Below are 277,481 nucleotides of genomic sequence, written 5' to 3' on the forward strand. Positions count from 1 at the left end.
AATCCCCAAAAGGAAAACATCTTAAAGTCCTTCAATCAAAAAAAAAAAATAAAAATAGAAAACTCTTCTCACAGAAAGAAAGAAATCAAACACAGTTATTGGGAAACTGAGAGAGAAGATGCCCTCAGTGCAGATCTCAGAAAATCCAGTGAAGAACACTCTTGAGAGCAAACAAATCAAAACTAAACAATGTGGTAACCACAGAGGGACAGCACACAAAGTTAACCCTGAGGTTTTCCTACTGCCAGGCACTGCTGACTCATGTAACTCCTACTGTATGAATGTGAAGAACATGTCCTCGGGTGCAAATCCAAGAATCGCTGGTTTGCAACAGTCAGAAGTGGGTGTGTGTGTTCCAGGGAGGACCCATTTGCCATGAAGTTTCAAGACCCAGTGAAGGTAGGGTTGAGTAAGTGATCAGAGGCAAGGCCTATTGGCAACAGGTTGTCGGGGAAGCAAAGAAGACTGAGACTGAACTGCGAGCCATGCTGCAGCCATCTTCCTTGGCTTCGTCTAATTAAAATTAAAAGAATTATTCACACAGCCTGTGCCATAATGAGAATTCCTGTTAGCCTGGTTGCAGCCTGGCCCCTCCTCCCAGAATGCTGTCTGCAAAAGACAGGTCCAGAAGGAGCTCGCCTCTTTCAAAGATGAGCCCTTGTTAGAAAGGAACAATTCCAGGCCCCACGAAGGATACTTTACATTGAAACAGAAAAACAAAAGTCACTTAGAAAACACTCCACAGAAAAAAGTGACAAAAATTATTACCGAAAGGACAATGAAATAAACACCACGGTGAAATAAGAGAACAAAGGGGCAGTAGAATGAGAAATAAAAGATTAAAATATGAGTTGATAGAGCTCAGAAAAGGAGCAGAGAAGAAAGATAAAGCCACAATAGAAATGAAGGCCAAGCTGAAAGCAGCATAAGACGTTGCTGATGCACAGCAATGGACCACAGGTAAAGGTGGAGAAAACAGCCTGTAGAAAATAGCATGAGAACCGAGTGAAAACATAGATATGGGAGCCAAAGTACATATACCATGAGTGCAACTTCAAAAGAAAATATATATGTGTGTTTCATATATATATGTATGTATATATTCAATATATATACTCGCATGCATCACACATACCCAAGGAAAAACACAGAAACATATCTAAGTGACGTGACTACAAGGGTACACAGGGAAGTGGCAACACTGCTTTGTCTTTCTAGACAGGAGTGGGGAATGATCTTGAGCATGTAATTTTTTCCTTAACCATGTATTACTTGTTTAATTTTTCAGTTAATAGGTAGGTGTGTAAATATCAATATTCAGTATATAAATAGGCATTCTATGACATCTGTATCTGTAATGTTTAAATAGATAGCTTATTAAGCTTCTAGTTTGAACTGTCAGTTTACAGGATACACAAAGGACACGAGATCATGGTAAGTAAGACAACATGACTATGCAAATGCACAGGACAAATAACCTGTTTTTTATTTTTTTCACAAATAAACTGCAAGTGGAAAAGCGGAGGAGGATTTAAGGACTTAAATGATTTTACAGATGTATTACTTTAAAGACATATCACCGAAATACAAAATGTATGGAACTTATTAGAATCCTGATTTGGACAACCCAAACATAAAATATAAATAACACAAACAGATTTAGTTCAAGATTGAATAGATACTCCTTAATGTTAATGAATACATAAATATTAAAGATATATAAATGGTATTTGGTTATGTATTTAAAAAGCACCTCATTTACAAAATAAATGTTGAATTCTATACTAAAGAAATGATATGACCTCTGGGATTTGCTTTTGAATATTTTAAGATTGATAGGGAATTGGGTGGGAGTATAGAAAAAATAAGGCTGACCATGAGTTAATACTTTGTATAAAATCCAGTGATAGATATACAGAGGCCCATTATATTGTAAATCTACGTATCTACCTGTGGGAAATTTTTAATGAAAGCAAAAAAAAGTCATGTTTAACTTCTGTAATCAGTGAAAACACTAATAATTATAGGTAAGGGATAAGCAATAGGTTATTTTATATCTAGTATTTCTGCCTTGTGGGTGAAACACCAAGGCAGAGGAGCTTCAGTACATTTCATACACGAGTGTAACATGGAGAACCTCTGTGTGAGTCAGTGACTAACTCCCAGCTAAGTGAATTCAGACTAGTCTTATTGTACTGAGAGCAGTCAAAGCTGGAAGGCAGGAGAAATTTTCCCTGACTAAAGGAAATCTAAAATGCGATCTTCAGATTTCATAACTTTTCTAATAAACCACATGTGATCTCACTCTTTGTAAAGCCCAGCCTTCCCAACCTGCAGGCTCACCTTCCAGCACTGAGCCCAGCCCATTTTCCCCATATATAAGCCACTGCTGGGAACCTCATCTCACCGATCTGCTCCTCTCAGCTCTACCCTCCACCTCTCACGCCCTCCTCAGCCTCTTCGACTTCAGGAACCATGACTTCCAGATCCACCGTGAGAAGCCAAAGCGGCAGCCGCCGTGTCTTCAGTGCCGGCTCAGCCAGAGTCCCTGGGGTCAACCGCTCTGGCTTCAGCAGCATGTCCGTGTGCCGCTCCAGGGGCAGTGGAGGCTTCACTGGAGTGGGTGGAGGAGCTAGCTTTGGCAGCCGCAGCCTCTATGGCATAGGGGGCTCCAAGAGGATCTCCCTCGGAGGGGGCAGCTGTGCCCTCGGTGGCGGATATGGCGGCAGAGCTGGAGGCGGCCTTGGCTTTGGAGTTGGAGCCGGGAGTGGATTTGGTTTCGGCAGTGGAGCTGTTGGTGGCATTGGGCTCGGTGGTGGAGCTGGTGGTGGCTTTGGGCTCGGTGGTGGAGCTGGCTTTAGTGGTGGCTATGGGGGCTCTGGCTTCTCCATCTGCCCCCCTGGAGGCATCCAAGAGGTCACCATCAACCAAAGTCTCCTGACTCCCCTCAACCTGCAAATCGACCCCACCATCCAGCGAATCAAGACTGAGGAGCGGGAGCAGATCAAGACCCTCAACAACAGGTTCGCCTCCTTCATCGACAAGGTGAGCCGGGAGCACCTGCCCTCCACTGGGATTTCAGAGTCCCCAGTCGAGAGACGCAACCAATGTCCTACCAGGGGGAGTCTCGGGAGAGAGGGAGGAGGGGACTCGGGCTAGCTCTCCACTGGGATGCAGGACAGGCTCCATGTGGGCCACAGGTAGAAGGTGATAAAAATCATTTACAGCTACTGATCCCTTAAATGTCTTCATTCCTGTCTGGGAAGCATTCTCCACTCTTGATAACCCTCAAGCAAAGGAAAGGAACTGAGAGAATGGAACGAGTTAGCTTGATCTTCTGAAGGGTCTAAGAAATTAAAAAGGGAATTACAGTGGAAACAGCACTTGAGCCTTAGCTGGGGTGGTGGCGGGGAAGGAAAGAAGATAAAAAACCAAAGGAAATTACAGGAAAAAAAGACTCAGAAACATGTATATGTGCATAGAAATACTTAACTTGTAGAACCAGATCATGAGCATTAAGGGAGCTTGTTTTAGAGGGACTCATACACTACATGGGAAAGAAGATTAAATCCAATCATCAATAGGGTTGGAATTTAACCATTAGAATCTAAACATTTGACATCCCTTTAACTGAGATACACTCTATAAAATAACTCTGCGCAATATACGAGAGAAATACTATTTTAAAGTACATTTGTGATTGTGCTTATCAAGAGGAAGAAAAGAAATGTTGAAAGTCACTGATTGACAGGCTCCGTAATTGAGAAGAGGGACTATCTGATAGCTCCCTGGGGAAACTTGGCCAGTGAGATCTGTGTGGTGTGAAGGAAAACAGTCAGGGGAGCAGAGCTGTCAGCCTGAGCCTCTGTACATGCTCTGGAGTAGCCCAGCACCATGGGGACCATCAGATCTGCTTGGGGACAGTTAACTCACCTCTCTTCCTTCCTTCCTTCCTTCCTTCCTTCTTTCCTTTGTTGGACAAATAACCATCTTGTCTTTCTCCAGGTCCGATTCCTGGAGCAGCAGAACAAGGTCCTGGAAACCAAGTGGGCCCTGCTGCAGGAGCAGGGCACCAAGACCGTGAGGCAGAGCCTGGAGCCTTATTTCGAGCAGTACATCAACAATCTCAGGAGACAGCTGGACTACCTTGTCTCAGAGAGAAGCCGCCTGGACTCAGAGCTCAGGGGGATGCAGGACACGGTAGAGGACTTCAAGAAGAAGTGAGTTACAGGAGAGAAAAGGGCTCAGTTTCCTGAAGCCCACGCTTCAAGTCTATTAGATGACCAGGTCCAAATGAGGGCATGATTCTTAGTAAAACGTGTCCATGGAAATGAAACCACAATTCTTGCCTAAACACAAACCCCGAAGAACAAAAGGGCCATACAGGTGGATGGGGAGAGTAAAGATGTAAACAATTTAGGGACCACAAAATTCATCTTTTAGGCTTACTGGCAGGAAAGCTCCATTTGGATATATCCATTGTGGGAAGTTGGGATCCCAGGCTGCCTTTTCTGTATCATCTTCACCACTGACTCAATTAGGTTTTACCCTTTCTAATTCCAGATATGAAGATGAAATCAACAAGCGCACGTCAGCAGAGAATGAATTTGTGAATCTAAAGAAGGTGAGATGAGTAAGATCAGGGGTTCATGTTTCTTTGCCGACGGAGAGGACTCTGAGAAAAGAATAATCAGCGAGACTAAAGGAGGAGCAGACTGGGAAGGAGGGCTTGGCTCATCTGATCCCAAGTTTTTGGCTTCTTCCCTAGGATGTGGATGTTGCTTACATGACTAAGGTTGATCTACAAGCCAATGCAGACGCTCTCATAGATGAGATCAACTTCCTCAGAGCCCTCTATGAAGCAGTAAGCATCTTTCCACACTGTTTTATTGACTCTAAAGAGATTTGCAAAGGATGGAAAATCTTAGGCTTGGGTACCTCTGTAAATGTCATGGGAAAAGAGGATCTGACGATCTCATGTTCTGCAGGAACTGGCTCAGATGCAAACCCACGTGTCAGATACTTCTGTCGTCCTCTCCATGGACAACAACCGCACCCTGGACCTGGACAGCATCATCGCTGAAGTCAAAGCCCAATATGAGGAGATCGCTCGCAGGAGCCGGGAGGAGGCTGAGTCCTGGTACAAGTGCAAGGTGAGCAGTGAGGGGGAAGCTGTTGAAGAATCCCTGTACCTCCCCCCGGAAGACCAGCAAGGCTTCCCGAGACTTCACTCGGGAAATCTACATCTAGGAAGCGGGGGTCCACTCAAAGAACGTGTACCCTGAACCAACAGAGTAGATCTTTACAGTATTTATGTCCAAGTCTAGTAAGTCAAAGAACCTAAATGTAGGACAAAAGCTACCATAGATAAAGGCCAAGGGATCTTTGCTTTAGCTTCACCCTGATGCTGGTTCTCAGAAACAGTACAGAGGATGTTCTGGTCCTGAAGAGAACGAGACAGTCAGTGGTCCTACCAAGGGTGGTGTGTGATGGGTGTACAGTGTCCATGACCTTGTAACACCAATTTTCTTAAAACGCCTTGTGGAGAAACCATTAGTTTCGATTTGTGAAAACGTTGATTAGTGTCCTGTGAAGCCCATGAACACCATCCTCTCTCCCTCTGGTTTACAGTACGAGGAGCTGCAGAGTTCAGCGTGCAGATATGGGGACGACCTGTGCAACACCAAACAGGAGATCGCTGAGATCAACCGCATGATCCAGAGGCTGAGATCTGAGATTGAACATGTCAAGAAGCAGGTATGGTGGGGACCATGGAGGAGAAAAGCATCCTTTCCTTCCTAGACCACCAGGGATCATCAACCACCATGTAGGGAACTCCTGGGCACTGAGGGAACAGCAGGGAGGGGAGGACATGTACTTCCTCCCTTAGTGAGTTCCCACAGTTTGGAGAGATGGATCCCAACCCAAGAGCAGGAAACAAATGCATGACAGGACCAATCCCGACTGGTCGACAGTACAAAGGTACAGTCTTGAGGCACTGAAGTGAGATTCAATAAGAGGAATGATTGATTTAGGAACTCAAGACAGTAGTTGGCAAAGAAACGTTCAGGCCAGAAAGTGTGAGGAAGAGTGCTGCAAATATGCTCAGATTCGATGTGAAAAAGAAGCTGAGTAAAGACACAGGACAAATGAGGGTTTTCCAAAAATGTGAAGTGGAAGGAAGGCAAGGTTGCAGCTGTTTAAAGTGAAATCATCTCCTCACTGTGGGTGTCTGTGGTTTTGTGTGAGTTAGCGTGCACGCACATGAACTTACCCAAACTGTCAACATTCAGAAGAAGCCAGTGGGTCCATTTCTTCCAATGTCCCCTGGTCTTGGGTCTGCTGTAGTATCTTCCAGCACTCACCACCTCCATCTTCATTAGGGTGGTTAACACAGAGGCGTATAGGGAGCTCCTAGCCTAGTTCAGGGTTGCAGAATGGAAAAAGACTGGACAAAAAGAATCAAACCTCCTTTTCCATGGAATCTGGGCTCTAGAGCTCTTCCTCACTGGGAAAGAAGAACCATGGTTCATCTCCTCAGGAGTCCAGATTGCAGGTTCATCTGCCCATCTTCCCCTCTAGTGCACCAGCCTGCAATCCGCCATCGCCGATGCAGAGCAGCGTGGGGAGCTGGCCCTCAGGGATGCCAAGAACAAGCTGGCCGAGCTGGAGAACGCCCTGCAGAAGGCCAAGCAGGACATGGCGCAGCTACTGAAGGACTACCAGGAGCTCATGAATGTCAAGCTGGCCCTGGACGTGGAGATCGCCACCTACAGGAAGCTGCTGGAGGGCGAGGAGTGCAGGTGAGTAACTCACACAACCTCCTCAAACATCTGGGTCCATCTCCAAGGTGTCCAGCCAGTGAGCACCACTGGAAGGCACTCTAGTCGTGGCCATAATGCCACTCCCAGAAAACCACGTAGAAGGCACGTTCCCCATGGGCTCTCCTCACGCCAAAGCTTCCCACGCTGGTCCAGCTCTGGCTCTGAGGTCTCATAATGGCTGTGTCTCCTCTCTCCTAGGCTGTATGGGGAAGGCGCTGGACAAGTCAACATCTGTAAGTACCTTCACTTGCCTCCCTCCCTTGCCCTTGTGCTCTTCTGACTGGACTCTGTGTGGCAGAGTGAGCTCACCATGTCTTGTCATGGCCTTGTCCCCTTGCCTCTCCAGCCGTGGTACAGTCCACCACCTCCAGTGGCTATGGCAGTGCTGGCGGTGTCAGCAGCGGCTACGGCATGGGCGGAGGCGGTGTCAGCAGCGGCTACGGCATGGGCGGAGGCAGTGGCTACTCCTACAGCAGTGGTCTCAGCGTTGGAGGTGGCTTCAGTTCCAGCAGTGGCAGAGCAATAGGTGGTGGCCTCAGCTCCTCCGGGGGCAGCAGTTCCACCGTCAAATTCAGCACCACCTCCTCCTCCGGCAGGAAGAGCTACAGGCCTTGAACACCTGCCACGGGCTCGTGGTCCCACAGCGTCTCAGGCTCCCTCTCTGGCTTCACTGCCCTTTCCTCCAGTTGCTTCCTCTCTCCTGCTTCTTTCTTCTCTTACTCCTTGAGTTAGAACTGAAGTTGCTGAGTGCCCTCATGTCCTCTCTGCCACACCTGCTGCATCTGAGCTTCCATTGCTCACCATCGGAAGGTCCCTGTCTGGGTCCTACTCCAGAACAGGGCAATCCCCCTAGCTTTCCACTGGCCCAGTATGTCCCATCTCACAGGTGTTGTGTTCCTCCCTTGCAGTGATCATGAAAGCACAAGTGACTAGTTCTATGATGTACGGGGGTCTGTATCCCTGTGATGCTTCCTCTGCTCTTTGCTCACTTGTATTGCTAAATAAAGCAGATTTGTACTATAATGCATGGTTTCATATTGCCTTGCTTTGTTACCAATGGTTCTTGCGGTTTTCATCGGGCAAATGCCTTTTCAGGAATGAAGCATACTCCCAATTGCCATGTGCGTCGCCCCCCTCCTTTAGAGAACTTCAACAAACAGCAGTTTGGCATCCTTATGCTCAGATTTCCTTCACAGATAAGATTTCATCTAAATGTTTGGCAAGTGTAATGGGAAGAATATGGTTCACCATATTGTATACTCTCCTTTTAATTGCCCATACCAAGAAGTAATGGTTGAGTTTCTCTTCCTTCTTCTCTAATATCACTCCAGCCATGCCCAAGGGATCAACTCTCAATGTCCAGTAGGGGAAAGATATTTCTGGTCTAACATAGCAAAATGACATTTAACAAGAGAGTAAGATGTTTGATTTTTATTTAGACTTAACTTCATGACCAACATACTTGTCTGACAAGGTGTATCAAGGGTAGTTAAAGTGGATATACTGCTGAGCTGAAATTCTATTTCTAGAAATGTATTCTGAAGAAATACTACAAATGCAGGAAGGAGTATGTACATGGATGTGAATCCCATCTTCCCAGCAGGGAAAATTAAAAGCAGGAGAGCTGGTCAAATCACCACCAAACTCAGATTCTGGTTTTTAAAGTGTGAAGGCAAAATGAGAATGGGAATATCTACCTTCTCACACCTTAAGACTCTTGCAGAGATGGATGAAGCTGAATCCTTCATCTCTCTGGTGTGCTCTGGCTACTGTGACTTCTCTGAATGGGTAATGAAAACTCAGGATATGGTGCAAGGCTCATCATTCACTAGTGCTGCCTTTTGTCCACACCATTCCCTATTTCCTCATGAGTCACCAGTATCTCCCTTGCCCCCAGGCTCTTACAACACAAGCGAAAGTTTCTTGTATTCCATAATATAAAGAGGGTGAATCTGGATCCTTTTGTATCAGTATTCTGCTGTATTCACCTATAACCATTCCCCCAGCAAAGTGGGCAGCCTCTCACATTGGTACCTCCTCACTTTGCCCAGAACTTCCCCAACAGCTGGTATGTGATGATTTGGTTCCAAAATCTAAGCCCACTTAGTATTTATATTATTATGTACCCGTGAGGAATAATGGAAAGAAAATACTGACCAGGAAATATATATAGACTATATCAATGAATAATAAACAGGTTGCAAAATAATATGTACACATGGATTTATCTTATTAAAATCTTATGGTACACGTGCTGATAGCGAAACGGCAGACTGTAAACCATCAAGCTCTCCTTTTGCCAAAGAAACATCGAAAAAACAACCAGAAGCTGTCTGAACAAACTTTGCAGGAGCTCTGGAAGACACTCAAGAGTTTACAGCAAACAAGCAAATGCCCAATCAAGAAAATCCACCTTCAAAACGATAGCAAATCTTTGTGACAATTTTCCTAGCACTTGCCCTGCCCTATACCTGGTGTAGTTGTAGTCTTGAGAAAGCAGCAGCCTTATTCTAGAACTTTCCCCCACCCCTCTCCCACCCTCCAGTCCCCTCTCAAACCCATTTGCTCCTCTTGGTCACCCTCCACCACCCAGCACATGCATCTTGAACCAGAGAGCAGATGCAGATTATTTGCAAATTACTGTGCAAGTCTCTTCAAACACATCTGGGGCATTCCTGAAGAAATAATACAGGATTCTCACCTTTGTTCCACATAAATCCAAATGCAGGCAAGAGAAGCAGCAGGTACAGTTAGTAAAAACTGTAGGGCAGACTACAAACCCACAGAGGCCTGGGGCAAAAGACTACGGGAGAAGATATACAATAGACCCTCTGACCATCTAAGGTCTAGAGGCTAAGCTGGAGTGAGAGTCTGGGAAATGAGGACATTCAGGAGCAGCTGTGTATATGAGAGAATTTAGAAAACTGTGCCTAGGTCCAGACAAGACACCTGCTCAGAAAATTCTTGAGAAGGTCTTAAGCATTAACCTTGGGCTGATCTCTAGGTTCAGAGCAAGCCCCACTAAGTGGTGAAGGAGTATCCAGTCACAGGGAGAGTTGGTTGTTCTCAGTTTGTTATTTTGGCTTTTGGTTGTTGTTGTTTTTTTAGCTCCTGGTATACAAGAAAATCTTCATCAAGACAGTAGCTGAACACAAGCTATAGGAGCAGCCTGAAGTTGAGGTTTTACTGCATGCCAGGCACTGCTGACTCATTTAACACAACTAGGTCAATGTGAAGGACAGGTCCTCAGGTGCAAATCCAAGAATCCCTTGTTTGCAACAGTCAGAACTGGGAGTAGGACCTGAGGCAGGACCACATTAGTCATGATCTTTCTAGAAACTGGGAAGTAGAATTGAATAACAAATCAGAAACAAGGCCTATTGGCAACATTTTGTTAAAAAGAGGGACAAAAAGCAGAGAGAATGTGAATTTGTCACTCTGCAGTGATTTGTTGGGCAAGGTTTTTAAGGAATAAGAGAATTATTCACACAGCCTGTTAACCTGAATATGGCCCCAGCTCACTCCCCAGAATACTTTCTGCAAATGACTGGTCTAGAAGGAGTTCACGTCATTCAAAGATGAGCACTAGTCAGAAAGGAACTGGTCCAGGACTCACTAAAGAGAATACACATTCAAAAATGAAATGAACAGGAAAAACAAAAGGCAGATAATGATCACTCATCAGAACAAAGTCACTATAAAATATCGCCAAAATAAAACCCTCTACAAAATTAGAGAAGAAAAAGTATATAATGAGACAATAAGAGATAAGCCATTACTAACAGAAGTCAGATATGAGGCAGAGAGAAAAACAAAGCCAGCAGGGAAATGAAGGCCAAGTTGATGTCAGTACAAAGGACAATAGACGTGCTGAATGCACAACAAAGGGCGCATGGGAGAATATGGAGAAAAGAGAATCGGGGGTCATAGAGGGAGTTAACGAGGGGTTAAAGGAGGGTCAAGAGGATATATAGATAAAGAAGACAAAGTAGATTCAACACAAGAATAATTGAAACACCTAAAGGAGGAGTATACACCCTCATACGCAAACTCATACACACAAATTGTCCCCCCCAAAGCACAGAAACATCTTCAATTAGGTGGCTGGGGATTTGCCCTGAAATTTATTTTGATAGACAAATGTGCACAATTTAGGCATTTTTTAAATGTGTAAATATTGTATATGGGTATAAAGAATGAAATCTTGCCACTTGTGACAACATGGATGGATCTCTAGGGCATTATGTTAAGTGACATAAGTCAGACAGAGAAAGACAAGTACTGCAAAGTCTCTTATATGTGGAATCTACAAAAGAAATTTTCAAAAATTTAAAAACTAAGCTCATAGACACAGAGATCAGATTGATGGTTGCCAGAGGCGGGGGAAGGGATGGGAGTGGGAGAAATGGGTGAACTGTTTTCATGAGGTTTTTTTTTAAGTTTAAATAAATTAAATTTTAAAAGCCCACAGAGATAAAGCCACATACTATTAGAATGGCTAACAAAGTAATTGAGGATACCAAGGCAACAATATGGAGCAAACAGAACACTCATACACTGCTGTTGGAAACTCAAAATGTTGCAACCAGGGCTTCCCTGGTGGCGCAGTGGTTGAGAGTCCGCCTGCCGATGAAGGGGACACGAGTTCGTGCCCTGGTACGGGAAGATCCTACATGCCGCGGAGCAGCTGGGCCCGTGAGCCATGGCCACTGGGCCTGCGAGTCCGGAGACTGTGCTCTGCAACGGGAGAGGCCACAGCAGTGAGAGGCCCACGTACTTCAAAAAAAAAAAAAACCAAAAAAAAACAGAAAAGAAAATGATGCAACCACTCTGCAAATATATATATTTATGGATGTATATAATGTAATACTCAATCTTATACACTTTCAACTACATCTACTTCTGGAAAATAAACTTATTATTCTTCCAGATTTAAGATTCCAGATTACAGGAATATAGAGGAGAGAGTAACATATGGAATGACATCAGAGGATGCAATCACAAAAGCCAAAGAATGGAAAACTCTACAGGACAGTTAACCTAGTCTATTTAACAAATAAATGGCCAAAAAGATGAACAGCTAAATGATGTAAAGGATGTATTATTTAAAGGATGTATCATCCAAATAAACATGTATGGACCTTATTTGGACCCTGAATTAAATTATAAAAATAAGTAAGAATAAAGGGAAATTTGAATGTTCACTAAACTTAGTGATGTTAAAGAATTACTGTTAAATTTTTAAGATATAAAAATAGCATTTTGGGGACTTCCCTGGCAGTCTGGTGGTTGAGACTCTGCACTTCCAATGCAGGGGACTAGGGCTCCATCCTTTGTCGGGGAGAACTAGGATCCCACATGCCGTGCATTGTGGCCAAAAATAATAATAATAAAAATAAATGTTTAAAAAAATAAAATAAAGTAAAAAAAGCATTTTGGTCATTTTCTAAAGAGTCTGTTATTTAGACATAAATACTGAATTGAATATGAAATCATATGACCTTTCTTCTGGAATTTCCTTTCAAATAACTTAAGGTGGATGAAGAAAGTAGGTGGAGCTATGGATAAAATAAAGTCGGCCTTAAGATAATAATTGCAAAATCTGGGTGATGTGTATCCATCCTTAATAGACAAATAGGGGTCTATTATGTTGTTCTACTTTTCTATCTGTTCAGATTTTTATATACAGAAAAAACAAGTCAACTTTAACATATTTGTAATCATTAGGGAAATGGTAATCTTTCTATTAGGGCATAAGCAATAGATTGCTGTTAGATTTCTAAATTCTCAGCTGTTACAAAAGATCAGATTGGAATTATGGATGAAATAAATCTGGCCTTGACATAATAATTGCAAAATTGGGATGATGGGCACGTTCATTCTGATACACAAGCAACCCATATTGAACCTTTGTTTGAGACAGTCTAACTCCCAGCCTCAGTGAATTGAGAATAGTCTTGTTGTATTGATATAAATCAAAGATCAAAGGCAGGAGAATTTTTCCCTGGCTAAAGGAAGCCAAAAAGCATTCTTCATATTTTATATCTTTTCTAATAACCCAGGTATGATCTCACTGTTTGTAAAGCCCAGTCCTTCCCAACCTGCAGGCTTACTTTCCAGCACTGAGCCAAGCGCATTCCTCCCTGTACACTGGCTGCTGGAAACCTATCTTATACTTTTCATCTCAGCTCTACCCTCCACCTCTCACGCCCTCCTCAGCCTCTTCGACTTCAGGAACCATGACTTCCAGATCCACCGTGAGAAGCCAAAGCGGCAGCCGCCGTGTCTTCAGTGCCGGCTCAGCCAGAGTCCCTGGGGTCAACCGCTCTGGCTTCAGCAGCATGTCCGTGTGCCGCTCCAGGGGCAGTGGAGGCTTCACTGGAGTGGGTGGAGGAGCTAGCTTTGGCAGCCGCAGCCTCTATGGCATAGGGGGCTCCAAGAGGATCTCCCTTGGAGGGGGCAGCTGTGCCCTCGGTGGCGGATATGGCGGCAGAGCTGGAGGCGGCCTTGGCTTTGGAGGTGGAGCCGGGAGTGGATTTGGTTTCGGCAGTGGAGCTGATGGTGGCTTTGGGCTCGGTGGTGGAGCTGGCTTTGGTGGTGGCTATGGCTCCCTCACCTGCCCCCCTGGAGGCATCCAAGAGGTCACCATCAACCAGCGTCTCCTGACTCCCCTCAACCTGCAAATCGACCCCACCATCCAGCGAATCAAGACTGAGGAGCGGGAGCAGATCAAGACCCTCAACAACAGGTTCGCCTCCTTCATCGACAAGGTGAGCCGGGAGCACCTGCCCTCCACTGGGATTTCAGAGTCCCCAGTCGAGAGACGCAACCAATGTCCTACCAGGGGGAGTCTCGGGAGAGAGAGAGGAGGGGACTCGGGCTAGCTCTCCACTGGGATGCAGGACAGGCTCCATATGGACCACAGGCAAAAGGTGATGGAAATCATTTACAGCTACTGATCCCTTAAATGTCTTCATTCCTGCCTGGGAAGAATTCTCAACTCTTGATAACCCTGAAGCAAAGAAAAGGAAAAGAGAGAATGAAGTGGATTAACACTTACCACTAATGGGTCTACAATGGGATACAAAGAAAAGACCAGTCACTACCTTCTCTGAGGTTCTGGCCTACCTTTCCAGCAGGAAGAAAAAAAAAGAAAAACAAAGAGAAGAAAATAAAAGTGGAATTATTTTCCATCCAGGTGAGAAAAAGAAACATTTGAGATGTGCAAATATTTATAATTTGTTGGTTTTGTGTGTGTGTGTGTGTGTGTGGTACGCGGGCCTCTCACTGCTGTGGCTTCTCCCGTTGCAGAGCACAGGCTCCGGACGCGCAGGTTCAGCGGCCATGGCTCACGTGCCTAGCCACTCCGTGGCATATGGGATCTTCCCGGACCAGGGCACGAACCCGTGTCCCCTGCATCGGCAGGCTGACTCTCAACCACTGCGCCACCAGGGAAGCCCCTATAATTTGTTTTTTTTAAAAAAAGTTATTCTAGAAACAGAGTACGACCATCTATCAAGAGTGTTTTAGAAGAGATATATGCACTAAATGGGAGTTTAGATTAGAATCTAATCATTAGATAACATTTAACATCCCTTTTATTTTAGAAAATAAAAGCTTTGTATAATACATCAGGTAAAAACTATTTTAAATTACATTTTTGATTCTGCTTCTCAAGAGAAAGAGAGGAAGTGATGAAAAAATCACTGATAGGCACAATAACTTATAGGGCAGGAACAGCTCAAAAGTCTATGGGGACATTTCATCAATGAGATCTGCCGGTTGAGAAGGAAGAATATCAGGGGAGCATACCGCCCAATCTGAGCCTCTGTATATTCCCTTAGTAGCCCAGCACCATGGACACCACCCCAGCCTACTTGGAAACCTGGTAATACAGACACTTGTTCCTTTCTTTCTATGTCTAGCAAACGACTCTCTTGCCTTCCTGCAGATGTGGTTCCTGGAGCAGCAGAACAAGGGCCTGGATACCAAGTGGACCCTCCTTCAGCAGCAGGGATCCAAGCCCATGAGGCTGACCCTGATGCCTACGTTTGAGCAGTACATCAACAACCTCAGGGGGTGGAAGGAATCTCTCCTCTTCTTTAGTGGCTTCCCGGATTCATAACTCAGACACATGCAGGATCTGGTGGAGGACTTCAAGAACAAGTGAGTTACAGGAGAGAAGTGAGCTCAGTTTTCTGAAAACCACACTTCAAGTCTACCGAGTGACTAGGTCCATTTGAGGGCATCATTGCTTAGGAAAAATATCCAATGGAAATGAAAATTTCCATTGGCTTTCAAAATCCTTTGCTCACTGGCTCAAGCGTCTTTCAGCACCCTCTCTGGAAATGAAGAAGAAATCAATAGGCCTGCAACCGCACCAAATGAACCTGTAACACTGGAGGTGAGCTTAGCAATATTAGGTGTCCCCATTCCTTTGTCGAAGGCTGGAAGAGCCCACACATGGGAGGAGAAGATATTGGGTGGGCTGGGAGTAGGGGTCGGCTGACTCTGAGTTGTTCCTCCTTTCCCAGGACGAGGATGCCGCATGAATGAGGTTGAACTGCACACCAAGATAAATACCCTTAACGATCAAATTGATCACTTATATTCTTACTTTGAGATGGAGAGAACCTTACCCTGTTTGTTCATTGGTTTGTTCATTTTTCTACTTAAGAGTCTGAGTGGATGGAATGTTTGGGAGTTGGATCTCATAGATGTATCACTGGAAGCAGAGGTACTAACAATCCTTATCTGGTAGGAGTGCTCTCAGATGCAATCCTACAGCTCAGACATTTCTGCGGTCCTCTCCGTGGACAACAACCATAATCTGGACCTGGACAGCACCATTTCTGAGGTCAAAGGCCTATATGGGGAGATTGCTCAAATGAGGCAGGCTGAGGCCAAGTCCTTACACCAGACCAAGGTGAGCAGTTGCCAGCAGCGGGAGAGAAATCCTGTGCCCGCGCCCCAGGTGGTTACACTCAGCTGCACCAGCCTACCGCAGTTTTTTGAGTGGAGTTTGAAATACAAAGACCCTGGATGATTTCATAGGAGGTCTGTCATTGCTCAGTTCATGTAGACAATTAAAGAATTTACAATTGGGCCTATTGAATAAAAAGAAAAAAGAGTTTCATGACATTGCCCTACTGAGTTTTGCCTTCAACCTCTTCCTGATTGTGAAATCCCGTAGATATCACTAAGAACATCACTAGTTTATTGAAAAACTAGGTGCTCAGTGATCATACAGAACTATTCAGTTGTGCAGCAGCAAATAATCTTGTGCCATCTACTATTTCTAGAGATGTCGCATCGTTTGGTGTGAGTTTATTAGATGGCTGGGAATTGAAAGCCATTTTTGGCATGTGAAAGCCCATAAACACTGTATCTACCCCAATGCACACTGCTTCTCTATTCTTCTGGACTACAGTGTAAGGAGTTGCAGGTCAAGGTACATAGACAAAGGGATGTCATGTGTAACACCAAGCAGGAGACTGCTGAGCTCAACCACATGATCCAGAGACTGATCTGAGACAGACCATGGCCACATGCAGTCTACCATCTCTAGTGGCTATGGCAGTGTCAGTGGTATCAGCAGTAGCTTAGGCCTGGGCAGAGGCAATGGCTATTCCTACAGCAGTGGTCACAGCGTTGGAGGTGGCTTCAGTTCCGGCAGTGGCAGAGCCATAGTGGGTGGCCTCAGCTCCTCCAGGGACAGCAGCTCCACCGTCAAATAAACCACCACCTCCTCCTCCAGCAGGAAGAACTACAAGCACTGAAGTCCTCCTGTTGGTACTTGGTCCCACATTGTCTCAACCCCCCATCCAGCTGCATTGCCCTCTTCTTGGGTTGCTGCTTCTCTCCTGTCTCCAACTTCTCTTGGCCTATGAGTTAGAGCAGAAGTGGTAAGTCCTCATTTCCTCTGTCTATACTGGCTTCACCCAAGCCTCCATTACTCACTATCAGAAGGTCACCAATCAGTGTCATGAACATATGTAGACATCCTATTGATGTTCCCATCTTATTATCAGTGTCATCAGTCTACCATGATTCTAGGAAGAAAATGACCTATGCCCTCCTTGAAAACTGACAATCGAGATCATGAAAACAGAGCAGGGAATCTTCCCTTTAACTGTCCTGCCCATTCTAGCTAGACTCAGGAGTTCCCCACAGAACAAATAAGTTATCTTCCCATGCAGTGTCCCTAAATGGTATTGACACCACCCTGTCAGCAGCAGTTATATCCCTACAATGTTTTTCTCTGCTCTCTTTGCTTTCTTTTGTTGTGTTGAATAAAGCATATTTCTAATATAAAGATTCTGTGTTAGATTGTAGTGTTGATCGTGTACTGGTTCTGAAACTTACTCATCCCATTCAGTGATCCTCATCTTTGGAGACCCACCTCTCAGCCCCACTGACAACTTACCCTGCTTCATACCCAACTCTATCAGTCAACATCATGTGATACTCAGTTATTCTGTGGGTGGATTACTACCAACTACTATTCAGCCCTCTTCCACTCAGGGTTTTTTCTCAAAATGGAGTCTTTGAGAGAGTCTCTTCAGCAAGTAGTGTTGGGAAAGCCGGACAGCTGCATGTAAATCAATGAGGTTAGAACACGCCCTCTCACCATACATAAAAACAAACTAAAAATGGCTTAAAGACTTAAACATAAGACATGACACCATAAAACTCCTATAGGAGAACATAGGCAAAACATTCTCTGACATAAATCATACCAATTTTTCTTAGGTCAGTCTCCCAAGGCAATAGGAATAAAAACAAAAATAAACAAATGGGACCAAATCAAACTTACAAGCTTCTGCACAGCAAAGGAAAACATAAACAAAATGCAAATACAACCTACAGAATGGGAGAAAACACTTGCAAACGATGCAAACAAGGGCTTAATTTCCAAAATATGCAAACAACTCAACAATAAAGAAGCACACAACCCAATCAAAAAATGGACAGAAGACCTAAAGAGACATTTCTCCAAAGGAGAAATACAAATGGCCAATAGGCACATAAAAAGATGCTCAACATGGCTAATTACTAGAGAAATGCAAATCAAAACTGCAGTGAGGTACCACCTCACTCTGGTCAGAAGGGCCATCATTAAAAAGTCTACAAATAACAAATGCTGGAGAGGGTGTGGAGAAAAGGGAACTCTCCTACATTGTTGGTTAGAATGTGAGTTGGTGCAGCCACTGTGGAAAACAGTATGTACACTCCTCAGAAAACTAAAAATAGAATTATCATATGATCCAGCAATCCCACTCTTGGGAATATAGCCAAACAAAACTATAATTCAAAAAGATATAGGGTGACAGTGGCCTCATAGAACGAGTTTGGGAGTGTTCCTCCCTCTGAAATTTTTTGGAAGAGTTTGAGAAGGATAGTTGTTAACTCTTCTCTAAATGTTTGATAGAATTTGCCTATAAAGCCATCTGGTCCTGGACTTTTGTTTGTTGGAAGATTTTTAATTACAGTTTCAATTTCATTACTTGTGATTGGTCTGTTTATATTTTCTAATTCTTCTTGGTTCAGTCTTGGAAAGTTGTACCTTTCCAAGAATTTGTCCGTTTCTTCCAGGTTGTCCGCTTTATTGGCATATAGTTGCTTGTAGTAGTCTCTTATGATCCTTTGTATTTCTGTGGTGTCAGTTGTAATTTCTCCTTCCAGGATACAAAATTAATGCACAGAAATGTCTTGCATTCCTATACACTAACAATGAAAGGTCAGAAAGAGAAATTAAGGAAACAGTCCCACTTACTATTGCAACAAAAAGAATAAAATACCTAGGAATAAACCTACCTAAGGAGGCAAAAGTCCTGTATGCAGAAAACTATCAAACACTGGTGAAAGAAATCTAAGATGACACAACAGATGGAGAGATATACCGTGCTCCTGGAGTGGAAGAATCAATATTGTGAAAATGACTATGCTACCCAAAGCAATCTACAGTTTCATGAAATCCCTATCAAATTACCAATGGCATTTTTCACAGAATTAGAACAAAAAATTTTACAATTTGTATGGAAACACAAAAGACCCCAAATAGCCAAAGCAATCTTGATAAAGAAAAATGGAACTGGAGGAATCAGGCTCCCCAGCTTCAAACTATACTACAAAGCTACAGTAATCAAGACAGTACTGGCACAAAAACAGAAGTATAGATCAATGGTACAGGATAGAAAACCCAGAGATAAATCTATGCACCTATGGTCACCTAATCTATGATAAAGGAGGCAAGAATATACAATGGAGAAAAGACAGCCTCTTCAATAAATGGTGCTGGGAAAACTGGACAACTACATGTAAAAGAATGAAATTAGAACAATTCCTAACACCATACACAAAAATGAACTCAAAATGGATTAAAGATCTAAATGTAAGACTGGACACTATAAGACTCTTAGAGGAAAATATAGGAAAAACACTCTTTGACATAAATCACAGCAAGATCTTTTATGACTCACCTCCTAGTGTAATGGAAATAAAAACAAAAATAAACAAATGGGACCTAATGAAACTTAAAAGTTTTTGCACAGCAAAGGAAACCATAAACAAGACGAAAAGACAACACTTAAAAGGGGAGAAAATGTTTACTGACAAAGGATTAATCTCCAAAATATACAAACAGTTCATGCAACTCAATACCAAAAAAACAAACAACCCAATCAAAACATGGGTGGAAGACCTAAATAGACATTTCTCCAAAGAAGACATACAGATGGCCAACAAACACATGAAAAGATGCTCAAGATCACTAATTATTAGAAAAGTGCAAATCAAAACTACAATGAGGTGTCACCTCACACCAGTCAGAATGGCCATCAACAAATAATCTACAAACAATAAATGCTGGAGAGGGTGTGGAGAAAAGGGAACCCTCCTGCACTGTTGGTGGGAATGTAAATTGATACAACCACCATGGAGAACAGTATGCAGGTTCCTTAAAAAACTAAAATAGAACTACCATATGACCCAGCAATCCCACTACTGAGCATATACCCAGAGAAAACCGTAATTCAAAAAGACACATGCACCCCAGTGTTCACTGCAGCACTATTTACAATAGCCAGGACATGGAAGCAACCTAAATGTCCATCAACAGAGGAATGGATAAAGAAGCTGTGGTACATATATATAATGGAATATTACTCAGCCATAGAAAGAAACGATATTAGGTCATTTGTAGAGATGTGGATGGACCTAGAGCCTGTCATACAGAGTGAGATAAGTCAGAAATAGAAAAACAAATATTGTATATTAATGCATATATGTAGAATCTAGAAAAATTGTATAGATGATCTTATTTGCAAAGCAGAAATAGAGACACAAATATAGAACAAGCATATGGATACCAAGGGGAAAAGGGGGGAGTGGGATGAATTGGGAGATTGGGATTGACATATATACACTATTGATACTATGTATAAAATAGATAACTAATGAGAACCTACTATACAGCACAGACAACTCTACTCAATGCTCTATAGTGACCTATACGGGAAGGAAATCAAAAAAAGAGGGGACATATGTATGAGTATAGCTGATTCACTTTGCTGTACAGTAGACAGTAACACAACAGTGTAAAACAACTATACTCCAATAAAAATTAATTTAAAAAAAAAAGAAAGATGGTCCCGGTTAACAGATGACACTCAGATTAGCATGGAGGCGGTTATGGCTGGGAACATTCTCCTTTTGTGATAGGATATCCAAAAACCATTTTCAGTGTAAAATTCTATACAAGTTTTGACAAGCAAAACAGACATTAGAGGTTTATTCACATCTTCCCAGATATCAGTGTCAGGGTTATGATTTTGACTTTTAGACAGAAACAGATTTTTAGGCCAAGTTTACACAAGCTTTTTGTAGAATTTGGCTCATCAGGCTTTCCAACCAGATCCTACCTGTATGCAGAAGAATAAAAAGCAAGGAAAAATTCCATAAGAACCACAATTACCAATTCAATTATAATAATTGTTGCTTATTTGGAGCCACAGCAGAGACCCTCTGCCCTGGATCATAGATCAAGTTGCAATCTAGCCTTATGCCATGGTGGTCCACAGGTGTGCAAGGGTCTTGCAGCTGAGCAGGTCACTAGGCAGAAGTTTTGGATCTGGGGAAGACTTCTGAGAATTAGTGACCTCCCTACCCTACTATTACGCAGCTGTAGGGTTTGAGTCAAGGGAATGATGGAAGCAGAGGTTAGCAACTACCAAGCTGTACAAAATCCCAAAAGCTGGTGGGGAAACATCCCAATGAGCCGGGCACAGACTCTGGTTCCCCCTCCCCATGTGAAAAGCTCCATGACAGCAGGTTACTTACAGGCTTCTCTCATCACCCTGGGATGAAGGCCAGATATGTCCCCAGTCCTGTGGAGGCCAGCTACATGCCAGCAGCTTGACCTTCAGGGCAGGCATTACTATGCCAGTCAGCTATGAATAGGGCCACCAGAAAAAATAGAGGCTGCCTAGTAGAACTTGAATTTCACATAAACAACAAAAACATTTTAACATAAGCATGCCCCAAATATTGTATGGAACCCAGCTATATTAAAAAATTATTTGTTGTTATATCTGAATTTAAAATTGAACTGCACATCTTATATTTTTATTTGCTGAATATGACAACCCTACCTATGAACTACAGATATACTGAATGACAGACATTGAACTACAGACAAGGGCACTGGTGGTTGGGCTGCTGCTCCGTATTTCTATTGTAAAGCGGCAGACAATGGGCAAGGACCAAACCCCCGCATAAGTCAGCTCAAACAGCCTTGAGATCCCCTGGAGTTTCTCAGAGTTATGTGTCATCACTGGTGATTCCTAGTATCCCTGACTTCCATGTTTCTATCATTTCTCAGGCTTGATCCTGGGAGAAGGAGACAGCAGTACACCTGGCTGGCCATTTTAGACAGAACCTAAGCCATGGATTCTAAAGGACATTGTGCTTATTTATTACGTATGTGATTTATTAAACGATGTTAACACGGAGAAAAGGGTGAAAGCAAATACATGCGTCAAAATATTAATAGTGATTGATTCTGAGGAGTGGGAATTTGGGTCAATGTTCTTTTCCCTTTTGTACTTTTTTGCTGCATAAAAGTATATCCTCCTTTTCCCCCATTGGAATACTACTTTTATTACATTGAATTCATACATTCTCTGTCCTGATCCAGTCATCTCTTTGTGCGATCACACCATTGTCATTACTAAAGCTTTCTATTCCATGATGTTTTCTGATACAGTGATTTCTACTCATTGCTTGTTTGTTCTCAATGTTTTCTTCTTATTCTTGTGCATTTTGTTTTGTGGTTGCTGTTGCTATTAGGTTCCCCTAGGGATCTTACAGTTTTTTGTTGTGAATTAGAACCTCTTCTGTCATATTTTCTAATCCCTGGAAGGTAGTGCACGAGAGTTACTGATTCCTGTACCAACCACCTTGCTAAACTTTATCCCAGTTCTAATGATGAAGTGACAAGAAAGAGGCAGAGCCAGGATGCAAGGACCGACCTGCCTCCTTTCGTAATCTTCGCTCTTCCCCAGTGCTAGGGCGGTGCGATCTCACCCTTGGACTCTGGCTCCATCAGTTCCCCCTCTGGCCATGGGGAGAGGTGCAGGTGTGGACCAGGAGGGGCCGACCTGGTCTCCCCCATCACTCCAGCCCTTCCTGGCTGTGCTTGCCCTCCGGTGGAGATGCCATTGTGCTAGGGTGCTAAGAGTAAACACAGGAGTGGGCTCCTCTCCTCAGTGGGACATCTGCTGCCTCATGACATCAGCTGGTGTCACATACCCCACACCGAGGGCAAACACCAAGGAGTGTTGCCCTTGAGCCTGAGAATGCCAGCCCACACTGGGAGGATGAGGAATGACTGCTTTTGCCCAAGCTGGTACAGCATCCCCCTCTCTCCTCCCCCAGCTCTGGACTCCATCCAAGCTTTATTTTGTCTTTCCTCCTCCTGAGAACCTTACCAGTCTCTGCAGCCTTATTTTCCCCACTCTGACCTCTCGTCTATTCCTTGGTGATGTAGGAGTGATGAGTGGAGTATGACTGTCTTTAGCCTGTATTACCCTCATCTAAAAACATGTTTTCCAAACCTCATTATTTGCTCATATATGCTCTATGTCACTCAGCCACCCAGCAAAGTCACTCAGCAATACAGTGTCAGGTTACCTGTGGCAGAGCCAGCGTCTAGACACTGCAGATAATTGAAAGGCAGGTAGGTGCATTATTAAGCTCATGTTGGATTCAACTGAATGATGTGCCTACCCTTGAAGAAAAATCCCTCTCACTTGACAGAGCCAGAACTACACCCATAATCATACACACACACACACACACACACACACGCATAAAGGTACGTGAACAGTGGCGGGTCCAACATCAGAGAGGCTGAGTGACTGTCAATTCCTGCAAGTGAAGGGCAGCTTTTTAAATGTAGGGAAACCACATTTTAGAACTAAATCCATAAAATACCATGATACCTAAACAACCTTATCAGGGTACAGCGTATAGGTACTAATCTCACAGAGACATTAAATGCTCCAGAAAAACAAAACAAAACAAGCAAACAAAAAGAACTCCATTTATTGCAGAATCACACCCTCTCAATCATTCCAGAAAGAATCAGAAATCTCATGATTTCCTGGAGAGAGGATTTCCTTGTTTACCATTGGACAGTAGAAGCGCTTTGTTACTGAGTTGAACTCCTCTTGCTGAGTTTAAGTGTATTCTATTCCCTGGTGGCTACAACAAAGCCAAAGAAACAGATTGGCCTCCTTGCATCATGCCTTTCCCCTCCCCTCACACCTCCTATTTCCCAATACCTTCATCATTTTCACCTCTGGGCTCACTCCAGGCTGGCCAGCTCTTGCTTAATAAACCAGCGCTCGGGGCAAGTGGAAAGCACATTGAAGCATTCCTTTAAAAGGAATTAGTGTCTCTCATTGGCCTGATGGGAGCATATCCAGAATGTCCACCGGAGGAGAATCATCAGAGGGCACTGAGGCGTCTGGCTGTGGGATCATACACCATTTTAGCCCTTATCCCGGAAGTAAGGTGAGAGCAGTGCCCTGGCCGCTCAGTGTAACCTGCAGCACAGACATGGCGCTGGTCGTTTCGTGAAAACGATTTCATCCCATCAGATCCCAGAAGTACACGTGGTTTTGCAGAGGGCTTTTCCTAGAAGCCCTCCAGGGAAGCTGTGTATCAGTCAATCACACTTTGAGTGCACGCAAGAAGAGCTGACCAGTGGGAAGGGTCCTCTGCTGAGTCCTTCTTCAAAGAGAAAAATTCTTTTGCGGTAACAACTCACAGATCTTAATTTTTCATCCCTCTGTCTCTAGGCGTTTGAATATTTACCCTCTTAAAGCAGAGCATGGAGAGCTACCTGCTCTCCAGTTACCTGGGGCCAATCGCTCCCAGCTTAATGGCTCTTGGTTTCCCAACACCATCGTCATTGTCACCATCCTCATCAACAGCGTATGCTCACAGGGTGCCCGCAGGTCAGCTGGGTGTCAGGCAGTCCAGAATGAGACAGGGACTCCGAGGCCAAGGCGGAATGCTCCGCAGGCCCGGCCCTCCAGGGGATGGTGGAGAACACAGCCCCCCACCCATAAACTCCTGTCCGTAGAAATACCCAGGTAAATAATGTGTCACCAAAAGGTTTTAGACAGTAATGCAACGTTACAGACAAGGTACGTGTGCGTTCAGCAGATCAATGCAATCCCATCTCAAGGATCTGTGAATGGAATCACTCTGATTTATCAGTGAGAAATGTTAAACCAACCCAGCTCCCCCAGACTCTCCTGCCACGCTCAGGAGGTTGCGTGCTCTTGTGTGCACCCAAAATGTGGTCCTTGGAGCCAGCAGGGAGAGCAAGGCTCGTCTGCAGCCTTCAACGTCTATCCTGCATTCAGTCATGCCGCTCACTGTCTGAATTTCACCTTTTTAAATTCTGTTGTATGCCACTTTATATGACTTTTATTGTTTCATATAAGTACGTCAATTTTATCTTCCTCACAGCCCAGCAAGCCCCTTGGGGTGGGAATCATGCTGGAACCTTTTATCCAGCAGGGATCAGGGTGACATGGGCATAAGTCCTGTGCTAGGGGACAGGGGACAAGAGTCCTAACTCCAGATTTACTCTCAACTTCCTGTGGGACTCTAGGCCTCACTCTCCTCATCCATAAAATAGGGACCTCTGTAGCACGTACTTCATGAACTTTTCTGGAGCTGAGGTGAAAGCAGGGGCCTGGGGTCTACACCCCAGTGTCATGGCCTGACTTCCTAGACACGTGGCAGCTATGTCAGAGCTCCTCGTGCACACCCTATGCCTACTCCTATCCATACGGTGGCACTATCCTCATGGTCTGTTCCCTGGATGGGTTGGTAATGGGACCCCCTTCACTCTGGTATCCCAGTGCTGAGTACACTGTAAGTTCCACAGATATTTGTTGAATGAAAACATGAACAACTGCATCTTGTCTGAAGGCTCAGGTCAAAATAACTGGGGCTGAGAGGATGAGACTAGAAAGCAGGAAGGAAGAAAGCGTTTCCATGACATCCAAGCCCACGAGACACTGGGCAGTGCCCAGCCCAGCACAGGGGTGAGGCTGACACATCTGGCTGTTTCTTCCCAGCTGGTGACACACACACCCACCCTCAACTGCTACCCCCAAGCCCAGTAACGAGCCAATGGGATGGTGTAAAGAGCCTCCCTGGGTGCTCGGGTATCGTCCAGCCCACCCAGCCTGTGCCCACAGACCATGACGACGTTGCACGTTTACCTCGCCGGGATTCCTAGGTAGTGTGTTCCTCTGTTCACAGATGGCCCAGGAAGAGCCCAGGGGCATCCCATTGCTCCCCCACTTTCCTCTCCCAGCAGCATCCCCGTTTGGCAGCTCCTCCTCAGCACCAACCAGAGAGACTTGGTGAAGCGCCCCCTCCTGGGGACACGGGAGGACATTAAGATGGTCAGAGGCAGATGGCCAAGACACATCTGAATCCTTCCAGATGCTTTCTGGGGGGGGGACACTGTGACAGCCCTTGAGATGCTGGCATCATACCACCCCCTCCCTCCAGGAAGAGCCCCAGCTGTGCTTCCCAGGCAAAGGCGGCTTTTCTCACTGGCTCTATGACCCGAGGGACGTCCGGGGCAAAAGGCATCAGAAGGGATCGGGAGCTCTGGCTTGTCTACCAGATGATTGTGTGGACTTCGGTGGTTCCTATCCTTGGTTTCGTCCTCTCTGAGCCTCCCTCAGCTCTAAAGATTGACTCTGCTCCTTTGCTTCACCTCTCTATCCTGACGCACCCAGTCAACACTACACTCGTGTAGATTATCGTCTCGTGAATGTCCTTAGGACGTGGGTGTCCATGTGTCCATCCACGCTTTGTACATGCACGTCTGCTGGGTGTGTCTGAAGCTCTTGATCACGGAGGGAAGGGGCTGCTCCATCTCGCTTCTCTTAAGCACAAGCTTGAATGGAAAGAGCACCCCAATTTGCTGCTAAAATTGAGGAAAGGGCCTTGAGGGCCACCTGCCCACCTGCACCAGGCTCTGTACCTGCCCATTGAATCTGGACCTGAGTGAAAGCCCTGGTTATGTGGGCAATGGAGTGAAGCAGATCAGGTAAGTTCTGGCCGTGTGCAAGTACACATCCCAAGTCCTGAATCTCGGTGGTTTCTTGTGGTCAATTGGCACGTTTAGTCCCTTTGGAGAGGAATTGTTGCCACTGAATGCAGGAGCAAAGGGGCCGTGTGGTGGAAGGTCTGACCCCTGTACAGGCAGGCTGGGTGGTACCTGTTAGAGATGCCAAGTGTTGAGGAAGTCGGCTGCCCCGGCAGGAACAGTCAGGGTTGAAAAGTGTTTCTGGTGGGATGTCTCAGGTACCACTGCAACAGAATTATCATCACTGTACTCAGTCCCCAGAAGCTGTGAGACTCAGGTTGTGACTGAACCTCCAGATGGCCCCACCCCCTTTCTCTTTCAATGTGAGCTCCGGGAGGGAAGGGGTTGTCTGCCTTGTTCACTGCTATATCTCCTGTACCTCCATCAGTGAACACCTGGCGTATAGCAAGTGCTAATAAATAGTTTTTAACTACAAGCAGAACTCCTTGAGACTGTAGGAGAGGGCTGTCTGGGATGCATCTAGCATATTGAGGGATTGGGGGTGGGTGGCTGAGGCCTGGGGACTTGGACACTGTACCCAGGGACCCTGGCTCTGAGCATCAGCCAGCATGCTCTAGAGGATGACCCAATCCCCTCTGCCCCCTCCAGCCTGCCCTACTCTGGCCCTGGCCTGGTTGGAAGCCAAAGCTCCTTGGTGTGCCCCCAACCCCGATGGCCTTGGGAGGTGCGCCTCCATGTTTTCCTCCCCTCTTCCCATGACTTCAAGCCCTGGTTGCCACCTCGGGTCGGTCTCCTTGAAGTCCACCACAACCAAAAGCCTCAGTATCCCTCTAAGGATGGGAGAGACCAACCTGAGCAGAAGGTGCAGGAACGGGGAAGTGGAGGAGTTTGAAACTTCCAGCCTTGGGCACCAGAGCCCATACTATAGTTTTTGCATCCACGACTCCTCAAACCTCAAGAAAACTCCTCCCAGATGACCCAACAGTACAGTGTTGGAGAAACTCAGGAGATCTGGAGAACAGAAAGGAATATGTTCCTAAAGCTCTTCTTTAAATTAGACAACCTATGTCCAGTGAGCTGCAGTCACAATTCTCTGTAGGGTGCTACGAGGCAGGGCAGGGGAAAGGGGACACACCCCAACCCTCCAGACCACCAGGAAACCAAGGCAGGAGGAACAATACGCCGATGCGCAAGCCACACACAGGCCTGCTCAGGGAACAGGTGTGAAGGGGCTGGTCTTGGGCACAGTTTATCTGAGAAGGCTTCTTGCAGGGAGAGTTCAAAGCAGAATTATAAAGGAGGTTAAAAATCGAAAAAGAAACCTCGTTGGCAGGAAGGAAAGCAGAGATGTCATAGTCTCTAAGTTCTGAGGTTTTAAAGTGGGACGCCAGGGTGTCCTAGGCATTCAGGTAGACATGGTCCACCAGGGTAAAGGTCACAGTGAAGGTCAAAGGTCACAGGAGGGGGGAGTGAAGGAGAAAGAGAGGTAAGACATATCTGTTTCCATCTACTTCACCAAAGTCAACGAGTAAGACAATCTAGCTTTGGAAACAACGGTCCAGGTAGGAAATTAGAGAGAGGAGGGAGGGAAGGAAGGAAGTGGGAAACCCCAGACAAGAGGTGATGGCCAAGGGAAACAAGATTGGAAACAAGATGAGACGGCAATGCCTGGAATAGGCTCCCAGGAGAGGGTGTGGGAAAGAAAGGCATGACCCAGGAGGGAAAGCAGCCTGGAGCATCCTCCACACAGGAAGCTTAATGGGCAAGAGCTGCGGTGACCCCCATTCCCGTGGACGGGCCAACAAAGGCTCTCCCAGCCTTGACCCCTCACAAGCTTCTGTTCCCTGGAAAGCTCTGAAGAGTTTCCTCAGCATGGCTCAGGAAACAAGTGTCCCTTCTGGGAGAAAGATCATCATGCCATGAGTACAGAGAGCAAAGACGATTATTCTTTCCACTGCAGACGCATTCACCACGCCAGCTGGGATCTGGACGCGTTGGCAACCAGGCAAGAGAACTCCTGTGCTCCTCCTGGTCTGTATCAACAAAAGCTATGATTCACGGGTTCCCTGTGGAAAATGAGACTCTGAAGCAATTTCTCGATGGAGGAGAGGCCCGTTCCCTGGCCTCAGCCCCGAGGAGGAAATAGCCCAGAAAACAGAACTGCCGCTCCAAGGGCCAAGCTGCTGCTTGAGGCTGGCGAGCGTCTGCCAACCCATCACGTGCACCTCTGAAAGGACCCCTATGTGGAGAGACCACGGAATGGGGCTCTGCTTCTCTCTAGCTCGGCAATGTTGGTCTCCTTCATTTACCAAGTGGGGACTCAGTTTCCTCATCAACAAAACAGAGACGGAATACATTTCAGCTTCTCCCATCCTCCAAAACCACTGCAAGAAGCAAAAAGTCAGCAAGACAAAAGAAGATCTAAGGATTTCTCTGTCTGACTCCGCCCCCACCCCCCGCCCCCGGGATGTGAGATGAAGACAAAAGGGAACGAGAAGCCTTGGAGACTTCTTATCAATTTAGATGGATAGGGGCTGGAGGACACAGTCAACAAGACCTACAGGGATCACTATAAACTTCCCTCTTAGAACGGCTTTTGCTTAAAACTGAATCACTTCGCTGTATATCTGAAATATTGTAAATCAACTATACTTCGATTTTTAAAGAATCAAAAAAAAAAAGAAAAGAGAACTGCTTTTACTGCATCTCACAGGTTTTGGATCATCATGTTTTCATTTTCATTTGTCTTTAGGTATATTTTAAATATAAATTTATTTTTAATTTTTGGCTGCATTGGGTCTTCGGTGCTGCATGTGAGCTTTCTCTAGTTGCAGCGAGCGGGAGCTACTCTTCCTTGCGGTGTGCAGGCTTCTCATTGCAGTGGCTTCTGTTGGTGTGGAGCATGGGCTCTAGGTGTGCCAGCTTCAGTAGTTGTGGCACACAGGCTCAGGAGTTGTGGCTCCTGGGCTCTAGAGCTCAGGCTCAGTAGTTGTGGTGCACGGGCTTAGTTGCTCCGTGGCATGTGGGATCTTCCTGGACCAGGGCTCAAACCCATGTCCCCTGCATTGGCAGGCAGATTCTTAACCACTGCGCCACCAGGGAAGTCCCATGTCTCTAAGGAATTTTTGATTTCCTCTTTAATTTTTTCCATGATCCATTGATTGCTTAGTAGCATATTGTTTAACCTCCATGTGTTTATGTTCATTGCAGCATTATTTACAATTGCCAAAATGTGGAAGCAACCTGAGTGTCCATCAACAGATGAATGGATAAAGAAGATATGGTACATATATGCACTGGAATACTACTCAGCCATAAAAAAGACTGAAATTTTGCCATTTGCAGCAACACGGATAGACTTGGAGGGCATTATGCTAAGTGAAATAAGTCAGAGAGAGAAAGACAAATACTGCATGATATCACTTATACATGGAATCTAAAAAATACAACAAACTAGTGACTATAACAAAAGAAGAAGCAGACTCACAGTTATAGAGAACAAAAACTGGTTACCAGTGAGGAGGGTCAATATAGGGGTAGGGGAGTGGGAGGTCCAAACTATTATTGAGTGTAAGATAGGCCACAAGGATGTATTTTACAGCATGAAGAATATAGCCAATATTTTGTAATAACTGTAAATGGAAGGTAACCTTTTAAAATTGTATAAAATATTTTAAAAAAATTTTTTAAGACTAACAGGGAAAAAAACCCAAAAAACAAAAAGCAAGTCCTCTACTCAGTGTAGCCACTGGGGCTTTTTGATGAAGGATTAAAGGGTCAGGATCCTTGGCCATCTATAGGAAAAGCGGCCAGTCAGGGAGACTTCTGGAATAAGGCGACCTGAAACAGAGCCAAGAGGTGGTGTTTTACCGCGTACCACCTTTTCATAAGTTACTCAGTGTGTTTTCATTTTGTCTTCCCAACAGGACCACAAGCCTGTTATTAAGGAAAAAGAACGTGCATTGTGCTTCTCTGGAATCCCCACAGGACTCGCTCAGGACAGACGCCTTGATAGCACTTCCTTCACACATGCGTGATTATATCAGGAAAGAAGACACAACAAACATTGGCTCAGCATTTACATGTCCTCAGTGTTGCAGAAGCTGTTTTGCCATGAATAATCATCACAAACCCCACTTTACAGACACCCACACCGAGGCCCAGAGAAATTTCATGACTGGCCCCATGTCTCACCACTAGGAAGCGGCAGGGCCGGGATTCAAACCCATCTTCCCACTCTCTCAACTGCTCTCCACGCAGGCAGAAGACCTGGCCTTGAGGGTCACGTTATACAGGAATGGACAGGACATACATGCGTGCACGGACGCACACACTGACGCCCCAGAATGTCGTGTGCGACCCATGCAATAGAGTTGGCAGCTTCGGAGTAAAATAAAGAGGCAATCAAAATGGCTGGATTCCTGATAAAGGTGAGTGTAGAGAAGGATTTTCAAGATCTGCAGGGACTGCTTGAGCTGGGGACGGGGTCGGGAGGGGGGATATTTGCCCAGAAAGTGCTCAGGAATAAGATGCACACCTAAGGGATAGGAAGGAATGGGAAACAGTGAATTGCAGTCACTGGGGTTGACACAAGATGTTTGGACAAGAGGGAGTTGGTCCCAGGCCTAAGAGAGCGGTTTAGAAATGAGGCAGTGTTTTCTGAGTCCATTATAAGATCATGATTAGGACGTGACTGAAAGCTATTTACGTGCTTCTCATTCATCTGCTGATCAAGTTGCGACTAGAAAGGAGTTTCCACATGCGGGAGGGATGTCAGGGAACCAACCAGTGGCTTTTACACTGTTTCCAGAGGGGAGCTGAGTGTGGGCTCAAGGTTGGTGGATGCCAAGGAGATGCCATCAGAGGCCTGCCTGAGCACACCCCGCCCCTCCCAGAGGCCCATAAAAGCCCAGGGGGCAGGGCGCCCCAGCTGCCCTGTCTCTTCCATCCCCCTCCACACGTACCCACATCAGGAGCTCTCCTTGCCAGCCTCTCCCAGCCACCATGTCCAGGCAGTCCACTCTCACCTTCCAGACAGGCAGCCGCAGGGGCTTCAGCATGGCCTCAGCCACCACCCTAGCCACCAGCCGCTCTCGCTTCAGCTCCGTCTCTGTGGCCCACTCCCCGGGGTGGGCAGTGGAGGGATGGGAAGGATCAGCGGTGCTGGGACCAGCTGTGGAAGCCTCAGCCTCTACAACGTGGGGGGGACCAAGCGGGTCTCCATCAGTGGGTGCAGCAGCTTCCGAAGTGGCTTTGATGGCAGGGCGAGCAGAGAGATTGAGGTCAGTGGTGGGTTCGGCTATGGGGGCAGAACTGGAGGGGGCTATGGGGGCCCCGGCTTCTCCGTCTGTCCCCCTGGAGGCATCCAAGAGGTCACCATCAACCAGTCTCCTGACTCCCCTCAACCTGCAAATTGACCCCACCATCCAGCGGGTACGGAAAGAAGAGCGGGAGCAGATCCAGACCCTCAATGACAAGTTTGCCTCTTTCATTGACAAGGTGAGCCGGGGCCTGCATCTCGTCCATGCGGTTGGGTTGGCAGGAAGTTTTGGAGAGGCCCCGGCCAGAGCGCAGCAGTCACCCAACGACCTCCCTGTGGGAAAGCGCATCCGCTCGGCAATCCCGGGGGCAGAGGTATTTGCAGGTGGGGCCCCCAGGACCTGTGGGAATTCCCCCTCATCCTCCTTGGGAGCCATGCCAGCTGGTTCAGTCAACACAGAGGGAAGGGTGAAGCTGTTAAATTCCCTGGGCAAACTAACTTAACCCAGAGCAGGTGTTGTAGAGACACTTACCCCAGGAATGGAGGCCTCCAAGGCCCACTGCACTAGTTCTGTGGAGCCCCAGAGAACATCAGGTGGCATGATGGGCTTTTCCATTTTGACGTGGAGTTGTCAGTTATATCACTGGCAGATGGGCATACTTTTCCTCTCTCCCGTATTAATTGGGGTGTCTGGCTCTGTCTCCCCAGTTTCTCCAGACTTCACTCTCTTCTTCCCCTATCCAGATGCGGTTCCTGGAGCAGCAGAACGAGGTCCTGGAGACCAAATGGAGCCTGCTGCAGGAGCAGGGCACCAAGACCGTGAGGCAGAGCCTGGAGCCCATCTTCAACACCTACATCAACCTCCAGTGGCAGTTGGACAGCGTCACCACCAAGAGGGGCAGGCTGGGTGCTGAGCTGAGAACCATGCAGGATGTCGTGGAAGATCTCAAAGTCAGGTGAGAGTGGGAGACCCTTAGATCACATGCAGTCATCCCAGAACTCCTCTTTATGAGGACCAGAGGGGTGCGAAGGAGCAGATGCCCGTGTCAGGGAGGTTTGGACTTGCAGTCATTATCTCATGAGAAGAAGACAGCAAAGTATGGGGTAACCAAGGGACCCTCATCTCATGCATCACTATTAACAAGAAGCCTACTCTGTCTGTCTCCATGACTGCCAAGGGACATCTGCGTCATCTCACAAAAGATTCCGACTCTGGAAAGCAATATATTATTTTATAATCGGCTTATTATTTAACTCTGCTGGACATGGGCTCTGTTATTGAGACACCTGCATTTCCCAGATGCACACTAGAGTATAAACCAGTCCATCTGATCCTCCTCAGGGGAGGCAATTTTGACTTGCCATCACCCAGGCTACAGTAGGTGAGGTATCTAACAGAAAGGATGGTCCTCGCCAATCCCTTAGCTGGCTCACCCTTGGTTTCTGAGTTAGAGCAACACCTACTCACTAAAAGCACACTACTTAAATGACTGCCCTGAGGTTCAGTGAAAATATATCAAAATCGACCGGAACAGTGTCCTGAACAAAGTTTACCCCACAGTTCCAGCAGGCACTTGAGGCAGCAAAAATGTTTTTTCTTTTTTGTAAAGCAAGCATCTGCCTTTTTTTTTATTATTTTATTTTTATTTTTGGCTGTGTTGGGTCTTCGTTTCTGTGTGAGGGCTTTCTCTAGTTGTGGCGAGCGGGGGCCACTTTTCATCGCGGGGCGCGGGCCTCTCACTGTCGCAGCCTTTCTTGTTGCAGAGCACAGGCTCCAGACACGCAGGCTCGGTAGTTGTGGCTCACGGGCCTAGTTGCTCCGCGGCATGTGGGATCTTCCCAGATCAGGGCTCGAACCCGTATCCCCTGCATTGGCAGGCAGATTCTCAACCACTGTGCCACCAGGGAAGCCCAGCAAAATTTTTTAAAGATTGGAATTGTGCATCTCTAAGAGGATGGAGTTGCATAAATATGTATTTCTATTCCTATCAGTTGCACGCTCACCTTCTAGTCTTACAAAAGAAAAAAGGGAAAAAGAAACTCTGGCAGAAGAAATTATTCCCCTTTTACAGGGGGAGAAATAGAGGTTAAGTGAATTACCCAAAGTCCCACACAGGTCAGCGGAAGAGCTGGGAAGAACTTAAGGCTTCTTAGCTCCTGTTGCACCAGTACAGTCCTCCTCGGTCTGGGAAGAGTTCAATCAAACACTCACTCATAAATGCTGGAGAGGGTGTGGAGAAAAGGGAACACCCTTGCACTGTTGGTGGGAATGCAAATTGATACAGCCACTATGGAGAACAGTATGGAGGTTCCTTAAAAAACTAAAAATAGAATTACCATATGACCCAGCAACCCCACTACTGGGCATAAAACCTGAGAAAACCATAATTCAAAAGGAGTCATGTACCAAAATGTTCATTGCAGCTCTATTTACAATAGCCAGGACATGGAAGCAACCTAAGTGTCCATCAACAGATGAATGGATAAAGAAGATGTGGCACATATATATAATGGAATATTACTCAGCCATAAGAAGAAATGAAATTGAGTTATTTGTAGTGAGGTGGATAGACCTAGAGTCTGTCATACAGAGGGAAGTAAGTCAGAAAGAGGGAAAAAATACCGTATGCTAACACAGGTATATGGAATCTAAGGAAAAAAAAGGTTATGAAGAACCTAGGGGTAACATGGGAATAAAGACACAGACCTACTAGAGAATGGACTTGAGGATATGGGGAGGGGGAAGGGTAAGCTGTGACAAAGTGAGAGAGTGGCATGGACATATATACACTACCAAACGTAAAATAGATAGCTAGTGGGAAGCAGCCGCATAGAACAGGGAGATCAACTCAGTGCTTTGTGACCACCTAGAGGGGTGGGATAGGGAGGGTGGGAGAGAGGGAGATGCAAGAGGGAACAGATATGGGGACATATGTATATGTATAACTGATTCACTTTGTTATAAAGCAGAAACTAACACACCATTGTAAAGCAATTATACTCCAATAAAGATGTTAAAAAATAAAACAAAAAATAACCCTTACTCACAAGCACGCCCTCTCTCCTCTGTGCTTACGGGGACGAGGATGAAGTTAACAAGCACACGGCTGCTGAGAATGAGTTTGCGGCTCTGAAGAAAGTGGTTGGGAATGTCTCTCAAAGGAGAAAATTCAAAACCGAATCCTGGAGTGTGGGGTGATGGACCCTTAGGCCGCCCAAGAAAAGTGACTTCAACCTTGAGAATATCTGGATAGCTCAAACCTGCCAAAATCCTCCCTCTGTATTTATGGCCCCAATGACCCTGCTTGGGTTTCGGTTAGCCCAGGAGATTCGAGCCTGCAGTTCCCAGCAATCACCCACCCCCAACCCCAAACTCCAGATACAGAGTTTGCTAAAATCCAAACTGTAAGGGCCATGGAGGAAGAGTCTGCCCAGCTTCTTTTGGACTTGCTGCCTGGTGCCAGGGTCTCAGAGGAGCATTCTGTGCCGTCTTTCCAGGACTTGGATGCCCCCTACATGAACAAGGTGGACCTGGAGGCCAAGGTCAACTCTCTGACCAAAGGGACCAATTTCCTCCGGGTGCTCTTTGAGGCAGTAAGAGCCTGCAAGTGTGTTTGTCCCTCCTATGTCTGGACCCTGAAAAGAAAAGGATGTGGCAGGGTGTTATCCATATAGTGCCTCTACCCGGGATGGAGGGCTTAGGAGGTCATGGGTATTGGGAAGAACTGCTTGAAAGCCTGCCACATTCAACCCCACCCCACCTCTGAGGCTTCTGCCCCCAACCCCATGGCCTAGCAAGGAGGGAGTGCTGATTCCTAAAATCCCATGTCGTTGGGTAACATTCCCAGGGAATTAAGACCCACGTCTCCCTTCTCCATCCCAGAAAGTTCATAAGGCAAGCTACCCCTCAGCCTTTTGGTCAGGGTGTTTCTTGGCCCCTGAAGATGCCTCTGTCTGGGCACTGCCACTCTGATGGCAGAGACCTGGGTCTGTGGAAGGGGAGAGAGGGGTAGAGAGTGATGAACTCACACTGTGCAGGGGGAGGGGAGCAGGGTCCGAAAAATCACCCAATCCCGAAGAAACCTTTAATGTTGGCATATGAATCACATAAGTCATATTCAACCTGATATAATTTGGATTCAGAGAACACTTACTCATCCTTCATACTCAGGGAAAATACACAGAAGGAAGCCCTGAGAAGGGATGCTGCGGGCACACTCCCATCACACTGATCTATGACCCAGAAACTCCTCAGAGGTTGACATGGGACCTCGCCCTCCATCAAATGCCTGGCATAAGAAGAGCTGGGAAATCCCTGCCGGGGTTGCCAAAGGATTCCTGACTTAGATGGGAGGTCAACTGCATGATTTCGAGACCCCTTCTTTTTTTGCTGTAGTGATGCTGAGTTAACTGGCTCTGCAGGAACTGTCCCAATGCAGACCCGGGTCAGCGACACATCGGTGGTCCTGTCCATGGACAACAACTGCAGCCTGGACCTGGATGGCATCATCGCCAAGGTCAAAGCCCAGTACGAGGACATCGCCAACCGCAGCCGGGCTGATGCTGTGTCCTGGTACCAGACCAAGGTGAGCGTGGGCACCTCCGTGATAGGCTCCAGGGCTAGTGTTCTCTGAAGCCCCAAATCATTGTTTAACTACTAGCCACAAGCCTCAGGAATCATGTGAGCACTCCTGTTTCTTTCAACTTGGCAGGAGCCAAGTTGAAAACTATGAAAACTAAGCTTGAAATGCATGCGGAAACCCTAATACACACACACTGATATGTGGTCAAGAAATGCTGGGTGCTCAAAAGGACAGCCACAGCCCCCACACCACTTACAACTGGTTGGGGGTTGGATGAGACTCAAACAACCAAGAAACGGTCATAAAACTCTTTCTAAAGGGCTTGTTTATTTACGGAGCTCCTACTATATGACAAGCAGGGTTACAAAGTTGTAAATGAATGAGCTACAAAAGGAATCCAAGGTCTGGGAGGCCATGAAGTGAATGAACAGTCACAGAAAGGAAAAAGCACCAATAAAACACTTCCAGGAAGGGTGGGTTTTCAGTCTGTGTTGGAAGCAATGAGAGGAAAAGATTGCTAAGGAGCAGGGAGGGGTTCAAGGCTGAGCAAGCGGTCCCGTGGGGCTGCAAGGCAGAAATGAACACTGCTGAACAAAAGAGTTTGTACTGGGAAGAGGGAGGTTGGAATAACCACAGAGAGCTACTATCCAAAGACACAGATGGCCAGAAGGTTTGGCTTTGGAGGGGTGTAGTAGCATGGATGGTCCAACCCATGAGATCAATTCTCTGCCAAATGCAGGTGCTTTTCTGGGGCAGCTGCTCACCTACAAACTGGCTCCCATCCCTTGCCCTGATCTGGGCATGGACTTAGTCCCTACCACTGCAACGTGGTAGAAAGGAAGCAGGGTGTCAGGTGCCAGGGGTGCAAGGGCGAGGCAGCCCCTTGGTGGTAAGTGGAGGTGGGATGCACTTAACTCCAGGTGGGATGGTTGAAATGTATAGCGAACGATTCCCTTTGCTGGCAAGGCTGCTGTTCCCTTTAACTGTGTGTGTCTAGAAACGAAGAAGGTGAACTATTCAGCACTTTCAAAACTGGACAGATCTTCACTCAGGCAGGGGCTCTTCTTCTGTTGGGCAAGGGCGTGGGTTTTCTTCAGGCTGCTGGAGGACATTGGGTGCATTTATTTCTCCTAAATGAGTGTGTCCTGGATACGCACTATTAGACAGAGAGCCACCTGAGATGGAGGATTCTGTTACAAAGTCTTCAGAATGGGGTACTCTACAGTCTGGACACCGTCCAACACCGTTCCCCTGCATCTCCTCCCTGTTTCCCCAACACCTGTGTCAGGAGGGCCACCAAAATTCATGGTCACAGTTGGTCTGGACGTATGCCCCATGACCAAGAACCACCCCCACAAGGACAATGCCAAGTCACCTGTTACTCCTAGAGCTCTGCGTGCGCTTTCCTATCCCAGGGTGTTCGCACACAGGCTGTTTCCCGGTCTGGAATATTCTCCCCCAAGCCGGTCACTTAAGTCAATCCTTCCCAGCCTTCAGCGCCCGGCTCAAGTATCCCCATCTCTTGAAGGACTTCCCTGCCCATCCCCGCAGCCACTCCCATATCTAGGTCAGATTCCTTTATCACACCCCCATAGCCACAGTTCAATTCCTAAGGGACTCATCTCAGTTCGGAACCATAAACTCGATAATATGCTGGTTTGACTGTTGCCAGAAAACTGTAGGCAGGGCTCTGATTATGCTCTTCATGATATTCCCAGAGCCCAGGACACACCTGGCGAGTAGATGTGCTCAAGAAACAAGCGAGGGAATGTGCGAACGATCAGTGAATGGATGGGCCCGCTCAGGGCACCGAGGGCCAGGCTGGGTGCACAGTGCCCTTGCCAGTGTTTGATGGAGTGACTGACTCTACTCTGGTGGCATCAGTATGAGGAGCTGCAGGTCACGGCAGGCCGGCCCGGCGATGATCTCCGCAACACCAAACGAGAGATCTCTGAGATGGACCGGATGATCCAGAGGCTGAGAGCCGAGATCGACAACGTCAAGATGCAGGTACATTCTGGCAGGGCCCAGAGCTCCCCACACACTCATTTCTTCCGGGTCATTCTGCCACTCTTACAGGACTCCTACCCAAGAAGCACCAGATCTCCAGAGGTTAGCAGTAAGGCTCACGGCTTCCTCCTTTCCTTACAGTGTGCCAGCCTGCACACAGCCATCGCCGACACGGAACAGCACGGAGAACTGGCCCTCAAGGATGCACGGGCCAAGCTGGTGGACCTGGAGGAGGCCCTGCAGAAGGCCAAGCAGGACATGGCACAGCTGCTGCGTGAGTACAGGAGCTCATGAACATCAAGCTGGCCTTGGACATGGAGGTCGCCACTTACAGGAAGCTGCTGGAGGGTGAGGAGTGCAAGTGAGGGCAGATGCACCAACTCCATCCCAGCTGCCTGGGCATTCCTAGGGGCTCAGGTGCTGCAGGCCCCTCCTTGCCTGGAAAAGGGAGCAAAACGCAGGTGGAATTGGACTATGACAAAGAATACAGGTGCAATTTCTTTCCAGGGAAATCATGAGCAGATTCCCACATTTGAGGTGTAACTACTTTTAGCACCCCATAGAAATTTAGGAGCTGATTGGATCTCCGTAATCAACTTCTATCAAAGGAGAAAGTTGGTTACACGGTGGGTCTGGATATGTGGTATGAACTGAGAATAAATTGTCCTAGGATTTGGGCTGACAGGTCTACCACTAACTAGCTATGTAAGCTTAGGAAACTCAGCATCCCCTCCCCTGCCCAACCCCAGCCTTCAATTTCTTTAGTGATGGAATAAAGAGGCCAGGTCACATGATCCCCAAAGCCCCATGGGAGCTTTGTGCTCGCCAGTTACCAGCTGTGTGACCAAGGGCCAATTACTTTATCTCTCCAGTCCTCACCTGTAAAATGGGGATAACCACAGTTTCTATCTTATATGTTATTAAGGGGGCCAAAGTGAGGGACTATATATGAAGCTCTTAGGACAATGCATGGGACACAGCAAATGGTCAATAAATGTTAGCTATCTTTCAGTTTAATGGCCAAAGATATGCGCTTTGGAGTCAAATGAATCTGACCTCAAATCCAGCTTTGTGATCATGGGCAAGTTAATTAACCTCTCTGATCTTCAATTTCGCCATCTGTAAAACTGAGATAATAAAACCTACTTAATGGGGTTGTTGAGAGAATTAAGTGGCATAATGTAGGTAGTAGGTAGGTAGCCCTTTTTAGTGTTCTGTCTGTGTTTATAATGAATGCCACTTCTGTCCTCAAGATGCTAAAGCGAAACTACTCTACTTGCTACAATGATAGACTTATTATTGTTATCGTTACACTTATGACTCAGACTCCTCTCCACACCTGTAATAGCCTCAGTGCCTGACAAGAGTCCATTATTGAAAGAGAGCTCTTCTTGTTCTATGACAGCCCTACCTTTCCAGCTGACAGTAGCATATGATTAGCTTTAATTTTCTTAAGGTGTCTACCTCATTTACACCAAAAAATGTGTTTCTGAGATTACAGGTTTGACTCCTATGAACCCCAAACTCTGCATTATTTCATTCATTAGATTATTATTTTTAATACTACTAGTATTTAAATAATTTCAACCTCCATTACTTCTGCAATAAAAAATAATTCAGGTTTTTCTAAATACATTTAAAACAATTGCAAAAACGTCACTTCCAATGGCTGTAAGCTGCTGGACACCACAGTAACCTTCCTTCTCCCCCCTCCCCCCCAATCAGGCCGAGCGGAGAGGGTGTTTCTCCAGTTAACATCTGTGAGTATGACATCCTCTTGTATCGTTTGGAGTGTATGTGGCTGGGGTCTGGGGAGCTGGTGGGCACGCTGGAGGGTGGCAGGGATACATGGGGCATTGGAGGGGACCCCACCTATAGGGGGTTCATTTTGAGAAGGTTTGAGGTTCTGAGTTCGTTAAAAAGAGCTGTATTAGGAGGGTCTTTGAAGTCACCATTCTTACCTCTTTGCAAGTGAGAGAGGGGCCACAGAGGGGGCAATTGGAGGTTTGATGTAATCCTTCTGCATGGGTTTGGAAGAGCCATCGGCTGCACCTCCCACCTCCCCGAATTCCACACCTTTCTTTTTTTTTAACATCTTTATTAGAGTATAAATGCTTTACAATGTTGTGTTAGTTTCTGCTGTACAAAAAAGTGAATCAGCTATATGTACACATATATCCCCATATCCCATCCCTCTTGCGTTTCCCTCCCAGCCTCCCTATCCCACCCTTCTAAGTGGTCACAAACCACTGAGCTGATCTCCCTGTGAGATGCAGCTGCTTCCCACTAGCTATCTGTTTTACATTTGGTAGCGTATATATGTCATTGCTACTCTCTCATTTCGTTCCAGCTTACCCTTTCCCCTCCCCTTGTCCTCAAGTCCATTCTCTACGTCTGCGTCTTTATTCCTGTCCTGCCCCTAGGTTTGTCAGAAACTTTTTTTTTTTAGATTCCATATATATGTGTTAGCATATGGTATTTTTTCTCTTTCTGACTTACTTCACTCTGTATGACAGACTCTAAGTCTATCCACCTCACTATAAATAACTCAGTTTCATTTCTTTTTATGGCTGAGTAATGTTCCATTACATATATGTGCCACATCTTCTTTATCCATTCATCTGTCGATGGACACTTAGTTTCCTTCCATGTTCTGGCCATTGTAAATAGAGCTGCAGTGAACATTGGGGTACGTGACTCTTTTTTTTTTTTTTTTTTTTTTGTGGTACACGGGCCTCTCACTGTTGTGGCCTCTCCCGTTGCGGAGCACAGGCTCCGGACGCGCAGGCTCAGTGGCCATGGCTCACGGGTCCAGCCGCTCCGCAGCATGTGGGATCTTCCCAGACCGGGGCGTGAACCCGTGTCCCCTGCATCGGCAGGCGGACTCTCAACCACTGCGCCACCAGGGAAGCCCAGGACTTTTGATTTTAAAAGTGGGGCAATGGGAGAAGGATGAGACCAGATGGTATTTTAACAATAATAGCAAATACACAGTACCCTGTGCCAGGCATAGGCGTGGTGCTTTGCAGACGTTAACTAGTGTGATATTTGTAACACAGCAGCTCTGTGAGGCAGGACCAGTGTTATCCTCATTCTACAGATGATGAAACTGAGGCCCAGAGAGGCCCAGTCACCTACCCAAAGTCACATGACTAGCACAGGACAGAGCTGGGGTTGAAACCCAGGTGGCAGGCTCAGTGTCCTGAGCCTGCGCAGCACCAGAGTTATGCTGGAAAACGGAAGGACAGGCATTAGGAAGCATGGGGAAGCTTTAAATGCATCGATGTCACTCATCAAAGTGAGTCATTCGGCCAGACTAAATCCCTGACCCTGATTCCGTTGCCTTCGGGGGCAGTGAGTGGGTGAGGAGCTCCTTGGGGGCCTAGAGGAAATAGGCGGGCTGTCTCTGAGGATCTGGTAGAGTGAGTAATTGCTGTCTCTGCAAGTGAGCTGCAGGCAGAGGCCAGGCTCAGAACTCTCTTGGTGAGGAGGGGCTCGGGGTCAGCTGGGATTTCAGTGACTACAGCCAACTCTCAGAACAACTCAGAAAAGACAGCTGCGCCAGCAGCAGGCAGCCAACTCTTCACTGCCCTCCAAGAGGGAACGCCTAGATGACGTAAGCTTCCTCAGCAGCAAGATAGAATAAAGGTAGCTTTAAGAAGGACTTCCCAGAGAATGATTCGACACAGGAACAGGCTACTGGGCAGTGGCATGGAAGGTAAACTTGCTAATGAGAAGCAATGATAAAAGTCATCTGTGTTGAGTGGATGGAGGAGCCAGACGTGTCCAGAGATGGGGCTGGACCTGGTGCCTCCCTAGGGCATTCAGTCGGTGAGACACGGATTTGCCCCCAGAGGTTCCTACCCTCAGGCCTGATACCAACTCCCTTCCAAACCCCACAAGCCCAACTAAAACATTTTCCCCTGCCCATTCCACCAGATATGAAGAGGAGCTCTCCCTGCAGCCCTCTGCTGAGAATGAGTTTGTTGCCTTGAAGAAGGTGAGGGAGGATGGCCCAGGGAAGGAGAAGGCCCCCTGAGCTGGCCCACTGGGCCTGGGGACACTCAGCCCCTGGACCGTGTCCGAATGTGCCTGCAGCCCGCCCACCCCACAGACCCTGGGAGAGAGGAAGGCCAGCCTCCCCCGCCCCTTGCAGAAGGACAGGGACTGACCTGGCCTCCACCTCCCAACTCATGTTAAGGGTTGTATTTACACCTGCCCAAGAAGCTGGAGATGTTGCAAACGCCAAATCAAAGCCAAAACAAAGACTCTGACTCAAACTCCCAGAGATGAAAATCAATCTTGTTGATCCCTCACATAGATAGCGATGTATTTTCTGGCCTGAGGTCCATAGGGAGCTCTGAGGAATGCATTCAAGGCTCCTTTAACCCCTTTGTCTTCAGATGCTTCCCCATCAGAATGCCACGCCCAGGCACGGGGTCCTGGGGCTGGGGACCCCTCACTCCATCCTTGGCTTTGTCACCCCTTCCCTTCCACATAGGCCTAAGTGAGGAAAGGTGGGTCCCACACCCGCCACCTGCTACCACCTTGCCTCGTGGCCCAGCTGGCAGAGGGGTGGCCCCAGGTTACGACTGTCACTTCTCTGGCTGCAGGATATGGACACAGCCTTCCTGATAAAGGCTGACCTGGAGAACAATGTGGAGGTCTGGTCCAGGAGATCGACTTCCTGAAAAGCTTATATGAGGAGGTACCTGCAGCCATGCTGCCCACAGGTGGTCAGCCAGGGGCCAATCTCCCAGGGTCCCCACACCCAGGAGATCAGCCTGCTGCAGTCTCAGATCTCAGAGACCTCCATCATTGTGAAGGTGGACAAAAGCCAGGAGCTGCAGGCGGGCGGCATCGTTTCCCAGATCGAAGCCCAGTACGACAAAATCGCCAGCCGCAGCAAAGCGCAAGCAGAGGCCTGGTACCAGAGCCGGGGGAGGCCCAGGCAGGGCCCGGGGGACCCCAGGCCCACTATCCCCCAGGAAGCGGGTGAGGAGAGACTGAGGGCCATGCCACACCCAGGCCCTGGTGTGGCAAGGAATGCTAACTGGCAAGGATGACAAAGAGGACTCTGGGCTTCCGGGCATGGGAGGAGGCTAATGGCATGGGGTGGTTACTAATAGCGGAGCAGAAACCGTGATTCAGGTGGCCCCAGACTTAGGTAATTAGGGCCTTGCTGGGAGGGCAGTTGGTGTCCCTGAGGGCAATTTGATTTAACAAATATTATCATCTCAGTCTTGCCCACCTTATCTGTGAAAGGCACCATTATTATTCACTCATTCATTCATTCATTTATTGAGCATCCGTCGTTTGCCAAGCACCGTTCTAGGTGCTGGAGGTCCAGCAGGGAACAGCACAAACAATCCCTGCCTTCGTGTCACTTTCATTCCGGAGGCAGGGGCAGGGGCGGGACAGGCAAGACGAATAAGTACAGTGGATGTATGTTAGATGGACACGTGTTATGGAGAAAATAAATCAGGGTGAAGCGTAGGGAGTGTGGTGTGAATACGGTTTGCAACAGGGTGGCCAGGGAAGGAGGGCCTTACTGGGGTGTGTGGAACCATGAGGATACTAAGAGTCACAGCATCCCCATCCTCAAGGAAATTACAGTCCACGGGAGAGAAACGTGTAACCAGCCAAACTGAGATACGAGATAGCATGAAGTGACCGCTAAGGTCAAGCTGCAGGCCAAGGGAATAGGATGATGATGCAAGTAACAAATTGTGTCTGGAAAGGCGGAGGCGCTGGGGTGTGGTCTGGATCTCGAAGGCCAAGTATGATTTCCATAAGCATGGGGGAAAGGACGTCTGGCTGAGGTGAGGCATGAAAGGAAGCACCATGAAAGAAATGCAGCTGGAGACACAGGGCCAGATCACAGCAGATCTGCAGAGCTGCACTGAGGCCTTTGGACTTTTTTCTGAAGGCAATGGGCACCAATCTCCAGGGAGTGTCCCAAGCAATGCTCTACCCTTTTTCTGGAGATCATGGTGATCAAGGTATCAAACCCCGGCCTGGCGTCAGCTCCCTGTGACTCAGTCTGTGGCTCACCCATGGCCAGGTTTTGCTCTGGCCGGCCCCTCCTCCAGTTGCTCTCCCGGGCCATTCATCAGTCAGGTGGGCTCAGGAAAGATAACCACAGTTTCCTATCCTCCTAAGTTAGAACCAGAAAGATAACTCTATTATTTAAAAATTGTATTTAGCCATGAGGATCAGAAATCAATAATAATAATGACAGTTGAAACAAATTTGATTTTTACTTTTTTCTCAAATAATTTGAAAGTAAAGAAGTAGACTGCCCACAGATGACTCTGGGGTTCTGTGTCACCATCAGGAACACAGGCTCCTTCTAGCTTTCTTTTCTGTCATTCTTAGCATAGTGCTTTAATCCTCATGGTTGCCCCATGTCCCAAGATGGCTGCGACACCACCAATCTCACATGTTCATTCCAAGCAGGCAGAAGAAGAGAGGGCAAAAGGAACATGACAACTGAATCATCTCTGACTTTAAACAGCTTTCCTAGAAGCCCTACCCAGCAACGGCCGTGCACCTCGTTGATGAGAAAGCTGAGAAATATTCTCTTATCTGGGCTTCTGTTTGAAGAAGAGGAGAATGGGTATTGATCGGGCAACTACAGGCTTTTTCACAATAACCAAAGAGAGTGACTTGCGCTTATCTTGTTTTGCATTTTCTATGCAAAACGCTCCCATCCATTATGTGCAGAAAATACAAAGTTGGCTAAATGTTTAATCTATTAATGTAATCTATAACACGCTATTCAGAAATCAGATTCAATGTACAAAAGTTTAATAAAAAAGTGTTAAACCAAGATCGGAAATAATATTGCATTTTGTTTTCAATTGTTTTGAAGGAGAATATACAAACATATTCACCCTGGTGGGGGCAGATGTGCTGTGTCCTCAGTCCTTGGTCTGTTACGTACCCCAGGCTGAGCACAGAATCTCTTTCCAAGGTCCAGAGCAGGGATGGAGAAAAAAAGGAGGGAAATCCCAGGGCGGAGAGAAAAGGACAAGACACAGAATCACTAAACAGAGAGGAGGGGAGTTTGGAGCTTAGAGGAGAATTTAATAAGCCTAAAGATTCAGGGCTGGAATATGAGAAAGGAATAAGGAATAGCCCAGAAAAGGACCAGAAATGGATAGGGGATGGGGAACAGAACAAGTATAAGAATCCAAAAGCACCTGACCCAGGAAGTTAGGAGAGGAGACACGGGGGACAGTGGGAAAGGGGGCTGGGAGGGACAACAGTGTGGGTGCCCAGGTTCTGACCTCCCTGTGTGGTAGTATGAGGAGCTGCGGCTGACAGCCGGGACCCACTGTGACAACCTCCACAACTGCAAGAACGAGATTCTGGAAATAAACAAGCTGATTCAGTGGTTGCAGCAAGACATTGAGAATGTCAAAGCCCAGATGAGGCCATCACAGGGTAACCCGCCATCTGGTCTTGGTCGTGATGGGGGAGTCCATCCTCCCTGGGGGCCCAGTCGAGGAGGGAATAAACTTGCGCTGTTTCCCACGAGAGGGAGCGAGCCCTTTCTACAGAAGAGCTGACCCACAGCAGGATGAGCAGGCTCAGGAAACAGTGAGGCCCCCAACAGAAGCTAGGCAACCTACTGCATCAAGATGGAATAGCAAGGATTCTTCACTAGATGGGAGTATAGAAAAGATGTTCTCCAAGGCCCCTTCCAACCAAAGACTCTAATTCTATGATCCTGAAATTCAAGGTGACCCCGCAGAGTTCATAAACTCAGACTCACTCTCTTCTCCTAGGCTAGTGAAGACCAGGCAGACACTTAAAATCTATTAGTCACAAAGAAATTGTTTGGCTTATCTAGAGGAAACTCACAGATCTCCTTGAGGTGTTATAGACAAGAGAACTGGTCCCCATCCCCCAGAGGAACCAGATGTCGCAATCCTAGGATGAAACCCACAGCAGATTTGAATCTGACACATAATCATGACTGTAGGAAAAACTCACTCTTCCTCCTGTGTCCCTCCTTTACCCTCCCACTATCACATTCACAGCACTTTCTGATACCAGATATGGGGGAAGGGTGTTTCCATACTAACCAGTTCTGCAACACCAGCTGGGTGTTCTACAACTTAACGCACTTCTGACACTACCTACCTGGAGATAGCATCAGATCCCACAGGTTAGGGACTGCCCCCCAAGTCCCACAAGGCTGCCCCCAGTTCAGATGCTAATCACAAGTCCAGGTTGTGTTTCTGAGCAATCGGCTATATATTGGAGGTCTCCATGACCCCCCTCCTCAGGTTCGATTAATTTGCTGGAGTTGCTCACAGAACTCAGGAAAATAGATTCCTTTACATCTACTGCTTTATTATAAAAGCATATGATGAGGGATACGGATGAACACCCAGGTGGAAGAGATGGATAAGGCAAGGTATGTGGGAGGGGTGTGGAGCTTCCTGCCCTCTCCAGGCGTGCCATTCTCTCCACATCTCCGCCTGGTCACCAGCCTGGAGGCTCTCTGAATCCTCTACTGTTGGGATTTTATGGAGGCTTCCTCTCCTAGGCATGATCAATTATTACCTCCGTTCCCAGCCTCTCTCCCCTCTCGGGAGATTTGCGGGGTGGGCTGAAAATTCCCAGCTTCTAATCATGGCTTGGTCTTTCTGGTGACCAGCCCCCATCCAGGAGCCTACCTAGAGCCACCTTAATTAAACAAAAGACATTGCCAATACCCAGGAAGTTCTAAGGGGTTTAGGGACTCTGTGTCAGAAACCAGGGTCAAAGACCAAACGTTAGAACAAAGGATGATCTTAGTGTGCTTATCACTTAGGAAATTACAAGGTTTGGGGGCGTTCTGTCCAGAAACTGGGGGAAGAGACCAATATATATTGTTTCTAATTGCCTCACAACGACCGTGTTCTCTGTTCTTCTAAGAGTCAGCCCAGGGCTCCAGGGCGCCCCGTAATGCCTTTCTGTGCCCTCTCCTCCCAGCGCTGCAAACTGGAGGGTGCGCCATGCCCGAGGCGGAGCAGCAGGGCGAGGCGGCCCTCAACGACGCCAAGTGCAAGCTGGCTGGGCTGGAGGAGGCCCTGAAGAAGGCCAAGCAGGACATGGCCTGCCTGCTCAAGGAGTTCCAGGAGGTGATGAACTCCAAGCTGGGCCTGGACATCGAGATCGCCACCTACAGGCGCCTGCTGGAGGGCGAGGAGCACGGCTCAGTCAAGGATGGACACCAGGTATGTCTGTTCTCCTGCCCTCTGCCTGCTGTTGCTGCCATTGCCCATCCCACAGTCGTGGAAAATCTAAAACAGCACGCAGACCACAGGCCCTCCTCGCTGACAGGGTCCATGGAGCAGGCAGAAGCGGTGGGGTGCCGCGTGCCTCTTGGCCTCATTCTCTGATGCAGTTCCCTTGTGTCTCCTTTGCCTCCCACCCCCAGGCTGCATGAAGGTGTTGGGCCCGTGAATATCTGTGAGTAGATGAGCCCTCCCCAGCGGTTCTGGGGTCTTGGGAGCTGATCGACCCATAATAGACCACACTGGCCCCTGCCCAAACCTCAGCGTGCTTCCCCCACCCCAAAGGAAGAGTTCTATTTGCCTGGAGCTCCTGGAAGATGGAAAGGCTCTCCCTCAGACCTACCCAAGTCTATGGGAGTGAGAATCAGGGGCAGACATGCAGCGTGGTCCCAGTGCTTCAGGGCCCAGAAGCTGCAAGGAACCATATAGACAAGGGGATGCTTTTCTGGAGAAAGAGGATTTGAGGTAGGCTCAGACAAATAGAAACAGAGAGGGTGAAGCAGAAGATACGGCTCTGGGGCAAGAGGAGAGACACGTGGGGAACTGCTAAGCACTTTATGTGGCCAGAGTGAGAGACATGGAAGTTGGTAGCTGGGATGGGAATGTCCTTGGAAGTGAGCTGCAGCAGGTGGGGGCCTGGCCTGGCCGAGATGTTTCAGGGCAGGGCCCTGAGTATCCTTTCCTGTTCCCGCAGCTGTGAACAGCTCCAAAGGCACATCCTCTACGAGCCAAGTGTGGTCAGCACACCCGTGTACTGTGCAGGGGACACCAGCGTCCTCAAGAGCAGCGGGGGCTGCAGCATCATGGGTACGGAGAAATCTTCATCCCCTGTGAGCCCCAGGGGCTACCGGGCTGTGGAAGCAGGTGGAGCTCCAGCATGAAGCTAGGGGCTGGGGGTGGCTCCTCCTGCCACAAGTGTTAGTACAGCCCCAGAGGCTAGAAGCCCAGGGGACGGGGCACCAGCCCCCAGCCTGGATGTTGTCCCCCTGCCACCAGGGTTGAAGACAAGGCTGCTCCAAAATCCCACCTTCCTATACTGATCGAAGTTTTCCCTTGGGTTTTCTCCGTGAGCCGCCCGTCAGGTATCTTCAAGAGTCACCTTTCACTTAGCTGTGTGCAGACCCCGCGCTAGGTCCTGGGGTGGGGGTGGGACGCAAAGAACGAAAATGCATCCGCCGTATATCTGGACCACTGACAGTCAGGCTCTAGTGCGGCCAAGAGAATGGCAATGGCCCCCAAACACTTCTCTTCCCCATGAGAAGGCCAAATGGGCACATCACAGCTCTGCTTTGTGGATCGTCCCATGGAACCTTCCCCACAAAGCCAGCCTCCCCCGACCCCGGGACATTCCCCTCCTCTCTTACCTCGGTCTGTCATGCGCCTAAAAAGTGAACTTTTAACACCCACCTAATCCACGCACTATTACAAATATCAAAATACCCCCAAATCCCATTCCAAATTCCCAAGCCAGGTGCCAGGATTTCAGCTTCGCTCGGGACCTGTCCATGCTCTTCTCAGTTAGCACACAGAATCAAGAGGTGGTCTTTGGGCAGTAGAGTTACCTGCTCAGGTGTGTTGAACTGGCGCTATAAAAATACATTTTTTCCTGAGCTCACAGTGGCAGCTGACGGCTAAGAAATGCCTAGCACAAAGGCAAGGGGACATGGAGTGTTTACTGAACAAAGGGACAATGGAATCAGCCCCGCCCCTACCCTCTGCACGTAGCCAGCCCTGCCCTGCTCCCTCTCCTTTGAGTTCCTCTTGCTTTGGGTCGGATATGAATGTGCTCTCCTGGCTGCAGCGATACGGGGCTGCCTCAGCACACTTGGAGGCCCTGACTCAGGGGCTGCGAGGGGAGGGGAGGGGCTGAGCTGACCCCACCTCCCCAGAGCACAACCCCTCCTCCCGAATTGTGCTGCATCTGCAGAAGCCCTGCCCACCCAGGAATCCACGTCTCTGCCATGAGCCTCTGGGCTTGTCTATTGCCAATCAACTGACTGTTCCCAGGCTACGAGAATCAGGAGTATTGGCCCTGCTCTGTGGAGGGCAATGAGGCTGAAGGGGAACTGATGGGCAGCTTTGGGGAACTGGGGGCTGGTGCGGAGTGCGGGGTTGGGAGTGGAAAGAGAGGTTATTATACAAAAGGGAAAACTACATATGAATGATTGGCAAGTGGCCTGTGGAGTGAGTGCGGAGCCATACAAATTCCCCTTAAAACCTGCACATCACACCCCAATAGTTTGCAAGTCACCTGCCACGTTAAAAACCACAGCCCTATTCCCCACAGACCTCCTCACCACATGGTCCCCTGCATACGTCCTAGAGAAAGTCTGTCATGTCTGTACTCGGCAGCCTCAAAGCCTGGGCTCTGCCTCCCCAGCCAGGTCCCCAGGCAGGGCAGGTGCAGACCTGGGGAAAGCAGGGAAGATAGGCAGCAGACTGGCTAGGGCGGGGCACCCCCTAGCCTCCTCTCCCTCTTGGGAGCCCCAAGACCTGGAAATGAGACTTGGTGGCAGCGGTTCCACCCTCTGCCTGACCCTGATACCCTCCCTGTTGCCTCACTGATCCCCTGTAACAATCCCCCCACTACAGATGTCCCCTTGTGGCTCCCCTCTCCTGAGCACTGGGGTGCATCTCCTCTTCCCCCACAGCCCCGTGTAGGGCATCTCTTCTGTGCCAAGCCCTGCATTAGAAGCTGGTGATACAGAGGTGACTACAACATGCTCGGAAACCTAGAGTGACTCTCAGCCTCACAGAGGAGTCATGAGCAGTGACAGCCAGAGAGAATGGAAACGACAAGGAGAAGCAACTTGTGATTATGCCAGGCAAGGAGATCAGAGAGAAGCTCACAGAGAAGGTTATGAGGACAGGGTCTGAACGGACAAGGGTTACTGACTTATGGGCAGCATATTAAAAAGAACCCACCCACTTGCTTTTTCATTCACTCAATATAATATTTATCAAGCACCTGTCATGGGTCAGACCACCCAGGGGCTGGTGTCTCTGTGGTGAACAAGGCAGCCCCAGTCAGGGCTGACCTACCAGGAGGGACAGTAGACACAGTTCCTAGAGCCCATGGTAGGGACCATAAACTGGTGCAGCCACTTTGGAAAACAGTCCAGCAGTTCTTCAAAATGTTAAACACAGAGTTACCATGTGACCCAGCAATTCCACTCCTAGGTAGATACCCAAGAGAAATGAAAACATGTCCACACAAAAACTCGTACGTGAATGTTCATGGCATCACTATTCACAAGAGCCAAGAGGTGGAAACAACCAAAATGTCCATCAGTGGATGAATGGATAATCAAAATTTGGTCTCTCCATACAATGAAATGTTATTTGGCCATAAAAAGGAGTGAAGTACTAATACGTGCTCCAACATGGATGAACCTTGAAAACATGAGGGAGAGAAAAGAAGCCAGACACAGAGACCACATATTCTATGATTCCATTCATATGAAATTCCAGATTAGGGCAATCTACAGAGACAGAAAGCAGATCTGTGGCTGCCTAGTGGGCTGGAGGGAAGAGGAGATGGGGTGGCGGGGACAGCCAAAGGTTTCTTTTGAGGCGATGAGAACATTCTAAAAGGGACTGGAGTGACGGTTGCACTTATCTGGGAATATACTAAAACCGCTGAATTGTAATTTTCCATGAGCGAATTATATGATATGTGAATTATATCTTAATAAAGCTATTTTTAAAAAATGGGGCCCTGGCCCCAATCCATGCCCCTGGGGTTTACAGCCTACCTGAGAGTACAGACCTGGAACAGGAAATTACAGATGTCAGGCTTGTTGTGAAGGAGGACATAACTGAGGGTCCTACCCTGGTCACGGGCCTCGGAAAGATCCCCAGGGGAGGGGGCAGGCAAGCTGGATCCCAAAGGCCAGCAGGACTGAGGGGAAGCAAGGAAGCCCAGCAGGGGCTCCAGGCTGAGGGATCAGCAGCCGTGAACCAGAGTGTGCGGCGTCAGACGGGTGAGGGCCGGTGGCTTTAGGGATGCACATCCACACCCGGGAAGGAGGGGATGGGACAACGGGGGCCTCATGGCCTCCATTCCCACTTGAAGCCCTGTCACTCTGGATCTGGCCCTAGAGCCAGCTAAGCTCCTTGCTGATTAAGCACTCAAAGCTCTGAAAACTACAGGAATGCTCGGCCTGCAGTCAGCAGAAACAGAGATGACAACAGGCCACCCACCTCTGTCCCAAAGATGACTACCCAAGGCCCAGGAGGCACCCCAGTGGAGTAAAGGAGGAGGAGGAGAGAAGATTCCCCCACCCTCACAATGAGGTGGGCTTGAGCCTGGCGACCATCCCTTTGGGAATTCCCATCCTAGAGTGGCCCAGGCCCCAGGGGAAGGGAGACTTGTCTGGAACCGTCCACTAGGCAGACTCATCCCAGTAGTGAGGGCACCCCAGCTCAGTCCTGGACACGAGCTACAGGCCCCGGCGCATCCCCCTCAGTGCTGTGCAGCCATGCCCCCCTTCTCCCCCTCTCTCCAGGGAGGAGGTGACTCTAGGCAGGCAGGACAAAAGTGCCTCCCGGTAGTTCCCTGGGCGGTTCACCTCCATTACCTGGGCAAACATCTGAGTTTCTCCCAGGACCCACCCTGCACCTATAGGGAGGATCAGGCCCCGCCCTGCCCTCGGAAGGAAGGGGGAGCTGACTGCTGGAAGCCAGAGCCTCCCTGCATTCCACTCGGCCTCGGGAATCCAAATCCCAGCCCTTCCCAGAGTGCCCCCGTGAGGACAGGTGGGGAACAGCCCAAAGAGGCCTGGGGCAGGTGGGAGGACCCTGAATGAAGCCCCTTGTTTTTGTGTCTGTCCCCCTGAATGTCTCCCATTTCTTGTCCCTCTTCTCTCTAGGAGAGCCTTCCTTGCCCCACTGTGCCCTCCCTCAGATGCCCTCTGCCCTTCCCCTGGGTCCCCCAGGATCCCTTGCTCATCCAAGTCCCATCAGCGGCCCCAGGTGGACCCACTACTGCCTCTCTCCCCTTGGGGCTCGGATTGGGGGAAATGGCTGCAGAAATGGAACTGGGGGCAGAGAAGGGGAACTTAGGATCACTGAGTCTGGTAAAAGGAAGAGGGCTGCACCCAGCAAGCATCCCAGCACCTAATCTTGATGTCGGCTCACATCACACCCAATAAAGGTTTGTTGAAGCAAACCGACCTGCACGCCTGCGAGCAGGTCACCTGTCACATTTCACCCTGACAGGTGATAACTGTGGGCAAGTGAAGAATTTGGGCTAAACCTGAAAAAAGTCATTCTGCCTGAAAGGGTGGGGACGGGCTCAAGCAAGAGGGGTGCTTTGACTCTCCTCGGAGGTGTTTAGATTCTATCCAAACATCACTAGTCTGACAGGGCAGAGGGCTCTCTCCTCATCGCCCCCCTCCTTCTGCTGGGGGACCCCTGAGCTTCCCTTCCCACCAGGGCAGGTCTCAGCGTGAACACCTCCCGGTGAGTGCCTCTCTCCTGTGCAAACTTGTCCCTAGGCAAAACGGAAACATCTGAAGAAGATGGCTTTAGCAAAGCCTTCTCACCATCTGGATTTCCCTGTCACCCTCCACCGCTCCCACAGGCATGCGCGCACACACACACAATCTCTCACACACACACACACACACACACACACACACACACACAGTGCAGTCACTGTGCACCCAGGGTTCACAGGCTCTGCTCAGCCAATCAGGATGGCCCCTTCCCCTCCCAACCCCTCCTCCCTGCCAAGCCCTCATCAGCAGTTCCCCCTCCGCCCCAGGCAGTTAGCATCGAGATGAGCCAGCAAACTGCCTACACTAGCTCAGCCAGCAGATCTCAGGATTACATCCAGACCAGCTCCCAACAGGAAGCAGAAACTGTCAGAGCAGCAAAAGCCCCAGCCCGGAGTTTCCAGGACAACTCCCCTCTCCCCACCTGCTGAGGACTGTGTTTTGCATTGTCTGATGAAATAATGCCTCAGAAGTATAAACTGCTGATGGCAACAGCCCATCTCAGAAAAGGGGTTATGCGTGACTGGTCTCAATTACTGCCACCCCGCCTGGGCTGTTAAGGTTGAAGGAAGCTGAACCACAGGACAGCCCCGGGAATGGCTGGTGGGGTAATGATGCCACAGCCACTGGAGTGGGAAGCAGGTGGGGTGCTGGACGGGAACAGAAATGACGGCTTACCAGTGAAAGGAGGATTGTGCAAAAGAGAGGGGAAGGGGGCAGAGAGAAAAAGAGGGGGACGGAGGGGGGAAAGAAATGGATGACAATAACCACACCAGGCTCCACACAGCATACACCCCAAACATTTTCACATGTAACCCGCACATACTGTGCAGTAGGTATAATTCCATTTTACAGATGAAGAACCTGAGGCTTAGGGAGGTTAAACAATTTCCCCAGCTCATTTGTATACCATGGAGGGCGAATGTTGCACAGTGATAATAAAAGGCAAGCAGACTTTTAGTTGGGTGTATTGTTGTTTTTAAGTTCTCTACAGACACGCACCCCTGACTGCCTGCATCCAGGGTGTGCCACTACCGTGCCCTTCCCATGCCACTGCCCAAGGTCACACTGCTGACTGATGGCAAAATTGGGACTGAACCCAGTTCTATTTGACTCCAAGGGCTGTGTCAAGTCTTCTGTTCCCGGCCTGGCACACTCACTGGTGTCCTCTATGCCATCCCTCCTGCTCCTCTCCCCTTTTCTCCTCCACAGGGGTCCCCCATCCCCTTCCCAGTCACCTGGATCCCCTTGCCTGGCCTCAGTGGAGGGGGATGCCCTTTCCTCCAAGCAGCCAGGCTCACACCCCAAGAGGCTGGAGCTGGAGGGCAAACTGAGCTCTTGGATTTCTGCACCATCCTCCTCAGGGTCATTCCTGTCCATTTTGGAGACTAGAGTCTCCTCTTCCTGAAATACTTACAAAGCCAAATGCCCAAATTCCTCTTCTTTCACCCCCTGTCCTTTCTCCCTTTTTCCTCCTGCTTTTAATCTTTGCGGTGTCTTCATTCATTCAACAAAACCATATAGCATGCCTCCCACATGTCCCCGCTATCCTAAGCAGGAGACACAGAGGAGGAAAAAAACACACAACAGTGCCTGCCTCCTGGAGCTTATATTCCAGCCTGGGAAGACAGGTGATAAACAGGCAAACCCATGCAGGAAAGGACCTCAGACTGTAAGCACTGCTAAGGAGAAGAGGAAGCGGGGAGGGGGAATAGAGAGTACACAGGGGAGGGGGCTTTAAGGAGGGGGCGACCCATGAGCAAAGAACTGGAAGAGTTGAGGGACCCGGCCATGTAGCCATTTGCAGGAAAAGAGTTCCCAGCAGAAAAAACAACAACAACAACAACAACAACAGCAGCAAATGGGAAGGTCTCTGAGTAGGAGTTTTCCTGCCTGTCTGATGGACACACAGGAGGCCAGGGTGGCTGGAGCAGGGTGAGCAGTAAGATGGATAGAGGGAAGTGAGGTCAGCGAAAGAGGAGAGCAGACTAGGTAGAGTCCTGTATGGCATTTACTCTGAGTGGGATGGGAAACCACCAGAGGCATATGAGCTTAGAAATGGCATGATCTGACATGTTTTTAAAGGACCCTTCTGACTATGGTGTTAAGGAAAGTCAGAGGGGGCAAAGGAGGAAGCAGGGTGACTAGCTGGAAGGAGACTTCAATAGACCCTGTGAGGAGTGATGGGCTCGGACCAATATGGTAGCAGTGGGGTGATGAGAAGTAGTAGGAGTCCAGGTATATTTTGCAGGTAGGACTTGCCAATGGATTGAATGTGCGATATGGAAAAAGCTGAGGAATAAAGGATGACTCCCAGATTTTTGGCCTGAGCCACTACAGGGATAGTGAGCCTGGCAAGTGGAACATATTTCATAGGAACAATCAATCGGGAGAACAGCTTTGGATAGATGAAGGCTGAGATACTAATCGATATCCAAGTAGAGATGTGGGGGCTTCCCTGGTGGCGCAGTGGTTGAGAGTCCGCCTGCCGAGGCAGGGGACGCGGGTTCGTGCCCCGGTCCGGGAGGATCCCACATGCCGTGGAGCGGCTGGGCCCGTGAGCCATGGCCGCTGAGCCTGCGCATCCGGAGTCTGTGCTCCGCAAAGGTAGAGGCCACAACAGTGAGAGGCCCACATACCATAAATATATATATATATGTGTGTGTGTATATATATATATATATACATGTGGGGCACAGAAGGGATGCCCGGGATAGAGATACACCTTGGCAGTCATCAGTGCAAAGATGGTATTTAAGGCATGAGGCTGTATGCTGTCATGAAGTGAACAAGTATAGATAAAGACATGAACAGGTACAAGGGCTGAGCCCAATGATGCTGTGGTGTGTAGAGGTCGGGGATATGAGGATAAACTGGTTGAGAAAACTGAAAAGAAGCAGTCAGTAATATGTATAGAAAATCAGGAGAATGTGGTGTCTGGAAACCAAAAGAAGAAATTGTTTTAAGGAAAAGGGAATGATCAACTATGTCAAATCCTGCTAAGTGAAATGAGAGCTGGGAATGGACCAGTGATTTTAGCAACCTGGAGGTCACTTGCAACCTTCACAAGAAGTATTGTGTTATTATTATTTTTCTGCTTCTCCCTTTAGACATACACCTGATAGCTGGGTCTGTATAAAACAGTAGTAAACTAGGAACAGAGGAAAACTTCCTCAACTTGACAAAAAATATATATATCTACAAAAAAACTACAGCTAACATTGTACTTAATGGTAAGAAACTTGAAGATTTCCCACCAAAAATCAGGAATAAGGCAAAGATGCCCCCTCTCACCACTGCTTTTCAACATCAAACTGGAAGTCCTAGCTAATGCAGTAAGACAAGAAAAAGAAATCAAAGATATAGAGATTGGGAAGGAAGAAAATAGTGAAGACCTGAGATGGTTAGCTCCAGAGAAAAGCACATATCCCCTTCCAAGTAGAATCCCAAGTGAGCATGTAGTCAAGCACAAGTTTCCCCAGGCACAGACGAGTAGGACAAATCATGTCACTCTCTAGAATAGAAAAGGCAAACATCTGTCTCTGGGTCCTGAAATACCTGCAATATTGATTAACAATGATAATGATAGCCAGTGACTTAGAACTTTTCATTTCCTACCCAGATGCTTATTGCTTGGTTTCTCTCCCTCCTAACCAAAGATTCATCAATAATGCAAGGAACCCGCATAGGCAGGACTATAGATCAGCCCTAATGTGTATTGTGGGGGCTCAAAATCATGTGGTTAACTTTCCACACAGATACACGGCCAAATCATACATAATTTTGGCCTCAAACTATGCCACAAAAGTATTGGTTGGTGGAAGTCCTCAAGATTAATCTCCCCCCAACACCAGGAGGATAGAGACCGTCTTTTTATCTCTGTACCCTCGGCACCAAGCACATTACCTGAGCGAGAGTAACTGGTAATTGTCAAATGAATAAATGAACGTATGAATGAATGGATCTCCTTTGAGTGTCTCAAATCAGACATGTATCTACACTACCCCAAATGAGCTTTAGTGACGATTCAATTTTTATGTAAACAGTCAAATCAGATCATGAAGGTTAGATAAAACACTGCAAAATGTTTTTGGACTGTTTAATCCATCTCCAGGAATGCAACCAACTGTATTCTCACCATATCATTTCTTACTTAGAGCTATGAAAACCCTGCCTGTCTTCTGCACACCCCCATCTGTTGAGGGGGTTATCTGTATAGCTGCATCCCTTGCAGCCTCTTGCTGGAGCAGTTACCATCCTAACATTCTGGTGGTTAGCCACACTTACTGTGGAAAGTCTATTGGATTTATGACCAAAGCAAATTAAGGTCCCCATAATGGCAACAGTGGTGGACTTGTGGAAAAAGTAGGACCATAACGTTTACGTGTTTATATGTTTTTAATGTTTATAGGTTTGATGTTATGGCCCTGATTCTGAGGAAAATAGGTGTGTCTGAGATTAGCTCATTGTGAAGGAGGTTACAGGCTGGAAGATTTTCTGCTAACTACCCAAGCTCATAAATGCTTCCAAAGGGCTTTTTCCATTTTTAGGGGGCCAATCCTCAGATCCCCACACACATAAAAGTGCTTAGAGGGCTCCACCGGCCTCAGAGGGCATCCCAGCTCCAGCTGCCCCTGCTCTGCAGTCGCTGCTCGCCTCTCACCCAGGACACCGTCACACCTTGCCGCTCCGACACAGTCAGCTCTGGTCGCCGTGTGGGCAGCTTCAGCTCTTGCTCAGCAATGCCCCCCCAGAACCTGAACCACTTCCGGGCCAGCTCTGTCTCCTGCAGGAGTGGGCCCCGCTTCCAGGGTCTTAGCAGCTTTGGCAGTCGGAGTGTCATCAGGTTTGGATCGTGCTCACCCCGGATAGTAGCCGTGTGCCCTCGGCCCATCCACTACGGAGTTGGCCTTGGTTCTGGCAGTGGGATGGCCTTTGGCTTTGGTGATGGGAGCGGTGCTGGTCTGGGGTTTGGAGCTGGCAGTGGCCTCGGCCATGGCTTTGGCGGCCCTGGCTTTGGCTACCAAGTTGGAGGAGCTGGAGTGCCAGCAGCCCCGTCCATCACAGCAGTGACTGTTAACCAGAGCCTGCTGACCCACCTCAGCCTGGAGATTGACCCTAATGCCCAGAGGGTGAAGAGGGATGAGAAGGAGCAAATTGAGACCCTCAACAACAAATTTGCCTCCTTCATCGACAAGGTACTTACGACAGCTCAACCTCTGGGTCTGGGAGGATGCGAGCTAAATGCACTGAGATGTTCTTTCCCTTAAGAAGAACGGGTCCAGACCTAGGGCGTCGACCTTGAGCCCAGATCCTTCAGGCACCAGCCAAAGGCATGGCGGTATGATTTCTGGGTCACTCTGCTGCGGAGCCAGGACGAGCCCAAGGAAGCACTGCATAGAGGGATAGATTAAGACAGTGGTGGTGTCTTCTGGGGGAAGGAGGAACATCCAGCCAAATCTGAAGGCATCTGAACAAACTAAGACCTACCACCTAGTCGCTTAGAAATGTCTCCCAAACAGGCTAGAAACACTAACACCTCCACCAGCTGTTGGCTGGTACAGGTTTAAGAGGTTTTATCCTTTGAGATCCTCATGCTCTCTTTCAAGTTTCCATGGTTTCTGAGGCTGAGTGGCCACACCTACTCAGGCTTAAAGAAATGGAGAATGGAGTTGAGTAATTTTTGTACAAAGCAAAGAATTCATACCCTTCCCCCACCTGGGATATCCAGATTCAGCTGAGCCACCTAGATTGAGGGAAACAGTAGGGAATGACCACGGGTGGTCACTGGTCTTCAGGCTGATGAGAAGAACAGAGAGGTGGAACTGACACAGCCCCAAACCCCAGACCGTGTCTCCATGAAGTGGGGATGCTCTATTGTGTCTGAGATTGGAAACTCACCTCTGTGAGCTTCATTTCACTCCGAAATGAGGGGTTGGAGCAAATGGCCTCTATGTTCCCCTCCAGCTCTATAAGTCTCAGCTGATGGAATTTCTGAGGTGATGGGTATGAATTATGACCTGAGAATTCCCACCTCCTAATACCACATCCCAGCCCAATGTACTTTACTCTGCTCCTCATTCCCTGCTAGGGATGGCTGAAATCAGTTTTCAGATATAGGCAAACCCCAGCTCAGGTAGAATCGATCTCCAACTTCCCAGTGAACCAGCCCTCACCTTTCTCAGAGGGTTGAAAGGGAAATGGTTGAAGAGCTTTGGTTCCAAAGCTTCTGTTTGTAGATAAGCCTGGTTGAGCACGAGGAGGGGTCGCAGACCTGCTCTGCAGATTCTACTGAGTTAGAGGAGGAGCTAAATTCAACAGAGGGGGGAACGATGTCACCACAGGTTTAAGTCACCTCTGGCCATCTGAGCAACGTTGACATACAGGTGACTATATCAAGCACTTCAATTGCCATGTCTTTGCCCCTGTGGATTCAGGTGCGGTTCCTGGAACAGCAGAATAAGCTCCTAGAGACCAAGTGGAACTTCCTCCAAGATCAGAAATATGCCAGGAGCAACCTGGAGCCCCTCTTCGAGAACTACATCACCAACCTGCAGAGACAGCTGGACGTAGTGAACAGCGAACGGGCCCGGCTGGAGGCTGAGAGGAACAACGTGCAGGATGTCCCTGAGGGTTTCAAGAAGAAGTGAGTGGCTGCTGGACTGCACTGACCTAGGATGGACACGGGCTGGTCCCCAGAGCAGCAGCCAATCTTGGATGAGAGCTGCCGGAAGGATCAGGGTTGAATGCTGGTTTCAATTCCCAGCCTGAAGACAGGGGTGGGGATGTGATATGTATGGGAGGAGGAGGCCCTCCATGGGTCCTGAGGAGAAAGGAGACTTGGAATTGGGCATGGTTGTCCCTAATCCTGCCTGTGAGCATGGGTGAGTTGACCCCAGGAAAAGAAACTCTCTGATTTTGAGAACAGTGCCTAAGTCCAGCCACAAATAAGGTCCTACTTCCTCTAAGTGCAATGACCCTAAGGCTTTTCCAGCAGAGGAGCACAGCAAAGGACCAGATTTTCAGACCCCACATCCAATTTGAGAAAGTAAAAGGGATTCGGAGAAACCAAGGGCTGTGGACTCATAAAAGGTCTTAAAGATGGGACAGAGTGGATGAAAACATGCAGGGAGCCAGGCTCCTGGACGGAGCAGAGAGGTCACAAGAGGTGATAACTGGGGAGCTGGGAGTAATCGGCTCTCAGTTCAGAGTGAGAACTCACCCTCTTCATCCTTATCATCCACATATGAAGAGGAGGTGGAACTCCTGGCCAACGCTGAGAATGAGTCTGTGGCTCTGAAGAAGGTAAGGAGAGCAACAGGCCCAGGCAAACTTCTCCTCCAGACAGACAAATGTTCTCGCAACTCCAGGACACTGCCCGGACAGCCCTGTGAATACTCGCACACAGTGGACCCCCTAAGGTCACAACCGCTTCCCTTCGAAGTTCTGATTTGGCCTCCAGTGACTTAGGATTGGGTCTTCATGAGAGCAGAGGTCTGAAGGGACGACATTTGAAGAGTCTTGGATTATCCAGACTCTTCTTGCCTCTAAATAAGCATCAGAAAATGTCCAGCATCCCTGGGGGTTTCATGCTATATAACGGCGAAGAACAAGAGTCACTAAGCTGTATTTCCACCCAATGACTTTCCCATCTGTCCCACTTGGCCTGGCCCTGTGGGAACTGGCCTGGTCTTCCCACCCACCTCCAGAACCCGCCAAGGCGGGGAGGTTAAACAGTGCGCAAGTAATGAGCATTTTATCCTTCTCTCTTTGATACAGGATGTGGATACAGCTTTCTCAAATAAGTCTGATCTAGAAGCCAACGTGGATACCTTAACTCAGGATATCAACTTCCTGAAAACCCTACACATGGCGGTAAGGGGTCATCCCCTCTGAGCTATCCAAGGAGCTCAATATGTGGTCTGGACTCCCTGGGGAATTCACTGAACTAGTGTATTTTCTAACCTTTGGTATCATACCTCTTTCCTCCCATCAAATCTATATCCTCTATAGTTGATGCATGTACAAGCGGAGAAGGTAAGGGGAGCAGGCTTCTCGGCAGCCTGACTCAGGTCTGTGAATCAGCTCCTTGGATCCATGAGCCAACTTCTGTTGACCAATCTAAAGACTGGGGTCTAGGAATGTCACTTCCTATCTACTGATGAGAAGACCCTGGAAAACTGATTTTCTAGGAGATGTAAGAAAAATTGTGTTACCTAATTAGTCAAATGAACTAGCGATCTTTTGCTTCTGTTTGGTCTGGAACGATCCCAATCAGAGCTAAATGGCTGGCTCTGAGTGGAAAGGCTGAAGAAAGCTCTCTCTGGGGCCCTCACCTTGCAGGCCAGTTCCCAGCCCTCCCCCAGCCCCACCCCTGGTTCTATTAAGGACTTGGGATATAGGAATTCCTAGACCACCATGTCCTAGACCAGCTCTCAATGATCCAGACTGGCACAGCCACTGTGTGGATAAACCAAAGAAAGTCTAAGCTTCAGCATGGTCTCCTCTCCTCCAAGTCCTTAGGCTCCCATGGTTTTAATAGTCACCTAAGAAGTTAAGATGTTAAAGGAATGTCTCCTAGTGTATAACAAGGGTTTAAAGTCAAACTGAAACGGTTCTGGGCCACCTCTTTTTCTTTGCTTTTGGTTTGGATGATCTGCCCCATCGCTGTGCTCTGAACAAACAAGCAATGCTCTCTCCCCTGACTCCACATCCTGGGGACCCTGTGGCAGAGCCCCGGGCACTGACGGGACTCTGAACCCATCTGTCTCGCTGATCCTACAACACAGGAAATCCAGTTGCTGCAGTCACACATCTCTGAGACCTCAGTCATCGTGAAGATAGACAACAGCCGGGACCTGAACTTTGATGGGATCATCGCCGATATCAAGGCCCAGTATGAAGAGACTGCCAGGCGCAGTCGGGCTGATGCAGAGGCCTGGTACCAGACCAAGGTGGGCAGGAGGGCACTGGGGAAAGGGTGTAGGCAGCCCTGGGGTCAGACTCATGGATGACAAAGTGGGCTGTGATCTTGACCCAATCTTCAAGCCCTCGGAATACCCCTTTCTCCCCCACCCGCCAGTATGAGGAGATGCGGGTGACAGCTGGCCAACACTGTGACAACCTGCGTAACACTCGGGATGAAATCAATGAGCTGACCCACCTGATCCAGAGGCTGAAGGCAGAGATCGAGCACGCCAAGGCTCAGGTGGGCGAAAGAAAGGAGAGAAAGCCCCACAGGGAGGACAGGCAGGGCCCCAAGCTTTGGGGAGCCCAAGTCTGAAGATGTGGGGGAGGCCACCAGGACCCAGAAACAGAGGAATAAAAGAATTAGTCCAGGAAGACTTCCTGGGGGAGGAAAATGTGGAACCAGGGAAAGAGTCTCCCATGTAGAAGGAAAGACCTGGGGCTGACTTAGAGGGGCAGGTGAGGCAGAAAGAACGGCTTTACTCTCTGGACCCCATTGGTCTTAGAGCAGCAGAAATCAGTAAGTGCAAAATCAGTGAGGATAGAAATGGAAGATAAGCAATGTTCTGCTCCCTGCTGACGTCAAACTACAGGATGACAATCCCTGGGGAAGCATCCCCCACAGGCTCCACCCCTGGCTTAGCACCATGCCATGTGCCCACTCACAGGGGGCAGAGTTTCTAGTCTGACCTGAGGATCCCCTAGTCCCTGCCAAAGCCCACCTGCAAACTGCCCTCCCCCCAGCACTGCAAGCTGGAGGCCGCTGTGGCCGAGGCAGAGCAGTGGGGCGAGGCAGCCCTCAGCGACGCCAAGTGCAAGCTGGCGGAGCTGGAGGCTGCCCTGCAGCAGGCCAAGCAGGACATGGCACGGCAGCTGAAGGAGTACCAGGAGGAGATGAATGTCAAGCTGGCCCTGGACATCGAGGTCGCCACCTATAAGCGCCTGCTGGAAGGCGAGGAGAGCCACTAAGTGCTCTCAGTGCAGCAGGTGGGAGTGGGTCAGGAGGAACGAAGGACTACCTTTTTTTTTTTTTTTTTTTTTTGCGGTAGGCGGGCCTCTCACTGTTGTGGCATCTCCCGCTGTGGAGCACAGGCTCCGGACGCGCAGGCCCAGCGGCCACGGCTCACGGGCCCAGCCGCTCCGCGGCATGTGGGATCTTCCCGGACCGGGGCACGAACCCGTGTCCCCTGCATCGGCAGGCGGACTCTCAACCACTGCGCCACCAGGGGAGCCCAGGACTACCTTTTTGATGGGCAATGTGGGGACCGCCAAGGAGCATGATATCATTGGAAGAGAGAAGCCCTGTGGCTTCATGCAAGCTACTGACGCAGCTGCTGGGTAATCCAGATCGCTACCCGCCTCATTCAACCCAACCTGACTTTGGCCGTATATAAATGGTGGTGGACTTATGGCTATAGGCCAACACCTGGGGAACTGGCTGAATTCTTCCATTTTAGTCCGAATGTTTGACTTCAGTGGAGTCACAGCCTTTGAGACACCCAGACAAGGGAAGGGAAAAGTGGGTACTGACTATGTAGACAGTAGGAACTACTCGGACCCAGGCCACGTCCCCTGATGCCACCGCCCGTCCCTCCCCCCACCCCCAGTGGGAGGGGGAGGATGAGGCAGCCTCACTGAGGGTTTCACCCTCCCACAGCGGTGAGCAGTTCCCAGGGCGGCCCGGTGTGCGGGCCCGAGCCTCTGGTCACCACCTGCAGCCTCTCCGGCGGCGGGGTCACCATCTCCGGCCGCAGCAGCAACCGGTCCAGCGGCTTCTGCAGCTCGAACGTGGGCGGGGCCCAGGTCGTGGGCGGTGGGGACCCGCTGAGCGCGGGCTTCCAGGGAGGGGAGCTCCGTGCTTGTGGGCGAGACCTGCGCCCCCAGCGTCCCCTGCCCGCTGCCCACCGAGGGCGGCTTCAGCAGCCGCGGTTGCAGCGTCCGCTTCGTGTCCACCACAACCTCGAGCCGAGCGCCGACCAGCCACCAACCAGGAAGAACCATCTCCACGGCTTCTGCTTCTGTCCCCAAAGTGCCCGGACTCTGGGCCGAGGGCGCTCTAGGTACCCATCCTGCCAAGAAGCCGAGGGCTGCTCTGCCTGGCCTGTGTCCTCTGGGGGGATTTTTTTTCACCACCTAAACGCTCCATCCACAGCCCCAGCGGACTGGCCTCTCCCTGACTCCCAATTTCCTTCCTTTGGGTCACTCCTCACCACCCAGCCCAAAGACCTCAAGAAATGCAGATTCAATACAATTACAAAAATCAGCATGTTGGTCCTAGCTTTGGATTAACTTAGAGAATGGAGAGCTGGCTGTCCACACAGCAGGTGTCCTCAAGCCACCGTCCTCTGCTTCCCTCCCCTTCCTTTCCCTGGCAGGAGAAGGTCCTTTCCTTCTCTTCCTGACCCAGAAGGATCCACCGTTTTTGGTGGGCCAAGCGATCCCAGAGATGGTTCTTCTCTGAGCGGCATAGGTCCTAGCTGCTTCTCTTCCTGGGGTGTTGGTGTAACCCTGGCATGCGAGTCCACGAGGTGGGTGAGTGCTGGTAGAGAGATGGACCCTGCAACACTCCACGCCCCTGCTGGTGGTGTGAGGGAGGCCCAGCTCTGTTCACTGCAGGGGGGTTTATGTCTGCATGCTCCAGGGAGGCCTGGGCTGGGGTGGGTGCCTGTCTGTACTGCTCTTTGTGTTGCTGGGATTTCAATAAACTTGCCAAGCTAGCATCACTAGGACTCTGGCCTTTCTTTCCCAATCACACTGGGGATGGGGGAGCTTGCCTCCACAGTGATGCACAACAAACGGTTGCTACTGTTTTGATGGTGATGGTGGTGGTGGTTCTAGTTTTACTACTAATGGAGAAGAGCTGTGTTCAGCAGCTCAGCCACTCCAGGACCAAACAAGGGTGGATACCGAAGTGTCAGCGGACTGTTTCCTGCGTCTGCACTGAAGCCCCAGCTCTGATCCGCAGGCAGGCGACTCCCTAGCCTTTCCAGCTCCGGCAACCAGGACTGAGCCTCTGCGGGGCTGCCTGTGGGGCTTTGCTGCCCTCTGCTGGCCACCAACTTCCCTGGAGACACCGCACCAGGGCATTTTCAAAGCACTCCCGCAATAGGATTTTGCGGAGGGAGAGGGGAGTTTTTTGTTTCGTTTTTTTTCCTTTTTTTTTTTTAAATCAATTTCCCTAAGTTTTTTTTTTAATTGACGTATAGTTGATTTACAATATCGTGTTAGTTTCAGGTGTACAGCACAGAGACTCATTTCTATATACAAATATATATATAAATATTCCTTTTCAGATTATTTTCCCTTATAGTTTATTACAAAATATTGAGTACAGTTCCCTGTGCTATGAGAGGGGAGTCTTTTAAAAACAAATTGTTTTCTCCAAAACTGTGTTTAGGACACAAACATTGCAACACTGAATAGCAACTTTAGGAAAAGAAATCCACCCCCTCACTCACCAGCCCAGCACAGCACCGTTTTCACCATCCTGTGTCTCTGTCAGCCTGGGTTCCCACAGATGCTCAGAAAACCACAGGCTTGAATCAGGAAAGAGCCATGGAGGGCTCTGAGCGCCATGGTTCTCAAACTAAGTGCGCTTCTCAGGACCCAAGGGCCAGAGTTTCCCATCAGTGGCATTTAATGCCACACATAAAACATTTAAAGTATCCAAGACATCCATTCATTTACACAGTCATTCAGTCAGCAAGTATTTACTGGGCACTTACTCTATCCCCAACACTGTTCCAAGTGCTTGGGAACCATCAATGAACAAGATGGACAAAAATCCTGCTTCCATGGAGTTTATTTTGGGGTGAGAGGAAAGACTGATAATCATCAAGAAATAGAACAGACAGGCCAATTATAGGGTGTGCTAGAAGGTGTTGAGTGTTATGGAACAAAGAAATAGATCAGAGCAGGATAAGCTGGATGGAGAACGCCCTGGGAGGGAGAAGGCAGGTTGCCATTTTTAAAAGAAATGCCAGAGAAGCCTGTTTGAGTAGTGATGTTTGGGCAAAGAGCCACAGGTGGCAACGGAGCGGGCCATGTGGCGGAGGGAACAGCATTCAGGGCAGAAGGGCCAGTCAGTGCAAAGGCCCTGAGTCAGGAGTGGGCCAGGTGTGTCTGAGGAGCAGAGGGAGGCCGATGTGGGTGACGAGAGCAAGGGGATGAGGTGAGAACTGTAACAACAGGGACAGGCGGTGCATCATTAGGACTTTTTTTTTTCTTTCTTTTTTTACTTTGAGTGAAATGGAGAATTATCGGGGCATTTGAGCAGAGGAGTGACACAGCTCAGTGTCTTAAGGGGATCACTGGAGTGGGGGTGGGCAGGGCAAGCAGAGACCAGCATGTCCATCTTTTTTTTTTAAATAAATTTATTTATTTATTTTTGGCTGCTGTTGGGTCTTAATTGCTGTGCGCAGGCCCTCTCTAGTTGTGGCAAGCAGGGACTACTTTTCCTTGCTGCGCGCGAGCCTCTCATTGTGGGGGCCCCTCCCACCGCAGAGCACGGGCTGTAGGCACGCCGGCTCAGCAGCTGTGGCTCGTGGGCTCCAGAGCTCAGGCTCAGTAGTTGTGGCGCACGGGCCCAGCCGCTCCGCAGCACGTGGGATCCTCCCAGACCAGGGCCCGAACCCGTGTCCCCTGCACCGGCAGGCGGGCTCCCAACCACTGCACCACCAGAGAAGCCCCATCATGTCCATCTTATCTGTTTGTATAGCTGGATAGATAGACAGACAGACAGACAGACAGACAGATAGACAGATAGACAGGCAGGTTTATATAGCTGTTTTCCTCCTAAGATTTAGGGAAATGGTTCTACTGCTAAAGAAGAAGAGAAGGAGATGAAGGAAGAGAAGAAGATGAGGGAGGGGAAGGGAGGGGGAGGAGGTAGAGGAGGAGGAGAGGAAGAAAATTTCAAAACCATTAATATGGTCCAATTTTGAAATTTGAGGCTCTGTATTTACTGAGCATCTGCTCTGGCCCAGAATAGCCACAGGAAACAGCAAAGCCATGAGAGAAAGCTGCCTGCAGGAAGGCATGTGGACAGGGTTCGGGAGGAGAGTCTAGAGTTCCTGGCAGGGAAGCCCATGAGAGGAAAGATGGGGTGGCCCAGGGAGCGGCTTTGCCAGCTGGATGAGGGGCCCAGCCCCGGATGCGCTTGGGAGGGTCCAGTGTTCATCCAACGCCTCTCTGTGGCTCTGACCTCACTCCTCTCACATAGGGTCTCTGAGTCACACCCAAGTCTTGCAAAAGCCAGAGGAAGTGTCACGGGGCTAAAAGACCCTTCAAGAACTGTGTCCCAGCATCAGGAGGTGGCGTAGATCTGGACGCATAATAAAATTGTGGAAAAGACCGGCAGAGATGAGGGCAGATGCCCAAATTGAATGAACTGTGTGGGCAGCTACCAAGGCCCTGATCAGGACAGGCCCATGGGAGCTCTCAGGGTCAATCCCAGAGAACTAGTCAGCCGGGTCAACAGGCAGCTCTAAGGACACGTAGGGCAAGACGAGAAGGTATCAGCGCTCTCCCATCTTTGGACAAATCCAGGAAGCCCTCCTAGGGGCAGGGGGATTTTAAGCACAGTAGAGAGAGCAGAAGGGAAGGCAGGTAGTGAGTGCCTGGTGGGTGGAAGAGCACGTGTGCCCCCAGCAGGCATCCCAGCTTAGGCAACATGCGGGAGGAGGATGGAGCATCAGCCGTGGGTGTGAGTATGAGCGGTGAGGCCTCTGGGGAGCCGCAGGAGAGGGACTCCAGGAATGGAGCAGATTCAAAGGGAGTCATGGAAGCTGCCAGGGTGGAGTAGGAAACCTCTCTCAGCCAATTAGCGCTTGAAGACTTCCTGGAAAAAGTGGCCTCTCGGGAGTATTTTAAATTATGGGAGGGCCACGGGTTTTCGAGTGGACATTCTGACACTGGGTGTGGCTTTCAAAAGGTGGGGGGAGCACAATGGGACAGGACCAAAGAGCATGATGAATGCCAGCACCCAGGACAAGCGGGTGTGGAGGAGGCGAATTGCAGTTAACCGGGCAGCCCTGGAAAGGGCATTTAGCGAGCTGCCTGCTGAGCCAGAGGAGGAGAAATCACAGCTTTCCTCTGACTAGTCCAAAAAGACTTCCTGGAAGAGGTGGCCGGCTGTTCCGGGACATTCCAGGCAAAGGTGTGACCAGGGAGAAGCCTTGGGGATAGGGAGAGGGGGCCGGAGAACCCACAGGACACATGTGGGCAGTAAATGAGGAGAAGGCCAGTGAAGAGAGATCCAGCTCCCACTCCAGCACCCAGACAAGGATCTGGTCTCACTAAGCAGTGTGCTTGGGTGATGGGTAGAGATGGGCGTGGCTCTATGGGTTCTCTGTGCCTCCCTTGGGTAGAACCAGACGGCAAAGACCCAGGTCCCATAGGTCTACACAAACCCCCCAGGGCGTTGTGCCAGATTGGCCTGATCTGTGAGTTTCTCACCTGCCCAGGATGACCTGGGAACAGCCCCATAAGGACTCAGCCTCCCGCTCCAGCCCAGCCCCTTCCATCCGAAGCACCATGTGGACGGTCTTCCTGAGCATTCCCCACCGGCCCTGGGCTCTGCTGCCACCTGCAGTGATGCAAACTTCACCCAGCACCCACGAGCACATCCCTGTGCTGGGTGGGGCCTGCCCTCACTCCCGGCAGACCCGCCCAGGGGCTCACACCCCGGTTCTGAATAGTCCTGCTGGTCCTGGATGGGTCTTTCATTTCTGAAGGCAGTGGGGTATCTCCAGGTCTCCTGAGCCCCCTGGCTCTCCTTCCCCATCCTCAGTGCCTAGGCCCAATTTGAGGTGGAGGCTTGCGGGTGTGTGTGTGTGTGTGTGTGTGTGTGTGTGTGTGTGTGTGTGCGCTGGGGGCCTGAGGGGACAGCTGACACAAGAACCTCCCTCTGGGGCTAAGCCTCCGCTCCCTCCTGCTACCAAGAGGCAGACATGGGTTTTCCATCCTCTTCAATCAGCTGAAGGAGAGCAGAGGCTCACAGGAGTTAAGAAACGGATGAGGTTTTATGGGCTTTCCAGGCTGGCAGAGCGGAGGGCCCGTCCCTCCTCCACCTCCCATGCTCAGGCCCCACCCTCCTCACTTTCAAAGGGTCTGAATCCCTCTTGGCCACACCACACCATCCAGGTCTACACCACTGTCAGTCAGTGAGCTCACTGTCCGAGGCTCAAGAATCCATCCCTGGATCCAGGCCCACAGGGCCCCACTTGAGGGGTGGGGGCTGGGAAACCATCCCCCGTGCTCCCCAGTATAGCCTCCTCTCTCCACCCCAGACTCCACCCCAAATTTGTACACTAGTGAAATCAGGTTAAAGAAAACATTAAAAGCAGCCTTGAAAGGATAATGAAACCATAAATCTGCAGAGGAGGTGAAGCCTGTGGACGGGGCAAGGAGCAGGCCCACTCTCTGCTGGGTGGGGGGATGCAGGGGGTGGCAGGGGAGTTTCTGATAGGAAGCAAGAGTCCCTTTCCTTTATACAGACCCTTTTGGTCCCCAAAGCACATTCTTGTATATTATCCACTTAATCCCCCCAACCACCCCAGAAGATAAGAATGAATCCCACATTACGGCCAAGGAATCAGAAGCTCAGAGAGGTTAAGAGCTTCCCCAAAGCCACACAGCTAGGAAGTGTCCAAGCTGACATTTATACCAGGTCCTCCAGTTTGGATTCCATTGCCCAGATTGCTAAATGCCAGTGGCTTCACCGTAGGTGACTGTATGATCTGAAGACTATTTAGGGCCAGCTAGTGGGGTCTCCTGCTCCTTGCCCACCCGAAGTCTCTGCCCCACTTGGAAGGACAGGCGTGGGATGTGGAGATAGAAACCAGTCAGCTTGGTGCTGGGCAAAGACCTGCAGTGGATCTGGCTGTGAAGACAAGGGCAGACCCAAGACAGAACGTGGGGCATCTGAGGGAGGATTCAGGGAACCGTGGCACAGGGACAGCATTCGGTTCTGGGAGGCTCCCTGGAGGGGTTGTCACCCTCAGAAGAAGTTCCTCAGCTCTTCTTCCTGAAGTTCCTGACCCCTCAGGGGCCTGGCTATCCTCCCTCAGCACAGACCACATCCCTAGGTCTGTGCTCAATGAACATTAAAGACTACCCATCATGGGCTTCCCTGGTGGCGCAGTGGTTGAGAGTCCGCCTGCCGATGCAGGGGACGCGGGTTCGTGCCCCGGTCCGGGAAGATCCCACATGCCGCGGAGCAGCTGGGCCCGTGAGCCATGGCCGCTGAGCCTGCGCATCCGGAGCCTGTGCTCCGCAACGGGAGAGGCCACAACAGTGAGAGGCCCGCGTACCGCAAAAAAAAAAAAGGACTATCCATCATTATCCTAATAAATGGCCCCGGGACACACAGGGATGCAGGGATGTTAGCAGGAACGACGATTTCAGATCCCCCAGGAGCCAGAAATCACAGTGTCCTTGGACAAAAAATAAGCCACCTTCCCACCCCCGTCTCTGTGCAGAGCAGTCTCTGAATGTTCTTCTAGGGGTGACAATTCTGGAGCTGACAAACAGGCTGGCCCCTGCCCCTGCCCTGGCTGGTGGTCTTGGAAGGAAGTGAGACTCACAGGACCTGTTTCTTCTTAAAGAACCCAGGGACGGTGTCCAGAGCAAGTCCGTAGCAGCGAGGTTATCCCGGCTTCTGCCATCCTTTCAGCTAAGTGGGAGAAAGCGGCTAAAGGGAGGCGCCCCCTTATCCACAAGGGGCCGTCACTGTGGCCACTGAGAGTTGCGATTCTGCGGGTGAGAAATGAAGGCTCTGGAACAGAAACTGCTAGGGTGGAATCCAGAAGGTTCTAAGGGACCACGTGCTCCAGCCCTCTGTTCTGCAGGGAGCATGGTCAAAATGGCTCCTCTGGACCTGAACCACCTCCAAGCAACGCTGCCTGAGTGGGTTTGACTCACCTGATCTATCAGCCCCTGAAACACATCGATTTACTTGAGAATGTGTTCAGTGTGGAGCCAAGAGGACAGAGGTGATGACCGCTGGTGGTCTCACCCAACCTGGGACCCTAGAACTTCTCCCTGGAGACAGTGGCCCCAGCCCCTACTCCATGCCCAGCCACCTCAGGCTGTTGTGGAGTTCAAACCCGCCTCCAGGTGTGGGTGAAGGCCATCTCACAGGGAGACTGCGAGAAAATTCATTACCTAATGTATGTAAACGAGCTTTGAAGATGAAAAGTGCAAACACACGGTATCCCTAATAACATCTTCAATACTTTTAGGGAGGCCCAGAGTCACCGCTGAGCTCACCTTTAAGACGAGTCCTTGGGGAGTTGCTGGCAAACTCCCCAAGCCAATAAACAACATAAAATGACTTTTCACTCCTTTCATGCAGCCGAGCCCAGCTCTCCCCACCAATAAAAGGACCAGGATCAGAGGAGCCAGAAGCATCCAAAGCAGTGCACCCGCCACCCCCGACACCCCAGCGCGCTCAGCCTCCATCCGCTCAGACCCACACCATGACCTGCCGCTCCTACAGGATCAGCCCAGGATGTGGGGTCACCAGGACCTTCAGCTCGTGCTCAGCTGTGGCCCCCAAAACTGGCAGCCGCTGCTGCATCAGCGCTGCCCCTTACCGAGGGGTGTCCTGCTACCGGGGACTGACGGGCTTCGGCAGCCGCAGCGTCTCAGCCCTGGGCTCCTGTGGGCCCTGCATAGCGGGGGGCGGCTTCCGCGCTGGCTCCTGCGGCCGCAGCTTCGAGTACCGCTTCGGCGGTGTGTGCGGCCCCAGCCCGCCCTGCATCACCACCGTGTCGGTCAATGAGAGCCTCCTCGCGCCCCTCAACCTGGAGATCGAGCCCAACGTGCAGTGTGTGAAGCACGAGGAGAAGGAGCAGATCAAGTGTCTCAACAGCAGGTTCGCTGCCTTCATCGACAAGGTCAGTGAGGCCTGGGATGGTCCAGAGACGGCCCCAGCCCTGCCCTCCCCTCGGGAGGATCTGTAGGGGAGCCAGCATGGCAGCCAGCAGCGGGAGAGAAATGCAGACCAAAATGCGCGGAAGGATCCGTCTTCTCGTTTAATTCCTGCAAAGTATATCGGACACCCATTGTGGTCCAGAAATTGAGCCTGTAGTCTAAAGTGAGTGTGTTTCCCGAGACAAGACAGCATGGGAATATCAGAGCTGCTGCTGAAACACAGGGCACTGGGTACCGGAAGAGCGGGAGACAGTGGGGAGAGGAGACTCCTGCGGTGGGGCCGCTCCGGAAGTGGTTAGGGTGCTGCAGCTCCAGAAGTGGTTAGGGTGCTGCTCGGAGCCACGCTGCCTCCCCACCCTCGCTCTGCCCCTGCGCCGTGCGAGTCCTCATGCGGGCTGCTTGTCTGGCCTCACATGCTTGGTGTGAGGATTCACGGGGTTCATGCAGGGACAGTGCTGGCACACAATAAGTGCTTGATAAACGTTAGCTGTTAGCATTCTTTTCCAAGGACAGTAGTGGGCGAGGAGGTGTAACAGTTAACCAAGCAGGCTTGGCAGCCTCCTTCGTGGATGCAGAGCTGGGAATGGGGAAGGCAAGGCCGCCAGGATGGCGGGAGGAGGCCCACCAGTGCAGAGTGTGAGAAACCCGGAACTGCCCAGAGGCTGCCTCTCAGAAGGGCCACCTCTGCATCTCCCCTCATGTCGGCTCCTACTGTGTCGTTGAGGCCTTACTCCAGCTGAGGAAGGAGGACCAGGCTCTGGGGTCTGGAATCGGGGGCAACAGGGGGTACCTTCTTATTATCCCTTTTTCTCTTTAGTGATCTCAGTTAATCCTCAACATGGCTCAATGGAGTAGAAATTATCATCTTTATTTTTTGAATAACAAATTGAAGCCGAGAGTTTAGTGAGCAGCTTAGACAGACTATGGTGACAGGCAAGTGAAGGGGACTCAAGGGACATGAGATCCTGACTCCTTACTAATTATGAGACAATCAGTTAGTCACTTCATACCTTGGGGTCTCTGTTTCCGCTTTTGTACTATAGGAGAAATAAGATCTCCCCCCAAAGCGTCGTGAGAATTGAATAAAATTGATTGATAGGTACAGACATAGACAAAGATGTGTGTGTGTGTGTGTGTGTGTGTGTGTGTGTGTGTGTGTGTGTATCTTAGCACAAGTCCTGGCACCACATAGTAAATATTCAATAAATGTTTGTTGCATAAATGAAAACATGAAGAATGACTGTAATTAACAAGTCATAGTTCAACTGACTGAGCACTTACTGTGTGTCAGAAACTGTTCTAAGCACTTTACATATAGTAACTTGTTCAATTTTTACAACTTTAAGGAAGGTACTATTATCATCTCTGTTTTGGAAATGAGAAAACCAAGCACCCAGAGGTTAGACAACTTGCTGTTACAGTGGCAGACCTGGGAGCTGAATCAGACCCTTGGCCTCAAGCCGGGGGCACTCACACCCACAGTGCCTCCCTTGGGGGCTGGGAGCAAGGCCCGCTGAGTCGCAGACACTCCACGGCTCAGCCCTCGCCTGGCCCTGGCTGTTCAGAGAACATCAGAGCAGAGGGAGAGAGAGCTCTGGGGAGGCAGGCATCTCCCCAGCCTCCTCCTGAGTCTCTTTCTCCCACCCTGGGCGGCAGGTGCGCTTCCTGGAGCAGCAGAACAAGCTGCTGGAGACCAAGTGGCGGTTCCACCAGAACCTCCAGTGCTGCGAGAGCAACCTGGAGCCCCTGTTCCAGGGCTACATCCAGACGCTGAGGCGGGAGGCTGAGCGCGTGGAGGTCGAGAGCGGGAGGCTGGCCTCGGAGCTCAGCCACGTGCAGGAGGTGCTGGAGGGCTACAAGGAGAAGTGAGTGCGCCCGACCCAGAATAACGGGGGCAGTGGGAAAGCTCCACCCACAAGCCTCTTGAAGCAGCTTCATTAAGGTTCCTGCCTGTCTGTCAACAGGGGCTGCCTGGGACCCAAGGGGATGGTCAGGAGGGGCCTAGGTTTTTTTTTTTTTTTTTTTTTTTGCATTATGCGGGCCTCTCACTGTTCTGACCTCTCTCGTTGCGGAGCACAGGCTCCGGATGCGCAGGCTTAGCAGCCATGGCTCACGGGCCCAGCCGCTCCGCAGCATGTGGGATCTTACCAGACCGGGGCACGAACCCATGTCCCCTGCATCGGCAGGCAGACTCTCAACCACTGCGCCACCAGGGAAGCCCGGGGCCTAGGTTTTTTCAGATTCTTTGGCTCCACCTCAACCCCGTGGAGGCCCGTGAGTCTCAGAGCCGTTTTCGGGGGAGGAAGGAAACCCACTCTGGGGTTCTACAGCTTTCTCGCTCCTCCACTCCCGCTCACCTTCATGACACGGGCTCCGTGCCCTTCCTGCCCGCGGTACTGCCTCTCTTTGGATCTAGGATGCACAGATGATTTTAGATGGGGGATGGAGTGTTACTCATCCAGAGGCAGCAGGAGTGGGGTGGAATAAGCCAGGCTGGGACAGGGCTAGCCCACGAACAATGCCCTTCATCCCTTCTGAGCCCCAGAAGAGCTTGGCCAGGAGCTGAGATGGTTGCCAAGCCCCGACCCCTCACCTCCAGCCCCTGTCTCCCCCACCCCCAGGTATGAAGAGGAGGGGGCTCTGAGGGCCACAGCAGAGAACGAGTTCATGGTTCTAAAGAAGGTGAGGGGCTGGTCACAGGACAGGGAGGGAGGGGCACCCTCTGTGCAGCCCGCACCGTGGTGGGTCACCACACCGACCCAGAGGCACCTTCCGGGGGCCTCTTCCCACATGCACACCCCCTCCTCTTCGGCCCACTGCCAGGACGTGGACTGCGCCTACCTGCGGAAGTCAGACCTGGAGGCCAACGTGGAGGCTCTGGTGGAGGAGTCTAGCTTCCTGAAGCGCCTCTATGACGAGGTGAGGAGGCCCTTGCCACCCAGCCAGGAAGCAGGGAGGGAAGGCGTGAGGACTGGGGGGAGGTGTTGTGTGCACGTTTGCCCCCTGAGTGGTGGAAGCATGTGATGAACGTGCACGCCCAGGCAGGAGGGGCCTGTCGTGGAGCTGTCACAGACACGAGCAGGTAAGCCCCAAGGACGGCGGCGCCCGAGTGTGCTTGGGCCTCTCTGTGCCGGTGAGCCCCTGGGTGCTGCAGCGTGTGTGCCTGCGTGCTGGCCTTTGTGCGTGTTGGTCTCTACATGGATATGGAAGAGTGTATGTGGGAGTGGGGTAGGGTGGATTTCCAGTTAGAGAGGGGGTCTTAATTCCTGGACAGATCACTAGTCCCGGCATTCAGACCCCAGCTCTCTTGCTGAATGACTTTGAGTCAGGCCTTTTTCAAGTGCTGGGCCTCAGTTTCCCCCTTTGTTAAGTCGTGGGCTGCCCCCAGCTGACCTCCAAGGCCCCTCCCAGCTTTACTGTCTTATGATGTACCTGTGTGTGAATGAAAGGGAGTGGGAGTCATGTATCATACATGACCAGTGCCCACTCCAGGGAGTGGACATGGCCCCCAGGGGTGGAGCACGTGGCCCAGACAAGGCACCAGAACCAAATGCATTGGCTCTCGGCCCCCCAGGAGCTCCAGGTCCTCCACGCCCACATCTCAGGCACCTCAGTCTTCGTCAAGATGGACAACAGCCGGGACCTGAACATGGACTGTTTCATCACCGAGATCAAGGCTCAGTACGATGATGTTGCCAGCCGCAGCCGGGCCGAGGCTGAGTCCTGGTACCGCAGCAAGGTGAGTCGCCCAGGACACCTGCCTCCTAGACATGGCACTGGGAAGGATACGAGGTGTATATTAGAAAAGGCTTCTTTTGTCTGGGGATTTTGATCTTTAGGGATGGTAAGAAAAGGACTGACAGATCTCAATTTGGGCGTCAGGGTGGGGCTGCCATGTCTGGCTGCACAGGCTGAGCACTGTACAACCTGCACGATCATCCGTGTTGTCCTGAATGGATGGGATGTCCCATCCTGAGCCTCAGGAGCCTCTCTGCTTCCCCCAAGTGCGAGGAGATGAAGGCCACGGTGCTCCGGCACAGGGAGATCCTGCGCCGCACCAAGGAGGAGATCGGTGAGCTGAACCGCATGATCCAGAGGCTGGCGGCCGAGGTTGAAAACGCCAAGTGCCAGGTATGGGTTCCGGGAGAGCTTGAATACCCAGCACAGGCAGACTGCAGCACCGGGCCCTTTGCCAGCAGGAGAGCGAAGGCCTGGCCCTAATCAGGCCTCAGAGTGTGCCCGTGAGGAAGCAGGGGTCCAGAGAGAGGGCAGGGCCCCTGGCACATCACGCAGCACTGGAGCTGGCATGAGCCGTATCACTGATGTTCCCCCTCCCTGGCCACCCTGCAACACCATCAAAGGAGAGGTGGTGAAAAGTGCCCATTCCTCCCTCGTGCTCATAGTCCCATTAACTACCTGTTTATAGGTAGTTAACCTACCTTTTCTCTGGGACCCTTGCCCCAGCTCCCTCCGCTCAGGGGAGCCAAGTTGCACCTTCTCTCTCTCTCCCCTGCTCGTCCTCACATCTCCTTCCCCACAGCGGGCCAAGCTGGAGGCTGCCGTGCCCAAGGCAGAGCAGCAGGGCGAGGCGGCCCTTAATGATGCCCGCTGCAAGCTGGCCGGGCTGGAGGAGGCCCTGCAGAAGGCCAAGCGGGACATGGCCTGCCTGCTCAAGGAGTACCAGGAGGTGATGAACTCCAAGCTGGGCCTGGACATCGAGATCGCCACCTACAGGCGCCTGCTGGAGGGCGAGGAGCACAGGTGGGGCTAGGGGAGACCTCGGGGTCTAGAAGGAGGAGGCCCTGGTCCTCTGGCAGTGAATTTCGCTGAGCCCAAATGTGAGCTGTATCTCTGCCCACTGCTAGCCCAGCTCAAGCTTCAATAATAATGATAATTTACTGAATGCTTATTAGGCCTGTGCTAGGTGCTCCTTTTAATCCTCCCAGTCCAGTGAGGTAGGTATCATTTTTCCCATCCAAAGATAAGGAAAGAAGGCCCAGCGTTCAGTGACTTTCTCGTGGCCACACGGTTAACAAGCACAAGAGCCAGGACCTGCACCCAAGACATGTGGCTCTAAAATCCATTGTCTTCCAGTAGCTTCCTAGAGGAGACTGAAGCTTGGCCTGCCCCGGAGGCGGGTGCATTATAAGGATGACGCGCCCTGTGGCTGTAGCTCTTCCTTGGCATCAAGCCCTTTCACACACGCTGCTGCATTCAATTCGACTCTCCTTTCTGTGAGCCTGATCGGCACTACCCAGGGTGGGCCACGCCATTCAGACTGGAGGCCACGGGTGGAGTTCGTAAACTCACTCACCTCTGCTGAAAATCAGAAGGCCTTGTCTCTGTGGTCAGAGAATAGTTAAAGAGAGTGAGCATTTAATAGAGACTTTGGGGGAGCACTTCCTGCCTCTTGGGGGTTGGATCTGTACACAGGAAGGCCCTCTCTGTGGCCAAGCAACCATCTGCCTCAAGGAATCCAGCTCAGTGCCCAGAATTAACGGAGTTTTCTTTCCCCTTAGGCTGTGCGAAGGTGTGGGCTCTGTGAATATCTGTAAGTACCCGCTTGAAGCACCCCTAGAAAAATGGCTTTGTGGATGGGCAGATCTGAACCTGACAGCCTAACCCACTAAACCCGGAATGTTCCGGGCCTGGGAGGGAGGAGGACTTTCATGCCCCCCTCCCGCCCCACTCTTCCCTGGAGGCACTAAACGAAGGCATAGTTGAGCGCCATCCACTGGTGGCGATGTGAACTGCAGGCCAGGGTAATAAGGGCACAGAAGCTTTGCCCCTCTGAGTGTAGGGGTCCTCGATTCCTTCTCACCCAGGTGCCCAAGAACAGCGGTCCCCAACCTTTTTGCACCAGGGACCAGTTTTGTGGAAGACAATTTTTCCATGGAGGCGGGGTGCGGGGGGATGATGGTGGAGTGATGTGGGGAGCAGCAGATGAAACATCGCTTGCTCACCCACGGCTCACCTCCTGCTGTGTGGCCCGGTTCCTAGGGGTTGGGGACCCCTGCCCTAGAAGGCTGAGATGCTGAGGAGAACAGGGTCTGAGTTATGAACCACTAAACCCCTTTGAGGAGGAGGAAGCTCCTGCGGTGCAGAAGCCCTTAGGGCCTGTCCTGGGGTTGGTGACATCACAACAGGCCACTCAGCCCTTCCTGTCCCCTCTCTTCCCACAGGCGTCAGCAGCTCCCGCGGTGGAGTCACCTGGGGGGCCTCATGTATAGCACCACCCCGGGCTGCCAGATTGCCTCTGGCCCCGTGGCCACTGGGGGCAGCATCACAGTGATGGCGCCCGAGTCCTGCGCCCCCGTCAGCCCCGCGTCTCCAGCTTCCGCTGCGGGAGCAGGTCCATCCGCTTTCCCTAGAGTCCGAGGCCCCGCCTGCGTCCCCCGGGCACGGAATGGTGTGTGAATGGAAAATGTGTGCTTGCTGCCAGAATCCTCCACGTGTTCCTCCAAGGGAAAGACCCTCCACTGCTCTCCACCACCTTCTCATTTTAGGGAGTTGTTTCCTGGTTCTCCAACAGGCTTCCGTTAGAGAGAGTCATTCCCAGCCCTTTTACTCAATTCCGATTTGACTCCTAAATACCAGTGGCCAATTTGTATTATTCACCAGGCTCTCTGGGACCCTACCCATCACCCAGGGCTGCTGGACATTGTGAAAATTTGACCTTCTCCTGGCACAAGGAATAAGCCTAACTATACAGCCTGGTCTCCCACAGCCTGAGAATCAGAGAGGAAGCAGCACCCCGCCACTTCCAGCAGCTCCCCTCTCCTGGCCGGGAAGGTCTCTGCAGGAAAGAATTGCCCCTTGGTCATTTTTGTTTGTGTTTTGCTTATCTCTTTAACCAACTGCCTTCTTCTGGGTTAACCTGTTCCAGCCAAGCTCCTCCTGTGACCTCCCAGTTGAGAGGCCCATTATGGGGGAAATTCTTCTGACTTCGGACAGGTCTTGCTATTCAATACACCTTTATACATTTCAAAGAAAACACCATGGTTGCTCCAAGGTCACCCCCTGCCGGTGCAGGAGGGATCTGTCCAGTGCTGAGTGGGTGGGATGGAGCAGGTGAGGCCACTACCTGGGTCTCCCTCTTGCTATGACTGTCTCTGGATGCCTCGCCTTCTGGGTTGTCTCAAGCCTTGTTTCAATAAATGCTGCTGCTATGCAAAGACATGGGATCTTGTGAACAACACTGTCTCTATACCTGCAACAAGTCCGACACTCGGAGCCCTCTGGCCCCATCTCCAGCTGGCCAGTCCTTTCCAACCCCATGCAGTGTTTCCCAGCCCTCCAGTGATTCTGCCTCTTCCTGTCCACTTCCATAGCCTGATTCCAGCTCAGACCCCTCAGGCCTGGACCACAGCTCCAGATCCCCACATGACCTCTTTCTCCCCACCCCACAAACCCCCTCCCCAGCAGCCAGAATCCCAGACTCATAGCTCTCATCCCCCACTGCCTGGTTCACACCACTTCCCAGCATATGCATGCGCTCCTTATGTCAGACACAGGCTCCTCCATCTCCTCTTTCCCCAGCTGCTCGTCAGCCCTGTGCAACCCCTCCACCCAGACGCTCACCTTCCCAGATGCAGGCTCTACCCAATGGAGACAAGTCCGCCGCCTGAGGCCTCCCTCCACGTGGACACATAGGCTACCCCACACCCCTCCTCCCATTTGCCTTTGCTCAGCACTCCCTCTACCCCCCTTCCCTCCCCTCCCTCCCCCCACACACACATCCCCCGCTTCCTGCCCCACAGTGTCTCAGACCCTGAGGATCTCTGGTTCTTTCTTTGTGGCTCGTGGCCAGGGATGTCACTGCGTATGTCTGGACACTGGATCAAGCTGGAAGTTCCTGGAGAGTAGGAAGTGTCTCCCCCTGGCTTTGACCCCCAACCAAGTCCCAGGATGGGGCTCCAGAACGTGTCGGGCCTGAGATGGTTGGATGAACTCAGGCAGCTGGTAGGGCAGGAGGTGTAGACATCAGCTTTCTTGGGCTCGCCTCCATTTCTCCATTAGGAGAACAGACTGGCCATCGCTATTCCAGGCAGATGTCCCCCTGCCGGCCTCCTCTGCTGCCCCATCCCCCAGCCTGTCCCTGGGAGGCGATGTTAAGGGCCTGTGCATTCTGATGAATCCTCATCTCAGACCCAAAGAACTGTGACTCCACTGGAGGCCTCTCCCGAGTGCTCAGTCTGCTGCTGTCTGAGGTTTGCCAGCTGACGCCAGACAGGCCTCCTCCAAGTTTCTGGCCCCCTCTCCTTCTTTCTACCATCTCTCTGGGCTTCAAGGGCATGGTCACACTCACAATAGGCCAACGTTCAGTTTAAGGCACATCATTCATCCACAGGAAAGGTTAAGTCTCCAGGGCTGAAACGTCAGGAGATCAGAATTTGAGCATCAGCTCTGCCATGTCTCAGAGAGACGCTGGGCAGGAAGTGGCCTCCATACTCTGGGCGTCAGCCTGGGGGCCTGTGCAGTGAGTCTGTGCTTGGGGAAAACACCTTGATGTTACCTTGGGTCTGGGCCAAGCATAACTAAAATGCCAAATCTGATATCCAAAAATATGACACCGTGCATGGAAAAGTCAAACAACCAGGAGCTGGGAGATATCGATAAGCTTTTTAATAAGTTTCCATGTTTTGCGTGCACGGCAGCCCAAGGTGCCTTCGACTTATGAAGATGAAACCTCTCCCCACCACCCTCCTGGCAGCCAACAGCAAAAATGCAGAGCAAGCTCTTCTCTTTTCAAAGGATTCTGGGTCTCCCACAGCTCTCTCCTGAGAAAAGAGCTATTCCCTGCAGAAAGCCAAGGGCACGCTCCGAGAGTAACTGAGGATTAAAGTTTCATTAGAAAAAACAAAAACTTTAAGGAGAAGACAAGTGGTCTGAATCCCTCAATCAAGAACAAGCCAGGAGAGCGAGGGGCCCAGGCAATAATGAGGCCCATGTTGGTGGCTCCAGGGCTCTTTTTTTTTTTTTGAAACTCCACAAACCAAGCTGAGACCCCCATCGAGAGAAAATCAGACCTTCTATCCACATTCTACTCCTATGCAAACATTCAATGCCCCTCCCCAAAATACACAGGATCTGCAAAGGATAAAGAAGTGTGGATTATAGTGCTTTCAAAAAATCAGGTAAGCTCGGGCTTTGGGGTCTTCTTCGCTCCTTTCGGAGGCCACGAGTGCTCTTCCAGCAAGTCTCTAATCCCCTCTGCTTTGGACCATCCTCACAAACACCCACACCCAGGCTTCTCCTTCTCCCGGCCCTGCTGTTGCCAACTGTTCCCTGCTTCAGTCCTCGGGATCTCGGGAAGTACAAACTGGAGCCGTTACCCACCGGAACAAGCATGGTGAGAAATGCTGGGTAATCACGTGATCAAGGAAATCACAAAGTGTAACCCTCTTTGGAATGGACAGGGACATTGGAAATGACCATCTGGGAATCACCTCTTGTGTGGCTACCCCGCTCTTATACCCTTGGTGCTACTGAAGAGCGGTGGTGACAGGCAAGTAGCCAGGGAAGGGAGTGGGTCAAGGGAGCATTCAGAAGATGAGCTTTTGCATTAAATATGGAGGAAACACTAGCGGCACAAATATGCATATACACACCCTCCACCGCCACCATCAGAAAGGAGAGGTAGACCCTCCCCCATTTCTACCACCCCCCCTTCCCCAGCTCCATCCTGGTACAACACCTTTCCCTCCGCAGAGCAGATCTAGCGGCCTTTTGAACCTGATTTTCTCCCCAGCTCAAACTTGGTGGAGTCCAGACCATGCTGTGCCCAAGATACAGCCCCTGCAGGACCCTCTAAGCCCAGGAGGCAGAGACTAGGTGGACACCACATGAAGAAAGATCTGGAGAAAGATCCCAGAGTCCCAGGGGACCAATGTGCCCCTTGGGGACACCTTCTGAAGTCAACCCTGGCATTGCCAGGGAGAACTACTCAAAGGTTTTTCTATATCTTCAGATCAAATATGTATTCTTGTGACAAAATATCTTCTACCAAATCAGGCCTTTTTTTTTTACATCTTTATTGGAGTATAATTGCTTTACAATGGTGTGTTACTTTCTGCTTTATAACAAAGTGAATCAGTTATACATATACATATGTTCCCATATCTCTTCCCTCTGCATCTCCCTCCCTCCCACCCTCCCTATACCACCCCTCCAGGCGGTCACAAAGCACCGAGCTGATCTCCCTGTGCTATCCCTTTTTATAAATCCCAAATAACATGAGGTGAGAGAAGTAAGAGATTTTCCTATAAAACAAGTGAAAGAACGTTGTCCACCAGAAACCCCTCTCTCCATCTTATCACATCCAGGGGGACACCCTTTGCATCTGAGGGGACTCTGAACAGACTTCCCTGGTGGGACTTCTTGAGGACTGTCAATTCAAGAATATGCCGGAGACAGAGGTCCCCAATCAACTGTCTCTGTCCAGGCCATCAGGGCACATGTCCTCCCACCAGAAGTCTGAGTTTTAATTCTGGATCCCCACATAAGTGGCATGTGTGAATCAGATATAGTCCCTCTGCCACTACAACAGGAGGAGTTTGCAGTGGGTGCCTGACTATACTTAGAGTTGTTATGAATCAGGGACTTCCAAGTGCCTCGAGCTTTTCCTCTTTCTAAACGGGAGTGCGGGAATTCCCTGGCTATCCAGTGGTTAGGACTCAGCACTTTCACTGTCGTGGGTCCGGATTCAATCCCTGGTCAAGGAACTAAGATCCCACAAGCCATGTGGCACAGCCCAAATAAAAGTAAAAATTTTAAAAATAAATGAAGTGCAGACTATGGCTACCCTACCCCATCTCACCATTGCATGATGGGTGTGGTGGACATAGATAATTTCCATTTAACTCACAGGACTTCAGACTGAGGTAGACCATCATGGGGGAGCTGCAACAAAGAACCCTATCCCACGAGCCTCACGTGTAACTGGATTGAATCCAAATAGCAAGATCCTGAAATTCAAGCTGGTATAATAATGGGGAGAAATCTGGGGGGATCTCTGGAAGGGTGAGCATATGTTGTTTGTGGGAGGGACATGAATTGTTGTGACCAGAGAGTGCGCTGTGGGATCTAGTCTCCACACGTGGCCCCATCAATTCCTTCCCTCTCTGCACATCACGAGGAGGAGCCTGTTTCCTCTCCCCTTGAATCTGAGCCGGCCCGGTGACTGCCCTGCCCAGTAGAATATGGTGGAAGTGAACGTCTGAGCTCAGGCCTAAGGAGGACTGGCTGCTTCTGCTTCCCACCTTCCTTCTTCTTGGAACCCAGCCACCAGGCTGTGAGGAAGCCCAAGCAGCTACATGAGAAAGGCTCATATGGAGGACAGCCAAGTCTCTGGATGCCAACTGTCGATGTATTTTCTCTCAGCTCCGGACTCACCCGTCATTGCCGGCTCTGTGAACGTTTAGAGGGGCCCTGTCAATATTTTCCTTTGTTCGCTGGCACAATATTAAGCTTTGTCAGTAGAGGACGCTGGAGAGAGATTGCAGGAGGAAGGGGCTTTCCTTCCTGGTTCCAGGTTCCTCCTGGCACATTCTGGCCGCACCCACAGTTTCTCCAGAACTGCTCCTGCCGTGCAGTGGCTTCACTGCCGCAGTGCACAGTAGTCAGCAGTATCCTGTGGCCAGCAGCTTCCAATATCCTTCTCAGGTGGTTTTGAGGTGGAGACATGTCTTCTTGAACAGGTTTCCCTAGCTTTCCCTGGATCTGAGGTCCAGATCTTGGCCACAGGGGGTCCACTTCCTTGGGTGCACTCTCTCAGGCCTAGGGGTAGGGGCTGCTCCTTATATCTGCAGCTCCTGTATGCTTTATTTTTTCTTAATAAATTTATTTATTTTATTTATTTATTTTTGGCTGCATTGCGCCTTTGTTGCTGCACGCGGGCTTTCTCTAGTTGTGGCGAGTGGGGGCTACTCTTCGTTGCAGTGCGCAGGCTTCTCATTGCCGTGGCTTCTGTTGTTGTGGAGCACGGGCTCTAGGCACGCGGGCTTCAGTAGTTGTGGCTTGCAGGCTCTAGAGCGCAGGCTCAGTAGTTGTGGCGCACGGGCTTAGTTGCTCCGCGGCATGTGGGATCTTGCCAGACCAGGGCTCGAACCCGTGTCCCCTGCAATGGCAGGCGGCTTCTTAACCACTGCGCCACCAGGGAAGTCCAGCAGCTCCTGTATGCTTTAGATTTTTTGCTTCTTACTAGCCAGTCTCTCATTACTCAATCCCGTTATAGTTAATGATTATTTATATTAAACTTCATCTGTTCAAATTATCGTCTCCTGATTAGGCCCTGACTGACACGTCCTGGCCAATAGCTCCAGCTGAACTCATAGCTGGTGGCTAGTACCAAGTCCAGCTCCACGGAAGGAGGTCATTTTGGACCTTCCAGACATCCTAGCGTCCCAAACAACATCACATAAAGTAGAAGAGCTGCCCAGTAAGCCCATCAAATCATGAGAAATAATAAAGCATTATTGTTTCAAGCCTCTAAATTTTGGAGGGATTCGTTATGTGCAATAGATATCTGAAACCTCCCTACAACCCAGGAGGCATCATTATTCCATTTTACAGATGGAGAAGCTAAAGCTCAGTGAGGATCAATGACTTGCCCACAATTACAGAACTAGTAAATGGCTGAACCAACATTCAAACATAGGTTTGTATTAACCAAAATCTTTTAAATACATAATCTCACTTAGGCGGCCAGAAGGGACCTTAGGAATAATGTCCAACATCCCTCATTCTATAGCCAAAGAAACTGAAGCTCAGAAGGTGGAAGCAATTTGCCCAAAGTCACGCACTTAAGAAATGGCAGAATCGGGACTCTGAACTAGAAGCCTGGTTCTCCTGACCCAAAGCTCTTCGTCTCCCTCACACTGTCGTCCCACATGTCTTCCTTCACCCATTTCCTCATGTACTTTCCCCCTCCAGGAATGTCCCCAGCAGGGTGGAGGGGACGATCACCCTGGTTGAGAAGCCCTAGGGCACATCTGGCCATGTCTAGGGACACCTTTGGTTGTCACAACTGGAGGTGAGGAGTACTACTGGCTTCTAGTGGGTAGAGGCCATTGCTACTGCTAAACATCCTACAATGCACAGGACGTTCACCCCCCAACAAAGAAGTCTCCAGCCCAAAATGTCAATAGTGTTGAAGTTGAGAAACCTTGGTCTATAGAAACCCATAACCACACAAGGCAGGGAGGGATTCCCTGCCTCCCTGGGTCTTCTCTTGTTCTTCCAAGCCTCAGGTTGCTCAAGGCCAGGTGGGCAGCTTCTACTGCAGTCATTTTCACCTACTGAAAAGTAACTAAGTCATGAGAGGTCCTGAAGAAATCTCTGGCAGGGAGCACCTATCACAGGAGGGCCCTGGCGTTTGCAAGATTCTGAGGCACCAGGTTGGATTAGTTACAATTAGTTTATTGGAAACAAAGAGTGAAATAAAGGCAAACAAACTTGCAGGCAGTTGACTCACCGGCTTTTATAGAAGCCTCCGCAGGCGTCCCTGGAAGGTGATGGGCTCCCCTCCAATGGGTCGCATCCCTCACAGAGTTACAGGAAAACCACCATCAGTGTTCTTCATCTCCATTCCATAGGTACAAGCACACTGGCAGATTCCCCAGGGTGCGCAGATGGGGAGATTCTGGGGCCTGTCCTGTTCCTCCAAGCTTAGATGAAGGGATCAGGCAAGACCAATGAATCCAGCAAAAAACAGAAGGCGGAAGAAAGGATGAATCCTCAGAACAACAAAACGACTACTAGGAAAGACAACAGAAAGAAGCCAAGGTGCGCCCCAGCCTCACTGGGGCTCAGGTGCCGGGGGATGGCACACAGAGGGAGCAGCTAGGGAGCGGGAGAGGCAAAAGGTACACATCTGGAGCCTGTTCTCGGGAGGCCAGCAGCCGGCGGCGCGTGGGGCCACGGAAGGGGCGTTCCGCTTGCAAGAGGTCCTGGTTGGGCGGAGGGCGACCCTAGCACCTCTTAGAGCCCACGATGCTGCGGCCCAGCCCGGAGCAGGGGCCGTAGGCGTCGGCGGTGCCCACCACCACGTTGTCGCTGCAGGAGGCGCTGCAGACGCTGGTGGTGACAGCAGGGGCAGCGCCAGAGGCGCAGAGATCGCCACAGACGACGCCACCGCAACAGCTACTGACGCCTGGGTGGGGGGAGAACAGGCAGAGACGCGGGTCAGGCACTGCCACAGCCAGAAGGCTTGGGGCAGCGAAAATGCCCCCTCCCCAAAGGCACTGTGACCACCCAGCTGGAGAAGGGGGCGGGGCGGCTACTTACAGACATTCACAGCCCCGACGCCCTCGCACAGCCTGCGGGGAAAGGAAAAGAGAAAGGTCAGTGCCCTGAAAAGCCGCTGGACCACACACAGCCAAGGTGAAAGGTGAGGTCCCCCACCTTCCTTCTGAGCACTTGCCCAGGGGAAGGGGCGATTTAGCGGTAGCCGGGTCACTGTACGGGTTCTGGAAACAGATCACCTGGTGTGCTGGCTCTCCACCCCTTATTAGCTGAGCAACCTCAGAAATGCCCTCCCTCAGCCTGACTCCTCCTGGGGAAAATCTACTCCCTGGTCTGTTGTGAGAATGAACTCAGAATACGCCTACAAGTGCACAATGCCTGCCACAGAGTAAGCACTTCAAAAACGGTAGCTGCTCCTCTTTGTTTCGGTTCTTATGGACTTGTAAATGCAACTGAGGTGCAGCAAATTAAAATTCCTGAATCTGGTCTGATTGGTGTCACTAAAATGTTAGTCTCGGGAAGACAGAATTTTTTGTCTATTCTTTTCCCCATTGCAGACACTGCCCCAAACGATGCCTGGCTCGATAAATAACTTGCGTGAATGAATGGGATGTTAGAACCCATTGAGAGCAGGCTCAGAGACTAGCTACACCAATTCCCTCACTTAACAGATGGAGAAACTGAGGCCCAGAGAGAGGAAATAACCAGTGCCGGAGGCAGGGATATCACTCCTGCCACCTAACTCCACCCGGCCCGTGTTTCCTTCCCACACAACGCTCTCTCCTTAAGGAAAACACACAGAGTCCCTCTGAGGGACCGTGGCAAAGGGTTGTCAATATCAGCTTCAGAAATGTGGAGAATCCGCAGCCCACCATCTACCGTCCCATGCCCAGGTTTCCTAGGGAACCCACACCAAAGCTTCGGAGTTCATTCCAAGAGCGCTTTGTGGCAAAGGGGTGGACCTCTCTGTTTCCAGTGCTACTGTTTCCAGTGTCTCTCCAGCATTCAAACTCAGTCTTGAAAAATTCTCCCTCCTAGAATTCTGCCCCAGTGAACCTACCCAGGCCCAGAGAGCCCCAGTGCCTCTGAAATCTCCAAGGCAATTACTTGAGTTTGTTGTGGGTCTCACATGTGATCGCTTTGATTCCAGCTACCAAACCTGTGTCCTCATTTCCCCAATACACAGGACGCTCCCTCTGCCTCCTCACTCGACTCTGCCCAGGACCAAGGGCCTGGCTGGACGTGAGAAGAGGAAGGCTCAGGGTAAGAGCACCTGACTAACCTGGGGAAAGAACCAAAGGGCAACACCCCGGGACTCTTGTCCTCATAGGAGCTGCTCAGCCGCCCCCGTCCAGCTGAACATAGACGGCTGAAGCCCAGTGGGTCTCCCCACGCCCCCAAAACAAGCAACAAGCAAAAATGCCCAGACCAGGGCAGCTGCTTCAAGAAACCAGTCCCTGTGTCTGTCTATCCTTAGTCCCGCTTGCTGCAATGGACGACCACTTAGGGGTGCTCACTGTGGTTAAAATATATAAGTGTGTGTTGATACAACCCCCTATTGAAGCTGTCATTTGGGGAGAAATCTGAACTCCCAGGTCCGGGACCAGGACCAGGCTTGAAAAGAGAGCTGGAACCCTGAGGGGCATCTGCAATGAGGGCCCGGGACGGAAGAGGCACTATACAGGGAAGGTGGCCCAGCCCAGACAGGGCTTCTCAGGAAAAGCAATGACTATGGCCTTGACTCCGGGCTCTGAGAAACAGATTTGCAAAAGGCACCAATCTCAGATCGGCACCTAAGTGGGCATGAGAGACTCAAATGGGGCTAGAAACATACCTAATGAATAACTCAAATTACCTTTCCAGTTGCAGGATGGGGAGGTTTGGACACAGGAGTCAAGTAGGAATGTGAGGGACAGCACACTGAGAACCCAGGCAGGGCTGAGAGAGAAATTTGGCTACTGTACCCACCTGTGTTCCTCGCCCTCCAGCAGGCGCCTGTAGGTGGCGATCTCGATGTCCAGGCCCAGCTTGGAGTTCATCACCTCCTGGTACTCCTTGAGCAGGCAGGCCATGTCCCGCTTGGCCTTCTGCAGGGCCCCCTCCAGCCCGGCCAGCTTGCAGCGGGCATCATTAAGGGCCGCCTCGCCCTGCTGCTCCGCCTGGGTCACAGTGGCCTCCAACTTGGAGTTCTAAAGGCCCAGAAGAGAACAAGGTGGGTTATGGTCCCTGGGTCTCTGTGTCCACTTCCTGGACACATCCAGTCTCTCCTGGCCAGCTGGGATCACCCCAGGAACAGGTCTCTCCTCTTCATCACCTGGGTTTCCTTAAGTGACCACAACCTGGGACTCAGGTCATGCAGATGGGCTGGAGAATGAATGGTGAGATCCAGCTGGGTGCACACACTGCCTGTGGCACCCTGGGTGGGCCTCAAACGACCCCTACCTGGCACTTGGCATTCTCGACCTCGGCCGTCAGCCTCTGGATCACGCGGTTCAGCTCGTTGATCTCCTCCTTGGCGCGGCGCAGGGTCACCCCATGCCGGAGCACCGTGGCCTTCATCTCCTCACACTGGAGGGAAGCAGAGAGGCTCATGAAACTCAGGATGGGACATTCCACCCACTCAGGACACAACAGATGATTTGCAAATTGTACAGTACTCAGCCTGTGCAACCATACGTGGCAGCCACGTCCTGCTACTATAATCTGAGAGGGGTCTGCACTTCTTTCACCACCTCTAGGAATCAGAGTCCCCAGACAAAAGAAGCCTTGTTAATATATACCACCCATCCCTCCCACCATGTCTAGGAGGCAGGTACCCTGAGACACTCACCTTGCTGCGGTACCAGCTCTCAGCCTCGGCCCGACTGCGGCCGGCAATGTCGTCATAGTTCGCCTTGATCTCGGCCACAATGCTGTCCATATTCAGGTCCCGGCTGTTGTCCATCGTGACGATGACCGAGGCGTCTGAGATGTGAGTGTGGAGAACTCGGATCTCCTGCAGATGGTGGGGTGGGAGGATGCGTGTGGTTTACACCATCCCCTCCCCCACTACAGTGAGAGACCTAAGCTTCCAGTTTGTCGGTAGCCTTGGAAGATGTCAGAACACATCCATTTTGGTCTGTGCCATCCATCCAGCGTGGATCGGTTGGGCCTTGAACGGTAAAAGGCTGGGTAGGAACCAAGGCTCTGCCGTGAATAGCTCTGTGTGATCTAGGGGCAAAGCAGTTCACTCCTCTGGGAAATGGATTAAGCCTCTTCTTCCTAGTGCTGCCGTGGAGTATTACAGAAATGTGCACATGCTCAGTAGACCCAGAGCACAGAGCAGATGTGTTTACTGTAATCATTAAGAAGCAGCAGGCTCTGGGACTGCATTTCTTTTTTCAGAGCTCACACTGTGACCCACCAATAGGAACGACCAGAGTTTTAATGAGACAGATTAGGACAAAATCAAGTAGAGTAGAATATAGTAGAAAATGTTACAGTGTAACTTCTGTAGTAAAAGTAACGTTTCAGGATCTTTTGTTTCAATAGCATGTGATATGTATGTACGGGTGTACTTAGTCATTATGCAAAGTTATTTCTTAATATAATTGAAACTAAAACGTTTAAGTACATGGTTTATCAGTTAAGAACACAGACCCAGATTCCAAACTGCCTAGTTTCAAAGTCCAGCTCTGCCACTTTCTAGCTGTGTAACCTCAGGCAATTACTTAACCTCTCCGTATCTCATTTCATGATATGTAAAATGGGGATCATAGTACCCACCTCATAAAGTTCTTATGAGGATTAAAAGAATTCATCGGTGTCAAGCACTTAGAACAGAGCCTGACACACTCTAAGTATGTAATCATATTAGTGGTCGGTATCGGTGCTGCTGCTGTAGTTGTAGTGGCAGGTTGGACGTGGAGACAGAGATACGTGTTATTGTTGCTGCTGCTGTGGATGTATCAGCAGGTGTGATGGAATATACCTACCCACATTCCTAAACCACCTATGTAAGATTCCCACTAATGGTGCCTATCTGAAAAGACTAATAGAAGGATTAAATTTAAAAATACATGGACAATGCTTAACTCAACACCTGGCACATAGCAAGTGCTCAATAAATGTTATCAACTATTATTCTACCATGGAGGTCAGTCCAAGGGGCAGGGAGGACTGGAGACCTTTGACCATCGTCACTTCCTTTATCCTGGAAAAGAACCCCAAATCAAACATCTATCCTCAAACCCAACTGCCCCAGGGATGGCCCAATGAGAATCTCTCCTCTTAGGCAAAGGGAAAATGTCACCAATCCTTGGGCAACCACACTACTGAATGAAGAGAAAAGCTTGGACAGTCCAAAAAGTCTGTTCTCTGTAGTAACTGATAAATGTGTGTGTCTTATTTGGCCTTATTGGAAGTCCTCAGCCATAATTCAATGACATGCTCATTCATCTTGCTTTTTTGCCTGATTCTGAAAACTCCTGATCGGTCAGTAGCCCAGGGATACCATGGGGTTGAGAGTGGGGGATTTGCCATTGATAATCCATCCGAGTATAATGGAATTCCAAAGAGAGCAAGAGAAGTCAGGCTTTCGCTGCGACTGGAAAGACAGAAGTTGGATCTGAGGAAAGACTTGCCAGAGGGGGTCAAGTAGTCGTGGTTTCCTAAGGAGCTTGCATTGTGTCTCCCATTTAGGGAAGCTTTATGTAAAAGAGAAACACTGTTTATTCTGGAGTGGCTATCATGTTTGTGGAGACAGGGCGAACCAAAAGACCTTCATATCTGGAGATCACAGCCTCTTCTTTTAGCCCAAGTAGATCTTGTTTCAAGGGTTGCCTGGAAAGAAGGGGTAAATCAGGTGGTTTTAACATTGAGAAGTTCTTGTTCAAGACTCCCTTCAGTCCATCCTGCTCCTCTGGGGATGTTATAAGATTCCCCAAAATGGATGATGGCTTAAACAAGGTAACATCTTGTTGCGGGATTCAGGGATTCTGTGATTGATGTGTCCCTGCAATACGCTGAACCCTGTCTTAATTTTGGAGGGAGGCAGGAAAACACTAAGAGGAAGGAGACATGGATTCTGGAGCTCCTGATCTGATGAGGAAGACAGACCCAGAAGATCCTGAGAAAGTCCAGAAGTCTGAAGAGGGCTGGGTTTTAGCTACACCATCAGATGCTCAGAAGCACAAGGCCTACTGAGAGTGCCCATTCTGAGGCAATGTGAAATACAGCTGGTCTGATGAGAAAGGCAAGAAAGGCTCCCTGGAAAGAGTGAGGACAGGCTTCAGTAAGGCAGCAGGAGGGACAGTGTTGGTAACAAGATGTACATGGAGCTATTTCAGAGAGTGGACGGTAGGGGCAGCTGAGGGACCTTGCAGAAGAGGAGGGGATCATGAGATGCTGCGACAGTAGAGAGCCAGTTGAGACTGAGACCTCAGAAGCAGGGCCCATGTCATTCTTCTGCCCCCCGGCTAGAGGCTGGGAAGCAGCCTGTGGACTCTACATCTGGAAGATACCAAAACTGCACTCTAGGCTCGCAGGTATCCAAGAGGTCGTGCCAGAGCTCTGCCTTCTCACCAAGACAGCCCGAGACAGTGGCCAATTATCCAGGAGAACTCACCGGAGGAGGGAGGGCCAAAGGCCATCCTGGAGAGTCTGGCAGAGGATGAAGCCTGACTCAGGAGCTCCACCCTTGGCAAGGTCCATTCCCACTAACCAGGCTGAGCCCCTGCACCTCCCCCAGCCCACGTCTCTGCCCCATGAAGGTTCATTTCTTTAGAGCTGGAGACGAGGTTGCCCACCCCTTCAGGTAGGTCTACACCTTGTCCTCAGTGCTGTGCCCCTTCCCCCATCAACCTCATCCTCCTCTGCTCTTCCACCCCTGGAGTGTCTCCCCACCATTCTCCCATGGGTCTTCTCCCTCTTTTCCTCCACTGTCCTCCACTTCCCTCCTCTCCTCTCTGTCTCCCCCAATCTGCCCTCCCTCCCATTCTCCTCAACCCCCAGCCAGTCTCCATCCTTCTTCCAAGGGGCCCTGGAGAGTAATAGTCTAACACCAAGCATCTTCTTCCTCCTTTTGTCTAGAAATCTACCTTCCATCCACTTCTCTCTTTCTTTCCCCAACCCTACCCCACCTCTACTCTGACCCGTGGCGTTCAGAATTCTTGCCCTTGTTGGTTGCTTTTCCCTACCACCCCATCATCACTCAGGTCAAGGACTCAGGTAAAGAACACATCTATTCACTGCGTCTTTCCTTCAGACCCCAGCCAGGATCTCTCCCCACCCCATCCCTAGCCCCAGGAATGGCTGCCCTCGGGTCTGCTTCATCTGGTCCCCACCCCATCTTACCAAAAAACTTTGCATAATTAACCATCAAGCTTTTATGGCTCCATTACTCAGCACTTAATATGCAGCTGGTATTCATATCATTCACTCAAGAAATATTTATTGAGCACCTACTATGTGCCAAGCCCTTGGAATATAGCCATGAACGAAACATTTGTACCCATTGGTGTGCGGCAGGGTTTGCATTTTTGTTCATGATCTAGGTATACGTTCAGCTTTTCTCTTAGAACTGGAAGCTCACATCAAATAAGGGTGAGTTCATCCTCTGGCCCTGAACCCTGAGAGCACACTGAAGGACCCTGAAGAGGTACTGGAGGGAGGGATTAGCGAGTGTGTATGATGGTGTCCTATACAAACACCATCTACCAAGTGATACTTTAGTGATGACAGATGGTGGATGGATAGGAGTGCAGTGAGATAAACTCATCCCTTCCACTGGGATCAAACACACCAAGCTCTGAGTGCCAGCTCCGCCTCTAACTACACAACCTGAGCAATCTCTTAACCCTCTAGGCCTCAGGGTCCTCATCTGTAAAACTAGAATAATAACACCTGCCTCAGAGGGTAATTGTAAAAATTAAACGCATTAACGAAAGTTGGGCAATCAGTATAGTATCTACTATGAAGTAAGATGAACATCAAAAGATGTTGTTATTAAGTTTGGAAGAATATTCATAAAATAGTTTTCTACACTAAGCATATGCTACCTGAATAATTTTTTTTTTAAATAACCACATACCCTAGAAAATCTCTTGCACAAATACACCAGAAGACATGGAAAAGAAAGTTCATGGCAGCTCTGTTCATAACACAAACTCTGGGGGCAACCATGAGGCTACCAGGGTGGAAAGATGAATAAACTGTGACATATTCATACAAAGAATACAGTCCACAGTGAAAATGAACACAATACAGGAAGCCACACTGAACAATGGAATACACACATTATGATTCCATTTATATGAAGTTCAAAAACTGGAAAACTGAATCAGATATGGTCTAGGGATGCATTCCTTGGTCCTTAAACTGTAAAGAAAAGCAAGGGAATGATTCAACACAAAATCCCAGAGAGGAGCCATCCCTGGATCAGGAAGGAAGGGGGTACAGTGAGAATGAGGCTCAGAGGAAGCCCCTAAGTCACACATATGTTCTATTTCTTCCTACAGGTGGTAGGCACACCACCTACACTTTCTTTTTTGGGGGTGGGATATTTCACCATAAAAGCAATTTTAACTTCCATAAAGCTCCCATTGGCAGAGCCAAGACCACGGAGTGGTCATTCTGCCAACTCTTCCCCCCTCCCCTCGTCTCTTCCCCCACCACAAGCTTTTTTACTCTAAGAAAACCTACAGATTGAATGTCTTTTTAGGTCTTCAAAATTAGCAGCCATTAATAATACCTGACGGTAAATGAAATGTTACATCTGAATTTTTTTTAATATCTTGTTTTAAATTGCTTGCTGCTCCTTTCAAATTGCTCAGCAAAGACCAGCCATTAGTAATTAGCTCATGTTTACGTGTGGCATTTTTATAGGGAGTTACACTGGTAGAAAAGGCAAAGCGTGTGTGAGCTGCACCCTGACTCACAGCGCTTCTCCTCAGGACACCCGGCCAGCTGGCTGGCTGGGAGCACCACGGCTGCCTTGTGGGCAGTGCCCAGAGTGGCGGATGAGGGCATAAAGGGCCTCAGAAGAGCTGGCCCAGCTCCCCAAACACATAAAGTATCAGGAGTGACGCCCTCCTCTGGGAGGAGGAGTCCGTGCCCCCATGTCAGTCCTGTCACAAGCCCCACTCCTGAATGTTTTGCACGGACACACTATTCTCTTTGCCCACCAACCCCCCCCACCTCCCTCCTGCCCTAAGCTGATCTGCCTGCCTTTGCCCCTAAGACACAGCAGCTATGGGGGCGGCGGGGAGGACGGGGAAGATTGCTAGCTGCGGCGTTTCACTTCTTTTTTTCCCTTCCATTTAATGCAAACCCCTGTACTTTATGGTATCATTTTTCTAGACCTGCTCTATTGGAATGGGGTGCTTCACGGGTACATAGAACACAGTATAACCTATATAGGTACTAACAATATACCAGAGGTAAACAAATAACTAAAAGTGCTGTTCTCCATCCCCTTCCTTCAGTTCGCAGCCACACGGTCCTGCAGATCTCCACCCCGCCCCCAGCCTCTCATTGCCCTGTGCCACATACATGCCCATTGGCCCTCCTGGTTGCAACCATTCCAGCCTCCTCTGACTCTGCCCACCTTCCTTAGACTGACTCTCCCCAATCCTATATCCACAGATATCCTCTCTCTAACAACTTCTCCACCCTCTTGAAAGTTTGCAGGGATTAGGAAATCCAGGGGTTGCCATAGCCTATAGGTGAGAAGGCATTGCATCTCCTGAGCTTCACTACTTAATAGATGGGTGACTGGAGCCTACCCGGCTCTTTGGTGGGGCTAATGGCAGACTCTGGGAGGGCTCACACCAAGGAGTACTTCCCAGAACTTCTGCTGTCAGTGTCCTTGTTCCCCCGGTGAGCCACAGCCACCCCCCACCTCTGCAGAAGGCCCTCCAACACTAGCAGTAGTTGTATCCTTTTGATGTGATTCGATTTGGGGTGGTCCGGGAAGATCCCACAGGCCGCAGAGCAACTAAGCCCATGCGCCGCAACTACTGAGCCTGCACTCTAGAGCCAGCGAGCCACAACTACTGAGTCTGCGTGCCACAACTACTGAAGCCCCTGTGCCTAGAGCCCTTGCTCCGCAACAAAAGAAGCCACCGCAATGAGAAGCCTGAGCACCGCAACGAAGAGTAGCCTCCACCCGTCGCAACTAGAGAAAGCCCGCGCACAGCAACAAGGACCCAACACAGCCAAAAATAGATAAATAAATAAATATATATATTTTTTTAAAAAACAGAAGCAATATTGTAACAAATTCAATAACGACTTTAAAAATGGTCCACATTAAAAAAAATCTTTAAAAAAAATAGATGGGAGACTTTGGTTGAGTTATTTAACCTCTCTGAGCCTCAGTTTCCTCATCTGTAAAATGGGGATAATGATACATACTTCATAGGGTTGATGTGAGAATTAGAGATCATTTATGGCATATAATGATGGCCACATAGTAGGTGGCCAATAAAAAGAAAGTAGGACCTATGTTGCCCTATGGAATTCTTTCTAATTGTAAAGGGGAAAATGTACTCAAGTGACCCGATTTAGCATCACCAGTAACAGGACAACCTGACATTTTGTGCTTCCTGGGGTGAAACAGTAAGAGTTATAAAGCATCAGTTATGACGTATTCTGCCCAAAAATGTTTCAGTTAAACCCAGTCAAGCCTCCAGACCAGCACTATCTAATAGAAGCTGGTGTGATGGTGGAACTGTTCTGTAGCTGTGCTGTTCAATAAGGTAGCCAGTAGTCATGTGTGGCATGTAATTGAGGGACTAGATTTTGAATTTATTTAATTTCAACTAATTTAAATAACCACCTGTGTCTATTGGCTACCATACTGACCAGCCTAGCTCAAGAGTTAATTTTCAGTGTACAGAAAATACAAGAGATAGAGCGATAAGTTAAATCAAGAAAACCTATTTTTAAAAATTATTAGGGCAATTGGGAAATTTTAATATGGAATGGATAGTAAATGATTCTTTGGAATTATCGTTCTTTTTCTTGCATGTGAAAATGGTACTGTCCTTATTCTTAAGAAATGCATATGCCTAAGTATTTAAGGGCTCCGTGTTATGCTTTCTGTAATCGTCAAATAATTGGGCAAATGTGAAAGCAGATACGGCACAATGTTAACAACTCTTGAATCTGGGTACCTGGGTGGAACACATCAGGGTGTTTGTTACACAGGTACTATTCCTTCAACTTTTCTATATGTTTGAAAACTCTCATAATAAAAGTGGAGGAAGACATAAAACACAAATATTTAATAATCTGCTGGCTGCTGCCATGACAGGAAGTCAGGTGTATTTCAGCAGCCAACTGGACTTTCTGCAGATGGGGGAAATACAGCTTTATGTTATAGTAGGGCCTTGGCCACTGCTGGGATGGAAACTTCTAGAAGTTATTCATAAATATCGCAGTCTTTCCTGGGTCCCCCACTCACACCCTACACACATACAGTTTGCCTGCGTCTGCCCCATCTGGCTTCCCTTCTCCTCCGCTTTTCTTGGCCCCATTCTCCCCTCCCCTGCCCTGCCCTTCTCTCTCCAGTACTCTCAGATGTGTGCGTGCCCTGCTGTCGAGGCACTTTGAAGATGAAACATGCTGAGTTCCCCTACAGCCCAGGGCTTGGCATTCTTTACTCAGAGGAGGGTGCGGGCCACTCCACTATTAAAGCACGTTCTAGAGAGGCGTTGGACCCAGCTAGCCACCCAAGCCCATAAAGCACAAATTGCAAAACCCCGTCTGCATAGCCAAGCACTTCCTACCCGAGCATAAATAGGACCCAGGCTCCTAGAGGAGGACATTAGAGTTCCCACAAGACTCCAGCTCTCCCATCCTGTACAACGCAAGCCAAACTTCCAGAAGCATCATGACCTACGGATCAGGATTCGGCGGCCGCGCCTTCAGCTGCTTCTCAGCCTGCGGGACCCGCCCCAGCCGCTGCAGCATCACGGCCGCCCCCTACCGCGGCATCTCCTGCTACCGCGGCCTCACCGGGGGCTTCGGCAGCCGCAGCCTCTGCGAGGGCTTCCGCACCGGCTCCTGCGGCCGCAGCTTCGGGTACCGCTCTGGCGGCGTGTGCGGCCCCAGCCCGCCCTGCATCACCACCGTGTCGGTCAATGAGAGCCTCCTCGCGCCCCTCAACCTGGAGATCGACCCCAACGTGCAGTGTGTGAAGCACGAGGAGAAGGAGCAGATCAAGTGTCTCAACAACAGGTTCGCTGCCTTCATCGACAAGGTGGGTGTCCTTGATCGCACCCTTCCTGAACCCTCCCTTCCTGGGCAGGCACTGAAGGGGTAGTCGGGGGGCAGGAGAGATGTGGCCCAGGTGAGCCCCGAGTCTGATGGAGGAGACGGACACATATCCAGGGCACAGAAAGATCAGAGAGATGAGTCTAGAGCAGGGGCTCCTGATGAGGCAGTTGTTATTATACACAACCTCTGTCCAGATAGGCAGGGTCCCCACAGACAGACAAGGACAGGTTGGGAACCGCATGTCGGAGGAAGAAGGCCATACATGCAAACAAGACACAAGAAATGCACATAAGATATAGGAAGAGGACCACAGGTCAGCCTTGGGGTGGGTGTCCTTGATCACACCTTTCCTGACCCCACCCATGCTCAATTCAGGCTGGGCACTGATGGGGGAGTCAGAGGCAAAAAGACCTCTACTTGGCTCCTGACCACATGCCACCTAGGCTCAGCACGTCAGGATAACTCAGTTCACCTGAGCAGGGACTGGTCGTTCCCAGCCCCTTGCTCTCACCCCTAACTTGGAAAATCCAAACATAAATCCCAATCCCAAAATCCAGAAGTTGCCTTGTCTTCCACAGCGCCCTGTGTAATCTCTGCTGAGCTCCTGGTTTGGGAGTTTACCTTAAAACAATCAGCGCCCTCCCCCATCCCCACATGCCCCAAGTAGGCTTTGGGGCAGTGGGAGCCATCTGACCCGTCCTCCCACCCCAAATGGCAGGTGCGCTTCCTGGAGCAGCAGAACAAGCTGCTGGAGACCAAGTGGCAGTTCTACCAGAACCGCCAGTGCTGCGAGAGCAACCTGGAGCCCCTGTTCCAGGCCTACATCCAGACGCTGAGGAGGGAGGCCGAGTGCGTGGAGGCCGACAGCGGGAGGCTGGCCTCGGAGCTCAGCCACATGCAGGAGGTGCTGGAGGGCTACAAGCAGAAGTGAGTGCGGTCAGGGATGATGTTGGGCACAGGGATGGACTTGAGTTAAAGCCTACTGGATGAGACTGGAGAAGACTTTCCGAGAAGGGCCAGTGCCCTTGCAGGGCAGGTGGGCGCTGGGCAGCAGGATCTTCACATCAGGCAGTCATCGATCAGATGCCTAAGAGTAGGGCCGTGATTCCCCAGGAGGTCTCTCTCTGCTCCTTCAGCCTTCACTTCCTGGCGCCTGATCACCCAGCAGCTGTGCCCTGCGGTCTGTGGGGAGGGGGCTTCTGCAGTCTCCCAAGCCATCTCCTCCCGGCCTCTCAGGCTCCCACCTGTAGCACCTGGACGTGATATGAGTCCCAGTGTCACTCAGGGCTGCCAGGTCCTGGGGCTGCTGGTGTCCCACCGTCTAGGGTGCAGAGTGCTGAGGGCCTCTGGGACTCATGGGCCCTCCCACAGCTGAGCTAGGATGGACACCCAGGAGAGCGGAGGCTGCAGTGCCCCACATGTGCTGCTGTCCACTCCTAGCATGGGGCTGGTGTTGAGTCCTTATTCTCCAGACAGGACCTCAGAGCAGCTTTGGGAACAGGGCTGTGAGGTCCCAGAAGAGTGGCCCCCTGGACCCCTCAATGCAAAGTGGAGAGAGAATCACAAACACATCCCAAATCCAACCACAGCGGACCCCAGCAGGGCTGCCAGGGGGCGGGCTGTGTTGGCAGGTCCCTAACATTGCCTCCTTCACTGGTATGAAGTGGAGGGGGTTCTGGGGAGACCTGCCCTGCCATGACCTCCCTTTCTGCCCTCTTCTGCCTCAGGTACGAGGCGGAAGTCGCTCTGAGAGTGACAGCGGAGAACGAGTTTGTGGCTCTGAAGAAGGTGAGTCACGTGGGATCGGGAAGCAGAGACACGAGGGATCTCAGAATGACAGACTCTTGCTGGGGAGACCCATGGTCTCAACCTCAGTGCGGGGTGCAGCGACCTCGCCAAGTCAGAATGGGAAATTCCCAGAGATTAGGTCATGAAAGGCCCATGTAGGGCTCTGAGAAGGGCACTAACCTTGGAGTATCCACCAGCACCCTGCCCTGAAGCAGCGGGATGGCTGAGTTGAGCTCTGGACGTTCTGTGCTGCTCCAGAGGTGGTGGTATGTGGCTGGGGTCCCATGGAGGCATGGCAGCTCCAGTCTCGGGGTTGAGGGACGGTGTCCTGTCTAGTGCTGCAGGAAGTCTGATTAGGAAGAGGGGCACAGTCTCAGGATCTCGGGGAGGATGGAGCAGAGCCAGGAGAGGCCAGGTGGAGTCTTGGAGGACTGCTGGGGGACAGGGAAGTGTCAAGGTGGCTGAGTGAGGGAGCCAGTCTGGCAGGCTTCCTGGTACAGGGGAGGGTAAGAAGGAGAGCTGGGAGGTAAGAGGTCTCAGGTAGGAGGAGTGAAAGGCTGGTGACCCATCTCCAAGGCACGAGGCGTTTGTTCTTAGGAGGGGAGGAGGTTGTGAGGTGCCTCTGGGGAAGGGCAGAGGGTACGGAGATGGCATGGGAACAGTAGCACTGGGAATCCTTTCCCCCTCACCTCCATGTAATGGGTGAAGGGAGAGAGGAGTGTGGGGTGGTGATCACCAGAGGTCCTCTGAACTCAAAGATTCCCCACCTTCCCAGGATGTGGACTGCGCCTACCTCTGCAAGTCAGACCTGGAGGCCAACTCAGAGGCCCTGATTCAGGAGATCGACTTCCTGCGGCGACTGTATGAGGAGGTGAGGGGCTGTGGTCCAGGCAGAAAACCAGCAGCTGGCCTGGAAGAGAGGGCGTTGGTCTGGGATCAGAGTGGGACAGGGATTGGGGCAGGAGCTGCAGTCCGTGAGTCTGTCAGAGAGGGCGGGGGCTAGAGACCAAGGAGGGCTGAGAAGGTTGGGTACACACTGTGGTGAGGGAGGGGATGGTATAAACCACACGCATCCTCCCACCCCACCATCTGCAGGAGATCCGAGTTCTCCACACTCACATCTCAGACGCCTCGGTCATCATCAAGATGGACAACAGCCGGGACCTGAATATGGACAGCATTGTGGCCGAGATCAAGGCGAACTATGACGACATTGCCGGCCGCAGTCGGGCCGAGGCTGAGAGCTGGTACCGCAGCAACGTGAGTGTCTCAGGGCACCTGCCTCCTAGACATGGTGGGAGGGATGGGTGGTATATATTAACAAGGCTTCTTTTGCCTGGGGACTCTGATTCCTAGAGGTGGTGAAAGAAGTGCAGACCCCTCTCAGGTTATAGTAGCAGGACGTGGCTACCACGTATGGTTGCACAGGCTGAGTACTGTACAATTTGCAAATCATCTGTTGTGTCCTGAGTGGGTGGGATGTCCCATCCTGAGTTTCATGAGCCTCTCTGCTTCCCTCCAGTGTGAGGAGATGAAGGCCACGGTGCTCCGGCATGGGGAGACCCTGCGCCGTGCCAAGGAGGAGATCAACGAGCTGAACCGCGTGATCCAGAGGCTGACGGCCGAGGTCGAGAATGCCAAGTGCCAGGTAGGGGTCGTTTGAGGCCCACCCAGGGTGCCACAGGCAGTGTGTGCACCCAACTGGATCTCACCTTTCATTCTCCAGCCCATCTGCATGACCTGAGTCCCAGGTTGTGGTCACTTAAGGAAACCCAGGTGATGAAGAGGAGAGACCTGTTCCTGGGGTGATCCCAGCTGGCCAGGAGAGACTGGATGTGTCCATGAAGTGGACACAGAGACCCAGGGACCATAACTCACCTTGTTCTCTTCTGGGCCTTTAGAACTCCAAGTTGGAGGCCACTGTGACCCAGGCGGAGCAGCAGGGCGAGGTGGCCCTTAATGATGCCCGCTGCAAGCTGGCCGGGCTGGAGGAGGCCCTGCAGAAGGCCAAGCGGGACATGGCCTGCCTGCTCAAGGAGTACCAGGAGGTGATGAACTCCAAGCTGGGCCTGGACATCGAGATCGCCACCTACAGGCGCCTGCTGGAGGGCGAGGAGCACAGGTGGGGCCCATCCCAGCCTGGCCCTGAGCTGCCCATTCCCACCCTTTCCACAAGCACCACCCTTGATCCTGGCCGAGCAATGGCCAGGGATCTGGGACAAACCTATCATTTATCACTTTGGGGTGGGGGGCGGTTTGTGAGGACTATTACTTTTGACCCTCTGCCCCCTCCTTCCTGACCACTTGTGAACCCCACCCCAGGAATTTGTAGAGCTCTGTCGGCAACTTTGGCTCAGTCGCTAATATTGCTTTTTTCCTCTTCCCTCTCAGACTGTGTGAAGGCGTTGGGGCCGTGAATGTCTGTGAGTAACCTAGGCCCTGTGTGGATGAATTTACTCTCTTCCTGTAAGGGATGGAAGGAGGAGTTCCACTGGACCTAAATATAAGAGTGGGCTGGCATCACAGGAGGAGGGATTTGGGTTAGACAAGAAGCAAGGACCACTTCGTTGGGACTAGAGTTGTTAAGTAAAGATGCTTGGAGAGGTGCATCGTCGGGGATGCGGGAGACTTGGCCCCCCAGAATTTTGACTAAGCCTTTGGGGTTCGCAGGTGTCAGCAGCTCCCGGGGCGGGGTCGTCTGCGGGGACCTCTGCGTGTCCGGCTCCCGGCCGGTGACTGGCAGCGTCTGCAGCGTCCCCTGCAGCGGGAACCTGGCGGTGAGCACCGGCCTGTGTGGGCCCTACGGCCCCTGCAGCTCCGTCACGTCTTGCGGCGTGGGCTCCCGCGCCAGCAGCTGCCGCAAATGTTAAGCGCCCCAACTCAGGCCCGCGCCGGGCAACCCTTCCGCGCAGCCCGGCAGGGCCCGCCTTGCCTGGCCCCGCCCCGCCCACCTCTGGGCGGAGCAAGCCCTAGGCTACTTCGCTGGCTCTTTGAAAGGTCCCTCCCACTCCTAACATCTCAAGCCTGTGTGTGATCCCCTCTTCCCGGGCTCTGCCGCCCACGCTGGGAAAGGCTACCCTAGAAAGAAGTCTCTTTGGCCATCACAGGAAGGGGACTCCGGGGCAGGGGGGACCAGGATTAGGACCTGGGCTGCTATGGGGCCAATAGCCAACGCTCCCACTCTGTCCCAGCATCACCCCTTCCTTCTCTGCCGTGTTCCTCTCCTTGATCTGTATTTCCAATAAATCAATATAGCCAACGCTGGGCCTTGTCTGCACTTCTGCTATCTTCCTCAGGGGTCGAGGTTTGGGAGGGTCCCCAAAGTCACATGGAGCAGAAAAGCCCTAGATGTGGGGTCTCCACTAGTCTTTTGTCCCTGGGCTCACAGCACTCTCAGATTTTGCCAAGGATTGTGCTACGCCGCCCCATCCTGTAATTTTATCCATACCGCCTTCACAGTATCTCTTGCAGAGCTCAGGGACCCGCAGTAGCCAGGGCAGGGTCCCACCCTGAGTTCGGTGGCACAGCTGGGGTTTGAACCCCGTGAGCATGTTTAGTGCTCATTTCACTAAACCACAGCTGCCTCCCAGAGAACGTATCTGTGCACATCTGTAAACCTATGGGTAGATGCACCAGTCACTCAAAGCTTAAGGAAACATCACTCCTGTTTGGTGGGGAAGACTCAAGCCTGAGTAACTTACAAGAATTCTTTAAGGGGTGAATATATGAAGATGACTTAAACTTTCAAAAAGCCTTTGACATGGCTGTCTTTTTTTAATGGAGTCCTTTTGGGGTTTGGAGACCTTCCATAGCTGATAAATTGCCTCAAAGCTAGAAAACAGCACGTGGCAAGAAGATGATGTGGTGTAGAGGTGAGCACACAGACCCTGGAGCCAAACTGCATGGGTTCAAAACTGAACTCTGTTCCTAGCTGAGTGACTTCGGGCCATTTACGTACCCTCTCTGTGCCTCCGTTTCTATATGTCTAAAGTGAAAATGAGAAAAAGAGCATTTTTCTTTTACCTCCTAGGGTTGTTGCGAGGATTAAGGAATTTCGTATACATAAAATACTTAGTGCCTACCACGAAATAATCACAATATGCATTTATCATCAGTAGCATTCTTTTGCAGAATACAAAGTAGAAATCCCTCCTGGGATCAGGGCCATGGGCAGCCTCTCATTACACTTATATGATCAGAGATCGCAAGCACAGAAAGAAAACCCCACGTCTTCCAGGCCATCAAGCTCCTTCACGCAGGAAACCATCCCCGCCACACTGATGAAGATATTACAAGTGCTGGTGGGAGTGGAGAGATGGCCCCTCAGCTTCACTATAGGCCAAGGCAAGTCCCTGAACATACATCTGTACAGCAGAGTGAATCTCTAAACTTCCAGTGCCGGGCCCAGGAAACTATAGCAGAAATGGAAGTGCCCATCCCCACCTCTAAGTGTGATAGAAATAAATTGATAATATTGAGAGATCAGAAGTGAGCGGTCTGAAAAGACACTGGCTCTTTTAAAAGATAGGATTAATTCCAGGTCTCCTGGCAACCAATGTGTCCCCTCCACCCTCCAATGGAATTCTGAGGACAGAGCCCTCAGAGAGTTCCAGAACATGCAACTGTTCTAACCAGCCCTCTGTGCTGTGACATCACACAGCTCAGAAGCAGGCCTTGTCTGGAGTCCAGACCGTGTGAAGACCTAGTTGTCCTAAATAGTCAATGCCCTTCCACCATCACCACCCAGCTGCCCCCACTCCCACCCCTCACCTGGCTCTTGGTGCTGTTCACCTCCACTGTCGGCCACTGGATGGCCTAGTTAAGCCTGTTCAGCTCCTCCTTGCTGTGACGCAAGCTCTGCCTGTGTTTCTGCACCGTTATCTTTATCTCCTCACATTGTGGAGTCGGGGCAGCCAAGCATGGGAGAGGATCAGGGAGATGAGGAGAGCAGCAAGGGTACTCGACTGAGGCCAGGAAGACCGAGCATTTAACTCCTCTGGGCCTCCATCTCTCCATCTGTAAGATGGGGATGATCATCTTTCCTAACCCCAAAGGTTGCTGAGAGAATGAAATGCACTTGGCTGGCACAATGGTGGGTGAGCCACCAGGCCTGGAGATGCCAAAGGTAACGTGAACTCAGCCACAAAGGGCAACAACGCAGGGCGGCAGTCTGTTGAGTCTTTGAACTGAGATCACACAGGGTTGATCCCAGGAATAAGGGTAGTTAACTCTAGGAGATCAATTATCTTCCTTCGCTACATAGGATCATCGAAATGAATACAAAAGGCATTTAATAAAACTCAACAATAATTTCTAATTCTAAAAATACTTTTTAAAGGCTAAGAATATGAGGAAACTTCCCTAACTTGATGAAGGTTATTAATCAGTGACAGGAGATCCAGATTCCAGCTCCTTCCCCAAACCCAAGGCCACTCTGGGACAACACTATGGGACTACAAGGGACAAAATCAGTGGGCCTTTTCCCTTCCCGCATCCTGTCTGCACACGCCAACACACAACCAGCCGGGCACAGGGACCGACGCTTTCACGATGCCTCCACCACCTCACTGCGGCTCATGACCACCTGTAAAGTAGGCCACGTAGATGTTACTCTCTCCATTACCTTTCCTTGGGCAAAAGCTGCTGCTCATCCACTGTGCAAGGCAGAGGGACCCAGAGGGACATGAGTGACCCTGCCGGTCAATGGCTAAGCCAGGCTTCATCTTAAGTCCATGCATGTTGCTCTATACCCTGAGGAACAGATAAAGTCACACACACCCTTCAACCCAGAGAATAGGAACTGTTCACGCCAGCCCACTGCAAATTTCCTTCCAAGGCAGATGGGGTGGGGGGGGAATGGATATAAAGAGACCGCAAAACTCCATCTCCCACCAATCTCTGCCCTATTCCTACTGCCTACACTTTCCTGCTCTCATTCCCAAAAGACAAAGACACAGCAGACAAGCTTGTGCCTGGCTGGGTCCAACAGATCTGGAGTCCAAGACGTCTCATCCTGTGTGAGCTAATGAGCCGTGTGGACAAGTCTCACCATGATGAACAGAGCTGTCACCTCCTCCAAGCCTTCCCTGGGCACCGAACCTCAGCTCTAGCCCAAAGAGCTTCCAGAATGCTCACCTCTCCTTCCTGGGGGCTTTGTGAGCTCATCTTGTTACAACTGCAGAGTTCTGACGGGGGTGTGGAAGCAGCCATCCTGTGAACCCAGATGGGAACGTGGTGGTCTCTGGCTGGAAAGGGACTTGAAGGAAAGGGGTGGAGGGGGAGGGAGAGGGGGAAGGAAAGGTGCTTCAAGTGGGGGAAACGTGTGGAGCTGAGGACTTCAGGCTTATGGAGTGGGCGATGGGAGCCACAGAAGGTGCTTGAGCAGGCCAGCAGCATGGTGTATGATGCAATTTGGAAGGCCTGTCTGGCAGCAGCGTGGAAGACAGATAGGAGGCAGAGAGACTGAGGCTGGGGATTCCATTTCCACGACTAGGTAAGAAATCTGGGGTAAGACAAGACTCTAAACTGAAGGAGTAACAGGGATCAGAGAACACAAGTTGATCGGCATTTTCTTTTGTTTTATAAATTTCTCATACGTGCAAGAGTATATACAACATACGTTTAATGATTTAAATAGCAACAGTAATAAAAACAAATCCTTGTGTACCCAGCAGTACCTTCAGAGCCCCCTGTGGGACCCTTCCTGAGCACAGCATCCTCCCCCTCTGACCCCATCCAATCTCCAAGGTAACCACTATCTTGGGTTTTTGTGTTAAGCACTCCTTTGATTTTCTTTATTGTTGCATCATATGAGTATGAATCCCTAAGCAATTGTTTAGTTTTGCCTGCCTTTAAGCTTTCTATAAATAGAATTACATGTTCGCTCCTATGACTTGCTTTTCCCCCCTCAACATTCTATTTGTGAGATCCATCCATTTTGATGCATGTAGCTTTCTTTATTTTTCAGTGCTGTAGAGTATTCCAGTGTATAATTATTCTCCATTCTCCTAGGGGTATACATACGTGTGCTTTTTTTTTTTTTGGTTATAACAAACAATGCTGCCCCGAACTTTGGGGTACATATTTGCTGGTGTACTTTGGCAAGAGGTTCTTCAGGGTACTGGCTGTCAAACTTTTTTTTATAACCACAACTCAAAATAAGGAATATATTTTATAGGGCTTCCCTGGTGGCACAGTGGTTGAGAGTCTGCCTGCCGATGCAGGGGACACGGGTTCGTGCCCTGGTCCGGGAAGATCCCACATGCCGCGGAGCGGCTGGGCCCGTGAGCCATGGCCGCTGAGCCTGCGTGTCCGGAGCCTGTGCTCTGCAACGGGAAAGGCCACAACAGTGAGAGGCCTGCATACCGCAAAAAAAAAAAAAAAAAAAACAGCCATTTACACCAGATCCTAAGTTTCACAATAGTGCAAGCTGTGCATTCTAGAGCGATCATCCTAGTGGGTACCAGAGGAAATGCCTGGAAACCTCAGGACCCCCTCCCTTACCCAGACCTGCTTCTGACCCCTTGAACTGAGTAAAGGACTTCATCAATACCATGACACCAGGCACTGGAATGAACAGCTAAAGAGGGCCCAGGGAGTGTGCCCAGCCTGATGGGGTGCCCCTCCCTGGTGGGGAGAGCTCTGTGCTGTCTCCCCAGTGAGACTCCTGTGCCACCCTCTCCCTTTAGGTTGTGGACTGCGGCTACCTGCAAAAGTCAGACCTGGAGGCCAATGCGGAGGCCCTGACCCAGGAGATCAACTTCCTGCAGCAGCTGTTTAAAGAGGTGAGGGGCCACAGAGCAGTGGGGCAGCAAGGAGGATGGTATTTGGACATTGGAAAGGACTTTCCACCACTTGGCTTCTGAAACCCCTGGTGAGGGGAGCACAGGGCAGAGTCGAGGGACCCGAGGCAGGTTTACTGTCAGAAGATGAAAAAGTATAGCTTCTTGTCTTATCTGCCAAACCCAAACAAGCTGTTGCCCTGGCTACTGTGGTGATAATTATCACAAATTGTATATTCACACATCAGGCACAAATTGTAAGTTGCTGCCTGATTTCAGAGGCCCTGACTGAAATCAGGCAGTAAGCCTCCGAGCTGGGCTCCTCTCAGCCTTGGGACGTTGGTCCTGAGGAGCACTGAGAGGTTCCAGGGTCGAAGGGGAGATGTCACCTTTGTACTGGGGCTTCAGACAGTGAGGCTGTGGAAGAAGCAAGGGCAGGGGACAGGGAAGCACCATGAGAAAGAGGGCTTCGGGGAGTGGGACTATGGTCCAGGAAGCTCTTACCACTCCCCCACTTCCCCGCAGGAGCTCCAGGTCCTCCACGCCCACATCTCAGGCACCTCAGTCATCGTCAAGATGGACAACAGCCGGGACCTGAACATGGACTGCATTGTCGCCGAGATCAAGGCTCAGTAGGATGACATGGCCAGCCGCAGCCGGGCCGAGGCTGAGTCCTGGTACCGCAGCAAGGTGAGTGGTCCAGTGCCCCCTTCCCAGAACAGGGATGCTAAAAGCTGAAAGTATTAGCAGGAGGGATGCTAAAAGGGCTTTGGCCTTTGTCTAGGTGGGATGGGTAAGGGAAGGGCAGGCAGCTCTCAGGATGGGGTGGCCGATGTGCAAACCGTGGGGCTCAATGTGATGGCATATCCTGTGTCCCATGAGCATCTGTGCTTTCCCCCAATGCGAGGAGATCAAGGCCACGGTGATCCAGCCTGGGGAGACCCTGAGCCGCACCAAGGAGGAGATCAACGAGCAGGGAGATTTAAGTCAGACACCTTGCCAGAGTGTGGGGGAAGAAGCAACGTCAAACTTCAGGCAAGTCTTCTCCACGGAGAACGCTCTCCGTCCCCGCTGAATGGGGGGGCGCAGGGGGGGGGGGGCTATGGAGGGGAACGGAATGACCAGGGCTCTCATGGTCCCAGGGGCAGAATGGGGCAGAGGAAATAGCACCAGTCTGAGAGGCAGGAAACCTGGGCTCTCCAACCAGCCCTGCCACTAGCTCACCATGTGATTTGGGGGAAGCCATTTCACCTCTCTGGCCCATTGCTCTAGATCACTGACCACACACTTAGATGTCCCCAGAGGTTAGTAAGTGAGTGAAGCAGCCTGTACCGAAGGCACTAGGGTGTGGTGAACTGGAAAACAAAACAAACGGGCAGAGCTGATCAGATCCAACTGAGGCAGGCCCTACAGAAATGCAGGTACAGTGTGGCCGGATCCTCTGGTTTTTCAAGAGAAGCCAGGAATTTGGATTTTTACATTAAATTTCAAAAATTAAGGACACTGCCAACATTCCCCAAGAGCACTAATTTGCAACCCCTGACCTAACAAACGAGTAAGGCCCCTTCTTCCTCTGATAGTCAATGGTCAGTGGATACCTGGTCTCTGACCCTAAATCCAGAAGAAGGAGCCTTAATAACCCTCCCCTGTCCCCCAGAACTCCAAGCTGGAGGCTGCCATGCCCGAGGCGGAGCAGCAGGGCGAGGCGGCCCTTAATGATGCCCGCTGCAAGCTGGCCGGGCTGGAGGAGGCCCTGCAGAAGGCCGAGCGGGACATGGCCTGCCTGCTCAAGGAGTACCAGGAGGTGATGAACTCCAAACTGGGCCTGGACATCGAGATCGCCACCTACAGGCGCCTGCTGGAGGGCGAGGGGCAGGGGTGAGGACCACATCTGTGGGGATGATGTCTCTTCATCCTCCAAGCTGTGCTTAGAGCTAGGAGCATGTTTGCATATTATTTGCATCTAATTTTCATCATGATTACTTGGAGGAGGGAATTTGCAAGTTCTGCTCCCCCCAACTAATTTTTGACTCTTTTCTCTCCCCACAAGGTTGTTTAAGGGCATTGGTGCTGTAAATGTCTGTAAGTTATCTATACTGTGGGTTCTGAAATAAGAGCTTGGGGCTCCTGGTGGTCCGTCTTTTTCTTAAAGGGCCAAATAGTAAATATTTTAGGCTTGCGGGTCGCGCAGTCTCTGCTCAACTGCTTAGCTTGTTGTAATGTGAAAGCAGACACAGCCATAGCAATACTTCAGAAATAGGTGTGGCTGGCTTCCAATAAAGTTTTATTTACAAAGACAGGAGGCGGGGGCCGGGGGGTGGGGACGGGGGGCACAGTTTAAGACCCTGAAAGGAAGGAGGGGGATGTGGCAGTGAATGATTATGATAACTTAAATAGCTATTTCAGCCTATAGGGAGGGCCTGGGCTGACAGTTTATCGGGGATGCTTGAGGTTAGACTACTGGAAGAAGTGCCCAGGTGTGAGGTTGTTTGAGGGGGAAGGGGGAATAGAAATAGAGGGAAGGAGCTCTGAGGAAGAGAAGAGGGGGTGGGGGGACTCTGGCCCTTAGGCAGGAGCCGCTGGTGACGACCTTGCGAGGCGATTCAGCCCCGTTCTCTCCCTTCCCCGGCCCCCCGCAGGTGTCAGCAGCTCCCGGGGCGGGGTCGTCTGCAGGGACCTCTGTGTGTCCGGCTCCCGGCCGGCGACGGGCAGCGTCTGCAGCGCTCGCTGCAGCGGGAACCTGGGGGTGAGCACCGGTGTGCTCGCCCTGCGGCCAAAGCGGTGGCGGCAGCCACCTGGTGTGGTTTGCTTGGCGGCTTCTGCTTCGTAAATACACCGCTCTGCGAGCCAGCCGTCCCTGCCTCCGGCGGCGGGTCCCAGAGCTCGGAGAGCCCCTGGGCTTGCGGTGGAAGGGCTGCAGGAACCAGCCGGCCTGACCTGCCCAATTGCTGCCTCCTCCTGCATCTCTTTCCCCGCTTGTCTCTTCACTTCCTCCAGGGAGGGAGGGCTCCTCGCCCGCAGCTCTGGCAGCTCCCCTCCATCCCCAAGAGTCTGAATGACTGGTTTCCCCCAGCCCTGGGCAAAGAGTCAACCCTGACTGTAGCCGCTCTGGAGGCTTGGACGCCTGTGGCTTCTAACGGACAGATTGGTCCCAGGGCCCCTCCAGTGTGGACCTGCTGCTGCTTCCCCTGCCTCCTAAACCCTCCCACAGTGACTGAGGTTGCGTCTCCCAGGGCACAACTTTATGCCCCGCCTGACTCCCTCTCTCTCCCAGGAAGGACTGATTTGCCAGTTGGTTGGTCCACCCCAAACCCAGGCCTAGGGCAGCTAAACGTGTGGTCTTCTCACCACTGAGGAATGTTCTCGGACAGCACAAGGCATTGGCTGGGGGAGGGAGTGGGTGCAAACGGCTCTCCCACGCCCTCAGCAGGAGAGGACTCCAGTGCCCACTTCCTGGCAGAGCCAGAACTTCCAGGGGCTTCTGGGCTTCTTCAGGAGAGGAGCTGGAATCAGGCCCAGCCCTGGGAGAGGTCAAGGCCTCACTCTGGATAAGAGTCAAGTTCCATAGAGCAGCACCCCCATGTCACCAAAGTGCTGTCCCAGTTATCAGGGCAGACCCTGCGGTCTCTCAAGCCCTCCCCTCCCCACCGCCTTCCCCGCCCAGCCTAATGAAGACAGGATACCAGGTGCTGGGCATGGGCTCACCCAAGCCTCAGAAAGCAGCTGCTTTATTGGAAGCTATTCTGACATCATTTTTCAGACTGCCTTGCAGTCTTGGGACCAGGGATGGGACCAGGGATGGAGGTCCTCTTGTGACGATGGGAGGAGAGGGTATGTGTCTCCCCACACCAGAGGCTCAGTTGCGGGTGCACCTGCCGGGGGCAGATGTGGTCCTAATGGAATAGGCCTTGGGGGCCCCAGGCCCTCCACCACTGGAGAATCTCAGGGCATCGCTGCCCATGGTTCCCCCGAAGGTCAGCCAGCTGCCAGCACCGCCCGTGGAACCGACCACAGCTGAGAGAGAAGGGAGGAGGTCTCCATCGGCGTGAGGCCCACTACCCGACGCCCCCGCCCTCCTGCCATAGCTGCCCGTCTCCCTCCTCCCACCCACCTCCCTTCCCCCCAACAGCCAGGGGCCAACCCAGAAGGAGCCTCAGACAGAGGTGAGGGCTGCTCCACACTGGCCCCACCCACCCTGTCCTCGTGCATGGCTTTCCTGGGCTGTTGAGCCTCTCTGGATGGGAGCTGCAGGCCCCTGCTGAAAGCTATTGGAGGGAAGGAGGCTCCCAGCCTCCAGAAGGCCAGGCCTTCAGGCCGATGTGCCATCCAATAGACCCAGCCTAGTCTGGACGGCATAGGCGATGGGCCCGCAGCCAAGGACTTACAGATGTTCACGGCTCCCACTCCAGCTCCGGTCATCCTGGGGCAGAGGAGACACCTGTGAGGGCTGCTCTCTCCTCAGCACTGGAGGAAGCACTCCCGCACCCCTCCGTCCAGGCCCCGAGCAGAACTGAGGTTGCTTCCTCTGTCCCCGCACATTCAGCCTTTTCACTTTGGCCCTCCTGCCTGCTGGCTACATGACCTTGGGAATGTCTCAGAGTCTCCAGTTCCTCACCTATAATGGGGCCTAACTCAGTACCAACCTCACAGTGTGGTTTGTGAGGGCTAAATAACATAAGTTACCTAAAGCCCTGGGCACACGGGAGTCTGTAAATGGTAGCTGTCCTCGTTGTTTATATAGATGACTGCCTCTCTTAACCAGTTCATAAAATCCTCAAAGAAGGCTGTATTGATTCCTGCATCTCCAGTCCTTAGCATGAGGTCTGGCACACGGTAATTATTTAATATGTGTTGAAATAATTAGTGAATCGTTGACTGAGTGAACTCAGCTCCAGCCAGGACTGAGGGGGGAAGGAGGAGAGGGGGTTGTTTTAAGCAGGCTGTGGGGCTGAAACAGGTCTTACACTGGAAATTAAAAATCTATCCGAGACAGCCGGTGTTTGCTTTGTGACTCACAGTCTCACTGTCACCGAGCCCTTGGCCTTGGGAATGAGTTTACTCTGCAGGGAGGAGGAGAGGCCTCAATTTAGTGGAGGGAGTGAGGGAAGCCCAGCTGCAGCCCCAAATCCTGGCAGGGGGCAGGGCAAAGGTCAAGGGCAAGAGATGGGGACACTAGAAAGCTTCCAGGCCACTTGTCTGTTGACTGAATGAGTCAATCAAGCCATCAAGGTACTAATGAAGACCCAACTTCATGGACATAGATGTGGAGTTTTTTGTGAAGAATTCCCTGTAAGACTAACCCAACTCAGCTTCATCTCAGGCTGCAGGTGAGTATGCAAATACTTCTGGAGACAGGGGAAATTTACCTCCTCACCACGCTCAGTCAATACCACGTGACTTAGCCCTCAATTATGTGGTGAGAAGCAGCCTGTCACCATGGAAGATGCTTGGACCAGGAATCAACAGAGCTTGACCGCACACTGGCCCTGTCCCCTCAATTAATAAAACTAACCACAATTTCCCCTCTGTACACTAAGGAGTCAATAATACCTGTCTTGCTTACCTGATGTGTTCTGAGGATCAAATAAGATAAGCTTGCTAATAGACACACACACACACACATACACACACACGCGCGCGCGAAAGCGCTGTTATTACTTCAAATTTCTCACTGAGCTTACAGCATCTGGTCTTTCCCTCTCGAAAGTCATCTCATCAAAGGCAAAGAAGCAATCATCATCTGTACCCTCCCTGCACTTCCCACACCTAGTGCCCTGCAGAAGAGGGTGCACAGGAAATGCTTGCAAATGGATGAACGTCAAGCCCCAGGCCTCACTGAGCCCCAAAGGATCCCCTTTCCAGATTCTTTGTTTTCACCTGCTCTCCTCGCCCTCCAGCAGCTTGCGGTAGGTGGCGATCTCGATGTCCAGGGCCAGTTTGGTGCTCATGAGCTCCTGGTACTCCCGGAGCTGCCGGGCCATGTCCTGCTTGGCCTTCTGCAGGGCCTCCTCCAGGTCCACCAGCTTGGCCCGTGCATCCTTGACAGCCAGCTCCCCACGCTCCTCGGCCTCGGCGACGGCAGCCTCCAACTTGGCACGCTGTGGGGGGTAGTGGGGCTTTGAGCTGGGGGGCAGGCCTCACCAGCCACTGCCTTCCTGCTTTCCCATGCTGCAGTGAGCATCTGGGCACCTTGCTTACGGTGGCTTCACTGGCACCAGCCTCCTCTCCCAAGCACCAGGGAATCCCAGGGGTTTCAAACATGGGTTTTGATACCCAATGCGTACCTTCCACTTCTGGCTTTGCCACTTACAAGCCATGTGATCTTGGATGAATCAACCCTTCTAAGCCAAAAGTCTCCCCTTTTCTAAACTAGCAGTCATCACAGTATGCATAGAGAGATATTGCAAGTAACGAAATCATACAAAAGTCTTTGGCACAGTGTCTGGTATACAGTAAGCATTTAATAAATGCTATTATGATCACTATTATGAGTAAATGCTATTATGATTTACAAATGCCCACACACCTGACCCCTAGCTAGAGGAGTTCCAAGGCTATGGGATTCTAGTTTAGTCCTCAAATTTCAGGCAGCTGACCAGAACCAAAAACACCGTCAAAATAGGAACCAGTTTGGAACAGGCCCAGAACAGGGAGACTTGGAGTACAGAGACGCTGCTTGGCACCCCTAGACTCCGAGTCAACGGACCCCAGGTTTGGGCAGGGGTGGCATGATTCAGGACGGGCGTGACCATCAGTTGCCACTTCCTGCCTGGCCTTAGTGTGCCCTCTCTCGTGGCCTGTCCCTCACTAGCCGGGCCTATTTAGTCCTGAGCCGCTTCTCGTTCGCTCCGAGAGCCACCATCCCCATCCCCTCGCGCAGTGGTCCTCCTTCCCTCTCACAACTGTGCTCTGCCCTCAGATCCTCTCCCCTCCGAGCATGCACTCTTCCTCTCTGCACAACACCCCCAGTCCTGCCCAGGAAGCTGGCTGATGCCCTCTGCCCCCATCCACTGGTCAGTGCCCCTCCCTGTCACACTGGTGCCCCCCTGGCAAGGCCATGCCACTGCCTCTGAGCCCCCCGACGGTGATAGACACCCCAGCTCCGGGGTCTGGCTCTGCCCTGTTGGGTAAGAGGAGAACCGGATGTGGCAGAAGCTGCGGCGTTTGGGAAACTGCCATTCATTATTCTGTGCCTCCCCTCCAGGGCTGGACGCTGGCTTGCCGCACCGGTGACTCACAGCCCTGAATCTGTGCCGGGAGGCAGCTTCCACCCTCACCCTCATGTAAAAAGGCCTGCAGGGCTCCAAGGGGAGGACATTTCCGGGTAGATCACCCCCACATCCCATCCCCCGGCTCATCTGGAAAGTAGCCACCACCCATCAGCTTCCCTCCCTCCCCACTGCAGACACCTGCCCAGGCTTAGCTGCCTCGAGCACCCCCATGCCTTGGTCAGGGCTTGGGGGACCCTTCCTCATCAATACCCCCCACCCCAGCTTCACAGCACCTCCTCCCATCAGTCTGTCGTCTGAGACCTGTGCCCTGACTATGTGTCAGGTGCTGGGAAGGGAGGAACAGTGAACCAGACAGACGGGGGCCCCTGCTCTTAAGGCATTTTTAATATCCCAGTGGAGGTAGGGGACAATACTTATTTATACTTAATAAGACTTACCTAATAAGTCAATACTAAATTAATAAGACAGAAAATTTCAGAGAGTGATAGGTGTTTCAGGAACCTCACACAGACTGCTGAGAGAGTGGCTGGCCATCTCTGAGAAGAGGTCTTTTGTCCTAAACCCCAGGGGCGAGAAAGGGGCAGCCATGTGCAGAGCTGGGAGAACCACATTCCAGGTAGAGGGAACACCAAGTGCAAGGGCCCTGAAGCATGAAGATGCTTGGCAAATATAAGCTCCAGGAAGCAGCAAGAGCACAGCCGGAGAGGCAGTGGTGAGGAGTGAGGTCAGCAGGTGGGGCGGGGCCTTGGGAGCCATAGTGAGGGACTCTGCTGACCTCCGGCCCGCCACCCCCTTCCCCCCTGCCCCCAGGCACACATCGCACCCAGAGCTAGGTGCAAGGAGAGGGCTCAGTACCAATGTGGTAACGAATGGTGGTTCTAGTCTAGCCAGCCAGCCCGAGGCTCCTTCCACAAGCTCCATGCCCAGCTAGGACTCCTGTTCTCCCTTCGGTCAAGCAGGACCTGGCCAAGAACATTTCATCCTAGAGAGCTCGCAGGTGGGCCCGAGAGACTTGAGCCGCACCAGCCTGGTCCCCAGAGCAGCAGGGGTGACCCGCTCGCCCCCAGCCTCCTGCTGCTCATCCTGGGCAGGGTCCCAGCTGGCTGCCCTTCACATGCCCCAAGGAGGAGGGCTGGCGCCCACCTGGTTCTTGTTGCTGTCGATCTCAGCCTGCAGCCTCTGGACGGCCCGGTTCAGCTCCGCGATCTCATTCCGGCTACGCCGGAGGTCGTCCCCATGCTTCCCAGCCTGGGCCTGGAGGGTCTCAAACTGGAGGGACCACACAGAAGAGTATGGCAAGGGTGGACCGTGGTTACAGGTGACTTGTCTTCTCCCGACCCAAGGAAGGCCCCAGGTTCTGAGTGACAAGCCCTCCCAGCTTGTCTTCCCAGGGAGGGACAGTCTGACTCCCAGCAAACTTTGCCCGATACCAGAAGGCCAGACTCCCGGACAGTGGGGTGGGGGAGGGGTTCAGTTTCCTCCCAGCCAGGACGGGGCGGGGACAAGAATGGCTCACCAGGCCCATTCCACTGATCTCGGGGCTCTGCCCATTCCCATTATGTCCTAACACTGGAGAATCACTGGAAGTCTGAGACCCTCACCTATTAACCCCTTTGTCAGCACCACCCATTTTACAGGTGAGGTGAATGAGTCCCAGAGGACAGAAGGCACTGGCCCAGTGTCACACAGTAAGTCCTTATTGGCATACGTGTGTCCTCACATACACCATGGATGACTCCCTGTCTCTGAAGAGACAATGCTCTATGCTGCTTTTAAACCCTCAGGCTCCCTCCCCCAGATCACTGGTTTGCCCCAGCACACCCACTCCCCACCTCTTCCCTCAGCACTGCACTGTCAGCTGCCCTGCCCACACCCAGTGCATATAACGATTAAACCTGCTCTGGAGCCCTCGGACCCAGGATCTGGTCCCTGCTCTTCTATCTGCCAGCTGTGCAGAGCTAGACAAATCGCTTAACCTCTCCATGCCTCAGTTTCTTCATCTGTAAAAGGGAGATAACACTAGTGCCTACCTAACAGGGCCGTTCTGTGGGCTATATGAGTCAATACAGATAAAACCTTTGAAACTTTGCCTAGCATTGTGCTTACTTGCCAGATTTAGCTATCATAATTATTAATCCACGTCCATGTCCTCTGCCCTCTCCCCCCACATCAGGCTGGAATCTTGCCCTGGGCAAGGACCTAGCCTTCTCCTCCTCTCATTCCCAGGACACTGGAGACCACCACAGATTTAATCCCTGGTGCCTGTCAGCACAGTGGGACCCAGGCCCCAAAGGCTTGAGACAGGGTGAGGAGTAAGGGAAGCCGCCACGGAGGACTCTGCCAGGAAGAGAAAATATGCCTCCAGCGGCCACACACCTTGGTCTGGTACCAGGCCTCAGCCTCAGCCCGGCTGCGGTTGGCGATCTCCTCATACTGGGCCTTGACCTCGGCGATGATGCCTTCCAGGTCCAGGGAGCGGCTGTTGTCCATGGACAGGACCACAGACGTGTCTGAGACCTTGGACTGCAGCTCTTTCAACTCCTGTAGGGACCAGACAGAATATCAGGACTTGGGGCATGACCCGTCCCTGTCCCCATGCCCATCCTGGGATTCCCCGCACACTAGGGAAAGAAAAAGGGAGAAGAGGCCAGAGTGGGATTGAGTCACCAGGTAGCCAGGGGGCACAGACCCAGCACCCACTAAACAGCTCCATCAGCCCTGGCTCCCAGAAAAGCCCATTAGCACCTTCTGAAATCAAGAGTCTGGCAGGATCACAGCGGACAAACAAGTGACAGAGTGTGGTGAACTGCGATGGCTCCCGGCTGCGAGGTGCTACTGGAGCTGAGCTCTGTTGTGAAGGGAATCACTAGGGGGTGGGTAGAATAAGTCATGTATTATGCACACTCTGCAGCCTTTAACACCGCTGATACAGCCGTATTTACGGACAGGGAACTGTATCTGTGGTATACTGTTACATGAAAAAAGGTATGATTCTATTTTATTAACTATATGTATTTCTATATCTCTATGTGTGTATATGCGGAGAAGAAGTCTGAAAAGGTAGGTATCAAGATGATAAGAGTAGGTGTAGGAAACTTGTTTTCAATTTATGCTTTACTTAATTTTCTAGATTTCCTGCAATGAGTATGTATTTCATAATGAGAGGAAAATAATTATATATACATGTATAGACATACACACACACACATATATAACATGTGATAGACATATGAAGGCCCACACTGAGGCCAGAAGTACCCAAAGTCAGCCTCAAGGATCCAGCCCCTGAAATTAACATAAGTGGAAATTCTCTCGGAGACGCTAATGGAGGCTGGATGTTCAGGTAAAGACCAGACTGAAGGGAAATGAGAACCGGTCTGTAATTTGCCTCACGTTTTCCTATGTCCCAGACTAGCCAGATGATCAACCACCCTATCTTCTGCCTAAGGCCAGAGACTCACACAGATGGGATGAAGAGGTTTTTAAATCCCCTTGAGGGAAAGGAACCAGAAGCCCAGGGCAGGGCAAGCTGAGCAGGAGGGGAGATGGGAGGGGCAGGCAGAGAGGGTGGCTGAGTGGTGGGTATAAACCCTCAGGCACTCCAGTCTCTCCTGACTCAGGCTCCCCTGCCAGCCCACCCAGTCCACCTGTGAACCCTGTCACGGCCCGGATCCCTCAACATCCTCCTGGTTTCTTCCAGCCCCTCCCAATCCCCCTTCCTGACAAATGACCATCCCACATCTCTGGAAGGCCAGTTTTGACTGACTCCACCCTGGTGTGCTGCCCCAGCTCCTACTGAGCTCCTCACCCACCCTGGATTCCTGAATCCAGAAAGAATAACAAGCAGGGGTCTTTATTCAGGGGTCAACTCCCCTACATGCACCCAACACACACCCCAGCTGACCCAGAGGCAGGGGGTGGACCAGATAGCCCCCTGGCTAGGACATGCAGGTTGTGGCATATCTCCCACCCCTGAGGTCCTCACCTCCTCATAGAGGGTCCTGAGGAAGTTGATCTCATCCTTCAGGGTGTCCACCTTAGCCTCCAACTCCACCTTGTTCATGTAGGCGACATCCACATCCTGGGAGGGGTGGTGGTGAGAAGGGGTAGAGGGACACCATGTCCTCAGTTCACGAAACACTTAGCAGGCGTGGGAGCAAGCCAGTACTGTCCAACCCCCAGGACCAATCACCGCTCCCCTACCAAGAAACATACAGCTCCTCCAGGCTGCCTGACACGCCCACGGTGGGAAGTTCCCTCCACTGGACCCATCCAGGCTCGAGGAGAACATCGTCTCCACGCACCCCCAGGACTGGAGGTGCCTACGCAGCGCTGATAGCCCACAGCAGCCTGGAGCCCCAAACCTAGCGCTTTACCAGTTCCTAAAGGCCTTAGTGGTTTAGACACACCCCCGGCTCTGCCACCTACTAGCTACGTGACCTTGAGCAAATCACCTCAACTTTATGAGCCCCAGCTTCTCATCAGTCAATGGGAGAGCATGAAATCGTTCAGACTCCAGGACACCGCTCCCAGGGATGGCAAACCTCTAGCCTAAATATGTAGCTAGCAGCATGGGTGATATGAGGCAGGGGGGCAACAGATAACACTGCAAGTCTGGTCCCCTGAGAGCCATCCTTTGCTGTGGTTAAGCTCCTGTGGAAAGGGCTCCCTTCCACTCATCCCTGAATCTCCAAGGGCCCAGCACTCCAGGGCAGGTTACACTTCTGTGGATGCGCCTGGAACAGTGAGTGAGTGTGTTTTGAATCAGATTAAGTCAATCCCCTCTAAGATATTCCTAAGGCCTTCTGACCTTACTTGCACACCTCCAGGGACAGGGAGTTCACTTTGCCTCAAGGCACCCCATCCCATTCATTCAGCAAATATTTCAGGCATGCCATGTGCCACCCTCATCTGTAATTAAATGTTCTGACTGATAGAGCACTTCCTTATTTGGGGTTGAAATCGTCCCTTCTAACCTCCATCCTGTAGTCAAAATTCTAACCCCTCCAAAAGCCCAGAAACAAGTGTAGTGACTCGCCAGACACACCTACACACAAATACACACACACAGACGTGCAGACACATGTGTGCACATACGTACACGAAGCAGGCTTATAAATGGCTGGCTTCCATATCTCATCTTCTCCAAGCTCATCGCTCCCTTCTTGTAGACCCAGCCAGACCCTGACCACAGGTCCCTACTGGCTGCTCAGGTGAGACGCATGTGGTCCCCTGTCCCCTGTGCTTCCTACAATGCCACCCACCCTACCTGTCTGACCCCCTCACCTTCTTCAGCACTACAAACTCATTCTCAGCAGCCGTGTGACGGTTAATTTCGTCTTCGTACCTGCAGTAAAGGAGGGGAGCATGGTGTTGGTGCAGCTCTGCCTCCATCCCCCCGTATCCAGGTGTGAAAGTCTGCCGTGCATCTCCTTTACCCCTCCTTAATGACACACCTGAAAACACAGGTGTCAGCTACGAAACAAAATGTCCCTGACTTTTCCATACGGCTGTTCCTAGGGCTTTGAGTCTTGGCAGGCGTGGGGGTGAGGGAGCAGGGAACATACGTGGATCAAAGGACAAAGGCTACATATACTGGGAGTGAGAAGACGAATAGCAGCCTTGCTTCTGGACCACTCTGTACGGGGCCTGCCCTGTTATGTGCTTCCCATGCATTCTCTCAGTTAATCCCTACAACAATCCCGTAACAATGGTGCTATGATTCTCAGGGAAAGGAACAGAGGCACAGAGAGGCTGAGTACTCTGTCCAGTCACCAAGCCGCTAAGTGGCAAAGCCCGGACTTGAAGCCTGGCCATCTGACGCCTGAGCTCACACCTTAACCTGCTTAATCCCACCCGCTGAGGGTGAAGAAGGGGCCCGAAGAGGAGGAACCTTGTAGACTCAGGAAGCAGGAAGAACCAGCCCCCAACTAGGTGACAAGCCCCCATCGCTACTCCCAGAGCACCCCCCTCCATCCCTCTTTCTCCCAAGGAGCCAGCCCCCTGCCCGTAGGAGGACGCCGGCAAAGCAGGGCACAGAGCAAGAGGGCAGGTGGGCCTGACCCAGTATTTACTTGAGGATTCAAAATAGGTGTCAGAGGGCTTCCCTGGTGGCGCAGTGGTTGAGGGTCCGCCTGCCGATGCAGGGGACGTGGGTCTTCTTCCCAGTCTGGGAAGATCCCACATGCCGCGGAGCGGCTGGGCCCGTGAGCCATGGCCGCTGAGCCTGCGCGTCCGGAGCCTGTGCTCCGCAATGGGAGAGGCCACAACAGTGAGCGGCCCGCGTACCGCAAAAATAAAATAGATGTCAGAAACAGAAAGCCAGCAGTGTCCACGAGCTTCTGGAGAACAGCAGGAACAATGTGGGGCAACTTTAGTGGGGAGCAGGATACTCAGGCAGGCAGAGGCCCTCCAGGAGCCCAGACCCCCAAAGTCCCACTCCCCCAGGGCCTCTAGAATAGTTAGGAAAATATCTGCGAGGCCGTCTCTCCACCCCTGCTGCGCCACTGGGCCCAGAGGATGTGCAGATAGGAGCTCCCTGGGCAGCTGCACTCAGGACCCCTTCCGGTTCCTCCTTCAGTCCCAGCCTGGAGCTCAGCCTGGCTCCCCAGGAAAGTGCCCTGTGGGTTCGGGGCTGGGGGAGTACGTGTGCACACATGCACACCTGACAGCAGGGGCTCGCGGGCTGTCCCAGGCCTTCCCTGTCCTGCACCGGTCTGCTTCCACCTGCCTTCCACCTGCTGTGGGATTAATCCTGTTGACTGTTGCCCTAGGGAAGTCGGGGGTGGGGATGGGGGATGGGAATGGAGAGACACTCCCTGCAGAGGCCTTTGTTTGTTCTACGTCCAGTCAAAGGCAGTGTCCCTGCTCCGGCTTAGTCATACACCCGCCCCCAGGCAGAGCACAGAACTCACTCATTACCCCGAGTGCCCACTGGGCAGGGACACCCGGCCCAGCCTCTGGCTTTGGTTTCTATTCAATGTGAACAGAGTTCAGCAGGCACCTCAAAGGCCTGTCCTCAAGACCCAGCCTTCCCGGCCTCCAGCCTCCCACTCCCTGCCCCTCCTCACAGCCTCCTTTCTGGTTCCTGCCCTGGCCGCACCCACCCCCAGCCTCCGCAACCCCTTCCATCGCCCACAATGATCATGCTCTCTGCTTCTTTCCTTCCCAGCTTGGTTCCAGGTCTCCTCCTGGGAGTCAGGGGCCCGAAAACAAGCCCCAGCTCTCCCAGTGACCTACTATGCGATTTTGATCAAGCCCCTGAAACTTTCTGGACTCTAATTCCTCACGGGAACAAAACAGAGTTGTTCTAGAATAATCTGAGGGCCATGCAAGTTCTGAAGCACATCATCTCTTGCCCTGCCCTTTCCTGGGCCTTGGTAAGGCTTCTGAAGGGAGCAGTGCAGATCAGGGCTGGGCTGAGATATTTCACTGGGAGTAAGTCAGAAGACAGGACCAGAGCGACTTGGAAAAGCCCCCAGAGACAAAGAGGAGAGAGGGGAAGCAGGGAACGTGTTAATCAAGATCTTCCCTTCTGGGAGTTGTTGTACTGAGGAGCTGTACCCCCTGACCCCTGACCCAGAGAGGATTTGCAGAGGGTGAGCTGAGAGGGGCACATGTGCCCAGGGCATGGATCCCGGCAGGTCGTACTGCGGGGCAGTACTTGTTCTTGAAGTCTTCCACGACGTCCTGCATGTTCCGAAGCTCCACCTCCAGGCGGCCCCCGTCCAGCTGCAGGGCCTCAAGCTGCTTCCGCAGGCCAGCAGTCTGGGCCTCAAAGATGCCCGGGAGGCAGCTCCTCTTGGTCGACTTCTGCTCCTGCAGCAGTGCCCACTTGGTCTCCAGCAGTTTGTTCTGCTGCTCCAGAAACCGCACCTAGAAGGGACGGGAGGAGGAAACTCAGGAGAAGCAGACCGTGCCACCCACAGTGCGGTTGAGAGGGTCTCCAGCCATCCAGCAGAATCCACGCTCGCACTGGCTCTTCCCCCAACCTGGGCCCCTAGCCCTTGGCTCTCTCCTCCAGGAAGCCCACCCTGAACAAGCCTCTCCTCCAGGACTCTCTGTCTCAACTGTCTCAGAGTGTGTCCAGGGCTCAGGTCACTGACATGTGCCAGTGCTGTGCTCTAGAGTCTCCTCCCTCCTCTGCTTCCCCTCGCATCACAGGCGATGGCCTCCATCTCCCTGTCTGAAGGGCTGCCCACTTCCTGTCTGTGTCCGGAGCCCGACTCGGGCCCCCTCCCTTCAGGCTGGGACCTCATCCCTTCCCCTCTCAGTATCCTCTCTCCCCTTCCCTCTTTCTCCCACAAGGCCTCAGGACAGGATGCTACAATCAAGCCAATGTAAAATGAGTCCCTAAGGAGCACCAAAATGACTGGTGTGGGAAGCAGCCCTCCTCAAAACCAGCAACTCAGGCAGCAGGATCTGGGGGCTGCAGCCGAGCCTCAGCTGGGGGAACCTGGGCCTGGGGCTTCCTGCGGAGGCTGCCCCAGAACTTGAAGGATGTGCACAGTCTGAAGGGTGAAGGAGAGGAGGACATGGGGCACCAGGGAAGCAGAGAGGCACACAAAGGCAGGAAAGAGAAAGCCTGCTCTATGCCCAGGGAGGACGCCCTGGCCAGAGGGGCCCAGGGGGCTAGCCCTTAGTTCTTGGGTCCAGCCCCACAAGTGCGCTCTCCCCATCTCTATGCCCCACCCCTTTGGGACATGAGAGGAAAAACACCTCTTAAATGGCCCTTCCCTGTGACCCTCAGTGCCCCCAGATGAGCTCTCTCCAAGGGCAAGTATAACCTCACCTCCTACCACCCAAAGGAGGATGGAGGACCAGCTAGGTGGGGCCGATGGGACCAGGAGCCTGCCTCCCTCCAGCCCTTTATTTCCAGCATCTGCTAGATAATAAGTGGGGCGGGAGGGGAGAATCTCACCCTGCCCCATCTCTGACTCCACACAGCCCCCTCTCAGAGAAGGGGGCCCAGAGAAAGAAGTCCTGGCCTTGGCATCTGGAGCTCCCAACCTGACTCGGATGACAAAAGCTGCCCAAGAACCCCAGCGACTCACAGGCACAGCTCACCTGGGCAACCGGACAGACCCACGCACACATTCCCGGAGGAAAAAGCAGGGAGATTTGGGTAGCTAGCTGCAAGAGAGGGCTTGGAGGCCGAGGGGGACAAAAATAGCTACAGGGTTCATGGAGAGGGTACAGTCCCAGATATCGGCGGAAAGAGAGCAGGCAGCAGCCCTCCCAGCCCCTGGCCCACGTGCGCTGCGGGGCGGCTGCTGGGGCCTGAATCCTGGCTTGGGGCAGCGCGGGCCGCTCACCTTGTCGATGAAGGAGGCGAACTTGTTGTTCAGGGTCTTGATCTGCTCGCGCTCCTCCTGGCGCACCTGCTGGATGGAGGGGTCGATGTTCACCTGCAGCGGGGTCAGCAGGCTCTGGTTGATGGTGACCTCGCGGATGCCGGCGCCCACTGGGCCCCCGTAGGATGAGCGCGCGGCGACGCGCGGCCGCGAGGCGCCAAGGCCGTAGAGGCTGCTGCTGCTGCCGCCGAAGCCGCCGGGGCGCACCGAGTTCAAGCGCACCTGGGTGCCGCGCCCCGGGAAGGCGGAGGAGCGCGAGCTGAAGACCTGGGAGCTTAAGTGGACGGACATGCTGGCTGGGCCGGGCTGGACCGAGCGGCGGGGGACAGGGGGCCGAATTCGCTGACCTCCGGGCGACTTGGCCGCTTTTATCCTCTAGGCGCGGGCGGATAGGCTTACACAGGTAGGGGCGGGGCTGGCCGCCGGCCACCTTTCTCTGCCCGCCAGCGCCTCTCGGGGCCGCGCTTCCGCCATCGCGCCGTCCACCCCTCCGAGGCCCAGGCTTTTGGTCCAAGCCTGTACCGTCCAGAGTGGGGAGGAGGGCCGTAGAGGCTCAGACCCCTTGATGCAGGCGGACGCAGAGAGCGGTGAAAGACAGCGGTTCCAGTCGATCTGCAACGGGCTCAGTCAGGGAAGGCTCCCTGGAGGAGGCTTGGGGATGGAGTGAAGAAGATCCAGATTCCTGAGACAAGAGCCGAAAGATCAAGCGGTAAAAGATTGGGGGAAGGGGTGGTCAAAACACTCTAGCCCAGGAGTCAGCCCCCAGTCCCCTCCCCAAGCTACTGAGAGCCAGAAAGGCGTTCCCCGACAGCCTCCGTCCCAAGTCCAGCTCGTCCTTGAGAGAGCTCGGCTCCTGAGTAAGCTGACCCCAAGGTGGGCCTGGGTGAACTGGTGTCCCTGGCCACATGTCCCCACGCCTCATCTGCATACAGAGACCAGGCCAAGTGGGGCATGACCCCACTCTCGCCCCTCTCCTCCGCACTCCAGTAGAGACATCTTCTGGTGATGGTTACTCTGGGCCTGCACTTCCCCCCGCCCCAGATCACGTTCCTGTCCACTTAGCTTATTTGTCCCTGGAGAGGAAGGGGACACCTGTGTGTATTTGAGACACTTTGTGTGAATGTCTGTACACCTTTGTGTGTACGCACCTGCCCTGGGCTTGGCTGTGTGCACACCCTAGACATGTGTGTTTACATATGTGTCTGCATGTTTGTGAATGTACTTATACAAGTGGGCTTCTATGTTCGGGTGGGGGGCAGGGGGATAGGTGTGTCTGTGAATACATGCTTCCACGCCTTTGTACGAATGTCTGTGCAACGTGCTTGTATTTGCCCTCAGACGCTCCTCCCCATTCCCCACCCCTGCCACTTGCCTGTTTAAACGTCCCCAGCTCTCGTCATCTCCCCCACCTGAAGCCACCACCAAACAATTCCCAGCAGTTTCAAACCCAGCCCAAGATGGGGATAAATGCGCTGTTAGCTCTGCTAGAGGGGCAGCCTGAGGAGCCTTTGGAAAAGACAGCCGACAGGACCGCTGTCACCCTTAGTCCACCTCTAGTCCCGCCCAGTGAGCTGGCCAGGTTGTCACTTCAGACCAAGCCCTTGGGGCTTGAGTGGAGGAGGCTGGGGATGGAATGCCCTTCCTGGTTTCCATTTCAGTTAGACAAGGAGGACCAACGCACAGAAGCCCCTTCTCAGGGATCACAGTGGAGACCCAGGCCCCTTCCCCTCCCTCTCCTCCATATTGGTGTTGGGACAGCTCAGGCCAGAGGCTGAGGGATGCCCAAGGAGACCTTTCAGTGTGTCTGCTGCAGGGTGTGTGTGTGTGAGAGAGAGAGGGAGAGAGAAAGAGAGACACACACACACACCACATCACACACATACACACATACATATATGCATACATAAACACTCCCACACATTCATACACATACACACCATATCACTTACACACACACACACCACATCACTCACATGAACACATACACACATATATACCACATCACACACACACACACACACACACACACACACACACACACACACACACTCATACACTCCAAAGTCCTTACCCTTCAGCGCTCATCCTCTTTTCCCCACTACCTCCTACCCCAGCCCCCTAGCCCTCCATCCCCTAAACCCACCCAAGTTCCACAGCTGCCCCCCCCCACCTGGATCTGCCCTCTGGAGGCTATGCCCTGCCCATGCCAGGAATCCCTCCCTTCCCCGCCACCCCATTGCTTCCCTAGAGCCTGGCCTGGGAACTCTGGCAGGGCAATGTTGGTGACCCTGAATAAGTCGCTGCCCCACCCTGGGCCACAGCTTCTTCACCAGAGACGAAATCCTCAGGTTCGTGGGGAGAGGGAGCTGGGAGGACACTACAAAGGGGAAATGGTCTGTGGGCTTTTCAGGCCCAGGATGCAGCCTCGCCTCCGGCCACATTTCCCCATTCCAGACCCACCCAGGATCCGCCCATCACCTCCCCATCCCCTCCCCCAAGCGTTCCTGGTGGCTCCAGCCCTCACCAGTCTCTTCCTGTCTCTCCATTCCTAGGCCAACGCCATGAGCCCACTGGGTGCCAGGCTGCCCACAGAAACGCCCTCTGGAGGGCTTCACGAGGAGTGTCAACACCAAGAGGCCGAAGATCAAATTCCTGCCCCACAAGACTGCCCCGTCCATTGGTTCATCTAAACCCAGTCTCCCACCAGCCCATGCCTCTGCTGGCCTCACAGACACCCTGTTAGGAGATTCCAGGCATAATCTTGAGATGAATTCATTTCCAAAGCCTTTCGCAGTTGTCCTTCCGTAATCCAGAGGCTCGCTTCCATCTCTGTAGCGTTCTGTCACACAGACACACACACACACACAGACACACACACACACACACACACAACCCGCCGTGCACATCACTTGTCCTCCCACTGCCCGCCTGGCCTCCCCTGCACCTCTGGACCCAGCTGTGAACAAACAGGGAGCCCAAGTTCCGCAGCCCTGCTTGGTGTCACTAAACCTGTCCAGATACCACGGTCCTGCAGCCCTCAAAGCTGGAAGTGGCTGGTCCTCTCTGGAGAGGTGGGGGAGACATTCTTTCTGGCTCCATTACTCATTGTCCAACCCCTCAAAACACCTCCTCAAATTCCTAAAGTATAAAATATTTAAGGCATAATGTGTTTTCATTGTCTTGGAATTCCAATGATTGCAATCATAACAAAAGCCATGTAATATTTTCTCATGGAATGTAATATCTTAAAAATAAAGTCAAGGGGGCTTCCCTGGTGGCGCAGTGGTTGAGAGTCCGCCTGCCGATGCAGGGGACACGGGTTCGTGCCCCGGTCCGGGATGATCCCACATGCCACGGAGCGGCTGGGCCCGTGAGCCATGGCCGCTGAGCCTGCGCGTCCGGAGCCTGTGCTCCGCAATGGGAGAGGCCACAGCAGTGAGAGGCCCGCGTACCGCAAAAAAATTAAAAAAAAATAAAGTCAAATGCCAAAACACATATATGACAGCCAACAGGCTTTCCAGAAGAGACAAATCCATAAGGAAAAGACAACGCAGCAGAAAAGTGGGCAACAGACGTGGATATTATCAGCCAATGCTTATAGAGTACTTACCTAGCATGTGCCTGGCCCTGTTCTAAGCACTTCGCATAGTGTATGTTATTATCTCATTTTAAGAAGAAATTGAAACACAACGAATTTAAGGAAATGGCCCGTGGTCACACAGCTAGTATGTAGAAAAGCCAGGATTTGAACCTTGGCAGTTTGAACTACTAGGTAACTTATTAAAAAAGAAAAGAAAGAAACAAAATCAAATAGTAAATATGAAAAAAAAAACTCCATTCAAATTAAAGAAATGCCACAGAATAGCAATAAAGAGCCATGTGCACCTGTCAGATTATCAAAGACTAGTTTGCTAACAGTGCTGGAAAGTGTGCTGGTAACAGAGCGTTCTGTCCTTTGTGCGCGGGGTCATCTATTGGCGCACCTTCGTTAGAGGGCAAGTTGGCAGTAGCTATCAAAATTAAAGACATTTGCCTTTACCTCAATAAACAAAACAAATAAAATGAATACACTTGTCCTTGATCAAGTACATTCACTGCCAGGAGCTTATCCTACAGATGTTCTCACCAAAAGTGCACACATACATGTGGTCTGTACCTCCATTATTTTATACTAGAGAAAAACAGGAAACAGCATAAATGCCCATCAGTGGGATGTGATTCAATGCATTGGGCTACATACATTCAGAGGAATGCTATCTATTGAAAAAAAAAGCCTTTATATACTGATTGAAATTTTACCGTTGTATATTGATTGTACAAAATCACTGTAATTTTTAAAATGTCCCAGGAGGCTCATGCTATACCACGTCCATCCCCTCCCCTGTGGCTGGTCCCTGCGGGCCCCACAGTCACCTCCTAATACCCTGGCCACTCCCTCACTCTCACCAGGGACTCTGGCACCTGGTCCTGTGTGATCCTCTTCACCCTGGCACCCTCATCTCCAGGCACGTGACCCACTCAGCATCTTAGCCTGATCATTCCTTAGCTCCTCAGTTCCAGTGACTTTCACGTTCATCCTTTTTCTCTTGTCTCTGCCCTTGTCCCCTCTCTAGACCCTAAACTGGTTCGTCTCTGAAGTTTCAAACTCTGATCTCACACCACGGTACCATTCAAAACTCTCTCACTTTCAGCCGTTGGGTTCTTCAGCCACACCAGCTCGTCCAGTCCTGAACCCAATCATTCCATTTTCTAACCCCCCTACCCTCCTTCACACTTTCTTTCCAGCTTGGACTCCTTGTACCCCTCCTTCTCTGGCCCCTACCCTTCAGTCTCCTGCACCTGGATAGACCCCCAGCCCTGTTTAGCCTAAATGCTGACCTTCTCTGCTCTAAACAGCAATGCCTCGTGAAGAAAACCATATCTTCAAGATCCGGTGTCACCACTGACTCACAGTCCCCAGGCTCACCTGCATCCTCTTTGCTACTAAAGGCTTCTCTCTGCCTTCGGTCAGCAATTTCTCCCAGTCCCCCTGGTTGCTGCTGCAAAGTTTCTTTACTCTCTTCCTATCGCCAACCCTGTACCCTACACCCTCGTTCTCAGCAATAGATCATAGCCTTCTTCTTCACTGAGAAAATCAAAGCCCTCTGGTTAAAAACTCTCTTACCATATATACGGGAATAAAGACACAGACCTATTAGAGAATGGACTTGAGGATGTGAGGGGGGGAAGGGTAAGCTGTGACAAAGCGAGAGAGTGGCATGGACATATATACACTACCAAACGTAAAATAGATAGCTGGTGGGAAGCAGCCGCATAGCACAGGGAGATCAGCTCGGTGCTTTGTGACCACCTAGAGGGGTGGGATAGGGAGGGTGGGAGGGAAGGAGATGCAAGAGGGAGGCGATATGGGAACATATGTATATGTATAACTGATTCACTTTGTTATAAAGCAGAAACTAACACACATTGTAAAGCAATTATACTCCAATAAAGATGTAAAAAAACAAACAAACAAACAAAAGGAACTCTCTTACCTTCTTTCCCCCACCTGAACTTACCTCCGCACCCATCTTTTCTCTCTGCCTCCAGGCTCTGAGGACAGATTGTCTCTCCACCTGCGCCCTGGATGCCAGCGTCCCGCACCTCCTCAGATACAGGCTTCCATTCCGTGGCCACCACTCCCTAGCACAGTCACCCTCTCCTTCTCCCCTGTCCCTCCCCTCCCTCTGACGGCCTTCCGTTTGTCTTCATGCACGTTCATTGGCGCTGTAGGGGTAGAAGCCGAATGTCAGTGGGCTGAGGTCTGAATGAGGTAAGGACGGGGAAACTGTGAGTGCTGAACACAGTTTCTAACAGAGCCTGGCAGTAAGAGGAAGCGAGACGGGAAATTAGCTTGAAAGGAAAGAAAACTCAAGGAAAGGATTATTGTAGGATAAGAGACTTGAGCAGGCAGATTGGCAGAGGAGAAGGAGAAGGGCCGCAAAGAGAGATGTTAAGTATGAGAGGGGGGCGGAGCTAATTAAGGGAGCGAGGCGGGTGGAGGTGGAAGATGGATTTAAGAGTGGGCTGCGCGGTATCCAGCCCTGGCGTAGAGGACAAACGCCCTCGTCTATGGCAGGAATCAGCTAAGGGTGGACAAGGATCTAGATATTCCAAGGTGTGGGCAGAGCAGGCTAGTTCAGAGACGTTTCTAGACTCTAAGAGAATGGCTATTTCTGCTTCCAGAACATTCTGTGGGGCTCTTCTCACCAAATGCTCTACCCAATCATCCTATGCACGCACTTTCTCTGATCTCAGTCCGCGTGACAGTGACTCTCCCTAAAGGAGATCAGCAGTCTCCAAGGAAACCAGGCAGCTCCAGGTGAAAGGTGGGGACTCTGACTCGCTGCGCTTCCCAGCTACACGACCTTGCAGCTACCTTCTGTGAGACTCAGTTTCTCCTTCTGTAAAGTGGGGGATTAAGAGTGTCTGTCTCATGAGTCCTTTCAAGCATTGAAGAAGATAATGTGGAAAATGTACTTAAGGGCTCAGTAAGCGGGAGTTGGAGCACCTGCCCGTGGCGGTTCCTACCGTGTCTTTTCTGGTAGGAGCCCAAGGAGATTGAGACTTGAGACAGCACTCCCCTTGATGTGTCCTTCATTTGACGACTCGGTGCTACTGGGGGGCTTACAGGGTGTTCCATTCCCCGAGGGGGCGGCGCCACCCCCCACCCCGCTCCCATTCCTCCATCCCCCGTCCCCATGGCTCTCTTTCCTGCACGCTGCCCCTGGCAGTCCTCACCCACCCTCTCTTTCTTTCCGTCTGCATCCTGGCATTTCCCATGTACCTGCTGGACTTCCTGGGCTTGCGGAACCGGATATGCAAAAAATCGCTCCCCTACTTCTTGGCAAGGTTTACTGTGATGTACAACGAACAGATGGCGAGCAAGAAGCAGGAGCTCTTCAGCAACCTACAGGAGTTCGCAGGCCCCTCCGGGAAGGTCTCCCTGCTGGAGCTGGGCTGCGGCACAGGGCCCAACTTCAAGTTCTACCCGCCTGGATGCCGGTGACCTGTATTGATCCCAACCCCAACTTTGAGAAGTTCTTGATCAAGAGCATTGCTGAGAACCGACACCTGCAGTTTGAGCCCTTCCTGGTGGCTGCCGGGGAGGACCTGCACCAGGTGGCCGACGACTCCGTGGATGTGGTGGTCTGCACACTGGTCCTGTGCTCCGTGAAGAACCAGGAGCAAATCCTCCAGGACGTGTGCAGAGTGTGGAGGCCGGTGAGCGCGGGGCGTGAGTAGGGAGAGACCACCTTCACTGCGTGTTAAGTCGCTAGAGCATCGGGCTGCATAGACGCCTGTGGGCTTCAGGTACGGCTCCCATGGGCCTTAGACAAGCCACTTCATTCATTCCTTTGATCATTGATCTATTCAACAAACATTTAAAGAATGCTGACTCTGTAGCAGCACTGTCTTTCCGGGGTGAGAAATGAGCCTCAGAGAGGTTAAATGACTCGCACAAAGACAGATGGCTCATAAAAATGGTAGAGACACAACAAAAATCCAGGTGCCCTAACTTCTAGGTTAAGAAGACCTAGGCCAGGGATCTCACCAAGCCATCCCTCTAGTGGCTCCAACCTGGGGTCACCTAAGTCCCATCACAGACTCCAATTTTCTAACGATGAGAAAACTGAATCTCCCGGAGGGCTGCCAGGGCGTCTCCCTTCTGCAACAAATGAGAACGCGTTAAGTGCACGGATAGCCACCTTCATTTATAGCATATATTCTTCATTTTTCACCTTGGGGCCTCAGGAGTTATCTACATACCATTCTCTAGCCCTTTCCTCAAGCAACAGGCATTAATCATTTGTAGAAAATGAACAACTATGCTGGGAAAGAAAGGGAGAGTCAGGGCAGAGCAGTTCTCCAACGACATTGCAAATGGTATCACCTTGCATCTTTGACCTCTGTTAACTTTTCAGAGTTCCTTACGTCATTGTCTTTAATTATAAAGGCAATTAATCAATGTGTCTTACCTGTTTAAAAGAATTCAAAAATTCAAGAAGAACATAGAGGGAAAAATGAAAGTTCTCCCTTCACTTCCTTAAATCCCAGTCCCCTTACCTGTCCCTGTTAGTCACTATGTTAGTGGGTGTCCTTATGGTTTTTTCTTCTTTTAATTCATGTTTCTCCTCTCTGGTGTTTGGCAGTTTTTCTGTCTATCTCAACTTTACTAATAATTACTTTCGGATTTCAAGTTATATTTGAACCAGTACTTCCCCATCAACATACCAAAAGTATATAGTCATGTGACACCCTCCACCTATTTTGTTTTTTATTTCCAAATCCTCATCCCCTCTTTCCTCTCAACACCATCATCTCTCCATCCCATCTCCTGGGGTTGGTTGAAATAATCTGTCATTTTAATTTCAATGTTCCGCTAAGGATTTTTCCCCTTGTCTTCTATTTCAAAGATCTTTTCTAATTTATAACATAGTTAAAAGTCAGTTTATCATCATCCGTTTACTTGCTATAGATTTTACTAGATTTATTGCTCTCCACTGCTTGATAGGCTTTTGGTCTTCTTTTATCTTGAGATGTCTCTGTTTTCATTCAAATTTAATTTTCATTTGTCTTAACTACCTTCTTGAATAGGTTCCTGAGAAATGGTTCACGGATCTTGCAGATCTGAAAATGTCTGCCTCTTACCCTAATACTTTAACAATATTTTGGCCAAGATTCCTTCCCCCTGGAAGCTGTGAGTCTTTTCCATGGCCCCCGGGCTTTCCAAGTTGCAGATGATAACTTCAGTGCCAGTATAATTCTCTTTCCTTTCAGATAGCCTGTTTTTGTTGTTGATTGTTTTATGTCTGGGCGTTTTTAGGATGTTCACTCTTTTTTTTTTTTTTTTTTTTAAGTTCTGAAATTTCAGAACTTAAAATCCCTTACTGCTCAAGGGATCCTTACCCGAAGATGAACGGGAGAGGCCCTTGGCCCTCTGTGAACCAGGAGTCAATCCCGAGGAACAACTGATTACAATCCAAAGTCGTCTGGATCAGAGGATGGAGGAGAATCAGGACCTAAAGAAGGAGCTGCTGAAGTATAAACAAGAAGCCAGAAACTTACAGGGGGTAAAGGATGCCTTGCAGCAGAGGCTGACTCAGCGGGACACGTCCGTCCTTCAGCTCAGACAAGAACTGCTGAGGGCAAATGTGGAAGAAGATGAGCTGCACAACCAGAACGTGGATCTGCAGAGGAAGCTAGACGAGAGGAATCGGCTCTCGGGAGAATATAAAAAAGAACTGGGGCAGAAGGACCGCCTCCTGAAGCAGTACCAGGCCAAGCTGGAGGAAGCACTTCGGAAACTCTCTGAGGCCATTTACCAGCAGGTGGATCTGAAGCGGGAGCTGGAACACAAAGACATGCTTTTGACTCACTGTATGAAGAGAGGCAGAGGAGGTGACCCACTGCAGCAGTCACAGCCCTCAAAGCAACGGTTTTCTCCTTCCAGTGGCAGGAAAAGGCTCTGCTTCCGTCGCTCACAGAGGGAGCAGCGACCCGCAGCTCGTTCGGGTTGCCCTCCGCAGCCTACGCAACAGTGGCCACGACCCTCAGCACCACACCATCGACAGCTTGGAGCAGGGCATCTCCAGCCTCATGGAGCGCCCGCGCGCCATGGAGACCCAGAGGAAACAGGACAGAAGGGTTCGGGGCAAGTCACCCAGAACTCAAGCAGGTGGTGAATACCGGGAGTCCTGGCCCCCGCATTCAAAGCTGCCTCACTCACAGAGCTCTCCAGCTGTCAGCAGTGCCTCCACGAAGGTGCTCTATTTCACTGACCGACCACTTACGCCCTTCATGGTCAATATACCGAAGAGGTTGGGGGAGGTGACACTGAAGGATTTTAAAGCAGCTGTTGACCGGGAGGGAAATCATCGGTATCACATCAAAGCACTGGATCCCGAGTTTGGCACTGTCAAGGAGGAGGCTTTCCACGATGACGATGCCATCGCTGGATGGGAAGGGAAAATTGTAGCCTGGCTGTAAGAAGACCATGGAGAGAATTAACGCTGAGCATTAGATTGAGGGCTTGTGGAACTTGGCAGTCGCTGGCTGCTTCACTCAAGAGAGGAGACTAAAACCAGAATACACTAAGAAGTTTTTCGTTTGTGCCGCCAAAACAGAAGCTTCTCCAAGTGTGACCGCCGTAGGCCAGTCCTGTTTCTAGAAGTGCCTGGCACGTGTGGTCCTTAAAGTCCGTGTCCAAAAGTAGACCACGGGTTCTTGTGGAGTTCCTTGTCCGTGGGAACACAGTGTTTTATTCTACTCTGAGGGCAACAAACCGAAGGCCTTAACCAATGGGGATGGGTGATCCCCTCCTATATGGGCATGGCTGCTCTTATCTGGAACCTGGGAACTGGATGTATCACTCTTGTGTGTTACAGTATTATTTTAATTGGCCTCCGTGGTTGCAGCAGAGTACCAGCATTTGTACTCACAGACAAGGCGGAGGTACCAGCTTTTGTGCTTCTTTGCAGCTATTGCAAAGCAAGAACAACTCGTAAGGTGGTACCAAGGATGAAAGCCCACTCTTCAGGGATTTTTTGGACTGGACATGGATGGTGCTGACTTGTTGAATGGATTGAAAAAGGGCTGCCCATATTGTGCTATATACTACGGTAAAACCATAATTAAGTAAGAAAAAAATATATATATATTGAATGTTGCAAGAGACGCTCATCTCGGGCTTCCCTGGTGGCGCAGTGGTTGGGAGTCTGCCTGCCGATGCAGGGGACACGGGTTCGTGCCCCGGTCCGGGAAGATCCCACATGCCGCAGAGCGGCTGGGCCCGTGAGCCATGGCCGCTGAGCCTGCGCGTCCGGAGCCTGTGCTCTGCAACGGGAGAGGCCGCAGCAGTGAGAGGCCCGCGTACAGCAAAAAAAAAAAAAAAAAAAAAGAGATGCTCATCTCCACCTAAGCTCACCCAACACATGGGCACTGTCCATTGTGCTGAACGGTCAAATTTTACAGAGACAGGGAAGGGCAGACCCCCTGCCCAGAGTCACGGGTATAGGAGAGAGAGTTCAAAGTAGGAATTTCCACATCTCAGATATTCACCAAAGCCTAGAGAAAGTTCATCTGGGTCTTCATTGGAGATCACTGATATCTAGATGAAGAAGAGAGGCTCTCGGGGAACCGAGACAGGGCTCTGGACGTCACAAGCTGGATTCAGGAGCTCTGATAGAGATAAGGCCACCCCCAGGCCGGGCCCAGCCCCAGGACCAGAGGCCACACCCCCAGCAGCAGCAGCTATGAAAGCAAAGCCTTCTAGGGCTTGGCTGGCTCCTTTTCAGCCTGTTCTATCTGAAAAGCACCTACATATCACAAAGCCCGTATCAACAACACCTTCAGCCCACAGACCTGGGGGAACTCACTTCAGCCCCAGGGGTCTGCCTTTCCAGCTCCTGAGATCCAGTTACTGGCAACGGGCATCGCATTATGATAAGGTAGCAGCCAGACATGTGCCTGCTCCTGCCTGGGTCCACCAACTGACCCCAGTGTGACCTCCCTCCTCCAGGACTTGGGTTTGACTCATGCTTCCAGAATGGGAACCTGAGGATTACTGCCGCTCCACGATAGCTGGTCCAGGGGTAGCTGTGGAAGGGGCTCAGAGCAGGTGTCAGCTCTCAGGGAGGAGACACCTATCGCTTCCTGAGTACCCAAAAGGGGCCAGGGACCAGTCCCCAGGCACACTGCCACATTTCATTGGCATGACTCTGTGGGGTCATTCCTAGAAAGGAGGAAAGTGAGATTCAGAAAAGATTGTGCACTTACCAGCCATGCACTTACCCTTGGGAGGCTCCCTGGAGCCAGCCAGCACCACCCCTGGGAACCACCATTTGTTCATTCATTCCTCCAGCCAGTATTTATTGAGGGCTTCCAGGCCCCTGCTTCATGGCCACTCAGTCCCTGAGAGCAGCCTGTAGGAAGCCCGCCCAGCTCTCCTGGAGGAGCCTGGCTTGGCTGGGAAAGGGGTTCCTGGACCCCAGGTCCACCAAGGTGTCCCACAGTTATCCCACTCCCTCTCAGCATGCTGCCTCGGTGCCCGGGGAGGGATCTCTGGTTGGGACTGGGGCATCAGCTGGGCAGTGGACCCCTGCACCCAGTAAGTGCTTCAGAGCAGGAAATGTGCTTGCTGTCCCAGGCCTCAGCCTGCGGCGGGTGGGCAGGTCGGGGAGGCGGTCTCTTCTCATTCCTGTGGTTTCAGGTGCCTGGGTGATGTCAGGCCTGAGTGATGCGTGGGACTCACTATGACTGGGGCCCAACTGGGGTGGAGGCATTTCTTTAAAAGCTTATAAATTACTACTTCCCCTTTCAGCCCAGCCCCACCACTGGCCTAGGAGGAGTTGCTCCACAGGTACACAAAGACAGCTTCCCCCTCGCCCTCCTTGATGCTCACGTGTGTCTATGGTACTACAGATCCAAAGAGTCACCCTTCTGGGGATCTCCTGTCCTCCACACTGCAGTGATAACACGTACCCACAAACCTACCTCACAGGCAGCCAGCCCACCTTGGACACACAGGTGCACACTGTCAGCAGCCCCGTGCACGGGCTCACAGCCACACACACACACACACACACACACACACACACACATACACACACACACATACACACACACACGCACACACATACACACACACACACACACACACACACGCACACACACAGGCGTCCTCATGCTACTCCCATGCTCACAGGTGTCCTCAGGCACAGATGAGCTCCTACCTGTCAGAGCCCTCAAGCTCCTCCAGGTACCCACAGAAACATGTGTCTTTCCATTGTCACACGTGCTCTGGAGTGTGCACACGCGCCAGTATACAAGGGGCTTACACACGGGCAACAGTCTGCGGGAGCCCGCATTCCATTCCCACACACGCACACCCGTGTATGCAATCTACACAGACCTAGACACACTCCAATCACACACCCACACCAGACACACTCGCCCAAGTCTCCACACACCTTCATACACTCAGGTACACCCTACACAAACAAGTGTGATTTTCAGAATGCCTGGGGTGAGAATGTGAGCCAGCAGGGAGTCGAAGCCAGTACGAAGCCGCAATCCCCAGCCTCACCTCCAGGGGCCGCTGCCCAGTCCGCAGCCCCAGCTCAGCTGCAGAGCCCGCCTCAGGCACAGTCATCCCAGGAGGACTCTTCAGAAGGAGAGGGACATTCTGGAGAGAAGACAGCCCTGAACTCCCCGCAGTGTGTGGGGTGACCTCCCACCGAGGTGGGCAGGGATTCCAAGAGGGGAATCTGAATGGGGGCAAGTGAGTGGAAGAGAACCGCGGGGAATAAGGAGCAGATGCGAAAAGGAAGACCAGGAGGTCCTGGAGGGAAACAGGAGACAGGGAAGGACTGGGGGCAGAAGAAGAGAGAAATGGAAGGAGATGGAAAGGATGGTGCCGGCGGGGGGGCGGGGGGAGGGGAGGGGGAGGGGAGGGGGAGGGGAGGGGAGGGGAAAACTAGAGGGAGGAGTTAGGGAGACACGTGAGAGGTGAGAAGGGAAAGAGGGCATCTGAGACAGCGACGAGGCTGAGAGCACCTCTTCCAGGACCAGGAAGGGGGTGGCGCTTTCTGTCTCCTAGACCACCCTCCACCCTGCCCCACCATCAGCAATCCCCTAGGGGGTGTACTCTGCCCCAGTGCCTTGGCCAGCCCTAACCTGCCACCTGCCTGACACCCGTGTGAGGATGACTTCCAACAAGACCCAGGTGGCAGGTGCCCCAGGAGGGGGCCCTGGGGTGTGATCACCTCTCAACCCGACTCACCCAGCTGCTCCCCTAGGGTGTGGAGAAAGCTGGGAACCCTGAGACAGAGCTGGAATCCCTCCTGCCGGCTGCAGGGAGGCCTACTGCCTCCCGCTCAGGGCTCTGTGGAGTAAGAAGTCGAGCCATAAAAATGCCGAGATTTGCAGACTTTCCGAGCTGGGCAAGTTCCAGGTTCTCGCCCCTCTATGCCTAAGCTGTCACCCCATATTCCCTGTCCTCCCAACCCTGGAGGGCTCCGTCCATTTCTCACAGGGTAGGTGGTGAGCCTGGTAAGCTGGAAGGTTCTGAGAGAGCAGCTCAGATTACAGAGGAGCAAAGGAGGCCTCGGACCCGGCATCTTGTCCACCAGCTCTTCACCCTGGACGCACTCCCAGAACCCCTGTCCCTCCAGTCCCTCCGAGAGCGCTCCAAGAGCTTCACATCATGCCTAGAGCCCCCCTTGGGCCATTTGCCACAGGTTCTGCCTCTCCCAACTTCTGTGCCCCAAAACGCAGGCCCAGACGGAGGAACAGTGACTGCTTATTGGTTGGATACCCCAAGTGACAGGGAGAAAGGTACAGATGAAAATGTTGAAGTTCAGAGAGGTGGCCTGTCTTGTCTGAGGGCCTGTGGAGCAGACCAGCAATTGAGATCGAAAGGCAGGAGGAGGCTGAGCCATCCTGGCCTGCTCTTCCTCCAGTTTCAGCCCTACGGCTCAGCCTTCCCCCTCCAGCGGAGCCCCAACTCAACCCCTACTCCTGTACCCCACCCCTCCCACCCATGTGGGACACACCTCAACTCCCCGCTCCAGACCCACACCCCACTCTACACCCATCCCACTCCCTCCCCCTCCCCAGGAGCACACCATCCCCCATCACTCCCTCCTCCCTCCCTCCTCCGGAAAGCCAAAAGCCGAAGTCAGACCCCTCCATCCTCCCCCATTCCCATAGCGCTGCAGCCCCTGCGTCTGCCTACGTCTCTCCCCTGCTTAAAACCCTTCAATGGCTCCCCCCTCACCTTGAGACAGTGTTCACTCCTCAGCCTGGCATTCAACACCCTTGCGAACTTCTCTGGCCTCATCTCCACCCACTCCCCCCAACACCCAGGCCCCTGTCTGCTCCCCACCACCACCCTGCTTTCAGGTCCTGGCTCCGCCTACCGGGCTCAGCTTCTGTCTCACCCCAAGCAGCCCCACACCACCATTCATGGGGTTCACACGCGGCAAGAGCCACTGCAGCGCCTGGGGCCCCAAGCGCCATCCCCGGGAGAGTTGGCTCGAGGACGGTACATGCACATCTTGCTGACACACAGCTCCCTGCTCACCTTAATCCCCTCAGACTCGACAAGGGTAATGGGTGGCCAGGAGGGCCTGAGACACCACCACCACCCTCCGCCTGCCTGCAGGTCTCTGAGGCCTCTGAGGAGCCACCAGAGGCCCCCAAGTGCATCTCCCTCCTCAGCGGCTTTCCCAGCTCCTTCAATTCCCGGAGCAACTAGAGCAGGGAGGCCATGCATGTGACCCTGCCCTTGGGCATCTTCCGAGCTGGAAAGTGAGGAATGATCCTGTAACCCGGGGGCCAGACAGACCCAGGGACAAAGCCAGGCCAGGCTGCAGGTGGACACGAGCTGGTGGATGATGACGGCCACAACGGTCATCACGGCTACTCCTCATTGAGCGCTTACTAAGGGCAAGACTCCAAGCTGAGCAATTTATAGATGTAATCCTCCCATTACATCTATGGAGAAGATATCATTCTTATTTTACAGACTGAAAGAGGAAGCGCAGAGAGATCTAGCAATCTGTGTGGCATCGTACAGCTCACCAGTGCAAGAGCTGAAACGTAAACCCAGACCTGCCGATTCCAAAACCCGTGCCCTCTCCACTCCATCTCACAGCCACTCCAAACTCCAGGTGGGGACTGGTTACTTCCCTTCCAAAGAGGCCTCAAGGGCTCCCCACTGCCAAGAGCAGAACCTCCCCCTGCTGAGGTGCCCCACGATCTGGCCCCTGACTGCCTTCTGCCGCCACCCCGCCCACACCCACTACGCTTCGGATGGCAATCTTGCCATGTTCCCAGTCGAGCCCTCTGAGCTTCGCTGTTCGCTCAGGCTCTAACATCTGCCCCCGTTTTACAGGTGAGAAGACGGAGGATTAAGAATGTTAAGTAACTAGCCCAAGGTTACACAGTCAGGAAGCAATCGAGCCTGGTTGGAACCCAGGTCATTAGAGCATCAAGTAATAAAGCATTCATTTGTGTTACAGACAATCCGGGAAGGGGAATTAGTAGGACATTCTGCCAGTGGCGCAGAAGAAGGTAGGGGAGAGTAATCGGGTTGGTTCCAGAGTGAAGGAGGACCAGGCTAGGCCTTCAGGAATGGCAGGGTCTGGATGGGTGAGCTTGAGAGGGGAAATTCTAAGAAAACTACAGACAAGAGAAAAAAGAGACAGAGAGAGAAAGGCTGGTCAAAATTAGGGAGGCAATGTACATGGTGGAGAGGGCCGTGTCATGGGGAGGCCTGCAGTGTCCTCCAAATTACTGTGTGACCTTGAGCAAGTCCTTTCCCTCTCTGGGGGATGCCTTGTCTGCAAATGAAGGATAGATGAGCCTTGATGGTCTCTAGGGTCCCACCTGGCCCTGACATCTTAGGATTCTGACTGTGTGTGTTTCCACTGGGCCTTAAAACATAGGATCTGATCCCAGACCCATTGACATGGGGCACAGGCTTGGAAACCAAGAGCAGACAGGGGCCAGTAGTCAACATGGCACATGACAGGGCACACTGAGGGTTGGCCCCAGTTACACACCGAGGATGGCCCATGCATCCTTCTTTTCCACACATCCGTGCTGTACATGTGGACTCACTGCGGTGGGTCCAGTCCTATGGAAGCTGGAACACAGGGGTGAATGAGTCGAGGTGGAATTGTGGGCTCATGGGGGAAGGTCCAGGACATGTCCAGCACAAGCTAAAAGCCCAGGCCCCAGCGCCTCCTCAGGGAAGGGGAAGGGAACGGGGGTCCCTGAAGAAGGGGAAGAGAAAACATCCTGAGGGGTAAGGTGAGGGTGTCAGGACTAGAATAAGTGGTCTGTCCAACTGGAGGACATTTGGGGAACAGAATGGTCCCCAATCAAGTCAGCATTGCACCCAAATATAGAGTACATTCCGGACCATCAGCAGAGAGGTTGTTCTCCCTTGGGTCCCTGTGGTACAAAAACACAGATGCACTGGAGAGCTGGGGCAGAAAATGTACCACTAGAGACTGTGGACACACATATGTGTGCACACGCATGCACACACGCATGCACACACACAGAAACTCCTGCACAAAGACCCCCAGATCAGATCATCCATCCCCCTCACCTCCACACTGAGCCTTCAAAGTGCCCTCCCTCCCCAGAGAACACGCCCTTCGTGTGCCAGTGACACACAGCCCTGAAAGCCAGAAGGTCTCGCTGTCTCACCTCGGTCCCTCTTGCTGCAGTTCCGATGCGCCGGCTTCCTTTCTGACTCAAGAGGTGGCAAACAACCAGGCCCACCCACCTCTGCGCGGCTGACCTCCACCCTCTGGCACGTGGGCTCACCTCTTATCTTTCCTGCCTCTTTGATCTCCATCTCTTGCCCTCAAGAACCCTGTCTTATTCACCACTGAACACTAAACTAGGGGATGAGTGAGCCCTTGGGAGCCCACCTGGTCCTCCAGTGGCCAGCCCCACTGGACCCTCAAGATGTATCAAAGAGCTTGAGACTACCAGGACGCAGAGTGAGTCCTAAGTGAGGAATATGTGTCCTTAATTATCCCACTATCCCATCTCCTGAGTAGGAAGTCCTTCTTGAAGTCTAGCCTCAAGCCCTCATGCCATGGTATGAGTCAGTGTACCACCTCTGTTGGAGTCAGGAGACCCAACTGGATGAGGCTACACTGGGTGGCCAGAGGAGTCACCTTCCTGGAAGGGGATGAGGCCAGGAGGGAGGTTGCGCAGGCACGGGGCCCAGGGCTCCACCAAGCAACTGTCATGGCTCCGACGGAGATGGGGGCGCCTGCCAACGTACCCCGCCCCATGATCTCATAGCTGCGTTTGCCAGGCGCTGGCTCAGGGAGCAGGCGCTGGCAGCAAGGGTTGGGCACAGAGCCCAAGGACAAGAAGGCGGGAAGGCCTCAAGGGACAACAACAGAGCCGTCTCCACGGGGCTGAGACGCGAGGTCCCTCCAGCCTCCAGATGCCACCTTTGGCTAGTGACGCCCCATCTCGGCTCCTCTTCCCAGGCCCCCCGATTGCCCACCCACCCCCAAAGGACAACAGAAAAGGGGAGGAGAGACTCCCTCTTCCTCCCCAAGGGTCAGTCTCTCCATTTGCATCTCTTTCGGCTTCTCTCTGCTCCAAATCGCTGGCCCTGAACAGGATGCTACCATTTCGAAGCATGGAGAGCTTGTGGGCGGGAGACGGATGGCCAGATATTGCCGTTCTTGAGGGTGCCACAGGCACGCATCTAAATGCCAGCTAAAAGTCACTATGAATCCCTAAATAGATGCCTCTGTCCTGGTCAGGCTGTCCCCAGAGGTGTCAACCCTAGTCCCAAGGCTCTCCTGAGTATTGATCCTCAACTCTTCATCCCGAAGAGGCCCCCCACAAGAACTCCCCTCCACCCACCACGATATCCACCTCTGGGGTCAAGAGACCCCTCCACGCGGCTCTAGTTGGATAAAATGCCACTCTTGGACTCAGCACAGGGACACCTGGTGGAAACCCCAGGCCTCAGAGTGAAGAGTCATCTGCGTCTGAGGACTGCAGTCAGAGCCCTGCTGGGCCATCAGAGGCTCCATTTGCCTCTTGATTCAAAGGTGAATCCCTCAGTTTGGGCGGACAGCTCTGTCCCTCGGGGTGCTCTGTCTGCTCCCCATTGCACTCTCACCTCAGCCAGCCTTCCTCTGCATGCCTCCCTCTCCCCAGCAGGGAGCCCTAGCCAGTCGTACCCCTTCTACCTGCTCAGCCCTGCTTCCTGGCTGACCCTCCTACAGGGCGCCACCCGGGATTTGCCCCTCTCCCTCCTCAACCACTGCCCAGCACTACTGCCCGAGGCACGTCTGCTGTTCCCACCTTGGACCACAGCCTGGGATGTGCCGGTCACCCTGCAGTGAACGCCTCGGAAACCACAGCAGTGGTTTTCCTCAAATCCTGGGTCTATCCCACCCTCTCCCCCACCCACAGAATCTATCCTCCCCTCCCAACTCCTGGCCTTCCAGGTCCCTCTCTGTATAGGAAGTGGGTAGACTAAGGGTCCCTCCCATTCAGGAGCTCTGTGAATCTGAGGTTTCTCTCCGCCGCCCCAAGCCCAGGCCCAGGCCCGAAGCAGCCACGCATGGAGACGGACTGACTGCAGGTCTGCCGTCATCATCATCACTGTCGGCGCCCTGGCCCCTGAGAAGGAGGCAGGAGGCCTTATGAGCATCCTCCCTCCACTTCTCAGAATCTCCCTCAGTCTCCCAGAGGCCCCACACTCCTCCCTCATCTCTCTCCCCAGACGTCCCAAGAGAAGCCACCTGGACGGTCCACAGGCCGAAACTCAGCCAAACTTCCTGGAGAGGAGGAACTGGCTCGAGCCCGCACCACATTTCTATGTCATTTCCAAGTGGCTCCAATTGGGCTGGGCAGATGTGTGTCAGATCAATCCCCACCCAGGAGGTGGGGCAAATTCCCGGGGTACCAGGTCACTGAGCCAGCGCTCTGAGGCATGGCTCCTGGGGACAGGCTGGCTCCAGAATGATGACGTCACTAGGATGCTAGGTGCCTGCTGTTCCCCCTGTCTGCCCCTACTCCAGGAAGGCCTTGTCCTTTTTCAACTGGTCCACACCCCCCCGCTCCGGGAAGCCTTTCCCGGACAACCCCACCCAGCTCTTACCACAACTTATTCCCAGTTCCCTAGTGACTTAGGTCCAAAGTTTTCCGTGTATTCAGTTGCCCGCGTTTACGTGCTGCCTTGCAAATGTTCTCATAGAGCTATGTATCTTGAGACTTCCCTGGTAGTGCAGTGGTTAAGAATCCGCCTGCCAATACAGGGGACACGGGTTCGATCCCTGGTCTGAGAAGATCCCACGTGCCACAGAGCAACTAAGCCCGTGTGCCACAACTACTGAAGCCGGTGCACCTAGAGCCCGTGCTCCGCAACAAGAGAAGCCACCGCGATGAGAAGCCCGCGCATCGCAACAAAGAGTCGCATCGCAACAAAGAGTCGCCCCCGCTCGCCGCCACCAGAGAAAGCCCGCGCGCAGCAACGAAGACCCAAGGCAGCCAAAAATAAATAAATTAAATAAATTTAAAAAATTTTTTAAAGCTATGTATCTCATGGTCGTCACTAGCTGGGGGTCCCCGTATTAATCCAGCCCGTTTTGCTAGAGGATTAGTTTCTGCCCTTAAGGAGTGCCAAGAAAGACTCTGAAATCTAAGTCACATCTCCTCCTGCAATTTTGACAATCAAGCAGTCTCAGTGATGAAACTCCCAACAATGAGCAGCTTCTCCCCATGACCAAGTTCTTGCCTTGGTTACCAACAATAAGGCTGTATCCCAGCAGGAATCTCCGGGGAGTATCTAGACTAGGTCAGCTCTTCCTCAAGGGAAGCTTCTCACTTTGGAACACTGCGAACCCTTCCCAGATCAGGTTCCCTCTTCCCGGCCTCTGGAACTCGGCTGAGAACTAATGCAGTGTCCCCGCCAACACACTGGGGTCCCTCAGCCACTGCAGTAGGATGTAGGGAGAGGCTGACGTGGGATTGAATCTACACTAATTGTGAGGGCTTCTTTCAGTGCTCTGGACCTTGATTTCCTTACCTGTAAAATGGGCACAACGGTAAAACGGAGTTGACATGTGTAAATCAGGCTGAGGGAAGTCCCACCTTTTGCAGAGGAGGATGCTGCAAGTCACCTCAAAGTCACACAGCTAGTTCCAGGGATGCATTCATTAACCCAGAAACTCTTTCGTGAGTCCCTACTGAAACGAGCAGAGGACTAAGTTTATCTGCTTATCTAGGTAAACTTATGGCAGGAGGAGGCAGACCTGTGAGTGGGAAGCATCAGTAGGATGGAATATGAACAAATTGCTAAGGGCTCACAGAAAGGGACCAGCAGCCCCTCCCCAGCATCTCCTTCTGAGTCCAGAAGGCTCTTTTAACTTCATTTCAATCATAAAAGACAGTTTGGTACAGTCAGCCAATGAGGCTTCAGCAGTGAGACTCCAGAGGGTAGCTTGCCCTGGATGCTGCAAACTCCTGGGCTGCCCCAGAACCCCCCTCGACTCCCCAGGGGCAGCTCCAGACCAGCTGCTCAGACAGGGCACAGACGGGCTTGCTCAGAGAGGCTCTCTTCATTGGCAGAGGTGAGGAGGGACAGGAAGGCAGACTCCTGTCTGTGGGAGCTAATGTGGGTCAAGGGCACCTTGTGGGGAGGGGCAGCAGGAAGCAATGTTGGGTCCAGGCAGCAGCTGCCCTGCCGGGGGAAAGAGACAGAGGGCAGGGCCCAGACCTGGGTCTTCCTGCCCAGGAATGACATCAGCCAGTTGAAATTCCCAGCCCACTGGGCACCCTGGAGGACTGTGGGGGAGGGTGGGACTTATGCTCCTCCCCACCCCCACTGACACCCCAGCGGGAAATGCTCTGAGCTCGACAACATCTCTCTGGCCATGGACTCAGTGCTCCTGTGGCCCTTGAATGATGGGGCAGAAGCCAGGTCATTAGGCAGGAGAGACTGTCATTAATGCAGGCGATGCCACTGCCACACGGACAATGGCAAACAGTCATTAGTGGCTGTGTCACACGGGTGAGGCAACGCTGGCGAGGTGCAGGGAGCCGCCCCTCCCCCAGCGCAGCTCACACACACTCGCTCACTCACCTGTGCACACACGCCGAGGAGAAAGCAGGCCCACACTGCCCCAGTACACGTTCACGCACTCACACACTTGCCCACTCACATGTTCACACACACACACACTCACAAAGGGCCTGAACAAACGCACTGCCCAGAAGGGCCCACAGGATCTGGAATGCCCCTCCACCCACATCTGAAGGGCAGGGTCCCTGGATCCTTCCACAGCCGGGTACCCAGACACACAGGTATCGCCCCCTGACTTGAGATGGACACACAGACCTCCAAGGGCCCCAAAGGAGACAGACTTCAGACACCCCCTCCCATCCCACCCGCTCCCTGTTTCGAAGGACCAGCACCCGGGACAGAGAAACCACGCAGAGTGCAGAAGCAGGCAGGGTACGCGTGTCCTGAGGGTGGGGACCACATTGGTTTTAACACTGTAACCCCCTCCACACCCCCAGCCCTAACGGCTAGCACATGCCCTGCCTTACTTGAACCCCCAAGAAATGATCTACTGTAAGTATGTTTCTAAGCACTTTTCTGAGCCCCCCAGCAGGTGGAAGGGAGCAGGGCACCAGCTGAGTCCTAGGTTCAGATCCAAGCTCTGCTACCTTCTGGGTGTATTCGTTTCCTGCTGCTGCTGTAACCATGAACTTAGCGGCTTAAAATAATGCAATTTCATTGTCTTACGGTTTGGAGATCAGAAGTCCAAAATGGGTCTCCACAGGCTAAAATCAAGGTGCTAGCAGGGCTGCGCTCCTTCTGAAGGTACTAGAGGAAGATCACTTCCCCACCTTTTCCAGATTCTAGAGGCCACCCACCTTCCTTGGTCCCCTTCCGTCTTCAAAGCAACAGGAGTCTCTCTCACAGCATCACTCTCCTGACACCCTCTCCCACATTTAAAGGACCCTTGTGATTACATTGGGCCCAGTGTGATCATTCAGAGTAACCTCTCCGTCTCAAGAGGCTTAATTTATTCACGTCGGCAAAGTCTGTGGCCATGGAAGGTAACATAATCACAGGCTCTGGGGGTTAGGACATAGACATTTGGGGCGTCCAAGACATTTGGGGGGCCCATTATTCTGTCTACCACACTGGGAGACCTTGGATAAGTCCTTTAACCCCCCAGAGCCCCAGCATCTTCAACTGTAATCTAGAAATAGCTCCTGCCACATGGGTGGTCGTGACGATTTAGAAAGCCACATGAACGGGAAGCTCTGTGCCTCACGCTGGGGGCGGGGGGTGTCCTGGGCCAGCAGCGCTGCCCTCTCCCTTTTGGGCTTCCTGAGGATAGAGGAAAAGGAGCAAGTTGCAGGAGAAAGCTGAGTAAGGCATCTCAGAGGCTAGAGAGGGGGTGGGTCTCTGGGGGCTCAGGCAGGAATGGGAGGAGGTACGGGGGTCTGTGAGGGTCCCGGGATCTGGGCAGCTGTGAGGCCCTGCCTGGAGGGCAGCCACCCCACACGGCTACGGACACACACACCTGCAGTGACCTGGGATGGGGCAGCAGGCGTGCGCTCCTGACTGATCCTACCTTCCTCTCCCTCATCTGCCGCCATCTGTTTGCAGGGCTCTGGGGCCAGCGGGCAGGCAGGAGCCCCAGTCCAGGCTGCTATTACCCTGCTAAGTTCAGAGTGCGGAACAGTGACCCAGGAAGATAAACCCCACAGAGAGGAATCACCCGCTACAAAACACTGGTTAGGCCCCAATCTCGCGCAGCGCTGTCTGCCCACTCAGGAGGCAACAGGCCACCTCAGAGAGGAGCTGAGGTCGTCAGACTCCCACTGGTCGGTCCTGCTCCATCCAGCAGCCCAGGCCATGGCGGGGGGGACTCCAGCCCTGCACCCTGCTCCGTCTCTCCTCACCCCACCTTCCCTTCCCTACCCCTCCCTGGTCCATCCCCACCCCGGCTCATCCCCCCCTCTCCCAGCCCCAGCTCCTCCCAGCTTCCCCCAGAACCTCAGAGCTTGACTCAGGAACTAAGACTCCAATCGGGGCTTCCCTGGTGGTGCAGTGGTTAAGAATCCGCCTGCCAACGCAAGGGACACGGGTTCAATCCCTGGTCCGGGAAGATCCCACATGCCGCGGAGCAACTAAGCCCGTGCGCCACAACTACTGAGCCTGCACTCTAGAACCTGCGTGCCACAACTACTGAAGCCCGCGCACCTAGAGCCCGTGCTCCACAACAAGAGAAGCCACTGCAGTGAGAAGCCCGCACACTGCAACAAAGAGTAGCCCCTGCTCGCCGCAACTAGAGAAAGCCTGTGTGCAACAACAAAGACACACCGCAGCCAAAAATAAAAATAAATAAAATAAAACAAATTTATTTTTTAAAAAGAAAGACTCCAATCAACAGGAGGAAGCCTGGGCTGAGGGCTGCATTTAGGGGCAGAAGATCCAAGTGCCAATCCCACAGCTCTGCACGATGAGGCGGCAGGGATGCCTGGCCTGCCAAGCATTGCTGGGGAGATGAAACTGGGTCACCTGTTGGAGTGCTTTCTGTAAACCTGGGTACTAATCTGAGTTATGGGGAACATATGGAAGAACTTCTTCCTCCTTTTCTCCCAGAGACGCAGTGGGCAGGGCTGGCCTTGGACTGACCTTTCATAGATAGCTGTCTTGGAGACTTCCCACATCTCACTGCATCGGGAGATCCCCAGCAGGTGCTGGAAGAAGGAGATGGAAGGATGGAGAGGGAGGGAGCGCTCTTCTAATTCCTAGAGGGGATGCCGCCCAATTCATGAATCACTGATAAAGCCAATTAGATCTTCAATTTTTTAAAAAAGAACAGAAAGAAAGGGACTTCCCTGGTGGTCCAGTGGTTAAGACTCCGCACTTCCAGAGCAGGGGGCAAGGGTTCAATTCCTGGTCGGGGAACTAATATCCCACATGCCATGCGGCGCAGCCAAAAGTAAAAAAAAAATAAAATAAATTTGTTTAAAAAAGAAGGATGGAGAGGGAGAGGACACAGCTGCCTGCACGTGGCAGATCCTGATAAATAGGTGTTGAGTGCATAACGTTCAACCCCTGAGCTCCTACTGCATGCCCGGCATTGTGCTCAGTGCTACGGATACAAAGATGAATGAACCATAAACCACCATCGCTCAAACATCAGTTCTCAGGATCCAGCCTGAGCGTCTCCCGTGTGCCCCATATGGGCACTGGGGAGCACTGGATGAGTGGGACATCCCTGCATTGGGGGGTGGTCTGCGTGTTGGTGGCTACCCACAGGGCCGCAGCCTCCTGAGGCCGTCCAGCCTGTGTCAGCACCACCCTGGGCTACTGCCGTTCTGGCAAGCTCGCAGAGGCCAGGCACTGACGGCTCCGCAGGGAGCAGAATATGGTTTCGGTCTGTTATCAGGGCAGATAAAGCAGCAGCTGGGGTTCAGGGAGCAGTCAGGGCTTACAAATGAGCATCTCCAGAGGCCCCACAACTCCCCCATCCTGCCTTTGTCAGCCACCCTGGCCTTCCAATCCCTCTGAAAGCAGCCCCAGGGAAGAGGACACCTCCTAAATAGCTGCGTGCAGTGCCAGGAATGGAAGGGTGAGGTGGCTGGAACCAGCCAGGCAGCTGACCTGGAGGCAGCAGCTGGATGGAAAGAGATTCCAGAGTTCAGAAAGAGCTGGACTGGGAAGCAGAGGGGCCGGTAATGTGGGGAGAACACCCAAGTCACCACCCTGCCACCCTGATCTTTGTATGTGCCCCACTGCTCAGCACAGGGATAGGCGCCCAGGAGAAGTGCAGACAGCATTTCCTGAATGAAGGTACAGTTGGCCGCGGTAGGTAAGGCTGGCAGTTTCTCCAGTGACCAGGATTCCAGGTGTGGGGGGACTCACTGGAGGGGAAACTGGGTCCCCAGATCCTGTCTAATGGGGGAGGGTGCTGGAGGAAAGAGACCCTTGCCTAAGAGAGCCATGGAAACAAGTGCTAAGTAATAGAGGACACACCATGTTTTAACTCAACAACTATTTCCATGCGCACCTACTATATGCCAGCTGTGATGGAACAGTGGGTAAAGCAAAGTCCTGCCACCACAGAGGCTGCTATTGAGAGCTCTCCCCAACAAAGACAAGTAAGGGGGCTATCTGGGAAGACTTCCTGGAGGAAGGGGGCAGGCAGGCTGGCTGAGTGGCCAGCATGAAAGCTCAGAGGCAGCCAGGAGGGAGGACCGTGCAGGAGGGAAGAAGGAAGCTGAGTGTCTGAGGTCTGAGAAATGAGGGCTCTTAGGAGGAACCATCCTCGTGGGTTGAGCCGCCACAGTGGGTGGATGGAGAGTGGGCAGGAGGCCACTAGGAGTCCCCTGTTGCTGGGACCTGGCATTTCCTCCTGGGGAGGAAGGAGGCGAGAAGGTGCAGTGTTTCCCGGAGAACGGGGGTCTGTTGCCGCCAAGGGGCCCTCCCTGGCAGCAGCTGGCGGAAGTGGGGCCTCCTGCCAGTTTCCGTTTGTGCAATCCTCCTTCCTGCCTCCTCCACCCAGAAGCAGGCCTGGCAACCCTGCCGGATGTCACTGACATGAGCCCAGCACCCACACAGCTGGGCAGGGGCTGAGGTACCTACCCTACATGGAAGGAGAGGTACCTGGGCAGCTTACGGCTCGGTCCCTGCCCTGCCCCAAATGCATGCCTGACCAAAGTCTAAGCCTAATGGGGCTTCTGCCAGCTTAGGGAGGATTCCTCCTGCTTCCTTCTTTTGCAAGAAGGACCATGAATCTTCTCGTCCACCTGAGGCACCTGACCGTGAGAGGAGGGCATCAGAGTTCCCTCCCTGTGCTAAGCAGGAGCTAAAGCAGCGGGAGGCCAGGCCTCTGGGAGTCCCCACCAGTGGACGCATGCCACCCCAAGCGGAGGGCCCAGCGTCTGGCTCCACGACCCACCCGGGGTCTGTCGCTCTACACCATCTGAAGCCCTTGGAGTTGCATCCTGTGTTGCAATATAACAAGTGCCCGGTGTGGAAGGGTGGCCTTTTATTCATTCCAGAAGGGAATAGTCATCAAGAACCTACTACATGCCAGGCATTGCGCCAGGCCCTGGAACCTCAAGGAATAAAACCATCATGTGGTCCCCGGGCTCACAGAGCTTCACAGGGTAGGCAAACACAAGTAAACAAGCAACAACAAATCATCACAAATGGGCTAAGTGCTGTGAGGACAGGAGAGTGTAATTAGCCTACGCTTACCTCTCCCTGACCCCAGAGGCCTGCCCTCAGTGCAGAAGGCCCATAGCTGCCTGACGTCCCCAGAGCACTGCTTGCCTAGAGACCTTGGATCACACTGGAAACCACTGAGTACCTGGCATAACAATGGGATCGACCACACTGTGAGGAACATTGGTCGAACCAAACTGGAAAAAAAATTTTTAATTAAAACAATTTCGAATCATCCAGTACAATCTAATTTTACAAGCTACTGAGGCCCAGAGAGGCCAAGCGTTTGGCCCCAAACCACGCAGCTGGTGAGTAGCAGAGCCCAGACCAGAAACCAGCTCTGCCAGCACCCCCATGCTGCCCCCTCGTCTATCCTGGACCAGTTCACAGCCTCCAGGGCTCTGCAGCCTCCTGGCCCATCTCGGATGTCTTCTTTGCAGATCGGCACTGGCTGATAGAATTGTACGCGGCGTTGGAAATGTTCTGTATCTGCGCCAGCACGGACACATGACGTCACTCGTCAGGTTCAGGGAAACGGGGCCAGTTTGGTGGGGGTGGGAATGGGCAGGGCCTGTGGAGAGAAGGAGAGCGCAGGAGATGAAACACAGAGAGGAAGAAGGGCAGCAGGTGCAAAGAATCTTGTTTGACAGTCCAAGGAATCTTCTAGACCTTAATCCACGGAGAGCCACTGAAGAACTTTATGCCAAGTGATGAGATGCCTGCATTGCAGCCTTCCTGGGTCCCCGAGGACGCTGCTGCTCCCCTGAGCTCCGTAGCACCTCTGACACCCCAGCCACGCTGGCTGGCTCCCGTCATCGTCACCGTCCTACACGAACGGTTTGCTGCCATCTTAGCCTGAAAGAACCTCCCCACACCCTTCCTGGACACGTCTTCCTCTTCCTTCAAGCCTTTGCTCACTGCCCCAAACACCTTCCCCCGGGTCAGTGCCTCTCCCGTGTCTCCACAGCCTGCCTGGCACGTGGAGGGAGCTTCACAGGCACGGTTTTTAATGTCTCCATCCTTGCTATTGGTCCCCCTTCTTGGCCGCAGCCCTTCCCAGTCTACTCTCAGCTTCCCAGTCCCCAGTTCTGGGACCCTCAGAAATTCTTTCCACCAAGCCACGGATTGCACAAAGAGAGAGGGCACTGACCCAGGCGAGGGCATAGGTGTGGGTGTGCATTTTGGAGAGAGGAGGAGAGAGGGGCAGAAAACCTAAGCAGGTTCATCTGGGAAGCTTCCTGGAGAAGTGGCCCGGCCTTCCCATCATGCCCTGGGGTGAGGCTAAGAGTCTTCCTCGCCTGGAGTCCCTGTCTGTCTCGCCAAGAGCCACGTCCCGCCCCAGAGCCTCAGGCAGGCTAGGATGTGCTCACTGGCACATTCATCCAGCAACTATGCATTGCTGTCCTGCATTATCCTGGGCCAAAGGGGGAAAACGCACAGACGAGGCACTGAAACTGTGACACGACCGTGCCATTCCCATAACGCCATCCAGCCGGGCTGCGGGGCCAGGATGCCTCTCCTATCCCAGGGCTGAGAGATGGAGAAGCCCTGGACCAGGACTGTCCCAGAGGGACAGGCAGGCAGGGAGGCAAGAAACAAGGGGTGGATGAGAGTGAGCAGAGATACATCAGCTGTTGGGGGGTAGTGACCTGGAGAGAGAAATAGAAGGAAGGAGGAAGTAGAGAAAATAAGAAAACTCCCCCTTGCTTCTCTGAGGACCAATTTCAGGGGCCCGAGCCTCCCCCATTCTTAGCTCTGGCCAGCGCCTGTCCCACTTCCACCTTGTCTCGGCCTCCTGGATGATCAGCATTTTGCCTCCTGTCGCCAGTGACAGGGGACCAGGGGCAAAGGAGGCGGACTCGCAGTGGAAGGTGAGGGATGGAGATTTCTGTCCCTGGACTTGTAAGGATCAAGCAGGACAGGGCTCCAGTATCCCTAAGGGGCACAAGACGCTGTCTCCAGCTGGGCTCACCCGAGCTCATGTCCCACCAGAAGCCCCAAGGTTTGTCTGTGAGTAGATCCAGGAGGGGTTGGGAGACTGCCCAGGTCCCCAAACATACCCCAGAGAGACTGAAATTTTCGCCCACCCTCCACCTTCCCTCTCCTAACCCCTGCCAGGCTTCCTGCCCCCTGGGGGCCTGAACCCCTAGGAAGTTTGGGCTCATATCGAGGCCAGGAGACGGTTTATGTCAGGTCCTCGGTTAGGGTGCAAAGTCAGGGGCCCGTACAGTGGACCCCCCAGGATGTTAACTCAGGGGTGGAGGGAGGCATGCGTGAAGCTAGGGTAGGGAAGGAGAAGGGGAGGAAGGGGGGTCTGGGTGCTTCCGTGGAGTTATGTTTGGGGCTTTTTTGCTGCACTTCCTGTTCAGGAGCCAGAGCTGTGACGGCCAAAGACACCTCTGTGACTGCACTCAAGGAAGACTTCTGGGCCAGAGAGGAAGCAGCAGGTGGGACCACATCCCCCTCCCCACACGCAGCGTCCCAGGTCAGCGTGCCCTCCGTGCCTCCAAGAAGCCAGGCCACCCGCAAGGAAGGCCGCCCAGTGCTCGGGCCCCAGAGACCGCCCTGCAGGGCCAGCCTCGAAGCCAGGGACTGTGACTTGTCAAAACACAGGGGCTGACGGAGGTCAGCGAGGAACAGCAGACTTGAGTTATCCAAAGGTCTCTGGAGAACTGAGCATCCAGCTTAAAGACAGTTAGGCGGAATCGAGCCCCAGATGTAAGAAGACAGCTTCCTTTTCCGTCTCACTGCCCTTTCCAGGAGTCACCTGGCTTAGAGGCTGAGACAAGAGGAAGGACTCCTAATTCCAACTGTCTGGGTTCAAATCCATTGCTTATACATTGCTATCAATAGCAATGTATAACGCTCAACCCCTCCGAGCCTCAGCTTCCCCCTCTGTAAACAGGGGCTGGTGAGAATTAAAGCGTCTGCGAAGGACGAGTGTCGTGAGGGTTTGAGGAGCTACTCCATGTAAAGCACTGGGGACATACATGACGTGTCTGCGGCGATCTTGGCACCAGCAGGGCCCGTATGCCTTTGTCTGCCCTCCCCACTCCCCGCAGAGCACGCGGGGGTAGTCAGGGTTGGGGCGGGCAGGGTGCTGAGTTCCACCGCGTGTTATTCAGATACCAGGTCAGGGAGGCAGGTGGGCGCTGCATGGGGGAGGGGAAGCACATGTCAGGAGGGGTTGGGAGACTGCCCAGGTACCCAAACTTACCCCAGAAAGACTGCACAGACACCCCTGCAGTGACCCCATCACCCAGAAGTGTCTCAGCAGCCCACCCCAGCATCAGAGCCTGGGATCCAACCTTGGGATAGGCTCGTGCCCTCGGGGCAGATTCCTGTGCCCCAGTGGAGCCAGAAATGCCCACCGTGTAGGACGGAGGTCTAGCCTGGGAGGCAGGAGGCCTGGAAGGGGCGATGTGACCCAGGCAGGAGCTCCCATCTCCAGCCTGTCTCCCCCTCCAGTCCCAGAGATCTCTCCACCCCTGTGACCACAGGAGTCTCTCCCAGGCACGCTCCTCTCTCTGCTGTAGCCCCACCACCTAGGGCGGTGCACCAGGTCCAGGGAGGGCACACAGAGCCATCCAGCCAGGGCAAGAGCGCCCTGGGACATCAGGCTAGGGAGGAAGGAAGAGACAGGCCCGGGAGAGCTGGAAAGTGCCTGGAAGTGGAAGAGCGGTGTCTCCGGAACTTCAGGAAGGCAGGAGGGAGTGCCCTGGGCTGGCCAAACCCTCTGCCACTCCATCAGAGGCTCTGCGGGAGCAAATCAGTGTCTTTTCTACTTACACTTCATATTTAAGATGAAATTGTTTTTTTAGGTTTGGGCAGGGATGACTTTTTAATTTATTTGTTTGTTTGTTTATCTGGTCGCGCAGGGTCTTAGTTGCGGTAGGCAGTCTCCTTCAACGTGGGATGCGAACTCTTAGTTGCGGCATGCGTGTGGGATCTAGTTCCCTGGCCTGGGCCCCCTGCATTGGGAGCGCGGAGTCTTACCCACTGCACCACCAGGGAAATCCCCATGCTGAGTCTTGAACCAATTCTCACTTGTCCAAAGCCACAGGCTCTTGACCTCGACCATCTATTTCCTCTCCAGCCCCTCAGATGGTGGAAGGCACACAGTAGGTACTCAATAAATAATAGATCAAAGGCAGGAAGGAGGGAGAGCAGGAGGAAGAAAGGAAGAGGAGAAGATAAGCAGGGGAGACTCTTGCGCAGGTAGAAAATAAACAGTCAAGGTGTGGTTTTCCAATGCCAGACTGGCACGGTGCCCAGGACAGCTGCCCTACACTCAGGAGCCCAGGGCCTGCGCTTGCCTCATCTTTTCCAGAAATATGTAAGCCTAGATACGTCAGCCTTCAGGTATGCAGTGAGGTCTTCGGTGAGAGGCATAGCGCGCTCTCTCTCTCTCTCTCTCTCTCTCTCTCTCTCTCTCGCTCTCTCTCCTTCTTCGTTGAAGCTGCCTTTCCTCTGGCTACCACCCGACACCCACCCAGCCAGCCAGCCCAGCTATGTCCCTCTCCCCTGGAGCCAGGCCTGGCTTGGTTGGGAGGCCTATGAACAGCCCCCCTCAGCAAGGCAGATCCCTGCCCCGGGAGGAGATGGGTCCATGGTGCCGGGGGAGGGGCAGGAACCACATCATCTAACAGGTTGGTCGGGCTGAGAGGCGTCACGCCTTCGAGGAGCTAATGAGCACTGTGTGACAGGTGTCTGCTCCTCAGTCCCCAGCCTGCCCTGCCTGCGACCGGAGCCAGCTGCCGCCACCCCTCAAGCCTTGCTCGCCCCTCACTGCGCCCTGCCCGCTCCGGGTCCCGGGGACCTGCAATGGCCTGCCGCTCCTGCGTCGTCGGTTTCGGCAACCTCAACAGCTGTGAGGTGACCCAGGCGAGCGAGCCCTGGCCTGGCACCTCCGGATGGAACAATTACAGGGCCCCCGGGCCGGGCTTCAGCTCCAGCAGCCTCACAGGCTGCCTGACAGCTAGCACCATCCCCAGGGTGACCGTGAACCCCAGCCTGCTAGTACCTCTGGACCTCAAGGTGGACCCAGCCACCCAGCAGCAGGAGAGCCAGAAGAAGGAGGAAATGAAGGTCCTCAATGATAAGTTTGCCTCCCTGATCGGCAAGGTGAGCAAAAGGTGTGGAGGGGCCGTCTCAAAACTAAACCCTGGGCAGGAGGCTGAGCTCTGTACCTCCCAAGCATCACGTCCTACGCCCGCCCCCAGCCAATGGGAAGTCGGCACTGCTAACTCCGCAGGCTCTGAGCGGAGAGATGGGGAGGGGAGTGCCTGCACCACCCTGATGTGGGGGAGAGAGGGACCCCGGAATGGCCTCTGAGGGGTGTCAGGATAATAATGTGCTGCGTGGCCTGGGCTCACCCTCCCTCCCAGGCGTGGACTAGGGAGGGGCTCTGAGTGTGACCACGAGGATGCCCCCTCATAAGAATGGCCGATGGGGGCATGGGCTGCATGCAGTCCGACTCCAAGGCAGATGGACAGGGCCCACCTTCCTGTCCACGCTGCTGGCTCTGTTCGGCTTCCAGGGTCAGAAACACCGGCAAGGGCTGGGGGCGGGGGGCTGGCAGCACATGTGGGGAGGCCAGAAGGAGGCTGCAGAATGGGGCTGCAGCCGTGGCTTGTCAGGAGATAGGAATGCAAGGGATGGACGCTGCGAGTCAGAAACAGGTGGCCAGCCGGTCCTCCCTGCACCCACCTGAGTAGAGGGATTGAGTCCCTGGCACCCCACTTCCTGGACCCCACTGCCATGGCCAGCATGCCGGTCTGGGCACTGGCATCCATCTCCGGCCCAGGGCAAGGGCTTCAAGGGCTCCAAGGAAGTCCTGTCTACCTCCCAAAGCCGGTCCTCACTCACCTCCTCCAAGGACCTCCCCTAACCAGCCCTCCCAGCTCTGCTCCCTGCTGCCCTGCCCGAGAATAGTAGTCAGATGGTAACAGCTACTGATCATTAACAGCTCACCATGTGCCAGGAACTGTGCTGGGTACTTTACATATTTATCTCAATTTCCCTCAACCTTAGGAAAGAAGTCATTTTCATGCCCATTTTACAGATAAGGAAAACTCAACTTTCTTGCCCCCCACCCCTCATCCTTCTGCCCCTGGCTGGGTCCTTCTCTTCCCCTTGCTCTCCCAGCCTGTGTCCCTCTGTACTTCCCCTAGGTGGGCACTCACAGAGAGGGGAAGAGGGAAGAAAGTAACTTCTGGAGCACCGGCTTGTGCTCTGCCCACACCACCCGGCGCTCCACAGTGGCTAGTTCCCCTCCTGTGTAGACAGAGCAGCCCAGGGGTGAAGTACCTTGCCCAAGGTCACACAACCGGCAAGGGTACGGTCTGGACTTGAACTCAGGTCTGTGAGACACGAAGCCAGTAGCCTCCGAGGTGGGAGTCATTTCTCCCCGGCCCCCTCTCCCGCATTCATGCGTCCAGACCAGCATTCCTGCACCCACACCTGGGGTGCCTGGGGTAGGGGTGTGGAGGGGAAGTGACAACTGGAGGACAACCAGAGCCTAGGAGAAGAGCCCGCTGCCCTGGGAAGGCAGGTCCCTGCAGGGCCACCTCCTCTCCAAATACAGCTTAATCCCTTAAAAGGAATGTTTCATGAGCTACGTAATTTGTAATTCGGCGCGGATGGGTGGCTTTCTCCCTGGACGCCAGGGCTGGTATCACCCTGTGCCTCTCCGCCAGGGGGACAGAGGGGTGTGTAGGCACAGGGAGGGGCCCGAGGGGTCTGGGTTCTGTTCCCAGGGCCAGGGCGATGCCCTCTAAGAGCTTCAGAAGAACTGGAGCTTCCCAATCCGCAGTTCAAGACTTGGCCTTGAGGAGGGTGCTCTTCAGGGTGGGACGCAGGCAGCCGGGGTGCCAGCCCCTTGGGGAAGCTGATCGCTGGGGCTCTGCCCAAGGAGTCCCAGCCGATCCACCAACTCTATGGAGAAGGTCTGTTATTAGCTCGAATCCCTCCTTGTAAAGACCGTGAGGGCCCAAGGGGAAGCAAGCAGAGGTTAAGAACGTGAAACCTGGAGTCGGCGTTGCAGGGTTTGCATCCTGGCCTCACCTCTGACCGGCCGCATCACCTCAGGCAAATTGTTTAGCCTCTCTGTGCCTCATTACACATCGGTGTAATGAGCTTGTCAAACGGGATCATTTTTGAAAAGCATTTATAAAGCCCTTACCACGTACCAGGTGCATTCTGTTTGTTATATTAAAAATACCATAAATGGGCCTGGCCCAGGGAACTCCTGAACCCATTTAGTCCCTTCCAGGCAGAAGGGAGCCTGGTAAGAGGGAAGGAAGGGCCCTGATGGAGGGAGGGGGGCGGGAGCTTCGTGGGTAGGCGTGCAGCATGGGGCTGGATAGAGATGCATGAGCCAGGGGGTGAGACGCCATCACCAGTGGAGGGGTGGGCTCTAGGCAAAGAGAAGAGACAGGCAGGGCCACCCTCCAGCTCCACATCCCCTTCTGGGCCCTCTGAGGCACCGAGAGAAATCAGAGAGCACTGAGGAAGAGGAGGAAGAGGGAGAGGGTCGGCGGGGAGACCCCCAGGAGTCCACCAAGGGGCCCTGGAGCGATGCTAATTCTTCCACTTGGAGGCTGTGTTTCCTTGGGCAAGGCACTTACCCTCTCTGTGCTTCAGACTCCACTTCCCTGCTCTGCTCCTGCTCTGAGGGTAGCCCTGAGCTCATGCCAGTGGAAGGACTGGTACAGCTGCAGCCATGAAGTAGGGGAGGCCGAGGGAGGAAGGGAGAGGGCAATGCCAACATCCAGCAGAGGCTGCTGGCTGGGCCCTCTCACCCTCACACGCAGACACCAGAGGGGATGGAGGTGGGACAAGAGGGAGGACTCTACCAGTGGCGCCCAAGGAGGCTATAGAGGGGGAATCCCAGAGGGGTGTTAAAATGGCTGGGGACAGAGAGTCGGGCACAGGGTCTTCCCTTGGTGTGTGTGGCCTCTGGAAGTCACCAGAGCCATTGGGCACCTGCACGAGGGAAGGCACAAACCAGCCCTTCCTGACGAAGAGACCCTGAGGCTCCTTAGGCAAAGCCAAGTTCTGGCTGGAGGCAGAGGATGTGACACCACCCCCACCTGAGGAATAGGACCTGCAAGCCCCAGAGGCATCGCTCCGAACGCTCATGGGCACGGACTGTGGGCCATGGGCTGGGGACGTGAAGCCTCCCAGGCGGTCAGCCCCCCCTCCTCAGAGGGGGGTCCCAGCCCAGCCCAGGCTGCTCAGCTCCCTCCACAGAAAGCACATCTCTCCCCACCCTCATCTGGGCCTGCTTTTCAACAGGGCGGCCCGGGACCCTGGAGTTGGGTCACAGTGAGTTCTGTGCTTCTGAGCCTGTTCCTTCATCTGTAAAATGGGAAGCAGGTAGACCAGGGGCTTGCTCTCTGACGCTCCTCTAGAGCTGCCGCCTGTGATCTAAGGGCAGGGGTCAGCCAGGACGGGGAGGAAGGGGAATGAGAGGGGGGTGCTCGGCAGCCTTGACAGGTTGGAAGCAGTTAACCCTGCACCTCACAGGGTGCCAGGATTTCCTGCCCTCCCAAGGCCTTTGTTCCGAGAGAGGGAGGAGCCCTTCTGCAGGGGAGGTTCTGGGTGGGGGATGAGTTTCCATCCCCACCCACTGAGACAACAAGCAACTCCCCCAAGGGCAGCAGGGAGAGGGGGCTTCCCGGGATCCCCCAGAGGCAAAAGTGCCCTTGGACTGGCTGGCCAAATGCACCCCGTCTCCCAGCAGGCAAGTACTAAAGCATAGGGGATCGAGGTTAGACTAAGGGAAGGACTTCCTGGTCTAAAGGGCTTTTGGGTTGCTTATGGGTGGAGGAAGGAGCCTCACATCTCTCCTCCCACCCCACCCCCAGTATAAACATGGGGCTCTTACTTGTCAAAACACAGGGAAGGTGGAGTGAGCAGAAACCTGCCCTCACCCCCACCCAGCAATCCCTCACACACACAAGGAGGACAGAAACTCTCTCGACTGCATCCCTACTGAACCTGTTTGATGGCGATGACATCAAACTGTAGGCTTAAAGTCAGCTTCAAGCAGAATTTACCGGTCCCAGTGGGAGTTAAGGAGGGGAATGACAGCCCACAAATGCCATTGTCCAGTGTTCCCGCTGGTGTTGTCTGCTGCAAGGGTCAAAGGGGCCTTCCGCAGAGCAGCAGAGTATCTCAGGGAAACCCGGGAACGTGGGCAGGACAGAAAGAGAGGCGAGCCCACCTGGCACCCAAATTCAGGAGGAAGAGGACCACGAATGTCCAGCGCGGCAGCTGCCGTCAGATGGGCCTGTGTGTGCAGCTTGGCCACCGAGTTGCTGTAGACATCCTGGACACGTGACCTGACTGCCCTGGGCCCCTATCTCCTCCTCTGTATATGAAGGGTATAGACCCGCTGATCCAAAAGGCTCCTGGCTGTGGTTCTGGCTTTTCAGGATGTGATTCTGGGAGCTGATGCCAGCCGTGGACGGGAGGAGGTCCAGCTACTTGCCTGTGGTCATAGGGAACCTCACCAGGCTCGTTGTCACAACATCCTCATGACAACAACAGCCTGCACTGTCCAGGCGCCTAGCCCCAGCCACCCGTCTCGCCTCGATGGCTTACCCGCGTCCCGGGCTCTGATGCGCTAGGGACCCCAAGAGGCAAGCAGATGGCTCTCAGTCTGATAGGGTGCGTGGGGGATCAGGACAAACGAGCGCCAAATACTGGAGGGAAGAGGGGAGGCGGCTGGGAGCACGTGGAGGAGGGCCTGGGATGGTGGGAAGGAGAGTGAGTGCCCGAGAAAGGTCGGGCCTGGAGAGGACAGGCGGGGTGGGGAAGAGGCAGGGGGAGCCCCCAGGCTGCGCTGGGCTGAACTGGGTGGAGGGAAGGAGAGGACTCAGGAGGGACCCTGCCAATCTGCCGGTGGCTGGGGTGGGAGCTGTAGGAGCCCCTGCAGAAGTCTGAGCAGGAGAGTGTGAAGAGGACGCAGAGTTTGAAAGGAGCCCTGGGCCCAGAGCCCTCCCAGTCTCTGTTCTCAAGGCAAGACAGGCCCTAACTAGAGGCAGAAGCCAGCCCAGCAAGGGCAGCTTGGTCCCAGGGCCTGCAGAGACCTTGCAGCCAACTGGAGGCCTATGCTGCTGCGGTTCAAACATTCTAAACCCAAACTGCCTGGATTCCGCACCTGGCCCTGCCACTTCCTAATTGTGTGACCTTGGGCGAGCTACTTCACCTCCCTGTACCCTGTTCCGTTGTCTGTAAAGTGCAGCTGAAAATAACACCTACCCCGTCGGGTTGTTTGGGGGTTTAGTGCGTTAAAGATGTCCAGCAGGTAGGAAAAGGCCCGGTGCACAGTGGGAGCTAGAGCAGAGTTTGCTATTTGCTGCCTCAAAGCACATCCCCGGGTTCCTCTCTCTGCAGGTGGGCAGGGCAGGTGACATCATCCCTGACTTCTAGCTGGGGAAACTGAGGCTTGGAGGGGCTACAAGTCCAGGGTTGTCGGGAGGATTAGCATTTAAGAACTAACCAGGCCCTACCCTGCTGAGTTTCCGAGGCAAGATGAGACCGGGCTTGCCGAGGTGGGCGGCAGACAGGCCTCTGACACCCCACGTTCCGTGGGGTCTGCCACCCAAGCTCCAGGCAGGCCTGGAGAGCCTGTCACATGTGGGCAGTTCACAGCTTAGGCCCCTTTCCCTCATCTCCTTGGCCCCGGCCCTCCCGTAGGAAACCTTCGCTAATCGTCTCCACCTCCCTGGGATTCTCAGATTCCATCCTTATTTCACCATCTGCAGTTTGAACAATCAGTAATTGGAGATGCCACCTGAAGGCTCTGAGTGAGGGCCCGGGGTGGGTGTGCTCCGCGGGTGTGCTCCGGACAGATGAGCTGCCACTTCGCATGGAGGCCCCCGGAAGGGGCGTGGGCTGGCTGGGCCGCACCTGGCCCTCTCACGGCAGCCCTTCCGCTCTCCCAGGTGCGAGCCCTGGAGCATCGCAACCAGCTGCTGGAAACCCGATGGCGCTTCCTGCAGAGCCGGGACTCGGCAGCCTTTGACCTTGGACACCTCTACGAGGAGCACCAGGGCCGACTGCGGGAGAAACTGCGCGAAGTGAACCAGGAAGGGGGCCAGCTTGAGACCAAACTGCGGCAGGAGCTTGAGACGGTGAAGGCGTTTCAGATCAGGTAGGGGCGCCCTATGGGCATGTGGGCCGGGACTGAGGCTGGGGACCAAGCTGCGCTCAGGTGGGTCCGGGAGCCCAGGCCAGAAAAAGAGGAAACTTCTTTAGAAAACAATTCTTTAGTCCACAGTTGCTTATTCAAGACCTGCAAGGTGCTAGCGGTACTCTATAAATACTGGGAGGATGTGACAGTGAAGCTACAGTGACCCCCCAAATAGTGACCCTTATGACGAAGCCAGTCTCATGCTGGCTGACGGCCAAGCCCTGTGCTTGCTGGCCCCTGGGCACTGTCACAGCTCGCATCCCCATTGTGCCCATAAACACACTGGCTCTCGGCCGCACGACCCTCTGGCAATGGGAAGTTGTGTCACTAGCTAGAGCAACAGATGGGCTCCTGCTTTGAACGTAGCCTGGGATGTTGACCTCTCTTGGGCTGGCAAGGAGCAGAAATGATGGGGTCTGTTTGCACAAGGAAACAGTCCCCTAGAGGTAATGCGTGCCTGACCTCAATAGTGGACTTGGGATCTAGAGAGAGATGAGGAGAACAGCCCCAGCCTTCAGGATGCTTTTGTCACCTAATGGGACACACAGACAGGGGGACAAGCGGCTGGCAAGCAGTATGGCCCAGTGGTTAAGGGCCCAGGCTTGGGCATGACTATGTCCTGTGGGAGGGGGTTACTCCCTGCCCACACCCCTCATTAGCTCTGTGACCTCGGGCAAGTCGCCTCACACGTGAACCCCAGTCTCCTCCCGTGTGGAGGGGGAACGGTGATGGTTGACGCCAAGGCAAGACTGGTGTGAGGAGGAAGTCGAGAGTTCAGCGTGGTGCCCGGGGCTGATAAACGGCCCCTTTTCTGACCCCTAAAAGGCTGAGTGCCCAGCACACAGCGGTCCTTGACTCGGGCTTGCTGAGCTGATTCAGCCAGTCTAGAAAAGCAGACCAGGTACCCTGGTAGCTCAGAGGACAGGTGACCCTTTCTGACCGGACAACGGCCACGGCTTCAAGGACAAGGAGGCTGGGCAGAGCAGAGAGGCCGGTCTCCTTGCAAGGAGGCCCCCGGCCAGGGTGAGGGGAGGACAGGGTGCGGTTGAGCCCGCACCCTCCTCCGGCAGGGCTTGGGCCGGACCCCCGGCCAGGGATCTGAGGCGAGGCCCAAAGCCTCCAGAGTCAGAGGGTGGAGGCAGCCTGTCAGGAGTCCAGGGACCTGGCTGGGCTTTTGCCCACCGCCTCTCCGCATGGCCTCCCCTGCTCAGACCACATGCAGAGGGGAGGGTCACACAGAGAGCTCTCCCCTCTCTGGGGACCTCAGTTTCCTCATCTGTGGATCTGGCTGGGACTTCCCAGCCAACTGGCATGATCTACAGCCCTGGCCTGGGCTGGTCCTCGAGGCTGGGCCCCTTTCTGACCTGGGGGCCACCTTTCCCCCGAGCCCTGCCCTCCCAGGTCCTAGGGAAACACACAGGAAATCTGATTGCCCATTCTGACGGTGACGAGGCAAATCATATTGGCGCACCAGAGCCCACGACTCATTTCACTGATACCGAGCAGGTCTTTGGCCCTCAAAGGAGCAGAGGATGGCAGAGCTGGATGGCAACTTGGATCCTCCTTTTATGGGGAAGGAAACAGAGGCCCAGAGAGGGCGGGGGCTTGTCCTCAGTCACGTGGCCGTGCATACTAAGTCCCATCCCTAACCTCACAAGCTCCCGGGGGAAGCCGCTCCCGTGAGAGCAGCAAGATCACATCCACAGAGGCCCTTTGTAACTGGAAATTCTGTACAAACACTACCTGTTGTCTTAATCTGGCTCAGCCCCCCTCGTTTGGCCTGCTGCCTGGTTTTACTATTTAGGCTCAGGGCCTCTCTTCCCCTCTCTGGGTAGGGAACACACCTGAGTTGGGGGAGGTAAGGCTGGAGGGTTTCTGGGTCTGCGGGCCAGAGCCACAGAAGCTGCAGCCTGGCTGTGCAAAGCCCGGGGCCCCCAGGAGCCAGGAGGCGCCAGACCAAGCCCTGACAGGGAGGGGTGTGCCTTGAGCCTACAAGGCCGATGAGATCAGCTTCACTCCTAGAAATAAACAAGTTTGGTGGGGGGAGGTATGGGTGTGACGAGCTGAAAAGGGCTAAGAATGGTTTCGGGAGCCGGTGGCTGACAGACTGGCAAGGGATTGGTGGTGAATAGGGGGACATGGCATCACGTAAGCCTCTATGGGAATGGAGACTTCCGAAAGCTTTGATGTAGCAGGGACCCCAAGGATCAGCTAGCTAACCCCTCTATTTACTAAGGATGAAGCAGAGGCCCAGCAAGCGGAAGCAACTTGCCCAAGCCCACACAGCAAGTGACTCAGGAATGTCGCATACGATTTTGTAAGCTGTCTGGTGCACAAGAGCATCTGTTTGAGGGGGTGAACTGGAATTGAAATGCAGTGGAGTCAACGAGAAGGGGGCTGGAAGGCTGCACAGAAGGCTGGGAAGGGCAGTGAGGGGTAAAAAGGAGGTTTGGCACCTCGGAGGGCTCCCCACTGGACAGTTCTCCCCAAGGTCCTGCACCCAGGCTGGCAGAACTCTGCTATCCAGAGAAGAGGGGTGGGGGGAGGGGAGAGGCTGGACACAGGGCGTGCGTGGGGAAGGCCAGTCAGTGGGAGCTGCTCAGCTTGGGGCTCCCCAGACCCCTGTCCCCAACTCAGGAGGCCCCCAGATTCCAGAGGGACGCCTCTTCAAGTCAGATTTGTGAAGGATGTGCAGAGAACTGCCCCCTCCCTCGCCTGCAATGAGGGTTCCCGTGGTTTCTTTCTGGAAATGCTGAGACAGAGGGGCCGAGGGCCGGGGTCTGGTGTTGGAGAGGAGGGAGCTTGGTAATAATAATAGCAGTCGCTTTAGTGGGTGCCACGCACCGTTGTGAACACTTTATGTATGAACTTATTTAATCCGCGCAACATCAACATCATCATGACAAAGGCACACAGAAGCAGCCTGTCCAAGGTCACACAGCTAGTTAGCAAGGCAGTGAGGAATTGAACCCAAATAGTCTGGCTCTGGAGCCCCATGCTTAACCAGCCTGCTGCACGAGCCTCCAAGCCCCTCTCTGTGCCTCGATTTCCTCATCTGTGAAATGGGACCAATAGGCCATCCCTGGCTAGCAGCTCTGAGGGTCACAGGAGGGGGTGCAAGTAAAGCTTCTTGGGCATTTTGTTTGCCCTGGCAGGCCCCAGATTGCAGACCAGTCTCCCTGGCCCTCCCCACCACCCTGCCCCCATGACCCGTACTCTCAGAGTCCCTCCAAACTCTCCGAAGCCGAGGTAGTGACCGGGGAGAGTGCAGGCCCTCAGCACACTGAGTTCCAGAGGCCCAAGTGCCCCATGGGCTCTCACCCCCTGGGGCCTGCTCCCCTGAGTCCCTCAGGGAGGCTGGGGGAAAAGAAGGCCTAGGGGATGGCAGGTCCAGCTAGTCGACGTGGGCGATGGGTGACGCTGCCCCATCTGTGAGGTCAGGGACTGGGGCAGGCGGGTGGCTGTAATTAGAGCTGCCAGTGATTCAGGCATTCCCTGAAGAGGAGGGGAGAAAACAGGAAGCCACAGGATCCCCACATCCGCTGGGGCAGGCAGGGCTGCAGGTGGGAAGCGTGCAGCTGGCCGACACCAACCCCGGGGGCCAAGAATGTAAGGTCAAGGACCCAGGGAGCCCGTCTCCCCATCCAACAGTGTTCTTGTTCTGAAAACGAGGTGGACTGAGTAAGGAAGAGGCACATCTGAGGAGAGAGGGAACCCACCTTTGTGGAATGCTGGTGGGCTTCAGCTCCCACGCACACACGCATGCACCCATGCACATGCACACACGCATGCACCCATGCACATGCACCCGTGCATACCGCGAAAGACAAGCGGGGGGTGGAGTTACCTGCCCCCAAACACACCGGGGGCCCATCTGACTGCAAAGTCCATGCCCTTCCTGTCCTCCCTCTGCGGGGAAGATGGCCTGGTGTCCTGCTGTCTAGCAAAGCAGTGGGGATAAGGGTGGGGCTGCAGGGACAGGTAGAGTTAGGAGAGGATAACGTGCGAGGCAGATGCTCAGAGCAGACTCAACCGAAGACAGCTCGTTTGAAACTGAGACTCTCCGGGGAGGAGATGGGAAAACGATGAGGGAACAAAACGTCAGGGTGAAAGGGCTGCACAATCAGGAGGGGTTTCCTGGAGGAGGTGAATGTGAAGCACAGCCAGGAAGGGGCAGATGCCGCTGGGAGAGGAAAGGCTGCTCATCAAGGAGTGAGCCTGGGAAGTGGGCTGCCTGCTGCCCCAGAGCCAGCACTAGGGTATCGTGGAGGAGCGGGGCTGCATCCACCTGAAGAAAGGGACCACGTTTTCCTAACCGGCACAAGGCACCAAATGGGGCTACAGAGGCCCTGAGCCCCACCCAAGGAGGGTTAAACAAACCCTCGCCAAGTCCCACCACACCCAGCTGAGCAGCGCCTCTCTCTCTCTCTGTCTCTCCCTGCCTCCCCCTTCCCTCCCTCCCCACCTCCCAGGTATGAGGACGAGATCTCCAAGCGCACGGACATGGAGTTCACCTTTGCGCAGCTGAAGAAGGTAGCCTCCCCAGCCTGCCCCGGGGGCTCCTTTCTCATGGACACTCTGCCCTCTTTTGCTCAGGATCCCCAAGCAAAGCCCCCAGAGGCTGAGTCCCAGGACCACAGGCAGAGAGACATGAACCTGTCCCCACCCTTCTCCTTCTGCCAGGCTCTGAGCCAGGTCTCCTCTGGGACTCACCCCCATCTCACCCAGGAAGCAAAGTTCCCCCTACCCCACCCCTGCCCTGGGACCCCTCCGTTCCCTCCCCCATCATTCACAGCTGCTCCCACCCCCAGGACCTGGATGCAGAGTGTCTTCAACGGACAGGACTAGAGAACAAGTTAAAAGGCCTGAAGAGCTTTGTGGTCCTGATGAAAAGCATCTACGAGAAGGTGAGAAGATGGGGCCAGGGTCCCGCTGAGCCGTGGGTAAGGGATGCAGGGGAGGCAGAGGTGTCCAGTGGGTCGTGGAAACTTCAGCAGGCACTCACTGTTGGCAGCCACAGATGTAACAGTTTCCTAAACCCCTTGCACGCTGCTGTCAAAAATCCAGCGTGTCCCCTCGTCACTCATTTCATGGAGTGCGGCAGGTTCCCACAAAGCCTCTCTCAGGGAGAGCCCTGCTTTCATGTGTGCTGGAGCGCTGAGGGCATGCAGGGGACCAGGTACATCGAGGGTCAGGAGGTGGCCTCAGGCAGGGAACCAGGAGGCCTTGAACAACCGTTCTAATTGAACTAACCTCTCTCTCATCCCCGTAGCCTAAATTACAGACACCCACAGTTCTAGCTGTGATAGGCCTTCAGTGCACCCCCCTCCATTTTGGGGTCAGGCAGGGAAGACCTATAGTCAGATCCTCTGGTTCCCAGACAACACTAGCTTCTGCCAGACAGAAATAATGCAGTAAGAACTTCCCTGGCAGTCCAGTGGTTAAGACTCTGCACTTCCACTGCAGGGGGCATGGGTTCGATCCCTGGGGAACTAAGATCCCACATGCTGCGTGGGGCAGCCAAAAACAGAGACCCAGTAAATGTAGACAGAGGAGCCTCCAGACACGTTCTCATATGTCCTCAGCTGAGCCTGGGGGAACAGCGGCCCAGCAACGCCTGTCCCACTGCCAGTGCCGCCAGCAGGTGAGCCCTGCCGCTGGACTCCACCCCTCAGCGCCACTCTGCCTCCTGGGCATCCTTTGGGACGTGTGTTCTCCTCTCTACATCCCCCGTCTCAGGGGTGAGGAGGCTGATGGGGCGAGGCTTCAGTTCATCTACAAGCAGGCAGGACCCTCGTTGGGGATGACGGTGCAGCAGCCTGTGCGCTGCAAACCGCTGGCGCCAAGCTACGGCAACGCAGCCCAGGGCAGAGCAGGGGTCAAAGTCGCCACCGCAGTCAGAAAGGTCCGCTGAAATGCCCTAGGGCTGCTGACCACGGCTTCAGGGCTCGCCCTGTGGAGACGAGACTGGGCCTCGTGGCCGCACGTGGGCCTCGCTACTCTCCGGCGGCTCAGCCCCGAGAGGGGCTTCCGTGGGCCTGAGACCCGCCTGCAGCCATGGGAGGCAGCAGAACTGAGAGAACACCCCAACCCTCGCCAACAGCAGGGAGGCAGCCCTCGCGGGCAGGCCGCTCCAACGCCCACCGAGTGGTGTGGGGAGCGGGTGCCCAGGCGCAACGGCCTGTGATGGGATAGATCCGTTCATTCACTGAACGAATGTTTACGGCAGGCCTGCTAGATGCCAGCGCTGATATCACAGCAGTGAGCCAGGCGGGCGAGTTCCCTGCTCTCAGGAGGGCACAACTTAGCTAAGAGGGGACAGGCTAATAAGCACCTCTGTGGACAAGATCATTTTGGAGGGTGAAAAGTTGCTGATATGCAAAGAAACAGGGTGATGCCTTACTGCAAGAGGGCAGGGAGGCTTCCGCCCCCGAGTCCGAGTGTTGACAGGGGTGCATCTCAGAGGAGGCCCAAGCGTGTGAAGGCCCAAACCAGGAAGATCCAGCTCAGCGGAGACTTGAGGTGGCTTCCGCCAAAGGAAGAGCCGTGTGAAGCACCTGAGGCAGGAATGATTTGATCCTGGGAGGGAGAGAAAGCAGCAGCTGTGGGCAAGGGCCAGCTCATGCAGGGTCTGGGGCCCAGGATGGGCTGTGGGCCTTATTCTAAGCATGATGGGTAGCCCATGGTAGGGACCAGCGTGGGTGCTACAGACGGGGTAAAGGTATGGCTTGTGCTGCTGGAGGACTGCTGTGGAGAAAGGGCCACAGTGAACGCAGAAGTGCATTTATTATTATTTATATTATATTATAAATACGATCATGTATTATATTATAACATAATATATTTATAATATATTATTATTACATGTTATATATAATATATATAATAACAGCAGTTATTATTGCTTTGGGAGGCAGTGAGGTGGCAGGTTGACATCGGGCCGTGAGGTTTGAGTTTCTCTCCACACACCTCGTAGGCTGAGAAGGCAACACTGACCCATTGCTAAAAAGATTCCCCACACCAGCGGGTCTCTAAGCTGGCACCGCCTAGTAGAAATATAATGCAAGCCACATAGGTAATTGTAAGTTTCCTAGTAGCCACATTGTTTTAAAAAGCAAAGAAATGGAAAAAAATAATTTTAATGTATTCTATTTAGCCCAGTATATCCAAAATATGATTATTCAACATGTAATCCTTATAAAAAATGAATGGGCTATTCACATTCTTTTTCCCGTTCTAAATCTTCAAAACCTGGTCTGTATTTTACACGTCCAGCTCATCTCAGTTCTGACTGGCCACGTTTCAAGTGCTCGTGACCTCAGAGAGCTAGTGGCTACTGCATCAGACAGAGCAGGTCCAAGCACAGGCAGGTGCCAGCCATGGCCAGCTCAGGTAGAAGGAAAACATGGCGGGATGTGAGTAGCTCCAGGTGAGGCCAGACTCTCTGGTTTCAACTTTGGAGCAGACATCAGAAAAGCACGGCTATATAGGCCCACCCCAGGGTCCCAGGAAAGAGCCCTCCCCTCTCCCCAAAACACACACACACACCACACACACACACACCCAGGATAAGTTGTGGAAGGCCTTTCCCAGAAGCCAATGGCCATAGGCTGCTCAGGGCCTCATCTACACACTGCAGCCTCCCAGGCAACCCCTTTACTCCTCATCTCCGGGAATACAGGCTGTGAGAGGACCCTGGGGCCCCCATCTCCCCTCAGCTTCCAGGGTACACCCCAGCTCCCAAGTGCACGGGGGCCTGGCTGCATCCAGCCAGAATGCCACCTGCCCCACCCACACACTCTGGTTCCAGGGAGATTAGCTACGGAATCCACTGACAACCCCCTGCCCCCAGGCACACCTCCTAGGGTGCTGATGCCTGCAGAGGACCTGGCATGACTAAGCTGCTTTGGCACCTGCCTTCGCGGTGCCTCGGGAGGTTGCTAGGCCCTGGACACCTCCTCCCGGCTCCATCACCGTTACCAATCACAACAATAGTTTCCTTAGCTGTTGCTTATTGAGCACCTACTACATTCCAGGCACCAGGCTGAGTGCTTTCCAGATGTAATCTCATTTACTCTTCCCAATAACCCTATAAAGTAGGGATAAAGATTAAGAAATCACGAACTTTAGAGCAGCTGGGATTTGAATCCTGGCTTGGCGATTATGTGAACTGGAGCAGGTTCCTTTATTTCTCTATGCCTCAATTTCCCCATCTGTAAAATGGGGAGAACAATAGCACCTAGCTCACTGGCCTGTTGAGAGGATTTATTTTGCTAATATGTCCTAAAACACTTAGAACAGTGTCTGACACATGGTATTTGTTAAATGTTAGCTGTGTTCAGTTCCATAATTATACACATTTTTCAAATGAGGAAACTGAGGCTCGGCTAAGTTTACAGACTTGGCCAGGGTTGCTCAGGTAATAAGATGTGCTGGTACTCAGAGCTCAGTTCCCTTTTCTTTTGGCCGCACCACGCAGCACACAGGATCTTAGTTCCCCAAGCAGGGATCGAAACCGTGCCCCCTGCAGTGGAAGCGCGGAGTCTTAACCACTGGACCACTGGGGAAGTCCCCCACTGCCATTAAACACTGCATTTTACCAAGCAGTACTGGTACCCCCTGAGAGTCACCATCTTCCCGGACCTGGGGGACCACAACGAGAGTGGTCATACGCACGGCAGCCTCCTCAGACTCTGGCTCCTAAGCGAAGCTCTGAACTGTACCCCGGCTCAATTCTTGCCAACTTGAAGGTACCCATCCCATGGTGGCACTCCCACACCACACAAGTCAGCATTGTTATGCCCTCTGCAGCCCGGCAGGGGCTGGCCTGTCTGAACAGGTCTGCAGATGCTCTAAGCCCTCCACTTCCTGCTGCTGTGTACCATGCTCATGCTTACGCTGCCTCTTTCCAGAAAGGATCCGAGGCTGCCCCATCAACTGTGTTTCTCCCATCCTTTTGCCCCGGTGGCGCCCTGTGTTCTGAAGCGCCCTAGCCTTTTCCTCGTCCACAACAAACGCTACCCTAGGCCCGGGCTGGAAGTGTCCCTGGAGAGCTTTGTCTGAAACACCCCAAGTCCACCCACCTACACAACATGGTGACTGAGGGAGCCCCAAGCTACATCTCTGAAACGGTTCACAGCCAAGCTCCGGCAGGGATGTCCGTTCCATCTGGGAGATGCCAGTCTCCAAAGATGACCCAAGGCAGCAGAGCTGGGGCGTGAATCCGTAGGCACCGTCAACCTTATTCTGGCGTGGGTCGGGGCCTCCTGCTGCCTCTGCTCCTAGATCTCTGTTAAGTCCATCTGCAGATCAGCTAAAACCCTCCATCGGGGAACCCCCTAAAGGGCAGCTGGCCACTGAGCTCAGAGTCCCGCGGGCTCCAGGGTGGAGACAGGCTCCTGCCACTGCCCAAGCTGCCTTTTCCAGGAGGCGATCCCGATCACCAGAGATGCTAGTGGGCGGGGTCAGGCAGCAAGCGGACAGGGGAGGGGCGGCCTTCCTCTGCAGGCCTCGCAGCTGCCCGACCCCGTGGTCTACAGCCACAGGGATACGAGCTGCAGGTCAGCAGCATCCGCAGGTCCAGACGCCAGAGCCTCAGCCACAGCCTCGCTGAGCAGAAAGACAGATGAGCTTCGGGAGGGGGCCCAAAATCAGGAACCAAGATCAGAATGCGGTCACGAGCCAAAACCAAAACCTGGATCTGAGCAGGCCTCCTGATCCAACTGCCACTTTTCAGGAAACGCAGGGGCCAGAGGGAGCGTGTTAAACACCGACACGCAGGGCAGTCGGTCAAATTCAGACTATGGGCGAGCAACTCGGTGTTTTCAATAAGAAAAAGAAAAAAATAATAACAGAGACAGAGAGAGATGGAGATGGTAGCTACAAAATAAGAGAGACTTAGAGACAGATGGACCAATGACAGTGTACGGACCTTGTTTGGATCCTGAATCAAACAAAGTTTGATCCGGCAGGAGTGGCTATGCCGTCCCTGTCCCACACCCCCCCCTCCCGGGGCTGAGCCCCGCCCCACCTCCCAGGGTGCCCGGCCCCCCTCCCTGCCTCTCTGAGACTTCCCGGCCACCTGCCTCGCTCTGTCTGTGAGATGCTAGCCACGGACACTCTGCTTATGCCCACTCACTCCTCCCCACACGGGCCCCACACGGGCCCAGGTTGTTAATCAGCACCTCCAGGGAAAGCAGCCCAGGGCCCTGGAGGTGACACCTTGCAGCCCCTACAAAGACACCCCTCCCCACCTGCCTTTCTAAACACCCCTGAACCTTCAGGCCAGAAAGCTGTCAGGCTGCGGGGCATGACAGAAAGCAGATCTGGGGCTTCAGCGCCTGTGTCCACCCCACGATGTGAGCTTAGCAGGAGCCGCAAAGGCTCTGGAGTCCAGCCCTGCACTCACAGCTGTTTCCATCAACTCTGTGCGCTGCAGTCTCCTTCCTCTCTGTAATCTGGGGCTAACAATCGTGCCAACCTGATGAGGAGGAGATGTGAGGATTCCTGGAGAGCCCTTAGCACACATACAGCCTGGGCTATCATGAGCCCCCAGGGAAATGGGAGCTTTTAACGCTTCCGGGGTCTCTGAGAACATAGGCTAGCATTTTCTGGGCAGAGAAGAGGACAGAGAAGAGGGGGAAAGCAGGATCCCAAAGGACAGAGAGAAGAGAAGATGTTGAGGCTAAATCCTGCTGTGGCCGGGCAAGCCCCTCAGCTAGATGGGGGGGGGGGCACTGAGTCCCCAGGGCGACCCTGGAGTCACCTCTGCCTTGGCCACTGGCAGGGGAGTGGGGACGCCCGACTGTCAGCCTCTGGTCTACTCCTGCCCTCATCATTCACGGGCTTCCATCCCAACATGTGTTCAACAGAGACATTGCCCTGCCAGATATGGAGGCCTGGAGGGGAAAACGGCTCATCCAGGCCCTCGGGGAGTTCCCGTCCTGGGAGGGCAGGGGTAGGGGAGGCCAAGCTGCCCAATGGTAGAATTCCCTCAGGCCCAGAGGTCCTGGGCCCTTTCCTCCCCCGCCAGGAGAGGAGGAAGGTGGTCTGCCCTAGGAGTGGACAACAGTGTAGACGGGGGGAAACAAGAGGGATAAGGCTTGTAGGGTGGGCCTCTGGAGTCAAGGGTCCCTCCCTGCCCTCACAGAGAGGAAGACCAACAGGTGAGTGAGCGGGGGGAGGGGGCCAAGAGCTGCTTCCCAAGAGTCCAAGCTGGCGAGGCGGGGCAGGGAGGCATCTATCCTCTGAGCATCTCTCCCGGGAGACAGGGAGGAGCGCGCCCTCCCCTCGCCCGGGGGATGAATGCACAATGGGGACTATGTCTGGCTGAGGGTCTGGTGCCCCCCTACCAGCCCTGAGCCCCCAAGTCTGTGCCCCGCCAGGAGCTGAAGGACCTGGCAGCCCAAGTGAAGGATGTGTCGGTGACCGTGAGTATGGACAGCCGCTGCCACGTTGACCTGAGCGGCATCATGGAGGAGGTGATGGCCCAGTATGACGCCGTCGCGGCTCGCAGCCTGGAAGAGGGCAAGGCGTACTCCCAGAGCCAGGTTCGGGGCTCACGAGACTCTGGGAGAGGGGAATGGGGAAACATGGGGGGGCGGAGCCCACGGCAGTGAGTTCACAGGCAGAAAGGAGAATGTGAGCGCCCAGCGCTGAGCCCGGCTCCAGGGGTGATGGGGACCGGGCAGGCCCACAGTCTGCACTCTTCAGCAATGCCAGGCCAGGTGTGGGCGCGGCCCGTGGGGCTCAGTCCAGGGCAGCCAGGAGAGGCCATCCAGAGACGGATGTGGTGGGGGGAGGAGGGGCAGTGGTGGGCCACAGAGGAGGAGGTGGCGCGGGGGTGAGGAAGAAGGAGAGGCCAGGGGCCAGGGTGCCGGGGGGACACACTGAGCGGCCCCTCACTGCCGCCTCCTCCACAACCTCCAGGTGGAAGAGCGGGCTGCCTGCTCAGCCGAGGCTGGGAATAGCCTCCAGAGAAGCCGCGGCGAGATCGCTGACCTCAAAGTGCACATCCAGAAGCTCCGGTCCCAGATCCTCTCCACCAAGAGCCACGTGAGCGTCCGAAGCGCCCACCTGGGGGTGGAGCAGGGAGGGGCGCGGGACACACGCTCTCGCCCACTCTCACGCACGCACACAGTCACACATGCTGAGTCCAAGCAAGCCCTGGCCGAGTGACCCTGGGCAAGTCACTTAGCATCCCTGGACCGCAGTTTCCTCATCCGTCCTCCTAAGATGGCTCTGCAGATCACATGAGCCTTGCAGATAGAAGTGCTCTGTAAACTGGCCGGGGCTGTTGGCACGCTGGAGGGCCCAGCCACATACACCCAGAGCCCACTGCCTCCCTCCAGGCCTCCTACCAGCTACACGGAGAGAAGGGAGGGGAGGCCTAAGCCCCAGCTTCCAGCCAGAGAAGTGTCATCCCTTAAGGACAGTTGAGACAGGCTCCTCTGGGGGCCTGCTGTGCTTCCCCCTTTGGTGGCCTTGGGAAAGCGTCTCCGTAGGTCTAGCTGAATGCCCTCTTGCTGCAAGGCAACCCACTACCACGCTCAGGAATGCCGTGCTAGGTCCTCCCTCCCCATGCACACCCCCACCAAGGACAGAGGTGGGCTCCTGGCCCTGGCCCGGTCTCTCTCTCCCACCTTTGCTCACTGACCCCTTCCCTCTGTCCTCCTGGCTGCAGTGCATGAAACTGGAGGAGAACATCAAGGCAGCCGAGAGCCACGGTGAGCTGACCCTCCAGGACGCCAAGGCTAAGCTGGCCCAGCTGGAGGCCGCCCTGCAGCAGGCCAAGCAGGACGTGGCGCGGCAGCTGCGTGATTACCAGGAGCTGATGAGCACCAAGCTGGCCCTGGACGTGGAGATCGCCACCTACCACAAGCTGGTGGAGGGCGAGGAGAGCCGGTAGGAGCTGGACCAGCGGGGTGGGGCTGGGAGCGCGGGAGGACTGTAGGACCAGCCCCATAGAAGGCCGGCCCTCTCCACCCCCTCCCCGCCCACAGCATGATTCTATGAGCCTGGCACGCCTGGATTCATATCCTGGCTCAGCCACTGAAACAAACTGGTACCTCGGCCCGGTTCATTAAATTCTCAGCTTTCCCATCTGGAAAATGGACCGATCATAAGCATGGCGCGCGTGTGGTGCAGAGGATTAATACGATCCTGCGAGCAAATGCCTGTCACAAATTAGTGCTCAGAAAATCACAGCCATTCATGCAGAGCCCAGAGAGGACAAGCTGGCTAGCCAGGCTCACACAAAAGGGCAGCCCAGAGCTGGGAGTGACAGCTAAGAATCGCCCTCCTCATACCAGTCCCCAGGCCCCCAATCCCAGGGGAGCTTAAGCCACAGGCTCCCTTCACATCCCACCATTTCCTCCTCCCCCAGGATGGACTTGCCCTCAGCCACTATGATCAGATCCATGCAGTCCAGCTCTAGAACTGGTGAGCCCGCTTGGCCCAAGAACCCATGGTGGGAGGTGGACAGCGGGGGGATCGTGGCCCTAAAGGCATCATACTAAATGGCTCCCAAACCTCCAGCCCGTACCCTGCCCCACCCCTTATGTTCCCTGTAGCTGCCTCCAAGCATGGCCTCTCGAGAGCCCCCTCCTGGAAAAAGAAGACCAGGGGAGACCTCGTGATCAAAATCACCGAGACCTCGGAAGAGTTCCTCTCGCAGGAGTCAGAGCTCTCACAGTAAGGCTGCTGCCCGGACCCCAGGAGCCCCACGTCATTCCCCTGCGGCAGGAGGAATACAAGCTAGACTCAAGAAAGCAGCTTGGAGTCTCTAGGTCGGGAAGGAAGGCAAACCTGACCCTGAACTAAGAAGAGGAGGGTTGGAAACAGTGACTGCCTTTCTGTGGGTTGCCAGGGATCCGACAGGACTGTCACCAGCTATTCAAAGTCACTGGGCTCCACATCAATATCTCACAGTCCCACCCTTCCAACCTCTGGCCAGAGGTTTTCCTGACTGGGTAAACTGGGATCGGGCGTCTGTTTTTCCTGCACCTCCTCGCTCCTCCCCACGACAGAGGGCTCTGAACCAAGGTCCCCCTGACCCTTTGCCCAACCCTTGCCCTAAGCTCACGTCTCAGGTCTTGCCTTGCCTCTGCCTCGGAACCGAGGCGATGCCCTTTTTCCCCCAGCCCTGGCCAGCCACGGACCAGGGGCTGATGGGACTGCCTGGGCACCCTCTGCATCTGGAGTTCCTGGGGAGGCTGGGTGCTGAGGACCCCGGGCTTTCCTGCACCACCTGGGCTCCCTGGAGACCTGACAGTATTAGGAAGGGAGGGGAAGAGGCTCCCTGGGTGTTTGGGACCTGAGCCCGGACCTCTGAGATCAGCGCAGACACCTGTGCCCCTTCCCTCCTCCTGTGGGTCCCTCCCAGCAGGTCACAGTCAGACGTGGACAGGCTGCCCAGCCAGCTCCCAAGCCCCTTCTCTAGAAGTTATTCTTGCCGTGACGAACTCCCTGGCGGGGAGGTGGGAAGCGGGGAGGCCACATGGCAACCGGAGATCAGGCAGGAGAACTGGACCCTCCTTTCTCCTCCCTGCCATCCTGGGGTTCACCACCTTGCCTGGGATCTGAGCTCTCTGCCTCCCACCCAGGTGTTTCCCAGCCTGAAACCTGGCTTCGGTGCACCAGGCCCTTGAGACCCCTAGCCCCACCCCTGCCATGAAACCCCAGGCCCATTTCCCGTGAACCCCACTCCTGGGCGTCTCTGTTCTCTGCATGGGGCCAAGCAGCCTGGCCCTCGCCTCCTCTGCACCCACACCTGTGGGTTAGAGCTCCTTCCCTTCTCCCCACTCCGCGCCTCCTCCCTCCATGCCCGCCCCCGTGCCACCGGGGCGGGAGGGTAGATGGGTCATGAACAAGGCACTTTCCACTCGGGTCTGGGAGCTGCTGAGCCCTTGAGGTCGGGCGGGAGGGCCCCGATAACAACCAAAGAGAGATTGTGCAGCGATCCAACAAGAAGATTTGGGGCTCCTCTTTCCTCCCCTTGGCTCTCACCTTCGGGGGCTCCAGCCTGCCACTCCATAAGCCACCTTCCTTCCCTACCTGCCCCTTGCCTCACCTCCTCTTCTAGCCCCAGTTTTGATTCATTCATCTTGTTTTCCAGGAGAGGGTGGCCCAAGGCTCTGGCCCCCTCCTAGGTCTCAGGGTCCTCCAGGCCTGTGGGGGGCACTGAAGGGCAATGACTCTCAGGCTTGAGGGAACTCAGACATACACTCATCCCTCAAGTCCCAAAAGGGTGCTGATTGCTGTTTTTCTCTGCCTATTTATTGGTTTCCAAGGGAGCAAATCCTCAGTGGGGATACAAGATATAAAAAGTATATATATATATATATTATTTTTTCATAACTTATACATCTTTTAACTTATTGCTTCTCTTCCTGTTTCTGCATAATCAGTGCTATGTATACTATCTGGAGAGACAACACATCAGCCACCCCACCTGACTGGCTGACTATATTGGGGCAATGCCCCCTTCTCCCCGCCAAGGGATGAATAAAGTGCTGAGATTTGTCCATGGATAAAGCTGTGTGTCTGTTTTTATCTCCCCTCTCAGGATTGGTCAGTCACTGGTCAATCAGGTTGACCACAGGACTTTGGAAATTCTCCAGTTATGGGGAAAGGAGTCCAGGGACCTAGTTATACCTTCAAACCAATGCAACTTGGACACAAAAAGTTCTCCTGCCCCACCATCCGACAAGGAGGCTGTACCGGTGTGACCTATGTTCCCAGCGCCTCCCGATATGCCCAGGCACCACGTGGCCGCCTCAGTAAGCACAGACACAGGGGATTCCCTATGTGACGGCGTTTCCCCCTCAAGCACGTCCGTCTGATCGTGCTGGTTGGCACAGCCCAGAATATTTTCTGATAGGTACAGGCCTAATCCTGCCCAATCAAATTCGAGATCAACAAACAAGGATTGAGGGCCTTATCCAAGCCCAGCCCCGTGGTAGGACACCTATGAGCATTCCCCACCCCGCCATCTCGAGAAGCTCGCTGTCAGGTCAAGAGAGGAGCTATCTGCTCACGGCAGCCAGCCGAACTTCCTCTCCAAGTGAAGAAAGCAGGGGAGAGGGGCTTGTTCAGGGAACCCGGGGATAGGAAGAAGAGATGTCTCAAGGACAGGAATCTTGGGGGTGAAGAAGGGCCTTTGAAGCATTCGTGTCCTGGCTCACCCACTCACTGGAATGAAGCCTCAAACAGAGCCTCACTTTTCCCATCTGTAAAATGAGCATACAGCTTCCCTACTTACCTAAAAGGGTGTTTGGGGATCTGACAAGATGGCTGGGTTCACTCCTACCAGGAATAGCACATGTCTGGCTTGAGCACTCCGAACAGCTCAACAGAGGTAAAGGATTATTAGTGATGTCGTTATAGTTATTACAGCGGACGTCATGGCTTAAAGACAACCCCCTAGTCGAGAGACTAAAATCAGGCGAACAGGCCTGAGGCTGGCTCTCTCAGGGCACAGCACAGCCATGCCCTTGGGCTGGAAGACTAGAGACTTCCATTCAGGGTTTATCCATTCTCCTGGGGCCCCTGAGGGATGGGCTCCACTCTCAAAGCTCAGAAGAGACGGTGGATAAACCCCATTCCTATTCAGGAAGGGCCTGGGAACTGAGACCAGCTCTCTTACTTATATCATCTTTGTTTTTTATTGTATTAATTTCTGAATTACTACTTATCTTTGTTTGCTATTCTGTTAATTTCTGAATTATGGATTTCTGAATACTAATTTGAATTTCTGAAACTGAATTCATAATATTTATAACATAAAAAATGACCTATCGTTATTTCCTTTCTTCTACTTTCTTTGAATTTATTATTTTTATCAGTTTTTGACTTGTTGAGTTGAATCTTTAGTTTTCCATCTTTCTTCTTTTTCAATATAAGATTGTCTAAAGACCATAAATTTCCTTTTATGTACTATTTTGACTGCTTCATATTAGCATTTTTTATTAGCATTTAGTTAAAACGGTTTTATTCTTTGACTCATAAGCTGTTTAGAAAGCTCCCCACACGAGGGTCACGTATTTCACGTTTACTGAGCACATACTTGGTCTGTGCCTGGCCCTGCTCTGCATGCTTAGGGAGACATTAAATCCAGCCAGCATTTATCTCTGTATCCTGGCCTCCCTAATCCTCTACTTTAGCCATACTTCCATTGCCTACTTTTGTGCCTTTTATCCTCTAAACTCCTTGTGGGCAGGGATTGCACCCCATTACGTCCCCAGGGCCTTGCACAGTGCCTGACCCGTAGCAGGGTTTCAATAAAAGTAAAATTAATGAAAGAATGAATGAATGATGTACCTCCCCAACCGAGGTCTCCTAGCCTAAAAGTCCCATGAAGGGAAGGGCACATCTCCTCAGCCTTTGTGTCCCTGGTGCAAATGTAATGCCTGGCAAGTTGAGTGAGCACAGTTAGTGCACAAAGACAGAGAGAGAAGGGAGAGGGATAAAGAGAGAGAAAGAGGAGGAGGAGTGCAGAGAGGGAGGGAGGGACAGAGGGGAGGGAAATAATGACTTCCCTACCCAAACGAGGACACTCTCCTGCCCCGCTCCTGCCAGCGGAGGATCCTGATGAGTTGCCAGGAAGGCTGGAGTCTGACTCCCCCTCCTCGTGCAAGCTCCCTCCTTCCTCCTCCTTCCCACTCCCGGCTCCAGAGTGATTCAGTGAACACCTAGCCAAGGGCACAACCCCTGGGGCTTCCCTGGTGGCGCAGGGGTTGAGAGTCCGCCTGCCGATGCAGGGGACACGGGTTCGTGCCCCCGTCCGGGAAGATCCCACATGCCGCGGAGCAGCTGGGCCCGTGAGCCATGGCCGCTGAGCCTGCGCGTCCGGAGACTGTGCTCCGTAACGGGAGAGGCCACAACAGTGACAGGCCTGCGTACCACAAAAAAAAAAAAAAAAAAAAAGGGCACAACTCCTGCTCTGAGTACAACAACAAAAATAAGCCCCTACCTGGGCTTGGCTCCTTGGTCTCTGGTCCTCCCAACTACCTGTGAGATGGGCTGGACAGGTATCATTAGCAGAGGCCCAGAGAAGCCTAGCACTGTAACTTTGGTCACCCAGAAGATAAGAGGCAGCATGTTGGTTCCCTGGAACCATTTTTCACCTGTAGACTACCTGCCACAGGGACAGTAAAATGGCCAAGCCCAGGAGTTGGTGAAGTGCAGACTGAAGGTCCCCATCTTCAAACACAAAAGGTGCTGGGGCTGAGTAGGTACCCAACAGCTGGTGCCCAGCCTGAGCCCCCAGGCACAGTGTGGAAGATCAGGGCTCAGGGGTCTTGGGCCAAGACTAAGTCAGTGCCCTGGTAGTCGCAGAGAGATCTTCCTCTAAGGGGCTCCCGGGACCAGGGCCTAAGGCAGGCCCTGTGTGCTGGGAGCTGACTACACGACCTCCCTTCCTGCCTCTTCTGGTCTATGTAGGCCTGAGGAAAAACAGCTGGAGGGGAGGCAGTCCCTGCGTTTGGGAAGCTCCAGAGGCTGATGGGGGGAAACAAAAACAGAGAGACGGAACCAGAGATACCCGGGCAGAGCTCAAGACCTCAGCACTGGGGCCTGCAGAGCAGCTGGGGGACTTAGTCAAAGAGGGCTTCCTGGAGGAGGGGAGGGAGGCGGCTTGGGAGGAAGGGTTGTCTGGTCTGGCAAAGAAGAAGGCAGTGGGAATGGCCTGGGGGCGGGAGTGGAGCAGGCTGCCAGTACCAGGCTGAGCAGAGGAATGAGGAAAACTATGGGGGCACGGGTCATAACGTGGGGTAACCCCTGAAACCCCCACCAGGAGATAAGCCAACAGGGGCAGGCACTGTGCCTTATTCAACTGTGCGTCCCAGCGCCCAGTAGGGTGCCAAGCACACAGTCAGCGCTTACTAAATGCTGAATAAATGAATGACGGCGAGAACGGCAGGCGACTGCAGCTACCGAGGGATGCAAGATTTACTCGTGAAGGACTTTTCGAGCACCCGCTATATGCTGTGCCCTGTGCTAGGTACAGCAGGGAGGAATGGGGTAAAATGGGGTCCTTGCCCTCAAGGGGCTTCTGGCTTCTGGCCAGGATCCAACTCGTGGTCCCCTGTCATGGGGAATCCTCTGTTGTGGCCGACCACGTGACTGATCCCCGTGGGACCTCGGGCAACGCTGGAGTTGTTTCTTCATCTGCAAAATAAAGGAGTAGATGAGTACTGCTACAGATCCCTCAGGGTCAGCACCTTGATGGTCCCCTTCTGCTCACCCGCTGCACACTCACCTCAGTTCCCTGGGCAACACGCCCTCCTTGGAGGCCGCAGTCAGAGGAATTGAGAAGCGGCCAGCAGAGCAAATCCTGGTTCAGGCTGTGTGGTCTTGGGCAAGCTCTGGGAGACAGAGTACCTGTCTCGTAGATCTGGTGTGAAGAGATGATGCATGATAAAAGAACTTAGCGCTGTGCCTGGTACATGCTAAACGCTTAAAAATAACAATATAGCAAATATGCTAACTGTGGGAGCCTTTCCCCTTATCCCAATGGAGTTGGAACTTGGCCAGGAGTGGTTAGGCAAGATCTGCCCAGCCTCCCTCGCATCTCCCTCCCCCCAAACCCGCAAGGAGAGGCCAGGGGCTCAGAGATGTGTTGGAGGGCGGCTGAGGATTAGACGAGGGAAGGGAAGGGGAGGGGCCCAACCGTCCCGCTCCCGGCAGAAGCTGACCGCCCACATTCCGCTAGGGAAAGGTCAGCGCCCGCCCGACTTGCGCGCACCTCGGCAACCACTGCCCTCTGCCGGCCGCGGCGAGACCAGCACGTCTTAGGAACCTGAGCCTGCAGAGGCTTCCGCTCCCCTGGGGAGGGTGAGGCGGGAAGCAGGGAGGGGGTATGCGGTTCCCAGCGCTGAATCCATAACCCAGATCCCCGCACATTTAGCGCAAATCTCAGGCCTCAATGCTCAGAGGCTCCCGGGGCTGAGCCCTCAATCTGGGGCCACAGACTAAGCCATCTCCTCGCCCCACTACCACGCCCCCGATCATCGCCCGCCCGCAGGAGCAGGCTCAGCACCTTCCACAGAGAGGCTGCCGCGGCCCGCAGGCCTCAGAGACCCTGATCCCACCTGGAATACTCAGCCCCCAGGTGTGGCACCTTCTCATTTGTCAACCCAAACATCACCTCCTCAGAGAGACCTGCCCATGTGAAAGAGCCCTCACCCCCACTACCTGCACACTGCTTGTTATTTTCTATTTCATGGTTACCCTGTGCTGTGTTCTTCAGAGCATTTAGCGCAACCTGCTTTGTCTGTCGATTTTCCCTTCTTTAATGTATCAGCTGGGATCTGGTCAGGAAAAGAGAAACCAGGCTAGGCATTTCAAACAGAGAGGATTCAACGCAAGGAACTGAAAGTGTGGGTATTGAAGGTGTAAAGAACAAAGGAGAAAAGCAGAGGTATTCTAGAAATCAGTAAACACTGAGGCGACATCATCCCTAGGGCTGAAAAGGCGGCCTTACCCAAACCCAGGAGTCCCCAGGGGGCTGGTTCTTGCACGTGGGGCAGGGAATGGATGGGTAAAACATTTTCCTTCTACTGGGAACAGTTGGGACTTAAAGACCGGGTGATTATTCTGACGAGATGGCCAAGGCCCATGTGGGCTTCCAGAAGGTGTACTGCACGTGCGTCCTGGTGGAGAATGTGTAACCCCTGCGAACCCCCGCTGGAACCCTCTGTTCAGAAACACAAACATCTCCCAAGAATAAACAAGTGAGACGACATCAAACTGAAAAGTTTCTGCACAGCAAAGGAAACCATCAACGAAATGAAAAGGCAACCTACGGAATGGGAGAAAATATTTGCAAATCATATCCTTGTTAAGGGGTTAATATCCAAACTATGTAAAGAACACATATAACTCAATAGCAAATAGCAATAATAACTAATAATGACCTACTGTATAGCACAGGGAACTCTACTCTGTACTGGCCTATAAGGGAAAAGAAAAAGCGTGGATATATGTATATGTATAACAGATTCACTTTGCTGTACACCTGAAACTAACACAACATTGTAAATCAACTATACCCCAATAAAACGTTTTAAAACTAGCAAATAACAATAATCATCATCATCATCATCCAATTTAAAAGTGAGCATTGGAACTGAGTAGACATTTTTCCAAAGAAGACATATAGACGGCCAACAGGTCCTTGCCCTCCTTGAGCATCTTTTCCTTGCCATGAAAAGATGCTCAACGTCACTCATCATCACGGAAATGCAAATCAAAACCACAATGCGATATCATCTCACACCTGTCTGAATGGCTGTCATCAGAAAGACAAGAGGTAACAAGTGTTGGCGAGGGTGTGGAGAAAAGGGAAACTTGTGCACTGCTGGTGGGAATGTAAATTGGTGCAGCCACAGGTGGTGTAAATTGGTGGAAAACAGTATGGAAGTTCCTCCAAAAGTTAAAAATAGAACTACCCTATGATCCACTTCTGGGTATTTATCTGAAGGAAACAAAATCACTATCGTGAAGAGATATCTGCAGTCCCATCTTTATTGCAGCCAAGATATGGAAATAACCTAAGTATCCAACTATGGCTGCGTGGATAAAGTTGTGGTATATACACTACTTAGCCATAAAAAGAAGGAAATCTTGCCATTTGCGACGACATGGATGGACCTTGAGGATATTATGCTAACTGAAAGAAGTCAGACAGAGAAAGGCAAATACTGTATGATCTCACTTACACGAGGAATCCAAGAAAACCAGACTTCCAGAAACAGAGAACAGATTGGTGCTTGTTGGAGATGGGGCGGGTAGTTGAGGAAAAAGGAAAGAGAGAAAGAAAGAAAGAAAAAAAAGAAAGGGAGAGAGAGAGAGAGAAAGAAAGAAAGGGAAAAAGAAAGGGAGGAAGTGGGGAGGAATGAGAGAGAGAGAAGCAACACCTCCCCCACTTTGATTGGTATATTTTTGTACGATAATAATTTTTTTCAAAGGGAGAAACCTGCCTCTCCCTCTCCCAACTAAGGCACAAGAGTTCGGTGGATATTACCGCAGCCACTCAACTTCTGTCCCAAAGAGAGCAAGAAAGAACCAGAACACTCCTGCCATCTCCTCGTCCCCGCCCCCAGGCCGCCAGCCCTTGACAGGTTTACGGCAGCTGCGGCCCAGCTGAGGCCTAAAAGTCAGGGACCCCCCTGTCATCAGCCCCCATCACCAAGGGATGCGTGCCACTCAGAGCCAGCACTCAGCATTCACTTGACAAATATTTATTGACGCCTACAGTTCACCAGGCATGTTGCAGGCTCTGGGGAGGGAGCACGAACAAATGTGCCCAAACCCCTGCTCACATGGAGTTTACATTCTCATGGGGAGAGACAGATGAGAAAGAAACATGTTATAAAAGATACAGTTGGCCAGATGGCAATAATAAATGGTATGGAGAACACTTAGGTCGCAGTGTGCATAGGGAATATTGGGGGTGGGGGGAGTCATAGGAGGTCAGGGAAAGCCTCACTGAGAAGGAGACATTTCATCAAAGCCCAGACAGGGGTGAAGCAGAGAGCCACATGGACGCTTGGGGAAGAGCATTCTAGCAGAGGAAACAGCAAGGGCAAAGGCCCTGAGGCAGGACCCTGCCTGGCACATTTGAGGACCTGCAAGGAGGCCAGTGTAGCAGCAGCAGTGGAGGGACAAGGCGGAGAATGGGAGGAGACTGGTCAAGCTGGGGGCCAGGCTGTGCCCGGCCTCGTGGGCATTACTGGACTCCAGCTTCAACTGAGTGAGACGGAGTGTTCGGGATGGAGAGTCAGATCCTGACTCCTGTGTTAAGAGGCAGAGGACCAGAGCAGAACAGTTAAATCTGGAATTTTCCCAGCCCAGTATTTGACAAGAAATAAGAGAGAGAAAGAGCCTTCTCTGCCAGCCTTTCCTTTACCCCGTAATTTCCATTTTGGAGAATCAAAGGACAAGCCGTAGGACACCTGCCCCCATTAGAACCTAAGCTCCTGGAGGCAGGTGCCCCCTTGTGTGACGTGCTCATCACTGCACCCAGAGGGTCTCACAAAAGGGCCTGGCATTCAGCGGGTGCTCATTAAAGATCTGGGGAAGAAATGTGCAGACGTACCGTGAGGGAACCTCCGGAAACTTGTAATAGGCTCCGCGGCCAAGGTGTGTGTCAAGGACGGTGCTGGGCACCCAGCCGACATCGCCCCCTTTTCAGGAGAGCTTGAGTGCCTTGCCCAGGGTCACCCGGAGGCCGAACGGGAATCAGTCGGCAAATCTGCCTGACTGCAGGGCCCTCGCCCCCTTCTCACTGCCACAGAGGCCCAGCACACCCTGTCAGGCCAGTGGGTCACGCCCAGCTCCCTCTGGCTCGCCCAGGGCCTTCGAACACCAGCCCAGAAGGCTCCAGAGGGGGAGGGGGCGTCCCTTTGCCTGTCCCTCTGAGGGTCTGTGAGTCTATGGGTGGGGGGGTGGGAGTCTGACCCTCCGTGGAGAGGGTGTATTTCTGTCCCACTGGGAATCTGGCCCTCCTGGCGCAAGGTCGGTCCTCCGGATCCCACCTCCACCCGCCCTGCTGGTGGGACTGTACCTGTGTTTCACCCCCGCCCGGCCGGTTCCCATCCCGGCGGACCTGTCTCGCATCTCCATCCGCGGGCCCCGAGCGCCCCCAGCCGACCGCTGCTCCGCCTGCACGTCCACGGCCAGCAGGAGCCCGAGGGTGTCGGTGCAAAGGGGCGGTGCAATGGGAAGTTCCCCGACACCCAGGAACCACAGGGGAGTCCCATCTTGGATTGAGGGGGGATTGCCTACCACACACAGTAAGGGGACAGGGCACAGACCTCACAGATGCATCCTCCCGGGCCTGGGACTCTCCTGCAGGCTCCCGGGAGCATTTTCCGGGGTATTGGGGGTCTGGGCCTTGAGAGAGGTGGATAGAGAACGCCAGGGGGTGGGGCAGGACCGAGGCTCCCGGCTCCAGACCGCAGAGGGTCCTCTGCCCCTGCCTGGGACTGAAGAAAACCCAGGCTGACCCCCACCCCCAGGCTTAATCGCTCTTATCCCCTGCGTCTTCCTCTTGTCCAACCCCTTGCCAATCCTATCCCCCCCCCAAAACGGCTTTCCTTCCAAATTCTCAGAAGTCCCAGCGCCATCAACAAGGCCGTCGCACAGCCCATCTTGGCACTGAGTCAGGAGCTTGAGAAGGGGACAGGAGGTGGGTGAGCAGCAGGGCAAGGTCAGCCTTTGGAGAGGACGACATACGCACAGGCTCACAGCGGTGTGCACACGTGAACGCATGTACACAGCATGTGCACAGCATGTGCACTCAAGTGCCGTATGTGTGAACACATGTGCACAGATGTGCCCGTGGGTACTTAGGTGAGTCACATGCTCACACACGAGCGTTGCACGCACACCTCCATGCCTGGGCCCAGGTATCCACACCTACAAGCAGGCGTCCTTAGATAAACACAGACTGATACAGGTCTGCCATCGAAGCCCACAACTGCACACTTGGGTACACACACAGCCCTCAGTCGATACTCATGTGCACACACGTCTACACGTGCCTGGAGGAGAACCAGACTCTGGAGACAGAAAGGCCTCAGTTTGCACTCTGGCTTGGCTTCCCGCTCTCTTGCTCTGTGATCTTTTGTGTGTGCAGCTTTTCAAAGCCTCAGTATCTCTGTCCATAAAGTGGGTAATAAGGGTGCCTGTCTATCGGGTTGTAAGGGTTAAAGGAGCTAATGAATGCATCAGGCCCGACACGTAGTAAGCGCTCAGCAGTGGCAGCAGACAGACCCCCATCCTCGGGCCTGCGTGTGACGGTGAGTATAGGGTAACCAGAAGGGTTCCCATCTAGGGATTGAGGCAAGGAGGCCCCCAGCACAGGCACATACGCGTGCACACACGCGGGGCTGCTCTGTGTTCCTGCTGTTTGTGCGGGCTGCCTAGCGACGAGCTGTGCCGAGGAGGGCGTGGGCCCACACGGGAGCCTGGCCCTCCCACCCCAGCCTGTTGGGACAGGGCCTGCCCAGGATTCATTCCTGCATTCCTGCTGCCTTCCCTCTTCCTCTTGGCCACAGACAGTTGGGGTACAAAATGGAGGATTTAGGGAGCCAGTCACCCTCCAACCCACCATAGGCTTTGCCCTGCCCACAGTGAGTTAGGGGTGCTGCAGGGTTCCTCCCTGACACAGAGGGAGCCTGGGGTCCCCCTTGGGGCTCTCCAGCTTGCCTGACACCCCCTCTCCATCTCCTCACAAGCCCAAGGCTGCTGAGACTATACCCCTGGTGGGGTGAGAGGTGGCAGGCCCTGCCCCCCCCCACACACACATGCCCCCCCTTGGCCTCCTGGGAAAAGGAAGCTGGCCAGTATCCCTGTGAGCTCCTTTCCCAAGGACTCTAAGTCCCCTCACAAAACCCTGCCCCCCAGGCCACTCCCATGGCCACCCTGGTGCCCGGGGCTGGTAGGGAGAGGAGCTCCGTCACCTGGGTCCAGAGCAGAGAACAAGCTGGGCTCATAGGCCGGCTCTGCAGACCACACAGCAGGTCACCCCTTGAAAGTGTGCCTTTCCATCGCCAAGCCCCCAAACTCTCAGGCCCCAAAGGGATGACTGGGACTCTTCCCCTTGCCTGTCTTCACCCCCAGGTGGGCAGGGAGAACCTGGCAGGAACCACTGCCACACTCCATACAGTGACAGTGGCGTACATGCTGCCATGCTGCAGACAGTAAGAGCCCCTTTCTTTGGTAAACTGGCCCAAAGGTAGCGGGTGCCACCCACCCAGGCCCTTCCCCTTCCAGGTCCCTTCAAAACAGGTCAGGGCACCTCACACCTCAGGTGCACAGGCATCCCAGGGGTGACACCCAGCCGCAGAAGTGTAGCCAACCACCTTATTTCACAGATGGAGAGACTGAGGCCCAGAGAGAGGAGGGGCCTTGCCCTAGGCCCGCCGTGGAGCTGGGCCTCCTGACGCCTTGCCACCCTCTTTGGAGACAGCCGGGGCTCTAGCAAATCTCCCACTCGGAGCTTTGCTTTGTGTCCTGGGACTGCCTAACTGGTCGGGTAGAAAGAGAAAGAGGGGATGCACACCCCCAAGTCAGCTGATCTTCTATTGCGAGGAGCAGGCTTCAGGAGGCGTCTTCGCAGGGCCCAGCCTTAGGGCTGACAGGAGTATCAGTGCCCAGACAGGCTCCCTTCTGGAACTCCAGGGGCCTAGAGCATGCCAGAATGAAGCGGTCACTGGTGTGACCACAAACAGGCCTGGGTGTGGAAAGGGGAATCCTGAACATGTTCTGAGACCCATACCCTCTCCACCACTGCGGCCCTGCAGTTGTAAACCCCAAAAAATGTGGAGATAAGAAAATGGAAAAAGAGCGCTGGACTGGGAATTAGGGGCTCTGGGTCTGGTCCTGTTTCTGTCACTAACTCATGGGGGGAAGTTGAGCCTCAGTTTACCCATCTGTCAACTGGCATTGGGATCTGTGCTCTCCCTGCTTCCGCCACCCCACACTGCCAGAGCCGGCCCCTCTGGGATGGGATGGGGTGCAGGCGACCACGAGGCCCCTCCCTGGGGAGTGTTGCCAGTCTGACTGGGGAGGTGGGCAGGGACGTTCTTTAGCACTGTCCCGGGCCACTGTCCATGAGCCTCTCCTATGGTCAGCGCTCACGACAGTACTGGGAGGTCGGGTCATCGCTTTCGTTTACAGATGAGCAAACTGAGGCCAGAGCCGGGACTCCAGCACAGCTCTGGCTGCCTCCAGCAGGACAGGGGGAGGCCACCGGAGAGGGGGGGCCCAGGGCCCTAGCCACCCACCATCAGAGCAGGTGTGTCATGCCGCTGCGGGCAGGGGGGGGGGGTCCCCTGGGCCCAGAAACTCAGGAACTCGGGATCTGTGTCTCCCGCACCGTTCCACGCCCACCCCCACGGCGCCCGACGGGGACAGGACCCGGTGTGGCGCCAGATACCGGGGAGGGGCTCCGAAACCTCTGTTCTCGTGGCGCCAACAACTGGTGCCCGCCCGCCCGCGGGTCGGCGTGTCTGGGCAGGGAGGCGGCTCGGGGCCGCCCGGACCGGACGGGACGCGACGCGGGCGGCGACGCCACATCTGAGCCCCGCCGCCTTCAGGGGCGCCCCGCCCGGGGCAGGGGAGGAGAAGCTTCCCAAAGCCGGTCGGGCCCCGCCCCCTGGCGGCCGCCGCAGGTGGATGCAGGTCAGGGAGAAGGCACCGCCTCTCGGGTCCCACTACCCCGATCAGTCACTCATCAAACACTTCCTGCTGGGGGTCCTGCAGAGGAGAAAGCTAGAGCCTGGTAGAGAGGCCTTGCCTTCTACCGTCTTTGACCTGCCAAGCCTCTCAGCTAGCCCGGCAACACCCCCTAGGCCACACCAGCGACACCCTCTGCACACCCTGCAGCCAGGCTGCAGAAGTGGCCTCCAGTTTCTGGACTCCCCTTGCCCAGAAAGTGGGCAGAGCTGGAGCCCCCTCTTCCTGACTCCGAGCTGCTCACACAGCCTCCAAGCACACCTGTCATGCTACCCTTGATGCCCACCCCTCCTCCTGCCTACAACCCAGCCGGGAATGTCCACCCAGTCTTTGCCTGCCTGCTCTAAGACCCCTCAAATACCAACAGCAAAATGCTTATGTAGCAATTACTATGGGCGAACACTTCTTCCTGCTTTATAAACATCATACATTTAACAAGCCTGCCCAGAACAAATGCTGCACCGCCCCTGCCACACACACACACACACACACACACACACACACACACACACACACACACACACATTTTGTGACTGTCAGGAACTCCATGTTCCCAGGTCTGGGCTCATGTGGCTTTCCTATCCGCCCCCCCGCCCCCCCCCCCCTGCCGCCCACCACTGCCCCGCGCAGGCAGCTGTGCTTCAGAACATTGAGCACTGCCTGTCCTTCCCTCTGCTGAAGCCCCCTCCGCCGCCACTGTGCCCCATCCTCAGGCAGCTCTGTGGGCAGCAGGTGCTGGGGAAGGAACAGAGACTCTAGTCCCAGCCACTATGCACCGCTGTGCGACCCAGGGCGGCACAGGACCCTCTCTACGCCTCAGGTTTCTGAGCTGCAGGAAGAGGTCATTTCTAAGGCCACGTCAGACCCCATACAAATGTGGGGTTTTGTATACAGTAAGTGCTCACTAAATGCATGAACAGCTGTTCACAGATTGTGACCCTGCTCTCAGCCCCCCTTTGAGTCCAGGACCTGGGAGGAACCGTGCCCTCTGCCTCCCACGCCCTGGCCTTCCTGGCTTCTAGAACTTCCTGATAGATCTTGGTCCAGGCCCAGAGGAGTCCATGACAGGAGAGGGTGATGATCTGTGAACAGGCCTGGCAGTCTCCTCTGCCCCCTAACCCTCTTCAGGGCCTGGCACCAGCACACAGGCCAGAAGAGAAAGCTAGTCCAAGTTCACATGTGTTCAGAATCCCCCATTAGAGCTCTATGAGCCAAAGGTCCCCATGGGTTGGACCTACAGGGTCTACCCTGGAGTTTCCCATCTGTAAAATCAGGAAGAGTCAGCTGACCATGGTTTTCAGCATGTACTTGAAGAGCTGCCCTTAACAAGCTCGTAACACTTATTGAGCACCGACTGGTGACAGGCACTGCCCAAGGCATTGGAAAGACAGGCTGCTGTGGGACGCAGAGAAGATGCTGGCAACCAGCTCAGATGCAGAGGCAAGGACAGAACCTGAGGCAGCAGGTTCTCTTCCAGGAGAGGGGAGCACACACAAGGTGTGAAAGGCGAGGGCAAGGCCAGCTGGCTGGGGAGGGGCAAGGAGAAGGGCCTCCCTGTGGGGATTCAGAACGGAGCCTCGGGTTTCCCCAAACCCCACAGGTGGAGGACAGGAGAGAGCATCTGCAGTCCTGACCTCCAACTTACTGTGGCCTAAGCACCGAACAGTCACATCCTCCAGCGGACAGGACAAGAAAAGAGGGGGTTAAACACACAGCAGAAGAGACCAGAGCCAGGCACCAGTCCTGCTAGAACTGTCTGAATTCCAAACTGGCAAGAGACTGAGGGGTTCCCTGATCCCCAGGGTTTTCAAGAAGGGGTGTCACCAAGGGGCTTCAGGAGGGTCCTTTCTACACCACGGTAGAGGGCTGGGGGAAGACCTCTCAGGGCCGCTCCACGCAGGGGAGGCTGGGAATAGGACAGCAAGGTTCAGCCATTCCCACATGTCTGGCCTTGTTTTCTTCACACGCAGAAGTTACTTCGTCAGCTTCCTGGAAAACCTCTGTGCAATCACTGATGGAGAAGCCCTGCCCCAGGCCTCTCTCTCTCTCTCCCTCCACCCTCTGTTCTGATGCAGGAGCACAGACCCGACCGCTCCCAGCACAGGCTTGGGACCTGGCCCTCACCCTGTCCTCTCCCAGCTGGGCCACCAAGATGCATTCGCCAGCACAAAACCCAATGCACCCCCAGGCCCAGGCCCAGCCATATGGGGAGGGAGTGGGGAGAGCGCACAGCCTGTGCCCAGGAAGTGGGGCAGGGCTGGGGGTCAGCAGTCCCGGGCTCTAGTCCCGGCTCTGGGCCTCAGTTCCGCAAGCTGCACAGTGAGGGGCTGAACTAGATAATATCCAAGGATACTCCCAGCTCCGACTGTTCTAGGACCAACAGGAAGACACACTCCCTTCCTTCACCGAGCCCACAAGGGGGCCAGGGCCAGAGCAGGGGCTGCCTCCAGACTCTGCCCCGACCAAGCTGTGTAACCTCTCTGTTGAACTCACTTGCCAAAGTGTCCTGGCAGAGGGGCTGTTGCTAGGGTCAAATGAGATAATGCTGGAAAACTGCCCTGGGAGCATGGAGTCGGCGCTCCCACCTTTCATCTCCAGGGTGAAATTCCAAGATGGTGCAGCTGGCGCACACAGGATGACCAGCACAGAAAGATACAAAACACAGTGCACTCAAGGGCTGGGGAGAGCATGGCCAGGGGGTAGGCTGGGGGCTTCCAGGGAAGGGCTGCTTCTCAAGGGAGGTGCTGGTCGGGAGCTGGAGATGCGAGCTTTACAGACAGGGAGACGGGTCTAAGGAGGGGGCACCTGCTTCCTCAGGCCGTCTCCTCGCTGGGAATCAGGCAGGCTGAGCCAGACCGCCCCACCTGGAGAACTGACCAGGAGAACTGCCCTGCGACCCCAGCTCCCTTGAACAGAGAGGGCGGCCCTTGCCAAGGGAGCCCAGCAAAGTCTCCTGGGCTTGGAGAAGGGAGCCAGGGCTGTGCGGTGTGGCCTTGGCTGTTAAGAGTCTATAAGTGAAGGGACGCTCCATGGGGCTTAAGATCCTTGGGGGAATTCACGACCCCTAGCCCACCTCCCTCAGTGTGCAGAGGAGGAAACAGACTTGGAAAGGAGAGCTCGCTTAGCCAAGGCCACACAGCAGCGAGCTCCGCCTCTGAGCCCTGACTGCCTTTTCTGCCCGCCAGGAGGGGCGGGCCAGGCCTCCCCGATTCCAGCCGCCCTTACCCGGGTCTGGGGAAGGTGTCAGTGTCTCCATGGAGGCCAGGGGGGCACTGTTGGGCTCAAGGCCAGGACTGGGATACCGCAGAAGCCAGCTTCTTCCTGAGAAGGGCGGGGAGGCCCGGAAGCAGGGAGGTAGCCTGGCCCCCACCTGGCAGACAGCATTTGTTACCTTGTAAGGTACTTTCTCTTCTCCCTCAAACAGCTTCTGACCAAACTGGGTGGGGCTGTGGGTGGAGGAGGTGAGGCTTGTTCTTGGAGCCGTGCCTACTCACCCACCCAAGGACACCTGAATAGCCCTCCCTGGGAGCAGCAGGGTCCCAAGCAGCCCCCTGGCCTGTCAGAGAGCCAGACAGCATACAGGCACGTCTGAGGACCCAAGCCTGGCCTGGGAACCACGATCCCTGGGTTCCCACCCTCGCCCCTCCGGGGGTGGGGGGGTGGTGTCTACCTGCGCTTAACCTGCGCTGCTTCCCCCTCACCTCTGACTTACAGCCAGTCTGGCTCTCCTGCTCTCTCGCACTCACACCCAGACACACACACAGAACCTGCAGGGGGAGGTGGGGGGCAGGAGGCGGGAGGTTGGTGGCTGTGTGGGAACCGTACTTTCTATCCCTCCCTGAGGGCAGTGAGGCCTGGTTCCCCAAGGAGGGAGCTGCCCATCAGGGGCCCAGGGCCTCCTGCCTCTTGCCCAGAGGAAGCAGGCTGGGCACGGCCCGGGAGTCCAGCAGGGCCATGTCTGTCTCCACCTTCGGAGGCATGGAGGGATGCAGGACCCAGGGCCGGTGGCTGGGAGGGGCAACAGGGCTGCTCACTCACCGGGCCCTGTGGGGCCCCTGCCTGACTCTGAGTGAGGAGTGGTGTCCGGGGGTCCCAGTGACAAACTGGACGAAAGTGGAGGACCGGGACCAGGCCCCCATCACTGATGTCCCACACCTGGCACAGGGCAGGCCCCACTGATCACCCGATGAGGGGCCTTAAGGCCGGCTGGCCTCTCACTAGCTCTGTGACTTTGGGCATCTATGAGCCTCTCTAATCCCCGGTTTTGTCTCTGTAACGTGGGAGTGATGGTTTCCTCCTCCCGGAGTTGTTTTAAGGGCCCGCTGGGCTGACGGTTTGGGTAGTACCACATGATGGCCTGCCAATGGCCTTTACTGGGCAGCTGAGGAAGGGTCAGTGTGCTCCCCAGGGTCTCTGGCTGTGTCTGCGGACACCAAACCACTTCAGCCCCTCCAGGCCCTAACCGGACGGAGCCCCAGGGCTACAGGGCACTTGGTCACCGAGGAGCACCTCAGGAGGGGCTCACAGCACCACCGGGGAGAAAGCACTGAGGACAGGGCCCATGCCAGGCAGGGCCCTCCGCCCCCCAGGTTGGCATGTCCTGGCCCCAGTGCCATCTGTGTGTCCGAAGTGCCACCAGGCCCGCTGGGCCACACCCTGGTGACTCAGGGCTATGGCATGGACCCTACCCAGCCAGTGCGAGAACAAAGCCACCAGCTCAGAGCCTCGGCATCCAGGATGAGTCACACGCAAACACACCCAGCCAGGTACCCACATGCCTCCCAGCTGGCCCCACCCCAAGGGATCTGCAGTGGAGAGCAGAGGCAGCCTCTCCCGCTGATGAGGGAGGGAGGGGGCTTGGGGTCAGGGGGTAGGGTTAGGGGCATGCCTGGGTGCAGCTGACTGACAGACAGACAGGCCTCGGGTCTAGACCAGGGCCATCAGCCCACCTCTGGGCCCCCAGACTTCACTCACCCCAGGCAGCAGACTCACAGGCCTGACCCTGGGATCCCAAGTCTGGCCCTGAAATGTGTGGGAACTGTGACAAGGTGAGACGGCCAGGCCTTCCAACTATCACTCTGGTTAAGGCCAGGTGAGGAGTGGTTTCCCCACCTTAGCCTGGGAGTCAGGGTGGTCAGGAAAGGGGCCAGGGCTCACCCTGATAAGACCCTCCATCTCCCCGACCACCAGTGGCTCAAAGAAGGAATAGAGGTTCCCAGACAAGTGTCCAGAGTGAGGGAAGACGCCCAGGCAGGAGGGCAGGGAGCAGGTGGGTGGCCTTCACGGGCAGGGAGGAGCCCCAAACCCCAGGCCAGCCCAGTGTGGCATGGGGCCCCTGCTTCAGCTAACACCCAGGCCCTAGAGAGTCTGGGGCTCAGCTGCAGAATGCCACCTCCTTGGGCCCCCGCCCGAGCACAGACGGTGGAGGAGGTCCTGCCACCACCTGGAGTCTCCAGCCGAGGCCTTAGCCGAGCGCAGTTCACCAGAAAGGGAGAGGACAGACCCAGCAGGACACCACAGGGCAGACAACCAAATCCCTAAAACCCTCAACCAGCTGCGACCATGCCCGACCCCAATGCAGCCCAAAGTAACCCCAAACTGTGCGCGACGCTCACCCGGGCTTGCCCCACCCCCACCCTGGACCCATGGCCGGATTGACACTGCGCTTACCCCAACCCTAAGGCCAAGTGTGACCCGTACCCAACCTTACCCCCAATCAACTTCACTCCAAACCTGGGTGCTTCCCTATGCCCAAAACTTACCCCCTTTGCAAAACTCAGCCCTAAAGCAATCCCATCCCAAACCCCGGCTCTGACCTGCACCCACTCTCAGACTTTTGCCCGAAATTCCAATGTCAGCCCAACTGCAGCCCCAAACCTACCACATTCCTCCAAACTCTGCCTTCCCAGGCCCTCCCTTAATCCCAGTAGCACCCCACGCCCTGTCTCTACTCTCACCACCGACCCTACCCCAAGATCCCCAAACCCCAAGCTCTCCACAAGCCCACTTCCACCCCACCCGCCCCCATTAAGCCCACCCTGTGTCCATTTTCTGACAATCAGAGACCCCTGCTGAGCCCTGGAGTGTCAGGTGGGGCATACATCCAGGGTAGTGGGTCAGGTCCCACATGCCCAGGCTGGGAGTCGAGGTAAAAGGGCAGGGGCTGTGGACAGGACGTGCCCCCAGTAAGAACGGCAAGCACTCTGCCAGTACCATGAGCCCTGCACCCAGTGGCCCCATGTGAGGACTTGTGTGGGGTGGGGAGGGCGTCATTCAGACTCTGGGCCTGCCCTAGCACGCCTGTCCTCCCAGCTGAAGTGGGGGCTCTGCTCAGAGCAGTCCAAGGGCTCACTGTGCCCACCCGGCCCAGAAACCCACCGCAGTACAGCCCCCAGCCCACTCCTCTACCCCAGACCCTGGGGTACCCACACCTCGGGGAAGGGAGTCAAACCCAGGCCCCTGAGACTTGTGCCAGCACCCCTACCCCCTGTCCCTGGTCTATAGGCCCAGTAGGCTGAGTTCGAGGCCCTCCCTCTGCAGTCGGGGGGAGAGGGAGCAGGGATGCCTGGCTGGTATCAGCCGCCACCTCCTGCCCCCAGGCCCAGGCCGCATTCCCAGCAAGCCAGGACCTGCCACCCGGTAAACAAACGCACTCAGCACCTCCCAGACTCCAAGGTCACTGCTGCGGCCAGATGAGGTCTCTCCCTCAGCTCCAGCCTGAGGCCTGCATGCTGCAGTTCCTGTCACGAGACTCCCCAGGACTCCTCTCAAGCAGGCCCAAGCACCCCGAACCCCTCAGGCCGCCACAGCCTTCTCTCACCCACTCAGCCCTGCACCCCAGAGACCCTGCACCCATGGTGGCAGCATGATCCTGAGTGGGTCCTTTCCTTAGCCTGCCACTCCCTGTCAGAAGACCTGGCCCTGAGTGGGCCCGTCAGGAGCTGCGGCTCCACGCCCCCCACCATAGTGGGCAAGGGAGACCCTGAGAGGTCGTAACGCATCACACCTCACCTAGGAGGGTTAGGGGGTAAATTCCTTGCCCCACGTCAGGCCTCAGCCGGTCCAGGGCTCGCTCCAGAAGCCTGGATAAGCGTGCAGGGCCTCTGGAAGCAGTGGGAGCTAGAAGACGCAGGGGACTAAGGGATGGGGAAGGCAGGACCAGGCCCCCCGGGACAGGGCCTCCCCAGACCCCGGCCCTGGAAGCTCTCGCAGTCATCCAACCTGATTCCCTATAACGCAGTCCAAGGGGAGAAGGAGCTTCTCCTCCTCTCCGTCCCTCCGGGCACCAGCCAGGTCTGGACCCAGGCGCCTCTGGCCTGGCGCCCACTCTTTCCCACCCCTGCTGCTCTCACTGGCTCTGACCCTGCCTTTCCCGTGCTCAGCAGAGGAACCCAGCCCTCCCTCGCCTGGGGGTCCGGGCTACCCAGAGTCTCCCCACAGCTCCCCTGCTGCCCGTGGAATTCACGCCAGGACTCCCACAGAGTGTCAACCCACCCATCCCAGCAACCAGACCCCTGCTGCTCTCCACCTGCCCCTGCCCGGGCCACGTTGGCCCCTTTCGCTCTCCAGAGAGGCCATGCGGTGTCAGCCTCCTGGCTTTGCTCAGCTGCCCCACAGCCTGGAGAGCCCCCCCTCCGCTTCCAGACAGGAAGCAAACCCTATCTGTCCCTCAAGCACCAGCTCAAAGGCAGCCAGGACTCGTCTCAAGCAGGCCCATCTCCTGCCTGCCGCGCCAGGGACAGAAAGCTGTGGCCGGATGGTCTGTGCCCTTGGGAAGCAGGAGATCAGGGGTGGCAAAGACCCAGCACAAAGCTGCAGGACAGGGGAGGTGGACGTGCCCTCAGAGACTGAGCACAGTGGTCTGGGCCTGGGCTTGCCGGAAGGGGACTCCTCTTGGAGGAGATGGGGCTGTGATCTCACGGTGGTCTTGTCTGACACCTCCATCCCTCCCCACCCGGCTTCAGGCCACTGGGTGGCAGCTGGGGGCTAGCGCTTCCCACCTGGAGCTCCAGTTGTCACGACAGTTTTGTGACATTGATGTTACTGTCCCCATTTTACTTACTGGGACACTGAGGCTACAACAAGGTAAGGGACTGCCTACGTGGCAGAGTGGGAATTAGATCTCAAAGCCCACCCTCCAAAGAACTAAAGACTTGCCACAAGCGGGTGTGAGTAGGGTCCCCGGGGGAAGGGCCAGGAGGGTGGCAGAGCCGAGGCCAGACTTTCACCTAAATCGTTGAAACCCGACAGCGGGGTCCCCGGGCCTGGGGGAGCAGCCAGTACCCCAGGGCACCTCCACAGCCCGTAAGCGACTGATGCCCCGCCCCACCCCTCACATTCCAAGTGTCAACCCAGCACCGCGGAACGCACCCACGCACCTCAAACCCGCCCCCGCTTCCGCCCCCACTGTCCACATGCAGACCAACCAGACCGGCCGCACCAGCCCCGTCGCCACCGAGAGAGGCTCCAGCGTCTCCCCGCCCCCACTCGGAGCCGGCGTGAAAATATTCCGTGGCGCACTAGCGTCCCCAGCTGACCATTGTGGGACAGACAGGGCACAGGGACCCAATCCAGGCACCAGGCCAGAAGGAGGAGTCCTGCGTGCCCCAGGATCCCTGCCCGCCCACCATTCCTCGACCTCGCTGAGCGCCCAGGGTCAAGTCGGAGGGGGTGAGCAAGGAGCAGAGAAGAGGAAAGGGCGGGCCTGGGGACCGCATTAGCACAAACATGGAGGGGAGAACAGCAGGGCCTGAGGCTGATGGGTGGGTGGAGTGTGGGTTTCTGCCTTGGACTTGGTGATGAATCAGGGCCGGGGTGGAGGAGGGAGAGTCGAATGGGCCTCCCGGATTTCTGGCACCGGCTGGATGATGGTCAGAGCTACAGGTGAGAACAGGTCTGGGACAGTGGCTGAAGGACTTGTCTCGGTCTTGTAGGCCTTGAGGGACCTGAGCGCCATCCTGTGGAGACCAGCAGGAGGTGGTCTGGAGAGTCCGTGGACATGGCAGGGAGGCAGGGACATTCATTACAGCGCTGGTCCCCTCTCTGGCTTCTGACCCATCCTTGGGCAAGTCTCTCAATGGGCTTGGTGTGGATTAGCTGCTCCTAGGGTCCCTTCCTGTTCTTGTACTTGTCATTACCTGCCCAGCCTCCCTCTGCCTGGGCCTCAGTCCCCTGCAGAGCCCTCCTAAGAACACACTGAGGACACAGATAGTATTAACTCCGTTTATTGAGCACTTACTAAGTGCTAGGCACTGCGCTAGGTGGCCTCACCAGCCTGGGGGTGAAAACTGGCCACTTTGACATCAGTGCCCAAATCAGAGGGGCTCCTGGGCCCCACCCATGTGGCCCCCAAGGTACTTCCAGGGCCCCCAGGGATGCTGCCTTCCCCACAGACAGGCACATGTAAAGGCACCCTGCCTCAGTGGCCAGTGTCATCCATGAGAACGCTGCTCTGGAGAGCTCTCCGTCCCCCACCCGTGGGCCGCTGAGTCTCAGACCTCAGAGCCTTACGTGGGTCTGCGGCAGGGTGCTGAGGATGAATAATTGGGGGCGGGAGGCAACGCTTCCCTCTCTAACCATCACACTCCCCAGGCCTCAAGGTCACACTGTTTAGGCCCAGAACCTCAGAGGCCTTCAAAAAAATGAGGCTCCAGGCTTCCCTGCTGGTGCAGTGGTTAAGAATCCGCCTGCCGATGCAGGGAACACGGGTACGATCCCTGGTCCGGGAAGATCCCACGTGCCGCGGAACAACTAAGCCCGTGAGCCACAACTACTGAGCCTGCGCTCTAGAGCCCGTGTGCCATAACTACTGAGCCGGCGTGCCGCAACTACTAAAGCCCACACGCCTAGAGCCCAGGCTCCGCAACAAAAGAAGCCCCCGCAATGAGAAGCCCCTGCACCGCAACCAAGAGTAGCCCCCGCTCGCCGCAACTAGAGAAAAGCCCGCGCGCAGCAACAAAAACCCAACGCGGCCAAAAAAAAAAAAAAAAAAAAACGAGGCTCCTTCATCCCCTGGTGCCAATCCCCTGAACCCCTCTCTCTGAAGGGACCCCACAGCAGCCCTCCAGGCTGGTGCGACTGGCCCTGAGCCTGCTCCATCCACTGTCTCCCTCCCCCCTCTCTTGCCAGACACCTCGTACACAGACCTCCATCCTCTTGCCAGCCCAGACACCAAATACACCCTATACTATCATTACTATGCCCTATACTGTACCATGTCCTCTATGCTATACTATATTCTATATTATTCCTATCATAGTAGGAGGTGGAGACTGAGGGTCAGAGAGGTTAAATTATCCGCCCAGGGTCAGACAGATAGATTGGAACAGAGGCACATCCCACCCCGACCACTCAGGGTAATGCCTGGCATAGTACGAGGCCCTTTGTGAGCTGACTCCTGCCTGCTGGCCTTTGCAGACCTGGCTCCCAGGTGCCTTCTCGGTGAGGCCGAGTGAGGTGCCCCTTCTCTGTGCTGACCCCACATGTAACACTTTTCATTCATTCATTTAATAAACAATTATGGAGCAACCACTACGTTCTAGATGCTGTGGGGAGTATAAAAACCTGGCCCTGGCCCTCCCTTCTCTCCCCTCTCCCTCACCCCTCCCACCCTTGACGAGGGAGCTTCTCCTGTTGCCCTCAGGCCTCCCCAGCCCTTCCTGTCTCTCTTACAACCTCAGGGAGGTGAGGGCTTCAGCAATACTTAATTTGCATTTCACTTAGAAACGTGACCACCAGGCAGGGCCACCAAGTCCAGCCTTCAACCAGGGTCCCCTCTGCTGCATCCTGTGTAGCAGGTGCCCTCAGCTTTCATATCTCCAGGGCTCAGGAGCTCACCCTCTCACCAGGAAGCCCAGCCCATGCTTGGACAGCTTAGCCAGACACCATTCACCTCCCTGTTAGTCCCTGCCTGGACTTCTCTGAAGCCACGTGGAACACAGCGTCTCCCTCCTCCATGAGATGGGGGCAGGGGGGGACAGAAATGGTTTACTAAGCACCTGCTCTGTGCCAGGCACTTGGGGTGCAGAGGCAAACAGTATACTGGGTTCCTTGCCCTTCGGTCACGTGACAAGTCCCTGCAATACAAATTGAAAAGGAAAAGAACAGCGAATTTTATTGAGCACTTACTATGTGCCAATGTTCCAGTGCACTTTATGTGTAATAAAATCATTTAGTTGTCCCAAAAGCCCTCAAAGCTGGGCTCTGTTAATTACATTCACCTATGCATTGGCCCAAAGTCCTGCAGACACTATGGTGAACCAGAGTTCATGCTCAGAGGAGCAGGCTGCTGGAGTTAGCAACTAACTGCCTGTTTTAAGTGTTGGCCAGAGTTTCGCTTCTCGGTTTAAAGGGTTTCTCTCTTCCATCATCTCCAAAATACAAAATGCCTCTTCTCCCCAAAATGGCCCGCGCAGGTGGGAAGAGGCACAGTCCTCTGGCGCCATCTAGGGGCAGAAACATGCATTGCAGAGGCTTAAGTGCCGCCGAGGTGGGCGCCCCCTCCTGGTAGGGACCCAGAGGGACTAACTGCAAAAAAAAGATCCTATTAGGACGTCAGGCACCTCCCACCTCCCACCACGTGGGTTGAGTACTGTAATGATGACTGCACACCTGCTTCATCTAGTTGCCAATCAGAAGTCGGCTCCCTGTAGAACTGTGTCCCTAAAACGTTATTGTTTCTTTGCGGGGGGGTGGGGGGGTGGTCCCAAGCCCTTTTTATATGAACACAGGTGACTTTAAGAGTTCTGCAATCTGATGCTCTGACAGACAGCTTCATACAGTCCCTGAGCACTGTTAGATTGTCCCTGATTCTGGACTTAGGTAGACTTGAAACAGAGACCTTACTGGGGGATGCATGTAAGGGGGTATCACTCACAATACTGGCAACATTCTTTTCCTTAGGATGGGGGTGGGTACATGGATGTTCATTTTACTATTTGTTAAACTTTGTCTATAATTTTTTATAGATATGAAATATTTTATTTAAAACGTATTAATTCTTTTAGACAAACTTCCCAATGTTTGAAACCAACTCTATTATCACCCAGTTGTACCCACAATGAACCACAGTGAAACAACCCTGGAGGGAGGCCCCCAGGGAAATTTCAGTTTCTGACCCCCACACCAGCCACCCAGAGAATAAAACCAAGCCCCGAGGCCAGGAAGCTGCATGCAGCTCTACCCTGAGAACTCTGCCCCTTGAGCTACCGAAGCTTAATGTGAAAGAACTACAATGGGTGTTTCACTCATTTGAAAAATAGTTAGTAAGCACTTACTATGAGCTAAACGTCGTGTGAGGTGCTGGGAATCCAAAAGTGAGCTAGGCATGGCTCCTTCCAGCAAAGAGATGACCCTTTCAGAAATGAGTTCTGACCATAAACAACAACAGGACAAGATGGGGAGTGGGAGCTGCCATAAGAGGGAAGGAGGAATACAAAATGATCACCTCTACCTTGGAAAATCTGGAGGGCTGCCAGGAGGAAGAGGCATAGAGCTGGGCCTTTAAGAGCACTAGAGGTTGGCTGCTGGAAGGAAGAGACTCATTCCAGAAGGAGGGAACAGGGTCAGGAAAAGCCCAGAGGGAGAGGATCCAGGGGTAGGTTTAGGGAACAGCAAGAAAAAGATGGATTTTAGAAAAAGAATCCTGGATTCTCAGGCGGGACAGGTAGTTTGGTTTGCCATAGTGGCAGGCCTGGAGTGGGTCTAGACTTGACTCAGGAGGAGTGGGGAGCCATGGCAGGTGTTTGAGCAGGAGAGTGCCCCATCAGAGTTGCAGCTGTGTGCTAGGTGCTCGGAGCAGGGAGCAACTGAAGCTGACCAGTGAGCTGGCGGCATAGGCCTGTGCTGGGAGGGGCGAGCAGAGCGAGAAAGGATTGCCCCTTCGGGTCTGTCTCTGTCAGTGAGTCTGTGCAGGGCCAGGAGTCATGTGGCTGACCCTCCCGCCCGCCCACCCACCCCACCAGAGGAGGTGGGAGTTAACCAGCCCAAAGCAGTGTGTGCACAGCACCCACTGGGCCCTGAGGGGCCACAAGAGATGCAGGACAAGAAGCCCAAGCCCGCCCATAGGAGCCAGGGCAGCTCCCTGGAAAGCTGCCTCTATGAGGTGGAGCTATTAGGAGCCCACTGAGCCCTTTCTTGCCACCCAAAAAATCCCCCCCACCCATCTACTCACTAAGGACTGTTCTCACCACAAAAGATGCATTGCTTAGATCCAAACTTTAGTCCTTGTGGTAGATTGAATGGTGGCCCCCAAAAGACATGCGAATCTGTGAATGTGACCTTATTTGGCAAAAGTGTCTTTGCAGATATAATTAAGGATCTTAAAGTGAGATCATCCTGGATTATCCAGGTGGACTCTAAAGCCGACGACAACTGTCCTGATAAGATACAGAAGAGAAGGGCCTTCCATAGCGGTCAGGTGGTTAAAACTCTGTGCTTCCACTGCAGGGGGCGCAGGTTCGATCCCTGGTTGGGGAACTAAGATCCCGCATACTGCGTGGTGCAAAAATAAAAATTAAATGAAAAAAATGTTTTTTAAAGTTTCGGAAAAGGAGGCATGGATACATAGAGAAGGAGAAGGTGATATGAAGGCAGAAGCAGAGATCGAAGCAATGCAACCAGAAGCCAGCTGTTATTGTTATTATACTGATGCACAGAGAGGTTAAGTGATTTGCCAAGGGTCACACAGCTTCTGAGTGATGGAGCTGAGATCAGTAGCCAGGTTCCTGCCCACACCCTGAACCATTACAGGAGCCTCTCCCATCAGCTAACTGCTCCCTGCTTTGCCTCTCTCACAACACTGCTCTGTTTCCTTCTTTCTGAGGACAGCCTTGTAACCAACGTCTTTCTGCCCCAGCTGCTGGGAAAATCGAGTCAACATTAACACCCAAGTACAGCAATGGGACTACCCTCCATGGTCCCACCACCTTTGTTTTCTTCCCAATCAAGGGGCCCTATTTTTCTATTTTATCATTAATGATAGCCTGCTTCTTTCTAGAGAGAATGCAGAAGGCATTCTTAAAGACGTGTATTAAAGACGTAGCAGTAAGATCAACACAGAGAACTAAAACGCTGGGCCTGCAGGAAACAGAGATTATACAAGGCTGACCGAGTGGCCACAGATGCTGTGATTAAGCGTCCGGGCAGCCAGGGCGGAAGAGGAAAGCTGGTCTGTTACTATCTGCAGGAAGCAGCCTCCTTTCTCAGTGGGAACAGAGATTTTCCCTTATAATAAACTCAAGTGAAAGTTGCTCACATGGTCCTTGGTACAGGGAACGCTGAGTGATGTGATCCACTGACTACGTCCTGAAATACTATTTTTGCAGCAAAAGGAAAGTGTATTTCGTGTGACTCTTGGCCAACGTCAAGGGCACCGCACTGAGCCACACTCAGGGAGGGAGAGTTATCCAAGAGAGAGACCAGCATGGTCCAAGGACAGACTGGCCAGAACTCGGAGCCCCAGGCCCGGATGGATGGCTCAGCCCTTCAAAGCCGTGCCCTAAACATCCTCCACGGGCTTCGGTTTGTGAAAAACCGTGTTCCCCGAGAGCAGGGTCTAGTCTTCCCGTGTCCGCAGTGCCGCTCCCGGCTCAATGCCCTCAACAGCTGAGCCGGTTGGAAAGGTGGGCAGAAGGCTGGTTGGGGTCGGCACCACGCCCCCTTGCCTAGTGCGGCCACGCCCCCTTGCCTAGTGCGGCGGACACTTCCTTCGCCCCCCCAGGTCTGCTCTCCCCTTCTGCAGAAGCAGTGGAGCCCTGATTTGTCACCGGGCACACGGGCACCCTGGTGTTTCCCAGCACCCCGGGCAGCTGGCCGTGGTCATGCAATAGGACGGCCAACAGGATGTGAGTGGAGGTCATGAGTCCAGCCTCCACTTTGGGGAGACACCCTCTCTCTGTCTCGTTCCCTCCCGCTGGCTGGAAGCCAGACGTGGGGTTGGCAAGTCAGCGTGGATGGAGCTCGCCTGTCAGCGTGTAGAGCAGCAAGACAGAAAAAGCCTGAGACCTGATGCTGTGCAGCTGCTATGCTGGTCCTCGATGTTCCTACCAGGACGGTTCGGGACAGAAAACCAAGCTCCATCTGCTTAAGTCACTGACATTTTGAGTCTCTGATGCATGGAGAATGGATAGCCCAACTAATACCCCAGGGAACCCGGGAACTCGGGTGAAAAGCCACCGTCTTTTATCCCTGGGTGCTGGGTTCAACCAAGCAGTCTCCCTGAGGCTGGTTCCCAAGGAGAAGGATGGCTGTTCCCACTGAGGCTTTTCACGCATTACCTCATCCTCACAGCAACCTTGCAAGGACCTACACGCTGTCCCTGTTTGGCAGATGGGGAAACTGAGGCTCAGAGACATGACCAAACCTGCACAAGGGCTCAGAGGCACTGAGAGGGGGAGCCAGTCTCAAATCCAGGTCTGCCTGCTCCAGAGTCTTTGCTGCCCTGACAGAAATGAGAATTGTTCACCACTGAACTAAAGGCAGACACGCTGTTCTCTGAGCGGGAGAGATCCGTGTCTGCAGGAAATGCCTTGGTAAGCCTGCCTGGCGTCTGAGCTCAGATCCCCCAGGTCTGCGTGACAGGTTGTGACCGTCGGTCGGCAGGGCTCACCAAGCACCGTGGGGCTTCGCAGCCCTACTGAGGCCTGGTTCCCCCAAAAACCCACTGAGTGCGGGGCGTGGCGGGGACCCCACGGGAGAAGGGCCCTCTTGTGGGCAGTGACCCAGGCTGCAGTCAGCTGCCGCAACGTTTCAACTTAGTAGCATAAATAGCACCCGGTTTATTGTGCTTACAGAGTCCAGGGGTCAGGGCGCTGGGACAGGGTGTGTTGGGGGTGGAGGCTGCGGCCTCAGTGCGGAGGACCCGAGGGGCCGAGGGTGACTCAGATGGACGTCCGGGGCTAGAATCATCCTCACTCCAGCTTCTTTCTTCACGTGTCTGGACCAGACGATTCAAAAGCTGACCTGGGCTGCCACTGTCAGCTGGAGGATCCACGCAGGCCTCTCCACGTGGCTGTTCACAGCAGGAGAGCTGGGGCCCGAGAGGAAGTGTCCGGAGAGGGTCATCGGGAAAGCAGCGTTCCCAGAGGCCCAGGCCAGCACTGCCTGGTTTTTATGACCTAACCTTAGATATCATATGGCATTGCGTCCACTGTGCCTGTTGGTGAAGTGTTCCCAAGCCTACCCAGTTTTAGGGAGGGGACATAGATCCCACGTCAACGGCAGGAGTGTCAAAGAACTGGGGGCCATATTTTAAGCTGCCTCGTCCCATAACACCTGAGGGTATCTCTTCAGTCGACTTATCTGTATGCTTCCAGAGTGTTCTAATGTCAAAAAATAACTCCCCTTCCCATAGCTGATGCCCAGAATTCCCCTGGAGAGCTTTAGTCTTTGATCTTGAAGTGACTTTATTCTAAAACAAGCCCCCCCCGCCCAGCCCCAGCCGCCATGGGGACTGTGCTATAGGCCTGACCCTCCTTATGCCTCAGTGTCGGCAGGTGGGCTCACCAGGTCTTTCCAGAGAGCAGCAGTGGCTAAGAGAGGAAGAGGGAGCACCTGGGCCATTGTGTTACACCAAAAGTCCATCCTTACTGGATGCCCGGGAAGGGGGAGGGAAGGAAAGAAGGGGGGTCCTAAGGTCCAGGGGTAAACTTGGCAATGTCACCATTTAGCTGGTCCTCTCACAAGCGTCTGCCTCACCCCCACCTATACCCACTGCCCCACATCCCACTGGCTTCTGAGAAACAGGACTCCTGGCCAACGCTGTCCCTCTGAGGGCCCCTCCCCACTCCTATCCCCCAGTCTGGGGTGGCCCTCTCTCTTTTAGAGCCAAAGATCTGTTAGAGCGGATTCAGCATTGTTTTCCATTCAAACCAGCCTCCTCTGAATACTTACTGTATCAGCAGTGTAGGAAACAAGCCAATCTAGGTTAAGAAAAGGGGGTGGGATTCAGGGAATTAGATGCTCATAAAAGCATGGGTGGAGGCAGGAAGCTGGAGGCTTCCAGTGGAATTGTTGAGTTCAAGGACACACCAACATACCACCAAGTCACCACCCACAGAGCGGGAATTGCTTCAGCAATGGCCCCCACGGCACCCCCGCCTTCCAAATCCTGCACAGGTGCATCTCTTTGGCTCTACCTAATGCACTCTAGCTGAAGGGAGTCTGAGAAGGGCGGTTTCTGGCTTTCTGGCCTCCACAGTGCAAAGGGCGCATTGAAAGAAGAGGGAATGGATGCTGAGATCCAGGGCACCGTACCCGGCACAGATGACAAGGAAGGAGTTTGCTGGACCCATGCCCCTCTTCTCAGGCACCTGCAGGAGGTAGGGTCTCTCATCTCCCCAGCACGTGTCCCCTGATTTATTTTTCCTGCTATTGCTGTGTCATCTCTAGAGCCATCAATCGCCCTGTGGGCTTCCTGACCTGATGTAAGCTGACGTCCTCTCTGCTGCAAAGTAGAAGGAGATGGGGTGACACTGGCTCCCTTTGCCACCGTGTCCCTTAAATCTCCCCCAAAGGCACATTTACTCCATAGGCAAATTTCTTTACTGAAACATTTACATAAAAGGGAATTACCTCTTCCGAGAGAAAATGGGTAACTCTCCAACTGACTTGGACTTTCCCTTGTGGCTCACTAAGGAATGTACCTAAAGACGAGGGCCTTTCCAAGGAAGGGACTTCCCTACACAGTGTACCCCCCTCCCACCTCTCCCTCCCTCTCCCTCTCCCTCCCTCCCTCTCCGTCTAGCATCTGCCTCTTCCCGCAGGATCCTCCCCCCTGCACCTTCCTTCCTAAAGCCGCAGTTCTAGGTCCTGCAGCCTTAAAGAGTGTCTCCCGCCTCAGTGGGGTGGGGAGAGGAATCAGTACCTGGCTGCCTATCCCTGCAAGCCCTGGGGGGTGGGGGATGGCTTGGAGGAAGTGGGGTGCAGTCCAGCCCGACATTGACTGGAATCCTCCCATTGGGCTCCTTTTCATGATTCCCATTAGAGGGAGCTAGACACCCACCAGTGCCTTTGCAGGAAGCTCCAGCCTAGAGGGGCACGGGAGCATCTCCCAGGGACCAGAAGTTTAGACAAATGAGATTCAGAGGAAGAGCATTCCCACGTTTTCCAGGTGCCTGTCCTGCTCCAGAGGTCATCGGGTCCCCATTAATCCGTCCAGAATCCTTCATTTCTTCCTGGTCCCCCAAGGCCTAATGGAATCAGAAGAGAAGGGCTCTGGCCTGGATTACCTTCTTTGGTTCAGAGCTTCCCTGGGAAGAAATGAGGGTTCTTTCAACTTCCCTAGCACACTTTCAGGGTGTCTTGGGAGCTTAGACAAGGGGTTTTAAGCTGAGACAGACAGCCCTCCCTCATTCCCACCACTGCATAAGTTAGGGGGTACGGGGGGTCGGGGGAACATGGTAAGGGGAACATGGGGCAAGGAGAGTTTTGCCGTGGGGCTCCTTGGAAAGTGGCTTCCTTGTCCTCCTAAGAGAGCCTCCCAAACCCATCCTCCCTCTCTGCCAGGACCTGGACGGGAAGCCACAGCCCAGGGAGCTGCTGTGCCCTCTTGGGCCACACGAGGGCGCCAGTCGCAGGTGGATGCTGCACCACATCTGCCTGGAGAGAGACCACTGACTCCCCAGGCCTTGACAGACTGAGCCCACATCAAACCAGCGCTGAAGTCCATCCTTCCTCTACACTGACCAGTTGGTGGAGCGGAAAAGCTCCCTTCACTGCTTAGCCCAGTGTGAGTGAGGTGTGTCCTTGCAGGTGAAAGCTTCCTGCTAACTCCAGGTGCTTCTCAGGACTGTGTTCCCCAGTCTCTTCTGACCCCACCCCCAATCACCACCCCTACTACTGGGCTAGACGTGGGGAGTGCAGATAGGAAGGTAGCACAGCCGGACTCACAGAGAGACAGACAGACAAACTGTCCCCAGAGTGCTGAGTGCTGCAGTACAGCTGTGCTCTTGTGAGCGTGACCTGGCAGATGTGGGTTCCTGGGGTGGGCACTACAGAACCCCAAACAAGAGGTGTGTTTGAGCTGAGTCTGGGATTATGCAGGTAAACAAGTGGCTCCAGGCTGCAGGACCAAGGGCGCCCAGGCATGAAGGCAGATAGATGTCGACACAGGCAGGGAGCTACAGGGAGCTGGGGTGGCTGGAGCGGAGGGTGAATGTGGGGACAAGATGGGGGATGCAGCTGGACAGGTGTACCTAGACGGGGTGGAGGCATAAACTAGGTTAAGGAGACTGGACTTTATCCAGAGGGAAATGGACAATCAGGGAAATTATAGGCAGTAACGTGATTACAAGGCAATGCTGGCCAATAGAATTTTCTGCAGCGATAGAAATAGTCTGTATCTGCACTGCCCCATATGGGAGCCACTAGCCACATGTGGCTACTAAGACTAAAGAACTGAAGTTGTAAATTCTACTTCATTTAAATTAATTCAATTGTAGCCACAGGTAACTAGTGGCTACAGTCCTGGGAGTGCAGATCCAGAGGAAGGCCTGGAAGGAAGATTTGGAGGCAGGGACATCGGTTAGGAGGCTATGGAAATGGTCCAGGTAAGGGCCTGAAGACAGTGGCAAGGACATGGAGAGGAGGGCACAGATGCTAGAGGTGGATGCCAGGAGGACTCCCAGGGTGACCTGGGTGATGGGAGGCTTGCTGTATCATCACTGAGAACAGGGACCCAGGATGAACAGGGTGGAAGAGATGGCAAGGTCAACTTTGGACAAGCAGAAATTGAGATGCCTTGGGACATCCAGGTGTATGGGCATCTAGTAGGTAGCTCTGTATGTGGCTCTGGTGCTCAAGAGAGAATTAAAGCTGGAGACAGAGATCTGTCAGTCACCAGTGGTCATAAACTGGCAACCCATGGGCCAGCACTGGCCGCAGGTGGAAGTTAGGATTGGCTCACACCATTTTTTAATGGATCCTACATTTTAAAATCAGTAGAATTCACATAAAAATCTGGATTTCCATCTCCTCTTGAACAATCAGAAGATCTGACACCATCAGGCCTGAATCCCTCATGCAACAGCCATCTCAGGTCCCTTAGAGGGTCACCCTACGTTTCCCACCTAGCCCTCGTGGGCACTGTATTTGGTCACCCGATAGCATATTTGGTAGCTATGGTAGATGGTTTTGAAAGAAACTCACAACAATCCCCCCATCCCACAGGCCCCTTTACCGTGGTCTTTGCCCCTTCTTTCATTAAGAATCTCTCAATTTCCACTATTTTAAATCCAGCCACACAATCAACACGACAACCACCAGCCGTAACCACAGCAGCCAGAGTTACACTCAGAAATTAAAGTTCAGAACGTATAACATGGTAAAAACATACCCAGGGGCTTCCCTGGTGGCGCAGTGGCTGGCGGCCCGCCTGCCGATGCAGGGGACGCGGGTTCGTGCCCCGGTCCGGGAAGATCCCACATGCCTCGGAGCTCCTGGGCCCGTGAGCCATGGCCGCTGAGCCTGCGCGTCCGGAGCCTGTGCTCCGCAACGGGAGAGGCCACAACAGTGAGAAGCCCGCGTACCACAAAAAAAAAAAAAAAAACCATACCCAGGTAAGCTCAGATTCATCTAACAAAACATCTCTCAATCAATGCAGCCAACTTCCCCACAGAGCCAGCCCATCAGGCCTTCGAGCTTCCGAGCCTTGGCCCCCGGTCCCCACTCCAGCCAACAGCCCAGGCCACCAAGCCTACTCTCTGGGCCAGTTCATTTTAGCCAACAAGGTTGCTGGCAGTAGAGATTGGTCAAACCAAAGCAAACAAAATAGCTGTTCAAGGACTGGGCTTCCTTCGTGACAATCACGCTAAAGGGAAACCAGCCAAGATCTATTGTGTCGCAGGAGCCTCAGAGCACGGGGAACTCTGGGTAAAATAGTTGCGGCACACTGAAATTCTTGAATCACATTTGCATCCTGTATAAAATTCTTGTACATATTTGGCCATTGCTCCATGCAGAGATTTGTTTCACATAAGTAGTAGTTCCGAAATGTGTTTTTTTTAAAACTCTCTTTGGAAAAAGAAGTGAATTTAAATTTAGTAATGTGGCATTACAGTCCTTGGAAATAAAATTAATTTTATACTGTTGTTCTGACTAAAGGAAATGCACGATCCGAAGAGCCATGATTTATGCTTTTTTTCCAAAGTTCTTCTTCTCTTCCAAAGGGAAGGTTTTCAATGTTTCCCCAAAGGATGTTGGTTGGAATGGTGGTCCCATGGGAGGCTCCTTTAAAAAAAAAAAAAAAGAGGAGGAGGGGGAAAATCAATTCTTTGGTCAAATCTGCTGGGAAGTGCTCTGTGCTTCTCTTAGAGTCATCATAATATTAGCATAGCAATGCCTCTTACAGGAACTGCAATAAAGAAACAATTTTCACTTTGCGGAACGCAATAATCCCCTAATTTATTAGACCACAGAACCCTATTTTCAAGCAACACCCATTAAAGTCCCTTGAGGCTGGAGGATCATGGAACCCACTTTAAGAAACACCGCCTTAGCCACCGGGGGAGGGGAGGGGGGGCATCAGCCTTGCTTTCTACCCAATGGTTTTGAAATATTCATCATTTCTCCCAAGTGACAAAGGACAAACTATAGTTTCTACTTTTAATTCATTTCTCCAACAATTCCTATAATATTTGGTGTCTGATAAAGACATTTTTAATGAAAAGATACGTTCAAATTTGGGACCAAACAGGCAGCACGATGTTCCTATTCACCTGCCACCTGTGCCTTTGAAGGGGCTGCTTCTGCTCCAGCCGTTTCCACAGCCTCTGGACCTCGCTCCCAGGTGCTGGAACACGCTGTTCCAAACTTCAGCCAATCACACAGCCCTGTCCTCTCCACCCAGCTTGCACACAGGAGAAAAAAATGTGCTTTTTTTTTTTTGCAAACCCATGAAGAGTGATATCTAAAGAACGGACAGTATTGAAAGCATTTGGAGTTACTGGATTTCCTCACAAAACCTCATCGTTGCTAAATCCAAAACGTGAGCATGACGATATCCAGCAGTCTGCCGACTATCCCCCTTAAGCTTTGCCGTCATTTCTCTAAAGCTTCCGTTCATGCCAGCAGCGTGTCCTATGATCGAACTCCAAAGTGCCTCAGCTGGGTTCTAGCGCATTTCTGCGAGCTAACACATCTTTCACTCGAGAGAACTAAGGGGCTAGAATCCATTTATACTTTCTCCCTCCTCCCCACGCTGTGATCAAAGAAGAACTCTAAATTCAAATTTTTAATTCATTCAAAAATCGATTTCCTCATAGCCTTCTGTGTGCAGTGAATGGGACAGCAAAAATCCCTATCCTATTGGAGCTGACATTTAAGCAGATGGCTCAGGCAGAGAAGTTTCCAGCTAACGTGGTAGCTCTTGTCATGACAGCCAGTCCAAGAAGGAGGTAAATCTACTTTTAGCTGGGTTGTTGGGTTCTTTTGTTTCGGGGGGTTGTTGTTTTTTTCAAATCTTTATTTATTTGGCTGCGCTGGGTCTTAGTTGCGGCACGTGAGATCTTCGTGGGGCATGCGGGATCTTTTTTTAGTTGCAGCATGCGGAATCTTTAGTTGTGGCATGTGCACTTACTTGCGGCACGTGGGCTCTTAGTTGTGGCATGTGGGCTCTTAGTTGCGACATGTGGGATTTAGTTCCCTGACCAGGGATCGAACCCGGGCCCCCGGCATTGAGAGCGTGGGGTCTTAGCCACTGGACCACCAGGAAGTCTCAGCTGGCTTGTTGTTTTGCAAGGAAGGGATTCAAAGTCAAATAGGAGGGTTCACATGGGCTGTCAACTGTGGGTGAAGAGCTGCTGTCATAGTGGTGAGGAGTCCAGGCTGCTGTGGGGAGAGAGACCCTGGCAGAGAAATGCCCTAGGATCTCCCCCCGTCCCCGTGGAGGGAGCAGAGACCCGGGCTATGGACACCTCCATCACAGACCCGTGAAGCCTGGGGGAGCAGACGTGCACAAGGCAAGTGACTGCAAGAGGAACACAGAAGGGACAGTGAGGTGAAACGTTAGGGACCCTCAAGTGGTACCAGGGACCGAGTTAGTTAAGTCAGGTCGCCTACACAGCTTGGAACCCTAACTGGATCCTTTGCTAAAATACATCTTCAGCCTCCAGCAAAGTTCAGTGTGATCTGGGCCACGGGAGGGCGGCAGCCACGGACAGGGACAGTATTCCAGCAGAAGCTGCGCCACTTTCTGGCCATGGGGGGATTCTTGGAGGAGAAGAGCATCAGGCAACGGAGGCTCCAGCCTGAGAGCTCCGGAGTCCGGCCCCCTAGGCATCCCTCTGTCCCCAGACACTGCTCCCCTTCCTGTGGGGCATGCCCCTTGCCACGCCCCTGCATCATCATCGCTGGGTTGCTCTCTGGTTGAGTGGAGCACATTCTTTGGTGGTTTCCTGAGAAAACGTACGAGAGAGGTGCATGTTCTGGGTCTCCGTGGAAAAGCAGGTCAGCCTCTCACTCATCCCCCCACCCGACCCCCTGACCTTGGCTCTCACCATGGCCCTGGTCCCTGGGCCTCCTCGCTGTTTTCTCCTTAACTGTTTGCTCCTTCCTCAGGCTCCCAGCTCCTGCTGTTCTGTTGTCCAGAGGGCTTTTCCCCACTTACCTTTATTGCTCTTTCTCACTCCGGTCTTTACTCAAATGTCACCTTCCCCATGACCCCACTAAATACTTCAACCTTTCCCCTGCACTCTCTGTGCACCCACCATTTTGTTATTCTCCACAGCCCTTCTTACCACTTGTTATGAATTGCAACCCCCAAAAAACAGATGTGTTGAAGTCCTAAGCCCCAGGACCTCACATGCATTACCTTTGCATTGCAGAGGTAATTGGTCAAATAAAAGTGAGATCACACTGGAATAGGGTGGGCCCCTAATCCAATATGACGGGTGTCTTTATTAGAAGAAAGATATTTGGAGTCAGGTGCACAGGTGTCACGTGGAGAATGCCACATGACAATGAAGACAGAGGTTGGACTTGCGCGGGTACCAGCCAAGAAACACCAAAGGGTACCAGCAAGCCACGTGAGCTCGGAAGAGTTCCTGACAGATCGCAGAGGGAGCATGGCCCTGCCGACGCCTTGGTTTTGGACTCCTGGCCTCTATAACGGTGTGGCTTTGTTATGGCAGCTCTGGGAACCCAATATGCCATCTGATATTCTCTGTTTTAAATTACCTGTATTAGTTATCATCCGCCTCACCTCACAAGAATGCCAACAGCACAGCAGCAGGGACTTTTATCTGTTTTGTTCGCTGCTGCATCCTCAGGGTCTAGAGCAGTGCCTGGCACAGTAAGTGGTTTATAACACTAGTGGAATGAATGAATGAATGAAACCTATCATGCCTCTGTACCACTGAAGACTGGGTGCGTGGCTGCCTCTACCTCTCCCTTCCCACCCCTGTGTACCTTCTGTGAAGCATGGATGACCTTCCATCACACCACCCTTTAATGCAACTCCAGTCACCTGCCATCCACCCTACCTGAGCTACCTGAACCCACCCTTAGACTTTGGTGTCACCTGGAACTGTCCCATCCGGGTCAGCGTCGGGGCTGGACCCAGGGTCTGGCTGTCTTGGGTGCAGATGTCCCCCAGAGCATCTGTTATAATCTGAGAAGTGAGAACAAGTGGGAGTCAAGAAAGAGCCCTGGTGGTCCAGTGGTAAAGAATCCGCCTTCCAACGCAGGGGACGCGGGTTCAATCCCTGGTCGAGGAACTAAGAGGAGGAACTAACATGCCGCGGGGCAACTAAGCCTGTGCGCCACAACCACTGAGCTCGCACGCCTCAACTAGAGAGAGAAAAACCCTCATGTCGCAACTAGAGAGAAGCCCGTGCACCACAACAATAGATTCCCACGTGCCTCATCGAAGATCCCATGTGCCGCAGCTAAGACCCGATGCAGCCAAATAAATAAATAAATCTTTTAAAAGAAAGCCCAGGGCCTGGGGCAGGGGAGCAGCCTCCTTCACCCGCAGGGCTGAGGGCTGAGCTGGAGGAATAGAAGAGGAGCAGAAAGGGAATCAGACCTGGAGGGGGTCAGGGCTGAATGGTTCAGGACAGAGGCTGTGACGATGTCAGGCGGGCAAGGGCTCTTGCTGTTGGGTGAGGCTGAGACACGCGGGTGGGTGGGTGGGTGGCCCGAGAAGGGACACGAGACGTGTAACTGAACACTCGGATGGAGACTGCCAGGGGTGAGCCCAAGCTGGGGGAATGCCTGACAGGGACCCCCAGGCCTGAACAGGGGAAAGAGGCCAGCTGGGCAACGGGACGAGGAGGGTCAAAGGCCCAGAAGACACGGTAGAGAGCGGGCAAAGGCGACGAGAAGAGGGAGCAGAGACCCAAGAGGGCGGCAGCTTGGGGACCTCATTCTGGGCTCCATCCTTGGAGCAGTGAAAACCCACGCTGGCAGGTGGCGATGGGGGCGTCCAATAGGGAATGGCTCGACAGTCTACTCCTTTTTTTTTTTTTTCTTGCGGTACGCGGGCCTCTCACTGTTGTGGCCTCTCCCGTTGCGGAGCACAGGCTCCGGACGCGCAGGCTCAGCGGCCATGGCTCACGGGACCAGCCGCTCTGCGGCATGTGGGATCTTCCCGGACCGGGGCACGAACCCGCGTCCCCTGCATCAGCAGGCAGACTCTCAACCACTGCGCCACCAGGCAAGCCCAGTCTACTCCTTTTTAAAAGACCGCTCTGGTGCCCATGGAGAAGGGGTGGACTGAGAAGCACCGACGGACGTGGGGCTGTGGGAGAGGTGAGGAGGGTGGCCAGAGATGGAGCAAAGCTTTCTAAGGGGTAAAATGGACCCCATTCGGTGATGGGTGGCTGTGCAGGGGAAGGAGGGGGTGACTCGAGGACAACTGCTGGGGAAGAGGTGGTCCGCTCGCGAGGATGCTGCGCCCGGAACAAAGGGTTTCCTCCCTGACTTCCGCGCTGTTTCCTCCCTGACTTCCGCGCTCCCTCTCGCTCATGAAGCTCCCGCCACACCAGCCTCGTTTCAGTCCCTCAGACATGCCAATCTCACTCCCACAAGAGGACCTTTTGCCCCGCTGTCCCTCTGGCAGGAACACTGTGCCCCAGCCCTCAGCCTGGCTGGATCCCCGTCTGCCCAGGTCTCGATACAGATGCCGCCTCCTCGGAGACGCTTTCCCTGACCACCTCCACCTACAGTCGGCCTGCAGGTCTCCGCCCCATTGCCCTGCTGTGTTACCATCTGCAAATGACCATTTGTTCACACGTCCGTCAAACAACCCCGCCCACCAGCACGTGGGCTCTGTGGCGGGGTCCCTCTGTCTCATTTACCACGTATTCCCCAGTGGCTGCCAGCGGAGCTGCTGAGGAAATCATCGCAGAACGGACCGGTGCGTTAACGCGGCGTTCAGGACCCGGGTTAGGCTGGGGCTGCAGCTTTCAGAGCCATGGCATACAGATGGCGATTTAAGCTCCAGGAGAGCGGGGGGCACCCAGGGCAAGAGGGCAGGTAAGAGGAAGGCCTCGGACAGTCCTGAGACGCTTGGCATGCAAGCCCTGGGCGAGGAGAGAGGAGGTGCTGGCACGGGACCTTCAGAGAGAGGTGAGACTGGGACGAGGCAAAGCAAGACCTCCCCAAGGGCTTGTGGCTGGGCGCCAGGGAGCCTGGATTCAACTCAGGCAGGCGCTCCAGGGACCTGGGGCCCATTCCCTGCAATCCACATCACCTCGGGGGTTCCCCAAAGTTGGTGTTATCCTTCCCCCACTTCACTAATGAGGAAGAGGGTCTCAGTTACCCAGTGAGTGGCAGACCCAGAGTGTGGACCCACTATCGCAATGGAGACCACGGTTTCAGCGTCTCCCCTCCACAGCACCAAGCTTCCCCCCGAGCTCTCACGGCAGTCACGGGGACAGCTGTGAAGAGGAGAGGTCGGCAGCGGGTTGAGTGGCCAGGAGAGCAGCTGAGACACGAACTGAAAAGCAGGTTCAAGCAACCATCCGGGGGTGGATCGTGACCGGTCAGCGCCGTAGACAGGAGCCAGGCTGGAGAGGAGTGAGCGGGAGGTGAGGACGCAGGGACGGCAAGCGGGGGTAACTTTGGAGGCGTTTGACTCTAAAGATGAAGCAAGACACAGGGTAGTAACTGGAGGCGCCCTGGGTGCGCAGGAGGGTTATTTTAAGGTGGAAGAAACCTGAGTGTTTTGAAGTTGGAGCCAGCAGAGAAGGAGTGGTTAAAGGAGCATTAAAAAAACTAAAGCGAAGGGGGTGAGGTGCAGAGGTGGAGAGAGCACCCAGCGTGGCGGAGCATCCTGGTGCCTCCTTTCTGTGAGAAGCAAGAGGTGAGGGCATCTGAGCAGAAAATGGGAGATGAGGGGTAGGGTGGGAGCAGGGGCAGAGTGGAGAGTGGGCGTGGTCCGCAGTAATTCAGCACAGCTGACCGAAGCCGCAAAGGGTCCTGTGCAGGTCTGGTGACCATTCTCGGCGCCATCAGTCCACCCAGGGGTGAGGTGTTCTTTGGGGGCACTTGGCAGGCATCCAGGGCTGAGGTTGTGCCAGGAGGGCTCCATGCGAGGGGTGAGGTCAGGCAGTGGGCAAATGGGATTGGGGCAACGCACCACGGAGTCTGACCTGGAGGAGAAGGAAGTGGGGGTGGGGAGGCGCTGAGGGATAAGGAGGAAGTAGGGACAAATGAAAATGTTGAAACGCACAGAGTGAAAGAATAAAGGTGTGACATAGAGCACAGCAGCATCTGAAGCAGGGACTTCACAGACGGAGTAGTTTCCAGCCGTGTCAAGGTAAACAGAGGAACCGGGTGTGGGAGATGAGGCTCAGCCCTCCGGGCAGGACGCGGGCCTCACAGGATCACTGCAGCTTGGAAGGGAAGCACAGTAGCCACGGAGTAGGATGAGGTCTTCCGTGTGTGTGCTTTGTGTTGTTTCGTTTCGCCCAGGTGAGCCGTGTGTGTGTGTGTCTGTGTGTGTGTGTTAGAGCATTCACACACACAAAGGAGTAGACTATAGAATGGAAACCCATCCCTGTCCCCGCAACGGCTTTGCCGGCCCAGAGGGACCACGTTCCCCCTTTCTTCTGCATGGGGGCTCCTCCCCCATCACGCAGGCTTAGGGCGGTGGTGGGGAGGGGTAGCTCAGGGAAGCCATGTGGTCCAGAAAGAAGCCTTCCGCCCTCCCTCCCTCCAGAACTGCGGGGGGTGGGGGGAGGGGGCATGGACACGCCCCAGTTCCAAAATCCTTTGTTCCCCGACTCCCCAAATAGCTGGCTCCCCGGCTTCCCTCCCACCTCTCCGGGCGCCCCTCCTCCACGGCCCACCATGTCCTCTCACCCTGCCCTTAAGAGGTGTCCTGCTTGGCCTGCTCCCTTCTCCCCCCAACCTGGTCCCTTCCCACAGCTCCATCTTCTGCCTCTAGAGTCACCATGGCCTGGAAGCCCCCCTGCTGAGCCCCAGCCCCATCCACTGATTATCCACCTTGGACGCCCCCAGCGTGCTTCCAACCCGACACACCTGAGCTGGACGCATCACCGCCCCTCTGCCTGCGGCGTCCCCATCTGCAGCAGCCATGAGCCAGTCTATGGGCGCCCAGCCTCTGTTCACCCCAGGACTGAAACGGGATTAGATTTGGTAAGGCGACAGCCCTCTCCTTTAGGCCTCGTGGTTTGGGGTGTCTGAGTAGAGCACGTGACCAAGGCTTAGGACATTCCGTACTGGCAGCGCAGTACCTCCGGGGTAACACACAGTCACAGCTGCTCCCAGGGTTTGGCCTGAGAGACCTGGGACCTAAGGGACCCTAACCCCGCCTCTTTCATGATAGATATGAATCTGAGAGGCCGTGAAGCCAACATCCCCTCTTCACATGGAGGCTGAGACTAATAACAGGCACACTTACTGTGCCAGGCTCTCTACACATGGGGATCTCATTTCATCCTAACAAAACATGTACTAGCTCGGCCCCACTCTTCCCCACTCCGAAGAGGAGGGATTTGAGCCACGCGGGGTTAAGCACCTTGCCCAGGTCACACAGCTAGAGAATGTGGTACCAGCTTTCAAATCCAGGCACCTGATTCCAAGGCCTTGCTCTGACCACTAGACCACCCTGTCAGAGGCTGACAGAGCAACCAAGCCACGGGAGGCATAGAGGCCAGGCCTGCTGTCACTGTCAGACCTGAGTCAGGGCAGACCTGAGGCCAGGACCGCCGCTAGCCTTTGCAGTTACGTGCAGTATAAATTCCCCTCTGCTCAAGCCAAATATCTTTTGGGTTTCCTGTAAATTCAGACCAAAAAAGTCGTAACTGATAACACGGCCCCTCAGTGGGTGGCAGGCATCACCACCCGCTCAGTAATTCAGTCCAAGAGCTGGGGCTTCGTCCTCCCTGTTCCCTCTCCTTCATCTCTCACATCCAACTAGTGACCAAAGCCTGAATCCCAAACATCACTTGGATCTGTCCCCTTTTCTTTCCACCCCAGTCCAGGCCACCATTTTTTTTAAATAAATTTATTTATTTTATTTATCTAGTTTTGGCTGCACTGGGTCTTCGTTGCTGCGCGCAGGCTTTCTCTAGTTGCGGCAAGCAGGGACTACTCTTCATTGTGGTGCGCGGGCTTCTCATTGCAGTGGCTTCTCTTGCTGCGGAGCATGGGCTCTAGGCACGCGGGCTTCAGTGGTTGTAGCATGCGGGCTCAGTAGTTCTGGCGCACGGGCTTAGTTGCTCCGTGGCATGTGGGATCTCACCAGACCAGGGCTTGAACCTGTGTCCCCTGCACTGGCAGGCAGATTCTTAACCACTGCGCCACCGGGAAAGCCCTTTTGCTGGGTGTTGATCACAGCCTCCTTGCTGTCTCTCTACCTCCAGCCTGCTCCCACCCACAGACTTACCCCCCATTCCCTAAGATCCAGATCTTACCATGTCACTTCCCGGCTTAAAACCCTCCAGAGCCCTCACTGCCCCCAGGGTAAATTCCACTCCCGTCCAGGCTACCACGCCTCTGGTCTCCCGTCCCGTCCCTTCACACCCAGCTCTACTTACCTGCTTCTAGGGTACCACCAGCCCCACACGCCACTGCGCGTCTGCCCCGAATGTTCTTCCTCCCCTTCTTCACTCCGTGAATGCCCATTCAGTACCCCTTCCTCGACAAGCCAAGCCAGTCACTCTCTGCTCTTGGCTCCGTCCACACTGGGCACTTCTCATTGTCTGTGTTAGCTTCAGTCTTTTTTTTTTTTTTAACAAACTTAATTTTTATTTTATTTATTTTTGGCTGTGTTGGGTCTTCGTTTCTGTGCGAGGGCTTTCTCTAGTTGCGGCAAGCGGAAGCCACTCTTCATCGCAGTGCGCGGGCCTCTCACTATCGCAGCCTCTCTTGTTGCGGAGCACAGGCTCTGGACGCGCAGGCTCAGTAGTTGTGGATCACGGGCCCAGTTGCTCCGCGGCATGTGGGATCCTCCTGGACCAGGGCTCGAACCCGTGTCCCCTGCATTGGCAGGCAGATTCCAAACCACTGCGCCACCAGGGAAGCCCCTAGCTTCAGCCTTGTAAGCATCAGTCTTTACTGGACTGTGAGGTCCTTGAGGGCAGGGCCTCTGCCCCATTCATCTCATCCCCAGCCCCAGAGCCAGCCCGGCACAGAGCAGTCACTCAATAAACACTCATGGAAAAGATGAATAAACGAAGTGTTCCCAGGAGCAGGGTGGGGAGTGGGCGATTCTATACCTTTTCTCTAGGAGTGGCCAGGTTCGGAGGAAAAAATAACAACATCACACGATGATCACAGCCTTTCATCTACAGACAAGCACACTATATATTTGATCCTCCTGCCATTGTTGCTTCCATTTTATGGATGAAGATACTGAGGTTCATGAAGGTTTACAGCGTAGAATTCAGTGCACACGCTCACAAAATCCACTCTTTTTTTGACGCACAAGCTCTGGCCAGACTATGATCGGTCGTCAATAGGGCAGCTGAATGAAGACATGTTATTGCCCACACTGGCCACAGGGGGGCAATCGATTGCTGGCGTGAGAGTCACTGCCCCACTCCTACCCACCCTTGGAAAGCTCTGGATCTGGGTGTGGAAAGGGAATAGCCAGCACTGAGGAGGGACCAGGGGAGAGGGGCCATGGCTGGGGTTTGCTATTTCAGGATCTGCCAGAAACAGTCCAAACTGGAGCGGGGCCCGGGGGCTACTGCTAATGCCAAGAGTCAGGAACTGGAAACATAGACCGTATACCCCAAACTTGCATTACCAGCATATTTAATAACAAGCCACAGGAAGAGATGGGGCAGTGATGGGGCACTGTTGGGGCACCCAAGACCTCCAAATGGGGGACAGTGACCCACAGCCCTCAGCAGGGACAAGTCACTGGCCTGTCAGACCACGGCCACCCTGCATCAGAGATGGGACAGGGCCCAGCAGGCAGGGGGCTGGTCAGCGTCTGCGGGCACTGAGCATCCTGGGGGTGTGGCCTCTTCAGTGCCCAGGACACACAGCAGTTGCCCGGGGGCCCATTCATTCCTGGAGCGCTGACCTCCCAGACCCACACCATAAGCAGTTCAGGAGGTTGGATAGAGCAGATCAGAGGCAGCAGCTGAGTGCAAAGATCCCAAGTTGAGATCTCACGACAATCCAGGTTTCTCCCAGGCTGTCGTCTGCACCGCACACGGATCAAAGGTAGCAGGAGTTCCCCGTACAGCCAGTGCGCTGGAATGGGAGCTCTCTGGGAGACAGACCACACAAGGCTCGGGAATCTGTAACAGACAGCCACCCCTGTCTTTGCTGGGAAGGGAGCCAAGGAATGACAGACCTTTCCAGCTCAGAGTGAGACTCAGGGGCTGGAGAAAGGTTAAGTCAAGATGTCCACCCACCTGTGGCCCCGGCGTTTCCATCAAGGACAGCACAGGCTAATGGAGCTTGCTGGTGACCAGATGCCTGGCCTCACTCCACGGCACTCAGACCTACAGCCATCCCCCACCTCTCCCTCCCAGCCGGAGCCTGAGAAATGCCATGACAGCAGCACCCATTTCCCAGTTTTCTAAATTATTTTCCTCCCCACTCAGTCTGACAGCCTTGACCAGGGTCAGAGCTCCACAGCAAACATCTCGGTATCTTTCTCCAGGAACACTGAGGTCTCCAGCACATGCCACGGGCCAGCTACCCAAGCACTGAGCTGAAGGGATAGCGAAGGCAGGAAGTTGGATGAAGAAAGCGTTTGCCTACCCCATTTTCTCTCACCCCACCGGGACACCCCCAGCCCTGCCTGGGTGTGAGCAGACACCGTGATGCTGGGGGCACGGTCCGTCCCTCCATCGAATCTCTCTACGCCTCTAACACCACCCAGACTTGAACCCAAAGGCCAACCCAAGTCATCACCTTGACCTCCGATCCCTCTGCTCTGTCCACTTGGACTTTTTTTCCATAGGTGTATATATTCCAGCTGACCCTCTGAGCTCACCCACACCCTCAGGTTCGGGCCAGGAAAGCTTAGCCCAGCTGGCTGGGGAGTTGCTGAGGTACCTGGAAGGCCATTCCCAGCAGGAAGAAGGTATCTAGCAAGGCTGCCTGGAAGTAAGGATGGGAAGGAGGACACGGAGCGGGAGGGGGGGAGTTGAGGTTCCAGTCCCGGAAACCATATGACAAATGTGGTGTGAAGGTTCATTCTTTTGGGAAGAGAGGCCATATTCTGCATCAGCATCTCAAAGAGTGGTGAGAAATCAGGGAAAGAGAGGACAGAGCAAAGAGGGCAACCCAAGGGGTCCTTCTCACTCAGGGATGCCACCCCACCCCCTGAGCTTGGAACCAAGCAGGAGCCCCGGGGTCCAGTTCCGGCTCTGTCATCCACTTGAGCATGTCACTTTCTTCTCTCTGAGCTTCCCCATTTGTAAAGTGAAGGGTTCACAGCAGAACTGGAGACTGTCCCAGATGGGGACGGAGAAAAGAGCATAGTATGGAGATGGGAGAAAGGATGGAAATGCAGCAAATTCAGCAGAACTTATGGGCAAGGGGGTGGGCGAACCTGGACACAGTAAAGAGAGGGCATTCCAGCCCCTCCCCCAGGACACAGCAAAGGGAGGTGGGGAATGTCCCCGGGCTGGCCCGCCTCCCTAAGGCCAGGAGCAGTCACAAGCACACACACACACACACACACACCCCTGGCCAGCCCTCTCTCCAAGGGGGTGGGATCAGCATGCCTGAGGTGAGAAGTCCACAGCTCAGCAAGGCCAGTGTGGCACAGCTGTCCGGGATTAGCACCAAATCCTGGGCTGCTCTGTGCAGGGATCACACGTCCTCAGCCTCACAGCTGCACCCTGCCCACTCCGGCCCCTCACCCCTCATCGGCCCCTCCTCTCCAGCACTCACTCCCTTCTCAGAGGGAAGCTGGGACCCTGCCTCTGCCCTGGCAGACAGGGGAGGGGCTTTAGAGTGGGAGGGGCAAGAGAGGTCAGAGGCACCCCTGGTGAACAGCTCCACCCACAGAAACCTGGGAATCCCTTGGTACACCACTGAACAGAGGAGACAGACACAGAAGGCTTCCCTCGCCAAACCCTATGGCTCTGCCCAAGGCAGCCTTGGCCTAGAATTACCTTGTCTTTAGGCCACCCAGGCCCTTCCCTCCAGATGGTTCCTGTCCTTGGAGAGGCAGAGGCAGGAGGGCCAGATGGAGCCCCTACAGCTGGGAACCCTCAGTCCCAGCTTCCTGGAGCAGCGTGCTCCTGAGGCCCCCCAGCTGTTAGGAATCTTGTCACCTACCCCCCCACGCACACCCCAAAGCCCCTTGCTCTGGGCCACACACGTCCCCCCACCTGAGCAGGGGCTGGGGGGAGGAGGCCCCAGCACACCTCCCCATCCCCCAGGGTCATCCAGGCTCCTGGCTCTGCCCTAAAACTCGATCCACACTCCCATCCCTGCCCCAAGAGGGAGGCCACAGTGAGGAATCATACCCAAACCTCTCTCCGGGGAAAAGGCTTCCTGAAGGAGAGGACAGGAGGAAGCAGAAGCCGGGGGCCTGGGTTGGCTGAGTTCCTGTGGCCGTGGCTCTCCCCAGCCTCCCAGTGGGATGACACAAAGTTGGGCCTCAGCACTAGGTGGGGCTGGCGCAAAGCGGGGTGGCGTGGGTGCAGGGAAGAAGGGCTCCCCCGCACACCGTGGCCCCCCCAGACTCCCTCCGCTTTGACCCGCCCTGCTTCTCCCTCTCCCGCAGTTACACAGTGACCTAGAAAAAGGCCGTGGGTCGGGGCGCCACTGGGCTGGAGAGACGACCGGGAGAGGGAGGGAAGGGCAGCCCCTCCGCTCAGATCCCGGCACCCCTGGGATAGCCGCCGGCCCACCCCGTGGGCTTCCAGAGCTGGAACGGGAGTCGCTGAAAAGCTGAGTCTGTGGCTGAGCGCAGAGAGCCCGGCCAATACGACGGTTTCCAGCCCCTGCGCCCCCACTCCCAAGGCGCTGCAGCTCTCATCTGGGCGGGCTCTCACCTGTGTGTGCGCGCGCGCGCCAGCATCGCCGGAGGGCTTCCCGCTGAAGCCGTCTGGCGCTGGGGGCCGCTCCCTCGAAGTCGGGCGTGGAGTCCGCGGGCCGCCGGGGGGCCGCGACCCCCGAGCGCAGCCGGACGCGCCTACGAGTCATCCTCGCCGCCACTGGCGCCGCCGGGCTCTCCCTCCCGGGACGCGCGCAGCTCTCGGGCCAGCAGCGCCGTCAGACCCTGGGCGCGAAGCAGTAGGCCGGCGCCCAGGAACAGGAGCCCGCAGAGCACGAGCAGCGACAGCACGCCCAGCACCGCCGCCTGCACGGCGCGCGGCCCCTCGGGGGGCTCCGGCAGCACCCCCGACTGGTTGCAACAGGAGCTCAGCCAGGCGGCCCGGGCTGTGACGTCCGCCTGCGAGCCGTTCATGCTTCACGCCGGCTGCCCAGATGTGCTGGCGACCGCCAGATGTGCGGGAGCCCGGGGCCGGCGGGTGGGCGGCGGCCGCGTCAGGGAGGGGCCCAAGGGGCGGATCCCAGGCGCCGTGCGACCCCACCCCCTGCGTCGGAGCGTTCAGGCCCTTTTTAGACAAAGGGCTCCTCCAGTGTAGCTATGGCCCAGAATCCCAGGGCCGGTGTTACTTCTGCGCTCAAAGGCCCACACAACCACGCACGCACCCAACCGGCCAAACCCAGGAGTCCTGTCCCCAGGGCTCTCCCTCCCCCTTAGCAGAGGTCAGGAGATAGCCCGCCCTCAGAATCCCGAAAGGATCTTCCAGACCTCATCCCAGGTGCTGGCTAGGGCGCTGCCCCCGCTGAGCGGGACACAGGACAAACAAGGGCCATCCCCACTCCTGGGCTTTCTGTCCCTGGGCCAAAAAGGTCAATACTGCTAGGTGGCCCAGGTGGCCACTGGGACAGGAGGCAAATAAGCAGCCTCTAGACCCTTAGTGATCATAGCCTTCATCGTGCATCATCCCCTTGGGAGCCTCCTGGGGCCGGACAAGCAGCCAGTGCCTCCTTGGTCCCAGGGGAGGGAGATGGAGGGCAGGAGGACTTTAAGGCCTGCCCCCATTCCTTTGCTCAGGCCCCAGAGGTCAAGGAGAGTTACAGACCAAGGGGAAAGCATAGATCTGAGTCACCAGGGCTCCTGTCCTGACCTTGAGTAAATCAGTCCCCTGCCTCCGGGAAATCACGCCACCAAAAGGGATGGAGATGTTACTGAACTGCCCACTACGGGGGGCTTGCTGCCAACTGGGTGTCCCACAGCCAAGCCAGGGCGGGAGACTGGCGCAGAGCCTGGCTGCAAAAAAGCAGAAAGTATGGGGAAGCTGAGATGGAGGAAAGACCCTCCCGACCAGGTCTCCTGAGAACTGTAGCAACCCTGAGCTCGGTTTAAAACAAAGTCGCTGTCCGCAAACACCTGACTCAGCCGACTCCCCGGAAGGGATGAGCTGATGGCCTCTAGGAGGAAAAGAAGGTCCCCCAGACTGCAGCAGGCCAGGTAGGGTCACACCTCATCAAGGACTTGCTGAGAATTGGCCTTCCCCATCTCCAAACCCCTGAGAACCTCCTGAGTTCTCCAACTCCCCAGTGCCCCAGAGGTCAAGGGTAGGACATCAGAAAATCCCTCATGAAACAGCGCACGGCCAAGAGTGGCTTGGGGTGAGAAAAACGTGCAAACACATCCTGGCCATCCTGGCGCCTAACTGCTCCAGGACCATGGACAAGACCCCCAGCCCCTTTCTCCCTTAGCACAGCTGCTTATGCACTGCTCACTTAGTTTGGTTAGAACTGGCACCTATGTAACAAAAAGCATTGTAAAACATGGAAGACTAAATCAATGAAAACACACAATGGAGTTCACCGGTTTTGAGCATGCTTGTCTAGAAATGAGTGAGTTACCAATGTCCTAACAACTGGCGAGGGCCAGCCCAAACTGGAAGAAGTGTTACCAGACACCAGTCTTAAGGTGGCCAATCTCTCTCCAGAGACAGAAACACCAAATCAAATGAGCTCTCTGGTGCAAGTGGGGGCCTGTGTGTGCTCTATGAAGACAGAGGAGATATTCTTTGGGGTCATCTGAAGGAAGACCAGATAATATAAAAGGCAGGGATGTCATACCTTCCTTAGGAAGGGAGGAGAAATAGCACAGTCATATCCAAAAGCAGTAGATCCTGATCTGTGCCCTCATTCATGGGACTGACCATGGTCACACCTGCTTATGTGAATGTCCAACAAAGCACAAAATCAATCAGCTTTCATCTATCTTTAATCCCATCCGCCCACTCCCCTCATCTTGGAATAATGCTCTCAACACACACATGTGTCCTGGCAGGTCTGCTATAAAAGTGTTAATGTTTTGGGCTTCCCTGGTGGCGCAGTGGTTGAGAGTCCGCCTGCCGATGCAGGGGACACCGGGTTCGTGCCCCAGTCCGGGAGGATCCCACATGCCGTGGAGCAGCTGGGCCCGTGAGCCATGGCCGCTGAGCCTGCGTGTCCGGAGCCTGCGCTCTGCAATGGGAGAGGCCACAACAGTGAGAGGCCTGCGTAGCGCAAAAAAAAAAAAAAAAAAAAAAAAAGTGTTAATGTTTCAGGCCAGAACACCAGCCAAGGTAGAGATGGCGCAACCCAAACTCACATTCTCAACTTTATTCACCATCCTAGTGATGTCCTCTGTACAGCGTAGGAAAGGGGACCCCCACCAGGGGCGCGGAGAGACAGCGTAGGCCGGACCTGACCATCAGTGAAGGTGACAAGGATGACCAGAGACTGGCAACCACACACCAGGAAGCCAGGGGTGGCCCTTCCAGATCTCATCAAGGACCTGGAGCGGGTTCCAGAGCCCCAAGGGCTAACAGGGCCTAACAGTACGATCCCCAGAAGCCAAGGTCCGCAAGCCATCAAGGAGCGCCCGAGGCCCCAGCGACACCTAGAGGGCCAGGGTGTCTTTGATGAGCCTGCGCATGGTGGTGGTGACGGAGGAGCCCAGGGCATCGGTGATTTGGAAGGAGATCTTGTAGAGGTAGGGCTGCACGTCCCGCAAGCCTGTGTCAAACACGTTGTCCACCTCCGACTGCGTGGGCATCTTGGGCAGGTACTCGTGCCGGTTCATCACCTCTACAATGTTGGTGATCTTCTCGCAGAGCTTCTCACCCACCTTCTCCCGGCAGATCTGCCGTTCCTGCTCCGTGGCCAGGGCCACCACGTGCACCTTGACCGTCCACACTTCCCAGGGGATGCACTCGTCTGAGAAAGGCCAGCGAGACTTCTTCTTCTGATAGAACTCCAAGGACATCTGGCCCAGCCCATCGCCCCCGGAGTTTCGCAGAGCATCCTGGGGAAGGAGGAGCAAGAGTGAGCAGGCCAAAGCCTCCGAGGGGCTCTCGCCCTGAGCGCCTGCTTCCTATGCCCCAGGGAGCTGCTCTCCTAGCTTCTTCAGTCCCCCGGGAGGGCAGGGAATGAGGCCCAGAGAGTAAAGGATTCGTGTGAAGCGCCACAGCCAACTGCCGGCCTCAAGCTGAACGGTCCAAGCAAAGTCTGTGCGCCCACCCAGCTCCTCCAGCTTTGCTCGGAAGTGAGGTTTTTAAGCACATATTCTGGGCCAGGCTCTTTACACACGCAATCCTTCTCGCTCCTCTCAACAACTCTGTGCAGCAGGTATATAACTTCCATTTGACGGAGGCAGAATGAGGCTCAGAGACACTGGCAAGTTACCTTGCCAAAGTCCCAGGCCAGTGGATGACGGCGCCAGGGTTTGAATCCAGATTGTCTGATTTCAAAATCTTTGCCTTTCAACTTTACAAGAAGGACCTTCCTTCTCCTTCCACAACCCCGCCCCTTTGGCCCCCATCCTTCAGAAGGTTCTCCAAAATCACCTTCTCTCCAACGTCTCCTTCTCCCCAGGCCAATTAAGCACAATCCTACCTCATTCACTCAATGACAACCTAAACTCACAGCCTCTAAAGAAAAGCCCAGTGATCCTTAAAGAGAGAGACAAAAGCCAAGGAACCGAAGGGGGACAGGAGGGGAAGGACAGACCAGACCTGGAGCTTCTCCCTCCTCTCCTCTGAGAAGCCAATGGGGCCACCTGGTCCGATAAATCTGCCTGCCCCCCCGTGGGGTGTGGCAACCCCACACTCCTCCTAATGCAGCCAAGACCCTAAAGCACCTTTCCATCTGAGTCCGGGCCAACCCAGAAGGTAAGGATGCCTCCCTCAAGTCCTTAACTGCCCATCAGGAATAAGTCTCTCCTTCACGAACAAACCAAGCTCGTGTGCCCTCAGCTGACAGTAATAACAGCTGCCGCTTCTGTAACGCTTCCTGGGTGCAGGCTGTGAAGCACTTGACATATTTGACTCATTTAATCCTCACGGTGCATATACCCCATGAGGTGGGCACAATTTTCATCCTAATTTTACACACAGTGAAACTGAGGCTGGGAGGAGTGGAATCACTTGCCCAGGGTCACACACTTGCTGGGTGGCAGAGCCTGGCTCGAGTCTGTGCTCTAAGAGTCCACTGTGCTCCCCGTGCCGCTCATAGGCATCTGGAGGACAGAGGGCTGAGTACCGCTGCCTCCCTTTGAAGGGGGACTGGGAAACTCTTATGAACTTGCCCTTTCTGGCCTTGGAGGGATGGAGGTGGGGAGCCCACTGTGGCCTGGGAGAGGGTCCACCCCCTGCAAGGATCACACCTCTGTGGAATGGAAGTCAGACAGACAACCCTCCTCCTCTGACCTCAGGGAACACCTTAAGAGAAATTCCCTTGGTTACTTGAAAATTTAAAAATATGCACTCATCGGGGCTTCCCTGGTGGCACAGTGGTTGAGGGTCCGCGGCTGGGCCCGTGAGCCATGGCTGCTGAGCCTGCGTGTCCGGAGCCTGTGCTCCGCAACGGGAGAGGCCACAACAGTGAGAGGCCCACGCACCGAAAAAAAAAAAAAAAAAAAAAAAAAAAAATGCACTCATTGAAATAGTGAAACACTGCAACACTGAATGAAGACAAAATAAAAATCATGTCTCCATTCCCACCCTGAGGTGACCAACATTAGCAGAATGGCGTGTCCCATCCACCTTTCCCCTCACCCCTACAGGCACACACAGACACGTGCCACGCTGCCCGAGAGACACTCCACTTGGATGCCCACTGCCTGAGCCCAGCATCCCTCCCTCTCAGGGAGTTTCATATAAGAAAGGCCCAAATGTGGAAGCAGAGCAGAGGGGTATCAGGAGAGAGAGCTGCAGGGTCAGAGAAGGTCAAGAGCACAGCGGCAGCGATCACCCAGGGGCCCTGACCGCCAGCGCTCCGAGGGCTTCCTGCTCTGCTTCCTTGTACTTTTACCAGGTCCCCTCACCTCCCCACCCCCCACCACGCCCTCCTCACCCACAGAAGCTCTGAAAGCTCCTCTTCCTTAGAACCTGAAAGGACCCGACAAGTAACCCCAGGAAGGGCGAGCTGGCCCAGCAGCAGGCCGGGGCGGGGTGGGGATGACACTCAGGGGCCGCCTGCCCCCCACCGCGCCCCACCTTACCCTGAACTCCCCGACGACCTTGCGCAGGGCGCGGTCCAACTCCTCAGACGAGACGCGCACGTAGGTGAAGTCGATGAAGTCGCAGTCAACGTCCTGGGTGCCCACGGTGCCGATGGAGTAGGTGCCCTCCTTCTTGTAGTGGAACTTGCCGGTGCTGCGGTGCAGGAGCACCGTGTGCAGCACGGCCAGCATAGCCTCCTCCACCTGCCGCCCCTCCACCGACACCTCCAGCACCTCCGAGCGACAGTTCATCTTGCAGCCGGTGGCCCACGCTGGGGTCGGGACGAGAGTAAAGACCGGGGAGCTTCGCCCCACCCGGGGACCGCCCTGCAGAAGGAACCATATCAGATGTGGACACCTTCTGCATGATCTGCGCGTCACCTGTTCACCTCCTTCCAGGCCCAGCCCAGCCCCTGACGCCGCAGCCCGTCTCTGCACTGCGCAGCACATGCTGGCAGAGAATCACAGACTCTCGGGATCGGAGAAGAGGAGAGCCTCAAAGTTACCAGTCCAAACACCCGGCCCAGGCCTGAAGTCCATGACGGTGTGCAGTGCAGGTTACAGCAAATGCTCACTGTGCAACACCTATCAGCCCCTGCCCTTGAGAAGCTGCCAGGATGGAGGAGAGACAGGCAGGTAAACATTACCAGAGTGGTGAGACTACATGGTGGGAATAGAAGAAAAGGAAGATTGGAATCTGATTTCCTGGGATCTTGAATGACCAGATTAAGGCATCTGGACTCTGTCCCGAGGGCAGAAGAGTCACTGCATCACTGTCCAGCACTGAATCTGGGCAGCAGAAAGTGAACTCTGGTTGACAAGCAGAGAATGGCTCGTCGCTATTTTGGGGTCACGGACTGCTCTGAGAAGTCAGTGAAAGCTAAGAAGACTGGACTTGAAAACCTGACTGACACATACACACCAAATCTCACGTTTCCATCCACAGACTGAGGTAAAAACTTGCCAATTTAAGGCAGAAAGGGCTGGGCAAGGAGGCCAGTTAGAGGCCACTACAATAGTGACAGTTACAGAGACAGTGCAATGGGATATGGGAGAGTGAAGTACAGAGTGTGGGGTTTTCACGTCCAAAGGGCCTGGGTCTGAATCCCAGCTCTCCTATATCTTGCTCTGTGACCTTAAGCAAATCATTCAACCTCTAAGTCTATTTTCTCATGTGTAAATTTGGATCGTTATGAGGATGAAATAAAATAACACATGTAAAACACAGCAGAACAGTGGTTAAGAGCAGTGACTCTGGGCTCCCCTGGTGGTGCAGTGGTTGAGAGTCCGCCTGCCGATGCAGGGGACACAGGTTCGTGCCCCAGTCCGGGAAGATCCCACATGCCGCGGAGCGGCTGGGCCCGTGAGCCATGGCTGCTGAGCCTGCGCGTGCGGAGCCTGTGCTCCGCAACGGGAGAGGCCACAACAGTGAGAGGCCCGCGTACCGCAAAAAAAAAAAAAAAAAAAAAAAAAAAAAAGAGCAGTGACTCTAAAGCCGGACGGCCTGGGTTGGAACCCCGGCTCTGCCAACTGCTGACTGTGTGATGTGATCATGGACAAGCTGCCTCACCCCTATGTGCCTCAGTTTCCCCAATCCATAAAAAGGGCATATTCACAATAGCTACCCCGAAAGGGTCGTCTCAAGGACAGGATGAGTAAGTATCTGTAACGCACTTAATGCAGTTCCTGACAGGTAGTATTAGCTGCTATAATTATTTCATTGTCATTGATGAGAGATGACACAAGGCTACAGGACAGGACTAGTGGAGAGAGTGGGAATGAAAGAAGAGACTTGAGGGCTTCCCTGGTGGCACAGTGGTTAAGAATCTGCCTGCCAATGCAGGGGACACGGGTTCAAGCCCTGGTCCGGGAAGATTCCACATGCCGCAGAGCAATGAAGCCCATGCGCCACAACTACTGAGCCTGTGCTCTAGAGCCCGCAATATAAAACTACCGAGCCCGTGCGTCACAACTACTGAAGCCCACGTGCCTAGACCCCATGCTCTGCAACAAGAGAAGCCACTGCAATGAGAAGCCCACGCACCGCAACCAAGTGTAGCCCCTGCTCGCCACAACTAGAGAAAACCCACGTGCAGCAAAGAAGACCCAACATAGCCAAAAATCAAATAAATAAATTTTAAAAATTAAAAAAAAAAAGAACAGACTTGAGAACCAGAACTTCATCAGTAACTGAATATGAGCCCAGCAAGAGAGGGTTCAGCCTACACACCTCCCCTGACAGAGAATTCACTACTTCTCGCAGCAGGCCATTCCGTCTTTTCAAAGCTCTACTCAGTGATCCCCTCTATGGAAGGAATCTCTTAGTGCTTCAAACCACTAAACTTAGTTTTGATATCAAGAGCCACACACAGAATAAGTCTCACCCTTTTTCCACAAAGGAGCCTTTCAGATATTTAAAGGCAACTCTTCCATCACCCCCTTACCCCTCCCCCCCACCCCATCTACAGGTTAAAGGTCTCCAGTCCCCATAAACATGCCAGCTTGACATCACATCTTATCTCCTCAAGTCTGGCAGCTCTCTTCAAAGTGTATTGGTTTGTCTCTTTGTCCCTGAAGACAGGGCAGCAGGCCATGGACTGCTCAGAATCAAGCTGGCTCTCTGCCTCTCGCTTGGCAATCAGCCCAGGACTACCTGTATTATCAGTTATCTTTTCACAGGTGTTAATCTTGACTGATCTCTCCAACTAGGCAGACGATTCCTTGAGGGCAGGGACTGTATCCTAGTCATCACTGGAATCTCAGTATACCTGATTCCTAGTACAGTGACTGCTCAATTCATCCTGATGCAGGAATTGTTGCTGGGTTGGTTCTCTAGTCTAACTCCATCCAGCAATTTCCCATCTAAAGATTCCCAGCTCTGGTCCAGCTCCCCTTTCTTCCACAAACCCCCTCTTGTATCCCCCGCAGGCCATCCATCTCTTCACTTTTGGCCCAAACCCAGGCTCTTCCCTCATTCTCGGCGCCACTCCACTCCTTCAGGAAGTCATTACTAACCAACCTCAGCCTCCTTCCCAACGCGGCCACCTTTGGTCTGTGATGAGCTTCTCTGCTCCCTCTCCCCCGACCCCGGTGAGCAGGGGACTTCTCCAAGGCAGGGCCTGGGAAGTCTCGTCCCTTCGGTGCCCCCAAGGCCCAGATCTGCAGAGCACAGGTGCAGAGGCTGACTGATGCCTTCTCTGAGTCAGGCCGGAGCCCAGGGTACCCCCATCCTCACCTTATGCAGAGAGACTGGAGCGCGGGTCCCTCAGGCTGGATCTTGCCCTTCCTCCTCCTCAGGCGCAGGTAAGCCCTCCGCAGGTGCGATCTCCGCAGGTACGATCTCCGCAGGTACGCCGCAAACTCCGCGCGCCCGAGGAGCCGCAAGAAATGGGCTGAACGCAAAAACACACAGTTATTCGGCTCCGCATCAAGAAACCCCGGCCGGACGCAGGAAGGACTTCCCGTCCGAGTCGCGTTTCTCCAGCCACCAGTCCCGGCGAACCTCCACGGTCCAGGGCTACGCGGGAGGAGCGGACTCCTCCAGGTCTCGGGAGCGGCGCCCCGCGCCCAGCCTGGCCGGTCCCGGGAGTTCGAGGCGCGCCCGCGCTCGTACAAGAGAAGGGGGCACACGGCTAAAACGGCCCCCCACCTCCCCGAATCCCCGTCCTGGACCTTCGGGCCACGCAACCGGCCTCCCCGCGGGCGGCAGATCACCTCGGCAGGAGGCGGTGCCGGCGCCGGAAGCCCTGACCCTCCTCTGCGAGCCTGGCCGGTCCCACCTGCTCCATCGGCCTCCGGCGGGGGCGCGAGCGGAGCTGGCCGAGCCCTGACACTAGTGCAGCTACCCAGATCGTTCTACCTCCACTCCAGAGGACAAAAAGAATCATACGCTGCTCTATAATTTGAAATCTACCTGTTTCTGGGTTATCTATCAGCTTTTAAGATTTGATGGTAAGAAGTATCTCCCTCATTTGGACGAGTCCATTCACTCCCACCACCGAGGATGTTGTTGTGTTTCGGCTGGAACAACTCACTTCCGCCATAGAGATTAGAGGGAAGGAGGGGCCTGATGGGCTCTGTGCTGCCTCCCTTGGCCGAGAGTAGTCATCGGCGGCGAGCCACCCCTGGAAAGGAGCCCCAAGTCTGGGCTCAGAGGCCTGGAAGGGGCATCGATCCCCCAAGATGAGGGGCATGCTATTTGGAGAGGTGCCCTGGAGATGAGCTCAAGCCAGTGTTCTGAGTGAATGGCAAAACTTTAGCTTGTTCAATGTGCACGATAGACAAGATCCCTGGCCCCACAAAGATGCTGGACAAAGGGGCTTAACCTTACTCCGTTATCTTCACACAGGAGCACTTCTTGGTGCTCTGCCATGACGGATCTGGTGACATTTCTTGTAAAGCTTGTAATTCTGCCATTGCCTCTGTGTGTGCCTCTTGATGTCATTCATCCATTCTTATTTTCTCCTCTATAAATGGGGCCTGGGGAAGGAGAAAGCCGCCTGCTTTAGAGACCAGCATCCTCTTCTAGAGCCTGGACTTAACCAGAAAGGAATCAGAATATTGAGGAATCAAAGGAATCAAAGGAATCAGAATATTGAGGAATCAAAGGAATCAAAGGAATCAAAATATTGAGAGGGGAGGATCTGTAAGGAGCCAAAGGAGGGGGACCCAGGGAGGTTAGAACCAGCCCCAGGGGGCGGGGGGGAGAGGGGCGGCGAGAAACAGAGCCTAGGGACTTCCCTGGCGGTCCAGTGGTTAAGACTCCCCACTTCCACTGCAGGAGGCGCGGGTTCGATCGTTGGTGGGGGAACTAAGACCCTGCGTGTCGTGTGACAAAAAAAGAAAAAAACAGAGCCTAACTTCCAGAGACTGCCAGTGAGTGAGGGGAGTGACTGACCGCTCTCTGTCCCCTGACACACTCATCTCAGGGCCCTTCACTGCCACTGTCCTGAATTCCCCATCATCACCACTACCAGTCACCGAGCTTTGCAAGGTACCACACCAGCACTTCACATGCACTAGTGTGTTGATTTCTCCTACTGCCTTTGAAAGTAAATACAGTTTCCCCCCATGTTACAGATAATGAATCTGAGGCCCGGTGATATGTAGTGATGTGCTGTGACGGCTAATGTTATGTCTCAACTCGACTGTGCCACAGAGTGCCCAGACATTTTGTCAAACATTATTCTGAGTGTGTCTGTGAGGGTCTTTCTGCAAGAGATTAACATTTGAATGCAGACTTAGTAAAGCAGATTACCTTCCCTAAGGGGGGTGGGCCCCATCCAATCAGTTGAAGGCCTGAATAGAATAAAAAGTTCTGACCCTCCCTGACGGCTTTCAAGATGGGACATTAGACTTGAAGTGAACTATCTGCTCCTCCGGGGCCCGCGTTTGGAATCGCACCATCGGCTCTCCTGCATCTCCAGCTTGCTGGCTGTAGATCTTGGGACCTGTCAGCTCCCATAATCACATGAGCCAATTCCTCATAGTAAATCTCTTTCTATATATACACATCCTATTGGATCTCTTTCTCTGGAAAACCCTGACTAATACACTTGCCAAAGCTACACAGCTACTCTTTCCTCATTCTGCCAGTCTTTTTACCCACTCTCCTCCCTCCACACCTCACCTTGTCCCTGGAGCCTTTCCTGCCTGAGCCCCCTCACCTATCTTATCTCACATCCAGACACTGGCCAGTTCTTGCCTCCTCGTACCTCCCTGAATCCTTACGGGGCCATTCTCGTTGCAACTCTGACCCTGAGTCCTACACACATCTGGGTGGTCCTGTCAGGGAGCAAGGGTCTCCGCCCAAAAAAAGGAGGCTGTGTGGAGTGAATTCTCCCGTCCTATGCCACTACTCCTGATGACCCAGATGGAATCATTGAATCATGCCACGCCTGTGTGACTGTCCCCATGCCAGGCCGATGTCCTACCAAGGGGAACAAGTCACAATCCTGGCCCTCCAGGAACTCAGAGTCTCACAGAGGAAATGGACCAGAAGTTGCCCCTGGGTGAGAAAACACAACCAATGGTATGAAAAATGGCAGCAGGTTTTGCAGGGGCCAGAAGGGGCCAGGATGGAAGCCACTGCTGTTATCCCAGAAAGAGGCCTGTGGCCCGGAAGAGAAAGTGACACATTCAGAGTGAAGAGGAGTCCCAAGCCCTGCTCTCAGCAAGCTGGGAGGTGACTGGGCACCAGTGGAAAACCAAGACAACTGCAGAGAGCACACAACAGTAACCTGAGGAGACGGACAAGAAGGGGGCTTGGCAATTCCAGGAAGAAGCGGGGCTGCAGGGAACTATGTTGGAGAGGCTTCCTGGAGAAGGAGACAGAAAAGAGCTGGAGAAAGAGGTCTCACTGAGGGCTGAGGGTGGGAACTGAGAGTTCTGAGGCAGGACAGGCCAGGACAGAGGGAGCTGACTTCTCAGCCAGAGTCATGGCCAGCCAGTCAGACAGGCGACTGGCGAAGGCCCTCTGAGGCACGTCTGCAGCAAAGCCTTTGTGGAGGGACCTCGAAGGCCAACCCAAGACCTTGGGAGTAGGCAGCTGGCTTCCCATGGCGAGTGTGGCCTCGGACGGCCCCGCCCCATCCTAGTGCGCCCAGGGGAGAGCTGAGCCCTGAAGCTGGCCCTGCAGGCCACCCCCAACCGCTCCAGAGCTGACCCCAGTGCGTCACAGGGAGTGACTCAAGCCTCTGCAGCAACAATGAGTGGGACTGACGTCAGGCTGGGGGCCCCTGACAGTGGCCGGCTTGGCTGTGTAGCCAGCACCCTGCCCGCTGACCCTCTGATCCGAGCCAAGCCACAGGGGCCATGAGGACCAGCTGTCCCCTCTGACATCTGCCCCCTGGGATCCTGCGCAGGGGTTGCTCCACCTCCCACCCTTTCTGGATGTCACTCCCAGCCCCACCTCTTCGCAGGCAGAGGAAACGGCTGGGCGGATGAGAGAGTGGCAGAGAGCATGAGGAAGAGGTGGCGCCCAGCCCAGTCTCATCAGGCAGCCTCTAGACCTGGGCTGGGTGGGAGGGGGCGCATCTGCTGCCCTTTCCCCTGGGACACATGGGGCTCTGTCCTTCTGTGACGGGGAAGGGTGTTGTGTCTCTTTCTCTGAGAAGATCTACGTAGTTGTCTCTCTGACCAAGCTGGGGTGGTGCTTTATTTCTGTGTCCTGCCGGGATAAGGGGTCAATCTCGCCTTCCTGCGAGGTCTGTGCCTCTGTTCCTTTGGGAGGTGTGTGCATATCTGTTGTTCTTTGGGGCAGAGGATTCTGTGAGGCTATCCTTGCAAAAGAAGAAGGATAGCTGTTTACCCACCCTTGGTAAGGGAGTCTCTCCACCTACTCCTGGGGGGGCTGCTTTTCTGTCCCAGGTTTCCTATCGGGTGGGGTCACCTCTGTAGCTATCCTCATGGTACCCCAGTTACCTGGGATGGGGTCCAGGTCTGCTGCTTGGGCTACCCCAAGGCTGGGCGCCCCGGGTGGCGGCCCTTTCCCTCTGATGTTCCTTGACTAGGGCAGCGGCGGTCAGCACCCTGCCCGCCCGGCTCGCAGCTGGGCACTGCTCCCTGCTAACGCAGCACGTACCAAGACAGGCCCCCCCCTGCACCCCCCTCCCCAGCCAGCTGCCACCCCAGGCCCTCACAGCCCAGCTGGCATGATTTATGGTCCTGAGCCAGCACCTGGGTGAGACCTTGAGGAGACCTCAAATGGCCCCCCTGGCCTGGCAGGGTCAGGGCCCAGCAGGAGGCAAAGGGGAACCAGGGTGGTGGGCAGGATGGCTGGAGCATGGGCCTAGGGGTGGGGGACGGGAGGCAGACGCCAAGACCAGAGCCTCCAGGGCCCCAGAGCCTTCAGAGTCCAGCTGGGGACCCTGGAATGTGCCTCCCGCCCTCAGAATGTCCCTGGCTGTGTGGGGAAGGGGATATTGAGGGGGTGGAGGGGGGTTTCCTCAGCCTTGCACTCCTTCCTGCCCTTCCCACAGGGGGCTGGACGTTTCCAAGTCCCACTAGGCAGCCTAGGCCTTACCCAATCAGCCCCCAGCCCAGGGGCCAGGGCAGGGCTGGCAGCGGGCTGAGCCTGCAGCAGAGAGAAGCAGCGGTCTGGGGCTCCAGGGAGAGCAGAGCAGCCGCCCGCTGAGCTGTGGGGCTGCAAGGCCAGGTCCGGACGGGGAGGCAAGGCGGACGGGCGGAGGCGCACCCCTTCAGCCTCACGTTCTGAGAAGGCCCAGCAGCCCTGGGGTCACGGCTAAAGTCAGGGGCTCGGTGGGGCTGGGGCTCGTCCAGATTTAAGCTAAAACACGCTGGGAATCCTCAGACCCAACTCTCACGTGAGGGGGACGCAGCACTGCCCTCAACCAGAACAGGCCCAACACAGCTGCCTCACGGCTACGGAAGGACATCACTCGACCTGCGGACTGTCCAGCCACCACCCAGCAGCCTCCCACCTCTGACAGGCTCTCACAGGCTTCCCTCTGCAGCCACAGAGCCGGCTACCACCCAGCCCGGCGCGTGGACACTCAGAGCAACCGTGCGGTATCGTACAGCTCAAGTACTGGCTGGTTGCCTGTGACCTTCAGAAGCTTCTCTACTTCCTTGAGGCCGACCCTCACCACCTAGCTCCGTAACCACGTCCGGATGTAGCAGTTTCCCCTATCCCAGGCCCCCGTGAAGGGCCATCGGCCCCTGCTCAGAGCCTAGACCTCAGAGCTATGGCCCCAGTCACCGAGCCGCCCCCAGACTGGGGAGGGGGCCAGGGCCTCTGGGCACAGGGCCCTGCGTGGGTGGGGTGCTGGGAGACAGGGAGGTAGGCTTCCTGGGTCTCCTGTGAGGACAAACAGCGGGATTTGAGGCCTTGGAAAATCCCGCCTGGGATTCCAGGCCCTGCCGGCGTCACTGCCTTTTGACTATTGTCCCCGACGGAAACGGCCCAGCCCCCGGGCTGCAGGGACAGAGCGGCCATTGTGAGGCCCCACCAGGCTCAATGCCCCCTTGTTCGCCCTCCTGGCCCCTAGCAAGACTCAGAGGCCAGTTCTTCCAGTTGCTGGTTGGAAAGAAAAGGCCTGCCTGCAGGCTCCAGCCCTTGGGCGGGGCAGGGCGGGGCAGGGCTGGAGAAATCAGTCCCCCAGCCCGTACCCCAATTGCCAGAGTCCCGGAAAGGAGCCACCATCCATGGGGCTTCTTTCATTTACAAGGACAGGGAGACCTAGTGGTTAAGTAGTTAGACCCATGCAGCTCAGCCACTTAGAAGTCAAGTGACCTTGGGAAAGTCATTTCCTTTCCTCTGAAATGAATTCTCCTCTTTGGTAAAAACAATAGCTATTACTTATTGGGTGCCTGCTACAAGGCAGGCACTGTTGGAAACACTTTGTATACATTCATTCATGTATCACTATGAGCAACTTTGTGAAATAGGTACAACTAATTTCCCCATTTATAGATGAAAACACTGAGGCACAGAAGGGTAAAGTGACTTGCCCAAAATTGCACAGCTAGGAAGAGCTGGAGCCAAGATTTAAAGCCGGGTAGTCTGGTTCCGGAGTCCTCGCTCTTTACCCCTCTGCCGTGTTGCACGCTTTCCTTACAGTGTGGTACCGAGGGCTAGAAGTAACAAATATCATATGAAAGGAACTTGGCGGATGATAAATCCTAATATGTGGTAGCTGCTGTCATCACTATGGGGCCTAGATGTCTATAGGGACCGAGATTCTCCACTGCCCTGGCCCATACCCAACCCCTGGCCCCTCCTCAAACACCTTTTGCTTTCCCCAGGGGCCTGCCCTGTGCTCCACATCTGTCTTTGCCAAAGAGTGATTCAGAGGGAGAGGGACTCAGTCCAGCCACAGCTGGTGGGGGACTTCCCAGCAAGCTCTGCTCCTAACCAGAGTACTGCCACCAGACTCACCTCCGCGTGGAACAGATAGGAAACCAGGGCTCAGTGAGGAAGAGGGGCTTCTCAGAGAGCAGCGTGGAGCTGGGGTAGGGCTGAGAACAGAAGCAGATCTCCCAACCACCCCACTCCTAGCCCCGCCTTGCCAGGTGCTGGTGCTGTGACACAGGCTCACTCACGAGCTCTGGCGGGGGTGCCAGGGATGCACGCCATGGCAGTCATCATGCACAGGGCCCAGGACTCCCCAGCCCACCCCACATGGACCCTTCAGAACAGAACCTGAGCAAGGGCGGGTGGCTGGGGACTCCTTGGGGAACCTGCAGACTGGGGCTGGAGCAGCAGGGAAGGCCCTTGATTCGGTCCTACTGCAGAGCAGAGCCCTATTTTGTTCGACTTCCATCCAGCAGGGGCTGCCCTCATCCAGCCAGTTCCTCGGGGCTGTGGAGGTAGAGGTTCAGGGGTCCTGGGCCAAGGGCCCTGCTGGGTCATGAGGCTGGAAGGGCACTGAGAGCAGGGAAAGGGGCCGGACCCCGCGTGGCTACCTTGGGCCTCGGGTTAGGGTCAGGCTACGTTCATGTTTCTCGAAAGAGTGGCCTCCAGGCCTCCAGCCTCACAAACACCTGGGTGCTGGGCAAAGGTAGAGCTCCATGAGCCCCACCCCGTCAAATCCGAGTCTTTGGGGCAGAGCCTAGGAATTTGTTTTTGTTTTTTTTTAAAGAATCAATTTTATTTATTTTTGGCTGTGTTGGGTCTTTGTTGCTGTGCGCAGGCTTTCTCTCGTTGCGGCAAGTGGGGGCTACTCTTCGTTGCAGTGTGCGGGCTTCTCATTGTGGTGGCTTCTCTTGTTGCGCAGCACAGGCTCTAGGCGCGCGGGCTTCAGTAGTTGTGGCACACGGGCTCAGTAGTTGTGGCACGCGGGCTCAGTAGTTGTGGCACACGGGCTTAGTTGCTCCGCGGCATGTGGGATCTTCCCCGACTAGGGATCAAACCCGTGTCCCCTGCATTGGCAGGCGGATTCTTAACCACTGCGCCACCAGGGAAGTCCCTAGGAATTTACATTTTAAGCCAGCTAAGCATCTGATGGGCTTGGGGGATGGAGAACCTACGTGGGGCTATTTGGGCACAGGTAGGGACCTCAGAACAGTTTCCTTGCCAAGAGGGTGCTAGACGCGTGGGGAGAAATATTGAAAATGGCGATGGGAAGAAAACTTCTACTGCGTAATGATAGCTGCTATCACCATCCTGAGCTGCCTTGTACCCAGCCCTATGGTGAGCACCACACCCACACCCTCGCAATCCCAGCAGCCAGGTGAGGTGGGGAATGCCCTCCTCCTTGTGTTACAGATGTGGAAGCCGAATCAAAGGCCATCACCCCAGGTTAGGAACTTACAGCCAAAGCCGGTGCTCTTATCCCTGGATGAATCAGCCTCCAGGCGCAGGCCCCATCCACGAGCCAGGCCTGCTTCCCAGAAGCTTTCTCCGTGTCGGAAACTAGTCTCGGTGCTTTGCATAACAACCCCATGAAGCAGCTGCGATTATTTCCACCTTTTACAAATGAGTAAACTGAGGCCAGTAAGCTCAGCTTGGTAACATCCAAGATTTATGGGTGCCACCCCTGCCTCTCATGCCATTTGGGGGATGGGTGGTAGGGGGGGAGGGTGTCAGAGAGAGACAGGATCCTAGCTTCAGCTACACGTCTATTTTTTATTCAATATATTAAATATATTAATCAGAAAAGACACGTACTATAAATCCAGGAAAATACACAAATATAAATGTCAGAATCTGTCACTTGTCTTCCTCCTAGAGTGAGTCTATGTACACATGGAAGGAGGGCGGGAAGAGAGCAAGTAGGAGGAGGCTGGTGGGGGCCCGTCCCTCCCTCCCAAACCCCACTCCCACCTCAACCTCTTCCTTCCTGTATTTACAGCAGCATTTGGCTTATTTACAGCATGGCGGTATGTGTGTTAAAAACGGTTTTATCTTACAAAAACATAAAGACCGGGGCTGGGCTGGGGGGTAAGACAAATAGTAAGGGTCACCCCTGTGAACGCATCCCCCTCCCCCAGGGCATGAACTCCCTGCCGACCTCCCAGAGCAGGTGGTGGGGAGGGGCGGCCAGTCTGCAGCTCAGGCCCAGGCTGAGGGGTGGTGCTCCAGGGGTCCGTGGGCCGTGGGCTAAAGGCACGTGGGGTGGCGTGTGAGCGTGCACACGGAGTGCACGCGTGTTCCTGGGCTGGGGTCAGAAGGGCAGCGTGTCCATAAAGATCTTCTCGACGATGGGCGGAGGGGGCACCAAGTCCTCCAGCTTGAGGTAGAAGATGCGCTGCAGGCCCTGGGTGCACAGGGTCCGCAGCTCGGGCAGCTTGCCCAGCAGGCGGGACAGGCAGCTGGCGGGCTGAGGCTCGCCTGCCTCGGCCGAGACGTGCTCCTTCAGGCAGCTGGCGATGCGGTTCTGCAGCTCCTCTACCCTGCAAGGCTCCTGCAGCCCGTGCCGGTCTGCGGGGAAGGTGCAGGATTAGCTGCACAGCTGAGGAGCAGACGCCCCTCTCCCCGGCCTCTCCCAGGTCTCTGGAACGGCCGCCAGTGACCAGGCCCCACAGCCCTCTGCACTGTGCAAAAGCACAGGAGCCCGCTTCTGAGCCCCAGCAGAAGCCTAGCAAGGCAGCAACGTTCATTATCCTCATCTTCCAAGTGACACAGTGAGGCCCAGAGAGGTTAAATGACTTGCCTAAGGTCGCAAAAAGGAAATAAAACCCTACGCAGGTTTTCTGACGAGGCCAGTGTTGCTTTTGGTTTCTGGTTTTTTTCCCCCCAGACTGTTTGTGAGAAACCCTGGGTTTGAGCAGCAGGGTTTCAGAGGCCACCTCCAGGGAAAGCAGGCCTCAAAACCCACCACACTCTCTCTGCAGCCCAGAGTGCCTCAGATTCTGTTCTACAGTTTTTTGCCCTATGTAGCTTTGTGAAATTTCAGTTAAAAAAATAAAGTGAAAAAGAGGTGGGGCAGATTCTGGTGCTTTAAAAAATAAAGAGACCCGAAAACCTCCGCATTTAATGCCAAAAACTCCATCCTGCGTAATTATATTTACATAAAGTACACAACAAGCACAGCTAATCTGTGCTATTAGCAGTCGGGGTGGCAGCCACCTTTTGGGGAACTGATGACAGGAAGGGGGCACAGGAGGGGTTCTGGTGTCCCGGTCATGTCTGTTTCTTTTTTTTTTTTTTTTGCGGTAGGTGGGCCTTTCACTGCTGTGGCCTCTCCCGTTGCGGAGCACAGGCTCCGGACGCGCAGGCTCAGCGGCCATGGCTCACGGGCACAGCCGCTCCGTGGCATGTGGGATCCTCCCGGCCCGGGGCACGAACCCGTGTCCCCTGCATCGGCAGGCGGACTCTCAACAACTGCGCCACCAGGGAAGCTCATGTCTGTTTCTCGATCTAGGTGCTGTTTATGTGCACATGCTCCGTTTGTAAAAACTTCCTGTGTGCAACACGATTAAGATTTTAAAAACAAACCCAAACTTTAGGCCACACATGACACCTACACGATCAGGATCTGTGGTCCTCTGGGATAACTCACAGGCTGGCTTGGTTTGCAGTCAGCCACAGCTGGGCCTGAAGCCTGGCTCTGCCACCTGCCAGCTGTGTTGCCCTGAGCCATGCTTACCCCTCTCTGCATCTAATCACCCTCGCCCCACAAGGTGGGGGCCCAGGAAGCGCCAGGTGCCCGCCCATCCAGGGCCAGGCCCTCAGGCCCTCCCCATCTCCCCAGGTCTGTGGAACTAGCCACCCACCTGTGATAAGGACGAGCGCAGAGAGGCAGGCAAAAGCAGGGACGTCGACGACCAAGCTGTGCAGGGAGCGAGAGAAGGCCAGGATGCTGTCGATCCAGTCCCCGAAGCCGCGGGCACACTGCAGCCGGTGCAGCACCAGGCCCGAGCAGAAGATGAGCTTCCCCTCAGCCGGCTTAGACCTGGTGGGCAGGGATGCAGACACGAGTCAGAGGGGCTGGAGGGCAGGGCGGCAGGGTGAGGGGTGAGCAGACAGCCGGAAGCTCACCGGTAGGCCAGGCGGAGGATGAAGAGCTCCAGGAAGGCCGACTCCAGCAGCAGGTCCTGGTCCCCGGGGGACAGCTCGGCAAAGCCGGGGATCTTCTCAGCCCACTTGCGGATAACCTCCAGGGAACCCGAAAGCAGGTCGTAGAACTGCTGCACGTCCCCGGCATCCTCCTTCCCGAAGTGGGGCAGCACCAGCTCCTGGAACTAGGAAGCGGCCTGGCCGGGTCAGACCCCAGGGAAAGCCCCGCACCAAGGCCGCCACGTACAGCCATGACGCGCCCTCCCTCGGATGTCAGATCCCGGGGGTGAGAGTGGAGCTGAGATTCTGCCCACACTTGCTTGCCAACTCTCACATATTAACCCAGGGCCACAGCTGCTGGAAGGAGCACGTTTTTCTAATTGACCCCTGCCCAAAGGGGTACATTTTCCCATCTGGTCAGCCTGGAGGGGCCTCCTCTCTTTTCAGTTTGTGGAACTGGGGCTTTTCTAATGTGCAGGAAAGCGCTGAACGTGGGGTAGGCGGGGCCTCACCTTGGAGTAGTCCAGTTTGGAAGTGCTGGGCCCCGAGTCCAGGTGTGCCCGGACCAGGGAGGTGAGGAGATTCGCAGGGGAGGCATCCGGGGGTTGCTTGGGCTTTGAAGGGAGCCGCCCCCGCCGCCCCTTCAGGCTGTCTGTCCGGACAACTGCAGAGAAATGGGCAAGGGTGAGCAAGGGAGGAAGGGAGCCAGGGAAGGGCCTCTCAGCCCAAGCTGTGCCCAGCAGTGCCGGGCAGCAACCCCAAGTGCAAGGACCTAGAGCCCCCGAGACCCAGGGGACTCTGCAGGGACCTCCCCCACCACAAGGCAGGCAGGTGGACCAGAGGTCGGGGAGGAAGTAGGGCCCAGGCATGCCCTGCCCTGCGGCCCACCAGAACAAATGTCTGGGGGACTCTGCCGGCCCCACCCCACTCAGGCCCGCCGCTGTCCCACTGGGCCTGTGCCAGCCACCCACCTTCCTTCACCATGCCCACAGCCAGGCACTTCTGGAAGCGACAGAACTGGCAGCGGTTTCGCCGTCTCTTGTCCACAGGGCAGTCCTTGTTAGCCAGGCAGATGTACTTGGCATTTTTCTGCACTGTGCGCTGGCGGGGGGGGGGGGGGGGGGGGGGGGGGGGCAACACGGAACACGCTGTCAGAGCGTGGGGATGGGGGGAGCCCAGGGGAGGGAAGCGACCAGATCCTACTGCCATCGCAGACAAAAGCGCTCTCTGTTCACAGCTATTTTTCTAACATTTGGGTGGCAGGGGAGGGAGAGATGGATGGGTGGGGGAAGGAAGAGAAAAGTCTTGGGGACACTGGGGGAGGGTTCGGCCTCACCCTCAGGACACAAGATTAGGGGCTCGGGGCTCCCCAGCAGCTGGTACTTCTTAACGTGCCTGCGTCCGCCTGCCCCTTCCCTGGGGCAGACACGAGAGGGCTGAGGAGGGGCTGGGGGTGGGGACGGGAAGCGAAGCAGGCACCCAGCACTGGGACAAACACACAGCCTGTTCCCAAGTCCACCCCCAGCCCTCAAGCACCAAGCCCTCTTCTCAGATCCTTTCATCTCGCGCCAGGAACACGAGTGCCTGGGGCCCCCCTTCCCACCAGGACCTTGAGTGGGGGGAGGCCAGGCAGAGGAAAGCTAGAGGCTGGCCACTGAACTTCCCCTCGTGGGTACCCCTGCAGCCCGCACCCTCTGCCCAGCTCTCACCCCTCCCTCCATAACTCTACAGCCCCAGTCCCAGCATGAAAAGGTCCCAGCTCCCTGCTCCCAGGACAGTAGCCCACCTGGCAGGCCTGCCCTCTGCTTAAAGAGCAGAACTTGTTGGGAGGAGAACCCAAGGGAAGTCACCACAGACCCTGCTGGGGTGAGAGAGCAGCCTGTCCCACCTGTCATAAAAAGCTACCCCCCGGGCAGCCCAGTACCTTGAAGAAGCCCTTGCAGCCCTCGCAGGTGCGGACACCGTAATGCTGGCAAGAGGCGTTGTCCCCACACACGGCACAGCGGCCCTCGCTTGCACCCGGAGCCCCACTCCGGGCTTTGGCTGGGGTCACGGGCGCATCCACCATCCCCAAGCCATCGAGGTGTGAAGACGCGGGCACCAGGCCTGGGAACGCTGTCGGCATGGAATAGCTCTCTCCCTCCCCCACCTGGTGGGCAGCCTGCGAGGGGAACAGCCTCAGGGGGCTCTGGGCCAGGCTGGGACTGGGGCCGGGGGGAGGGCTGAAGGAAAAGAAGGTCAGCGGCTGGGGGTGCCCAGAAGCCTTGGGCAGCTGCTCTGTCCATGCCCGCATGCCTTCGTAAGTCTGGCTGGGCGAGAAGGGGCCGAAGGAGCCGTCCCAGGGAGAGAGCTGTGGCGGCTGGAAGCTGGGCGTGGACGGTGACGGGGCTGAGCAGGGGCTGCCGTAGTAGTCGGAGCCGCTGGAGGACAGGGTCTCGTCGAGAGGGCCGCTCAGGGTGCCGGGGTAGCAGCCGAACACCTGGAAGTCCTCGAACTTGAATGAAGCGGAGGCAGGGGAGGTGGCTGACGATGAAGACGTGGAGGAGGCCGAGGAGGAGGCCGAGGAGCATGGCTGGGCTGTTCCCGGCAGCTGGTACAGGAAGGTGTCAAACTCCCCCGTGTAGCCGTCCATGAAGGTGCTGAAGCTGGGCAAGGCCGTGGGGACAGCGGGGGCCGCCTCAGGGCTGGCCAGGTCCATGGTGGGCTTGCTGAGCTCGGGGGTCAGGGGGTCACCGGGTCCCGGGCTTGATGCTGGTGTCCCATACTGGGCTTGGATACAGGGCATCTCTGGAGAAGGAAGAGACCAAAGGGTGGGGAGGTGGGGAGTCAGTGAGAGAAGCCTGAGGCCTGACCTCTAAGTATAGGCCCCTGAGTTGCCAGGTGGCAGGAGTCCCAGCCAGACAGGGGACACGAGGCGTTAGGGCCACAGTCCACCACAGAACCCAGGAATCCTGGCCCCCAGCCAGAGCACTGTCTCGACCTCCATGTCACAAAGCCCCTGGGCAATGGCCCAGCAAGAGTGGGCTCAAGTCGGAAGGCCAGCCACACCCCAGGCAGCCTGGGAACCCTAGGGAAGGCATCTAGCCAGCATTTCTCTGCTGGAACAGGGGAAAGCTGTGTTCCTCCAGCCCCCTGCCCCTCCCTTACTGGGTAAGGCATGGGTGGGGGCTGGGAGAAGGGTGGGTGGGAGAGGCAGCCAGGCAAGGCCTGAGCCCAGTCCCGGGAGCAGATATGTCGTTCCTCCAACCTGGCACTTCTGGGAATATTCCCAGGCATGGCCCAGCCTCTCCCAAACCCCCTCTCCTCCTCCCCACACAGTGCCAGTGCCTGGGCTGAAGGACATCCTGCAGATGGAAAAGGAGCTGGGAGTAAAGGCCCAGCTGCCTACGAAAGCAGCCTAAGCAGCAGTGAGCCTGTGCCCCTCCACCCCCACCCCCACCCGTCCCCACCCTACGTACTGAGCAAAGGCTGCAGATCCCACGCGCACCCCAGTCCTGCCATCTGGGGACAGGCACCCACTCTATGCTGCCTGGGATGCTCCCAGAAGCAAAGAGAAAGGGAGCCCGGCCTCCTTACCCAGTCCCCAGCTCCCCAGGGGATCAGGTAACCTGGCTCCAGACCTTTAAAGGCCGCGTGCTGGAAGGGGGAGCGTGAGGGAGACAGCAGCCCCTGGACTTCCAGGAGAAGTCCTGAAGAGGAATTCCTCTGCTACCCCCAAAGCGTCTCCCCCTGTTATTTTTATGAGAACACTCAAGAGTCCAGGAGGCTGGAGATGGCTGTGCAGGGAAGAGGGGGAGCCTGCTGGTGAGTGCCGGAAGCCCGGGTCCCTCCGCTAAAGAGTTCTGTGCCCTGAAGAAACCAGGAGCTCAGGCAAAGGTGCTTACACCCTGCCCCAAACCTGAGGAGCCTGAAGGAGCAGACGGAGCATCATTCGGGGGGATCCCTAAGTTCGCAGACAAGTCAAAAACTAATGCAGGGGAGGCTCCGGGACAGTTCCCCATCCCGCCTCCTGGCTTGGCGGTCTCCGTGACCCTGGCCTCATCAGTCAGGGAGGGAGGCTGGGTAAGAAAGCAAGCTGAAGCAGAGCGCCATAGTCAAGGGGGACAGCAGGAGGGGCCAAGGTTGGCATCACCTCCTGGCCAAGAGCCCAGGGAGTCCTCTGGTTCTAGCCTTTCTCCCACCTCCTTGGGCCCCGGACAGGGCAGCTCCACCCCTGACCTGACACTCCCACAACCAACCCAGACAACAGAGCCCCCAGAAACTCTGGCCCCACCCACCCAGTGGCACCCGTCCAGAGGCACTGAGCACCTGCAAGAGGTAAGGGTGGCCACGTCTGCCTGCGCTAGGACAGCCTGGGCAGGGATGGGTTTGGGTGGAGGAAAAGAGGCAGCAGCTACACAGGGTTGGGCTGGGCGTTCCAGCCTTATTCAAATCCCGTTTCTCCACGTGGACGTCCCACATCCGGATCAATCCCCACCAAACTACCCCCACTCCTGCCTTCATGCAGGTACTTAATGACACAAGATATGGACCTACATGTAGCCTTTGGCGGAAGCACAGGGAGAAGGAAGAGGCGGGGTTGAAGGAGGGAGCAGGGAGAATCCAGCTTCAGGCGGGTCCTGGCAACACTGTGGTTTGCACCTGTCGTGCTGAACAAGCCTCAGGCTGCACCCTACCTGTGTGATCCAACATAGACCAAGGCGGGAGTGGGGCAGGGCTGGTATCCTCTAGGTGGTACCACACCACAGAACGCAACATTAGCAACTGCCTACCAAGGATCCCAAAGGATGACGCTTTCCACCACGCTCCCTCCCTCTCTCCCTCCCTCTCCCTCTCTCACACACACAGACAGACGCAGATCCAAGCTACAGTAAAAACAATCTTCCCTACGCTTCCAGAGACCCTGCTCCTGCCGGTGAGAAGACGCCTCTATTCCAACACACAGCAGCACCCCCTGCACAGTTCAGCCAATGCTGACCTCAACAATCTAGACCTCTCCTAGATAATCCAGGGAGAAACTTGCAGCTGCGGGTCACCACAAACTAAGCCACAGCCTCTAAAGTGTTAAGAAAACAACTAACGGCTGGGGTGCGAGCTGACAAGCTGGGAAGAAGGAGACCCTTTTGGAAATTCAATCCTGGTAGGAGTCAGATACATCCCAGCAGCCCAAGCTCTGTGCACCTTCTCCCCCACGCACACTGTACTGAGACCCCAACCAGCAACTAAGTCCCAGGCGCCCGGTGCCCACTAAAGGACCCTGGGAGACTGAACTCTAGCCAGTCTCCTACTGAACAGGTCCCCACTGCCGGCACCAACCTAACCCTCTGTGGCTTCCACCTTGCACAGACACGGCCCCCCCCCCGCCCCCGCCACACACACACACACACACACACACACAGCGCTCAGTAAACTCCAGTCCGATCTGAGTCCTCATCCCGTTCCAACCGCTAACCCCCCACGCCAGAACTGCATCCTACTCCCGCCCTCCTTCATGCTGACCCTAAAACACCCTTTCTGCCCGCGCGAACACCCATCTCCTTCATGCAGCAAGCCCCCCAACCCAAAACAGAGCTCTGTGGAGATGCACGCTTCCCGGGGGTCACCTACCCGGCTGGCTCCTGCTCCCCGTGCCCAGGACCGGCGCCCCAAGTCGCAGCCCGATCCCGCGTGCGCTCCCGCGGTCCTGCACACTCCCCCAACTTTCGCAGCCTCCACCACTGGGACTCCCGGCCGCGCCGGACCCTGCTCTTAAGCGCTCCGTGACGCACGGGGAGGGGCGGGGGCGCCACTGACGCACGCGGCCGGGCGAGCTCTGGCCATACAAGGGCGCGGGGGGCGGCGCGGTTCCGGCGGGAGGCGGCCAGGGGTAGGCACGGGGACGGGGAGCCCGAGGAGGCGGGGCGAGAGGGGGGGCCTGGAATGTCTGCGCGCGTGACGCACGCGGGGTTCCATTGACGCAGGGAGCGCGGATTGTTTGATCTATAAATAGTCCCCTCTCGCCCTCTGCGCCAGCTAAAAATAGCAGCTCGCGGATTCGCCAGGCTCCTCCGGCAGGACCCAGCACCGGCCCGGGGCCCCTGGAGCCGAAATAAGCAGCCCGAGGGCCAGAGCCCAAGAAAAGGGTGCTCTAGCGCCGTGGCTGCGGGGCTTCCCCGGACGAGGAGCTCCTCACCCTCCGGCGGCTCCCGGGAGCCACGAACGCGCCCGGCTCCGCTTTTGCACCCTCCCCAGCCCTTCCAGCGGGCACGGGGAAGACCCAGGGCTGGGGCGGGCAACTCAGAGACTCACCTGGGGAACCTGCGCCCCCCACCTCAGCCCAAGGCGCTGCCACTGCACTTGACCCTTCTTCCCCAGCGGGGTCTCGGGCTGTCACACTCACTCACACACACACACACACACACACACACACACACACACACACACACACACACACTTATTCCCTCCCCCCAATTTCTCATGCAAAGTACCTTCCGGAGGGCAGGGATTCGCCAAGCCCAAGACAGGCCAACTGGCTGTGCTTCACAGCTGAAGTTGATTTCTCACCACTACCCTCCCCAGTCCCTGACAGGGTGAAAGCACTCTAGTTGGGAAATTACAGAATTTCAGAACCGGGTGGAGCCTGAGAAATCTTTTCGAATCTGTGCCGACTCTTCCCCACTTTATAAATAAACAGGCTCAGCAAAATAATAGCACTTGCTCAAGGCCACAGAGCAAGGCGGTGGCACACTGGGGTGGAACCTGACTACATCTCTAGGGGATCCCTTCACACCCTCCGCTGTCCATGATCGAGGAGTTCCCACCTGCAGCCTTCCCGGGAGCCCTCGCCTGCTAGGTGGGAGAGGAAGGAAGAAAAGGCTAATATTTAGAAGAAGAAAGCCCCTCCCCACACCCCTCCCCCTCTCCCCTCTCCACACTGAGCTTGCGCCCACGGACCCCACTCTGGCCTCCCCTGGTTACCCAACAGCACTTTCCTCTACCCTTGAGGCACTTCCTGCTCCTCACTTCCACTCTCACCTCCGTCTCAGGTTTCCCACACCCTGCTCTCCAGCCCCCACTTCTGTCCACTCAAAGGTCCCACCAGCACCTCAAATGTCACCCGTTCCAGACAGAGCTTGCCGTCTCTGCACTCCCCGCCTGCCACCCATCTCTGCTCCTGATGCCCCACATGCTACTTTTCACTCTTTCCTGAAATTCTATTTTGGAACTTCTCTTGGATCCTCCGTTCCTAATTGCCAGCCAGAGCCCACGCCTCACTGGTGCCTGAAGGCAGCAGACCAGCTGATTGAGGCCAACGACCTCCCCTTCTCCCTTCTTCTTGCCCGCACCCATTAAGAAACTGCCCCTTCACCAGCCTGCCTCCTCTTTCCAAACCCTACTGTCCACCACGGATGGAGCAGTCTTCATGTAACACCAGCATCATTCGGTGATCCGGTCAGAACCTAGCATAGCTCCCGCACTGCAGCCCACAGTCTCAACATGGACCCGTCTTCAGAGAGCTCTGGCCTTTGCTAAAACACCTTCCAAAGACGCTTCAACGGCCACCTGCGTGCAGATGAAGTGTGGGCAGGATGATGTTTAGCCAAAGTTTTGTTTTTCTTTGTCTTGGGCTTTTGCAGAAGATATTACTTGGATAAAAAGGATTCCACAGCTTAAAACTGGTTTGAAACCACTAATATAATTCATGTCTTCCCATTTTGCAGATTAGGACCCAAGGGCTCCCAGAAGAGCTGCACCTTGCTCAGAAGCACGAACAAGTCCGGGCTGGTGAAACTAACCCAGCTGGGTCACGGGCTGGTTTCCCCACCTAGCCCCCCGCCCCCCCCCGCCCAGCAGGGCCTTCCTCAGAAAATAAAAACAATTCTAATATGTTAGCAAAAGATGATTAGCCAGGCCAATATTCTTCCCAGGTCAGTGTTCTTCCCTCCAAAACTCATCAGCAAAAGAAAAAAAGAGACAAGAAAAAGTATATGAGCTGCAGCCTTAATGGCTCTTTGAAAGCTGACCTAGCCTTGAGCCCTAGCACCCCCTTTTTTCCCCACCACTTTCCATCTGTAAAGAGCAACACAGACCATCCCCTACCTTTCCCATGGGGAGGCCCACCCAGGAGCCCCAGGGAACTCAAGTGTGGTGAGGAGCTGTCCAGGTCCCCAGCCTAAATCTCCGCGTCTCAGCATCCAGCCTCCAGATTTGTGCCTGCGGCCCGGGCCCCATCTCCACGGGAGATGGCAGATTTGCGGGTTGCAGTCTTGCTGCCCCAAAGGCAGAGGGTGGAAGAGACAGCAGCAGCTACCCCCTGGCCATGCTTGTGGAGGTGGGGGATGCTGGGGGCTTGGAACACACTACACTCTGAAAATAAGTAAATAAGGAGAAAAAGGCAGTCCCTCTGTAGGAACACACCCGGGGAGCACCTAGCCTAAGACAGAGAGGGGAGAGGCGAGAGGGGCTTGGGGACCTCAGGCTTCATCCCTGCTGGCCAGATGCCCTCCAGGGAGGGTGGCTTGGGGCTCTGAGGTGGAATCTGGCCAAGGTGGAACTCTTGAAAAGGCATAACTGATGCAGACGTTGGGAGACCTGGAGCATAAGCTGGTCGAAGACTGGACGGAGACTCCAAGGGACTCCACTAAGCCCAACCTTTAGGAGCAAGGTCAGAGTGAACAGCTCATTGTGGGGTAGGTAAGGGTTGGAAAGAGACAGGTAATGATAGCAGAGGTATCCGAAACTAGAGGTGAGGACCAGAAGGTAAAGCAGGGCCGTGATAACACAGGAAGGGCAGGGAAAGATGCTGTGCTGGAGACGAGACAGCTGCCCGAGGTCAGGCTCGCACAGCACAGCACAGCCCACCAATCTACCCTCACCACCCCCATGATCCCCGCTGCCCCAACATAAAGACCTTGGGCTAAACCTTCCCACCACCCATTGGGCACATTGTTCCTCTTCCTTCTATTCTAACCCTACTCATCCTCTAAGACTTCAGCTCATAACACCCTCCTGGACCAGCCTAACTCTTAATAATAAGTACCTTCTCACTGGAGGGTTTGGGGGTGGGGGAGTGAGGGACACCAGTGAAGGGTCAGACCCTCGGCTTAGGGCACGTCACGTGGATTCTTCCACTTAACCCTCTCCCTAACCGTCTACGTTTGGAATTACCACCTACATTTTATAAATGAGGAGGAGGCTTAGCGGCCAGGAATCAGACTCCCCGAACTCCCAGTTCTGCGCTAGACCCACTGCCCTCAACTCTGAACTCCAGAGCTCTGGCTTCTGGCCCCACAAGCCTCGAGTCTCACAAGTGCACCACAGAGCTGGTACGCACACGGCCTATAAGCTGGAAACAGCAGTGCCTACGAGGGCGTCTCTGCGGGGGCTGGAAGCGTCCCAGTTCCTAGTCTGAACGGTGGTCACCTGGGTGTGCTCAGTATGGAAAAGTAATCACACTCTATGCTCTGAAGATTTCACGTCTGTGATTTGCATGCTTTTCTGTATGTATGTTATACTTTCAGAAAGAAAAGTTTATTTACAAAAATAGCCACACCTAAATGGAAGAGACATATTTATTCAAATGGAGGCAGATGCTGCTGGAGTTTACTGAAATCACAGAGAAACAGTGGCTGTTTCTCATTACGTTATTCGTTCTATCGACACATACTCAAGAGCACAGCTACGGTTAGGAGAGGCTGCAGCATCTGACATCAGAAAGGGGTCCTCTCGCAGCATGTTTTCTGAATCACTCAGCTCGGGCCTGGCCCCTGCTAGTCAAATCTTGTGGGGCTCGGGGACTCTCGTGCTCAGGCCATCCCTCCCCCGACAACCAGTGTGTGAACGGGAGGGCAAGGCCGTGTCTCTCCCACCTTGGCAGGAGGCCCCTTCATGCATCCTCAACAGTAAGTAGCCCAGGGCAGGCCGCAAATGGGCAGCCAAAGTACACCATCGTCCCCCAGCCAAGACGGTGGGTAAATAGGAGACGGAGGAAGTGGAACTGCACAGCCCCTTTCCCACGCTGCCCCGCCCACCTCAGGCTGGCCCCTGCCCCTGCTGAGCAAAGGGCAGGAACTTGCCCTACTTTCGCCAAGACCATCCTCACCCATGGGCCTCCACACCCTTCCCACAGGGTAGGCAGAGGGAGTGAGCTTTGCCTCCTCCCCCCCACCCCCCACCCCAGCTTCCCCACCTTAGCCCCAGGACCTATCTCCAGGCCTGACCCAGCCACTTCCTCTTCCTGCCCTGGCAGCAGGCAGGGGGATTTGTGCCGTGGGCAGGGAAGCTCTGCCTACTGCTCCAGGGGGCTTCCACGGACAGCTCTGGGAACTGGGGATGTAGGGGCAGGCCCAGGTCTGATCTTCTGGCCCTTGTCCAGGCCCTGCCACGACCACACGTTTTGTTACCTCCCGGGAAAACAGGTTCCCAAGGACACGGGCAGGTCAGCCGCCACCCTCCACTTCTCACCCCAGCCCCAGCAGAGGCAAAAGATAAAGGAACTCTCAGAGGCATCTTTGACCTGGAGCCAGCAAGCCTGGTGTGTGACCCGGGGCCAGTCCCTTGCCCTCTTCGGGACCGTTTCCTCATCTGCCCAATGCTGACAACATCACTAGTCCCGGTGCTATTAGAATTCAAGTCACTAACGGAAGGGGGAGGCTCACAGTGAAATGGGAGCACTGTCTGGGGGCTGGGGCTCTAGGGACCCGCAGCAGGATCCTGAGGGAGGCACAGAAAGGAGACACCAGCGCCGTCAGCTCGATGGGGAGCCAGCACCCTCCTTCTTCAAGACCCAGAGATAAATAGTACCCCCATCCCCACCTCTCCCTCTCCAGGGCTGCGTGAAAGGAAATGAGAGTATGCCCAGCACCAGGGAAATTCCGGACTGTGTGCAGCAAGTGCTCAACTGATACTCCGAAGAGAGCTGGTTACTTGAGCAGGTCAGACCTCTCTCCACAGAGGTCATTTCCAGTCCAGTGATGTCTCAACCCCCAGCCCGCTATCAGGCCAGAAGGAATCCACATACAACATAAAGCAACAAGATCAGACTTCAGGAAGAACCTCCAGACAGAGCTGGAAAACATAGACAAGATCATGGAGGTCCTCTGGGAAGAGTCGACCCACGCCTCATTTGTAGCCTCCTCAAATCTCCTTCCATTGGCTTCCCTGGTGGCGCAGCGGTTAAGAATCGCCTGCCAATGCAGGGGACACGGGTTCGAGCCCTGCTCCGGGAAGATCCCACATGCTGCGGAGCAACTAAGCCCGTGCGCCACAACTACTGAGCCTGCGCTCGAGAGCCTGTAAGCCACAACTACCAAGCCCACGTGCCACAACTACTGAAGCCCGTGTGCCTAGAGCCCGCAACAAGAGAAGCCACGGCAATGAGAAGCCCGTACACTGCAAACAAAAGTGGCCCCCGCTCGCCGCAACTAGAGAAAAGCCCGTGCACAGCAACGGAGACCCAACACAGCCAAAAAAAAAAAAAAATCTCCTTCCATGCCCCTCAGTCTGCTCAGCTCCTGGCCAGCTCTTCTCTCCCCGACCCTAGGGGGTTCTCCCACCACCTCGCACAACATCAACAACCCACCAAATTCTCCTGTGCCTGCCCAAGGTCTCCACCCAGCCTCCCTGGGCAAAATTTCAAATTCCAAAATAAAAACCCTCTGATAACGAGGCCCAGCCGGAAAGACTGATGCATTTTCCTATTGTTGAAGTATTTTTAGTCACAGGCTCTGGATTCGTTTAAAGACTCACGTTCAGAAAGGGAAAAATTTTTTTTTCAAGAACCGAGAAGGAGAGCACACAGCCTCCCACGTAAGGAGCTCCGCTTATTCCATGCCGGCCCAAGCCCCTGGCCCGGCTCCCGGGGAGCGTGCTTGTGGCAAGCCGGTTGGCGGACTTGCCAAGCCTAGCTCCAGTCCAGCTTCTCAGGCACCAAACCAGGCGGGAAGCCAGGCAAGTAGGGCGGGGCAGGGGCCGAGGGCGGGCTCAGGGACGTCAATCCACAAGTTCAGACCCCAAGTCCCAACCAGCTGGGGGGCCAGGGACCCTACTCAAGGACAAGTGCTGAGGTACCTGACTGACACCCAGCTCACTCCAGCAACCGTCCCCAGCCTGAGCACACCAGTGTTGTCCAGGCCGGGTCAACAGGACAGGAGGATGGAAGACCCTGTTGCAAATCTCTGAGGAAGGAGACAGGCGGCATCACCTATTTCCTCGTCGCCTGGTTCTCAACCACAAAGGGATCCAAGTCCAACTCCCGTCATCCAAGTGCCAAAAAGCCTTTACCCTCATTCCTCGGGAGGGTCGGCCACCCCTGCTTCCTCCTCCGCCCCTCCCCCTCTGGAGGCCAAAGAAACCACAGTGAGGACGGTCACAATGGAAAAAGATGCACACAGCCCAGCCCCTGTGCCTCGGTTTCCCCATTCCTAAGACTCACCAGCTTCCTCCACGCCATCTGCTTTGATTCTCTGAGGGCCTGGACAACTGCACCGAGGGAGAATCCCGGGATTGGTTGGGGACTCTTCCCGGTGGCCTCAGGAAGCCCTGCGGGAAGAGACGTGACCGCCCAGTCAGCCCGTCCTGCCGACCGAGGCTGTGCACCAGCTGAGCGGACTCAGGACACGGAGCGGCCTCCAAGCCAGCATGTCCTCCTCTGTTTATATAGCTGAAACCGGAGCTGGCCTCTGGGGGCAGGGGGAGCTGCCTCAGGGCCCTCTGGCTGAGGCCTGACTTTGGCCCAGGTCAGCAAGAGCCTAAAATAGTCAGCTGACGGGAGCCCTGGCATGAGCGTGACCCTGGGCCCGTGCCCGGGCCTGGCAGACAGGTGCCCACGTCACAGGACCAGCAGCTGTAGCACTCGTGGAGCCCCCGCTGGCAGCACTCATGGTGGCCTTGCCAGCACCTCTGGCATGGGAATTCCACCCAATCACCACCCTCACCCAGACAACGGACTGACCGCAAGGAATTCTGGCCCCAGGAGCCACTGGGTACCCAAAGGGAAGGCTAGGCACTCAGCAGGCCGCGTCTGACCTGAGGGCAGAGGTGGGGGCTGAGCGGAGGGAAAGACACCCGGCCGCTGCTGTCATCTTCACTCACGTGCTTCCCGAGTCCAGATGTCCAGCTGACCAGGGACACCTGCCTCTTCCACTTACAGTAATTCCTCTCCCTGCCCCAGCCCGAGGTTGGTGGCACAGTGCCTGCTGCCAGCAAGAGGCCAGGTGCATACCCAGCGCAGCCCCCGGAACAGGAGGCCCTGCTTCCCAGGGCTTTCCCTCCTTCCCTCCAGGCTTGGAGGGCTGGGCAGCCCATCCTCCCCATCCCAGCCACCTCTCTGGGACTCTCTGCACCTCGAACACCAACTCCACAAGAGGCAACAGAGTTTGGGGGTCCAGGGTGGGATACTGAGCCAGCTCCTGCTTCATCTGGGGATCTCTCAAGGCCCGAAGTGGGTGCTGCTCAGAGATGACCCTCGTTTCTGGGCAAGGAAGAAGGGAATAAGAGGGTCCCTGTCCAGGGCGCCAAGCTGAACTCCAGCTCTCTCAGGTAAACACGGTGACCAGGACTATGTACCCTTGACCCCGCCCCAGTACCTCAAGTCCCCAAGGAAAGGCCTGGTGGAAATCCCATTCCCACACTCCACCCCTCACCCACAGATCAGCTTGTGTCTTCTCCGGAGGCATCTTCAGGCAAGGAAGGTATGTCCTCCACCAGCTGACCGGGCCACTGGGCTTGCCCAGAATCCAGAAGACCTGGATTCTGAGCTCGGGTCTACACGTCCTCAGTGTAGGACCTTGAAAAGTGCCTTGTCCCCTCTCTAACTCAGTTTCTTCATCCATAAGAAGAGGACGGGAGCTAGACGGCCACGGATTTCTCTGGCCATGGCCACAAGTCTGAGACTTTCCCTCTCAGGGATGTTGGATGAATAGTGAAGGGTCTGTCCCTGCCCTTGGTCAGCGAGATCCTCCCCATTCATAGAGCCACCCGCCCCATACCAGACCCCACAGGACCTACAGGCCCACCGCAGAAGGGGGCAGTCATCACCCTTTCAGGGAGGCAAGGGGTGGTCCAAGTTTCCCTTCACGCACTCCCCTGGTACAGTGTCTACACCCTAGGAACAAGGCAACTTCCCATCCCCCAGGTCTGCCCCGCTATACTCCCAGCCTGGCCTTGAGCTATACAACCCCACCCCATCAGCTTCCCAGAACGAGGCACATGCTGCCCTGGGAGCAGCTGTCATCCCCAACAACCCCAGGACACCCAGGCCCAGAGCCCCCCAGTCTGTCCTGCTAAGAAAGTCAGGCTTCCCCCCTTCCCTGCCCCCGCGTTACCCCCACCACTGAAGAAATCAGATCTCCCATGCTGAGCAGCACCTCGCCCACCACCTCTGCAGGGCTTCCCCCTCCATCCCCCAAACCACATCCGCTTCAGGCAGCTCCACACCCACCTCAGGGGCCCCAGGGGCGTACAAGGGGCAACAGCAGGGCACTCACCCCTCTGGATGGACCAACAGTCCTCGAACAACACTCGACCATCCCTCGGGCCTTCGGGGCCTGGCAGAAGGCGCCGACACCAGGGAGGGGCTGGGGCTGGCCTCTGTCCACAGTGGAGGCCTGCAGAGGGAGAGTCCACGCGAGAGAGGAGAAACCAGCTAGCGGGACCATTCCCTGGAGACAGCACAGCCAGAAAACACAGGAGTGGGAACAGAAGCAGGACCCGGGCCATGAGGGGGGACAAGGCAGCCCAAGGACCTCCGTGAGCTGGGCGTCAGAGGCTGGGGGCCCACACCGCAAGCAAACAGCACTTGGGAACGTGGGGTGTGGCCAGGAGCTGCCGACAGTGTCTGGGGCACCTCAGGGCCCTGGAGACACAGCTCCTCAGCCTCACACCCCACTCCTGGGGGGAGGGGGGTACCTCAATCCAGCTTTCAGCTCCCTGATGTGCACAAAAGGGCCTGTTGTAGGCAGAGAAAAGGGAGCTATTGTGAGGACAGAGCAGAATACCCCTCTCTCCTTTAAGGGGCTCCAACTTGGCCCCCAAAGCTTCAGAGGCTGCAGAGCAAGGGCTCCATGCCCCCATCTCTAGGCAGCCCAGCCTTCTAATCTGAGCCATGGGGACTCTCAGGAAATCCTTTCTGAAGGGATTCCAGTCACAGAGCTGGAAGGTCCAGCTTGGGGTGGAGGGGTTAAGAGCATGGATGCTGCAGCCCTGTGGCCTGGGTTCAGATCCTGGCTCCATCACTTGTAACCTTAGGCAAGTTACATAGCTTCTCTGTTACTCATCTGTGAAAATGAGAATCTGTGGGACCTCCCTGGTGGCGCAGTGGTTAAGAATCCGCCTGCTAATGCAGGGGACACGGGTTCAAGCCCTGGCCCGGGAAGATCCCACATACCGTGAAGCAACTAAGCCCGTGCGCCACAACTACTGAGCCTGCGCTCCAGAACCTGCGAGCCACAACTACTGAGCCCACGTGCTGCAACTACTGAAGTCCGCGTGTAGAGCCCGTGCTCTGCTACAAGGGAAGCTACCACAATGAGCAGCCCGTGCACCGCAACAAAGAGTAGCCCCCGCTCGCTGCGACTAGAGAAAGCCTGCACGCAGCAACGAAGACCCAATGCAGCCAAAAATAAATAATAAATAAATAGTCTAAAAAAAAAGAAGAGAATCTGTAATTGACATCTCTAAAATTAACAACCATACGGTTACCAGCGGGCTTAAAATGAGCTCATATGTGTAAAGGACTTAAAACAGTGCTGGATACACACAGGTGCTATCATTATTAGGAGAAATTGAATGATGACACATAAAAGCTAACCCCAGACCTGGTTCCTATTCCAAGCCACTTCTGGGCACCTGGCCTCTACTTCCAGGGCCACCTGTGCGTGCCACCCCTTCAGCCTCTTCAAGCTCTCCCCCAACCCTGCTGGTGCCAAAGGCTTCAGCCAGGGCAACGCAGACCCCACTCCTCTCCTTCCCTTCTCCTACCCTTACTCAGCCCTCTCCTCTCTTGCCTGGGCCCCAAGGTGAGGGCAGGACCAGACAAGGCGTGATCTTCCCTGGTTATCAGGATGCCCTTCAGGCCGATGAGATCTAGGAAAAGAGAAGTAGATGCTTCCACGGTGCCAGGTAGAGGAAGTGAGGAGGAGGGGTCCCAGAGGGTAGGTGATGGACTCCTTCACCCTCCTAACCTCTGTCCCACGGTCCACAGTCTTAGGGGAGTTCCTCTAGCCCATGGTACCCAGATTCTCCTCTTACAGAGCTATTAGCACCCCAATATCCCTGTGGGTATAATGGGGAGCAGGGCATGAAGAAGGGGAAGGCGGTCTGGATCATCTAGAGGGAGTCCAACCCCACACAGAAGGCAAAACCAGGCTGCAAACCTGGGCCAGCCCACAGCCTACACCTGCTTCCCAGAATGACCCTGTCATCTTCCCGTACCCCAGAAACGGTCTGCGGTCATGCCCTAGCCTCCCCCCATCCCCGACCCCACCAACCTTGCCTTTTCTCCCTTCCAGCCCACAGCTGAGGACAAAGGGTAGGGAGGGCCAAACACCTCTTACCACAGTCAGGCCCAACCTGAGTGCCCGGGAAGACCCTGTATCTGAGAACAGGGGTCAGAGTCGGGGATCCAGTTGGTGCCCAGAAAGTGATTCACAGCATCTTAGAGCAGGCATCTGATCCCATCTCCTGCCCTCCATCCAAATCCCATCCTCAACAGTCATTCCACAAGCATTTACAGAGGGCCTACTGTGAGCCAGTGAGCCTCAAACAGTGGGAGATCCAAGAAGCAGCAGATCAAGGTCCCGGGGCCCCAGGAGGTTACGATGCAGGAACGAATCAACATTGGTTCCAGTCAGCCCTGTGCCGAGGACAAACCAGGGGCTGAGTGGGCCTGGAGGAGGAGAAAGTGATTCCCCCCCAAAGGAAGTGGGCGCCTCAGGCCAGACTTCAGCCCCCAGCCCCTGCTCTCCAGCTCCCCTTCCCTGCTGTGCTCCAGCCCCGTGGGCTCTCTTGCCCCACGCAGAGCCTCTGCATTGGCGGTTCCCTCTGCCAGGAAAGTCACTGCCTGCGATATCTGTGTGGCTAGCGCCTTCTCATCAATCAGGTTTCCATTCCCATTTCACCTCCACTCCCACCCCGCCACGTGAACCTATTTTTACCATCGCCATAGGACTAATGCTGTGCGTTTGTTTACGTGTCTCTCAATGGCTGCAGAGTTCAGTCTCCAAACCAGAGCTCAGTACTAATAGGTGCTCAGTTCAGTATTTGTGGAATGCGGGAGAGGGGGACTCAGACGTGCCTGCATCAGGAAGGGTTAGGAGGAGGGTCAGCCAGTCACCTGGAAGGAGGCAGGGAGAACACTGTGGCTAAGGAGCTGTCCCCTCCACTTGGGGGCAGACCCAAACTCCAAGGGTTCCCTCCTATGCTGAGTCACGACTGACACAGGAGCCCCCAGCCCCGCATGAACCCACCTGAAACCTCCTTCTCCTCCCTCCTATCAACTGAGTCTTTTCTTATCTGAACTCCTTGCAACAGGACATGAATGACAGGCCCTCTGCAGCCCTGGTGGCTTCCTGATGGCATAAACTCTGCATTGGCCAATGTCCCCACCCAGAAATGGGCATATTACTATTACCAACAATAACAACAGCAGCTAATATTTGTTGAACACCATGTGCTAAATATATCACTAAGCACTTTACACTCAGGTTCTCATTTTAGCCTCACAACACTGTGAGAAAAGCATTCTTCTTATTATGAACGTTTTAACAAGGAGGAAACTAAGGCACAGAAATGTTAAGCAACCTGTCCAAGGTCACACAGCTAGGAAGTGACAAAGCTAGGATTAGAACCCAGGGAGCCCAACCAGGGAGCCCAGGGTCAGGCAACCCCCTTCCCTCCTTGGACCTGCTTAGCGGGCACAGAGCAATTTGACAGCCAACACCAGAGAGCCAGTGGGAAGCTCCAGGGCCTGAGTTGCTGGGTTGAACCTCTCAGCTAATTTTCTTAACTACAGCACAGGCCTCAACATTCATAATCAGTCTCATTCATCCTGCTAGACTTGGTCCATCCTTCTGCCTGGCTGCCATCGCTTGGAATCTTGGCTTTACCGTACTATACATTTGTCATTGTCATTCCTCTCACCTCTAGGTCACTACAAAGAGTCGGCTGGCTTCCCTTTCAAGTCTTCAACCAATTCACTTGGTGTGGGTCTAGGGCCAAGGCTGAAGTCACCACTGAAGCCTCCTACTACATCAGCACACTTCGGGCATAACTATTCTCAATCCACCTACCTCTGCCCAGCCTTCCTTTTCCCAGCACACCCCTAATACTAGCCCCCAACCCAAATTATTACTCCACTGGAAACCACTGGAGATGCCACCTCTGCAGCACTTCTAATCCCAGGTCCGCTCCTGACTCCACGAGACCCTCTCCAGGCTCGGCTTCTCAGCTCAGTCCCACGAAGGGGTTGCACCGGGCAACTCTGGTCCCTCCCGGCTCGGCGTCCTGGCAGCCGAGCTCCCTAACTCCTGGAAGCCAGCGGGGAAATGGAAGGAATTCCTCCGGCCTGGCCACTTCCAGCGCCCCTCGCGGGCCAAACCCCACCCTTGGCGGGCTGGGGCGAGAAAGCGCTGGCCGCCACACTCGGGGTCTGACTCGGATGTAGCCGGTTCCGCCGGGAATCCAGTCCCTGCCCCCACGCCCCCCGGTCTCCAAGCGGGACTCCCGGCGCGGCCCCGACCCCCGCCACGCACCCGCGCAGACTGCACCCTTCCCGGGGCCCCCGGAGCCCCCTCCCCGGCCCCCTCCCCTCCCCTTGCCCGACTCGCCTGGCTCGCCTCGCCGCCCCCGCCTTCCGGGGTCGCGCCCCCGCCGGCGGGGAGCGGCTCGGCAGCGTAGGAGCGCCCATGGCCGGGCGGCCGGGGATCGCGGACGCCGCGCGGGGGGCCCCACTGTTCCGCCGCCGCCGCCTCGCGCTCCTGCAGCCGCGCCACCGCGGCCCCGCGCCCCCCGCCCCCGGGGACCCCCCCGGCCCCCAGTTCCGGCCGCGACCGCGCCCCCCGCCCCCGCAGCCGCCAGCACCGCCGCCCCAGCCCCGGGCTCGCCTCCCCCGGCGGGCGGGCGGGGACAGTGACGCGCGCCCATTGACGTCTCCGGAATCCCGGCTGCGTGGCCGACGCAGCCTCATCAATGGGGCTAAAAATAGCGGCGCCCGGAATAGCCGCAAGGGCCTGGCCCCGCCCCGCGGGCCCCCCTCCCCAACCCTCGCCGCACACCCTGTTACATAATCCGCCCGCCTGTGGCCTGGGTGGGGGAGCTGTTTCTCAGGTGAGGCGTCTGCGGCCTTGCTGACATCTTCCCAGACAGCGAACCTGGAGCTGACTTATAAATAAATTAACCCAGGGGCTTCCCCGAGGAAGAAGTGGAAAAAGTGAGGCCCAGAGAGGCTCAGCAGCGGCCCAAAGTCACACAGCAATTAGGCTGCTTTGAGAAACCAGGACGGGGCCCTCTGAGCCCTGGACACTCCCACCAGCATCACTTGGCCTACATGCCACCACAAGGGCAAGGAGCCCAGCCAACAGGGTGTCCAGCGTTCACACAAGAAGGCAGCTTAGAGAAAGAAGACTTCTGGGAAGGTGAAATTTCTCCTGGAGAGAAGCATTCCCAGAGGCAGCTGCTCCCATACTACTGTGTGACCTAGGGCAAGTCACTTCACCTCTCTGAGCCTCAGTTTTCTTACCTATAAAATGAGGATGATGAACTTCCCTGGTGTCCAGGGGTTAAGACTCGGCGATTCCACTACAGGGGGCACGGGTTTCATCCCTGGTCAGGGAACTAAGATCCCACATGCCGCACAGCGCAGCCAATCAATCAACCGAAATGAGGATGATAATATTATCCCCCTTTTCCAGTTATCAGGAGTCAGGAGAATCGAACAACCGTGGAGGTGCCTCGTACACAGTAGTTACTCACAGTTACTTTCTCCTCCTTGTTTTCCTCTAGGAACCTGACTTCCCCAATACACAGGAGTGCTTCGTGAAAGAAACACACAGAGGCACACCACAGTGGCCAGGAAGCGCTGAGTGGCCCAGCCTCTTCTGATCCTATTCTTCTCCCCAGTAAGAACCTGCCCGGGAGTGAGAGTGCTTGGAAGGTTTCCCTCTCCCACCTGACTGGAACACTCTTTGGAAATGGGAGAACTGTATTTGTCCGGAGCAAACAAATCCTTCTCCCCCAGCAGCAGCCCACTCAGGAGGGGCTGGCTCGGGGAAGACGAGCCAAGGCCGGAGCAGGGGGGCGGGGGTCTGGCTGGGTGGGGCTGGGGTTACAGTGTCTCCCCCCCGTGCTGCCCAGCAGGCAAGGCCCTTGGGGAAGGCCCGTCAGGCAGGACCAGTCCTGTGCTCTGTGGCCCTAGCCATCAGCCGCTGCTCATTTTCGGAGCCACCTTAAATTACGAGTCTGCTAATCAATCCCAGCGCCCAGGCCAGGCCCCACGCAGCAAAGAATCTCTTCTGCATTCAAAACTCTGCAAAAGAGGCCCCCTACCTCCACTCAGCCCTCATTCCAGGGGCCACATTCCTCTCCCCACCCCCCCACCCCCGCCCACCCCCAGAAATCCTTTCCCGGACCTGTCCTGAACGCCTGCTGCAACTCAGAAGCCCCTTTCTCTCCTTCTTGAGAACGATCCCAAGAATCTCTGGTTTGTCTCAAAATCACCTTCTCAGAACCTTTATATTTCTTTCCCAGATTCAAATATTAGGCCAATATGGAGATAAAGAAACGGAGTCTTCAGAAAACGGCAAGGTCGGGGGTGCGGGGAGGCTGTGAGTCTGGCTTTTTCCTTCCCTCACCACCCTCCTCTCCTTCCTACCCCAGGAGTTCCTTCCAAATGGGCTTTTTAAAGAAGCCACTACCCCCACCTCCTCCTTTTCTTTTTCCAGAAATCTAACTTTTGAAATACATTTTAAAAATATTTGCCTGTGTAGGAGAAATACATTTATTTGGACAGGAAGGATGAAATTTTTTAAACGTCTCAGTTACCAGTTTTTCCATGAAGGCTTCCAGCCCACAGAGGTCTCTCCCTTCTATAAATACTTCAGCACAACTTGGCTTTATTATATACTCTCCTGTTTTATAATGAAATAAAAAACATATTAAAATATGTAATGCTAAAACACACACACCTTTGTGGCTCGTGGTGGCAGACTGAGATGGTGGAAGTAACATAGGCTCAAAAGGCCTGGGATTGACACTGGTTCCAACTATTACCAACTAGGTGACTTCAGGGAAGTTACTCACCTTCTCTTGCCTTCAGTTTCTTCATTTGAAACAAGAATAACGACATACCCGGGGCTTCCCTGGTGGCGCAGTGGTTGAGCGTCCGCCTGCCGATGCAGGGGACACGGGTTCGTGCCCCGGTCCGGGAAGATCCCACATGCCGCGGAGCGGCTGGGCCCGTGAGCCATGGCCGTTGAGCCTGTGCTCCGCAACGGGAGAGGCCACAACAGTGAGAGGCCCGCGTACCGAAAAAAAAAAAAAAAAAAAAACACCTTTAAAAAAGAATAACGACATACCCATCTCACAGATTTGTCATTAAGAGTGCATCTTTGATAGTAGATATCAGAATGCAGCAAGGAGTCTGGCACGTAGTAGCAGACCTGCCATTTCCACACAGGAGGATTTGGGGGAAGGCAGGGCTGGGACTTTGTCTTGAAGCTGCACATGCAAAGTACTCAGCCTGTCTTTGCCAACTGGTATGTTTATCAGGGGGCTTGAGGAGCTGCACAGATGAGGGCAATGTCACCTCATTATGTCATGAGAGATGTCCAGTAAATTTCAATCCTCTTGTTGTCTCCTTGACCCTGTTAGTCAGTGGCCAAGCCAGGACCACAGCCCCAGTCTTCTGACTCCCTGACCAGTGCTCTAATTTGTATGCACCATCTTGAACCTTCATAACTTAGCCTCTCCCCTTTCTACACAAATTCCAGGAACTACCACAGAGCCCACATGGCAGATGGGAAAACTGAGGGGAGATAAGGTCAACTCCTTTCACGGCTCAGGAGCTAGGACTAGAGGGGAAAACAGACACCCCAGCCAGTGCTGTCCCACGTTCTGGGAAATTCCTAAGGAAGAGGACAAGATTTTGCCACAGAGAGATGGATCCTAGTCTGATGGGGAAGCAGGACACAAGAGGCCTCCCTGGAAGAAGCGAACGTGGGCACAGTGTGAAGGGAGAGACAGGACTAGGCAAGGCAGAGAGAAGGGAGGGTATCCCATGGAGGAGAAAGACTGACCTCAAAGTTCACAGGGGTGGGGTGGAGGCAGGGTTGAGATCCTGGGGGTGCAAAGCCCCAGGACCCAGGACAATCAACCAGACCCTTAGTGGTGTTCCCCATATGCCCTTCCATCTCAAAGTAGCAGAAACTCATGACCCAACTCCACCTAGTCAGGGAGACACCACTCCACCTCACCTCCATCCTGGCCCACTGGGGGCGGTGGTAAAAGGATGTCAAGGGGGTTCCCCAGCCCATTTGGGCCCTGAAGGGGCTCCCCTGTCCAGGCCCCAGCCCTCAGTGAGGAGAGAGGCTGTGAAGGGGATTCCTTTTGTGGTTCCCTTCCTTAACCTGAAGATGGAGAAATACCCGGCTGGGGTCCTCCCACCACTCCCCAGGTTTAGAAGCAATTAAAGGGCAAAAAAAAAAAAAAATGGGGGCACAAAGACAGGGCCTTCCAGGGGCTGTCGCAGGGATCATGGCCTTCTACGGACAAAACCCGGATGAGAGTACTTGCTCTGAATTACATAAGGACGAGGAGGCGCCCCACTGGGAGCTTTTAAAAGTGCCTCCACATTTGCTCTTCCCTAGTTGCCATGCAAGGCCATCAGGGCCAACATGAAAAAGTGGCCAAAGTCACGAGGCTGGAAGTGACAGAGCTGGAATTAATGTCAAGATTTCTCCTAAATCCAAGCCAGGCTCTTTATTAAAAACAAACAGAAATCCTCTGTAACTTATTTTTTTTATTACAAAATCAAACTGGCTCGTTGTAAACAAATGCAAAACGTTACAGGACTGCGTGATTTACGAAGTGAGAGGCCGGTAATCCACTCCCAGAGGAGTCGAGTTTGGTAATCCTTTGCTGTCTGCTTCCAAATTTCTCTCCACGTCGCCAGAGATCAGATCTGGCCCAGCGGGCCCTCCCAGAGGGGCCGGGACCGGAACGCTAGGCCGAAAGAAACAGGGCCGGGCCCCGCTGCAGCGCTGCGGCCTCGGCAGTGCCCCACGTCGCGTTCCCGGGGGCGGCTGTGCTGCCCAGCGCCGGGTCTGGGTGGGCCGGGTGGGGCCCGGGGAAGCCGCTGCCTCACGAGGCATACCCGAGGGAGTCAGCACGGGGACCAGCCGGGATTCCGTTGCATCACCCGGCGGCGCGGAGCCGCGGCTGGGTAAACACCGCTGCAAACCATTGGCTACCGGGCCGCCCTTCCAACCAACAGCACGAGCGTATGCAAATCAGCCATCGGGCTTTTGCTTCCTTTGGATCTGATGTATGCAAGCAGACGTCTTTGCCAGGGTGGGGAGACCCTGGGCTGAGGAAGAAGCGTGTCTCGAATTACGTAGGGGGGCTGGTTTGCGACTTTCCATCCCAAATCTGGTCCAGCCACTCCTATGGGGAATAGAGTGTAATTAAGGGTAAGCGCCCTTAATTCTTGAGCTATCTTTCCAGTTAGACCATGCTTCTTGGAGATTCAGTGAACCCAAGAAATGATGCAAAAATTAAGTCAACTTGGAAACGAAAAGAAGGAAGAAATAAGAAATACAGAGATACAGAAAGCTGGATCGTACTTTGGAGAACATCTAGGCCAACCCTCTCGCTGGGGACACAGCAAAGAACAAAACAGACCCAGCCCCTGTCTCCACCCCTACTTACAGCCCAGTTGGGGAGACTGCTGTTAAACCATCTTGCAAATAAGTACTAAGCGATGTAAAGAGAAAATGAGTTGCAGGGTGCCAATGCGATATTTAATGTGGAGCTGTAATTTACAAGTGGGGTGGTGGACTAGGGAAGTAATTTTTCTCCTTCCTCAGGAAGTAAGTTTTCAACTGAGGAATATTGATGAGGTGCAGAGTGGGGGGAAGGGCCAAGTGTTCCAGGGAGAGGCAGTATGTAGGAAAGCCCAGGGGTGGGAAAAAGCATCGTGGAGGGCCTTGTGCCAGACACTGTGCTGAGCACTTTCCTTGCTTTGTTTCTTCTTCCTTCGTTCAACAGCCCTCTCAGGTGGGTACAGTTTAGTATTGAGAGAACTGAGGCTCCAAGTGGCTAAATAACATGCCTAATGTCATACAGCTGAGAAAATATAGAGGCTGGATTTGCATCCTGGCTGATGTGGCCTCAAGTCTATGCATTGAACCACTAGTTATTGCCTCCCGGATTAGAGACTGAAGTTCAGAGAGGTGAAGTGATTTGCCTCGAATCTCGTGGCTGCAACAGAGCTAGGACCCCCAGAGAGGTCTGCAGCTTTTTCACTGTGTTGTGAAGGAAGGTGGGGCTGGAGAATGAGGAGCGGGACAGGGAGGGAGGGGAGGGAGGATGGGGAGACAAAGGGTCCTCCCTGCCCAGACCTTGGCCTAGAACTTGGGGTTTACTGAAGTGAAAATATGTAGAAGTTTGTTTTTTTTTTAATTTTATTTAATTTTGGCTGCACTGGGTCTCCGTTGAGATACGCAGGCTTCTCATTGAGGTGGCTTCTCTTGCTGCGGTACACGGGCTTCAGTAGTTGTGGCATACGAGCTCAGTAGTTGTGGCTCACAGGCTCAGTAGTTGTGGCCCACAGGCTTAGTTGCTCCGCGGCATGTGGGATCTTCCCAGACCAGGGTTCGAACCCGTGTCCCCTGCATCGCAAGGTGGATTCTTAACCACTGCGCCACCAGAGAAGCCCGGAAATAGGTGGAAGTTTTTAAGCGTCTTCCTCTGGGGGTCTGCTGCTAGCCAGCAGGCGGCTGCCCTGGAGACTCTGAGGGGACTGGCCCGCCAGATCAGCCCAGATTAGCCGAATCTTGTGTGCTATTCAGGTTGCCGAGTGACGCTGCTCCTCCTCCGGCTCTCACCGGATGATCCAGCTCTGGTTACCAGTGACAACTCCCAGGGGAGGGCCTGGAGAGACAGGGAGGCAAGCAGGAGAACACAGGAGGCCAAGCCCTTTCCTATACAGGTTTACCTGGCAGTGTGCGTGTGGGGTATCCCTTAGCTCTCTGGCGAATTTTGGGCCTGTCTCCCCACGCCATGGGCTCAGAAATACAGGACGCACAGGCGCACAGGAGGGTAGCACAGCAGGCACAGCGCCTTGGCACAGGTGGGACCTTCCAGGGAGAGCTGCTGTAGGAGCTTGGGGAGGAGGTCCTGTCCGCACACCTGAGCACCAAGAAGAGCAGCCGTGTGTGTGTGTGTGTGTGTGTGTGTGTGTGTGTGTGTGTGTGTGTGTGTGTGTCTATATCTGATCATTGAGCAGGGAATCTCATCAAGAAGGAGAAACAACTCACCAGCCTTCCATTGCTCCTTTGTAAAACTTCCCACCCTTCTCCATTTGGCAGGTCCCTACCTGTCACAGGGTTCTGGAGTCATGGAGTAAAGAGGTCCTAACTCCCTGGGAGTGCCCATTCTACTGAAGGATTGGGGGAGAATAATTAGGCGATTTAACTGTTAGGTAATTTAAATCATTTCTATACTTTTAGGGAGGGTTTTTTTTTTCTTTTTGAGGGGTAGGAATCTTAAAGGCTAAGGATTGGAATACCCATCCTCATAATTCTTACCATATGATCACCCTATACTGGGAGAACACCCTCCCACACCCTGGGTGGTCTTTGAAAGTCTGCCCAAGGTGCTCTCAGGAGTAGGCATGTATGTGCCTTGTCTCTGGAGGACTGTGTCCTTGCCAGTGGGCATCAGAATGTGTGGGCACCTCCTTGGGACCGGGAGTGCGGTGACAGAGCGGGCTGTGACACAGAGGCATGGGGGTGGGGGTGGCACGTAGCCTGCAGCCTCTGGCATCCCCCATCCCACCCCCAATTTCTCTGGCTCCTCTTGGGGCCCTAAGCAGAGGACGCCAAGGAGCAGAGATCCCAGCCTTCCCTGGTGCTGGCTGCAGAGATTCCACAACACTTTCTCTGGGCCAGGCTCTGGCTCCCCGCACCCAGGGTGGCCGCAGCGGGCACATTGTAGCTGTGAGCTGCCTCAGCCACTCGGGCTCGAGAGTGGGACGATCCCTCAGATGCTCGCACCATAAATGTCCAGACACAGAGTCACAGAGGACGGGCAGGGCCTCCTTCCAGAGAGGGCCGGGTAACCTGAGCTGCCGGCAGGCCCTCAGGTCACCTCGGGAGAGGTCAGCTGATGTGCCTGAAGACCATTCATCATGCCCCCAGCCCAGCCCGGCCCTGCCACGGCTATTTCCAGCCTCAGGGTACGGAGCACCTTATGTAACAGGCTGGCAGCCAGGGGCTGAGCTGGGGGCACTTGTGGCAAGGGGTGGGCTGCCCCCGCCTCCCACGGTCAGGCCCGCCCCTCAGAGCCCCTGTTCCACATGTGGACGTGTGTGGTGGGAGCTCACAGGCCTGGGTGGAGTCACTGGGGACAGCCTGGTGGCCCCCAGCACACTTTCACTTCCTCCCTCCCAACCTGGCCCGGAAGATGACCCAGTCTCCTCCCTCCCATGGACCTGAGGCCACCAAGCAGTGTCTCCTTCACCCCTGAGCCCTGCATGGCCTCTGTTCTCTCACCCTCCCCTGAGGCTCAGAGGAAGAGCCAGGTGTGTTTGCTGCTGGCCCCTCTAACAAATGCCTCTACCCATCCCCGACGCCATTTCCTGACTCCGGTGGGGAGTGGGAGGTATCCCTTGGAGGTTAAGCGGGGTTCAAATACACGTGTCCACATCACAGCTTTGGGCGAGCTCTGTCAGCTGGCTGAGCCTCAGTTTCCTGTATGGGAAATGAAAAATCATACCTCTTTTTCCATGTGCCTGTGATCACGAGGGCTTAGGAACCCATTCTGGCAAGAGGCAGGTTATTCAGGTTTGAATCCCACCCAATCTGGGTGGCCTTGGGCAGTTTACTGAAGCTCTCCATGCCTCCGTTGCCTTGTGGAGAATGCAGACAGTGACACGACCCATCTCCCTGAATTGTAAGGGTCCCATGAGTTTCTACACATAAAGCACTTAGTGCCTGGCGCAGGGCAGCCCCATCTAAGTGTTGGCTATAATTAGACAATGTCTGGAGATCACTTTCCTCAGCCTTGGCTCCTAATAAACTCTTGGTGAAAGGTAGTTATTTTTAACTTCTTTCTCCTTCACTATTTTAATCCCCTTCATAAACCCACCTTCACTTAGCCTTGCAAGTGCCCTCTAATCTCTCCTCTTTTGTTGCTAATCTGCTGCCACTACCAATAAAGGCATGTGTAAATTATATTCCCAGGTGTTTACATTCACAAAACATTTCACACACATTCCTGTTTGGGCTTCACAGCAAACCCAGGAGCCAGCCATGCAACTCCTGTCATTGCCCTCATTTTGGAGAGCTCAGGATAAGGTGTGATCTGTCCAGAAGACTCAGCTGCTAAGGGGTGTGTCCAGGACAGCAGTCAGGGTATTCCGACCTTGGGCACCAGAGCACGCCGGATGAGGCGGCCAGCCCAATGCCAGCCCATGCCAGCCCCCCGCTGCCAGTGCAGATTAGCACAGGGGGCCCTCCTGCTTCCGGTCCCAGCCTGACTGAGCGCCCACAGAGTGGGAGGAGAGAGGCCTGTGGGCTTTATAAATATCTCCATCCTAGTACCAGCCCTGGGAGACCCCAAAATGCTGTGTGGTGGTGCCCTCTACTGGACAGAAGTGGCTTCTACTGGGCTGCTGCCTCTTAGAAGGAAGAAAGGCAAGTGGTAGATTTATTCATATTTGCACAAAAATCTGTCCAGGGCCTACTATGTGCCAGGCAGTCTCCTAGGAGCCACAGAGGTGGAGGAAAAACTCAAAAAGTCCCTCCCTTCCAGGGAGATACATTTAGTGGGGAGATACAGATAAAAACATATGCAAACTTATAAGCTTTTGTACAGCAAAGGAAACCACAAACAAAACAAAAAGACAACCTACAGAACGGGAGAAAATATTTGCAAATGATGCAACCCACAAGGAGTTAAGTTCCAAAAAATACAAACAGCTCATACAACTCAATAACAAAAAAGCAAACAACCCAGTCGAAAAATGGGCAGAAGACCTAAACAGACGTTTCTCCAAAGAAGACATACAGATGGCCAAGAGGCACATGAAAAGATGCTCAACATCACTAATTATTAGAGAAACGAGAATGAAAACTACAATGACGTACCACCTCACACGGGTCAGAATGGCCAGCATTAAAAAGTCTACAAATAACAAATGCTGGAGAGGGTGTGGAGAAAAGGGGGCCCTCTTGCACTGTTGGTGGGAATGTAAGATGGTGCAGCCACTATGGAAAACAGTATGGAGGGTCCTCAAAAAACTAAAAATAGAACTACCATATGATCCAGCAATCCCACTCCTGGGCATATATCCAGACAAAACTACAATTCAAAAAGTTACATGTACGCCTATGTTCATAGCAGCACTATTCACAATAGCCAAGACATGGAAAGAACCTAAACGTCCATTGACAGATGAATGGATAAAGATGTGGTACATATGCACAATGCAATACTATTCAGCCATAAAAAGAATGAAATAATGCCATCTGCAGTAACATGGATGGACCTAGAGATTATCATACTAAGTGAAGTAAGTTAGAAAGAGAAAGACAAATACCATATGATATCACTTATATGTGGAATCTAAATATGACACAAATGAACTTATCTGCAAAACAGACTCACAGACATAGAGAACAGACTTGTGGTTGCCCAGGTGGGGATGGGGGTGTGGGGGAGGGATGGAGTGGGAGTTTGGGATTAGCAGATGCAAACTATTATATATAGAATGGATACACAAGAAGATCCTACTATATAGCACAGGAAATGATATTCAATATTCTGTGATAAACCATAATGGAAAAGAATATGAAAAAGAATGTATATATATGTATAACTGAATTACTTTGCTGTACAGCAGAAATTAACAAAACACTGTAAATCAACTACACTTAAACAAAATAAATTTAAAACACATACGTAGGACTTCCCTGTCAGCCCAGTGGTTGACTCTGCTTCCACTGCAGGGGGCACGGGTTCGATCCCTGGTGGAGGAACTAGGATCCCGCATGCCCCGAGGCGCGACCAAAAAAAATATGTAACATATGGCATGTAATGAGAAGTGCTATGAAGAAAAACAGAGCAGGTCTAGAGAATGACTGGAGGCTGCTAATGATGAAGGAACAGTCAAAGCGACTTCTCTGAAGAGGCAACAAGGTAGCAGGGACCCCAGGGAAGTGAGGGGAGGCGGAGACATTTTCTGGAGAAAAAGCTAAGGAGGCCCAGGATGAGTTGGAGGGCCCCAGAAGGGGAATTTCTGGATGGGCTGGAGGAATAATGAGACCCACGTGGCCAAAAATGGTGTCAGGGTGGGGCAAGCTCGGAGACGGAGATTTCTCCCTTTCTTACCGTTATGGCACATGGAGAAGGGAGAACATCTTAAGTGCTCTGAGAAGCAGGCGGCTGGGAAGAGTACTGCGCAAAACACAGGCGGCACGATAACACCAGCTAACAGGTTCTGAGCTGGCTATGCCCAGGGCTTTACCGCAAGCCTGTGAGGTGGGTACTCCTGACATTACCATTTTGCTGAGGAGGAAACTGAGGCTGAGAAAAGGAAACGTTATGTGGTTTGCCCAAGGACGGAAATATACAGTCACAGAGCGAGGACTTGAATCCGGGTTTGTCTGACTTCCAGAAGCAGGCTTTTACGATGATTTGTGCTCTTGGAAAAAAAAAAAGACAGGACATAAAACAGCATGCAGAGTATGGCCACATATGCGATATATATGTTTATTATATAATTATATTTGAATTACATAATAAATATATTTAATGCAAATGTGACCATATATACTACATGTATATTATTTTTTTAAGAAAAGACTGAAAAGCAATGCATCAAAATGTGGTGATCCCAAGGGATGAATTAAGCCCCTCCTTCCAGAAGGCCGGAGAGAACACCCTTAGCTTTAACAACGACCACACCTCATCCTCAGATGCTCCCTTTCAGTTTACAAAGTGTCTTCTTTCACTGTCCCGCATTTGGACTTCACGACTGCTATTTCACAGGGAAAGAAGCCAAGGCTCAGGGAGACCGCGACTCTGCCGCAGACAGCCTGTAACAGAGTTGGAACCAGGACCGACATATACATGGTCGGAGTCCTGCAAGGGTCAGGTTAAGGAAAGGACAGAGAAGGCCGAGAAGTCAAGGAAGGTCCGAAAGTAAGTGGTCCAGGGGGCAATGAAAGGACGCGGCGACGGAGGTGAAGCAATTCCCTGGTCTTCCCAGCAGAGGGCGACACCTCCCCCAAGCTCTGCAAACCACCCGGGCTACGCCCCCCCCCCACCCCGCAGGGACAGCCCCAGGCAGCCGGGCGGAGCGCAGGGGCCGCTTTCCCCGGATTCTGAAGGGTCTGCGGGCCGTGGGGCAAGGGATGAAGGGCGGGCCCGCAGGCGAGGCTTCCGGGCGCGGGGCGGGGGTGGTGGGACGGGACGGTGTGGGCGTCCGCAGTGGGGTCAAGGGTGCTGGGGCACCGCGCGCCGCTGTGGAGCGAGAAGGTCGCGGCGTGGGCGGGGGGAGGGCGTGCGGCGTGGATGTGGGACTTCCTGAGGAGGCAAGACTTGCTGCTCCGGGGAGGCGGTTACTCGCTCAGGCTTTGCCACCTGCTTCCCTCCCAGCGAAACGAAACCCGGAGTCCCCTTCTCCACCCCCAACCCAGCTAATGGCGGCCGCACCCCTTGGGGGACCTGCCTCCGCAACTCAGCCCCTCAGCCGCTCGACCTCAGGGTGGGCGAAGGTGGGTGCTGCCCGGCTGAATCCAGTTTGTGCACCCAAGTGGCACTCGCACCCCCACCCCCATTTCAACCAAGTCTAGAACTTGAAGGTCAATCCTGAAGCGCCTCGGCAGCTCATGGGGCTGCCTCCCCCAGCACCACCACCAGTCTGATCTCCCCCTGCTGACCCCAACTGCTGGTCTAGACATGAACCCCGGCTCAGCCCCAGACTCCTCTCGCCTCCCCCCGCCCCCGCCCCGACCATTGGCTACACCCCGTCAGCCAGCAGGTCCTGGATACCTGTGTCGTGTCCCTATGCCCCACTCCAACCAAGGCAGGGACATAGATGTGTCCAGTGGGCTCTCCTTGCTCCCCAAGAGCTCCCAGTTTGGGGTGGGGAGAGGGCGGAGGCAGGGGAGTGGCCACCACACATCCCAACACTTACACCGTGAAGCAGAAAGTGTTTCTGTGCCAGTGGGAGGCTCAGGTCCTCAGCTCCCTGAGGATGACACGGATGACAGGACCTCAGGGGGTGCCTGAGTTCAGTCAGTATTTGGAGTGCCAAGGTTCTAGGTGGGAGGGAGTTCAGAGGCCTCCGGAATCATCTTCATTCAACATCCGATCAATAAATCCTTATTGAGGGTCTGGGGTGTTTTTAAAAATCCTGATGCTCCAGCCCCGACCCAGAACTCCCAAATCAGAATCTTATGGGGGGACTTCCCTGGTGGCGCAGTGGTTAAGAATCCGCCTGCGAAGGCAGGGGACACGGGTTTGATCCCTCGTCGGGGAAGATCCCACATGCGCAGAGCAAGCAAGCCCGTGAGCCACAACTACTGAGCCTGCGCTCTAGAGCCCGCGAGCCACAGCTACTTAAGCCCCTGCGCCTAGAGCCCGTGCTCCACAACAGGAGAAGCCACGGCAATGAGAAGGCCGCGCACCGCAACGAAGAGTAGCCCCCGCTCGCAGCAACTAGAGAATGCCCGCGTGCAGCAAGGAAGACCCAATGCAGCCAAAAAAAAAAAAAAAAAAAAGAAAGAAAGAAAGAAAAAAGAATCTTATGGGGAGGGGTAGGGTCCTATCTTTGGTTAAATGTCCCCCAGGCGATTTGTTGCTATAGTTGGTAACCACTGGTCTTGCATTCACTTAACCAGAGACCGTGTTCCTCAGCACTAGTGGGGCTTGATCTGGGCTTTCAATCAGGGTGAAATTTGGGGAAAGCTGAAAGTGGGACCTGGGTGGCCTGTCACTCTGGTGGGGGAAGGGAGTTGCTGAATGGACTGGCCAGCTGTGTGTGTTGGAGGGGGCCCTGTTAGTGACTCTTTGGGGAAGCAGTGGGGAAACAGGGACAGTATTTGCATAATCTTTACTTTTCGCAGATTTGTGTGTTCTCTACTGAAAGGCTAAACTCCAGGAACAGAAAATTCGCTGCCATTTAGGAGGTGTCCCTTATAGCAGCAATTCTTTGTGTCGCTGTTTAGCAGCTGTGCTTCCTCCCCTCTCCCCCCTCCCACCCCAGTCCCAGAGCCTCCAGACCGTGCGGAGTTCCCTGCAGAGAAGGTAAGCTGGTTGAAATCATTGGAGTTGGATGACTTAAAAGTTCTGAATTCATTCTTCACTCCCTTCAGGCATACCTGCCTTCAGTGTTTTTTGAACGCCCACTCATTACCAGGCCCAGGAATGGTGTCCGAGAGCTTCAAATGGGTTGTGTGGTTCCAAGGAGGCCCCGCCTTGTAAGGGCGTGGGAGCATGGCTGAAGAGGTGGGCTCGAAGGCGGGGAGCTGCCTTCACAGCTTGTTGGCTGAGGGGAGGACCCTACTTCTGCCCCACCCTGTTTCCCGAGCTCAGGGCTGAGCGGTGCAGTGTCCTGAGGTTACCACCAGGGGTCAGGCGCACCTGCTCTGTTCACCAGCGTCTGTCTCATCTCTTGGCTATCTTACTCTCTGAGGAATCTTCCTTGGTCCCTTGCCCTTTCTCTCTCACTTCTCTCGGCCTATCACTCCCTCCTTTAGGTCATCCCATCCAGCCATCAATGCAGGACCAGGCAGGCTCCCAACTCGACAGGCTGACGTTTCTTCTGACACTTGGAGAGTCCCACAGCCCTTCTCACTTCCCCAGCTTCATGAGTGACGGACTGGTGAACAGAAAGTGTCATCTACTGTCTCACTGTTTCCCCTCCTGCTGCCGTTCAGCTCACGTTCTCTGGTTTTGTTTCCAGGCAAAACAGGAGCGTTTATAGGTTCCCTCCTTCTAACAGGTTTTCTTACGTGTGTCCACAAAGCACTTCTCTAAACCCAAGTTCTTTTGTGACCCCTCAGAACCCAGTGCCAAAAGCCCCTCCCCACCTCACTCCAGGACAGCACCCACATCCAGGAGCCTTGATCCCTGTGGACCTGATCTCCTCCTCCTTTTGCTGTCTGCTACACCTCAGACCCTGCTCCCTCAGGTCCCACCATTCATTTACCCTCCGTGCTCCCACCTTGTTCCCCACGAGTGAGTCTTACAGCTTTGGAGGTTCAATTCCTCGAAATGATTCCTTACCACCTTGACCCTGTCCTCACACTCCTTCCTCGAGGAAGACTTCCGTCTCCCCAGTCTAGGCTCTAGAGACAGACAGATCTGAGAGAATGCTGGCTGAAGCAGGTACCAGCTGTGCTACCTTATCCTCTCTGATCCTCAGTTTCTTCATCTGTAGAATGGGCTGTCAGATACGCTGTGAGGCCTAAGTGAGGTGATGGATGTGGCGTCTTAGCACAGTGCTGGTACCTAGGGGATGCTCTGGGAGCCAGTCTCCCGTCCCTTCCTTCAGGACAGCTGCCATCCCCACTGTCCCCCAACTCCAGCCTGCTGTCAGGAACCTGCCTTTGTCTCTGTGCACTGGCTGCTTCCGCTTCCCCCACCGCCCATGGGCAGAGCTCTGGCCTGGGCAGAGGGGGACGAACCAGGGGACTCAGGGCCATGCAGCCACCATGATTGAGGGGATGGGGCAGATGCAGGGCTCTGTGGGGACCTCATATCTGAACTCTATCTGCAGGGCTGTGTCCTCAGTCTACCATGCATGAGACCTGGGGTGGCGTCCACTCTCCTCCTTCCTGTAATCACTAGGGGCCCCTTATGGCCTGGGGAGGAGGAGGGCTCCCACAGAGTCCCCTGAGGCTTTGAGAGAACCAGAACGCTGGTGGGAGGGGAGGCAGGGCAGGGGGGATACCGACCGCACAATATTCCAAGTCCCTGCTCCTTTCCCATCCACCCCCACCCCTCCACCAAACACGATCCCTGGGTTAATTTTTAGCATCACAGCTCTCACATTAGTCACTCCCTGTCACCCCACCTACACGGCAGGAGGCTGCTGTGCTGGTGCCGTCATTCCGTCAGCTGAGAGGTGGGATCCAGCCCCACCCTGGGCACCCCCTCACTCTCCTCGGGGTGCATACGGCCAGCCAGGAGCCCCCCTTCAGCCTGGGTAAGCGGTGCTGACATCACTGCCAACGCTAGCTGCTTGGCGGGGGAGGGGAGGGGAGGAGCAGGCTGGTAAGAGAAGGGCTGGGAATCTATTCTAGGAGGAGAAAGCCAGGGAGGCCCTGGCAGCCCCCCACCCCCAGGAAGGTGCTAGGCTGTGCCCAGGCAGCTGGTCTCCTGGCAGCCAGGGGCTCTGGGAACAAAGGTGCGAGAGGGCCCCTCCCCTGGACCTGAGCCCCT

General features: G+C 54.0%; 13 protein-coding genes, 1 long non-coding RNA gene and 2 pseudogenes across 77 annotated transcripts; 10 read left to right on the forward strand and 6 right to left on the reverse strand.

Annotated features, from left to right (window-relative positions):
* Window positions 1-2,406: 2,406 nt before the first annotated feature.
* LOC101321922 (keratin, type II cytoskeletal 6B-like) lies at window positions 2,407-7,847 on the forward strand. Its single transcript, XM_033866650.1, has 9 exons — window positions 2,407-3,045; window positions 4,006-4,220; window positions 4,564-4,624; window positions 4,769-4,864; window positions 4,989-5,153; window positions 5,632-5,757; window positions 6,583-6,803; window positions 7,023-7,057; window positions 7,171-7,847. The coding sequence occupies exons 1-9, from the start codon at window positions 2,476-2,478 to the stop codon at window positions 7,437-7,439; spliced, it is 1,758 nt and encodes a 585-aa protein (XP_033722541.1). The 5' UTR covers window positions 2,407-2,475; the 3' UTR covers window positions 7,440-7,847.
* A 5,157-nt stretch (window positions 7,848-13,004) lies between these two features.
* Window positions 13,005-51,333, forward strand: LOC109552089 (keratin, type II cuticular Hb2-like). Its single transcript, XM_033866654.2, is given in 12 exon segments — window positions 13,005-13,594; window positions 32,477-32,688; window positions 42,265-42,325; window positions 42,939-42,987; window positions 42,990-43,033; window positions 43,101-43,264; window positions 45,632-45,774; window positions 47,329-47,533; window positions 47,759-47,793; window positions 48,313-48,330; window positions 48,333-48,428; window positions 48,431-51,333. Coding segments are annotated over 12 exon segments (1,668 nt in total). The 5' UTR covers window positions 13,005-13,063; the 3' UTR covers window positions 48,541-51,333.
* On the forward strand, window positions 38,100-43,030 carry LOC101323265 (keratin, type II cytoskeletal 75). Its single transcript, XM_033866653.2, has 3 exons — window positions 38,100-38,325; window positions 38,467-38,599; window positions 40,051-43,030. Exons 1-3 carry the CDS (start codon window positions 38,272-38,274, stop codon window positions 40,215-40,217), a joined length of 354 nt encoding a protein of 117 aa, XP_033722544.1. The 5' UTR covers window positions 38,100-38,271; the 3' UTR covers window positions 40,218-43,030.
* A 5,841-nt stretch (window positions 51,334-57,174) lies between the features above and the next one.
* KRT84 (keratin 84) lies at window positions 57,175-64,797 on the forward strand. The gene is given in 10 exon segments (XM_033867295.1): window positions 57,175-57,180; window positions 57,667-58,314; window positions 59,554-59,762; window positions 60,361-60,421; window positions 60,896-60,991; window positions 61,906-62,070; window positions 62,199-62,324; window positions 62,828-63,080; window positions 63,741-63,931; window positions 63,933-64,797. Coding segments are annotated over 10 exon segments (2,043 nt in total). The 3' UTR covers window positions 64,221-64,797.
* Window positions 64,798-67,805: 3,008 nt separating this feature from the next.
* Window positions 67,806-79,196, forward strand: KRT85 (keratin 85). The gene is given in 12 exon segments (XM_033866655.2): window positions 67,806-68,240; window positions 71,439-71,982; window positions 73,676-73,884; window positions 74,641-74,701; window positions 74,843-74,938; window positions 75,594-75,758; window positions 76,025-76,150; window positions 76,560-76,780; window positions 77,539-77,570; window positions 78,202-78,228; window positions 78,231-78,332; window positions 78,335-79,196. Coding segments are annotated over 11 exon segments (1,515 nt in total). The 5' UTR covers window positions 67,806-68,240; window positions 71,439-71,562; the 3' UTR covers window positions 78,391-79,196.
* Window positions 79,197-85,431: 6,235 nt separating this feature from the next.
* On the reverse strand, window positions 85,432-105,409 carry LOC117314251 (keratin, type II cuticular Hb6-like). Of its 5 annotated transcripts, none has more exons than XM_073788597.1 (11): window positions 105,360-105,409; window positions 104,934-105,061; window positions 101,189-101,409; window positions 100,430-100,595; window positions 100,104-100,220; window positions 99,491-99,659; window positions 89,094-89,258; window positions 88,706-88,831; window positions 88,232-88,452; window positions 86,306-86,337; window positions 85,432-86,171 (listed from the first exon to the last, which is right to left on the reverse strand). In XM_073788597.1, the coding sequence occupies exons 6-11, from the start codon at window positions 99,602-99,604 to the stop codon at window positions 85,990-85,992; spliced, it is 840 nt and encodes a 279-aa protein (XP_073644698.1). In that variant the 5' UTR covers window positions 99,605-99,659; window positions 100,104-100,220; window positions 100,430-100,595; window positions 101,189-101,409; window positions 104,934-105,061; window positions 105,360-105,409; the 3' UTR covers window positions 85,432-85,989. The 5 variants fall into 5 exon arrangements, with proteins under 5 accessions (XP_073644698.1, XP_073644697.1, XP_073644699.1 ...); XM_073788596.1 differs by having other exon boundaries at window positions 101,189-101,412; XM_073788598.1 differs by lacking the exons at window positions 104,934-105,061; window positions 105,360-105,409 and having other exon boundaries at window positions 101,189-101,627.
* On the forward strand, window positions 97,105-102,529 carry LOC101323852 (keratin, type II cuticular Hb1). The gene is made up of 9 exons (XM_033866656.2): window positions 97,105-97,505; window positions 98,241-98,449; window positions 99,250-99,310; window positions 100,086-100,181; window positions 100,406-100,570; window positions 100,833-100,958; window positions 101,212-101,432; window positions 101,702-101,733; window positions 101,981-102,529. Exons 1-9 carry the CDS (start codon window positions 97,137-97,139, stop codon window positions 102,178-102,180), a joined length of 1,479 nt encoding a protein of 492 aa, XP_033722547.1. The 5' UTR covers window positions 97,105-97,136; the 3' UTR covers window positions 102,181-102,529.
* Window positions 104,034-110,228, forward strand: LOC101324147 (putative keratin-87 protein). Its single transcript, XM_073789291.1, is given in 7 exon segments — window positions 104,034-104,435; window positions 106,999-107,094; window positions 107,617-107,781; window positions 107,999-108,148; window positions 108,749-108,969; window positions 109,731-109,889; window positions 110,165-110,228. Coding segments are annotated over 7 exon segments (909 nt in total). The 5' UTR covers window positions 104,034-104,381.
* Window positions 110,229-110,775: 547 nt separating this feature from the next.
* KRT7 (keratin 7) lies at window positions 110,776-130,625 on the reverse strand. Of its 9 annotated transcripts, XM_033866657.2 has the most exons (11): window positions 130,503-130,625; window positions 129,235-129,442; window positions 123,638-124,358; window positions 121,987-122,198; window positions 119,610-119,670; window positions 118,309-118,404; window positions 116,700-116,864; window positions 115,467-115,592; window positions 112,969-113,189; window positions 111,477-111,511; window positions 110,776-111,105 (listed from the first exon to the last, which is right to left on the reverse strand). In XM_033866657.2, the coding sequence occupies exons 3-11, from the start codon at window positions 123,965-123,967 to the stop codon at window positions 110,948-110,950; spliced, it is 1,404 nt and encodes a 467-aa protein (XP_033722548.1). In that variant the 5' UTR covers window positions 123,968-124,358; window positions 129,235-129,442; window positions 130,503-130,625; the 3' UTR covers window positions 110,776-110,947. The 9 variants fall into 9 exon arrangements, with proteins under 9 accessions (XP_033722548.1, XP_073644694.1, XP_033722552.1 ...); XM_073788593.1 differs by lacking the exon at window positions 130,503-130,625 and having other exon boundaries at window positions 129,235-129,480; XM_033866661.2 differs by lacking the exon at window positions 130,503-130,625 and having other exon boundaries at window positions 123,638-124,327; window positions 129,235-129,426.
* LOC141275877 (thiol S-methyltransferase TMT1A pseudogene) lies at window positions 129,617-131,211 on the forward strand (annotated as a pseudogene).
* Window positions 131,212-132,603: 1,392 nt separating this feature from the next.
* LOC117314317 (dixin pseudogene) lies at window positions 132,604-134,562 on the forward strand (annotated as a pseudogene).
* Window positions 134,563-150,671: 16,109 nt separating this feature from the next.
* LOC109552090 (uncharacterized) lies at window positions 150,672-151,818 on the reverse strand. Its single transcript, XR_002178819.3, has 2 exons — window positions 151,143-151,818; window positions 150,672-151,044 (listed from the first exon to the last, which is right to left on the reverse strand). It is a non-coding gene; the product is annotated as an uncharacterized lncRNA (long non-coding RNA).
* A 3,140-nt stretch (window positions 151,819-154,958) lies between these two features.
* KRT80 (keratin 80) lies at window positions 154,959-177,210 on the forward strand. Of its 4 annotated transcripts, none has more exons than XM_033866667.2 (9): window positions 154,959-155,597; window positions 161,429-161,637; window positions 166,149-166,209; window positions 166,488-166,583; window positions 173,061-173,225; window positions 173,605-173,730; window positions 174,359-174,579; window positions 175,061-175,116; window positions 175,248-177,210. In XM_033866667.2, exons 1-9 carry the CDS (start codon window positions 155,298-155,300, stop codon window positions 175,370-175,372), a joined length of 1,359 nt encoding a protein of 452 aa, XP_033722558.1. In that variant the 5' UTR covers window positions 154,959-155,297; the 3' UTR covers window positions 175,373-177,210. The 4 variants fall into 4 exon arrangements, with proteins under 4 accessions (XP_033722558.1, XP_033722559.1, XP_033722557.1 ...); XM_033866669.2 differs by having other exon boundaries at window positions 154,960-155,597; window positions 175,213-175,380; XM_033866668.2 differs by lacking the exon at window positions 175,061-175,116 and having other exon boundaries at window positions 175,213-177,210.
* Window positions 177,211-180,606: 3,396 nt separating this feature from the next.
* ATG101 (autophagy related 101) lies at window positions 180,607-232,585 on the reverse strand. 4 transcript variants are annotated; one of them, XM_073788602.1, is made up of 4 exons: window positions 232,113-232,585; window positions 228,878-229,204; window positions 180,935-181,069; window positions 180,607-180,843 (listed from the first exon to the last, which is right to left on the reverse strand). In XM_073788602.1, the coding sequence occupies exons 2-4, from the start codon at window positions 229,127-229,129 to the stop codon at window positions 180,673-180,675; spliced, it is 558 nt and encodes a 185-aa protein (XP_073644703.1). In that variant the 5' UTR covers window positions 229,130-229,204; window positions 232,113-232,585; the 3' UTR covers window positions 180,607-180,672. The 4 variants fall into 4 exon arrangements, with proteins under 4 accessions (XP_073644703.1, XP_033722562.1, XP_033722564.1 ...); XM_033866671.2 differs by lacking the exons at window positions 180,607-180,843; window positions 180,935-181,069 and adding an exon at window positions 225,982-226,681 and having other exon boundaries at window positions 232,113-232,269; window positions 232,380-232,585; XM_033866673.1 differs by lacking the exons at window positions 180,607-180,843; window positions 180,935-181,069 and adding an exon at window positions 225,982-226,681 and having other exon boundaries at window positions 232,113-232,269; window positions 232,550-232,568.
* SMIM41 (small integral membrane protein 41) lies at window positions 218,765-225,444 on the reverse strand. The gene is made up of 2 exons (XM_073788603.1): window positions 223,359-225,444; window positions 218,765-220,637 (listed from the first exon to the last, which is right to left on the reverse strand). Exon 1 carries the CDS (start codon window positions 223,772-223,774, stop codon window positions 223,499-223,501), a length of 276 nt encoding a protein of 91 aa, XP_073644704.1. The 5' UTR covers window positions 223,775-225,444; the 3' UTR covers window positions 218,765-220,637; window positions 223,359-223,498.
* Window positions 232,586-240,444: 7,859 nt separating the features above from the next.
* Window positions 240,445-261,810, reverse strand: NR4A1 (nuclear receptor subfamily 4 group A member 1). Of its 46 annotated transcripts, none has more exons than XM_073788636.1 (11): window positions 259,970-261,601; window positions 259,558-259,668; window positions 258,795-258,899; window positions 257,303-257,422; window positions 255,250-255,356; window positions 244,762-245,624; window positions 243,809-243,938; window positions 243,350-243,501; window positions 242,820-243,022; window positions 242,555-242,733; window positions 240,445-241,259 (listed from the first exon to the last, which is right to left on the reverse strand). In XM_073788636.1, exons 6-11 carry the CDS (start codon window positions 245,620-245,622, stop codon window positions 241,003-241,005), a joined length of 1,782 nt encoding a protein of 593 aa, XP_073644737.1. In that variant the 5' UTR covers window positions 245,623-245,624; window positions 255,250-255,356; window positions 257,303-257,422; window positions 258,795-258,899; window positions 259,558-259,668; window positions 259,970-261,601; the 3' UTR covers window positions 240,445-241,002. The 46 variants fall into 46 exon arrangements, 45 of the variants coding, with proteins under 45 accessions (XP_073644737.1, XP_073644735.1, XP_073644736.1 ...); XM_073788634.1 differs by having other exon boundaries at window positions 257,303-257,476; XM_073788635.1 differs by having other exon boundaries at window positions 259,547-259,668.
* Between the last annotated feature and the right edge of the window lie 15,671 nt (window positions 261,811-277,481).

This window comes from Tursiops truncatus, chromosome 11, assembly GCF_011762595.2.
Source record: "Tursiops truncatus isolate mTurTru1 chromosome 11, mTurTru1.mat.Y, whole genome shotgun sequence".
Taxonomy (NCBI): domain Eukaryota; kingdom Metazoa; phylum Chordata; class Mammalia; order Artiodactyla; family Delphinidae; genus Tursiops; species Tursiops truncatus.

Bases quoted from the DNA above. Each gene is read 5' to 3' on its own strand.
- KRT7 (XM_033866657.2), bottom strand. From the start codon at position 123,967: ATGTCCGTCCACTTAAGCTCCCAGGTCTTCAGCTCGCGCTCCTCCGCC. The intron at 115,593-116,699 runs GTGTGTGGCCGC...TGGTCCCTCCAG, and splicing joins AGGCCTGGTACCAGACCAAG to TTTGAGACCCTCCAGGCCCA. The intron at 111,106-111,476 runs GTAAGTCCTTGG...CTTCTCTCTCAG, and splicing joins AGTGGGAGCCGTGAACATCT to CTGTGGTCGGTTCCACGGGC.
- LOC101321922 (XM_033866650.1), top strand. From the start codon at position 2,476: ATGACTTCCAGATCCACCGTGAGAAGCCAAAGCGGCAGCCGCCGTGTC. The intron at 3,046-4,005 runs GTGAGCCGGGAG...GTCTTTCTCCAG, and splicing joins TCGCCTCCTTCATCGACAAG to GTCCGATTCCTGGAGCAGCA. The intron at 4,625-4,768 runs GTGAGATGAGTA...CTTCTTCCCTAG, and splicing joins AATTTGTGAATCTAAAGAAG to GATGTGGATGTTGCTTACAT.
- KRT80 (XM_033866666.2), top strand. From the start codon at position 155,298: ATGGCCTGCCGCTCCTGCGTCGTCGGTTTCGGCAACCTCAACAGCTGT. The intron at 166,210-166,487 runs GTAGCCTCCCCA...TCCCACCCCCAG, and splicing joins CCTTTGCGCAGCTGAAGAAG to GACCTGGATGCAGAGTGTCT. The intron at 166,584-173,060 runs GTGAGAAGATGG...GTGCCCCGCCAG, and splicing joins TGAAAAGCATCTACGAGAAG to GAGCTGAAGGACCTGGCAGC.
- LOC101323265 (XM_033866653.2), top strand. From the start codon at position 38,272: ATGGACCGGATGATCCAGAGGCTGAGAGCCGAGATCGACAACGTCAAG. The intron at 38,326-38,466 runs GTACATTCTGGC...CTTTCCTTACAG, and splicing joins TCGACAACGTCAAGATGCAG to TGTGCCAGCCTGCACACAGC. The intron at 38,600-40,050 runs GTGAGTACAGGA...CCCCCCAATCAG, and splicing joins GGACATGGCACAGCTGCTGC to GCCGAGCGGAGAGGGTGTTT.
- ATG101 (XM_033866671.2), bottom strand. From the start codon at position 229,129: ATGAACTGTCGCTCGGAGGTGCTGGAGGTGTCGGTGGAGGGGCGGCAG. The intron at 226,682-228,877 runs GTAAGGTGGGGC...CTCCTTCCCCAG, and splicing joins AGGTCGTCGGGGAGTTCAGG to GATGCTCTGCGAAACTCCGG.
- LOC101323852 (XM_033866656.2), top strand. From the start codon at position 97,137: ATGACCTACGGATCAGGATTCGGCGGCCGCGCCTTCAGCTGCTTCTCA. The intron at 100,182-100,405 runs GTGAGGGGCTGT...CACCATCTGCAG, and splicing joins TGCGGCGACTGTATGAGGAG to GAGATCCGAGTTCTCCACAC. The intron at 101,433-101,701 runs GTGGGGCCCATC...CTTCCCTCTCAG, and splicing joins CTGGAGGGCGAGGAGCACAG to ACTGTGTGAAGGCGTTGGGG.
- NR4A1 (XM_073788616.1), bottom strand. From the start codon at position 257,534: ATGGCCCGGGTCCTGCTTCTGTTCCCACTCCTGTGTTTTCTGGCTGTG. The intron at 243,502-243,808 runs GTGGGTGGCTGG...ATTTCTCTGCAG, and splicing joins TGTGGGCATGGTGAAGGAAG to TTGTCCGGACAGACAGCCTG. The intron at 243,023-243,349 runs GTGAGGCCCCGC...GCCGCTTCCTAG, and splicing joins CCAAACTGGACTACTCCAAG to TTCCAGGAGCTGGTGCTGCC.
- LOC117314251 (XM_073788597.1), bottom strand. From the start codon at position 99,604: ATGCCTCCATGGGACCCCAGCCACATACCACCACCTCTGGAGCAGCAC. The intron at 88,453-88,705 runs GTAGGGGTCGTT...CTGGGCCTTTAG, and splicing joins TCGAGAATGCCAAGTGCCAG to AACTCCAAGTTGGAGGCCAC. The intron at 86,338-88,231 runs GTGGGTACAGTA...CTTTCCCCGCAG, and splicing joins CTGGAGGGCGAGGAACACAG to GCTGTGCGAGGGCGTCGGGG.
- SMIM41 (XM_073788603.1), bottom strand. From the start codon at position 223,774: ATGAACGGCTCGCAGGCGGACGTCACAGCCCGGGCCGCCTGGCTGAGC.